This window comes from Dendrobates tinctorius, unplaced genomic scaffold (genome assembly GCF_039654945.1).
Source record: "Dendrobates tinctorius isolate UK_male_01 unplaced genomic scaffold, ASM3965494v1 ptg000126l, whole genome shotgun sequence".
Lineage (NCBI taxonomy): Eukaryota > Metazoa > Chordata > Amphibia > Anura > Dendrobatidae > Dendrobates > Dendrobates tinctorius.
Window position 1 is genome coordinate 9,648,750 of NW_027361794.1, and position 246,515 is coordinate 9,895,264.

Genomic DNA, 246,515 nt, shown 5'->3' on the forward strand with positions numbered 1-246,515 from the left:
CTTCAGACATCACTCTCTTCCTCCACTGGTCAGGAACATACAATTTTCCAATGGGACAACGCTCAGGTTTGTCCTCCTGAAACTCTTCCAGAGCACATCTCAAATTGGGCGAGATGGCAGAAAGAACTACCCCCTCACCTAAGATGGTAGCAGGCTTGGTCACAATAGGAGACTCAGCAAAGAAACTCCTAGAGAGGGCGTCTGCCTTGACATTCTTAGTGCCCGGAAGAAAAGAGACCACAAAATCAAAATGTGTGAAAAATAAGGCCCACTGTTATGATTGAGTCACCGTAGGAGGCAAAAACAGAACTGCTAGCTAAGTCCAGAAAACCAGAGAAGTTGGCAGCTATCGGACTGCAGACCCCTGAACCTATCAACACAACTAGCAGTAGCCGTGGGGGGTTCCTACGATGCCCTAGACCCCTCGATCACAGCCGGAGAAATAACTAGGCCTAAAGAAAGAAAGGGGAAAACTAAACTGCCCCAGAGCAGACCCCAAAGCAATAGGCAGCCCCAACATATAATGACGGTGAAGCAAGATGAATACACTAACACAGACAGAAAGATAGACTGAGCAAAGACGGGGCCCAAACTACCTACATAGGAAAGGACAGGAAGGCTGCTGTCTGCAATCCGTGAAAAACCCTATGAAAATAAGAGCCAACAGACTGACAGTGAAAAAAGCCCTGAAGACGCTAGGCTTCAAAAAAGCTATGTCAGTACTCAGGAATATTCTGAAGACAGAGCTACAGGCAAAAGGAGATTCAGCTCACCCCAGCAGGGAATGGCAGAATCCAGAAAAGCAAGGAAAACAAAAACTAAACACTAATGCAAACAGGCAAAGCAGAAAAACTTAGCTTAGAGGAGCAGGAATCAGACTGGTGTCCTAAAAGTCCACAGAGAAATCACCCGCAGGGCAGAAGGGCGTCGGCAGCCTTATATCCAGTCCGTGACTCCACTCAGCCAGTCATCCTCATCAGGCTCAGGTGCCTGATAATCAGGCTCATTACCTTTCCTTCACCAGAATAGGGCGTTCACCAGACCTCAGTGACGAAGGGGAAAATGAACTCACAACAGTACCTCCCCCTTGAGGAGGGGTCACCGAACCCTCAACCATGCCACCAGGGCGATCAGGGTGAGCCCGATGAAAGGCACGCACCAATCTTTTGGCATGAATATCAGAGGCAGAGACCCAGGAATTATCCTCCTGACCATAACCCTTCCACTTAACCAAATACTGGAGTCTCCGTCTAGCCAGACGGGAATCCAGTATTTTCTCTACCTCATATTCCATGTTACCTTCAACCAATACAGGGTCTGGAGGTGCCACCCCAGGAACAACTGGTTCAACAAACCTCTTCAACAAGGACTTATGGAACACATTATGGATTTTAAATGTGACAGGAAGAGCCAAACGGAAAGAGACCGGATTAATAATCTCCAAAATCTTGTAAGGTCCAATAAATCTAGGCTTAAACTTAGGAGAAGCCACCTTCATAGCAATATTTTTTGATGATAACCACACCATATCACCAATCTTAAACTGGGGACCAATTGTCCTTTGTCGATTGGAAAACCGCTGGGCCTTTTCCTGGGAGAGAGATAACTTATCCACCACTTGGTCCCAGATCTGGTGCATTCTCTCCACCACAGTGTCAACACCTGGGCAGGCAGAAGACTCCACCTGCCCTGAAGAAAATCGAGGATGAAAGCCAAAGTTACAAAAAAAAGGTGACATCAAAGTGGCAGAACTAGCTCTATTATTTAAAGCAAATTCGGCCAAGGGCAAAAATGAAACCCAATCATCCTGATCAGCGGAAATAAAACATCTCAAATACGACTCCAAGGTCTGGTTTGTTCTCTCTGTCTGCCCATTGGTCTGACGGTGAAAAGCAGAGAAGGACAACTGAATTCCCAGCTTGGAACAGAAAGTCCTCCAAAATCTAGACACAAACTGAACTCCTCTGTCTCAGGAATCCAGTGTAAGCGAACCACCTGTTGCAAAAACAGGGGCACCAACTCCGAGGAAGATGGCAACTTAGGGAGTGGTACAAGATGAACCATCTTAGAGAACCTATCACAAATCACCCAAATAACAGTCATCCTTTGAGAGACAGGCATATCAGAGATGAAATCCATTGAAATATGGGTCCATGGCCTCTTGGGGACAGGCAAAGGCATCAACAACCCACTAGAGCGAGAACAAGATTTAGACCGGGAGCAAGTCCCACAGGACTGCACAAAATTCCTGACATCATGAGACAAGGTGGGCCACCAAAAAGAGCGACTCACCAGATCTCTAGTACCAAAAATACCTGGATGACCAGCCAATGCAGAGCAATGAACTTCAGACATCACTCTCTTCTTCCACTGGTCAGGAACATACAACTTTCCACTGGGACAACGCTCAGGTTTGTCCTCCTGGAACTCTTGCAGAGCAAGTCTCAAATCGGGCGAGATGGCAGAAAGAACTACCCCTTCGCCTAAGATGGTAGCAGGCTTGGTCACCACAGGAGAATCAGCAAAGAAACTCCTAGAGAGGGCGTCTGCCTTGACATTCTTAGTTCCAGGAAGAAAAGAGACCACAAAATCAAAACGTGTAAAAAACAAGGCCCACCTAGCCTGTCTAGGGTTCAAGCGTTTAGCCGACTCTAGGTAAATCAAATTCTTGTGGTCAGTGAGGACCACAACTTGATGTTTAGCTCCCTCCAACCAATGTCTCCACTCCTCAAAGGCCCATTTCATGGCCAACAGTTCCCGATTCCCCACATCATAGTTACGTTCAGATGGAGAGAACTTTCGGGAAAAGAAAGCACAGGGATTCATTTTAGCTGTTACAGGATCCTTTTGGGACAAAACAGCTCCTGCACCAATCTCAGAAGCATCCACCTCTACCTGGAACGGGAGTGAGACATCAGGTTGCCGCAAAACCGGGGCAGAGGTAAATCTTCGCTTCAGCTCCTGAAAGGAAGCAACAGCCTCCGGAGACCAATTCAACACATCAGCACCCTTCTTAGTCAGATCAGTCAATGGCTTGGCAATACTAGAAAATTTTGCTATAAATTTCCGATAAAAATTAGCAAAACCCAAAAACTTCTGGAGGGCCTTCAAAGAAGTGGGCTGAACCCAATCATAAATGGCCTGTACCTTGGCAGGATCCATTTCAATAGTTGACGGAGACAAAATAAATCCCAAAAATGAAATCCTCTGTACTCCAAAAAGGCATTTCGATCCTTTGACATACAGGGAATTCTCCCTCAAGATCCGGAACACAGTCCGAATATGTTCCACATGAGAATCCCAATCCTTGGAGAAGATCAAAATATCATCCAGATAGATAATCAAAAATTTATCGACAAAGTCTCGAAAAATATCGTTCATGAAGCACTGGAAGACAGAAGGGGCATTAGTGAGCCCAAAAGGCATCACCAGGTACTCAAAATGTCCCTCCGGAGTATTAAACGCCGTCTTCCATTCATCCCCCTGCTTAATGCGGATAAGATTATACGCCCCCCTGAGGTCAAGCTTGGTAAACCAGCAAGCACCTCTAACTCTAGAGAATAGATCTGAAATCAGGGGTAACGGATACTGATATTTAATAGTAATTTTATTGAGGGCACGATAATCAATACAAGGCCTTAAAGAACCATCCTTTTTGGCCACAAAAAATCCCGGCACCTAAGGGTGAAGAGGATGGTCTAATATGACCCTTCTCCAATGCCTCCTTAATATAGGACCGCATAGCCTCGTGCTCGGGTACAGATAAATTGAAGAGCCGACCCTTGGGAAATTTACACCCCGGGCTTAGTTCAATTGCACAGTCATAACTCCTATGAGGAGGCAAGGACGCAGACTCATTCTCACTAATTACATCATAAAAGTCCGCCAAATAGTCAGGAACATCATGCGACTGAGGAGAGGTGGAAAAAACCGGAGCCTCACTAAAGGTACACCGACAACCCCAACTCACCACAGACACAGATTTCCAATCCAAAACTGGATTATGAATTTGCAACCAGGGAAACCCCAGAACAACGGCATCATGCAGACCATGCAACACCAAAAATCTGCAATTTTCTTGATGGTCTGGGGCGACCCGCATGACCACCTGGGTCCAAAACTGAGGTTTATTTTTAGCCAAAGGAGTAGCATCAATCCCCCTCAAAGGGATAGGCGTCTGCAGAGGTGTCATCGTAAATCCACAACGTTTAGCAAAATCCAAGTCCATTAGGTTTAGCGCTGCTCCCGAATCCACAAAAGCCTTGGCGGAAAATGTGGACAGGGAGCAGATCAGAGTAATTGCCAGAAGAAACTTAGGTTGAACACCACCAACAGAAAACGTGTGTGCAAAGCGTTTCTCTCATTTAGGACAAACAGAAATAATATGCGAGGCATCTCCACCGAAAAAACACAGCTTATTACGCCTTCTGAACTCCTGACGTTGCGCCTTAGACAAAACTCTATCACATTGCATAGGTTCAGACGTCTGTTCAACCGGTGGCAACACCTCTCGTGCAATCCTGCGTTCACGTAAACGCCGATCAACCTGAATGGCTAATGACATAGAATCGTCCAGACCAGAGGGAACAGGAAATCCCACCATAGTATCTTTTACGGCTTCTGACAAACCCTTCCGAAAGAGAGCAGCCAAGGCATTATCATTCCAGGTAGTAAGGACCGCCCACTTTTGGAACTTTTGACAGTACAACTCTGCAAAATCTCGACCCTGGTTCAATGCCAACAGGGTCTTTTCAGCCTGATCAATAGCATTAGGTTCGTCATACAACAACCCCAAAGCTTGAAAGAATGCGTTCACATTAGTCAGAATAGGATCATCTGGTTTCAAAGAAAACGCCCAATCCTGGGGATCGCCACGCAGCAAAGAGATGACAATTTTAACCTGCTGCGCGGAGCTCCCTGACGAGTTAGGCTTCAAGGCAAAAAATAATTTACAATTATTTTTGAAACTCAAAAATTTAGATCGATCCCCAAAAAATACATCAGGTGTAGGGATCTTTGGTTCAACAGCATGCGAACGAGCAAGGTAGGCGGAAATTCCCCGCACTTCCGCAGCGAGCTGCTCCACACGATCAGACAATTGCTTTATCTCCATTGGGAGAAAAAAAAAAAAATTCCCCCTACGGCCTCAGAGATATAGAGGAAAGAATATACAAACACCTTTTTTTTTTTTTTTTTTAAACACAATTCTTTCGTGCTATAGAGTACCCTAGGATCTGCGGTATGGCGGGTGATTCTGCTATGATTGAGTCACCGTAGGAGGCAAAAACAGAAATGCTAGCTAAGTCCAGAAAACCAGAGAAGTTGGCAGCTATCGGATTGCAGACCCCTGAACCTATCAACACAACTAGCAGTAGCCGTGGGGGGTTCCTACGATGCCCTAGACCCCTCGATCACAGCCGGAGAAATAACTAGGCCTAAAGAAAGAAAGGGGAAAACTAACTGCCCCAGAGCAGACCCCAAAGCAATAGGCAGCCCCCAACATATAATGACGGTGAAGCAAGATGAATACACTAACACAGACAGAAAGATAGACTGAGCAAAGACGGGGCCCAAACTACCTACATAGGAAAGGACAGGAAGGCTGCTGTCTGCAATCCGTGAAAAACCCTATGAAAATAAGAGCCAACAGACTGACAGTGAAAAAGGCCCTGAAGACGCTAGGCTTCAAAAAAGCTATGTCAGTACTCAGGAATATTCTGAAGACAGAGCTACAGGCAAAAGGAGATTCAGCTCACCCCAGCAGGGAATGGCAGAATCCAGAAAAGCAAGGAAAACAAAAACTAAACACTAATGCAAACAGGCAAAGCAGAAAAACTTAGCTTAGAGGAGCAGGAATCAGACTGGTGTCCTAGAAGTCCACAGAGAAATCACCCGCAGGGCAGAAGGGCGTCGGCAGCCTTATATCCAGTCCGTGACTCCACTCAGCCAGTCATCCTCATCAGGCTCAGGTGCCTGATAATCAGGCTCATTACCTTCCTTCACCAGAATAGGGAGTTCACCAGACCTCAGTGACGAAGGGGAAAATGAACTCACAACAGCCCAGCTAGCCTGTCTAGGATTCAAGCGTTTGGCCGACTCAAGGTAAATCAAATTCTTGTGGTCAGTGAGGACCACGACTTGATGTCTAGCTCCCTCCAACCAATGTCTCCACTCCTCAAATGCCCATTTCATGGCTAACAGTTCCCGATTCCCCACATCATAGTTGCGTTCAGATGGGGAGAACTTTCGGGAAAAGAAAGCACAGGGATTCATTTTAGATGTTACTGGATCTTTTTGGGACAAAACAGCTCCTGCACCAATCTCAGAAGCGTCCACCGCTACCTGAAACGGGAGTGAGACATCAGGTTGCCGCAAAACCGGAGCAGAAGTGAACCTACCAAAAATGTCCCAATGTCACGCGGCGGCTGCCGCGCGCTCCTCTCTCTGCCTCCTCCCGGCCGCAGCTTACCCTTCCTCCGGCATCCTGCTTCCCTCTGCGCCGGCGTCCTCGGTCCTCCCCGGCTCCTCTTCTCTGTCCGGCGGTCCCCTTCGTCCGGTCTTCCGGACCGCGCCGGGTGCACGCCCCCGCCCCTCCTGCTCGGCGGGCGCGCGCACATACTGTGCCTGGGCACGCGCGCTCCTTCTCCTCCTCCTCCTCCTGAGGACGCGCGCCTGCTCCTCCTCCACTTTAGGTCACGACCCGGAAGTCCTCCTACTAGCCCCTATATCTGGCCGCCTCTTCCTGCCAGCGGTGCCTGAGTATCACTGCTTTTCCCTAGTGATTCTGGCCGCCCTCTATGCACGCTATCGCGTCCTGTCCATCCATTGTTCGTTCACCTCTCCATTTTTCCTCTCTCCTAGGTCCTGTGTCTCCCTGCCGTGCCCACCTGTCCTGTGTCTCCCAGCCGTGCCCGCCTGTCCTGTGTCTCCAAGCCGGTACCGTCAGTCCTGTACCCCCAACTCGGCTCTAGCTGTCTGTCTGTCGTTACTCTCCAGGGTACCAGCTGCCGTGGTAATAGTTACCCGCGGGCTTGCCCCAAACGCTCCCTGTATAGGGGGTGGTCCACCTGGTCAGCTCGCCCCCGGGAGGTTCGTTGCCACGGTTTAGCGGGTCCACCCCAGGTGTACCTTACAGAATACTCAGGCCATGGATTCCGCTGGTACCCCGACCCCGACCCAAAAGGAACTTTTGTTCCTTCGTGAGAATCAGGCGAGGATCATGTCGTTCCTCAAGTCTATGGAGTCCAGACTTTCATCTCTGCAAACCTCCGATCCGGGGATTGCCTCCCAAATCTCCGGCTTACAGCAGGAGCTTGCTCAGCAGCGCGACACCCAGGCCCATATTTTAAACTACATAGCCTCTGTAGATAACCGCCTTCTAGCTCTACAGACGGCGGCCGCTGTCCCTGTGCCTGCGGCAGCTTCCCAGTCCTCGCCCCGCTTGGCTAAACCCCCACGCTATAGTGGGGATCCCAAGCTCTGTCGGGGGTCATTAACCAGTGTCAGTTGCACTTCGAGCTGGCACCCCTGCAGTATCCCTCCGACCGGGCCAAGGTGGCCTTTATGATTTCCCACTTAGAGGGTGAGGCATTGGCTTGGGTGAATCCTTTGTGGGAGCGAGATGACCCAATAGTCTCCCAGCTCGCAACCTTCTTGGAGACATTCCGCAAGGTCTTTGATGAGCCCGGGCGTCTGGTCTCCGCTACCGAGTCCTTATTTTGCCTTCGCCAGGGTGCTCTCTCTGTGGGACAGTACGCCATCCAGTTCCGTACGTTGTCTTCTGAACTAGGATGGAACAATGAGGCTTTAGTAGGGGCTTTTTGGCGTGGCTTGTCGCCCCGAATCAAAGATGAGTTGGCAGGCAGGGATACACCTACGTCTTTGGAAGATCTCATCTCGCTGGCAACGCGAATTGACCTGCGTTTCCGAGAGCGTTCCCGCGAGGCCGTCAGGGAGAGAAGACCCACTCGGTTCTCTCCTCCGATGCGCAGTCCTCCCCGCGCTCGGCCTTCCACCTCGGCGTCAGCCCCTGAACCCATGCAGGTTGACCGACTCAGGCCCGCAGAGCTACGCTGCCAGGAGAGACTCACTCATGGTCTCTGTCTCTATTGTGGCAGTGCCTCCCACCTTCTACGTTCCTGCCCTGTGAGGCCGGGAAACTCCTCCGCCTAGGACAGGTAAGAGAGGCCTCCCTAGGTGCCTTCGACACCTCTCTACCTTTGACCCTTCCTGTTTTGTTTATCCAGGGATCCAAACGTTTCTCGGAGCTAGCCTATATTGACTCAGGGGCTGCTGGTAATTTCATCCAACTCGAGGCGGTGAAGAGATTGGGGATACCTGTTAGGTCCTTGGAGGTTCCCCGGCAGTTAGCCTCAGTCGACGGGATTCCCTTGCGCGAGACCGTAACGTTGGTCACTGAAGAGCTGGAATTACAGATCGGGGTCCTGCACCGTGAGAGAATAACCTTCTTCGTGCTGCCGTCTCTATCCCACACCTTGCTCCTGGGCCTTCCGTGGTTGAGGATGCATGAACCTGTCCTAGATTGGCGGACCGGAGACATCCTTCGCTGGGGCTGCGTTTGCCAGACTAGATGTCTTCGTCCAGTACAACCCCTCAAATGCTCGTCTCCTGTCTCGGGTCCTGCGGATTTGCCCTCGGCCTATTGGGCTTTTTCAGATGTCTTTGATAAGAAAGAGGCAGAGGCTCTTCCACCGCACCGGCAATATGATTGCCCCATCGAGCTTGTACCCGGTTCGACTCCGCCCCGGGGGCGAATCTATCCGTTGAGTCCACTCGAGTCCCAGGCCATGTCTGAATATGTACAAGAGAATTTGGCCAAAGGCTTCATCCGAAAGTCTTCTTCTCCCGCTGGGGCTGGCTTCTTTTTTGTTAAGAAAAAGGACGGGTCTCTCCGCCCCTGTATTGACTATCGAGGTCTTAACCAGATTACCATCAAGAACAGATATCCTCTGCCTCTCATCCCCGAGCTGTTCGACCGGCTGCGAGGTGCGCGAATCTTCTCTAAATTGGATCTCCGTGGAGCCTATAATCTCGTCCGTATTCGCTCCGGAGATGAATGGAAGACCGCCTTCAACACCAGGGATGGACACTACGAGTACCTCGTCATGCCCTTCGGGTTGTGCAACGCTCCCGCAGTTTTTCAAGAATTCGTGAACGACATCTTCCGAGACCTTCTGTACTCCAGTGTGGTTGTATACCTTGACGATATCCTGATCTTCTCTCCCGATCTGTCCACCCACAGAAGAGATGTCCGCCGAGTGCTGTTCCGATTGAGGGAGAATCGCCTGTACGCCAAATTGGAGAAGTGCGTCTTTGAACAGTCCTCCCTTCCATTTTTGGGATATATCATCTCCGACTTCGGCCTGCGTATGGATCCGGTGAAGGTGTCTGCCGTGCTCAACTGGCCACGTCCCCAAGGGGTGAAAGCCGTTCAGCGATTTCTCGGCTTCGCAAATTATTATCGGCAGTTCATCCCTCGTTTTTCCTCATTGGCCGGCTCTATCTCATCTTTGATTCGTAAAGGAGCCAACCCGCACGTCTGGACCCCTGAAGCAGAGGATGCCTTCCTATCTCTAAAACGAGCTTTTACCATGGCTTCCGTACTCCATCGTCCTGAGGTCAACAAACCGTTCGTCCTCGAAGTGGATGCATCAGCAACTGGAGCCGGAGCGGTTTTGTCTCAAAAATCTTCTTCCGGTAAACTCGTCACGTGCGGCTTCTTTTCCAAGTCCTTTTCCACCTCAGAGCGGAATTATTTCATAGGGGACCGAGAACTGCTGGCCATCAAGTTAGCTCTAGAAGAGTGGAGATACTTATTGGAGGGCGCCGCACATCCCTTCACAATCTTCACAGATCATAAGAATCTAGCTTACCTTCGGTCTGCGCAGAGACTCAACCCACGCCAGGCCAGGTGGTCTCTGTTCTTCGCTCGATTCGATTTTGATCTACATTTTCGCCCAGGCAACAAGAACCTCAAAGCTGACGCCTTGTCCAGGTCCTTCCTTCCCGCAGATGTCGAAGAAGAACCCACGCATATCTTGGATCCATCCCGGCTCATCACGGTGGCACCACTCTCTCTTCTCTCACCTCCACCTGGCAAGACTTTTGTGCCGGAGAAGGACCGAGGACGAATCCTTCACTGGGGACATGCTTCCAAGCTGGCTGGCCATCTCGGGATTAAGAAGACACTTCACCTGGTATCCCGCTACTACTGGTGGCCGACTCTTCCCCAGGATGTCCGGGATTTCGTCGCCTCCTGCCTCTCCTGTGCCAAGATCAAGGTGCCTAGGCAGCTGCCTTCTGGGCTTCTACACCCGCTTCCTATACCCTCGTCCCCCTGGCAACACATTGCCATGGACTTTATTACGGACCTACCCCACTCTGCCAACTGTACAGTCGTCCTAGTGATGGTTGATAGGTTTTCTAAGATGGCACACTTCGTTCCCCTTTCCGGCTTACCATCAGCCCCAGCCTTGGCGAAGATCTTTGTTCAGCACATCTTCCGTCTTCATGGACTGCCCCAACATATTGTTTCTGACAGAGGAGTCCAATTTACCTCTCGCTTCTGGAGAGCCCTATGCAGATCAATGGATATCACTCTCGACTTCTCCTCATCTTACCACCCCCAGTCCAACGGTCAGGCCGAACGGACAAATCAGTGCTTGGTGAACTACCTCCGGCATTTTTCCAATGTCCACCAGAACGACAGGGCTGAACTTCTCCCGTGGGCTGAGTTCGCCTATAATAACCACGCCAGCGAGTCTTCAGGCAAGTCCCCTTTCTTTATCGTCTATGGACAACATCCTGGTGTACCTCTACCGGTTCCTCCTGCCTCGGGTGTATCGGCGGCTGACCTTCTGACCGGGGAATTTTCCAGGATCTGGCAGGAGACCAAGGCCGCTCTCGAGTTGGTACATAACAGAGTTAAGAGACACGCCGACAAAAGACGCCTGGATGCTCCGCCATATCACCCTGGTGATAAAGTTTGGCTGGCCTCCAAGTTTATTCGCCTCAAGGTCCCTTCCCATAAACTGGGTCCCCGTTATATTGGACCTTTTGAGATCTTGTCCCGTATTAATGATGTCTCCTATAAACTACGGCTTCCTGCCTCTCTCCGTATCCCTAATGCCTTTCATGTGTCCTTGCTAAAACCAGTCGTCTTCAATCGTTTCCTTTCTAAGGCCCCTCACTCACCTCCGCCTGTCTCCGCAGACGATGTATTTGAGGTTAAAGATATTTTGGCCATGAGGAAGCAAAAGGGGAGAACCTTTTTCTTGGTTGATTGGAAGGGCTTTGGTCCCGAGGAGAGGTCCTGGGAGCCCCAAGAGAACATCCAGGCCCCTCGAATCTTGGCCAAATTCTTTTCCGGACTGCGGAGGGGGGCGCGTAAGGAGGGGGGTACTGTCACGCGGCGGCTGCAGCGCGCTCCTCTCTCTGCCTCCTCCCGGCCGCAGCTTACCCTTCCTCCGGCATCCTGCTTCCCTCTGCGCCGGCGTCCTCGGTCCTCCCCGGCTCCTCTTCTCTGTCCGGCGGTCCCCTTCGTCCGGTCTTCCGGACCGCGCCGGGTGCACGCCCCCGCCCCTCCTGCTCGGCGGGCGCGCGCACATACTGTGCCTGGGCACGCGCGCTCCTTCTCCTCCTCCTCCTCCTGAGGACGCGCGCCTGCTCCTCCACTTTAGGTCACGACCCGGAAGTCCTCCTACTAGCCCCTATATCTGGCCGCCTCTTCCTGCCAGCGGTGCCTGAGTATCACTGCTTTTCCCTAGTGATTCTGGCCGCCCTCTATGCACGCTATCGCGTCCTGTCCATCCATTGTTCGTTCACCTCTCCATTTTTCCTCTCTCCTAGGTCCTGTGTCTCCCTGCCGTGCCCACCTGTCCTGTGTCTCCCAGCCGTGCCCGCCTGTCCTGTGTCTCCAAGCCGGTACCGTCAGTCCTGTACCCCCAACTCGGCTCTAGCTGTCTGTCTGTCGTTACTCTCCAGGGTACCAGCTGCCGTGGTAATAGTTACCCGCGGGCTTGCCCCAAACGCTCCCTGTATAGGGGGTGGTCCACCTGGTCAGCTCGCCCCCGGGAGGTTCGTTGCCACGGTCTAGCGGGTCCACCCCAGGTGTACCTTACACCCAACACGTGTGACAGGAAAAACGGCCCTGAAGTCACTAGACTTCAAAATCCCTATATCAGCACTCTGATATATTCTGAAGACAGAGCAAAAGAGAATTAACCGATCAGGGACAAAAATGGAAATTCAGCAAAGCCCCAGCCGGGGCTGGCTGAACACAAAACTAAGCAAATCAGACAAAATCTCATGGAACAATAACAGAGCAAAAACTTAGCTTTAGAAGACAGGAACTGAACTGGAGGCCAGAGCTCAGAGCAGAGAAATCACCAGCAACCCTACAGGGTGTCGGCTGCCTTATATCCACTCAGAGATTCCTGATGTCCAATCGCAATCCACCTGTTCAGATGACAGGTCTCTCCCATCCAAATCAGTTTCACCACCTCCTTTCACCAGCAGAGGGAGTTCATCGGACATCAAAGGTGAACGAGAAAATGAGCTCACAACATATATGGGCATGGGACTATGGGATGAAGAATATATATGATGGGTATATGGGCACGGGCCTATGGGATGGTGGATATGTATGATGGGTATATGGGCACAGGACTATGGGATGGAGGATAATTATAATTTGTTATAACTAACCACAGTTAGTTACTATGCCCGGGCAGCGCTGGGATCTTCAGCTAGTTCTAAATAAATTTGATGTGTCACATGACCCTCTTCCCATTGGAAAAAATAAAGTTGGATCCAAAATGGACGACATCAAAATGGCCACCATGGTCACCACCAATCATGAAACGTTTCCCCCCTCTCGTATACTAATGTGCCACCAACAGGAAGTTAATATCACCAACCATTGCTATTTTATTTAGGTGTATCCATATAAACGGCCCACCCTGTATACGGTATATATATTTTAGATAGATACATAGAAGAAAAGCCGGCAATTCCTGTGCGCATACAGTAAAATCATACTGACTGTCAGGAACACTGCACTGCACTTGCTCACTAAGCCAGTGCGCGTTTCCTGAGTAAAACAAACTGTGCCCAAAGATACCTGTGGAGCGGGGCAGCAGCGGTGAAGATGCGTGCTTCAGACAAACAGGACCTGAAGCACATGACTGCCAAGGGGTGGATCCGGCCACAGGTCTCTCAGAGGAAGCAGGAGCAGAGAGAGATTACTTCAGGCCAGATAGGACCTGAAGCACCTGACTGCTGGGGGCGTGGCATAGGTTCTGGAGAGCTAGGAGCTGAAGGAAAACTCCTAGAAGGGTAACTACAGGACAAAGTTACCAAGGAGCATAGACAGAGACGTAAACCAGATCAGGCCAGGGTCAAAGCACGAGATAGCATGACATTACTAAAGGATTAGACAGAGTGGATAGTGAGGACGTAGCAAGAGATCAGTAAACCAGAATGGACAATAGGCGGTACTATAGGGACAAACTGTAATGGAGTAACAATTGCCAAGCCAGGGGGTAAGAACCGGAGAAGACAATAGTACCAAAACATGAGACAGAGAACAGAGTGAGCAGACACACCAGGTCATACATGAGAGGCAATCAAGCAAAGTAGTATACAAAGACACCAGGGGGTCAGACACACAGCCAGAGCAACAGTATAGCTGACAGGCAATCCTAGTTTGGGGTGAGTATAAATACCCCTGCCAGATCCAAAGGGAGGCCAGCAAAAGCTAACCCTGAGAAAGCAGGACATTAACCATGTCCTTTACCATGACACTGACAGGTTGGAATAAAATAGAATAGATATATACACATACAATACACACACACACATAAATATATATACAGTATATACTCGTGAATAAGCCGATCCCCCCTAATTTTTCCAAAAAATTGGGAAAACTTATTGACTAATGTATAAGCCGAGGGTGGAGCTGCACAAGGGTTAATGGCGGTCCAAGAAGAAGCTCCATAAATACCCCCCATATGCTGCTGCACAAGGGTAAATTCTGGCCCAAGAAGATGCTCCATAAATACCCGCCATAACATGTTGCTGCACAAGGGTTAATGCTGCCCCATAAGATGCTCCATAAATACCCCCCATAACATGCTGCTGCACAAGGTTTAATGCTGCCCCATAAGATGCTCCATAAATACCCCTTATTTGCTGCTGCTGCTGCCGCTGCTGCTGCAATTAAAAAAATCCATGGCTGGGGGCTAGGTACCGGTGTCCTGAGCCCCCGGCACCGGCAATATTTACCGGTCATCGCCGTCCACCGCTCTGTCTCCTGGGTCTCTGCAGTGACGTTCAACAGAGGGTGCGCACTGACTACTTTATCGCGCTCTCTGCTGAACGTCACAGCAGGAGGACCCTGAGACACAGCGGTGCACGGCGATGGAATGGGGACAGGTGAATATTGCTCTGCCCCGTCATACTCACCCCCTTCCTGGCGCACTGTATTCTCTGCAGCCCCTGATTCTCCCTCAGTCGTCTTCTTCCTGCGTTCAGCGGTCACGTGGTACCGCTCATTGAACTTATGAATATGCGCATATTCATGAGTTTAATGAGCGGTACTATGTAACCACTGAACGCAGGAAGAAGACCTATGGAGAAGCAGGGCCTGCAGAGACGTGCCAGGAAGGGTGAGTATGGTCTCTGACACCCCCGCTCCCCCTCCCCGCCGACTCCCGGTATATGACTCGCGTATAAGCCGAGAGGGGGACTTTCAGTCCAAAAAAATGGACTGAAAATCTAGGCTTATACGCGAGTATATACAGTATATTTATTTATATTGCATAGAAAGATAGATAAAAGAAAAGGCGGTAAAATCACTGCAGGAGCCGACAGGACAGAAGAGATAGATTACATACAGTAAATAAAATAAGTAGATATATAGATGTCAGTGACAAATACAATTAGTACAGTGTGTGTTAGGCGTCAGGTTCCTGTCGCTTCACAGCAGGAATCCCAAGCCTTGCATTCGGCAGTCTCCCATTCCTCTCCGGCCGCAGAGGAGGCTGCTTAGCAGACTCCTCGATCCAGGCGCTCTGCTCAGACCAGCTCTGTAGGTTTGGTTGCTGCTGCCACCTCTGATCCAGCTACAGCAACGTTCGGCTATGCGCTAATATAGAACAAGATTAGACCATGTGGAGTGAGTGTTGTATGCATGTATGAATGTCTCTGGTGAATGACTCATTATGAAACCCCTACCCTTGGTACGCATGTGTTGTGTAGCCTAGCCTGCTAGCGCCCAGGCTGAGGTCCAGGTAGAGGCAGAGTCAGAGACTGGCATCAGCATCCACTGGTGGCTTTGTCTGTATGCCACGGTGCACATAGTCTGCACTCCATTGTGGTCAGTGTTCATTAGAGGCGTCCGCAGGTACGACGCCGCACGCTCAGTAGGTCTAGAGGGACTCAGAACTCGTGTCATTGGGGCTGAGTTCTGTGACCTTTTACTGAGAACTCTCTTGCCAAGTGCTGTGTGTCTTAACAGGCTCTACAGAGCCCGAAGGGCATCACCAGATATTCATAGTGCTCATCCCTGGTGTTAAATGCTGTCTTCCATTCGTCCCCCTCACAGATGCGAATCAGGTTGTAAGCACCCCGCAGGTCTAGTTTGGTAAAGACCCTAGCTCCCCACAACCTATCAAAAAGCTCCGATATCAGGGGCAAAGGGTATTTGTTCTTACGTCACAGAGCAGCAGTACCGCGGATCATAAATGCTCCGGCCATCTTCCAAGACTTTGTGAATGACATCTTCAGGGATATGCTCACCACCTCGATTGTAGTCTATCTGGATGATATCCTCATCTACTCTCCAGATATAGACTCCCACCGGAGAGACGTTTGCAAAGTCTTCGACCTCCTACGGGCAAACTCACTCTATGCCTGTCATGATCTGACAGTTTTAAATTGCACTGGGTGAACTTTTTTTACTTTGGAAAGTTCCAAGGTGTCTTGACTGTCCCCGGTGGTGGTGAGGTGTATTGCACTTTAGGTTTTTGTGCACTTAATTATGGATCAGGTGGGACACCCTATAAAGGTGTGCTCAGGGTGTTCACTCACTGCCTGTGATATTGTGAGATTGTTCACTTTGAGTTGGAGAGCCTGGAGGAAGGATGGAGCTGGTGAGGAGTCCTGCGCAGCTTAGCCAGGGGGGACGTGTTTCAGCTATGGTGTCTGGACGAAGGGCTGGCATGGCGTGGTGGGGTCGCAGTGATGGTGTCAGCGGGAAGTGTCTGCATGGACTGGTGGAGTGGCGACTATGGAGAGTGGCACTCACCATGTGGGACTTGGCTGCTGAGCTGGACTCAAGCATGCTTGACTTCGTGTCAGAAGCTGAACTCATCCTTGGGACTCTGTTACTAAGCAGCTGCAACTGGTGTTGGACTCTGCACTAAGGTGAAGGATCCTGTTATGGTGATGGATCCGGGTGGAGGAGAAGATGCACTCAGGTGGAGGGCTCTGTTGCTAGGAGCGCACGCTACAGAGCAAAGCTAAGTGGTGTTTCCCCTGTATTGTCTCTTTCCTCATGTGTGTTATTAGTGCAGTGGTGGGATTAGTCTCCGCACCGACCCATTCCCTAGTGAGGGTTTAGGGTCAGGGTGAGCAAGGGCGTTAAGGTACGCGTGCGGCGACAGGTGCAGAGCCTGTTTAGGGAATGTAAGGAGTGCAGGGACACTGGCTCAGGGGAGCTTAGGAAGTCTCCATGTCCCCATTCCCTATCGCAGGGCCCACCATTGTTAAAGTTTCCCAGGTTCCCCCTTTATCATTTGGTTATTGTATGTATAACGTGTAATACCTAAATTCGCCAGGTGGAGGCGGCGTATCCACCTGCACGTTTTATTATTTAAATGCGCCCCACTGGAGGCGGTGATCATGACATTGCCAAGTTGGAGAAGTGTGTGTTTGAGCAGGAGTCCTTGCCATTCCTGGGCTATATCATCTCCACCCAGGGATTGGCCATGGATCCTGCTAAGCTACAGGCGGATATGGAGTGGCAGGAACCTCATTCCCTCAATGCGGTGCAGCACTTTATGGGATTTATTAACTATTACCACCAATTCATTCCCCACTTCTCAACCTTGGTAGTTCCCTTGGTGGCCCTCACCAAGAAGGGAGCAAATCCTAAATTGTGGTCAGAGGAGGTCTCCAAGGCCTTCCTCTCTATTAAGTTTCATTTTGCCAGCGCTCCCATTTTACATCGCCCCGATTTAGATAAACTGTTTATTTTAGAGGTGGATGCCTCATCCGTCAGTGCTGGAGCGGTCCTGTTCCAGACGGATGCTCAAGGTTGGAAGCACCCTTGCTTCTTCTTTCCTAAGACCTTCTCACCGGCGGAGAGGAACTATTTTATTGGGGACAGGGAGTTGCTGGGCATGAAATTGGCCTTTTCTGAATGGAGACATATCCTGGAGGGGGCCCATTACCCCTTCCAAGTCTACACTGACCACAAAAATTTAGTGTATTAACAAACCGCCCAGCGGCCAAATTCTCGCCAAGCCAGATGATCCCTGTTCTTCTCCCGGTTCCATTTCACCCTACATTTTTTTTCCGGTGAGAAGAATGTCCGGGCCGATGCGCTCTCTTGCTCCGTGGTGTCAGCGGAGGAGGAGGAGCCTCAGTTAATTGTACCATCTGAGAGCCTGAGGACAGTGGCTCCGGTCGCCCTTGCGTCTGTCCCCCCTGGGCAAGACTTTTGTCCCTGCCTGTTTACGGCAAGAGGTCCTCTCTTGGGCTCACGTGTCCAGGGTGGGTGGACACTTTGGTACTAAGAGGACAGTTGAGCTTTTGGCGAGGACGTACTGGTGGCTGTATATGGCCCGTGATGTCAGAGACTATATTCAGGCATGCGTCTCCTGCGCCAAGAATAAGTCTTCCCGGCAATGACCCGCTGGGTTACTTTACCCCTTGCCGGTGGCAGACAGGCCCTGGGAGATGGTTGGCATCAACTTTGTGGTGGGTCTACCCAAGTCCAGTGACAGCACAATTCTTTGGATCGTCACCGACCATTTTTCTAAAATGGTGCACTTGGTGCCTCTCTTGGCTACCTTCCGCACGGGGCCTAGCAGTGTTGTTCATTAAACACGTTTTCCGGTTATGCGGCATGCCAGACAAGATTGTCAGTTACCGGGGTCCCCAGTTTGCATCTCGTTTCTGGAGAGAGCTCTGTCGCTTGCTCAGTATTGAGCTGAATCTCTCCTCGGCCTATCATACCGAGACGAACGGGTTGGTAGAGAGGGTCAACCAGACCCTAGTCACATGTCTCTGACATTTTGCCTCAGCCAGGCAGGATGACTGGGCATCCTTGTTACCGTGGGCAGAGTTCTCCTTGAACAACACTGTGGCCGATTCCACCGGCCAGACCCCATTTCTCCTTAACTGCAGCCAATATCCTCGTGTCTTGGTGCCCATGCCCGTGTCATTCACCGACTCTAGGGTGGCAGACTGGGTGGTGGAGGCACGTGATATTTGGGACCACAGCCAGGTTGCTATTCGGGCCTCTAAGGAGAGACTGAGGGCCTCCACGGATGCACACCGGCGTCCTGCTCCGACCTTCTCCCCTGGCAACTTAGTTTGGCTCTCTGCCCGTAACATCAGGCTGCGAGTCATGTCCACTAAGTTCGCTCCTCGCTACATTGGTCTCTTTAAGGTCCTTGAGCAGATCAGCTCTGTGGTCTATCGGCTGGCCCTTCCACCACACTTGGCTATCTCTGACACCTTCCACGTGTTCCTTGCTAAGCCGGTCTACATGTCTCGGTTCTCCGAGTCCTCTGCCGGAAAATCAGACCTGTCCTCAGACGAGTTTGAGGTTAATGCCATCGTGGGATGCAGGGTGGTACGTGGAAAAAAGTTTTATTTGGTGGACTGGAAGGGTCATGGTCCAGAAGCTCGAACCTGGGAGCCAGTGGAAAACATCCGCGCTCCGCTTTGCGGCATTTGAGCATAGCGAGGCTCAGAGGGGAGGGGGGATAATGTTAGGCATTGGGTTCCTGTCGCTGCACAGCAGGAATCCCGAGCCTTGCATTTGGCAGTCTCCCATTCCTCTCCAGCTGCAGAGGAGGCTGCTCAGACCAGCTCTGTAGGTTTGTTGCTGCTACCACCTCTGGTCCAGCTATAGCAACGCATACTGGTCAGCAGCAAGCTACTCCAGGGACTAAGTCCTCCTTTCGGTCCACAGAGCATGCCCGTGGGATGATCTCTCATTGGAGATCGGAGGTCACATGCTCAAGTCCTTCTCCAGCTCGGATTGGACCATTAGGAAGGTCCCGGAAGGACACGGCTATAAAAGGTTCGCATTGCGTGAGTGTTGTATGCATGTATGAATGTCTCTGGTGAATGACTCATTATGAAACCCTTGGTACACATGTGTTGTGTAGCCTAGCCTGCTAGCGCCCAGACTTAGGTCCAGGTAGAGTCAGAGACTGGCATCAGCATCCACTGGTGGCTTTGTCTGTACGCCACGGTGCACATAGTCTGCACTCCATTGTGGTCAGTGTTCATTAGAGGCGTCCGCAGGTGCGACGACGCATGCTCAGCAGGTCTAGAGGGACTCAGACCTCGTTTCATTGGGGCTGAGTTCTGTGACCATTTACTGAGCGCTCTCTTGCTGAGTTCTGTGTGTCTTAACAGGCTCTGGCATTTATGTTCCGCGGTACTGCGGCTCTGTGACGTAACAGAGTCCGCTCCTGTTCACACAGGGTGACGTTAACCCGCGTGTGACCTTTTGTATTCCGCTATATCCATCCGCCAAAACTAAACAGCAGTTTACCACCTCTGCACGGTGGACCCGGGGCTGCGAACGCACCTTACTATTATTTTATTATTTGGTGCGTTCCATCAGCCCTAACAGTGTGTGTGCAAATTACTGGACATGTGTTTAATAAAAGATTATTTTTCTGAAAAAAATGGCGAGGGCTCCAGCACAATTTTCGTAATCAGCAGAGAAAAAGCCAATGGCTGGGGGCCAATGTTTATAGCCTGGGAAAGGTACAATACCCATGGAGCTTCCCAGGCTATTATTATCAGCTCACTGCTGTATACTTAGCCTTTACTGGCTATTAAAATGAGAGACCCTATAATTAACAGCCAGCAAAGGCTATGCATGCAGCAGTGGGATGATATTAATATCCTAGGATGGGGCCATGGATACTGGCCCCCCAGCTAAAAATATCAACTCTCAGTCACCCCAGAAAAGGCACATCTCCAAGATGTGCCAATTCCGGCACTTAGCCTTGCTCTTCCCACTTGCCCTGTAACGCTGGCAAGTGGGATAATAGTTGGGGGGTTGATGTCACCTTTGTGACATCAAGCCCTGAGGTTAGTAATGGAGAGGCATCAATAAGACGACCCCTATTACTAACTTCATAGTCAAATTGTGAATAAAACACAGACACCCAGTAAAAAATCCTTAAATTGAAGTAAAGACATAGAAGACTCCTTTAATATTCCTAATTAAACCATACTTACGACCTCACCTAATTCCTGGGAAGCCCTCTATCTCCTGCAATACGATTTTTTTATCAGATTTCACTCGTCCGTTTTTCTCGCAAATGGGTACGCACCCTTAGGGATCTTCTCTCAGGCCTGGAGTAAAGCAACAGTCAACTCCTGGACAGTCTGTGGTGCAATGTAGTAGGAGGGAAAGAGACATGATGGCCCAGATGTGCTCGCTTGGATTCAAGCCTGGTGAACGGGCGGGCCAGTCCATAGCATCAATGCCTTCATCAAGGAGGAACTGCTGACACACTTCAGCCACATGAGGCCTAGCATTGTCATGCATCAGAGGGAACCCAGGGCCAACAGCACCTGCATATGGTCTCACAACTGGTCTGAGGACCTCATCTCGGTACCTAATGTCTGTCAGGGTATCTGGCTAGAAAATGGGGTAAGATTATCGCTACAGAGACCCCTGTATAGAAATATAAACACAGCTGCGCCCCATACCCATGAGGCTCTGCGCCGTACACCTTGTACACACATGGTTCCGCTCCGTACATCCCGTAAACACACAGCTCCACTCTGTACACCTCGTACACACGTGGCTCCGCTCTGTAGACCTTGTACACACGCAGCTCCGCTCTGCACACCATGTACACATGCGGCTATGCTCAGCACACCTTGTACAAACACAGCTCTGCTCCGTACACCTCGTACACACGCGGCTCCGCTCCGTACACCTCGTACACACGCGGCTCCGCTCCGTACACCTCGTACACACGCAGCTCTGCTCCTTACACCTCGTACACACGCAGCTCCGCTCCGCACACCATGTACACATGCGGCTAAGCTCCGCACACCTTATACAAACACAGCTCTGCTCCTTACACCTCGTACACACACGGCTCCGCTCCGTACACCTCGTACACACGCGGCTCCGCTCCGTACACCTCGTACACACGCGGCTCCGCTCCGTACACCTCGTACACACGCGGCTCCGCTCCGTACACCTCGTACACACGCGGCTCCGCTCCGTACACCTCGTACACACGCGGCTCCGCTCCGTACACCTCGTACACACGCGGCTCCGCTCCGTACACCTCGTACACACGCGGCTCCGCTCCGTACACCTCGTACACACGCGGCTCCGCTCCGTACACCTCGTACACACGCGGCTCCGCTCCGTACACCTCGTACACACGCGGCTCTGCTCCGTACACCTCGTACACACGCGGCTCCGCTCCGTACACCTCGTACACACGCGGCTCTGCTCCGTACACCTCGTACACACGCGGCTCCGCTCCGCACACCTCGTACACATGCGGTTAAGCTCCGCACACCTTGTACAAACACAGCTCTGCTCCTTACACCTCGTTCACACGCGGCTCCGCTCCGTACACCTCGTACACACGCGGCTCCGCTCCGTGCACCTCGTACACACGCGGCTCTGCTCCGTGCACCTCGTACACACGCGGCTCTGCTCCGTGCACCTCGTACACACGCGGCTCCGCTCCGTGCACCTCGTACACACGCGGCTCCGCTCCGTGCACCTCGTACACACGCGGCTCCGCTCCGTGCACCTCGTACACACGCGGCTCTGCTCCGTACACACGCGGCTCCGCTCCGTACACCTCGTACACACACGGCTCTGCTCCGTACACCTCGTACACACACGGCTCTGCTCCGCACACCTCATACACATGCGGTTAAGCTCCGCACACCTTGTACAAACACAGCTTTCCTCTCTATGCTCCGTACACCTCGCACACACGGGGCTCCGCTCCGTACACACGTGGCTCCACTCCGTACACCCCGTACACATGCGGCTCCGCTCCGTACACTTCGTACACACTCTGCTCCACTCCGTACACCTCGTACACACACGGCTCCGCTCCGTCCACACGTGGCTCCACTCCGTACACCTCGTACACACACGGCTCCGCTCCGTACACTTCGTACACACACGGCTCCGCTCCGTACACTTCGTACACACGCGGCTCCGCTTCGTACACACGTGGCTCCACTCCGTACACCTCGTACACACACGGCTCCGCTCCGTACACTTCGTACACACGCGGCTCCACTCCGTACACCTCATACACACACGGCTCCGCTCCTTACACCTCGTACACACATGGCCCTGCTACATCCCCCCTGTAAACCCCTCCTGACCCCACACACAAACTTCCCCTCATCCAGCACCATGAGAACCAGCACAGCAGAGTCCTGTATACACTGAGGCCCCTGATCATGTGACCCCTGACTCCTCCCCTCCTGTGACCTCATCACAGGTCCTGTGCGCACAGAGCAGCGATATATGTGGAGTGCGGCTCTGCGGGTGGAGGTCGGTGCTGGAGGCTCCATTATTCTCTATGTGGGGTGCAGCTCTGCGGGTGGAGGTCGGTGCTGGAGGCTCCATTATTCTCTATGTGGGGTGCAGCTCTGCGGGTGAAGGTCGGTGCTGGAGGCTCCATTATTCTCTATGGGGAGTGCGGCTCTGCAGGTGGAGGTCGGTGCTGGAGGCTCCATTATTCTCTATGTGGAGTGCGGCTCTGCGGGTGGAGGTCGGTGCTGGAGGCTCCATTATTCTCTATGTGGAGTGCGGCTCTGCGGGTGGAGGTCGGTGCTGGAGGCTCCATTATTCTCTATGTTGAGGTCGGTGCTGGAGGCTCCATTATTCTCTATGTGGAGTGCGGCTCTGCGGGTGGAGGTCGGTGCTGGAGGCTCCATTATTCTCTATGTTGAGGTCGGTGCTGGAGGCTCCATTATTCTCTATGTGGAGTGCGGCTCTGCGGGTGGAGGTCGGTGCCGGAGGCTCCATTATTCTCTATGTGGAGTGCGGCTCTGCGGGTGGAGGTCGGTGCTGGAGGCTCCATTATCCTCTATGTGGAGTGCGGCTCTGCGGGTGGAGGTCGGTGCTGGAGGCTCCATTATTCTCTATGTGGAGTGCGGCTCTGCGGGTGGAGGTCGGTGCTGGAGGCTCCATTATTCTCTATGTGGGGTGCAGCTCTGCGGGTGGAGGTCGGTGCTGGAGGCTCCATTATTCTCTATGGGGAGTGCGGCTCTGCAGGTGGAGGTAGGTGTCGGAGGCTCCATTATTCTCTATGTGGAGTGCGGCTCTGCAGGTGGAGGTCGGTGCCGGAGGCTCCATTATTCTCTATGTGGAGTGCGGCTCTGCGGGTGGAGGTCGGTGCTGGAGGGTCCATTATTCTCTATGTGGAGTGCGGCTCTGCGGGTGGAGGTCGGTGCTGGAGGCTCCATTATTCTCTATGTGGAGTGCGGCTCTGCGGGTGGAGGTCGGTGCTGGAGGCTCCATTATTCTCTATGTGGAGTGCGGCTCTGCGGGTGGAGGTCGGTGCTGGAGGCTCCATTATTCTCTATGTGGAGTGCGGCTCTGCGGGTGGAGGTCGGTGCTGGAGGCTCCATTATTCTCTATGTGGAGTGCAGCTCTGCGGGTGGAGGTCGGTGCTGGAGGCTCCATTATTCTCTATGGGGAGTGCGGCTCTGCAGGTGGAGGTAGGTGTCGGAGGCTCCATTATTCTCTATGTGGAGTGCGGCTCTGCAGGTGGAGGTCGGTGCCGGAGGCTCCATTATTCTCTATGTGGAGTGCGGCTCTGCGGGTGGAGGTCGGTGCTGGAGGCTCCATTATTCTCTATGTGGAGTGCGGCTCTGCGGGTGGAGGTCGGTGCTGGAGGCTCCATTATTCTCTATGTGGAGTGCGGCTCTGCGGGTGGAGGTCGGTGCTGGAGGCTCCATTATTCTCTATGTGGAGTGCGGCTCTGCGGGTGGAGGTCGGTGCTGGAGGCTCCATTATTCTCTATGTGGAGTGCGGCTCTGCGGGTGGAGGTCGGTGCTGGAGGCTCCATTATTCTCTATGTGGAGTGCGGCTCTGCGGGTGGAGGTCGGTGCTGGAGGCTCCATTATTCTCTATGTTGAGGTCGGTGCTGGAGGCTCCATTATTCTCTATGTGGAGTGCGGCTCTGCGGGTGGAGGTCGGTGCTGGAGGCTCCATTATTCTCTATGTGGAGTGCGGCTCTGCGGGTGGAGGTCGGTGCTGGAGGCTCCATTATTCTCTATGTGGGGTGCGGCTCTGCGGGTGGAGGTCGGTGCTGGAGGCTCCATTATTCTCTATGGGGAGTGCGGCTCTGCAGGTGGAGGTAGGTGTCGGAGGCTCCATTATTCTCTATGTGGAGTGCGGCTCTGCAGGTGGAGGTCGGTGCCGGAGGCTCCATTATTCTCTATGTGGAGTGCGGCTCTGCGGGTGGAGGTCGGTGCTGGAGGCTCCATTATTCTCTATGTGGAGTGCGGCTCTGCGGGTGGAGGTCGGTGCTGGAGGCTCCATTATCCTCTATGTGGAGTGCGGCTCTGCGGGTGGAGGTCGGTGCTGGAGGCTCCATTATTCTCTATGTGGAGTGCGGCTCTGCGGGTGGAGGTCGGTGCTGGAGGCTCCATTATTCTCTATGTGGAGTGCGGCTCTGCGGGTGGAGGTCGGTGCTGGAGGCTCCATTATTCTCTATGTGGAGTGCGGCTCTGCGGGTGGAGGTCGGTGCTGGAGGCTCCATTATTCTCTATGTGGAGTGCGGCTCTGCGGGTGGAGGTCGGTGCTGGAGGCTCCATTATTCTCTATGTTGAGGTCGGTGCTGGAGGCTCCATTATTCTCTATGTGGAGTGCGGCTCTGCGGGTGGAGGTCGGTGCCGGAGGCTCCATTATTCTCTATGTGGAGTGCGGCTCTGCGGGTGGAGGTCGGTGCCGGAGGCTCCATTATTCTCTATGTGGAGTGCGGCTCTGCGGGTGGAGGTTGGTGCTGGAGGATCCATTATTCTCTATGTGGAGTGCGGCTCTGCGGGTGGAGGTCGGTGCCGGAGGCTCCATTATTCTCTATGTGGAGTGCGGCTCTGCGGGTGGAGGTCGGTGCTGGAGGCTCCATTATTCTCTATGTGGAGTGCGGCTCTGCGGGTGGAGGTCGGTGCCGGAGGCTCCATTATTCTCTATGTGGAGTGTGACTCTGCGGGTGGAGGTCGGTGCTGGAGGCTCCATTATTCTCTATGTGGAGTGCGGCTCTGCGGGTGGAGGTCGGTGCTGGAGGCTCCATTATTCTCTATGTGGAGTGCGGCTCTGCGGGTGGAAGTAGGTTCTGGAGATTTCCCATTACTGAGTGCGGGAGGGGGGACATTAACCCCTTCAGCACTAAACCTTTTGGTGCTTTTGTTGTCACTTTATAAGAATCATTGCGTTTTTGTTCTGTTTCCTGTAATAGATACATACGACCCAACTATGGAAGACAGGAAGGGAGGAAACGGATTGTTCTCATAGTACAGGGCCCCTTTCTTTGCACCATGCAGTGTAATGTCCCCATTATGCCTCTTATGTATGTATGGTGCCCCCCACACAGTATAATGTTCCCACAGTACCGCCTTCCCCCCCCACACAGTATAATGTTCTCACAGTACCGCATCCCACCAGACAGTATAATGTTCCCACAGTACCGCCATCCCCACGCACAGTATAATGTTCTCACAGTACCGCCATCCCACCAGACAGTATAATGTTCCCACAATACCGCCATCCCACCAGACAGTATAATGTTCCCACAGTACCGTCACCCCCACACAGTATAATGTTCTCACAGTACCGCCATCCCACCAGACAGTATAATGTTCCCACAGTACCGTCACCCCCACACAGTATAATGTCCCCACAGTACAGCCATCCCCCCCCCACAGTATGATGTTCCCACAGTACCGTCACCCTCCCATCCACATACTGTAATGGTTTTACCTTTGCCTGCTTCCCTACTTGTATACTCTTGAGCATGTATACATGCATGTAGGGGAGCAGGCCTTACTAGATAATGAGGATTTGCACAGTAATATACCGCATGAGGATGGTGTCAGAGGAGTAAGAGATTTCTTGAAATTGAGAGTAATAGAGGGTAGTAAACATAATGACTTCATGGAGGATCTTCTAAAATTCACTCTTAGGCTATGTGTCCACATTGCAGAAATGCTGTGGAATTCTCTGCAGCATTTCCGCAACTCTCTGCCGCAGGTAAAACGCATGCGGAATTTGCATGCATTTTCCCACAAGACACACACGTTTTGCAAGCGTTTTTAGCTTGCAGAATGCTTGTGCTTTTCCAAGCGATTTGAAGCATCACTTGGAAAAATGATTGACAGGTTGGTCACACTTGTCAGGCATAGTGCTTGACAAGTGTGACCAACTTTTTACTATTGATGCTGCCTATGCAGCATTAAGTTTAAAAGATATCATGTTAAAAATAATTAGAAAAAAAAAGAAAAAATTGGGATATACTTACCCTCAGTCAGCCCCTGGAGCATGGGAAAGCGTTTTTTAAGCATTTTTTAAGGGTTTCCGCAACGGCGGAAACGCTAAAAAACACAACGTGGGCACACAGCCTTACTCATAACCTCTTTCTTTTTGACAGGAAGTACTTCCAACAACTGCTCAGGGGTGCTGCGATGGGGAGCCCCTGTGCCCCCTCATAAGCTAAACTATTCCTCGGCTTGTTGGAGGAATATTCAGGGATGATCATAAGTAGTGGCATATATATATATATATATATATTCATTCATGAATTTGTCAGGGAACGCAACATCCATATAGTGGGCCTTAGATTTACTTCCAGTTTAATTATAACTAGGGATGAGTGAATAGCTTCGGAGAACTCCTTATTCGAATAGCTATAGCGTTTACCGAATGGCTGCAGCGGGAACCCGGATACCTGGAGCGCTCCAAACAGGCTCTCCTTGCATGTGCTGTGTCTGTCACACAGGCGCGACACATGCAGCTGCGGCTCCGAACAGCTGATTATTGGGAGCGTTCCAGGTATCCGGGTTCCCGATGAAGCCATTGGGTAAGCACTAAAGCTATTTGGATAAGGACTTATCCGAAGCTATTCGCTCATCCCTAATTATAACCAGTTGCCTTTCCTAGATGTACTAACGCAGGAAGAACGGATGGGACTCTAGGGACATTCATCTAACATAAACCTACAAGCCCTAATTATTGAGGTGGGATAACCACCAACCCATCCCCCTAAAAAAAAAAAAAAAAAAAAAAAGGAATACCCAAGGGTGAGTTTTTACGATTGAGAAGAAACTGTTCTAATATACAGGCAATAGACATGAACACCAGATTCAGGGAAAAAGGATACCCACAGTACAATTTGGATTTTGCAAGATCACTTGCAGAAAAACGGGAGAGACAGACACTTCTCCACATCTAACCACCTAGCAAAGGGACGAAGAAAAAGATGGGATAACATGAATAGCTAGATGTGTATTTCCTGAAGGAAGTACAGATAGTGCTTTGAAATGGTTCCCGGGCTGCCCCTTTAAGAGAGACTTGCCTGCTTCCCCTGCAAGACTTTCAACTCAGGATCCGTTTTAACTGTTTTGGTGGGTGGGGCCCCTCAGGATCCGATTCGGTGGCCTGGGCTTCTCAGGGCTTGAATTGGTGGCCGGGATCCCTCCGGGTCCGATTTTGTGGCCGGGATCCCTCCGGGTCCGATTTTGTGGGTGGGGCCCCTCAGGGTCCGATTTTGTGGGTGGGGCCCCTCAGGGTCCGATTTTTGTGGGCGGGGCCACACTGGGTCTGATTTGGTGCACGGGGCCGCTCTGAGTCTGATTTGGAGGCCAGGGTGGCTCAGCCTCCGATTTGTAGGCCATGGTCGATCAGCCTCCGATTTGGAGCCTGGGGTCACTCAGCTTTCGATTTGGCGTGTCGGCCCTTTAAGACTCATTTTGGTGCGTCGGCCCTTTAAGAATCACTTAGGCGCGTCGGCCGTTTAAGAGCAAGTTTGGCTCACTGGGCTTCTAAATCCACTTTGGCGCATATTCTCTCTCCGAGGCATGCGTCGTGATGAAGATAGATTTGCATTTTTGCTGTGGGTTTCGCTTTAAGAGCTGAAATTATCTGCCAGTGTCCTGGAGAGGTCATGTGAAGTTCGTAGGCGTTGGCATAGTAAGGCCTATTTTACACTTCCGTTTGTCACCATCAGTCAAAATCCGCCGTTTTGCAAAAAAAACGGATCTGCCATTTGAATCGCCTCAGGGCATGTTTTCTCTATGGCAAAATTTCCCCATTGAAAAGCATTGAGACAATGCATTCCAATGACGGGAAAAAAAAATTTCTAATGCAAATTGCGCAAAAACTACAAATCTGATCGACACGAAAAATACTTAGCACAACTCTCCTGGACGCTGGCTTCGAAACGACACCTCAACGGAGTCTGTGCGTGTAGCGTTTCGGGCCGCATTAATTGCGGAAATCAACTGAATAATAAGAATAAGTTAGCAGCATTCTGATTACAAGATAGTGCTTTTTTCAAACCACTATAATAATAACTTGCGACAATCAGAGTGACCGTATCTTTAATATCCTCAGAAAACACTGGGATATACTTTTGACCAACGCGAACCTGAGAGGGGTGCTGTGGGATAAAATCCCACAATAACTTTCAGAAAGGGTTGGTCAATTAGGGACCATTTAGTGCACAGTTTCTGTAAAAAACCTGCATCCAGGGGGACTTGGCTAGATAAAAGAATCTGCGGATTCTTTAGATGTGGAGAATGTTGCACCTGTAATTGGATGAGACCATGTAACTCTTTCTTGATTTCCTCCATGGTAAATCCTTTTTCCAGAGGGAAAAAAACTAAAGTTCTAAAGCCTCAGGTCTTTTATATGTGGCCACATGAACCTGCACCCTAGATGATGCCTCTCTGGCGCCCCTGAGGCTCGGTCGCCACAGAGGTACAGCACCTCCTCCTGAGGTGTGGTACCCCACCATCCAGGTGAGTTGGAGGCTCCTGACCACGCTCCAACAGTCGCATCCCACACAACACAGTAGTTCAGCAAAGTCACATTGCGGCTCCCTGCTTGGAGTGTAGCAGAGCACCTTTGGGGCTCCCAGCTTGGAACACGAAACGTGCTATGAGGTGGGTGGAGTTGAGAATACATAAAAGAGTGGGAAGGTTTAGGATTAGAGGTCAGTCAGTGAGAGGAAGCCACTCAGAGAGGAGTGAGGAAAGAAGATCCCTGAGAGAGATGGAGGAAGGAGGTGCAGCAGCAGACCTCAGTGACCTGGGTCTGCTGGCACGGGAAAGGGAAGAAGGAGAAAGACACTGAACTGAAACCTGATCTTTCAGGAGAAGGAGAGATTAGTACGGAACAAAGGAGTAAAAGGGAAAGGCCGGGGCCCGGTCCCCGAGGTTGTATGGATGCTAATGGTCCTGCAGCAGACATCGGTGGAGTAGTGGGCTGTAAATGCACTACTCCCATCTAAGACTTGGGGGCACAACAGCAACATTGATAGTGAGCCGGGACTCAGGAATAAGGAGTCCCCGAAGCAGGCTACAGCTGTCTGCCGTACAAGTAGAGTTCTTGGGAACATCTGACAGGAGGCACTCCAGTGTAACTCAGTACTGGGAGTACTTCACACCAAAGGCGATATATGAGGAGACGTTCAGAAAGGTACATGTTGGCGGAGCGTTGGAAGGGAGCATTCCATCTGGCCTGGAGGTTGACTGAGTCTCTGACCCGGAGGACACGGTACGGAGGCAGGCACCTGTGTGTACTACAGACTGTGAGTAAAGCTTTGGAACTACAAGCCTTGGTGTCCTCCACTGATTCTTGCACCAACACACCCAGCACTGCTACACCTGGGTACCAGCTACTACCCCGCTTGTGCCTCTCTTATACCCCTACATCTACACTGCCCTGGGACTACAGCTCCACCTGTGGGGAGCTTCACCATCTTTGCTGCACCACACCACCAGTCACAGAGGATCTGCATGCAGCGTCGGCTTAACATCTCCCTTGCCGAACACCACAGGTGGCGTCACGAACTATTCATCAATTCTATTTCATTGTTCTTTCACCCCCTTTTGCAATGGAGCCCCAGGGCCACGGACCGGGCCACAGCTTCCGTGGCAACTCCCATTGAGATCAACGGGCCCGGTGCCGAGTACCCCCACAGCCCTGGGAGGGCGATCCACCTCCAAGAACAAGCGGGAGATATGCGCCATGGTCGGGACACCCCATTAGTGAGACACGTGAACAGTGTACATCGAGGTGACACCAGAGACATCTCCTTTTTTGTCATTGAGGTGGTGAAACCCAAAGTGAAAGAAGGTGATCACAATAGATGTGTCCTCTAAAAGGAAAGTGAGAGGATTTTTAGACTGGAATCACAAGCCCCTAAGGGACTCAATGAGTAAATTTCCTATGCCTGCTTTGTGTGAATACAGCCCCATTCTGGATTACATTTTTGGATTTTATCCTCTACCTATTGCTACTCAGTTTCCTGTTAATGGAGGTCACATTTTGTTGTACTTCATCGAGGTATCTGAGCTTCTACATCCGAATCATTTCTTCTCAGTTATATCCCACATATACTATTTAGTAAGTAACATCGTGGTGATCCTTGTGTATCTCTAATTATGGAATATGGGTCACATTTGACCATTTAGGAATATACTGTGGGCCATCATCCCATATTTTGTAGTGATAAAGCAGATCTACATGCCTATTGTACGATGTGAGGATGTGCAATACTTGTATTTAGTCTCTCGTGATGCTGATCTCAGGACTTTTCTATATTGGTAGAATGCAATCCAAATTCGTTATGTACTCCGGCATGGAAGCCATTCTTCTGGACATGCAACAATGACAGTAGATGAGCTCCAAAAAATTTATAAAAAAACTCCATTATTCATAATAAAGTGTTTATTCATGAAAAAACCAATCCGTTCCAGATGATGAGCATATACAGGTATAAAGACTGGTGATCCAGACCCAAATGAAAGACAGATAATTCATCGACGTTTCAGCTTTACAATGCCTTTCTCAAGATATATCTGTGAGGAGAGGGGTCCTAAATTTCCTGTGATGGAGACTCACAAGTGTCCCATGGCCAGGTGAAGTGCGCCATCAGATGAGCTCCTGCAGCCCATGTGGCCACTATCGTGCCTGTGAAATGAGAGAGCTCTGTGCGGCTCGGCATCGGGCACACTGTCCTTCGCCATCATCTCAATTTCAATAATATCCTCATTCCCATGATGGTGATACGACTGAATATTATAGTGAATGATGGAGTCAAAAGCTCCTGATCCACCATTTAGCCTTCGCCTGTGAGTCTGCGACTCTGAGAACTGCAGGCACAAGGACGTCACTACATCACACCTGTAGTAAGGAGCCTCAGTATTCACTGCACAGACCGGAGGAAAGTACCTCAGAAATGGGGTTGGTTGAATAGTGTGTATGTTTGTTTTTGTTTTTTTAAATTGTGGGGGAATCATATTAAGTGAAGGCCTGTGGGGTTCTCATACTGAGTGGAGAGGCTGTGGTGGAATGTAAGGGCCTCAATTCTGAGTGGAGATCCTCATCTTACATGTAGAAGGTTGTGGTGGCCATAATACTGTCTGAGGCGCTGTTGTGGGCATCATACTGCGTGGAAGGGCCTCATTCTGAGCTACTTGGGCACAAAAGAGAACAATTTCCTGGTGATGAGTCAGATGGGATAAGTGAGAAATACAGACCTTTGGTCTATCTGGTTGCAGACTTGAATTAATATGGTGTTGTACGCCAGGAGGGAGACATCAGTATGTTCTGAAGGAAAGAAAAGATATAATGGCAGTGGGAATCTGGATTCCAGGCAGAGAGCATAGCAGAGACAAAGAGCAGAGCGAGGTCTTTAGGTCAATCCAGAGGGCCTATTTAAACAGTACAGAATTTTTCCCTGGGGCAGAAAGCCTTTTAAAAAATTTTTAAAATTTTTTTTTTTTTAAACAACTCTGATCAGTGCGATCATACAACATACAAGCCTCTGATGACTCCGGTGATGCTCTGTACTACTGTAGTGCCGTGTATCATTACTGCCTGTCAGTGTAATACTAGCAGCCCCATATACATGAGATAAGTGTTGGCTGAACGGTCATTTGGCAGACGGCTATCTCTCCCGACTCCCCCAGACACACAAATATTCCAGCTTTCCTGTGGTCTGTATGTGAGTGTCGCCTCCAGACTCCTGTAGTGGAGGATTATCTACAGGAGGAGCAAAATGATTATCCTCTGAAAATCAGGATGCCAGATCCTTCTCTGCCCTGACATCATCTGTCAGCAGGCCCCCAAATACATTATATGGTCGCCCAAACCCCCGAGATCAGTGCTTTCATGTAACTTTAGTCTAATGTGTATGGGGGCATTAAAAGGTAACTTATTGGACGCTGCCTCTGGCCCTGCCTAATAGACCTTCATACATTGTAGCTCAGACACCATTATTAGGCATGTAAGTATCCTAGTAACTAGCTTGCTCTATATTATCGAGTACTTAGGGGCAGAGGGCATTCAGCCTAACTCTGTCACACCTTCTTAGATGCCATGTTTGTTTTTGGCAGCAGCAAGTGGTTAAACTGCCAGGGTTTTTGTTGTAGCCACATCTGTGCCGTCCCTGCGGTGTACATCTATGTACTGGGGCCCAAAAGAGTTAATTTGTAAAAAAAAAAAAAAAAAGTTTTACTTGTTAAAAATTAATAAAATAGGTCTTCTGCTTTTTTATGTATTTTTCTTTTTGCAGTAATTGTTGGAGCCAATTTTCTTTTAAAACATTTTAATTTCTGCTTCTTTTCTGGTGTTTTTCTTGTAATATGGGAAAGCCTAAGGCCAGAAATAAACCCCATAAATCGCTGTACATGGAGACTTTGGGATCAGATCATTTCTGTCCGTTGTGCTTTTGGAAACAAAAAAGCTTTTATAAGGCTACTTTCACACATCAGGTTTTCGGCGTCAGGCGCGATCCGGCGTCGTGCCGGATCCGGCAAATGTTTCGTAAAACCGGATGTGACGGATCCGGTTTTCTGCCGGATCCGTCTTTTTCTTGACAGACAAAACCGGATCCGTCTCATCCGGTACATCCGTTTTTCGACGGATTACGCCGGATCCGGTTTTTAAAATTGACCCTTGTGGCCTTCCGAACGGGATTGGCTACTGGAAAACTATATATAGCATGTTCCTACAGCCCTTCTTTGACAGGTTGTAGAGGAGAAAGTGCAGGTTGGAGAGAAGAGCAAGTTACTGGCGAAGATGGATGTTGTCATTGGAAATATTTTGAAAAATTTGGCGGATTTTATAGCGGAGGCGAATCGTTTGAGGGTGATTGTTCTGGAGAAGGAGAGAGCGAGACAGCAGCGCATCAGGCATCGTAGACGACGTTTGTGGATCCACCCCATCACAGCCAAGAGAATGACGCGTGGGGTCTATTCTACACTCTGCATGGACCTTCGACGAAACCCGGATAAATTTTTTGGATATGTTCGGATGAAAATGGAGAATTTTGATTACTTGGTGGAGCGCATTGCACACCTCATAAGAAAAGCGGACACCTATTGCCGCTTCTCTGTTTCACCCGCAGAGCGTCTGATGGTGACTTTAAGGTAAGCCACATTTATTGGATGTGATTGCATCAGAGCACACTTTCACTGCAATCTTGTTGGTGGTAGTTTGTATCTCCAAGTGTTATAGCTCAGTTTTGGTATGTAATGCTGTGATTTAAAACTAATTTATTGTTTTTTAATTCCCCACAGATTTCTTGCAACTGGAGAATCCCTTTCGTCACTGCATTTCCAGTACAGACTCGGGATTTCCACCATATCTGGAATTGTGAAGTACACATGCCGTGCACTGTGGGACTCCTTAGCTGAAGAGTTTTTACCAGAGCCCACAACAGAGAGGTGGATTGAAATTGCTGACAAGTTTCAACAGATATGTCAGTTTCCAAACTGCTTGGGCGCTGTGGACGGGAAACATATCCGCATTGTAAAGCCAGCTGGATCGGGATCGGAATATTTCAATTACAAGAAATATTTTTCAATTGTCCTCATGGTCATCGCTGACGCGGAATACAAATTTATTGCGGTTGATATTGGGGCCTATGGCTGCTCCAATGACTCTCAAGTTTTCAAACTGTCTGCCATGGGGCGTAAACTGTATGGAAACACCTTCCAGTTCCCACCACCTAGACCGCTGCCGCAAACATCTGGTCCACCTATGCCATTTGTCTGTGTAGGGGATGAAGCCTTCCAGCTGTCAGAACACCTTTTGAAACCGTACTCTAGCAGAGGATTGTCAAGAACAAAACGCATTTTTAATTACCGCCTCACAAGAGCAAGAAGAATGGTTGAATGTACCTTTGGTATTCTGACAGCCAAATGGCGGGTCCTATTGACTGCGATCAACCTCAAGACAGAAACTGTGGATGAGGTGATCAAAGCGTGCGTGGTACTCCACAATTTTGTTATCTGCAAGGAACCCATTTCCATTGAGGACACCTCTGAAGAAACCACCTTGCAAGATTACCATGACATTACCACTAGAAGTTCTGTGACGGTTTCAGTAATGAGGGACAATTTTGCACTATACTTTGTCACCTCAAGGCAGAGTACACTGGCAGGATGACAGAGTGTGAAAGATTTGTGCCCTAACCAAACTTGTGTACCTTCTGGACCAACAGTATATACCTTAGCCAACCAAAGTTGGCTATCTTGTCATGGTCTTACTATTTTTAGCTTTAGGCCACAGGTGTGTACCTGGTTGTGTTTTATGCAAAGTATTTCACCTTTTAACAAAAGTTGTGTACATTGTTAGGAAATCACCAACAATAAACACAACTTTTTAGGTGAAATACTTTGCTTCAAACACAACCAGGAACACAACTGTGGCAAAAAGCTAAAATTTACCCACAGTTATATACCTGGTTTTGAATACCTTTTTACCTTTGAAATACCCTGTATTTAACCTTTTTTTTAAACATAGTTCGCCGCAGAAAGAAATGACAGACAACCATTGTGAAACGATAATTTAACTTTTATTTAAATTTTTTTTTTTTTTTTTTTTTTTTTTTTGTAAAATGTTTTTAAAGGGCAAAAAACTTTTTTAATAAAGGTTTTAAACCCAATGGGCATTTTTATTAAAAAACACACATTACAAATCTGTGTAGTGTGAGGTGGAAATACTGCTGGAGGGGCTGCGGGACACTTCGACACTGGGTGTGTGGAGAGAGGACTGGGATCGTGGTGGGGAAGGAACAGTTAGAGGTGAAGGTGTGGAAAAAGCTACAGAATGGGTGGACATGTGGGAGGCAGAAGAGGTGGTGGGCGGTGGAGTGGAGGGTTGGGCAGGGACTGTAGGAGCAGATGATGTTGATGGAAAGTTGTATGGGGAAGGAGTTTGGTACGGGGAAGGAGTTTGGTACGGGGCAGGTTGCTGGAAGTGGGGAGATGTCTGGTACTGGGGAGGTTGCTGGTATGTAATAGGAGGGGGAGGATGGAAAGTGGCTGGAGGGGGTGCAGATGTAATAGGAGGGGGAGGATGGAAAGTGGCTGGAGGGGGTGCAGGTGGAGGAACTACAGTGGTGGGAGGTGGAGGTTGGGAGGTAACCTGCTGTAGAGCACCGTGGCACGAATGCATTACATGCATCTGCTGGGTTGGAGATAGTGTTGCCATGCGCTCCACAACAGACCTGAAAAAGGTGTGGTTTGGCGAAGATCTTGCTTCTGAATGCATGGTTTGCAGAAGTGTCTTCACCTCCAGAATGCTGGAGTTGATCTGCTGAAAGCCTGCGGAGATTTGCTCTGACAAGACTTTTAGACAGTTCTGGAAAGATGCATTCAGATGCAAGAACTCTTGCGCATAACTATTTTCCTGACCCCTCTGCCGCTGTCGCCCAGTACCCGCAGGTGTACTAGAGGTGGCAGGGGCAGAAGGGTGGGGTAAAGGGAAAGCGATCTCCTCACCAGCAGCTTCATGTAATGTAGGCGGCCACGATGCTCCTGTGCTGGTGGATGGGACAGATGGGTCGAATGTGTGGGAAGGCTGGGAAGGTGCAGATGTACCGGGGCGGTCGAAGTGTCCCTCGGTGCCGGTCTCCTCAGGGATCGCCTCAGAAGGGTCCAATCGTGCAGGCTCCCGAGTGCTGCTCACCGTGCTGTGGAATAAAGAGAAAAAAAAACAATTAAAATAGTGACATGGTATGGCCCTGGCTGAAAAAAAAAAAAGTTACATCTAAACATTTTTTTGTCACATGTGGTGTGTAATATTTACCTTCTGGTGAGCATTGTCTCCCGGAGGAACGACAGGGCTTGTGCGTACTTGTACTTGCTCCTGCGTCCTCCAGATCCACTCGGGGCCCGCATCTCTTTATTGAACTCCTTCTTGAAACGATCCCTCACAGACCGCCACCGATTCACAATTCTGTTCCCTGAAACGAGAAAGGAGTGGTTAGTATACAACATCAGTGTTTCACAAACTCCAGTCCTCATGGTCCCCAGGGGTCATGTTTTCAGGATTTCCATAGTAAATAGAAATCCTGAACACATGATCCGTGGGGACCACGAGGACTGGAGTTCGGGAAACACTGGTTTACATCAAGCAACCGGTACTGTATATACTTACGCTCTTTAATCTGGGCCCGAACATCGAGGTCCTCCCAGCGGCTCCCAGAGTCGTCGGGTAACGATAAGGTCAGCGTGGCGGCGGTCAGCCATATTCCAGAGCGGCTCCCTTTCTCTGACGAGATCGATGAGGTGGTCCACATCGAGTCCTCCATCCTCACCGTCAGAGTCGGGAGCACGCTGTGAAGGCTGTTAAAGAAAAAGACAAAAATAACAATTAGCCTCCACAAAAGAAATGAAATAAAAAGTGCAAAAAAACAAAGCAAAAATATTTATACTTACACGCTGGTGACCGCCGCGTTGCTGTCGCCGACGACCCTGGGAGGCACTGCGAGGACCTCTTGGCCGAGCACCAGATTGGGAAGACTAGAGAAGAAAACAAAAAATGTTATGTCTTTGGATGTAGGCATTTGTTTGCTGTGTGTGGTCTGCAGAACATTGTTTTCTATGTGTTGTGTGTAGTGTGATGTTGTGTTTCTGCGTTTGATGCAAAAAACTTACCAATTGTGAGCCCACTCCAGGTGTCTGTCCACCCCTTCCTTCTTCTTCTGGGAGCTCCTCTTCATCTTGTGATTCCTGTTTTGAAATAAAAGGCAATGAATAGACATATATTACAGAGATGATGGATTTTGGAAATAAAAACTTACCGTCAAACGCTGACGATGCGAGGGAGGGCTCCCAGAAGAAGATGTGCTGTCCTGTTGATGGCCAGACTCCATGGCTGTGGGTATTGCTGCTGCTGTTGCTGCTGCCAGTGATGCCATTTCTGCTGCTGCTGCTGCATCTCTTTGGCGGCTGTTGTATAAAGAGAAACAAAGGGCCAATGAATATCTTGATATTCCATGGCCCTAGTTTGGAGGAATGGGGGATTTGATAATTACCGTCTCTCATCTGCTGCTGGACTCCCCTCCTCAGCATGTTCCATTTGCTGCTCCATTTGGGGTGGTGGTGGTGCTGATGGTGCTGCAGTGGTCTCCTGCCTTCTCCTGCTGCGCTTGTTTGCTTTCTTGGGTGGCATGTTGGGTGTGGCTGTGGGTCCCACTGTCTTGCTTTTATATATGTCTTGTGGGCAGAGCTACTGAGCATGCTCAGACCAAAAAAAAACGGATCCGGCTTTCGCCGGATCAGGCGCATTGCGGCGCTCATAGGCTTTCATTGTGTGAAAAAGCCGGACGCGCCGGATCCGGCGTGTCCGGCTTTTTCGCCGGAGACAAAAAACGTTACAGTAGCCGTTTTTTCCAGACGCCGGATCGCGACACATTGCCGGATCCGGCGAAAACCGGATGAAACACATGGCCATCCGGCGCGATCCGGCGCAAATGCAAGTCAATGGGGGGGAAACAGGATCCGGCATTGCATTTCGCCGGATCCGGTTTCTGTCAAAAGCGCCGGATCGCGCCTGACGGCGAAAACCTGATGTGTGAAAGAGGCCTAAAAGCCTCAAACTTCTGTGTGTGACTCAGACCTGAGATCTAACGTGATAGAAGATTACAGTGCGGGGAAGACGGGAAACCTTCATATAGACGGCCGGTGGGGATGGAGTCAGTGACGGACTCTGGTCAAATATGTTTCTAGAGCCGTAGTAGAAGATGAAGATGTCGTCCTCATCATGAAGTAGTTATTTCTCCTGTCACGTGTAATGAATATCTCCTGCAGTATTGCTAATGCCGATTCCAGTGTCGGTAAATGAGAGGAGAATTAGCGTTATGGAAGATGAGTCTATGAGGAACGTATTCAGCTGCCGACTCCGAGGGAGAAACTGCTTGTTGTCTGTGGCCTAAATATATAGGTTTTATTAGTAGATGTAAAGAAGGAAACTAAATACTGTAAAATAATAAATCTCCTCATATGTTTCCCTTATTATCTCCAGTAATTGTATTATTACACAGGATTTTTATGATGTTACATCGGCTCATCTTCTCATTCAGGTCTCTACAATATCGGATCCTCTCAGTGAAGATCTTCTATATAAGAGAATTTTCCTGATTGACCCATCAAGGATGGATATGGACAGAGACAAGATGGCGGAGAGGATATTACACCTCACCCTAGAGATCCTCTTCCGGCTTACTGGAGAGGTGAGAGATTCTGATGACGTCACATTACATCATTCTTATCTATGGGAATAACAGATGGACAGAACTGGAGAGGTGAGGACTCTGGAAATGTCTGTAGTGAGATTTATTAATGTGTCTCTCCATAACCAGGATTACAAAGTAGTGAAGAAGACCTCTAGTGATCGCTGTCAGGACTCTGTGTCTGAGGGATGGGGAAGAACCCTGAGCCCAATCACTGGGCCTCCACCTCACCCCCTGATACATGAGGACATCAATTACCAGAAGATCCTGGAACTCGCCTACAAGATGATTGAGCTGCTGACTGGAGAGGTGACACTGCTGGGAATGCTGGAACATTATACAGTAACACTATGAAGGGATTGGGGGATGATGGTATCATTGTATGTGTCAGGTTCCTATAAGGTGTCAGGATGTCGCTGTCTATTTCTCCATGGAGGAGTGGGAGTATTTAGATGGACACAAAGATCTGTACAAAGACATCATGATGGAGGTTCCCCAGCCCCTCACATCACAAGGTAATAGACAGGACTAAATACACACGGCCTATAATTATCTGTATGTAAAGAATGAATTCAGTCCCTGTATGTGTTTCCTCCAGATCTATCCAGTAAGAGGACAACACCAGAGAGATGTCCCCATCTTCTTCCACAGGACTGTAAACAAGAGGATCCCAATGTTCCTCAGGATCATCAGGTAGATGGAGAGAAGGTGTCATGAGATCTCCCCTATGATGTGTAGATGGCTATGAAGGTCTTGTGCTCAGTTTTGTTTTATCCACCAGTGTTATATGTTTTATACTTAAAATTATAGTTTCATTTATATTCCATTGCTCCTCGGGTTTCCATGTGTAAATTAGAAAAAGGATGATCCCTCTACACTGTGACATCCCTTTGGCTGGACGGCCAGGTCTAGGAAGACTTCTGGTGGTCCCAAACCTATTCCATGTAAGGATTATGGAGGCCACTGTATTCTTATGATCCTTGAGTACTGCAGAAATTCTTTAGTAACCTTGGCCAGATCTGTGCCTTGCCACAATTCTGTCTCTAAGCTTCTTGGCCAGTTCCTTTGACCTCATGATTCTCATTTGGTCTGACATGCACTGTGAGCTGTGACATTTTATATAGACAGTTGTGTGTCTTTACAAATCAAGTCCTATCAGTTTAATTAACCCCTTCCTGACATCCGACGTACTATCCCGTCCATGGGACCCGGGCCCCTATGCCCATGGACGGGATAGTACGTCTACCGCGATCAGCGGCGCCCACGTGGTGAGTGCCGCTGATCGCGGCCGGGTGTCAGCTGATTATCACAGCTGACACCCGGCACAATGTGTCAGGGGCGGTCACGGACCGCCCCCGACACGTTAACCCCTTGCACACCGCGATCAAACACGATCGCGGTGTACCGGGGGTTAAAGGGAAGCATCGGCAGGGAGGGGGCTCCCTCCGTGCTTCCTTGAGCCCCCCACGGCAGCGCAATGTGCAGCGCTGCTGCGGGGGGGCTCCTTTCCTGCAGGCCCCCGAATCCAAGATGGCGACGGGGGCCTTCGGGGGGCCTGCAGGAAGCTGGCTTCCTCAGTGCCTGCAAAGCACAGGCATGAGGAAGCCTTCTGCACTGCCTGTGACAGATCACTGATCAGGTGCTCTCCAAATGCAACATGGCGTCTGATCTCAGTTCCAGCCAATTCTGAGTTGAAAAAGTCAAATGGGGCTCCTTCCCTTCCAAGCTCTGCCATGCGCCCAAACAGTGGTTTACCCCCACATATAGGGTATCAGCCTACTCAGGTCAAATTGCAAAACAATTTTTGGGGTCCAATTTCTCCTGTTACCATTAGGAAAATAAAAAATTGGGGGCAAAAATATCATTTTTATGGAAAAAAATGATTTGTTTATTTTCACGTCCGAGCGTTATAAACTTCTGTGAAGCACTTGGGGGTTCAAAGTGCTCACCACACATCTAGATAAGTTCCGTGGGGGGTCTAGTGTCCAAAATGGGGTCACTTGTGGGGAGTTTCAATAGTTTAGGTACATCAGGGGCTCTCCAAACACACATGACACCCGCAGACCATTCCATCAAAGTCTGCATTCCAAAACGTCACTGCTTCCCTTCCGAGCCCCGACGTGTGTCCATACAGTAGTTTTCTCCCACATATGGGGTGTCAGCGTACTCATGACAAATTGGACAACAACTTTTGGGGTCCAATTTCTCCTGTTACCCTTGGGAAAATGAAAAAATTGGGGACTAATTGATCATGTTTGTGGAAAAAATACGATTTTTTTATTTTCATGCCCAGGCATTATAAACTTCTGTGAAGCCCTTGGGGGTTCAAAGTGCTCACCACACATCTAGATAAGGGGGTCTGGTTTCCAAAATGGGGTCATTTGTGGGGGGTTTCCACTGTTTAGGTACATTAGGGGCTCTCCAAAGGCAACATGACACCCGCAGAACATTCCCTCAAAGTCTGCATTCCAAAGCGTCACTACTTCCCTTCCGAGCCCCGACGTGTGTCCATACAGTAGTTTTCTCCCACATATGGGGTGTCAGCGTACTCAGGACAAATTGGACAACAACTTTTGGGGTTCAATTTCTCCTGTTACCCTTGGGAAAATAAAAAAATTGGGGACTAATTGATCATGTTTGTGGAAAAAATATGATTTTTTTTTATTTTCATGCCCTGGCATTATAAACTTCTGTGAAGCCTTTGGGGGTTCAAAGTGCTCACCTCACATCTAGATAAGTTCCTTAGGGGGTCTAGTTTTCAAAATGGGGTCATTTGTGGGGGGGGTTTCCACTGTTTAGGTACATTAGGGGTTTTCCAATCGCGACATGGTGTCCGATCTCAATTCCAGCCAAAAACGTCAAATGGCGCTGCTTCCCTTCCGAGCTCTGCCATGCGCCTAAGTAGTGGTTTACCCCCACATGTGGGGTATCAGCGTACTCAGGACAAATTGCACAATAACTTTTAGGGTCCTGTAACCCTTGGAAAAATAAGAAGTGAGGGTTAAAAGATCATTTTTGTGGAAAAAATATGATTTTTTAATTGTACGGCTTTATGTTATAAACTTCTGTGATGCCCTTGGGGGTTCAAAGTTCTCACTACACATCTAGATAAGTTCCTTAGGGGGTCTAGTTTCCAAAATGGTGTCATTTGTGGGGGGTTTCCACTGTTTTGGTACATCAGGGGTTTTCCAATTGCGACATGGTGTCCGATCTCAATTCCAGCCAAAAACGTCAAATGGCGCTGCTTCCCTTCCGAGCTCTGCCATGCGCCTAAGTAGTGGTTTACCCCCACATGTGGGGTATCAGCGTACTCAGGACAAATTGCAAAACAACTTTTAGGGTCCTGTTACCCTTGGCAAAATAAAAATTGGGGTGAAAAGATCATTTTTGTGGAAAAAATATGATTTTTTAATTGTACCGCTGTACGTTATAAACTTTTGTAAAGCCCTTGTGGGTTCAAAGTTCTCACCACATATCTAGATAAGTTCCTTGGGGGGTCTAGTTTCCAAAATGGGGTCACTTGTAGGGGGTTTCCACTGTTTAGGTACATCAGGGACTCTCCAAACGTGACATGGCGTCCGATCTGAATTCCAGCCAATTTTGCATTGAAAAAGTCAAACGGCGCTCCTTCCATTCTGAGCTCTGCCATGCGCCGAAACAGTCGTTCCCCCCCACATATCAGGTATCAGCGTACTCAGGACAAATTGCACAATAACTTTTGCAGTCCAATTTCTCCTGTTACCCTTGGTAAAATAAAAAAAATTGAACCTGAAGTTTTTTTTTTGTGAAAAAAGTTAGATGTTCATTCTTTTTTAAATATTCAAAAAAATTCCTGTGATGCACCTAAAGGGTTAATAAACTTCTTGAATGTGGTTTTGAGCACCTTAAGGGGTGCAGTTTTTAGAATGGTGTCACTTTTGAGTATTTTCTATCATATAGACCCCTCAAAGTGGCTTCAAATGTGATGTGGTCCTAAAAATAAAATGGTGTTGTTAAAATGAGAAATCGCTGGTCAACTTTTAACCCTTATAACTTCCTAACAAAAAAAAATTTTGGTTCCAAAATTGCGCTGATGTAAAGTAAACATGTGGGAAATGTTAGTTATCAAGTTTTTTGTGTGCCGTATCTCTGTGATTTAAGGGCATAAAAATTCAAAGTTGGAAAATTGCGAAATTTTCTAAATTTTCGCCAAATTTCCGTTTTTCTCACAAATAAATGCAAGTTATTTGAATGAAATTTTACCACTAACATGAAGTACACTGTCACGAGAAAACAATGTCAGAATCACTGGGATCCATGGAAGTGTTCCAGAGTTATGACCTCATAAAGGTACAGTGGTCAGAATTGTAAAAATTGGCCCGGTCATGAATGTGCAAACCACCCTTGGGGGTGAAGGGGTTAAACATAGCTGGACTCCAATGAAGCAGTAGAACCATCTCAAGGAGAATCACAAGGAAATGGACAACATGTGATTTAAATATGAGTGTGTGAGCAAAGAGTCTGAATTCTTATGACCATGTGTGATATTTCAGTTTTTCTTTTTTAATCAATGTGCAAAAATTTCTACATTTCTGTTTTTTCAGTCAAGATGTGGTGCAGAGTTTACATTAATGAGAAAACAATTAACTTTTTTGAATTTACCAAATGGCTGAAATGAAACAAAGAGTGAAAAAATTTAAGGGGTTTGAATACTTTCCATACCCACTGTATTTGTAGACATTTATTAAGTCTCCTCTTAGCCTTCTTTTTTGCAAGATAAACATTCCGAAATCCTTTAACCCCTTAGCGACAGAGCCACTTTGCAGCTTAATGACCAGGCCAATTTTTACAATTCTGACCACTGTCACTTTGAGGTTATAACTCTGAAACGCTTTAATGGATCCTGCTGATTCTGAGACTGTTTTTTCGTGACATATTGTACTTCATGTTAGTGGTAAAATTTCTTCGATAAGTCTTGTGTTTATTTATGAAAAAAATGTAAATATGGCAAAAATTTTGAAAATTTTGCAATTTTAAAACCTAAAATTTTTATGCCCTTAAATCAGAGAGATGTGTCACACAAATTTCTTAATAAATAACATTTCCCACATGTCTACTTTACATCAGCACAATTTTGGAAGCAAAATTTTTTTTATCTTAGGAAGTTATAAGGGTTAAAATTTGACCAGCGATTTCTCATTTTTACAAAACTATTTATCATCATCATATTTAAAGTCATTTTGAGGGGTGTACATGACTGAAAATATCTAAAAGTGGCACCATTCTAAAAACTAGACCCCTCAAGGTCCTCAAAACCACATTCAACAAGTTTATTAACCCTTTACGTGCTTCACAGGAACTAAAGCAATGTGGAAGGAAAAAATTAACATTTAACTTTTTTTGCAAAAAATTTACTTCAGAACCAATTTTTTTATTTTTACAAGTGTTAAAAGAGAAAATCAACCACAAAATTTGTTGTACAATAACTCCTGAATATGCCAATACCCCATATGTGGGGGTAAACCACTTTTTCAGCACACGGCAGAGCTCGCAAGGGATGGAGCGCCGTTTCACTTTTTCAACGCAGAATTGGCTGGAATTGAGATCGGATGCCATGTTGCGTTCGGAGAGCCCTTAATGTGCCTAAACAGGGGAAACCTCCAACAAGTGACCCCATTTTGGAAACTAGACCCCTTAAGGAACTTATCTAGATGTGTGTTGAGCACTTTGAACCTTCAAGTGCTTCACAGAAGTTTATAACGTAGAGCCGTGAAAATAAAAAATCCATTTTTTTTCCACAAAAATGATCTTTTCGCCCCCAAATTTTCATTTTTTCAAGGGTAACAGGAGAAATCATACCCCCACAGCTGTTGAGCGATTTGTCCTGAGTACACTGATACCCCATATGTGGGGGGGAACCACTGTTTGGGCGCATGGGAGAGCTTGGAAGGGAAGGAGTGCCATTTTGGAATGCAGACTTTGATGGAATGGTCTGCGGACATCATGTTGCGTTTGCAGAGCCCCTCATGGGCCTAAACAGTGGAAACCCCCCACAAGTGACCCCATTTTGGAAATTAGACCCCCCAAGGAGCTTATCTAGATGTGCGGTGAGCACTTTGAACCCCCAAGCGCTTCAAAGAAGTTTATAAACGCAGAGCCGTGAAAATAAAAAGTATTTTTTATTTCCACAAAAGTGATTTTTTTAGACCCCCAAAGTTGGTAAATAGTGGAAACCCCTCAATTCTTGCTCCAACCCTAACCCTTATCCCAACCCTAATCCCTAATCATAATTCTAACCCTAGCCCTAACCCTAGTCCTAACCCTAATGGAAAACTGAAAAAAAAAATATTTTCTTTATTTCTTTATGTTGGCCTAACTAAGGGGGTGATAAACGGGGGGATTATGTACTATTTTTTTTATTTTGATCACTATGATAGTTTATCATAGTGATTAAAATGAATGAATGGAATCTGCCAGCCGGAGCCGGCAGATTCCCGGCGGGCGCACTGCACATGTGCCCGCCATTTTCTTCCAGATCCAAGATGGCGGTGCCCACCGGAGGACACCGGCAGGACGCGGGACCACCGGGAGGGGACCCTGGACCACGGAGAAGTACTGGGGGGGGGGGGGGGGGGGGATCAGGGACCCTAGTTCTCTCTCCTCTGATGTGCGATCACATCAGAGGAAAGAGAAATTCAATGCAAAATCGCGGCTTTTTTTTTTTTTTTTTTTTTGCAGTCGACGTTATAGGGTTGATAACGGCGATCGCAAAAGCGGGGTCGGTAAAAACCGACCGATTCATGTTCTCTGGGGTCTCGGCTACCCCCGGCTGCCGAGACCCCGGAGAAAATCCGACACTGGGGGGCGCTATTCACTTTCTCTACAGCGCCTTGAATTAGCGGTGCTGTGGTTTATGTACACTTAATTACCGCTGTTAAAAGGCATATCGGCGGTCGCTAAGGGGTTAATCATTCCTCGTAGGACAAATTTTGCAGTCCGCTCACCATCCTGGTAGCTCTTCTCTGAACTTGCTCCCGCTTCCGCTTTTCAATGTTTTTTTCACAAATGTGGTGCCCAGAACTGGTACACAATATTCCAGAAGAGATCTGACCAAGGAGGAGTAGACGAGAATAATTGCTTGATGTCTTCTAGACTCTATGCTTCTCTTAATACATCACAGAACTTGTGTAATGAGAACGGTGGAGATGGCAGGATTAGAGCTGATCATAGACGTGACTTCTCCATCTGTCTGTGACTTTTACAATATTTGTTTCAGGGTGAAGATCTGACCCATATTAATACTACAGAGACATATGTGAGGGGTGATGAGCGGTGTAAAGAGGAGATTCCTACATATGACTACCCAGGTGAGTAGTAACCACTAAATGCAGAGAAATCACCAGCTGTGACTGCTTTATCGGTCATGTAGTCCGGCCAAATCACAATCGTGAAATCACCAGTTTTTCTTCCACAACATTTTCCTCCACCAAAAACTGTTGAAATGACTTTGGGCACTGAAAGCCCTTTTCTATGGGACTTACAAACGAAAAGATTCACCTACCTAAGTTAGAAAATGCTGACCATTACCTGCCCAGATCTGTAAACTACAAACCCAAATTACACCATACGTAGAATGTGCTGAGAAAATCACTTGAAGAAAAGTATTATGATGGGCCTGTAAGAGTAAGCGGAGGGTATTTGTTAAGCCCACAGGGCGTGATGATGTATAGTGGACCCACTAGACCACTGATGGTGCAGTGGTAGCTGTATACCCGATACAGAAGAGACAAGAGAATGAGCTTCAAAAAACTAAGGACGTTTATTAAATAAAGCAAACAAATGGACAAGGTGCCTGAGGGAAGAACCCTCTGGACCACGACACAGAACCACGTAGTGGAGCATCGGGCAAGGCGTACCCCTATACAGGGGCTCCCCCGTCGCAACACCAGATGACCTTAATGCCGCGATACCCGGACCAGAGGGACGACCCATACAGACTGTAGGAGGAGGTGGTGAGAGTCCTGGAAGGTCTGTGTAAACACAGAAAGGCTGATCTAGCCTGCATTGGTAAGTGGATCATTCCAAGAGGAGAGCCTTGGTAAGTCTGGGGTGGAAACCGGAGTGTCCAGAGGGATCCAGGAGAGGGAACTGCCAGCAGAGGATTCTGAGGAGACAGAGATATTAGAATATTGCAATAGCCTTCAGAACGCAGAGCAAAGCAGAGTGTGGCCTGAGTGGGAGGCAGTGATCCTACAGAATGAACACGTTGTTCAGGCACCTCCCTCGAGGAGGATGCCTTTTATGCACAGAGCATCACAGCACAGACAGCCCTAATAGAGAACAGGTGCCCTGCTGGTTTAAGTATGTGCAAGAAGCAGGGCGCGCCTCCTAAGAGCATTAGGCTGTGTGCACACGCTGCGGATTATGTGCGGATTCATCCGCGCAGATTTTGTAAAATCCGCAGGTGAAACCGCAGGTCAAAAGACCTGCGGTTTTACCTGCGGATTGCTCTGCGGTTTTGCCCTGCGGTTTTTCATCTCCTCAATGGAGGAGATGGCAAACCGCAGGAGAATCCGCAGAAAGAATTGACATGTCAATTCTTTCTGCGGATTGAAAACCGCAGATAATCCGCGCGGAAAATTCCGCACCATCTGCACTGCGGTTTTTGATTCCCATAGGGAATCATGGTACTGTACACCGCAGCAAAAACTGCTGCGGGTCCGCAGCGGCCAAAACCGCTGCGGAACCGCAGCAAAATCCGCAGCGTGTGCACACAGCCTTACTAGGAGAATTGCCAAGAGGATGCAGGTTCTTAGCAGAGAAAGGAGCAGCTGATTGTCTGGAGCAATGGCTGTAATATACATTTATTCACGCCTGCAAGAGATGTGTTGGCATGGCTCGGGCCCTGGTTTCATGGAATCAGCCAACATCATAACTTATATTACATTTTAAAGCCTAAGGAATTGAGATTACTGCACAATCTCTCCCAATATGGGAAGCAATAAATAATTTCAGAACTCGGTAGCTCCAATGGTCCATCATAAATAAGTGCAACTCCAGTTTAGTGATGCAGCTCTACCCACAAACATTTGTTGTTGTTGGGATTCTAACATGTTTTTTTATTCTATATCTTTTTTACAGGTTCGTTTTGTATGGTAGTTTCATGGTGGTGGGATCGGGCTGCCTCACTTATGTGAGTCTACAAGTACCTGGTAGCCTTTAAAAGAAGGTCTCCATTACCTCTTCGAATGCCTCAGATCTAAATTTAAGACACCTCATCTCTGCATTATTATAAAAAGTTTTCTGAATGTCTAATATTTCTTCTTGAAACTCCTCTGACATAAAATATTGGCCCTTATGAAAGTTTAGATTGCCAAGAGCCACCAAGCTACATACTCTAATTACCCAGAGAGCTTTCATCAGGATAATAGGAAACCAATGGACCTTACAAATTATTTTCCAATGTCTCTTGAATCTGACAATACCCTGTATATGGTTGTACTCTACTTTCTGGGCACATGGCATGTTAAAAAACTCACACAACAAGATATGGCCTTACCAGAACCTTGTCTGATGACAAATGCACATATAGCAGGATGCAGCTGACCTCCACTAATAGAGGCAAGAGGCAACTCAGGTGCAAACTACTGATAAAAACAGCCACCCCACACCTAACAAACTATGGTGGGGTTGGCTGCCTAGTAGGAAAAATGCACATAGATAAGGCTTGCATAGGACGTCAGTCACACATATATAAGTGTGATGCAAAGTGTCTGGCTTGCAACCTATTAAGGACGCCCATAGTATTAGCAGGCGGGCTGCTACAGCACTAAAATATGCAACACACAGACGCCCCAATAGACCAAGCCAACAAAAAGAGGCCAAACTGCATCCTGTAAAAAATGATGTAAGTGCAAAAAAAATAATGCATACAGTGAGTACATTAAATGAGGTATTGGTTAATATTTTGGCCAAAATAGAGCCTGCAAGCCAACGTCAAGGCTCCTCATGATATTGCAAGGCAACTCAGGTGCAAACTACTGATAAAAACAGCCACCCTACACCTAACAAACCATGGTGGGGTTGGCTGCCTAGTAGGAAAAATGCACATAGATAAGGCTTGCATAGGACGTTAATCACACACATTGCAATATCACGTAAGGTGTGGGGTGGCTGTTTTTATTAGTAGTTTGCACCTGAGTTGCCTCTATTAGTGGAGGCCAGCTGCATCCTGCTATATGTGCATTTGTCATCAGACAAGGTTCTGGTAAGGCCATATCTTGTTGTGTGAGTTTTTTTGAATTTTTTCTATGTTAGCTGCACATGGCAGGGTAAGAAAGGAAGAAGCGCCATTTAGCTATTTGAATACATGTCTAGCTGGAATAGTTTGCAGACACAATATATTGGGAGCACTGTAAGTGATCACCTGGCAGATCAAGAGCTGGCAACCACGAGAAGGCTTGGCTCTATCTACTCCATTTTCCATATCGCAAGGATTGCCTTGCTCATCATCCTTTAACCACTCTACATAAATATGGACTTACACAGAGACCCCTAGGCTTGGGCCATGGTGTTACCTGCTATTCTGTGATGTCAGATGGTAAGAAGAATAGTCAGCTAGTTGGGTCAGAAGCAAGAGGGAAGAGAAAGTACAAAATCAGAAGATGCAGGAGTAGTCTGTTAGTGGGCTGTGATCACAACAGGAAACAAATACACCAAGGGGGATGTTGAGCACAGAGGACTGAACCAGAGGAAAGCAAGGCTGTATCTGGCAGCCTCTGGGAATAGGCTTCAAGCTTTACTAGGGTTTGGTGCTTTCCAATTGGCTTAAGCAGATAGCAGATTGCTACCAGATTGCTGGACAGCACACAAACCCATACTGCCAGGCTGGATGGTACTACTGGTCTCAGGCACCCTAATCTTAGTGGCTGGACGGAGCCAGCGCCACCCAGAGCTTCTGGTTTTGACATCTCCTCTACTACCAGTAATGCCTGCCCAATAAATAAGGCGCTGCCTGATGATGGAATCAAACATCGCAGGGACAGATTCCAGTGGAGAGAGGACACAGCATTTGCTGATGCCCTAATATAACAAAATTATAGAAAACTAAAGCAGTAGAAATCCCCATATAGTCACCCCATTTTGGAAATTATAACCCTCAGTGAATTATTCTCTGGGAGTAGTGACTATTTTGACTCCACAACCACTTTATGGAAATTGGCTTCTACTGGATGTTGCAACGTAACATTTCACATTTTGCATTTTATTACCCAACACATGGTGCCAAGATTGTGCTCCAGGAGACACGCACCGTAAATTAATTAGGTTCCTCTCACTATAGTAATGCTAAATATATGGATGGTAAATGTGGTTTGGGCACACTGCAAGGCTCAGAAGCAAGTGGAAATTTGACTTTGGCAGAGCGGATATTGCTGGATTGGTTTATGGAAGCCATGTTGCTTTTTAAGAGCTTTTGAGCCACTAATAATGTGGAAACCTTTGTTTTCTCTTCGCCACGACAGCACCCACTGAGAGAGGGGATCCGCCCCCAGGAACAGGAAACCTACAGAGAGATAAAAGGGGCGGTCCCCCTCGCTCCCTCAGTTGGTTTCCTGTTCCTAGGAAGGAACCCACAGAGAAGAGGATACCTGGCCTGGTAGCCGCCCGCGGCATTATATGAGCAACGGGGGCCCCAGAGCTGGAAGCAGCGACGGGCAGATCCGAAATAGGAATCCCCCCTCTGCTGGTAATGCGGGTGAGGCCGTGGCAAGGAGTGCCTGGCTCACCAGGAGGTGCAGTGGAGGAGCACCTGGGAAATCCCTAGGAGGGGATTGCGCATTACGAAGCGCGGCACAGCGTCAGGGGTCCGGGGAACCTGGATGAAGACCCCCCCCCCCCTCCCCAAAAGGAAGACTGGGGATAGCAAGGCCAGAGTGGAGAATGATGCCCTGAGCTTGTGCAGGACGCAAGGTGTGCCACAGGTGCTTGAGATGAAAACAAAAGACCAGCATCCCCAGGTATGATGCGGATTGCGGTAAGAGGCTGAACGCTGATTCCATACCTGATTCCTGGCGATGGTCAGTGGTATGGTCCGGTCCGACAGCAGCACGGCGCAAAAGGCCAGCAGCCGGGGGCTTGGCATGGTGATGCAGCATATGGCTGGAGTAGAACTGGCTCCGGTCTGACAGCGTAGACCTGGAGAGGCCAACCTGGCGCGTATGAGAGGCGCAGCACGGCGCAGAAGGCCAGCAGCCGGGGGCTTGGCATGGTGATGCAGCATATGGCTGGAGTAGAACTGGCTCCGGTCTGACAGCGTAGACCTGGAGAGGCCGACCTGGCGCGTATGAGAGGCGCAGCACGGCGCAGAAGGCCAGCAGCCGGGTGCTTGGAATGGTGATGCAGCATATGGCTGGAGTAGAACTGGCTCCGGTCTGACAGCGTAGACCTGGAGAGGCCGATCTGGCGCGTATGAGAGGCGCAGCACGGCGCAGAAGGCCAGCAGCCGGGGGCTTGGCATGGTGATGCAGCATATGGCTGTAGTAGAACTGGCTCCGGTCTGACAGCGTAGACCTGGAGAGGCCGACCTGGCGCGTATGAGAGGCGCAGAAGGCCAGCAGCCGGGTGCTTGGCATGGTGATGCAGCATATGGCTGGAGTAGAACTGGCTCCGGTCTGACAGCGTAGACCTGGAGAGGCCGATCTGGCGCGTATGAGAGGCGCAGCACGGCGCAGAAGGCCAGCAGCCGGGGGCTTGGCATGGTGATGCAGCATATGGCTGGAGTAGAACTGGCTCCGGTCTGACAGCGTAGACCTGGAGAGGCCGACCTGGCGCGTATGAGAGGCGCAGCATGGCGCAGAAGGCCAGCAGCCGGGGGCTTGGCATGGTGATGCAGCATATGGCTGGAGTAGAACTGGCTCCGGTCTGACAGCGTAGACCTGGAGAGGCCGACCTGGCGCGTATGAGAGGCGCAGCACGGCGCAGAAGGCCAGCAGCCGGGGGCTTGGCATGGTGATGCAGCATATGGCTGGAGTAGAACTAGCTCCGGTCCAACAGCGTAGACCGGGAGAGGCCGACATGGCGCGTATGAGAGGCGCAGAAGGCCAGCAGCCGGGGGCTTGGCATGGTGGGCCTGAGTCTCAGAGGAGAGCCGAGGCAGATTGACTCCCCCCTCGGCTGATAATAACAGCGTGAGGCAGGGGCCAGGTGAGGCCATCGTCGCTCACGGATGCAGCACGATATGGCTGGAATGTAACAGGCGCGCATTTGCGCAGAGGGTCTGCAGGCACTTGAAGGCCTTGTATAGCCACGGATAAAAGTGGTAGACAGAATGATTCCACGGAAAGAGGTGGTACACGGTGAAGCAGACCACATCTTAGGCTGAGTTTCCACAGCCGGTACCATGTGTTAATCATCAAGGTGACGCGGGGCTGCTCTCTTTAGGTGGCTGCTGAGCAAATGAAGGCCGGGCAATTACCATAGTGGGAGTGAGACCAGCTGATGATCCCTAGTCTGGTTGATGTGTGAAAAGGAAAAAAAAAAAAAAAAAAGTGCACTAACCTCACCCTGCTTCCCTGGAGGGAAGGCTCAGTATAGCTAGACCCTCGGCTTGCAATTGGGGGTTACAGCACCCGGCAGGGGTTAATGAAGCAGTGTGCAGGAGTTTGCTCATTCTTCCTCCTGCTCTCCGAAAAAAAAAAAAAAAAAAGGGTCGGCAGCCTTTCCAGTCTGACTGCTCTCGTTAGATGGCAGCAGCTAAGTAGCTGGAAGCCAGGCAAGTACCATAATGGAATACCAGTCATAGATCCTGGTAAACAGCAGCATACTGGTAGCAGTCCTAGGGGCACACACAATTTCATGTGCTGAGAGCCTTATGGGGGACTTCAGCTACGCATTGTCTCCGTGAAGATTGCCAGCTGCAGCTCGTTAATTGGCTCCTTCGGGGGAGGTCACTCTGACAATTGAGATGTACCATTCAGAGTGGGGGTTATCTGGAACTCTGAGAGGTGCCCCCTTGAGTGCAACTGTGGGCCTGGTCTCTTGTTTATTACCTTGAAGCGGGGCCGTAAGTCTGTGTGTACCCCATGGGGCCTATGTATATCATATGGTATAATAGAGTCTGGATGTATCGTATTACGTCATAGCGGCTCTATGAATCGTACTGCATCATAGAATACTTCATGGTAATTCATAGTACTTCAGGGTACTGCATGGTGCTTCATAGTACGAAAGATATGCAGTGAGAGGTGGACACCACTGTATAAACTACCAAATATTACGGCCCGCTGCAAACATGCGCCAAAGATGAATCAAAAAAAAAGAAAAAAATAAGAGAAAAAGCGCAAATAGTGATGCACACGCAGCCAATGATATAATTCATGGTACGTCATATTTGCTTTGTGGTACTTCGTGATATGTTGCAGTACTTCATAGTACTTCTAGTTGCATCATAGTGTGCCATAGCTCATCAGACTGCTTCATGGTACTTCATGATAGGTCATAGGTGTGTCATAGTACCTTGTGGTACTTCTTGTTGCGCCATAGTATGTCATAGCGCATAATATTGCTGCATGGTATGCCAGGGTACTTCATAGTACTTCATCATATTTAGTATTGCATCATAGTACTTCAGATGGCATAATAGTACTGAATAGTGCTGCATTGTGCATCCTTTGTGGTTCATAATATATATTGCTTCATGGTACTTCATAGTACTGCCTCATACTTAGTATTGCTCCATAGTACTTCAGATTGCATCATAGTACTTCATAGTGCTTCATATTACTTCATGGTACTTTATAGTACCTTCACAGTACTTCATGGTACTTCATAGGGCTTCATAATGCTTATTAGTACTTCATGGTACTTAATGGTACTTCACAGTGCTTCAGAGTACTTCATGGTACCTCAAGGTACTCCACATTGCTTCAAAGTACTTCATAGTGCTTCATGGTAATTCATGGTACTTCATAGTGCTTCATGGTACTTCATGTTACCTCAAGGTACTCCACATTGCTTCAGAGTACTTCATGGTACTTCACGGTACTTGGTACTTCATAGTGCTTCATGGTACTTCATGGTACTTCATAGTGCTTCATAGTACTTCATGGTGCTTCATGGTGCTTCATGGTACTTCATGGTGCTTCATGGTACTTCATGGTACTTCATGGTGCTTCATGGTACTTCATGGTACTTAATGGTGCTTCAGAGTACTTCATGGTACTTCATAGGACCTCATATCACTTCAGGATGCTTCATGGTATGATATGGTACCTTCATAGTATGAGGAGGAATACGGTCAAGAACTCTGATATCTACCGCAGAGAGAATCCTGCAGAGAGACAAAACATACCTGTTGTTCCTATTGACCCGTTTTTATCAGGGTAATAACTTCAGAGCCTGTTCCTGGTGCTCTCCATGTCAGTGGAGTGGACAATTCCGGAGCACACCTCCTCAGCCACCCTACCCGGCATCAAGAGGAATGGGTGCTCAGCCGGGGCATCTTCAAGATGATAGCGGCTATATGGGGCATGCCGGAGATAGATCTGTTCGCTACAATAGACAGGTCGAAAGGTTCGCTCCACTGTACAGGGCATGTACTCGACGCCCTTCTAAACCCTTGGACGGTTCACCAGACCCTCCGATGTTATGGTCGCCAGCTGTTACCAGGATGATGAGGTAATAAGGAGCGAGAGTCATCTTAATAGCCGGTGGGGCTAAAAAGCCGTGGGTTTCATGGCTGAGAGTCATGTCATGGGTTCTCCCTCTGGATCGGGACCTGCGCTCACAAAGACCCTGTTACACCCTCAGGTCAAAGGTCTACGCCTCACGGCATGTAATTTGAGGGGCAGTTACTGAAGCTAAGCAGATTACTTATTTGGCACCCTCTTGGAGGAAAAACTTTAAACTTTCCATTCAGCAGACCTTTCCGGGGAGGGTCTTTTTCCTTGCCATATTAGAGTCCCGGCAGGAGGGGTGTGAGTTCGGACTTGCAGGTAACACCCCAAAAATTCCGAGTTTCAGCTCTGGAGGCCAACTATAATTATAACGTGTGGGCAACAAAGGGGTAGCTCGATCTTTGCTTGCCAGCAAGCAAACCCGGTTCACATTCTTCAAGGACCACCTTGGGGACCTTAGCTTAGTCCTAGATGCTTTCACACAGGGACCATTCGGGCCCATACACTTGACCTCAATAAAGTGCGTTTCATTGAAAGCCGCCATATTGGCAGCTCTAGTATCGGCAAGGAGGATGCATGATCTCCAGACCCTGTCAATAGATCCTCCATCCTGACAATATTTCAGGGCAGAATAGTGTCAAAGACGGACCGTCCTACCTCCCTAAGAAGGCTGCTAAATTCCATAGATCCAAAAAATCTACCTTCCCTCTTTTTTTATGATAGCCCGGCAACACCAGAGAAGGAAAGATAGCATGGCCTAGACGTAAAGGGGGCCATCTTAGTCTATATAGATAACTCTAGACCCTGGAGGCAGAGCAGGGCTCTTTTTGTCTCTTTTTGTCTCTTTCCAGGGTAACAAGAAGTGTGGATAAGAAACGCATTGGCATATTCGGCAAAAAAAGGAGAAGGCCCGCCACAGGGCGTGAGGGCACATTCTGCAGGAGCCATATCTTCTTCCTGGGCCAAAAGGACGGAAGTCCTAATTGAGCTAATATTGGTCTGTTTCCCTAGAGGTGGGTAAAAGTAACTGTTGAGCAAAGCAGGTAAGGCCGCAACCTGGTCTTCTCCTTCTGCCTTTTATAATCACTACAGGCTACATTTGTCTTCTTCCGATGACTTGGCCTTTGGTAGATCTGTCCTTAACACGGTGGGCCCTCCCAGGTGATTATCTCTGAAAATCTCTCAGTGGGTGCTGTCGTGGCGAAGAGAAAAAAACGGATTACTTACCGGTAATACTCTTTTGTAGAGCCACGACAGCACCCGCTCACTTCCCTCCCTTGATATATGTACACGTGGTTCACTCTGGTGAGTGAAGGATAGAAGCTGTATATAAATATATGCTAGAATCGCTTACTGAGCAAATTGACTAAAGCATGTGTGGCGGTTCCTCTTGTTCTCTGTAATCCAACTGAGGGAGCGAGGGGGACCGCCCCTTTTATCTCTCTGTAGGTTTCCTGTTCCTGGGGGCGGATCCCCTCTCTCAGTGGGTGCTGTCGTGGCTCTACAAAAGAGTATTACCGGTAAGTAATCCGGTTTTTTTCCACTGACAGATGATGGACCTTAGTGGTATCTTCTATTTCGTGACATGAGTAGAAGTTTTATTGGTATAATTTTCACCTATATAGTATTGTTTGGTGGCTTTTTATTCCATGTTTGAGAGGCAGAATGAACAAACCATTGAACACCACGATGCACTAGTTCATGCTAGAAGGCTTTTGATTAGACTCTGAATTGTCATTGTCTTGGTGAATAATTCAATATTTTTAAAAAGCTTGCAATTTTTACAGACAGTTTAAGTAGAAATGCTCAAAAGTATAACATTTGAGGATATTTTATTCAAAATTAATAATTGGTTTTATTTTTAGCAGATGACTGTACCAGGAGATCAGAAGGACAGCTGACATCTTCAATTTTTAAATCAGATGATCTTGAGATCCCACAGAATACAATTGAAGAGAACGCCATTACTCCAGATATACCATCATCCCATCACAGCAAAGATTTGACATCTGATCCTTTGAAACAGGTCCTGTCTTCTGGTTCATTGTCAACTACTAAGGAAAATCAAAGTAACAATATAAGCATTAAAAAACAAATTGATTCTAAAGGAAAGAAGCCATTTTCATATTCAGAATATGGAAATAGTTTTCTCGAAAAGACTTTTCTTAAACATGAAAAAATTCACATAGCAGAGAATAGACTTTCATGTTCAGAATGTGGGAAATGTTGTATCCAGAAATCTGATTTGGTTAAGCACCAAAGAACTCACACAGGAGATAAGCCTTTTTCCTGTTCAGAATGTGAGAAATGTTTTAACCGCAAATGGAATCTTGTTATACACCAAAGAAATCACGCGGGGGGGGGGGGGGGGAGTCTTTTTCCTGTTCAGAATGTGGGAAATGTTTTGCCCATAAACCAGATTTGGTTAAGCACCAGAGAACTCACACAGGGGAGAAGCCTTTTTCCTGTTCAGAATGTGGGAAATATTTTAACCATAAATCAAAATTTGTTAGGCACCAGAGAACCCACACAGGGGAGAAGCCTTTTTCCTGTTCAGAATGTGGGAAATGTTTTAACCATAAATCAAAATTTGTTAGGCACCAGAGAACCCACACAGGAGAGAAGCCTTTTTAATGTTCTTAATGCGGGAAATCCTTTTCACCGAAATCAACTCTTAATAAGCATCAGGGAAGTCACACAGGAGAGAAGCCTTTTTCATGTTCAGAATGTTGGAAATATTTTAACTGAAAATTGTATCTTCTTAAAGGGGTTGACCACTAGTAGGACAACCCCTTGTCATTCCTCATGTTTGGCCACGTTAAATTAAAATCACTCATTGTAAGGAAATGATCAGTACTAAATATGTTGAACAGCCATGTTGGACTGAGCTGCCGTCGTGGAAAACTTTTTGCTTACTAACTTTGCAGCTAATGAGATGCTGTTATTGGAACTCTGTCCAGAATGGAGACATATAATGACTTCAGAGCCATTAGCAGGGATGGTTGGCTTATACAAAGGTTAATAGGAGTAGCTGCAGGGCATTGTGAGAGTGAATAAGTGGTGTCATATGGTAGTAAGTAGTGTCTGAGACAAGGACAATACAGTTGTCAATATGTGACATTATGTGAGTAACGACATTAGGTAAAAGGGACATGGGGATTTATGGACTGTAATGGAGTTTGATGAAATACTCCTAAATATTGTCATGTTGTATTATCATTTTCTTTGTTGCTGTAAAATACATGTCTTTCCCTGCAGTATGATGCTGTCATGTATACGCCTTTTGCCGCAATATGTAGTTCCTTTGTCTACCCACGTATAAAAAGCCCAAATAAGGACCTACATATATTCAGGAGTAGAAATCCCAACAACATAGCCTACAAAGGTTACTCCCATAAACAAAGTTTCAGTATGAAATACAATATCTTTATTTCAACAGAACACATAAAAACATGTTAAAAGAAGAGATTATGCAGAGAACAATCATCGGGTAAGTATATAAAACATTTCTAAACCTGTTCCAATGTATAGTTTAGTAAAATCCTTTATATTAACCCCTTTCTGACATCTGACTTAATATTCCGTCCATGTGACCTGGGCCGATTTGAGCATGGACGGAATATTACGTCATTGCGATTGGCTGCACACACGGGGGGTGTCTGGGTGATCGCCGCTGGGTGTCAGCTGATTCTGACATCCGGCACTAGGTCCCAGGAGCAGTCACAGACCGCTTCCGGCTCTTTAACCCCCGAATTGCTGCTATCGAACACGATTGCATCATTCTGGAAGCCGGCACAGGGCTGACAGCCCCTCTGCCTTTGTATCAGAGATCCCACAGTGTGACGCGGAGTCCTGATCATTGCTATGTTGACCTGATGTCATGACAACATCCTGGTCACTAGACCTAGCAAGCTTGCTGATCATGCGCTGTGCATTCTCAGCAAGTCTCTCTGTCAGTGCTGCTCTGACAGCTTCTGTGGCATGTAGATGCTGCTTCATCTGCATGCTATAGAAGCCATCAGCCTGGAAAAAAATGATTGTCCCATAGTGGGACTAAGTAAAAAAGTTAGGAAAAAAGTAAAAAAAAAAAAATTAAATAATTGTAAAGATATTTAAAAAAAAAACAATATATATTCTACCACTGATTAAATATTTGAATGGAAAAAAAAAATCTAAAAAATAAATGTACACGTATTGGTATCGCCGTGTCCACAACGACCCGACCTATAAAACTCTCCCACTAGTTAATCCCTTTTGTGAACACTTTAAAAGAAAACAAGGCACAAAACAATGCTTCCGTCCCGCTGTATTTTCTATAACCAGCCATGCAAAACTCTCAGCTCGGCTGGGAACAGAGCCCAGTATCAGGAGGTAACCTCTATGATGTCATCCCTGGTCTCTTACGCTGCGCTCCCAGCAGCTCATTCACCAGTGGTTCAGTCGCATCTTGGCAACGTCCAGCTTGAAAACTAATTATCCCCCAGATATGGACAGAACAACAGACAGGTATGGTAATAAATATATATATATATATATATATATATATATATATATATATATATATTTTGCTCAATGTGGGTGTGTATGTATGTGTGTGTGTGTGTTTATGGCATAGGCATCCGCACCGTCGCAGCTACAGCCACAAAATTTGCCACAGTCTGGACCCCGAGAGTATCATAGGCTATGTTGTGAGGCGAAATTTTAACCCCGCGCGTTCCAATTCACCAAACAATTTTGCCCCTATCTACATAATGGGGAAAAAGTGTGTATCAAGCCCCGCCCCTCGTTATGATGTCATAATGGTTGCCATGGTGACGCTGATGTCATCATAGGTTGCAAGCCCCGCCCTCATTATTATGTCATAATGGTTGCTATGGCGATGCTAATGTCATAATAGGTTACAATGGCAAAGATGCTGTCACAATGGTTGCCATGGTGACGATGATGTCTTAATAGGTTGCAATGGTGACTGTTATGTCATAATGGTTGCCTTGGTGATGATGATGTCATAATGGGTATATGGGCATGGGACTATGGGATGGCAGATATGTATGACGGGTATATGGGCACGGGACTATGGGATGGCAGATATGTATGATGGGTATATGGGCATGGGACTATGGGATGGAAGATGTGTGATGGGTATATGGGCACTGGACTATGGGATGGAGGATATGTATGACGGGTATATGGGCACGGGACTATGGGATGGCAGATATGTATGACTGGCATATGGGCACGGGACTATGGGATGGCGGATATGTATGATGGGTATATGGGCACGGGACTATGGGATGGAGGATATGTATGATGGGTATATGGGCATGGGACTATGGGATAGAGGATGTGTGATGGGTATATGGGCACATGACTATGGGATGGAGGATATGTATGATGGGTATATGGGCATGGGACTATGGGATAGAGGATGTGTGATGGGTATATGGGCACGGGACTATGGGATGGTGGATATGTATGATGGGTATATGGGCACGGGACTATGGGATGGAGGATAATTATAATTTGTTATAACTAACCACAGTTAGTTACTATGCCCGGGCAGCGCCGGGCTTTTCAGCTAGTATGTATATATTTTTATTTTTATTTTATTACAGGAGAATGAGGGCTTTGTTGGAATTAAGCAAGGTTGTAAGTATGGTCTAATTTAGATTATTAAAGGAGTCTGTGTCATTTTTTCAATTAAAGGACTTTATTCTGGCTGTGTGTGTGTGGCGCCCCTGAGGGTTCCGTCACCACAGACGTACTGCACCTCATCCAGAGGTGTGGTAGTCCGCTCTCAGGTAAGGAGGGGGACACTACCCAGAACCCAGACACGTGCATCCAACACCAGACCTCTCCAGACCAGGGAGGGACTAGGTAGAGGGTGTGGGTGGAGAAAGCAGCAAGGGAGAGCTGAAGGAAGTGACAGTGAGAGAGTGAGTTAGATTTGGTGACTTGAGCAGTGAGGAGCTCGACCCTAGACCAGTAGACAGCAGAAAGTGAGAAAGGAAAAACAGAAGAAACAGAAAGATAAGCTTCAGTGAAAGAGACGAAGAAGGGGTCCTAGGGGCACGGGTAGTGAGGAATCCACCTGTTGGGCCCGTATCCACGCCGACCATAGTCGGGTGGAGGGACCAGGTCGCAGTAGGGGACCAGCCCCAGACTAGTGGAGAAACTAAGGACTCAGCTAACTGGAGGTTGCAGTATCTGAATGTGCTGCAGCCACGTCCATTCACATTCGCTGAAAAGGCAGCTGGATAGGATCAAGGGGACCTAGAGCATGTTGCCCGATAGGATCCGGGGGTGCTGGCTTGGGACACTGTGTGTGAAGGTGCAGGGCAGGAGAGGAGGAAGCCAGTGCAGTGAGACGTCCAGAGAAGGAACATCTGAAGCGGGTTCCGACACGGTGTACGCCAAATTACATGAGAACTGGCTGGACCACTGACCTGGAGAACATAGCAGCCCAACTGGGGATTGTAACTGGAAGAACTGCGAGTAAAAGTGTGAAGACTGCACTCCACTGTGTCCTCTGACTTATTTACAGCGTCACCTGCCTTGCAACACGACTACAACCACCATCATCATATTTTACCAGATGACATCCATTCATGCCACATCCTTCGCACAAGGTCTTTGAAAGATTTATTTAAACACACATCTAGGGGCTGCAATACAGATGTAAGTCCACCTGGAATAACCACTAAAGTAACTTGAGAAAACTTTGCCAATTGATGTTATCAGATGTGTGGGCTCTGAACATATCCCAAACTGGCAATGATGTTTTTTTTTCTTTAAGGCTGCTCCTGGTCGTCCATTCCAAATTTAATAATAAAAATAATAATATAAATATTAATATGTGCGTGCACTGTAATTTGTGGTGGGAATTGGACTTTTTTAGGCAAGGTCTTTCTTTTAAAAATAATGACAGGCCACAGCTTAGTTCCATTAGCCAAACATGAAAGAACGACTGAAATGTTTTTTTCATTTCCTGTGGTTCTGAGTAAAATAGTTTTGTCTCCCATATTAGCCACAGTTCTGTTGTTTGGAAGATCAAAAGTCATAGGTGTTTCATCCATATTTCCAATATCTCCCAGGTCATGGTTAAGGATCCTTCTTTGTTTTATCATGAATGAATGGAATGACATCACTTTTTCGTCAAGGTCTTTTGGCAACTTCTGTGAAATCTTTGTTCTTTGCCGCAAACATAGGCCAAATCTATTCATGAAGCGGGTGCACCATCCTGCTTATGCAACAAAATTTTCAATTCCTGGTGCTTTCAATTTGTTTTTAGCCATTTGAAGGGCACGTAAGTGAATTCATATGCGTATTACGCAGTAACCATTTTGACGACACTACATAACCCATTTGTGCAATTCAGTCTCTAGAGCCTCATATGACGTCTTTAAACCACGTTGAGCTTTTTTTTGCCTTTGGAATCTTTTCCAAGTCAGCTTTCATTTTCCGCCACTCCCTCACTTGTTTTTCATTAACACAAAATTCCCTACTTGCAATACTGCTATTGCTTTCTTCTGCCCTTGGCACAACCTTAAGTTTGAAAGCAGCTTCGCATGATCTGCGTTTTTGTTTTGGTCTAGGATTAAAAGTATTGGGATCCATTTCTAACGAGATACAAAAAAGACTTTATAAAAGAAATCCATACCATAGCAATTAAATTCTCAATACGGTACACACTGCATATCCAAGACCGGTACCTGTACTCAGCAATGCTTGGGCAAAGCAAGGGGGCTACATATTAAATCAAGAGCCCCATATAATGCTTCATGCAGTTTTTGATGGACCAATATAATGCTCCATACAGTTAATTATGGGCCCATATAATGCTCCATAAAGTTCATGATGTGCCCATATTGCTCCATAAAGTTCATAATGGGGCCATATAATGCTCCATAAAGTTCATGATGGGCCCTATAAGATGCTCTATACAAAATACACCCCATATAATGGTTCATGATGAGCGCATATAATGCTCCATGAAGTTCATGATGGGCCCATATAATGCTCCATAAAGTCCATGATGTGCCCATATAATGCTCCATAAAGTTCATGATAGGCCCCATAAGATGCTCCATGCAAAATACACCCCATATAATGCTCCATAAAGTTCATGATGGGCCCATATAATGTTCCATAGAGTTCATGATAGGCCCATTTAATGCTCCATAAAGTTCATAATGTGACTATATAATGCTCCATAAAGTTCATGATGGGCCCCATAAGATGCTCCATACAAAAATATGCCCCATATAATGCTGCACAAAGGTTAATGATGGCCCCATTAGATGCTCCATACAATAATATGCCCCATATAATGCATAAAAGGGTAATGATGGCCCCATAAGATGCTCCATAGAATAATATGCCCCATATAATGGTGCATAAAAGGGTAATGATAGCCCCATAAAATGCTCCATAGAAAAATATGCCCCATATAATGCTGCATAAAAGGTTAATGATGGCCCCATAAGATGCTCCATAGAATAATATGCCCCATATAATGCTGCACGGAAGGTTAATGATGGCCTCATAAGATGCTTCATAGAATAATATGCCCCATATAATGCTGCATAAAAGGTTAATGATGGTCCCATAAGTTGTTCATATATAATGCTGCTGCTGCTGCAATTTAAAAAAATTATATACTCCCCTCTCGTCGCTGACCACGGGTCCTCAGTGTCGCCGCCTCTCTGTAGCGACTGTTCAGGCAGAGGGTGCGCACTAATCACATCATCGTGCCCTCTGACCTGAACGTCACTGCCAGAGGACCAGGAAGACAAAGTGCAGTGGTGGAACTGGGACAGATGAATATCGCAAGTGTTGAGGGCCTGAGCCAGTGGTGACACTGGTACGTGACCCCCAGAGCACCGGCACCTGGCCCCCTTAGCACACCGGTTTCCCCATCTGCTCAGGACCCCGGCACTTGTCCCGCTGCCAACGCCGACCCTGTCAGCAGCCACCGGGACACAGGCTGCAGGGGAGCGCACAGAAGACCCGGAGACGCCGGGGACCTCCACCCTACATCGGTAAAGAAGTGGGAACGTGACTTGTGTATAAGCCGAGGGGGTCTTTTTCAGCCCAAAAAAAGGGCTGAGAAACTCGGCTTATACACGAGTATGTGCTGTAATTATATAGCACATAAAGTCCTCATATAATAGCACTTTGATCTAATGGCACGATTATTGTTCAATATATGTAATGCTAGCAAAATTAAATCGCACCATACATACTAGGGTGGTTTCACATTAGCGTTTTTGTGCGCTGCGTTTCATGCACACCGAAAAACGCGTGAAAAACGCATGACAATGCATCTTTTTTCTGACCATGCGCTTGATGCATGCGCTTAAAAGCGCAGTGTTTACACGCGTTCATATGCGTTTTTGCATGCGTTTGCGTTTTTATGCGCATGCGATCAAAGAAAAAAAAAGACAGATGTGAAATTCAATGATAAAAACACAACCAATGGGACACAAGTGGGCGGGTCTCATGAGATTATTGTAAATATACCATTGCAGAGAAGAAATCCTCCCATTTTGCTCCTGTCTCCTGCATCAAGATGGATCTTCAAATGGACAGTTTGTACCGCAACCTTGATTTGGATCTTGGCTTGTTTTTTGCTTTTGTAGTAGCTTGTGACGAACAACGGAAGAGAAAAAGATGGAGAAGCCGGCGTAGGCGATTTTGGCGACACCCTATTGTGGAAGTCAGGGAGAGCTTTGGAGCTTACCACTCTTTATTCACCGAGCTAAATAACAATCCAGACAAATATGACTACACGAGGATGTGTCAAGACAGTTTTTATTATTTGCTTCGACGCGTTGAAGGAGCCATCACCAGGCAGGATATCCAGCTCTGGAGAGCGATTCCTGCTGAGGCGCGTCTGTTGGTGACACTACGGTACGTAATATTTCAAACTAAATGCATTGATAATTATTGTTTGGCAATGTACTTATTTTTTATTTTGCTTTTTATTAGATTTCTGGCTACTGGAGAGACATTAACATCGCTCCATTTTCAGTACTGGATAGGAATTTCAACACTTTCTGGGATTGTTGCAGACACCTGCCGGGCTTTGTGGGACGTTCTTCATGATGAATTTTTACCAATACCCACCCCGGAAATATGGAAGGACAAAGCTGCCAAATTCCAAGAATTTTGTGATTTTCCCAACTGTATTGGAGCAGTAGATGGCAAACATATTCACATTAACAAACCGGCAAGAACTGGATCTCAGTACTTCAATTATAAAAAATATTTTTCAATAGTGCTCATGGCCATTGCCGGTGCGGACTGCAGCTTTGTGGCCGTGGACATTGGATCATTTGGACGTGCTAATGATTCGAGAACATTTAAAGACTCAGACATGGGCCAGCGATTATATCTGACTAATTTCAATTTTGCTCAGCCACAACCACTTCCCAACACTGAAGGACCTGCAATGCCGTTTGTTGTGGTTGGGGATGAGGCCTTTCAGATGTGCGCTAATCTCCTTAAACCATATTCTAGTCGTGACTTGGACCATACTAAAAGGATTTTTAACTACAGACTGTCCAGGGCAAGAAGAACAGTGGAGTGCGCCTTTGGTATCCTAGTCTCAAAATGGCGCATTTTGCAAACATCAATTAATCTAAAAATTGAAACAGTGGATGAGGTGGTCAAGGCGTGTGTGGTTCTCCACAACTACATAATGGCTAAAGAGCGACCCAACGTTCAACTTGATGAACCTCTTTCTAATCCATTGCCAGATTACCAGCAACACCCTCTGAGGTCAACAGTTAAAATAGGACAAATGAGGGATAGATTTGCGGCCTATTTTGTTTCTGATGTTGGGAGTTTCATGGCAAGATCAAATGGTAGTGTTTGTGGCCTTATTATAGTAACTTTTCTGTGCTGTTCATAAAAAAACCAATCCATTTTTGGTAATGTTGCTACCAATAAAATACACCTTTTTTTTAAAAAAAAATTTCCATTTTATGTTTCATTAATCCTAGTGAAATTTTCCAACACTTGTGAAATTTTGAAAACATATTTAAAAAAAAAATCTAAAAATGTATTATCCTGAGTGCAATAGTGCCGACAACTGGCAAGGTGACCTGACCCCCTCCTCTTTGTGTTGTTTTGGACACCTCATAGCTCAATGAAAGATACCTAAAGCTGGCGAGCTAAAAACAAAGAAAAGTTAAGGATTATATTGTACATTGGAACTGACATTGAAATCTGAGATGTCAAAAAAATTTTGTGTATATGGCGCACGGTGTGTTGCCGGCGACGGGAGAGTCAAAGAACAGTCATTTGTTGTGTAAAAAAAAAATAAATTTTAATTTGTAAACATTATTAGTTTGAGTTTGATGAAGGGGAGTTGCCAAGTATACTAGCCGGAACTTCTGGGATACTGGACGTTGAAACATTGGGAGGTGAAACATGGGAAGGGAAAAACAAAGGGGTAGGTGATGCTGGAGGGGTTGATGGTGTAGGAGGTGATGGTGGAGATACATGGACAGTTCTCCTTTTTTTGGAACGGTGGCTCTGCTGTGTTTGGGTACACGGCCTGGTGGTGGGTGTGGTCAATGTACCCTGCGTCTGCGTGTGCTCATTGTGGTGGGCTGGCCTGGTGGTGGTGGACCTACGCGCATGACCAGGACCCAGCGTCTGCTCGGTGTGGTGGGCTGGCCTGGTGGTGGTGGACCTATGCGCATGACCAGGAACCAGCGTCTGCTCGGTTTGGTGGGTTGGCCTGGTGGTGGTGGACCTCCTTGTATGACCATGACCCAGCGTCTGGTCTGTGTGGTGGGCTGGCCTGGTGGTGGTGGACGTCCTTGCATGAATAGGACTCGGCTGAGCGGTGTAGTGGCGGTCCCCAGCGCCTGGCATTGTGTAGTGGTGTTGGGCGGCTGTGGGCATGGTGGTGGACGCAGCAGAACTCGGTATTATACTTGACAGCTGTGGTACTGGTGGAAAGGCTGCCGCTGCTGGTGGCTGCATGAACCGAGTCTGCTGCATAGCATTCACATATGCTGCATTGCAGGCCTGCATCACAGTAAGCTGGAGTTCCGGCGTCAGGTTTTCCGACATGCCCTTCTCTATGGCACTAAAGAAATGTTTTGCCGGTCTCTGGAGCTCGACTTCCAGTTGTTCAAGGCGTCGGGTGACATTTGCAAAAACCAGTTTGCACTGTGTCACCCAGCGCCTTGAGGCAACTCTGGAAGACCGTGCCCAAATGTACAAACACGGGCATGAGTGGCCTGTCCAAGCCCCGCTGACGCTGGCGGGAAGAGCCATAAAAAGGAGGGGCAGAGGACTCGGACAGGGGAAGACCGGATGGACCGGCTGCCGGTTCTCCAGACTGTGCTACAGGCCTACTTACCCCTTCGCAGTGGGATGTCTGGGACGGGTCCGATGGCATTTCATGAAGGACAGATCCTGATGCCGGTCCAGGTTATAAGGTGCTGCTATGGGTTCTGTGAAAACAAAAGAAAACGAAACATTACTACACAAAAAATTTCAATTTGAAATTCGCCAACTCCTGTGGAATCCAATAAATCATGAATACTTACACTCTGCGAGCAAGGACCGGTCTCAGGAAGCTGAGGAGACGATGGTACTTATACTTCCTGGTCCTTGCCCCAGCACAGCTTCGAACCTGGCCCTACTGCCTCAGGTCCCTATTGAAGCGGTCCTTCATGGAACGCCATCTAGTTTTGATTTTCTTCACTGTGAAAGAAACAAAAAAAAATTTAACAATAGCAATTTTGGATATGATAAAACAACCGTATGTGATGCAATAAACTCGCAGGAGTTCATCACATCACACACGGTTGTGTGATCACGGCCAACTCTATCACTGCAGCGTAGTCATAATACTTACGAAAGTCCTTTTGACCCCTAGCTGAGGCATTGTCCCATCCATCCCACAGCGATTTGGCCACCTCGTTCCACAGTCACCGTATCACCACTGCGTCGGAATGCAGAGGATCACGGTTGTCCCACAACGGAACTCATTCATGGACAGATGTGATGAGGAGGTCGTTATTCACCTCCTCCTCCTCGTCCCGCTGTGGAACCTATAATTGAAAAAAAGACATGAGTGTTTGAATGATATAATAGTTTAACCCATTACTCGCAAAGGGGGGGTTTGCATGTAAATTCCTGGGCCAATTTTTAAAATTATGACCAATGTCCCTTTATGAGGTAATAACTCTGGAACACTTCCATGGATACTGGTGATTCTGACATTGTTTTCTCGTGACATATTGCACTTCATGAGTGGTAAAATTGCACTCATTTAATATTTCCAGAACTGGTGATAACGGGGGGTTGTATTTAGAGTGGGTTTTTATTTTTGACAGCTATCGCACAATAAAAGACAGTTTTTCTTGTAAAAATAGTTTCTGCAGCACCATATTTTGACAGCTAGAATTTTCACATATTTTGACCCATCGAGTCATGTGAGGTCTCATTTTTTTGGCATCACTTGATTCTGTGAGCTATAAGTTTTTCATGTTTTTGCTGATTACGCTGTGTGATGGCTCTTTTTTTTCAGGACAAGATGACGTTTTCTGCGGTACCATGGTTATTTATATTTCTCTTTTTGATTGCGCAATATAGCACTTTTTTATGATAATAAAGCATTATCTTTTTGTTTGTAATTTTTTTTATTTTTTTTAACGTGGGTCGCTAAAGAGGTTAACTAACGTGACCGTTTTATAGGACGTGTCGTTACGGAAGGGACAATAATGGCAATCTGTCACAGGCACTGCTGCAGGCTTCCTCATGGGGTTAAAAAAGGGAAAAAAAATACTTACACGCTGTGTTGCCACCGATGCTCGGCCCCGAGTTGGCTGCTCCTGTCCTTCCTCACCACTTGAAGACCTCTGTGAGGAAAAAGTAATTTTAGTGTTTTATGTTATTTAAATTAAAAAAAAAAAAAATCTATTGTGGAATAATTTTTTTTTTTTTTGGTAAATTTATTTTGAAATTTACTTTAAATTATTTCGACCCTTTTTCTAAACAATTTCTTTGACATATGTCACAGGGGGTCATGTGACATATCGCTGATCTGTCACATCACACATCAATGTGACAGAGCAGCGATCTGTCACAGGCACTGCTGCAGGCTTCCACATGGGGTTAAAAAAGGGAAAAAAAATACTTACACGCCGTGTTGCCACCGATGCTCGGCCCCGAGTTGGCTGCTCCTGTCCTTCCTCACCACTTGAAGAGCTCTGTGAAGGAAAAATAAAAATTTCACACATGTCTCAAAGCTGTGCTGTCATCTCCAGAGTCAGAAGAATAGTGAAGGGAAAAACAATGCCCACCCACAAAATGTATGTATCTTTTTTGGGGGTTGGTCTAGACAGTCCCTGCTCAGACAACGCAAGCGCACGCTAACGCAGTCGTGCGCATATCAATACGCACATAAGCGCTCCCATAGACGTTTGTTTTTTTGGCGCACTCCTTCCGCAATAGTGCGCATGCATTTTTTCGACTGAAAATTGGCGCCAGAAAAATGCAACATGTTGCATTTGGCGCCACACGACGCACTCGCCCAGACGCATGCGCTGCAAAAAGCATACGAATGCATGCAAACGCAAGTCCATGCGCCCCACATGTTAAAGATAGGGGCGCATGACGCATGCGCATGGATGCGCCGCAAACAGCGCACAAAAACGCTAATGTGAAACTACCCTAAGACTCTCATTTTCAAGCATGTTTTACAGAGGATACCCATTACAATTAGATATTAGAAGGGCTGAGGAAAATCCATAAGGGTGAGAACACCCCCCATTAGTTGGGGCTGGCAACTCACCACATGAAAAATAGGGGAGACACAAGCCTTGTTAAAGAAATATGTCTCAACCCCAAATTCTCAAATGGATAATATACTCCTCTTAAGCCACATGTTAAACACAGAGAGGTCCCTTGTATCAAGAGTAAGTTTATCTATTATTGTTCCGTCTCAAATTCTAATGAACAAGCTACAAAACAAAAAATAAATAAAAATACAAAACACCTTGCCAATCCTTCTGAATGGGACAAGCCATGGATCATGACACTTGATTGTAATCACATTTTGCGAAAGAGAAAAAAAAATATTTTAGAAATTTTTTTTTAGAAATTAAAAAAAAAAAAAACAATTGGCACTAACCCAAGCAAAAAGAAAAAGAATCCAGTTGAAGTATATAGGAGATGTGGCGCCCCTGAGGCTCAGTCGCCACAGAGGTACTGCACCTTCTAAGGTGTAGTGCCCCACCAACTAGGTAAGTTGGGAACTCCTTTCCACACTTCAACACCTGCATCCCACACACAGGATAGTTCAGCACTGATCACATTGCGGCTCATGCTTAGAGGGTAGCAGAGCACCTCTGGTGATTCCTTGCTTCGTAACACAAGATGTGCTGGGAGATGGGTGGAGTTGAGATCCATATAAAAGCGTGGGAAGGTTTAGAATTGCAGGTCAGTCTGACAGGAGGTCAGGCGAGAGGAGTTCAGTTCTGAAGTTAGTTTTGAGTTCAGTTTGAGTTCAGTTTAGAAAGAGTGCTGCATCTGCCTCAGTGATCTGAGCCAGCTGGCACGGGAAAGAGAAGAGAAGGAGAAGACGGTGAACTGCAACCTAAGCTTCCATAAGAGAGAGAAGGAACAGCGTGGAACGGAGTAGGAGAACAGAGAGGGGTTGTGGGTTGGAAGAGGAACCCTGTCTATAGGTTCTCAGCGCAAGGCCGGTCCCCGAGGTTGTATGGACACTTATGGTTCTGCAGCAGACACCGGTGGAGTAGTTGGCTGTAAATACACTACTCCCATCTGAGACTTGGGACACAACAGCAACACGGATAGAGAGCCGGGATCCAGGAGGTCCCTGATCATGCTACAGCTGTCTGTCATACAAGTAAGGTTCTAGGAACATCTGACAGGAGGAACTCCAGAGAACCACGGTACTGGAGCTCTTCACACTAAAAGGCGCAATAGAGGAGTCGTTCTGGAAAGGCACGTGTTGGAGGAGAATCCTGACTTGCCCGGGAGGTTGATTGAGTCTCTACCCCGGAGGACACGGCACGGAGGCAGGCACCAGTGGGTACCACGAACTGTGAGTAAAGCTTTGAAACTGCAAGCCCTGGTGTCCTCCATTCAGTCGTCGATAACACCTCCAGCACCGTTACATCTGGGTAGCAGCATCTATACCATTCTGCGCCTCTCCTCGTCCATTGCACCTACACTGCCCTGGGACTACAGCTCCACCTGTGTGGAGCTATACCATCTTTGCTGCAACATATCATCAGTCCCAGCGGATCTACATGCAGCGTTGGCTTAACATCTCCCTTGCCAAACACCACGAATGGTGTCACGAACTATCCAAATAGACTATTACACTATTAACATTACCGCCATTGATATTGGGCGCCCAGGGCCACGGACCGAGTCACTGCTGCTGTGACACATCCCCCTGACACCGGCCCGGTACTGGGTACCCCGCTGCCCTTGGTGTGTGGGCGACCCAGAGACACCACAAAGGGTAAATCATAAAAGGACTGATTGTAATTCACATTTAATCCAGAAGGTTTTAACGTATTTAACCTCCGGATCCATAATAATTCCATAGTATAAAGCATTTTAACACAATCACCGCCCCATCTCAAAGGAGGGATGTGATCAATGATACGAAATTTAAGATGTCTTCCAGTGTGATCCTGTTCTGATGACTAATGTAAATAATTATAATTATGTATAAACTTTAATTTAGACCCAGAAGTGGTGAATCTGATAAAGGATGAGTTCTCTTACTCATGCGAAGTGTCAGATTTCCTTTTTGGGAATTAGTTTAACAAACCCACTAAGCCGAACCCTGGAGACCAACTTACTGAAAATATTTAGGGTCATTCAATCTTCCTAGATAAATGTGACAAAACCAATACCTCACTGTTGGGTAGAATGGTCAGATACAAGATGCTGATCCTTCCTAGACTTCTATATATTTTTAGGAACGTCCCTTTAATTATGTCTTCATCCTGGATTCACAAATTTCACAAACAGCTATCATGTTTGATTTGGCACAAAAAAAATCACCAAGAATAAGTAAAATATCCTTTTCAAAAGTCAGGATAAAGGGGGTATAGCCCTCCCTAATTTACAAGCTTATTATGAAGCAAATATTACCCTACAAAGTGGAAAGCGGCTTATACCCAACATGAAACACAATTGGGTTCCTTTGGAACAAGACCAAAATAATCAAAACCCATTAATATCCCTAATTTTACTACATTTATTGGTTCCCTCCCTTCCACTACCTTCCCATCCATTATTAAATGCCACAAGTACACAATGGAAAAAAATTAAATAAATTAACATCTCAGAATCTATCCTCTTCCACCAGAAATAGCGCCATTAAGTATTTTCTTTCCCATTTTTCCTAATTTTCCATACAGTAAATGGTCTAAACGAGGCACCAAAGACTGTTCACGTCTACTTACAGGTCTCAATAAAGATATTATAGCAAATTTTGAAACTTTAACATTTGCATTCGGTCTACCAGATGAGGAACGCTACAGCCTCCTAGATCTTAGAAAATTTATTAGAAGCAAAATCTCTCTCCCCTTTGTTTTACCTAAAGCCATTAATACTCTTTTAAGAAATCTCCATTTGGTTTCAGGGTGAAATATGAAAAATATATATCCTCTTAAAATCTTATTTAATGAAGGAAAGTATAAAAAACCCTGCTGTGGTGCTCACAATCCTCTTGCAATAGGACAAGCTGGATGGTAAAACAAGTGCTAGTAATATCCCAAAAGTAATAGGAATGAAAATATAATTTTGAATCATGCCAAAGGAGTTTAAAAGAAAAGTAATGAGTTAGGAAAAGTCATGGATTGGTCGTCATGGGCCAGTGGAATGGCCACAAGGTCTCCTGATCTGACCCCCTTAGACTTTTATCTTTGGGGTCATCTGAAAGCAATTGTCTATGCTGTGAAGATACGAGATGTGCAGCATCTGAAACAACGGATACTGGAAGTCTGTGCTAGCATTTCTTCTGCGGTGTTGCGATCAGTGTGTCAAGAGTGGGAGAAGAGGGTTGCATTGACAACCCAACACAATGGGCAGCACCTTAAACACATTTTATAAGTGGTCATAAACTTGTAGATAACTCATGAAAAAATAAAGTTACGTTAAAACCAAGCACAACATTGTTTTTCTTGTGAAAGTCTCAATAAATTTGATGTCACATGACCCTCTTCCCATTGGAAAAAATAAAGTTGGATCCAAAATGGCTGACTTCAAAATGGCTTCCATGGTCACCACCAATCATGATAAGTTTTGCCCCTCCCATATACTAATGTGCCACAAGCAGAAAGTTGATATCACCAACCATTCCCATTTTAGTTAGATGTATCCATATAAATGGCGCACCCTGTATATATATTTTAGATAAATACATAGAAGAAAAGCCGGCATAAAGCCGCATAAAGCCGCATAAAGTAAAATCACACTAACAGGTTGGAATAAAATAGAATAGGTATATACACATATAATACACACACATACATATATATATATATATATATATATATATATATAGATATGTTTATTTATATTGCATAGAGAGATAGATAAAAGTAAAGCCGGTAATACATCTGCTGGGTTCTGTAAAATCACTGCAGGAGCCGACAGGATAGAAGAGATGGATTACATACAGTAAATACAAATAAAATATGTAGATATATAGATGTCTGTGATAAAAACAATTAGTACAGTGTGTGTGCAAATTACTGGACATGTATTTAATTAATAAAACATTATTTTTCTGAAAAAAATGGCGTGGGCTCCAGCGCAATTTTTGTAATCGGCAGTGGATAAGACAACAGCTAAGGGCCAATGTTTATAGCCAGGGAAGGGGGTAATACCCATGGAGCTTCCCAGGCTATTAATAACAGCTCACCGCTATATACTTAGCCTTTACTGGCTATTAAAATGAGAGACACAAAAAACAACTTGGGCTCACTCTATAATTAATAGCCAGCAAAGGTTATGCAGACAGCTGTGGGCTGATATTAATAGCCTAGGAAGAGGCCATAGATACTGGTCCCCCCTAGCTAAAAACATCAGCTCTCAGCCGCCCCAGAAAGGGGGCATCTCTACGATATGCCATTCCTGGCACTTACCCTTGCTCTTCCCACTTGCCCTGTAATGCTGGAAAGTGGGATAATAGTTTGTGACATCAAGCCCTGAGGTCAGTAATGGAGAGGCATCAATAAGACGTCCCTATTACTAACCCCATAGTCAAATTGTAAATAAAACACAGACACCAATAAAAAATCCATAAATTGAAATAAAGACACAGAAGACTCATTTAATATTCTTAATTAGACCATACTTATGGCCTCACCTAATTCCTGTGAAGCCCTCTATCTCCTGTATTAAAAGTCAAATAATAAGCCAAAAATATATCATACCTGTCCATCTTTGTGTCCCACTCCATAATCCATATCTTGGGGAGAAATAGTTTTCAACCTGGACGGTGCCAAGATGCGACCGCCCCGGCTGAAAACCACTGGTGAATGAGCTGCTAAGAGCGGAGCTTCAGTGTCTAGCGGTGACATCACTGAGTCTGCGCTCCCTCACAGCTGGCCTGAACTGTGGTGACCTCTGGACCGTGGGAAAATGCCAGTGATGAGGTGACCGCAGTTCAAGCTCAGTGTATTCACAGCAATCACCATGAGAAGTTCTTCATTGTTTTGATGGCTTGTGACTAGAGTTGAGCGATACCGTCCGATACTTCAAAGTATCGGATCGGAATGGATCGGCCGATCTGTAAAAAAAAGTATCGGTATCGCCGATTCCGATACCGGAAGTCCCATTCAAGTCTATGGGACTTCCGGTATCGGAATAAGAAAAACCCTGTTTTTGCCTTGTACAGCCTCTCTGGGGTCTGTACGGGCCTTTCGGGGGGCTGTGCCGGCCTGCCAGGGGGTCTGTGCAGGCTCCGGTGGTCTGTGCCGGCCTGCCGGGGGGCTGTGCCGGCCTGCAGGTGGTCTGTGCAGGCTTCGGGGGTCTGTGCAGGCATCGTCCGATGGGACTACAAGTCCCATCGGGCGATGCCTGCTACCATGACAGTGATTGACACATTAGCCAATGATGGGACAGTAGTAGTCCCATCATCCGGCTAATGTGTTGAATGTAAAAAAAAATAAAAAAAAAAATTACATGCTACATACATACAACATACTACATACATGCTACATTCATACTACATAAATACTACATGCAACATACATACTACATATATACTACATGCATGCTACATACATACTACATGCTACATACATACCACATATATACTACATACATACTACATGCATGCTACATACATACCACATACATACTACATACATACTACATACATACTACATGCATGCTACATGCTACATACATAACATATATATACTACATGCATGCTACATACATACTACATGCTACATACATACCACATACATACTACATGCATGCTACATACATACTACATGCATGCTACATATATACTACATGCATGCTACATACATACTACATGCTACATACATACTACATATATACTACATGCATGCTACATACATACTACATGCTACATACATACCACATACATACTACATACATGCTACATACATACTACATATATACTACATGCATGCTACATACATACTACATATATACTACATGCATGCTACATACATACTGCATGCTACATGCATACTACATACATACTACATACATACTACATGCTACATACATACCACATATATACTACATACATACAATACATTCATACAATACATACATAGACATACAGTACATATAGCATAGAGTAACATACTTACCAATACTTGTCACATTGTTCCCCGAAGCCATTGTCTTTTCTGGAATAAATATTAACATAACAAACCACAAAAATACTCACCCACGATCCGAAGCAGTCCACGAGTGTGTCCCACGACGATCTTGGGTAGAGAACTGCAGCATCAGATGATGCTGCCGTTCTCTACGGGCTGCAGGAATCCAATGACGGAAGGTAGGTATCCTTCCGCACTGTATTCCTCCGCCACTTAAAAAAAAAAAAAAGTCCCTAGTCTCACTTTATGCCATTGCTGTGTGGGAATTTCCCACGCAGCAATGGCATAAAGTGAGACTAGGGACTTTTTTTTTTTTAAGTGGCGGAGGAATACAGTGCGGAAGGATACCTACCTTCCGTCATTGGATTCCTGCAGCCCGTAGAGAACGGCAGCATCATCTGATGCTGCAGTTCTCTACCCAAGATCGTCGTGGGACACACTCGTGGACTGCTTCGGATCGTGGGTGAGTATTTTTGTGGTTTGTTATGTTAATATTTATTCCGGAAAAGACAATGGCTTCGGGGAACAATGTGACAAGTATTGGTAAGTATGTTACTCTATGTTATATGTACTGTATGTCTATGTATGTATTGTATGAATGTATTGTATGTATGTAGTATATATGTGGTATGTATGTAGCATGTAGTATGTATGTAGTATGTATATAGCATGCATGTAGCATGCAGTATGTATGTAGCATGCATGTAGTATATATGTAGTATGTATGTAGCATGCATGTAGTATATATGTAGTATGTATGTAGCATGTATGTAGTATGTATGTGGTATGTATGTAGCATGTAATATGTATGTAGCATGCATGTAGTATATATGTAGTATGTATGTAGCATGTAGCATGAATGTAGTATGTATGTGGTATGTATGTAGCATGTAGTATGTATGTAGCATGCATGTAGTATATATGTAGTATGTATGTAGCATGTAGTATGTATGTAGTATGTATGTGGTATGTATGCAGCATGTAGTATGCATGTAGCATGCATGTAGCATGCATGTATGTATGTAGTATGTATGTAGCATGCATGTAGTATGCATGTAGTATGTATGTAGTATGTATGTAGCATGTAGTATGTATGTAGCATGTAGTATGTATGTAGCATGCATGTAGTATATATGTAGTATGTATGTAGCATGCATGTAGTATATATGTAGTATGTATGTAGCATGTAGTATGTATGTAGCATGTAGTATGTATGTAGCATGCATGTAGTATGTATGTAGTATGTATGTAGTATTTTTTTTTTTTTTTTTTTAACATTTAACACATTAGCCGGATGATGGGACTACTACTGTCCCATCATTGGCTAATGTGTCAATCACTGTCATGGTAGCAGGCATCGCCAGATGGGACTTGTAGTCCCATCGGACGATGCTTGCACAGACCCCCGGACATCAGCACAGCCCCCCGGCAGGCCGGCACAGCCCCCCGGCAGGCCGGTACAGACCCCCACAGGGTGCACAGACCACCGGCAGGCCGGCACAGCCCCCCGGCAGGCCGGTACAGACCCCCACAGGGTGCACAGACCACCGGCAGGCCGGCACAGCCCCCCGGCAGGCCGGTACAGACCCCGGGCAGTCCACACAGCCCCCCGGCAGGCCGGCAGAGACCCCCGGAAGGCCCGAAATGACGGCGCATCATGATGCGCACACACCGCGCATCATGATGACGTCAGGCTGTCAATCAACTTTTAACTTCCGATTCCGATGCCGAATTCCGATATTGAAAAAATATCGGAAGTCGGTATCGGAATTCCGATACAGCAAGTATCGGCCGATACCCGATACTTGCGGTATCAGAATGCTCAACACTACTTGTGACTATCCATCTTCCTCTTGATTACATTCCAGAGGTTTTCAATGGGGTTCAGGTCTGGAAATTGGGCTGCCCATTACAGGGATTTGATGTGGAGGTCCTTCGTCCACACATTGATTGACCTAGCTGTGTAGCAGGGTGCATTGTCCTGCTGGAAAAACCAGTCCTCAGAGTTGGGGAACATTGCCTGAGCAGAAGGAAATCAACAGTTTTTCCAGAATAACCTTGTATGCGGCTTGATTCATACGTCCTTCGCAAAGATTAACCTGCCCAATTCCAGCCTTGCTGAAGCATCCCCAGATCATCACCGATCCTCCACCAAATTTTACAGTGGGTGCAAGACACTGTGGCTTGTATGCCTCTCCAGGTCTCCGTCTAACCATTAGATGACCAGGTGTTGGGCAAAGCTGAAAATTAGACTCATCATAGAAGATTAACTTACTCCAGTCCTCTATGGTCCAATCCTTATAGTCTTCGGCAAACTTCAGCCTGGCTCTCCTTTGCTTCTCTTTGACGAAAGGCTTTTTTCCTCTTCGCCACGACAGCACCCACTGAGAGAGGGGATCCGCCCCAGGAACAGGAAACCTACAGAGAGATAAATGGGGCGGTCCCCCTCGCTCCCTCAGTTTGGTTTCCTGTTCCTGGAAAGGAACCCACAGAAGAGGATACCTGGTCTAGTAGCCGCCTGCTTGCATAATATGAGCAGCAGGGGCCCCAGGACTGGAGGCAGCGTCGGGCGGAGAGGTGATTTCCCCCCCCCCAGAGCTGGTAATGCAGGTGAGGCCGGAGGTAAGAGAAGTGCCAAGGCTCACTGAGGGGACATGGCGTATACCCCCCAGGAAAAGGGGGGCGCATTACGAATGCCATTGGGCATACCGAGGATGGTGGCCGCGTGCCCCCCCCGAGAGGAAGCAGAAGAGCCTGAGCATAGTGCCAGGCAGCGCTACCAGAGGTCATACCTGCGGCAGGGGTTAACGCGATGAGTGCCCCGTGTGTGTTGCGGCGGGGCATAGGCGGAGGAACCTACGTGGGGTGTCACCGTCCGGCGGCCGCTGCATCGGTACTCTGCTGGAGGAAGCGAGGGCCAGCGGCGCTCCCAGGGGAGGCAACCCGGAAGTGGTACAAAGGCTTCCGGGGTCGAGACAGGAGGCGGCGATCGCGGGAGAACGTCCGCGCATGCGCAGAAGAAAAAAAAAAAAAATGGTGGATGGAAAAAAAAAAAAAAAAGAGGAGCAGCAATAGGTAATACTATAAAAAGAAGCCACAAACGCAGCGCCAGTGCGCAGTCATGTCATCCATAGATGACCCAGCTTCGCTCCCGTTAGGTCAGCCAGTGGAATCCCCACATGGCAGCAGACAAAGCGGTACTACAAGGAGAAGCAGTAGCACCAGAAGAAGTGGCAGCTCCAGGAAGGAATCTAGCGGACCTTCCAGGCAAGATGAGCCCTTGGAGAAAAAACGCAAAGAGAAGAAATCGTCCCATGCCTCGCCTCAGCCTGGGTCGCGGACGCCGCAGCCGGTAGTTTGCTGACGAAACTCACGGGTGAGTGGTTTTAGTCAGAATAAATAACTGATGGCCTTTTTTTCTGGCATACCCCCTTTTAGGCCAAAAGAACGGAGAAGGTGAAAAATAGAGAGTGTGCCTTATGTTCTCAGCCCCTACCAGACGGCCACCCTAAAAGATTATGTCAGTCGTGTATTGAGGAGGCCTTACAGGAGGAATCCTCACGGAAAAAATAGGATATCCGAGCGATAATTAGAGAGGAGCTACGGGCCTTAGGCAGCTCCAGTAGTCTGGGGGGTCACTCCTCCGTGAGAGAAATAAGTTCACCAAGAGGAGGAGCTTCGCCGGCGTCAAAGTCGCCATCAGAAACCGGGGAACTAGACTCTGATAGATCCCAGGAATACCCTTCCTCAGAGGACGAGGAGCAAATGTGTTTTCCTACGGACAGCGTCAGTAACTTAGTTAAGTCTGTCCGAAATACCATGGGGTTACCAGAGAGTAAGGACCCCAAGACTCCGCAAGACATAATGTTTGCAGGCATTTCCCGTAGAAAGGTCCGGGCATTCCCAGTGGTCCCAGCTATAAAGGAGCTAGTAAAAAGGGAGTGGGAAAAACAGGGTCAGAGAACCTTTCTCCCATTAACGTCAAAGCGTAAATACCCATTTGACAATGAGGAGTTAACAGCTTGGTCGAGAGCCCCCAAGGTGGATGCGGCAGTGGCCTCTACCTCTCGTAGATCCTCCCTGCCGGTAGAGGATTCAGGAACTTTGGCTGACTCATTAGATCGTAAGACCGATACACTCCTTAAGCGATCCTGGGAAGCATGTACGGCAGCTTTTAAGCCCGCAATAGCAGCCAAGTGCACGGCAAGATCAATGTTGGTGTGGCTGAATGACCTAGAGGACAATATTAAGAATGGAGTGGCCAGGAATAAACTCCTTTCCTCTATGCCCCTCATTAAGGGAGCAGCGGCCTTCCTCTCTGACTCCTCAGCGGACTCTCTCCGGTTATCTGCTAGAGCAGCAGGGCTAACCAATGCAGGCCGGCGGGCCTTATGGTTGAAAGGGTGGAAAGGAGACATGCAGACAAAAACTAAACTGTGTGCTATACCCTGCCAGGGTAAGTACCTATTTGGCACGGAACTGGACGAGATCTTAACAAAAGCGGGGGAGAGAAAGAAAGGTTTTCCTAACCCGTATATTCCCTTTAACAGGAGGGCCTACAGGAAGCCGCCGTTTGGCAAAAAGAAAGACTTTAAACCCCAGGACCGCTGGGGAAATAAGGACCCCAAACAGAGGGGCAATCTATTTGGGAAACGTCCCTTCAGGGGAGACAGGTTCCGATAATACCAGTACACCGGTAGGTGGCAGACTACTGAAATTCAGCCACCAATGGGGGAAGGTAACATCAAACCCATGGGCCATTGATATTGTCTCATCGGGCCTAAAATTAGAATTTGTTCGGCATCCACCGAACTCCTTCCTATTGACTTCCATGAAGTCCCAGACACAGCAGGAAGCACTGGAGATGGAGATTACAGTACTGCTAACTAAACAGGTCCTGATAGAGGTCCCAGGAGACGAAGAAGGAAGGGGCTTTTATTCTCCTCTATTTTTAGTCCCAAAACCAGATGGCTCTTATGGGACTATAATAAATTTAAAGAAGCTTAATACCTTCTTGAAGCTGAGGCCATTTAAGATGGAGTCAATAAATTCTGCAATAAAACTTAAGTTCCCCAGGTGTTATATGGCAGTCTTGGACCTAAAGGATGCCTATTACCATCTCCCCATATACCGAGAGCACCAGAGGTTCCTGCGGGTAGCAGTCTGGTCCAAGGGTCGGATTCAGCATTTCCAGTTTGCGGCAATGCCATTTGGGCTATCCATGGCTCCTCGGGTATTTACAAAATTGATGCTGGAGGTGATGTCGTATGTAAGGCTGAATGACACCCTAGTTGTCCCTTACTTGGACGACCTACTCATAGTGGGGAATTTTGTTTCTCAGTGCAAAGCAAGAATAGCTAAAATTATCTCATCCCTACAGACACTAGGCTGGCTAATCAACTGGGAGAAGTCCAGGCTAGAACCAGTGACCTGTCAGAAGTTCCTAGGCCTGCAAGTAGATTCCGTAAGTCAGAAATGCTTTCTACCAGACGCTAAAGCGATGGCCATAATCAATAAGATACAGAATACTACAGGAAGACCCGTAATATCATTGAGACAGGGTATGTCCTTGCTGGGATCCCTGATATCGTGCATTCCAGCGGTGCAATGGGCCCAGTTCCACTCCAGAAAACTACAGTGGGCTATTCTGCAGGAAACAGATAGACTGCAGGGGCGGTTGGAGGGGAAGATGTCCCTATCGCCCGAAGTTGTTGAATCCCTAAAGTGGTGGTTGAATCCTACCAATCTGTCAAAGGGAGTGCAGTGGTGGGTGACTCCCTCCAAAGTGCTCACCACGGATGCTAACCCCTTAGGTTGGGGGGCCCACCTGGAGGAGCACATGGTACAAGGCCGGTGGCGTAAACATGAGATAGAAACCTCCTCTAATGTAAAGGAGCTAACGGCAATTTACTATGCAATATCTCAATTTCTCCCGCAGTTAAGAGGAACCCACGTGAGGATCCAGACAGACAATACCACTGCAGTGGCCTATATAAACCGACAAGGAGGTAAGCGATCGGGACCGTTGATGTCTATCGCGGAAAAGATCCTAGAAATAGCCGAGGTACATCTTCACTCCTTGTCGGCACTCCACATAAGAGAAGTGGACAACTCTTGAGCAGACTATCTCAGTCGCCAGGTCCTATATCAGGGCGAGTGGGTCCTCAGCAGGCACGTCTTCGAAACGATAGCGACAGAATGGGGCAGACCAGAGATAGACCTGTTCGCGACCAGAGCCAACAGACGCGTAAGAAGGTTTGCTTCGCTCTACAGGTCAGACAACCCAGACATCCTAGATGCCCTCCAAGCACCCTGGACATTCCAGCTAGCCTATGTCTTCTGTTGTGAGTTCATTTTCCCCTGCATCACTGAGGCCCGAGGAACTCCCTCTTCTTGTAAGGAGAGGTAGTGAGTCTGATTATCAGACACCTGAGATTAATGATGATGACTGGCTGAGTGGAGTCACAGACTGGATATAAGGCTGCATACGCCCATTCTCCCTGTGGGTGATTTCTCTGTGGTATCCTTGGAGTCCAGTCTGAATTACTGCTCTGCTAAAGCTAAGTTTTCTTCCTTGCTTTTTGCATTTGTGCCTTGCTTTGTTTTTTCTGGATTTCAGCCATCCCCTGCTGGGGTGAGCTGAACTCCTTAGCTCTGTCTCCTGAAATTACCAGAGTGCTGATTTAGTTTTGAAGCTTAGTTGCTTCAGGGTCTTTTTCCATTTCAGCTTGCTGGCCTATGTTTATGATAGGGTTTTTTGCCGATTGCAGACAGCAGCTTTCCTTTCCTTTCCTGTTTAGATTAGATTGGGCCCCAACGTTTGCTCAGCCTATCTTTCTATCTGTGTCAGTGTTTTTTCATCTTGCTTCACCGTCATTATATGTTGGGGGCTGCCTTTTGCTTTGGGGTCTGCTCTGGGGCAGTTTAGATTTCCCTTTCTATCTTTAGGCTATGTAATTCTCCGGCTGTGTTCGAGGGGTCTAGGGCACCGTAGGAACCCCCCACGGCTACTGCTAGTTGTGTTGATAGGTTCAGGGGTCTGCAATCGGATAGTTGCCAGCTCCTCTGGTTTTCTGGACGTAGCATCTATTTTTGTGTCTGCCTCCTATGGTCACTCAATCATAACAGAATCACCCGCCTGACCGCAGATCCTAGGGTACTCAATAGCAGGAAAGAATTGCAAAAAAAAAAAAAAAGTGTGTATATTTTTTCCTCTATATCTCTGAGGCCGTAGGGGGAATTTTTTTTTTCTCTCAATGGAGATAAAGCAATTGTCTGATCGTGTGGAGCAGCTCGCTGCAGAAGTGCGGGGAATTTCCGCCTACCTTGCTCATTCACATGCTGCTGAACCAAAGATTCCTACACCTGATGTATTTTGTGGTGATCGGTCTAAATTTTTGAATTTCAAAAATAATTGTAAATTATTTTTTGCCTTGAAGCCTAACTCGTCAGGGAGCTCCGCGCAGCAGGTTAAAATTGTCATCTCTTTGCTGCGTGGCGATCCCCAGGATTGGGCGTTTTCTTTGAAACCAGATGATCCTATTCTGACTAATGTGAACGCATTTTTTCAAGCCTTGGGCTTGTTGTATGACGAACCTAATGCCATTGATCAGGCTGAAAAGACCCTGCTGGCATTGAATAAGGGTCGAGATTCTGCAGAATTGTACTGTCAAAAATTCCGAAAGTGGGCGGTACTTACTACTTGGAATGATAATGCCTTGGCTGCTCTCTTTCGGAAGGGTTTGTCAGAAGCCGTAAAAGATACTATGGTGGGATTTCCTGTTCCCTCTGGTCTTGACGATTCTATGTCATTAGCCATTCAGGATGATCGGCGTTTGCGCGAACGCAAAACTGCACGAGAGGTGTTGCCACCTGTTGAACAAATGACCGAACCTATGCAATGTGATAGAGTTTTGTCCAGAGAGCAGCGTCAGGAGTTCAGAAGGCGTAATAAGTTGTGCTTTTTCTGTGGAGATGCCTCGCATATTATTTCTGTCTGTCCTAAACGAGAGAAACGCTTTGCACACACGTTTTCTGTTGGTGGTGTTCAACCTAAGTTTCTTCTGGCTATTACTCTGATCTGCTCCCTGTCCACATTTTCCGCCAAGGCATTTGTGGATTCGGGAGCAGCTCTAAACCTAATGGACTTGGATTTTGCTAAACGTTGTGGATTTCCTATGACACCTCTGCGGACGCCTATCCCTTTGAGGGGGATTGACGCTACTCCTTTGGCTAAAGATAAACCTCAGTTTTGGACCCAGGTGGTGATGCGGGTCGCCCCAGACCATCAGGAAAATTGCAGATTTTTGGTGTTGCATAATATGCATGATACCATTGTTCTGGGGTTTCCCTGGTTACAAATCCACAGGGCTGCCACTAGGAATTTCGGGGCCCCATACTGGCAAAATTTTCGGGGCCCCCTTTAGACTCCGCCCAGGCTCCATCCAGCCCCGTCTCCACCACTCGAACTGTCCACAGTCCCACCGCTCTCTCTTGGATAAACTCCACTTCTCACCTATCACACATTAACAGTTCCCATCACCAGGTCATACATATAGCCAGCAGCTTTTGCTTTGGCCAAAAGATTGTTTTAAGTCGCCACCATAACAGGGTAGACACTTTTGGCCAGGCCCTACTCTACTGTAACCTATTAAATATTTGTTAAAATATGCAATACAATTTAGGTATATTTTTATTTATTTTTCAATTTTTTAAAATGACCAATACTATCACATACAAGGAACAAATACCACCGCACCATGTCCAGACCACAACTTACCACCACATACAAGGAACAAATACCGCTACACCATGTCCAGACCACATATTACCACCACATAGTGACCTATAATAAGACATACAAGGAACAAATACCGCCATACCATGACCAGACCACATATTACTACCATAGTGACCGAATAATATCACATACAACGAACAAATACCACCGCACCATGAACAGACCGCAAATTACCACCACAAAGTGACCAAATAATAGAATATACAAGGGACAAATACCACTGCACCACGCCCAGACCACATATAACCACCACATGGAGACTGAATACTACAATACTGACATTAATTAAAAAAACATAATACTATGACCATAAGAGACATTATACACACAAGATCTGTACTTAGTATGCAGTGTCTGTGTACAGGTAATATAATGATCAATGACATTATACACAGGAGCTCTGTATATAATGTACAGGTAACACAGTGATCACCGGTGACATTATACACAGGACCTCTGTACATAGTGTTAGTGTACAGGTAACACACTAACTCACCAGTGATGTCTCTAGGTGAAGTCCTTCATCTTTGTTTTTCATCTTTCATCCAGCACAGATCGCCATCACGTCTTCCAGCCAGGACTTGTCTCTGCAGAAAATAACAGTTATCTAGAGCTCCGCTTGCAGAACACATTACTTATTTTTTCCCAACTTCTACATTACACCACATGAAGAAAAAAAGGCGACATAGTATCACTCTACACAGTAACAGGACCGCCCCCCCATTTACAACAGTATCCTCAAGAAAATAAAATACATCACTGCAGTAATAATATCCCTTAATTAGCCCCTATGGTAATAATATCCCCCATCCTGACTCCCGTGTGTCTCATTTTTGGCTTCAGCCATATGTTCTCCCATCCCACCCTCATCAGTATCCATTCTGCCCCATATGATCTCCCCTCCTGACCAATCTGTCTAAATCGTATCCATCCTGCCCCATGACCCTGCTCCATCTATCTCCAATCATGCCCGGTGTCTCACATTCTGCCCCCTCCTGTGTCTCACTGTCACATTCTGCCCCCTCCTGTGTCTCACTGTCACATTCTGCCCCCTCCTGTGTCTCACTGTCACATTCTGCCCCCTCCTGTGTTTCACTGTCACATTCTGTCCCCTCCTGTGTCTCACTGTCACATTCTGCCCCCTCCTGTGTTTCACTGTCACATTCTGTCCCCTCCTGTGTCTCACTGTCACATTCTGCCCCCTCCTGTGTCTCACTGTCACATTCTGCCCCCTTCTGTGTCTCACTGTCACATTCTGCCCCCTCCTGTGTCTCACTGTCACATTCTGCCCCCATGTCCAGCATTCTGCCCCAGTGTCTTGCATTCTACCCCCAGCGTCCACCATTCTGCCCGCAGCGTCCAACATTCTGCCCCAGCTCACAGCCTGCCCCCATGTCCAGCATTCTGCCCCCAGCGTCCAGCATTCTGCCTCAGTCTCCAGCATTCTGCCCCATGTCCAGAATTCTGCCCCAGCGTCCAGCATTCTTCTGCCCCATGTCCAGCATTCTGCCCCGTCTCACAATCTGCCCTCATATCCAGCATTCTGCCACCAGCGTCCAGCATTCTGTCTCCAGCGTCCAGCATTCTGCCTCATGTCCATTCTGCCCCCAGTGTCCAGCATTATGCCCCATGTCCAGCATTCTGCCCCCAGCGTCCAGCATTCTGCCCCATGTCCATTCTGCCCCCAGTGTCCAGCATTATGCCCCATGTCCAGCATTCTGCCCCAGCGTCCAGCATTCTGCCCCATGTCCATTCTGCCCCCAGCATTCTGCCCCATGTCCAGCATTCTGCCCCCAGCGTCCAGCATTCTGCTCGCAGCATTCTGCCCCTAGCGTCCAGCATTCTGCCCCAAGCGTCCAGCATTCTGCCCCCAGCATTCTGCCCCCAGTGTCCAACATTCTGCCCCCAGCATTCTGCCCCCAGTGTCCAGCATTCTGCCCCCAGCATCCAGCATTCTGCCCCCAGCATTCTGCCCCCAGCGTCCAGCATTCTGCCCCCAGCGTCCAGCATTCTGCCCCATGTCCAGCATTCTGCCCCCAGCGTCCAGCATTCTGCCCACAGCATTCTGCCCCTAGCACCCAGCATTCTGCCCCCAGCGTCCAGCATTCTGCCCCCAGCATTCTGCCCCCAGCGTCCAGCATTCTGCCCCCAGCATTCTGCCCCCAGCGTCCAACATTCTGCCCCCAGCATTCTGCCCCCAGCGTCCAGCATTCTGCCCCCAGCATCCAGCATTCTGCCCCCAGCATCCAGCATTCTGCCCCCAGCATCCAGCATTCTGCCCCCAGCATTCTGCCCCCAGCGTCCCGCATTCTGCCCCCAGCATCCAGCATTCTGCCCCCAGCATTCTGCCCCCAGCGTCCAGCATTCTGCCCCAGCGTCCAGCATTCTGCCCCATGTCCATTCTGCCCCCAGTGTCCAGCATTCTGCCCCCAGCATTCTGCCCCCAGCGTCCAGCATTCTGCCCCAGCGTCCAGCATTCTGCCCCATGTCCATTCTGCCCCCAGCATTCCTGCCCCATGTCCAGCATTCTGCCCCCAGCGTCCAGCATTCTGCCCCCAGCATTCTGCCCCAGCGTCCAGCATTCTGCCCCATGTCCATTCTGCCCCCAGCATTCCTGCCCCATGTCCAGCATTCTGCCCCCAGCGTCCAGCATTCTGCCCCCAGCATTCTGCCCCCAGCGTCCAGCATTCTGCCCCCAGCATCCAGCATTCTGCCCCCAGCATTCTGCCCCCAGCGTCCAGCATTCTGCCCCAGCGTCCAGCATTCTGCCCCAGCGTCCAGCATTCTGCCCCCAGAATTCTGCCCCCAGTGTCCAGCATTCTGCCCCCAGCATTCTGCCCCCAGCGTCCAGCATTCTGCCCCAGCGTCCATCATTCTGCCCCATGTCCATTCTGCCCCCAGCATTCTGCCCCAGGCCCCCTGGATAGCCGCTCTCAAAAAAAAAAAAAAAAAAATTCTTCTTACCTTGTTATCTGGCTGTGCTCCAGCGGCGAGGCTCCCTCCCTCTTCCAGTCCCACGTGGCACACTGACTGAATGAGGAAGTGGAGGAGCAGAGCAGTGTGTGACGTCAGGTGAGGGCGGAGCTGTGGCTGGACCATTGTGCAGGGGGGATTTCGGCGCTGGCTGGACCATGGTGCGGGGGGGGGGGGGGCCTGCCCGAGGGGCCCGGGGGGCCCGGCAGGCGCTGAGTCTGAATTTAAAATAAAGTTGCAGAAGCCTGTATAAAATGTAGGGGGGCCCCAGCGTGGATCGGGCTGCCAGCATGGTCGGGCCCCCCTAATCACCGTGCCCCATACACATGTAAGGCCTGTCATGCCCTGATGGCGGCCCTGCAAATCCATAATCCAGTTCTGGATTGGAAATCTTTGTCTGTGGTGAGTTGGGGTTGTCGGTGTGCCCTTAGTGATGCTCCTGTTTTCTCCACCTCCCCCCAGTCACATGATGTTCCTGACTATTTGGCTGACTTTTATGATGTATTTAGTGAGAATGAGTCTGCGTCTCTGCCTCCTTATAGGAGTTATGACTGTGCTATTGAGCTGAACCCGGGGTGTAAATTCCCCAAGGGTCGGCTTTTCAATTTATCTGTACCCGAGCACGAGGCTATGCGATCCTATATAAAGGAGGCATTGGAGAAGGGTCATATTAGACCATCCTCTTCACCCTTAGGTGCTGGGTTTTTCTTTGTAGCCAAAAAGGATGGATCATTAAGACCTTGTATTGATTATCATGCCCTCAACAAGATTACTGTTAAATATCAGTATCCGTTACCCCTGATTTCGGATCTATTCTCTAGAGTTAAAGGTGCTTGCTGGTTTACCAAGCTTGACCTCAGGGGGGCGTATAATCTTATTCGCATTAAGCATGGGGATGAATGGAAGACGGCGTTTAATACTCCGGAGGGACATTTTGAGTACCTGGTGATGCCTTTTGGGCTCACTAATGCCCCTTCTGTCTTCCAGTGCTTCATGAACGATATTTTCCGAGATTTTGTGGATAAATTTTTGATTATCTATCTGGATGATATTTCGATCTTCTCCAAGGATTGGGATTCTCATGTGGAACATGTTCGGACCGTGTTCCGGATCTTGAGGGAGAATTCCCTGTATGTCAAGGGATCTAAATGCCTTTTTGGGGTACAGAGGATTTCATTTTTGGGATTTATTTTGTCTCCGTCAACTATTGAAATGGATCCAGTCAAGGTACAGGCCATTTATGATTGGGTTCAGCCCACTTCTTTGAAGGCCCTCCAGAAGTTTTTGGGTTTTGCTAATTTTTATCGGAAATTTATAGCAAAATTTTCTAGTATTGCCAAGCCATTGACTGATTTGACTAAGAAGGGTGCTGATGTGTTAAATTGGTCTCCGGAGGCTGTTTCTTCCTTTCAGGAGTTGAAGCGAAGATTCACCTCCGCCCCGGTTTTGCGGCAACCTGATGTCTCACTTCCGTTCCAGGTAGAGGTGGATGCTTCGGAGATTGGTGCAGGAGCTGTTTTGTCCCAAAAGGATCCTGTAACATCTAAAATGAATCCCTGCACTTTCTTTTCCCGAAAGTTCTCTCCATCTGAATGTAACTACGACGTGGGGAATCGGGAACTGTTGGCCATGAAATGGGCATTTGAGGAGTGGAGACATTGGTTGGAGGGAGCTAAGCATCAAGTCATGGTCCTCACCGACCACAAGAATTTGATTTATCTAGAGTCGGCTAAGCGCTTGAACCCTAGACAGGCTAGGTGGGCCTTGTTTTTTACGCGTTTTGATTTTGTGGTTTCTTTTCTTCCTGGAACTAAGAATGTCAAGGCAGACGCACTCTCTAGGAGTTTCTTTGCTGATTCTCCTGTGGTGACCAAACCTACTACCATCTTAGGCGAAGGGGTAGTTCTTTCTGCCATCTCGCCCGATTTGAGACGTGCTCTGGAAGAATTCCAGAGAGACAAGCCTGAGCGTTGTCCCAGTGGAAAGTTGTATGTTCCTGACCAGTGGAAGAAGAGAATGATGTCTGAAGTTCATTGCTCTGCTTTGGCTGGTCATCCAGGTATTTTTGGTACTAGAGATCTTGTGAGTCGGTCTTTTTGGTGGCCCTCCTTGTCTCGTGATGTCAGGAATTTTGTGCAGTCCTGTGGGACGTGCTCCCGGTCTAAATCATGCTCCCGCTCTAGTGGGTTGTTGATGCCTTTGCCTGTCCCCAAGAGGCCATGGACCCATATTTCAATGGATTTCATCTCCGATATGCCGGTCTCTCAAAGGATGACTGTTATTTGGGTGATTTGTGATAGGTTCTCTAAGATGGTTCATCTTGTACCACTCCCTAAGTTGCCGTCTTCCTCTGAGTTGGTGCCCCTGTTTTTGCAACAGGTGGTTCGCTTGCACGGGATTCCTGAGAACATTGTGTCTGACAGAGGAGTTCAGTTTGTGTCTAGATTTTGGAGAACTTTCTGTTCCAAGCTGGGAATTCAGTTGTCCTTCTCCTCTGCCTTTCACCCTCAGACCAATGGGCAGACAGAGAGAACAAACCAGACCTTGGAGTCATATTTGAGATGTTTTATTTCCGCTGATCAGGATGATTGGGTTTCATTTTTACCCTTGGCCGAATTTGCTTTAAATAACAGAGCTAGTTCTGCCACTTTGATGTCACCTTTTTTTTGTAACTTTGGGTTTCATCCTCGATTTTCTTCAGGGCAGGTGGAGCCGTCTGCCTGCCCAGGGGTTGACACTGTGGTGGAGAGAATGCACCAGATCTGGGACCAAGTGGTGGATAAGTTATCTCTCTCCCAGGAAAAGGCCCAGCGGTTTTCCAACCGATATAGGACCATTGGTCCCCAGTTTAAGGTTGGTGATTTGGTGTGGTTATCATCAAAAAATATTGCTATGAAGGTGGCTTCTCCTAAGTTTAAGCCTAGATTTATTGGACCTTACAAGATTTTGGAGATTATTAATCCGGTCTCTTTTCGTTTGGCTCTTCCTGTCACATTTAAAATCCATAATGTGTTTCATAAGTCCTTGTTGAAGAGATTTGTTGAACCTGTTGTTCCGGGAGTGGCACCTCCAGACCCTGTATTGGTTGAAGGTAACATTGAATATGAGGTAGAGAAAGTACTGGATTCTCGTCTGGCTAGACGGAGACTCCAGTATTTGGTTAAGTGGAAGGGTTATGGTCAGGAGGATAATTCCTGGGTCTCTGCCTCTGATGTTCATGCTAAAAGACTGGTGCGTGCCTTTCATCAGGCACACCCTGATCGCCCTGGTGGCGTGGTTGAGGGTTCGGTGACCCCTCCTCAAGGGGGAGGTACTGTTGTGAGTTCATTTTCCCCTGCATCACTGAGGCCCGAGGAACTCCCTCTTCTTGTAAGGAGAGGTAGTGAGTCTGATTATCAGACACCTGAGATTAATGATGATGACTGGCTGAGTGGAGTCACAGACTGGATATAAGGCTGCATACGCCCATTCTCCCTGCGGGTGATTTCTCTGTGGTATCCTTGGAGTCCAGTCTGAATTCCTGCTCTGCTAAAGCTAAGTTTTCTTCCTTGCTTTTTGCATTTGTGCCTTGCTTTGTTTTTTCTGGATTTCAGCCATCCCCTGCTGGGGTGAGCTGAACTCCTTAGCTCTGTGTCCTGAAATTACCAGAGTGCTGATTTAGTTTTGAAGCTTAGTTGCTTCAGGGTCTTTTTCCATTTCAGCTTGCTGGCCTATGTTTTTGATAGGGTTTTTTGCCGATTGCAGACAGCAGCTTTCCTTTCCTTTCCTGTTTAGATTAGATTGGGCCCCAACGTTTGCTCAGCCTATCTTTCTATCTGTGTCAGTGTTTTTTCATCTTGCTTCACCGTCATTATATGTTGGGGGCTGCCTTTTGCTTTGGGGTCTGCTCTGGGGCAGTTTAGATTTCCCTTTCTATCTTTAGGCTATGTAATTCTCCGGCTGTGTTCGAGGGGTCTAGGGCACCGTAGGAACCCCCCACGGCTACTGCTAGTTGTGTTGATAGGTTCAGGGGTCTGCAATCGGATAGTTGCCAGCTCCTCTGGTTTTCTGGACGTAGCATCTATTTTTGTGTCTGCCTCCTACGGTCACTCAATCATAACAGCCTTCCCTCCAATGGTTCTACTACCAACAGTAGTCAGGAAAATAAGACAAGAGAGGGCGAGAGTCATCTTGATAGCCCCGTTTTGGCCCAAAAGGCCGTGGTTTTCATGGCTGAGAGCCATGTCAATAACTGACCCGTGGATCCTGCCGCTGCACCAGAATCTTCTCTCGCAGGGACCCTGCTACCATCCATAGGCCAAAGCCTTGCACCTAGCGGCCTGGAATTTGAAAGGGAACTATTGAAGCAGAAGGGCTTTTCGAAAAACCTGATTAATACCCTGCTACAAAGTAGAAAGAGGTCTACAACAACAATATACGCTAAGGTGTGGAGGAGATTCCTGGCCTTTCACCCAGCAGAGCTAGCCGGTGAAGTACCCATTACGGCCATCTTGGAGTTTCTTCAAAGAGGTCGTGAATTGGGCCTCTCAGTAAATACTCTAAAGGTCCATATATCGGCCCTAGGAGCCCTGTTTAACTATAACGTGGCAGCAAATAGATGGGTGACCCATTTTGTTTCAGCTTGTCAACGGTCAGAACCGGTGCATATTCCTCAGCTTCCGGCATGGAACCTTACTCTGGTTTTGGATGCCTTTACTCAGGCCCCGTTTGAGCCCATAAGTTCAGCATCAATGAAGTGCCTCTCATTGAAAACTGCTGCACTAGTAGCTTTAGTATCAGCTAGAAGAGTGAGTGATCTTCACGCTCTATCAGTAGACCCTCCGTTCCTGTCAATAACACGAGACAGACTGATTTTAAAGACAGACCCGTCCTACCTTCCTGTTGTGAGTTCATTTTCCCCTTTACCACTGAGGCCCGATGAACTCCCTCTTCTAGTAAAGAAAGATAGTGAGCCTGATTATCAGGCATCTGGGTCTAATGATGATGATTGGCTGAGTGGAGTTTCTGACTGGATATAAGGCTGTCCACGCCCGTCTGCTCTGCGGGTGATTTCTCTGTGGATCCTTGGATACCTGTCTGAATTCCTGCTCTCCAAAAGCTAAGTTTTCTGCTCTGCCGTTTGCATTTGTACATTGTTTTTGTTTTGCTGGATTTCTGTCATTCCCTGCTGGGGTGATCTGAATTCCTTTAGCTCTGTCTTCAGAAAATACCTGAGTGCTGATATAGTTTTTGAAGCCTAGCTGCTTCAGGGCCTTTTTCCATATCAGCCTGTTGGCTTATGTCTTTTCAGGGTTTTTGCAGATTGCAGACAGCAGCTGTCCTATCCTGTCCTATTTTAGTGAGTTTGGGCCCCATTGTTTGCTCAGCCTATCTTTCTATCTGTGTGTGTGTTTTTTCATCTTGCTTGACCGTCATTATATGTTGGGGGCTGCCTTTTACTTTGGGGTCTGGTCTGGGGCAGTTTAGTTTTCCTTTTCTGTCTTTAGGCTATTTAGTTTCTCCGGCTGTGATCGAGGGGTCTAGGGCACCGTAGGAACCCCCCACGGCTACTGCTAGTTGTGTTGTTAGGTTCAGGGGCCTGCAATCTGATAGTTGCCAACTTCTCCGGTTTTCTGGACTTAGCTGCTATTTTTGTGTCTGCCTCCTACGGTGACTTTTTCATAACAGAATCACCTGCCGAACCGCATATCCTAGGGTACTCAATAGCAGGAAAGAATTGTAAAAAAAAAGTGTGTATATTTTTTCCTCTATATCTCTGAGGCTGTAGGGGGATTTTTTTTTTCTCTCAATGGAGATAAAGCAATTGTCTGATCGTGTGGAGCAGCTCGCTGCGGAAGTGCGGGGAATTTCCGCCTACCTTGCTCATTCTCATACTGCTGAACCAAAGATTCCCACACCTGATGTATTTTTTGGGGATCGGTCTAAATTTTTGAATTTCAAAAATAATTGTAAATTATTTTTTGCCTTGAAGCCTAACTCCTCAGGGAGCTCCGCGCAGCAGGTTAAAATTGTCAACTCTTTGCTGCGTGGCGATCCCCAGGATTGGGCGTTTTCTTTGAAACCTGATGATCCTATTCTGACTAATGTGAACGCATTTTTTCAAGCCTTGGGGTTGTTGTATGACGAACCTAATGCCATTGATCAGGCTGAAAAGACCCTGCTGGCATTGAACCAGGGTCAAGATTCTGCAGAATCGTACTGTCAAAAATTCCGAAAGTGGGCGGTACTTACTACCTGGAATGATAATGCCTTGGCTGCTCTCTTTCGTAAGGGTTTGTCAGAAGCCGTAAAAGATACTATGGTGGGATTTCCTGTTCCCTCTGGTCTTGACGATTCTATGTCATTAGCCATTCAGATTGATCGGCGTTTGCGCGAACGCAAAACTGCACGAGTGGTGTTGCCACTTGTTGAACGAGTGTCTGAGCCTATGCAATGTGATAGAGTTTTGTCCAGAGAGCAGCGTCAGGAGTTCAGAAGGCGTAATAAGTTGTGTTTTTTCTGTGGAGATGCCTCGCATATTATTTCTGTCTGTCCTAAACGAGAGAAACGCTTTGCACACACGTTTTCTGTTGGTGGTGTTCAACCTAAGTTTCTTCTGGCTATTACTCTGATCTGCTCCTTGTCCACATTTTCCGCCAAGGCTTTTGTGGATTCGGGAGCAGCTCTAAACCTAATGGACTTGGATTTTGCTAAACGTTGTGGATTTCCGATAACACCTCTGCAGACGCCTATTCCTTTGAGGGGGATTGATGCTACTCCTTTGGCAAAAAATAAACCTCAGTTTTGGACCCAGGTGGTAATGCGGGTCGCCCCAGACCATCAATAAAATTGCAGATTTTTGGTGTTGCATAATCTGCATGATACCATTGTTCTGGGGTTTCCCTGGTTGCAAATTCATAATCCAGTTTTGGATTGGAAATCTGTGTCTGTGGTGAGTTGGGGTTGTCAGTGTGCCTTTAGTGAGGCTCTGGTGTTTTCCACCTCTCCTCAGTCGCATGATGTTCCTGATTATTTGGCGGACTTTTATGATGTATTTAGTGAGAATGAGTCTGCGTCTCTGCCTCCTCATAGAAGTTATGACTGTGCAATTGAACTGAGCCCGGGGTGTAAATTCCCCAAGGGTCAGCTCTTCAATTTATCTGTACCCGAGCACGAGGCTATGCGATCCTATATTAAGGAGGCGTTGGAGAAGGGTCATATTAGACCATCCTCGTCACCCTTAGGTGCCGTTTTTTTTTTTGTAGCCAAAAAAGATGGATCATTAAGACCTTGTATTGATTATCGTGCCCTCAACAAAATTACTGTTAAATATCAGTATCCGTTACCCCTGATTTCGGATCTATTCTCTAGAGTTAAAGGTGCTGGTTGGTTTACCAAGCTTGACCTCAGGGGGTGTATAATCTTATTCGCATTAAGCATGGGGATGAATGGAAGACGGCGTTTAATACTCCGGAGGGACATTTTGAGTACCTGGTGATGCCTTTTGGGCTCACTAATGCCCCTTCTGTCTTCCAGTGCTTCATGAACGATATTTTCCGAGATTTTGTCGATAAATTTTTGATTATCTATCTGGATGATATTTTGATCTTCTCCAAGGATTGGGATTCTCATGTGGAACATATTCGGACTGTGTTCCGGATCTTGAGGGAGAATTCCCTGTATGTCAAAGGATCTAAATGCCTTTTTGGAGTACAGAGGATTTCTTTTTTGGGATTTATTTTGTCTCCGTCAACTATTGAAATGGATCCAGTCAAGGTACAGGCCATTCACGATTGGGTTCAGCCCACTTCTTTGAAGGCCCTTCAGAAGTTTTTGGATTTTGCTAATTTTTATCGGAAATTTATAGCAAAATTTTCTAGTATTGCCAAGCCATTGACTGATTTGACTAAGAAGGGTGCTGATGTGTTAAATTGGTCTCCAGAGGCTGTTTCTTTCTTTCCGGAGCTGAAGCGAAGATTCACCTCCGTCCCGGTTTTGCGGCAACCTGATGTCTCACTTCCGTTCCAGGTAGAGGTGGATGCTTCTGAAATTGGTGCAGGAGCTGTTTTGTCCCAAAAGGATCCTGTAACATCTAAAATGAATCCCTGTGCTTTCTTTTCCCGAAAGTTCTCTCCATCTGAACGTAACTATGATGTGGGGAATCGGGAACTGTTGGCCATGAAATGGGCATTTGAGGAGTGGAGACATTGGTTGGAGGGAGCTAGGCATCAAGTCGTGGTCCTCACTGACCACAAGTGTCATGATCCCAGTGCGGGTTTTTGAGCTGCACACCGGGGGTTAATGTCTGGAGCTCTGTGCAGGTTTTGACCTGCACACTTGGGGTTAATGATTGTGGCCTCTTTCTGGTTCTGGGAGAGCTTCATAAACCCCTGGGTAGCTTCAATCCCTGCCAGTTATACTTTTGCCATTGGTCTAGTGTGCTGACCCCCGTGTGCCTGTTTGTTGCTATAGCTTGTTTATATGGTTCTGACCCGATTCTGTTTCCCGTTGTGAGTTTGCCTGTTGATTTTGTACTGCGTTATTATCTGTGTATGACTCATTGCATGTGACCTGACTACTCTCTGCTCGCCCCTCTTGTACCTTGCAACTATCTGTGTATGACTCATTGCATGTGACCTGACTACTCTCTGCTCGCCCCCTTTGGTACCCTACAGCTATCTCTGTGTGTGACTCATTGGCTACGTCCTGACTATTCTCCCTGTCTATGCCCCTTGGTAACTTTGTCTCGCAGTTACTCTGCTAGGAATTGTCTTGCAGCTCCTAGCTCTGTGGAGTTTAGGCCACGCCTCTAGCAGTCACGTGCTTCAGGTCCTGCTGTTCTGAAGTACGCATCTATTCGGTTGCTGCCCGCTCCACAGGTACCTTTGAGCACGCTTTCGCTTTACTCAGGGCACGCGCACTGGCTCAGTGAGCAAGTTCAGTGCGGTGTCTCTGACATTATAACTGGCCTACAATTTTTTTTTTTTTTTTTCTCTCTCCTCACTTCTACAGCATGGACCCAATGTGTGCTTTATCTGAGCAGGTGAGAAGCTTGACTCAGTCACTGCAGAAGCTTAGTTTTGAACACCAATCTCTGGCCCAGTCCCAACGGCGGGTTGAGGACTCAGTTCAGGGGTTACTTTCCACAGGCTTCCAGCAGGTGGGGAATAGAGATGTCATTTTAATCCCACCTGAATCCCCGGTTAAATTACCAGATATATTTTCTGGTAACAAGGATGACTTCAGGGCATTTAAGGAGGGCTGTAAGCTTTTTTTTTTCTTTGAGACCCCGCTCCTCTGGGGATGAGAAACAGAGGGTGGGGGTGGTTATGTCCCTGCTTAGGGGGTCCCCACAAGCCTGGGCATTCTCGCTTTCCTCTTCTGCCCCTGAGAGAATGTCTGTGGATGCATTTTTTGAAGCCTTAGGGCTTATTTATGATGAGCCTGATAGAGTGCGGTTGGCTGAGGACAAAGTAATGAGTGTCTGTCAGGGGGAGCACTCGGCCGAATGGTTCTGTACTGAATTCAGACGTTGGGCAGCGGAGATTTCCTGAAGTGATGCCGCCCTTCGGGGGCTGTTCCACAGAGGCCTGTGTGAACGTCTGAAGGATGCTTTGGCACTCCATCCTCCGCCTGACTCCCTGGAGGATGCCATGGTCCAAGCGGTTCGCATGGATCGCAGGCTGCGGGCTAGAGGCATTATGCAACGGGAATCGCCCTTATTCTTCAGTGGAGATGAGACCCAGACTCTTCCTATTGCTATGGAGGTGAGCGCTGTCACCTGTGAGGGAAAAGAAAGAAGACGCCGCCGGGAAAAGCAGTTGTGCTTCTATTGTGGGAAATCTGGACATTGGAAGAAGGACTGCCCCTCCTGTCCGTCATCCTCCAAGATGGCGGGAAACGACTAGGTCTGGGTATTAATCGAGGAGGCTACCCAGACCTTCAGGTACAATTTTCCTCATGTCCAAAAATGGTGCTGCAGGTGGAACTGGAACTTGGTTATGGTCCTGTTCAGACTACTGCTTTTATTGACTGCGGTTCGGCTGTGAACCTGATTGATACCAAGGTTATGACTCTTAATAAGATAGGGACAGTCAGGCTTCATGATCCTGTTAAACTTGTGGCAATTGACTCATCTCCTCTTAACCAAGACGGTATCTGTTGCAGGTCTGAACATTTTTCTCTAAAAGTGGGTTCCACTCATGTGGAGAAACTAAGTTGTCTGGTGCTAGATAACTTGCCTGCAGGACTGGTACTGGGGATGCCTTGGCTTCAACGCCATAATCCTACCATTGATTGGGTTACAGGGGAAATCACTCAATGGGGATGGAATAATAAATGTGGTAACCGGGGACATCTTGTTAACGCTGTTAAATCCGTGTCTGTGTCGTCTGTCGATCTGGAAGGTATTCCGGAGTACCTGAAAGATTTCGAAGACGTTTTTTCCGAAAGTGAGGCTGAGGCGCTGCCACCACATAGACCCTATGATTGTGCCATTGATTTAGTACCCGGAGCCAAGTTACCTAAGGCTCGATTGTTCAATTTGTCTGGGCCTGAGCGCCAAGCCATGAAGGAGTACATAGCTGAGAGTCTCCGCAAAGGGCATATCAGGCCTTCTGTGTCACCTGTGGCAGCAGGGTTCTTCTTTGTGAAGAAAAAAGATGGTGGTTTGCGGCCGTGCCTCGACTTTCGGGAACTGAACAAGATAACGGTTAGGAACTCTTACCCGCTTCCCCTCATCCCAGACTTATGTAACCAGTTAGCTGGGGCCCAATGGTTCTCCAAGTTAGATCTGCGGGGGGCCTACAATCTGATAAGGGTTCGGGAAGGGGACGAGTGGAAAACGGCATTCCTCACATCAGAAGGACTCTTTGAGAACCTGGTAATGCCATTTGGGTTAACTAATGCACCCGCTATTTTCCAAAATTTCATCAATGTTGTGTTTTCTGATCTGATAGGCCGTTTTGTTATTATTTATTTGGATGATATTTTGGTGTATTCCCCGGACAGTCAATCTCACTTGCAACATCTAAAGACAGTTCTCCAGAGACTCAGGGAGAACCAATTGTTCGCCAAATTGGAAAAATGTTCATTTTTTGTACAGGAGCTGTCTTTTTTGGGGTTGATTGTGTCCTGTGAGGGGTTTCGTATGGATCCTAAGAAGGTGCTGACGATCGCTGACTGGGTTCAGCCTCGAGATCTCAAGGGGCTCCAGCGCTTCTTAGGATTTGCGAACTATTACCGGAGATTCATTAAAGGTTTCTCACAAGTGGTGAAACCACTCACGGATCTTACCCAGAAGGGAGCTGATGTAAAAAATTGGTCTGTACTCCCTAAGGAATCCTTCTCAGCGATTAAGAAATGTTTTATGTCTGCCCCGGTGTTGGTGCAACCTGACCCGTCCAAACCATTCATTGTGGAGGTGGATGCTTCTGAAGTGGGGGTGGGGGCTGTGCTGTCCCAGGGTCCGGCCACCCTTACCAATCTCAAACCCTGTGCCTTCTTCTCCAAGAAGTACTCTTCAGCTGAGAAAAACTATGATGTAGGCAATAGAGAACTTCTTGCGGTCAAGCTGGCGTTTGAGGAATGGAGGCACTTTTTGGAAGGGGCGGCTCACCCTATCACGGTTGTCACGGATCACAAAAATTTGGCATACCTTGAATCTGCTAAGAGGCTTACTCCTAGACAGGCCCGTTGGTCACTTTTTTTTTCACGATTTCAGTTCTCAATTACTTTTCGACCGGGGTCCAAAAATGTTAAAGCGGATGCCCTGTCCAGAAGTTTTGATCCAGTGTCTCCCCCTGAGCCGCCGTCCTCCATTCTTCCCCCAGGGGTGGTAGTGGCGGGGGTCTCAACTGAATTGGAACAAGAAATCCTATGGGCTCAGGCCCTAGCTCCGGCAACCAGGCCAAGCGATAAACTGTTTGTTCCAGATTCATTGCGGCCTAGACTTCTGCAGGAGTTTCATGATTCTAGGCTGAGTGCTCATCCAGGTATCACGGCCACTAGAGAGGCAGTAGCCAGGGGTTTTTGGTGGCCTTCGTTAAGGTCCGATGTCAAGGAATTTGTTTCTGCTTGTGGCATATGTGCCCGTTCCAAAAGCTCGCATAACCGACCGGCTGGGGAACTCATACCTTTACCGGTTCCTGATAGGCCATGGACTCATCTTTCCATGGATTTTATTACCGGCCTTCCACCTTCCAGGGGCAATACCGTCATCTGGGTGGTGGTGGATAGGTTTTATAAACAGGCCCATTTCATTCCCTTCGCAGCATTACCTTCAGCAGAAACGTTGTCAAGATTGTTTGTGCAGCATGTGGTCCGATTGCATGGGGTACCCCTGAATGTTGTGTCTGACAGAGGTGTGCAGTTTGTGGCCAAATTTTGGAGGGCGTTCTGTATGAAATTGGGCATCTCACTCTCCTTCTCGTCGGCATATCACCCGGAGAGTAATGGTCAGACAGAACGCACCAATCAATCCCTGGAGCAAATTCTCAGGTGTCTGACCTCCGCCAGACAGGAGGATTGGTGTGATGCTTTACCGTTGGCTGAATTTGCTTTTAACAACCGGGTGAGTCAGTCCACCAACATGTCCCCATTCCTGATTAACTATGGCTTTAATCCGCATTTTGGGGAGTTTTCTCGGGTGGATTCCGGTTGTCCAGGAGCAGAGGGGTCCGTTCAACGGTTAAAAGACCTCTGGGCTGAGGTCCAGCGTAATATCTCTCGAGCCCAGGGGAGATACAAATATTTTGCGGACAAAAAGAGAGCCTCGGGAGACATGTTTCAGGTGGGAGAGAAGGTTTGGCTCTCCACGCGTAACATCAACTTAAAGGTACCATCAGTTAAGTTGGGACCAAAGTTCATTGGTCCGTACGAGATTATGGAGATAGTCAACCCTGTGGCATATAGGTTGCGTCTCCCCGCCTCCTTAAAAATATCTAATGTGTTCCATAAGTCTCTGTTGAAACCAGCAGGATCTGTCAAAGAGAACTCTGAGACTGTTGTTCCTCCAGTGCTGGTGGAGGGTCAATTGGAGTATGAGGTCGGACATATTGTGGACTCTCGGCGGGTGCGCTGCTCTTTGCAGTACCTGGTCCACTGGAAGGGATATGGACCAGAAGAGCGCTCATGGGTCCCTGCTCGCTTGGTACATGCAGATCGCCTGGTTCAGGCGTTCCATGCCAAGTACCCGGGAAGCCTGGGGGTCCGGAGGCCCCCCGTTGAGAGGGGGGTACTGTCATGATCCCAGTGCGGGTTTTTGAGCTGCACACCGGGGGTTAATGTCTGGAGCTCTGTGCAGGTTTTGACCTGCACACTTGGGGTTAATGATTGTGGCCTCTTTCTGGTTCTGGGAGAGCTTCATAAACCCCTGGGTAGCTTCAATCCCTGCCAGTTATACTTTTGCCATTGGTCTAGTGTGCTGACCCCCGTGTGCCTGTTTATTGCTATAGCTTGTTTATATGGTTCTGACCCGATTCTGTTTCCCGTTGTGAGTTTGCCTGTTGATTTTGTACTGCGTTATTATCTGTGTATGACTCATTGCATGTGACCTGACTACTCTCTGCTCGCCCCTCTTGTACCTTGCAACTATCTGTGTATGACTCATTGCATGTGACCTGACTACTCTCTGCTCGCCCCCTTTGGTACCCTACAGCTATCTCTGTGTGTGACTCATTGGCTACGTCCTGACTATTCTCCCTGTCTATGCCCCTTGGTAACTTTGTCTCGCAGTTACTCTGCTAGGAATTGTCTTGCAGCTCCTAGCTCTGTGGAGTTTAGGCCACGCCTCTAGCAGTCACGTGCTTCAGGACCTGCAGCTCTGAAGTACGCATCTATTCGGTTGCTGCCCGCTCCACAGGTAGCTTTGAGCACAGTTCGCTTTACTCAGGACACGCGCACTGGCTCAGTGAGCAAGTTCAGTGCGGTGTCTCTGACAACAAGAATTTGATTTACCTAGAGTCGGCTAAGCGCTTGAACCCTAGACAGGCTAGATGGGCCTTGTTTTTTACACGTTTTGATTTTGTGGTTTCTTTTCTTCATGGAAGTAAGAATGTCAAGGCAGACGCCCTCTCTAGGAGCTTCTTTGCTGATTCTCCTGTGGTGACCAAACCTGCTACCATCTTAGGCGAAGGGGTAGTTCTTTCTGCCATCTCGCCCGATTTGAGATGTGCTCTGGAAGAGTTCCAGGAGGACAAACCTGAGCGTTGTCCCAGTGGAAAGTTGTATGTTCCTGACCAGTGGAAGAGGAGAGTGATGTCTGAAGTTCATTGCTCTGCTTTGGCTGGTCATCCAGGTATTTTTGGTACTAGAGATTTGGTGAGTCGGTCTTTTTGGTGGCCCTCCTTGTCTCGTGATGTCAGGAATGTTGTGCAGTCCTGTGGGACTTGCTCCCAGTCTAAATCGTGTTCTCGCTCCAGTGGGTTGTTGATGCCTTTGCCTGTCCCCAAGAGGCCATGGACCCATATTTCAATGGATTTTATCTCTGATATGCCTGTCTCTCAGAGAATGACTGTTATTTGGGTGATTTGTGATATATTCTCTAAGATGGTCCATCTTGTACCACTCCCCAAGTTGCCGTCTTCCTCTGAGTTGGTACCCCTGTTTTTGCAACAGGTGGTTCGCTTGCACGGGATTCCTGAGAACATTGTATCTGACAGAGGGGTTCAGTTTGTGTCTAGATTTTGGAGAACTTTCTGTTCCAAGCTGGGAATACAGTTGTCCTTCTCCTCTGCTTTTCACCCTCAAACCAATGGGCAGACAGAGAGAACAAACCAGACCTTGGAGTCATATTTGAGATGTTTTATTTCCGCTGATCAGGATGATTGGGTTTCATTTTTGCCCTTGGCCGAATTTGCTTTAAATAATAGAGCTAGTTCTGCCACTTTGATGTCACCTTTTTTTTGTAACTTTGGGTTTCATCCTCGATTTTCTTCAGGGCAGGTGGAGCCCTCTGCCTGCCCAGGTGTTGACACTGTGGTGGAGAGAATGCACCAGATCTGGGACCAAGTGGTGGATAAGTTCTCTCTCTCCCAGGAAAAGGCCCAGCGGTTTTCCAACCGACATAGGACCATTGGTCCCCAGTTTAAGGTTGGTGATATGGTGTGGTTATCATTAAAAAATATTGCTATGAAGGTGGCTTCTCCTAAGTTTAAGCCTAGATTTATTGGACCTTACAAGATTTTGGAGATTATTAATCCAGTCTCTTTTCGTTTGGCTCTTCCTGTCACATTTAAAATCCATAATGTGTTCCATAAGTCTTTGTTGAAGAGGTTTGTTGAACCTGTTGTTCCTGGGGTGGCACCTCCAGACCCTGTATTGGTTGAAGGTAACTTGGAATATGAGGTAGAGAAGGTACTGGATTCCCGTCTGGCTAGACGGAGACTCCAGTATTTGGTTAAGTGGAAGGGTTATGGTCAGGAGGATAATTCCTGGGTCTCTGCCTCTGATATTCATGCCAAAAGATTGGTGCGTGCCTTTCATCGGGCTCACCCTGATCGCCCTGGTGGCGTGGTTGAGGGTTCGGTGACCCCTCCTCAAGGGGGAGGTACTGTTGTGAGTTCATTTTCCCCTTTACCACTGAGGCCCGATGAACTCCCTCTTCTAGTAAAGAAAGATAGTGAGCCTGATTATCAGGCATCTGGGTCTAATGATGATGAGTGGCTGAGTGGAGTTTCTGACTGGATATAAGGCTGTCCACGCCCGTCTGCTCTGCGGGTGATTTCTCTGTGGATCCTTGGATACCAGTCTGAATTCCTGCTCTCCAAAAGCTAAGTTTTCTGCTATGCCGTTTGCATTTGTACGTTGTTTTTGTTTTGCTGGATTTCTGTCATTCCCTGCTGGGGTGATCTGAATTCCTTTAGCTCTGTCTTCAGAAAATACCTGAGTGCTGATATAGTTTTTGAAGCCTAGCTGCTTCAGGGCCTTTTTCCATATCAGCCGGTTGGCTTATGTCTTTTCAGGGTTTTTGCAGATTGCAGACAGCAGCTGTCCTATCCTGTCCTATTTTAGTGAGTTTGGGCCCCATTGTTTGCTCACCCTATCTTTCTATCTGTGTGTGTTTTTTCATCTTGCTTCACCGTCATTATATGTTGGGGGCTGCCTTTTACTTTGGGGTCTGCTCTGGGGCAGTTTAGTTTTCCTTTTCTGTCTTTAGGCTATTTAGTTTCTCCGGCTGTGATCGAGGGGTCTAGGGCACCGTAGGAACCCCCCACGGCTACTGCTAGTTGTGTTGTTAGGTTCAGGGGTCTGCAATCTGATAGTTGCCAACTTCTCCGGTTTTCTGGACTTAGCTGCTATTTTTGTGTCTGCCTCCTACGGTGTCTCATTCATAACACCTTCCCAAACGGGCAACTAAATTTCATAGGTCTCAGGAGATATGCCTACCTTCCTTCTATGAGAACCCGTCAAACCAGGACGAGGTGAAATATCACACTTTAGATGTGAGAAGAGCTGTGCTAGCCTACCTTGATAGGACCAGTCCCTGGAGGCAGAGTAGGTCTCTTTTTGTCTCCTTCCAGGGCAACAGAAAGGGGTCTGCAGTTACAACAGGCACATTATCCAGGTGGATTAAAGATGCGATCACAATGGCATATTTGGCAAAAGGAGAAGACCCTCCGCTGGGGATTAAGGCGCACTCTACTAGAGCCATATCATCCTCCTGGGCTGAGAGGGCGAACGTCCCAATTGAACAAATATGTAAGGCTGCAACCTGGTCTTCTCCGTCTACCTTTTATAGTCACTATAGACTAGATTTGTCCTCTACCGAGGATCTAACTTTTGGTAGATCAGTCCTTAACACGGTGAGCCCTCCCAAGTGATTATCTCTGGAAATCTCTCAGTGGGTGCTGTCGTGGCGAAGAGGAAAAACCGGATTACTTACCGGTAATACTCTTTTGTAGAGTCCACGACAGCACCCGCTCACTTCCCTCCCGTAAAAATTTTTCACACATGGGTCTCCTTGGTGGTGGAGATTGTAATTAAAATTTAATATGTGGATAAACTTAGCAAACATAAAGGTATATAGGGGTAAGATAGATGAATCGCCCAAACAAATTGACTAAAACATGTATGGCGGTTCCTCCGTTGTTCTCGGTAATACAAACTGAGGGAGGTTTCCTGTAGGTTTCCTGTTCCTGGGGCGGATCCCCTCTCTCAGTGGGTGCTGTCGTGGACTCTACAAAAGAGTATTACCAGTAAGTAATCCGGTTTTTTGTGTGTCACTGACATCTATATATATATGTATTCTATGTGTATATATCTATTCTAACCTGTCAGTGTGATTTTACTGCACACCGAACATGAATTGCCGGCTTTTCTAAGGACACCGAAGCGTAAAAATTGGACAGCACTCTCTTGGTGTGAGTGCTGTGCGATTTTTTTCTCGCATCCATTGACTTGCATTGGCGAGTCTCGTCCAAGATACGCTGCAAACCGTTGCATGCTGCAATTTTTTTCTCAGTCCGATTTCAGCTGAGAAAAAAATCGCAGATGAGATGTAACTCATTGAATAACATTGGTCCAAGTGCAATCCGATTTTTTTATCAGCTTTCACTTGCCCATTTTTCTCGCAAATGGGTACGCACCCTTAGGGATCTTCTCTCAGGCCTGGAGTAAAGCAACAGTCAACTCCTGGACAGTCTGTGGTGCAATGTAGTAGGAGGGAAAGAGACATGATGGCCCAGATGTGCTCGCTTGGATTCAAGCCTGGGGAATGGGCGGGCCAGTCCATAGCATCAATGCCTTCATCAAGGAGGAACTGCTGACACACTTCAGCCACCTGAGGCCTAGCATTGTCATGCATCAGAGGGAACCCAGGGCCAACAGCACCTGCATATGGTCTCACAAAGGTTCTGAGGATCTCATTCCGGTACCTAATGTCTGTCAGGGTATCTGGTTAGAACATGGGGTAAGATTATCGCTACAGAGACCCCTGTATAGAAATATAAACACAGCCGCGCCCCATACACCTCGTAGTCATGCGGCTCCGTACACCTCGTCCACACGCGGCTCCGCTCCTTACACCTTGTACACACGGCTCCACTCCTTACACCCTGTACACACACGGCTTCGCTCCCTACGCTTCGTACACACACGGCTCCGCTCCATACACCTCGTACACACACAGCTCCGCTCCGCACACCTTGTACACACACGGCTCCTCTCTGCACACCTCGCACACACACGGCTCCGCTCCGTACACCTCGCACACACACGGCTCCGCTCTGCACACCTCGCACACACACGGCTCCGCTCCATACACCTTGTACACACACGGCTTTGCTCCATACATAGCGTACATACACGGCTCTGCTCCATACTCCTTGTACATATACAGCTCCGCTCCGCACACCTCGTACACACACAGCTCCGCTCCATACACCTCGTACACACACGGCTCCGCTCCGTACACCTCGTACACACACGGCTCCGCTGCATCCACACTGTACACACACGGCTCCGCTCCATACTCCTTTTACACACACGGCTCCGCTCCATACTCCTTGTACACACACGGCTCCGCTACATCCACACTGTACACACACGGCTCCGCTCCGTACATCTCGTACACACACGGCTCCGCTCTGTACTCCTTGTACACACACGGCTCCGCTACATCCACACTGTACACACACGGCTCCGCTCCGTACATCTCGTACACACACGGCTCCGCTCTGTACACCTCGTACACACACGGCTCCGCTCTGTACACCTCGTACACACACGGCTCCGCTCCATACTCCTTGTACACACACGGCTCCGCTCCATACTCCTTCTACACACACGGCTCCGCTCCATACTCCTTGTACACACACGGCTCCGCTGCATCCACACTGTACACACAAGGCTCCGCTCCGTACACCTCGTACACACACGGCTCCGCTCCATACTCCTTGTACACATACGGCTCCGCTCCGTACATCTCGTATACACACAGCTCTGCTACATCCACACTGTAAACCCCTCCTGACCCCACACAGAAACTTCCCCTCATCCAGCACCATGAGAACCAGCACAGCAGAGTCCTGCATACACTGAGGCCCCTGATCATGTGACCCCTGACTCCTCCCCTCCTGTGACCTCATCACAGGTCCTGTGCGCACAGAGCAGCCATATATGTGGAGTGCGGCTCTGCGGGTGGAGGTAGGTGCTGGTGATTCCCCATTACTGGGCACGAGGGACATTAACCCCTTCAGCACTAAATCTTTCAGTGTTGTTGTTGCCACTTTATAAGAATCATTGCGTTTTTGTTCTGTTTCCTGTAACAGATACATACGACCCAACTATGGGAGACAGGAAGGGAGGAAACGGATTGTTCTCATAGTACAGGGCCCCATTTCTTTGTACCACGCAGTGTAATGTCCCCATTATGCCCCTTATGTATGTATGATACCCCCCACACAGTATAATGTTCCTGCAGTACCATCACCCTCCCACGCATAGCGTCGGACTGGAGCACCTTGGGCCCACCAGAGAAAATCATTCTTGGGGCCCACTATGTAGCTACATAGAAAGAAATACAAGACCACCAATTGTGTGGTAAAACACACTACTATCCGGGTATAATATAAGGTAGTACTCGTCTTAATTATGTAGCAGGAGTTGGGGTAGAATCATAGAGGGGTAGCCCCTTCATAGAATATAATGTAACCCCCTCATGGAATATAATGCAACCCTCATAGGGTATAATGCAGCACCCCACAAAATATAATTCAACCCCCACATAAGGTATAACGCAGTCCCCACCATGGAATATAATGTAGCACTCTCAGGGTATATTGCAGCCCCCCTTATATAGTATAATGCAGCACCACCACAGAATATAATGCAGCCCCCCCATAGAATATACTGTAGCCCCTCATATAGTAGATGTAGCCCCCAGAATATAATGTAGTCCCTTGAGAATAATGCAGTCCCCCACAGAATATAATGTAGCCCCCTCATAAAGTATAATGCAGCCCCTCTCCACCCCATCATTGTCCTCATCACCACCTCCATCATTGCCTCCCCCCCACCACCTCAATCATTGCCTCCCCACCACCATCATTGTCCATCATCCCCGTCATTGCCTCCCCCCACATCATTGCCCATCACCTCCTTCATTGCCTCCCCCCACCACCCCTCTCTCTCACACACACACAGCACCGCATCACTCTTACACACAGACACACATACACACATAGCACCACACACACACACAAAAAGCACCACACACACACACAAAGCACCGCGCTGCACCACACACACACACAAAGCACTGCACATCACACACAAATAAAGCACCGCACCACATACACACATGCAGACACACAGCACAGCTCACCTCCCCGCATCCGCAGCACATCTCGACATCCAGCTTTCTGTCTGAGACAGCTCGCTGGATGATGATGTCATCCAGCCGGGTAGGAAGCAGGCTGCCGGGATGTGCTGCGGGAAGGTGAGCTGTGCTGTGTGTGTGTGGTGCAGTGGTGCGCTAACCCTACCCACTGCTAAAGAGAAATGGTGTTCACGCCTCTCCACGCCCATAGGGCGTGGGAAAGCATAAATATTCATTTAGCTTGTTGGAATAATCCCTCTGTAAAATGGTTTTACCTTTGCCTGCTTCCCTATTTGTATACTCTTGAGCATGTATACATGCATGTAGGGGAGCAGGCCTTACTAGATATTGAGGATTTGCACAGTAATATACCGTATGAGGATGGTGTCAGAGGAGTAAGAAATTTCTTGAATTCAAGAGTAATAGAGGGTAGTAAACATAATGACTTCATGGAGGATCTTCTAAAATTCACTGTTACTCATAACCTCTTTCTTTTCGACAGGAAGTACTTCCAACAACTGCTCAGGGGTGCTGCGATGGGGAGCCCCTGTGCCCCCTCATAAGCTAAACTATTCCTGGGCTGGTGGGAGGAATATTCAGGGATGATCATAAATAGTGGCATATATATATTTTGGATTATGGTATAGATATATTAACAACATTTTTATCACCTGGTCAGGGATGAGTGAACAATTTCATGAATTTGTCAGGGAACGCAACATCCATAGAGTGGGCCTTAGATTTACTTCCAGTTTAATTATAACTAGGAATGAGCGAATACCTTCGGAGAACTCCTTATTCGAATAGCTATATAGCTATAGCGTTTACTGAATAGCTGCATCGGGAACCCAGATACCTGGATCGCTCCAAACAGGCCGTACATGCATGTGTAATGTGTTGAGTCTGTCACACAGCCGTGACACATGCAGCTGCAGCTCCAAACAGCTGATTATCGGGAGCGCTCCAGGTATCCGGGTTCCCGATGCAGCCATTGGGTACGCACTATAGCTATTTGGATAAGGACTTATCCGAAGCTATTCGCTCATCCCTAATTATAACCAGTTGCCTTTCCTAGAAGTACTAAGCCAGGAAGAATGGGATGGGACTCTAGGGACACTCATCTCTATATATAAAAACTAGCTGAAGAGCACGGCGCTGCCCGGGCATAGTAACTAACTGTGGTTAGTTATAGCAGATTATAAATATCCTCCATCCCATAGTCCCGTGCCTATATCCCCATCACACATATCCACGATCCCAGCCCGTGCCCATATACCCATCATACATATCCATCCCATAGTCGAGTGCCCATATACCCATCACACATCCTTCATCTCATAGTCCCATGCCCATATACCCATCATACATATCCTCCATCCCATAGTCGAGTGCCCATATACCCATCATACATATCCTCCATCCCATAGTCCCGTGCCCATATACCCAACATACATATCCTCCATCCCATAGCCCAGTGCCCATATACCCATCATACATATCCTCCATCCCATAGTCCCGTGCCCATATACCCAACATACATATCCTCCATCCCAGTGCCCATATACCCATCACACATCCTCCATCCCATAGTCAACCATTATGACATCATATTGAGCGGCGGGGCTTGCAACCTATGATGACATCAGCGTTGCCATGACAACCATTGTGACATAATGAGGGGCGGGGCTTGATACGCACACACTTTTTCCCCATTATGTAGATAGGGGCAAAATTGTTTGGTGAATTGGAATGTGCGGGGTTAAAAATTTCACCTCACAACATAGCTTAGGACACTCTCGGGTCCAGATGTGTGACTGTGCCAAATTTTATGGCTGTAGCTGCGACGGTGCGGATACCAATCCCGGACATGCATGCTTACATACATACATACATACATACATACATACTTACACACACTTGAGCTTTATATATTAGATGAATGTGTGTGTGTGTATCACCAACCAATCACGAAGCATCTTTCATTTCACCAGAGCTGTTCAAAAGAAGCTGAGCTGTGATTGGTTGCTATAAGCAACAGTTTTCCTTGCAAACAATCACTAAGCATCTCTCATTTCACCAGAGCTGGTTAAAAGTAGCTGAGCTGTGGTTGGTTGCTATGACCAACAGTTTTCCCACTTGACAACACCTCAGCAGACACTGACATGGTAGGAGAAATATAGCATCACTGGGAACATAAGCTCCCAGCCCTTGTCTGCCCCCCTGAAAGGAGCAGAGATCACATGACAGAAATGAGTCCCCCCCCCCCCCTGTGCCAATTTCCCCATCACACATCCTCCATCCCGTAGGCACATCTTCCCTCTTAAAGGGATCATTGGTATGGAATTTAGGGCAAATCCACTCTGCGCTTTGATACTGACCCCAGGGCTTTCTTAAAGGGATCTCCGGTATGGAAGTCAGGGCAATTGCCTTCAAATGCTCTGGTACTGACCCCAGGCTCTCTTAAAGAGATCCCCGGTATGGAAGTTAGGGCAAATCCACTCAGCGCTCTGGTTCTGACCCAAGACGACTCTTAAAGGGATCCTCGGTACAGAAGTGAGGGAAAATCCACTCAGTGCTTTGGTACTGACCCCAGGCCTCTCTTAAAGGGATCTCCGGTGTGGAAATTAGGGTAAATCCCTCAGCACTCTGATTCTCACCTCAAGCTTCTATTAAAGGGATCATTGGTATGGAAGTCAGGGCAAATCCACTCAGTGCTATGGTTCTGACGCCAGGCCTCTCTTAAAGGGATCCCCAGTATGGAAGTTAGTACCGTTCCACTCAGCGCTCTGGTTCTGACTCCAGGCTGATGGGATGATGTGGAATATTAGTGGTAGTTGTCCGGTGGCTCTGGCTGATGGGATGATGTAGGATATTAGGAGTAGTAGTCCAGTGGCTCTGGCTGACGGGATGATGTGGGATATTATGGGTAGTAGTCCGGTTGCTCTGGCTGATGGGATGATGTGGGATATTATGGGTAGTAGTCCGGTTGCTCTGGCTGATGGGATGATGTGGGATATTACTGGTAGTTGTCCGGTGGCTCTGGCTGATGGGATGATATGGGATATTATGGGTAGTAGTCCGGTAGCTCTAGCTGACGGGATGATGTGGGATATTATAGTGAATGTGGCTATGCGGAATGGGCGGGGCTCTACACTCAGCTTTATATAAAGATATAATCATTATAATTTGTTATAACTAACCGTAATTAGTTACTATGCCCGGGCAGCGCCGGGCTCTTCAGCTAGTCTAACATAAACCTACAAGCCCTAAGAAATTATTGAGGTGGGATAGCCACCACCCCATCCCCCTTAAAAAAAGGAATACCCAAGGGTCAATTTTTACGATTGAGAAGAATCTGTTCTAATGTCACAGATTCTAATATACAGGCAATAGACATGAACACCAGATTCAGGGAAAAAGGATACCCACAGTACGTTTTGGGTTTTCACACGATCGTTTGCAGAAAAACGGGAGAGACAGACACTTCTCTGCACCTAGCCAAGAGACCAAGAAAAAGATGAGATAACATGAATAATAAGAATTTATGACAATCAGAGTGACCGTATCTTTAATATCCTCAGAAAACACCGGGATATACTTTTGACCGACGCAAACCTGAGGGGTGCTGTGGGATGTAATCCACAATAACTTTCAGAAAGGGTTGGTCAATTAGGGACCATTTAGTGCACAGTTTCTGTAAAAGACCTGCACCCATTCGGACTTGGCTAGATAAAAGAATCTGCAGTTTCTGTAGATAGAAGAAAAATGTTTCTGTAGATGTGGCGAATGTTGTACCTGTAATTGGATGAGACCATGTAACTCTTTCTCAATTTCCTCCATGGGTAAATCCTTTTCCCAGAGGGAAAAAAAACTAAAAAAGTTCTAAAACCTCAGGTCTTTTATATGTGGCCACATGAACCTGCCCCCTAGATGATGCCCCCAAGACCAAGCGGGAGTTTAGGAGGAGGGTAGGGGAGCATTTGGGTGATATGCACCATGGTCGGGACACCCCATTAGTGAGACACGTGAACAGTGTACAGTACATCGAGGTGACACCGGAGACATCTCGTTTTTTATCATTGAGGTGGTTTAACTCAAAGTGAGAGAAGGTGATCACGATAGATGTGTCCTCAAAAAGGAAAGTGATAGGATTTTTAGACTGGATTCAATAGCCCCTAAGGGACTCGATGAGGATACAGCAGAACAGTTTCAAAGATTTTATGTCCAAGGCAGCATTCCATTAACCGCTGAAATGTTCCTGGCGCATTGCTGAGCCCGAACGTCATGTAGTTAAACTCGCAGAGGCCCATTGGTGTTGTAAACGCCATCTTCTGTTTGTCTACCTCTGCCACAGGAAACCGCCAATACCCACTGGTGAGATCTAAGGTAGAGAAATAATTAGCAGTTCTCAGTGCAGCTAGTGATTCCTCAATTCTAGGCAATGGGTACGTGTCTTTATGTGTAATGCTGTTAATCCGCCTATAGTCTACACACATTCTCATAGTACCATCTTTCTTTTTAACGAGGACTAATGGAGCTGCCCAGGGGCTACAACTATCTCTGATTACCCCAGCCTCCTTCATCTCTCGTAGCATGCTCTTGGCACATTGGTAGTGTGCTGGGGGTACAGGCCAGTGTCTCTCTTTAATGGGTGGATGATCTCCGGTGGGGATATAATGTTGAACACCTTTTGCCTGCCCAAAATCTAGAGGATGCTTGCTGAAGACCCGTTCAAATTCTCAAGCCACCCGGTAAGCCCCATGCTTTTGGTGTGAAGGGGTGGAGTCAGTGCCTACGTGGAGCTGCTGACACCAATCCTCCTCTTGCCCTTCATAGAATCATAGAATCGTAGAGTTGGAAGGGACCTCCTGGGCCATCTGGTCCAACCCCCTGCTCAAAGCAGGATTCGCTAAATCATCCCAGTCAGATGTCTGTCCAGCCTCTGTTTGAAGACTTCCATTGAAGGAGAACTCACCACTTCTCGTGGCAGCCTGTTCCACTCATTGATCACTCTAACTGTCAAAAAGTTTTTTCTAATATCTAATCTGTGTCTCCTCCCATTCAGTTTCATCCCATTGCTTCTAGTCTTTCAGAGCCATTCTCTTCCACCTTGTCAGATGGAAGCAAGGGTTCTAGTGTCTCGATTGCATTGTTACTGACGGTGAACAATTTAGCAAGGTTGGCATACCGGGGTAATTGGACCTCTCTCTCCCCTACAATTTAAGATGCGTATTGGTACTCTCCCCTTGCGGACATCAACTACCCCTCTGGCTATCAGGATAGTGGGCCTACTATCAGAGTACATGGGATCTACCAGTGCTTGGTAATTTTGACCCCTTAGGCCTATTGCTGCCCAACACCAAATTAACATTTCACTTCTGGGAGGTACTGCAATGGGGAAAGGATCACTTACTTTGACACTGCCGACTTCTCCACCAGACAGCTCTACCTGTTGTCTCTGCATCAGGGCTCCGATCTCCTTCTGCAGGACCCGCTGCTGACTGGAGCTGGTGGTCTCGGCTACCTGTTGTAACAAAGCAATAATTTCTCCAAGACAATTTTCAATTACATTAGTGCCTAAAGTGATCATAGGATGGCATTCTCGTTTGTCAATATCAACTATCATCAAACCTTGCGATTGCAATTCTACTCGGCCAATCTTGATGGTCACCTCTTTATATCCCATCTGAGGCAAGGGCTGACCATTGCTGGCAAAAATGGTAAGGTCTTTATCTGGGCTATGAGTAATGTCTGAATCTGCCCAGTACTGCTTTAAAAGAACATATGGTATTGTTGTCACCTGGGAACCGGTGTCCAGTAAAGCGTTCATCGGAAAACCGTCAGTCACGACAGGCAAGACTGGTCGTCGTCCTACGTACTTGTCTCGCCAATTTGGTGGGCCTGGTCGTCTTACTCCTGACGGTTGGCCCTTTGCCCCAGGGGTTGCTTGATTAAATGACAGTATCTTGCTAGGTGTCCAGCCTTGTTGCAGCGGCAACAGATGGACTGTCCGTCCTTATCGTAACGCTGGTAGGTGGGATTCTCTTCTGCTGTCGCCACGGGACATCTTCTGGACTGGAGGCCAGCTGGATCTTCTTCTTTGGAATCACTTGCAGGGACTGCACAGTTTTTGTGAGTGTAGCCACACTTTTAGTTAGTTCCGTGACTTGGAGACGTAAGTCTGCAGCAGAATCATCATCTTGGGACGGCTTGTCAGTCTCAATAGAGGTCTTTTGAAAGGATGCTGTCTCCTGCTGGTAAGTAATTGCAGGATGCTTAGAGGGCTCTGCGCTGCTAGGGTTCGGTTCATGCAGCACTCTGATGGCTCTATCCTTAAAGTGTGCAAAGTCCAATTCAGGATTTTGTAGAGCCATTATGCGCCACTGTGTCCTTTGGTTGTTAGACTGGAGTCCCTCTATGAACTGCTCTGTTAGTAATTTATCTTCATCTTTCACGCTTTCAGGATCAACCTGCTTTACGGCCCATAGTGCCTCCTGAAGATTAAGGGCTAGTCCCGTATACTGTCCTGCACTCTCCGTTTGCACCCAAAAGAATCTAATTTTTATCTCTGTTGCAGTACAGGTATCAAAAGTGTCTTTCAGTCTGGCTAAGATTTGTTTGACAGTTCTTTTATCAGTGTCCGGCCAGGACTTTACTTCCCTCTGAGCCGCACCAGTTAACTGGCCAATGAGGATACTGACTTTTTGGCTTTCTGACAGGGGGTACACTTGGGACAAACTACATAGTCTTTCTTTAAAATCGCTCAGGGTGTGCGACTCCCCTGAGTACTGTGGTAACCAGGCTGCTCCTGGTATATATGGCATTGATAGCGGCATTATGGGGGCTGCAGCTGCGACTGCTGCTGAATCTTCACCCGCGTTGAGCATTTTCTTCCTGCTTTGTCACTTGCTCACTAGTGTCAAAGCACGGGCAGGGGGCTTCGCGTCGTGCTTTATTTCTGGCTCTGGCCACAATTGCACGCCCCTCTCTGCTCGCACGTGCTGTATGACGCAGTTATGGCGGTTATTTGAAAGCTCAGTAAAGTCTTTAACACACAATTTAATAAAGTCTGTGGCGCACAGTACCCAGCTTTGCCAGGCTCATAGAATCATAGAATCGTAGAGTTGGAAGGGACCTCCTGGGCCATCTGGTCCAACCCCCTGCTCAAAGCAGGATTCGCTAAATCATCCCAGTCAGATGTCTGTCCAGCCTCTGTTTGAAGACTTCCATTGAAGGAGAACTCACCACTTCTCGTGGCAGCCTGTTCCACTCATTGATCACTCTAACTGTCAAAAAGTTTTTTCTAATATCTAATCTGTGTCTCCTCCCATTCAGTTTCATCCCATTGCTTCTAGTCTTTCCTCGTGCAAATGAGAATAAAGTTGATCCTTCTAAAATGTGACAGCCCTTTAGATATTTGTAGACAGCTATTAAGTCTCCTCTCAGTCGTCTCTTTTGCAAACTAAACATTCCCAAATCCTGCAACCTTTCCTCATAAGACAGGGTTTGCAGACCGGTCACCATTCTGGTCGCTCTTTTCTGAACTTGCTCCAGTTTGTTGATGTCTTTTTTAAAATGTGGTGCCCAAAACTGGACACAATATTCCAGATGAGGTCTGACCAAAGAGGAGTAGAGGGAAATAATGACTTCACGTGATCTAGACTGTATGCTTCTGTTAATACATCCTAGAATTGCATTTGCCTTTTTTGCTGCTGCATCACACTGTTGACTCATATTCAGTCTGTGATCTATTAGTATACCCAAGTCTTTTTCACATGTGCTGTCACTTAGCCCTATTCCTCCCATTCTATATCTGCTTTTTTCATTTTTATTGCCCAGATGTAGTACTTTGCATTTCTCCCTGTTAAAAACCATTCTGTTAGTTGCTGCCCACTTCTCCAGTTTATTTAAATCTTTTTGAATCCTCTCTCTCTCTTCTCTAGTATTAGCTATCCCTCCTAGCTTTGTGTCATCAGCAAATTTAATCAGTTTACCATCAATTCCTTCATCTAAATCGTTGATAAAGATGTTGAACAATACAGGGCCCAGGACAGAGCCCTGTGGTACCCCACTTGAGACATTCTTCCAACTGGATGTGCAGCCATTTACGACCACTCTTTGGGTCCGATCACTAAGCCAGTTATGAATCCACCTAACAGTTGCCTTGTCCATTCCATACTTTTTTCAATAAGGATTGTATGAGAGACTTTGTCAAATGCTTTGCTGAAGTCAAGATATACTATATCTACAGTATTTCCTTGATCCACCCAATCAGTGATACCATCATAGAAGGAAATTAAGTTAGTCTGACATGACTTATTAGTTACAAACCCATGCTGACTCTGTTTAATCACTTCATTCTTATCCAGGTATTGACATACATGTTGTTTAATAATTTGTTCAAAGATCTTTCCTGGTATAGAAGTCAGACTCACCGGCCTATAGTTGCCTGGGTCCACCTTCTTCCCCTTTTTGAAGATAGGAACAACATTTGCTCTTCTCCAGTCTTCTGGCACTTCTCCTGTTCTCCAAGAATTTTCAAAGATTATGGAGAGGGGTTCAAAAATTTCTTCTGCTATCTCCTTCAGTACTCTTGGGTGTAATTCATCTGGACCTGGAGACTTGAATTCATTTAGGTTAGCTAAGTGTTTCCTCACTATCTTTCTGTTTATAGATATCCTGGATTTTTCTATTCCCTTAATAGGACAGTGAATAACAGTTGATGTTACATTTCCTTTCTGAGAGAAAACAGATGCAAAATAGGAATTTAAAAGTTCAGCCTTCTCAGCTTTGCTAGGCTCGCTAAATCCTGTTCGTGACGCCAGTTGGAGCGCCCCGCGGGGCCTGGGGGTACTCGGTACCGGGCCCATTGACTTCCGTGGGGGACGGTGTCACGGTGGCGGTGACCCGGCTCGTGGCCTAGAGGCATCCAGTAATAAAATAGGGGAAAGTTGTGTGGTATTTATGTGGTAAAAATGAAGATTAAAGTTATTAGATGGTGAAATATGTGATGCCACCTGTGGTATTCTAGTCAGAGGTGACCAGCGCTGCGGTGTTGCTTCTCTGGGATGGATGTTGGGCGCAGCTATGATGTTGTAGCCCTCCACAGGTAGGGCTTAGTCCCAGGGCAAAGATGTTAAATAAATAGTAAAAGTGGCTGCAAACGTTGGGGTGCAGATAAATGAGAGAAAGACGCAGAGAGGTGCAGTTTCTTTACCTTTTACTGATAATAGGTTGCAGTCCGGAGTACCACATACAGGTGATGGAATGAGTCCGAATCGCCTGGAGCCATTCAGGGGATCCACCTTGCCAGGTGGGGTTTTAGGACCTTCCTTTCTGCGCTTTGTGTGTGGGTCTCCGCTGTATATATCTATGCTGCGACCTTCTATTCGTGATGGTTTCACTAACCTGTACGGCTGTCAGCGTGAGCCTATTCCACGGGTACCGTTCTCTTCACCGTCGGCCCCTGGGCTCCTTATCCACTGCCGTGCCCTCAGGTGTTCAATGTGCACAGGAATTTACAATCCCCTGTACTTTCAGATTCGGCTATCAGGGCATACTGCTCCTGTCAGCCTAGGACTCTGATGTCCCTTTTCTCTTTATTAGCGCTTTACTCAGGGGTCTGCTATTTGCAGTATTTTAGCTTCCCTGGAGTCTCTCAGTCTCTGCTCTTGTCCTTTCCCTCTTCACAGATCAGCTCTGCCTTTTGAGCTCCTCACCGATCAGCTCCCTGTCTTGAACTGACTGGATCTTCCAGAAAGATCTTTGTTTCCATGATAACTCCCTCAGCTGATTTCTAGCTGACTTACCAACCCCCTCTGCTGGCCAGAATTTATAAGGCATTTCCCTTTTCTGACCTGCAGCAGGAATTTGTGATTAAATCTCCGTTCTGCCTGGCATGGGGGTCCCTTTCTGCCTCCCTGCATGACTTCACCTCTTAGAGGGAGGCAATGTCACTGTGACAACCGGACTATGGGGTGTCACATTAGAATGCAATCCAAATTCATTATGTACTCTGGCATGGAAGGTATTCTTCTGGACATGCAACAATCACACAATGACACTAGATGAGCGCCAAAAAAAATAAAAAAAAAACTCTGTCATTCACAAAAAAGTGTTTATTCATGAAAAAAATAATCAGTTCCAGATGATGATCATATACAGGTATAAAGATTGGTGCTTCAGCCCCAAATGAAAAACAGATAATTCATCGACGTTTCAGCTTTACAATGCCTTTCTCAGGATACTGTATATCTGTGAGGAGAGGGGTCCTAAATTTCCTGTGGTGGAGACTCACAAGTGTCCCGTGGCCAGGTGAAGTGCGCCATCAGATGAGCTCCTGCAGCCCATGTGGCCGGTATCGTGCCTGTGAAATGAGAGAGCTCTGTGCGGCTCGGCATCGGGCACACTGTCCTTCGCCATCATCTCAATTTCAGTGATATCCTCATTCCCATGATGGTGATACGACTGAATAGTATAGTGAATGATGGAGTCAAAAGCTCCTGATCCACCACTTAGACTTCGCCTGTGAGTCTGAGACTCCGAGCACTGCAGTCACAACGACGTCACTACATCACACCTGTAGTAAGGAGCCTCAGTATTCACTGCACAGACCGGAGCAAAGTACCTCAGAAATGGGGTTGGTTGAATAGTGTATGTGTTTGTTTTTTATTTAAATTGTGGGGGAATCATATTAAGTGAAGGGCTGTGGTGGACTGTAAGGGCCTCAATTCTGAGTGGAGGTCCTCATCTTACGTGTAGAAGGTTGTGGTGGCCATAATACTGTCTGAGGCGCTGTTGTGGGCATCGTACTGTGTGGAAGGGCCTCATTCTGAGCTACATGGGCACAAAAGAGGACAATTTCCTGGTGATGAGTCAGATGGGATAAGTGAGAAATACAGACCTTTGGTCTATCTGGTTGCAGACTTGAATTAATATGGTGTTGTGTGCCAGGAGGGAGACATCAGTATGTTCTGAAGGAAAGAAAAGATATAATGGCAGTGGGAATCTGGATTCCAGGCAGAGAGCATAGCAGAAACAAAGAGCAGGGCGAGGTCTTTAGCTCAATCCAGAGGGCCTATTTAAACAGTACTGAACTTTTCCCTGGGGCAGAAGGCCTTTTTTTTAAACTTTTTTTTTAAACAACTCTGATTAGTGCGATCATACAACATACAAGCCTCTGATGGCTCCAGTGATGCACTGTACTACTGTAGTGCCGTGTATCATCACTGCCTGTCAGTGTAATACTAACGGCCCCATACACATGAGACAAGTGTTGGCTGAACGGTCATTTGGCAGACGGCTATCTCTTCCGACTCCGCCATACACACAAATATTCCAGCTTTCCTGTGGTCTGTATGAGAGAGTCGCCTCCAGACCCCTCTAGCGGAGGATTATCTACAGGAGGAGCAAAGGGATTATCCTCTGAAATTCAGGATGCCAGATCCTTCTCTGCCTGACATCATCTGTCGGGAGGCCCCCAAATACATTATATGGTCGACCAAACCCCCCGAAATCAGTGATTTCATGTAACTTTAGTCTAATTTGCATGGGGGCGTTAAAAGGTAACTTATTGGACGCTACCACTGGCCCGGTCTAATAGACCTTCGTACATTACAGGCCCAGACACCAGTTTTAGGCATGTAAGTATCGTAATAACTAGGCCGCCCCATATTATTGAGAACTTGGAGGTGGAGGGCATTGAGACGAACTCTGTCACACCTTCTTAGATGCCATGTTTGCTTTTCACAGGATCAAGTGGTTAAACTGTCAGTATTTTTGTTGTAGCCGCACCTGTGCCGTCCCTGCGGTGTACATCTATGTTCTGGGGCCCAAAAGAGTTAATTTGTAAAAAAAAAAAGTTTCACTTGTTACAAATTAATAAAATAGGTCTTCTGCTTTTTTATGTATTTTTTTTAATCTTTTTGCAGTAAAGGGCCTGTCACACTAAGAGATATCGCTAGCAATATCGCTATAACTAGTGACGTTATAGCGATATTGCTAGCGATATCTCTGTGTCTGATACTTACCTACAACCCGCTCCCCCGCTGGTTATCGCTGATCGCGCGAGAACGTCCAGGACTGTTTCTCGTCGTCAGCTTCCTGTGGCGCTTCCTGCTGTGAGGACGAGCGACGCGTGGAGCCGGGCGGGAGGACGCAGGATCGCCTGGTCTGACAGGTAAGTAGCGATCCCCGTCCCCAGCGATGTCGCTGGTGAGATCTGCCTGTGTGGCAGCTCACTAGCGACCACTTAGCGATGTACCAGCGATCCTGACCGCGTCATATCGCTGGTCGGGATCGCTGGTACATCGCTAAGTGTGACAGTACCTTTATTGTTGGAGCCAATTTACTTTTAAAACATTTTCATTTCTGTTTTTTTCTGGTGTTTTTCTTGTAATCTAGGAAAGCCTTAAGCCAGAAATAAACCCCATAAATCACTGTACATGGAGAGTTTGGGATCAGATAATTTCTGTCCATGGTGTTTGTGGAACAAAAAAGCTTTTATAAAGCCTCAAACTTCTGTGTGTGACTCAGACCTGAGATCTAACGTGATAGAAGATTACAGTGCGGGGAAGACGGGAAACCTTCATATAGACGGCCGGTGGGGATGGAGTCAGTGACGGACTCTGGTCAAATATGTTTCTAGAGCCGTAATAGAAGATGAAGATGTCGTCCTCACCATGAAGTAGTTATTTCTCCTGTCCCGTGTAATGAATATCTCCTGCAGTATTGCTAATGCCGATTCCAGTGTCGGTAAATGAGACGAGAATTAGCGTTATGGAAGATGAGTCTATGAGGAACGTATTCAGCTGCCGACTCCGAGGAAGAAACTGCTTGTTGTCTGTGGCCTAAATATATAGGTTTTATTAGTAGATGTAAAGAAGGAAACTAAATACTGTAAAATAATAAATCTCCTCATATGTTTCCCTTATTATCTCCAGTAATTGTATTATTACGATGTTACATCGGCTCATCTTCTTCTCATTCAGGTCTCTACAATATCGGATCCTCTCAGTGAAGATCTTCTATATAAGAGAATTTTCCTGATTTACCCATCAAAGATGGATATGGACAGGGACAAGATGGCGGAGAGGATATTACACCTCACCCTAGAGATCATCTTCCGGCTTACTGGAGAGGTGAGAGATTCTGATGACGTCACATTACATCATTCTTATCTATGGGAATAACAGATGGACAGAACTGGAGAGGTGAGGACTCTGGAAATGTCTGTAGTATTTATTATTGTGTCTCTCCATAACCAGGATTACACAGTAGTGAAGAAGACCTCTAGTGAACGCAGTCAGGACCCTGTGTTTGAGGGATGGGGAAGACCCCTGAGCCCAATCACTGGGCCTCCACCTCACCCCCTGATACATGAGGACATCAATGACCAGAAGATCCTGGAACTCACCTACAAGATGATTCAGCTGCTGACTGGAGAGGTGACACCACTGGGAATGCTGGGACATTATACAGTAATGCTATGAAGGGATTTGGGGATGACGGTATCATTGTATGTGTCAGGTTCCTATAAGGTGTCAGGATGTCGCTGTCTATTTCTCCATGGAGGAGTGGGAGTATTTAGAAGGACACAAAGATCTGTACAAGGACATCATGATGGAGGTTCCCCAGCCCCTCACGTCACCAGGTAATAGACAGGACTAAATACACACGGCCTATAATTATCTGTATGTAAAGAATGAATTCAGTCCCTGTATGTGTTTCCTCCAGTTCTATCGAATAAGAGGACAACACCAGAGAGATGTCCCCGTCCTCTTCTTCCACAGGACTGTAAAGAAGATGATCCCAGTGTTCCTCAGGATGATCAGGTAGATGGAGAGAAGGTGTCATGAGATCTCCCTACGATGTGTAGATGGCTGTGAGGGTCTTGTGCTCAGTCTTGTTTTATCCACCAGTGTTATATGTTTTATACATAAAATTATAGTTTTACCCTTCGCCACGACAGCACCCACTGGAGGTATCGGATCCGCCCCATTTGGAACAGGAAACCCTACAGGAAAGATAAAAGGGGCGGTCCGCCTTTCCTCCTCAGTTTTGGTTTCCTGTTCCAAACGGAGCCACGTTCCTTCAGGAAAGCATACCTGGGCCATGCATGCCGCCTGTGCGGTCTCCACGCGAACGGCAGGGGCTGCGGTCCGGAGGCAGCGTCGGGGGAGACTCCGTTAGACGGCTCCCCCCTCGTCTGGTGTATGGAGGGTGATGGCCGGGTCCGGGGTGGGCCGCCCGGTCTCACCCAGGAGCGCGTCGGTGGCACCAAGATGCGCAGACCGCCGCTGCTAGGAACGGTAAGTGCGCCAGTGGCGCAAATAGAAACCGGCGGTGGCATGGAGAGCGCGGGCCGCATACAGAAGCGGGGACGCGGTAGCCGGCCGGCGCAGAGGCTCCTGACCCCCGGAAGTAATGATTGATCTTCCGGGGCAGGGTGGCTGAGAGCGCGACGGCGCATGCGCAGTGATCCCGGGGAGGAGGAGCGACTTCCGGGGGCAGAGGAAAAAAAAAAGACGAGCAATCTATTTAAACAGCGCCGCAGCTGTGCGGTGGTGAGCCATGTCGTCCCCAACGGAAGCGCACGCTCCAGCAGGAGACTCTGCGGGGAGCAACTCCACCAGGGACCGCAACGCTAGGACAGACACCGGCCGCAGGAGGGAGACAGGAGAGTCAAGACCTAGGACGGGATCTCAGCCATCCGATCCGGTAATATAATGCTTCACTGGGTGAGTGTGCAAAGTATATACTCTACCTATTAAGCTGACCTCTTCCTACCCCCCCCTCCTTTCGGCTCCACTTTCCAGACAAAGAAAAAAGAAAAATCTAAGCATAAGGAATGCGCGTTATGCTCTGAACCTCTCCCTGATTCCTACCCCAAAAAGCTCTGCAAGCAGTGCACCAGAGAGACTAGGCAGGGGTCCGCAGTGTCGTCAAAAGACATTCGAGCCATAATCAGGGAGGAAATACAGGCTATCAACCGTGCCAGTACTCCCTCACCCTCAGAGCAAAAAACAGGTGACCCTCAGCTCAGAGTCAGAGGAAGAACATGGGTTAATCTCCGACTCCTCACTCACATCCTCGTCATCATCATCAGACATGGAGGGACGGTCATGTTTTCCCCTGGATAGTGTGGATAACCTGGTCAAATCTGTGAGGAGCACTATGGGGTGTGAGGAACCAAGGGGTGCCCAGACCGCACAAGAAATAATGTTTGCGGGGTTGGCGGAAAAGAAAAGGAGAGCGTTCCCAGTGATACCGGCAGTTAAGGCCCTAATAAAAAGAGAATGGGAAAAACATGATCAAAGAAGTTTTCTCCCATCGGCCTCAAAGAGGAAATATCCTTTTAGCGATGACGAGCTGTTAAAATGGACCAAGGTGCCAAAGGTTGATGCCTCTACCTCAAAACAATCTACTATTCCGGTAGAGGACGCAGGCTTATTGGCAGACGCGCTAGACCGTAAGGCAGAGTCATCATTGAAAAGGTCTTGGGAATCTGCCACGGGTATTTTTAAGCCAGCAGTAGCCAGCACGTGCACCGCCAGATCTATGCTTGTGTGGTTGGACCAATTGGATCAAAAAATCGAGCAGAAGGTGTCAAGAGAAAAGCTACGGGCCGCTATTCCATTAATCAGAGGGGCAGCTGCCTTTATGGCTGATGCTTCGGCGGACACTCAGCGGCTGGAAGCAAGATCGGCAGCTCTTGTGAACAACGCCAGGCGGGCACTGTGGATGAAGAGCTGGAAGGGGGACGCACAATCAAAATCTAAGATTTGTGCAACCCCGTGTGAGGGTGAGTTTCTCTTCGGGAAAGCCCTAGACGACATACTCGCCAAAGCAAAGGAGAGGAAGAAGGCGTTCCCTGACTCTTCTATCCCTTTCTATAGGAGAACCTTTAAAAGACGACCGTTTGGAAGAAGGAGGCAAATGGATAGATCAAATAGATGGCCCGCAATGGAAGAAAAACAAAAGGGTAGCATGTTTAGGGGTTCAACATTCCGGAGGGAAAATAAAAATTAAAAAATCAGACCCACCAGTAGGGGGTAGATTAAAAATTTTTTTTTCAAAATGGCAAAAAATAACTTCGAGCCCATGGATCTTAGGTATAATTAAAGAGGGAATGAAAATAGAATTCCTTCAAACCCCTTATGATTTCTTTATCATAACCCGCCTTAACTCTTTAGTTCAACAAAAGGCCCTCGAAGAAGAAATTCGGAGCCTACTATCTAAGGGGGTTTTAGTGGAGGTCCCAGTGGGACAGGAAGGTAGAGGATTCTACTCTCCTTTATTTTTAATTTCCAAACCAGACGGTACGTTTAGAACGAGTATTAATTTAAGGAAGCTTAATACGTTTATAAGAAATTATAAGTTTAAGATGGAATCAATCAGATCCACCATAAAGCTTCTCTTTCCAAACTGTGTAATGGCAGGAATTGACTTAAAAGATGCTTACTATCATCTTCCTATCCATGATAGATACCAAAAATACCTAAGGGTCGCAGTGGTGTTCGAAGACAAGATCCGTCATTTTCAGTATACAGCCATGCCTTTCGGCCTCTCTACAGCGCCAAGAATCTTCACCAAGGTGATGGCAGAGGTGATGGCCTATCTTCGCCAAAAAGACACTCTAATCGTACCTTACCTAGACGACTTCCTAATAATCGGGAACTCGGTCACCCAATGTACCAAACGTGTGGCTGACGCAATCTCATCTTTGCAGGATCTAGGTTGGATCATCAATATACAGAAGTCCAGACTCGTTCCGCAATCCCTCCAGATGTTTTTAGGGTTTCAGTTAGACTCCACAACCCAGAGATGTCTACTTCCTCAGGTAAAGATTGCACTCACAAAAGAGAAAGTAGAGGCAGCCATAGATAGACCACGCATGTCTCTGAGAGGGGCAATGTCGCTATTGGGGTCACTAAATTCCTGTGCCCCAGCAGTCCGGTGGGCCCATTATCATGTCCGCACACTTCAGCATCAGATCCTCCAAGAGGACAGGCGACATGGTGGTCACCTCGAGAGCAAGATAACCTTAACTCAGGAGGTCTTGACTTCTCTAAAGTGGTGGCTAGATGATGACCATCTATCCTCAGGAGTCCCATGGGTCATAGTACCATCCTGCATCCTAACCACCGATGCTAGCCCCCATGGCTGGGGAGCCCATATGGGGAATAGCTTTTGTCAAGGAAGGTGGAATAGAGAGGAAGGGGAATACTCGTCTAATTTAAAAGAGCTGACAGCGGTATACTATGCTCTACACCATTTCCTTCCACAGCTCCAACAGAAACATGTCAGGATCCTATCAGACAACACCACTACAGTGGCCTACATAAACAGACAGGGAGGTACTCGATCAGAGACTCTGATGTCTTCTGCGGCAAGAATCTTAAGCTTAGCCGAAAGCTGTTTGTTGTCCCTCTCGGCTCTTCATATCAGGGGAGAGAACAACCAAGAGGCGGACTTCTTAAGCCGACACACACTTCGGCAAGGGGAGTGGTGCCTCAACCGCCGAATCTTCAAGGATATAGTAACTTTATTGGGACAACCTCAGGTGGACCTCTTTGCCACGAGGGAGAACAGACAGATAAAGACGTCTGCTTCCCTGTCTCCATCAGATCACCCAGACATAGTGGATGCCCTCCAAGCCTCATGGAAGTTCAAGCTGGCATATGCCTTCCCTCCGTTGATTCTCCTGCCACAAGTGATTCGGAAGATCAGGGAGGACAGGGCGAGAGTAATCCTGATAGCACCATTCTGGCCCAAGAGGCCGTGGTTCTCGTGGCTACGAATTATGTCAGTGACAGATCCTTGGGTCCTCCCTTCGATTCCCAACCTACTCTCCCAAGGCCCTTTCATCCACCCCCAAGTGGACAGCTTACACTTGACGGCGTGGAATTTGAAAGGCAGCTACTAAGATCAAGAGGGTTTTCTGAAACACTGATTGCTACGCTCCTACAGAGCAGGAAGGAGTCCACAATCCAGATTTATACAAGAATATGGAAAAAATTTCTACAGTTTCATATAGCACCCCATACAGCAGAAGTCCCGATAGTTCCTATCTCAGAATTTCTACAGAGAGGGAAGGACTTGGGCCTGGCAGTAAACACACTGAAAGTACAGGTGTACACGTTAGGGGCACTGTACGGCCATAATATAGCAGGAAATAGGTGGATATCACGATTCATCACAGCCTGCGAACGAACAACTCCAGTCCACATACCTATAATCTCCGCATGGGACTTAAATCTGGTCTTAGACGCCCTGACGGAGGAACCCTTTGAGCCGATAGACACGATATCCCTCAAATACTTGTCACTCAAGACTGCCCTCTTGGTAGCGCTGACATCTGCTAGGAGAGTGGGTGATATCCAGGCCCTGTCCATAGATCCACCCTTTTTTCAAGTATACCAAGATAGATTAATATTAAAGCCAGACCCCTCGTACCTGCCTAAGGTATCAACAAAATACCATAGATCTCAAGAGATACTCCTCCCAACCTTCTTTGAAGATCCCTCCACTCCAGAGGAGCAGAAATTCCACACTTTGGACGTCAGAAGAACTGTCCTAAAGTATATTGAGAGGTCTAGAAGCTGGAGGCAGTGTAGGGCTCTGTTCGTTTCTTTTCAGGGCTTTAAAAAAGGGTACGTAGTCACGAAGAGCACCATTTCCAGATGGATCAGGGATGCCATTCGTTTAGCCTACTCCGCAAAAAATGAAAATCCTCCGGAAGGCATCAGAGCGCATTCCACTAGAGCAATGGCGACCTCCTGGGCCGAGAGGGGAGACGTTCCAATTGAAACCATATGTAAGGCGGCAATTTGGTCATCCCCTTCCACCTTCTATAATCACTATAGACTTGACCTTTCATCAACTTCTGACCTAAGCTTTGGCAGGACGGTGGTCCCACCCAGGTGATGGTCTCTGGAATCTCTCCAGTGGGTGCTGTCGTGGCGAAGGGAAAAAAGCCAGATTACTTACCGGTAATGCTCTTTTAATGAGTCCACGACAGCACCCGCTCACTTCCCTCCCTGATAAAGATATCGATAATAAAGTATATCTGCTAAAGATGGATAAGTAAAATTTAGATATACAAAAACATTGCCTAATCCTTGGCGGTCCTCCTGGTACTCTGAAATGCAAAACTGAGGAGGAAAGGCGGACCGCCCCTTTTATCTTTCCTGTAGGGTTTCCTGTTCCAAATGGGGCGGATCCGATACCTCCAGTGGGTGCTGTCGTGGACTCATTAAAAGAGCATTACCGGTAAGTAATCCGGCTTTTCAGTTATACTCCATTGCTCCTCGGGTTTCCATGTGTAAATTAGAAAAAGGATGATCCCTCTACACTGTGACATCCCTTTGACTGGATGGCCAGGTCTGGAAGCCTTCTGGTGGTCCCAAACCTCTTCCATTTAAGGATTATGGAGGCCACTGTGCTCTTAGGAACCTTGAGTACTGCAGAAATTCTTTAGTATCCTTGGCCAGATCTGTGCCTTGCCACAGTTCTGTCTCTGAGCTTCTTGGCCAGTTCCTTTGTCCTCATGATTCTCATTTGATTTGACATGCACTGTGCGCTGTGACATCTTATATAGACAGTTGTGTGTCTTTACAAATCAAGTCCTATCAGTTTAACCCCTTCCTTACCGATGACGGAATAGTACGTCATCGATAAGGATCCACGCTTTGAGGTGGGCTCCGGCGGTGAGCCCACCTCAAAGCCGCGACATGTCAGCTGTTATGAACAGCTGACATGTGCCCGCAATAGGCGCAAGCGGAATCGCCGTCCGCCCGCGCCTATTAACTAGTTAAATCCCGCTGTCAAAGCTGACAGCGGGCATTTAAATAGCACTTCCGGCCGCCAGGCCGGAAGTGAGCTCATCGCTGACCCCCGTCACGTGATCGGGGGTCGGCGTCATGTTGACAACCACAGGTCTCATAGAGACCTCTATGGTTGTTCCAGGCAGATGGCTTTGAGCATCGCCCGGTGGTCGGCGCTCAAAGCACAGCAGTAAATCTGCTACATATGGGCGATCTGCTCATCACCCATATGTAGCATAGCCGATTGAGTTGTGCTTGCTTCAAGTCTCCTATGGAGGCTATTGAAGCATGCCAAAAGTAAAAAAAAAAAATGTTTAAAAATAAAAAAAAACCTAAAAGTTCAAACACCCCCTTTTGCCCCAATCAAAATAAAACAGTGAAAAAAAAAATCCCACATACACATATTAGGTATCGCCGCATTCAGAATCGCCTGATCTATCAATAAAAAAAAAGCATTAACCCGATTACTAAACAGCGTAGCGAGAAAAAAAATTCAAAACGCCAGAATTACGTTTGCTTGGTTGCCGCGACATTGCATTAAAATGCAGTAACGGGCGATCAAAAGAACGTATCTGCACAAAAGTGGTATTATTAAAAACGTCAGCTCGGCATGCAAAAAAAAAGCCCTCGCCCAACCGCAGATCACGGAAAATGGAGACGCTACGGATCTCGGAATATTGCGCAAATTTTTTTTTTTAAGCAAACTTTGGAATTTTTTTTCACCACTTCTTTGGAGCTATGATTGGTGTTGTTTAGCACTTGCAATGCCATAGGTATGTGCATTTGACTGGGTGCTTTTACTACAATATATACTGTTCCTGCACATTTCTTCTGAGTTATATGGTAGACGCAGCTATTACAACATATACTGCCTCCTGCACATTTCCTCTGGGTTATACGGCTTCTGATTAAGCAGTGCTGTGGTTGTCCTGCTGCCTCTGACTCGTGCAGGCTTTGTGACCAGGCTGCTGGTTGGCTCTCGGCGTCTCTATGTAGAGGGGGTTGCCATGACTTTGTCTGGTACACTCCCCTCTGCATGAAGCCGACACTGCTCGGTGTCCTGGTTGTCATGGTTGTGTACGCGTCATCTCCGGGGTCAGCAGTTCACCAACATCTACTTCCAGCTTGCCGGTATTTAAGCACAGATGCTCCCCTCACTCATCACGCCCCCTGATGAAGGAGTAACCCTCCGAAACGATCGTTGGGGTGGATTGCTGACTGCTGGAGCCTCTGCCCGCCATTTCATTAGGTAATTTATGCTTCCTCTCTTATTACTATGCTTCTTAGGCATCATATACCTGTCTAATCATGATGAATCATCACCTGCTATCTGATAATGACCTGTGTATCTAGCTGTTTACTTGATGGATGGAGCTGGTATAAAGAGATATATATCTACATATATACTGTTTGGCGGTCTATTCCTAATTGCCATACATTGCCATGCACTATATGCACTTTGTGATAATTTAGTAACTTTATGTATGCTTTGTTACTGCATAGGTTCTGGTTGTACAGCAATCCTTTTTTATCCATGCGGTGTGCCGTTTCGCACTTTATCGCCCACTCCCCCCCATTTGTATCTGGATGTGTCTTAATTAAAATAAAAACTTTTTTGACTTTACTCTGGACTTATAGTCGCTTTTTTGGAGCTCTGCTCAGTTTTCTCTTTAGATAAAAGAGGACATAGACATGTTTGGTGTCTATGAATTCATAATGATCTGGAGAATCATAATGGTAGGTAAGATTTAGCATCTAGTGAACCTAGCAAAAAAGCCAAGCAAAAAACAAGTGTGGCATTGAACATTTTTTGCAATTTCACCGCAGTTGGAATTTTTTTTCCCGTTTTTTTAAAACCAATGGTGTCAAGTAAAAGTACAACTCACATGGCCATATAGACGGAAAAATAAAAAAGTTATGGCTCTGGAAAGAAGGGGAGCGAAAAGCGAAAACGAAAAATCTAAAAAAGCTCCGGTAGTGAAGGGGTTAAGTAAACACAGCTGGACTCCAATGAAGGAGTAGAACCATCTCAAGGAGGATCAAAAGGAAATGGAAAGCATGTGACTTAAATATGAGTGTCTGAGCAAAGGGTCTGAATACTTACGACCATGTGATATTTCAGTTTTTCTTTTTTAATCAATGTGCAAAAATTTCTACATTTCTGTTTTTTCAGTCAAGATGGGGTGCAGAGTGTACATTAATGAGAAAACAATGAACTTTTTTGAATTTACCAAATGGCTGCAATGAAACAGTGAAACATTTAAAGGGGTCTGGATACTTTCTATACCCACTGTATTTGTAGACAGTTATTAAGTCTCCTCTTAGCCTTCTGTTTTGCAAGATAAACTTTCCGAAATCCTTTAATCGTTCCTCATAGGACATATTTTGCAGTCCGCTCACCATCCTGGTAGCTCTTCTCTGAACTTGTTCTCTCTTTTCAATGTTTTTTTTTTATAATGTGGTGCCCAGAACTGGACACAGTATTCCAGAAGAGATTTGACCAAGGAGGAGTAGACGAGAATAATTACTTGATGTGATCTAGACTCTATGCTTCTCATAATACATCACAGAACTTGTGTAATGAGAGCGGTGGAGATGGCAGGATTAGAGCTGACCATAGATGTGACTTCTCCATCTGTCGGTGACTATTACAATATTTGTTTCAGGGTGAAGATCTGATCCATATTAATACTACAGAGACATATGTGAGGGGTGATGAGCGGCGTAAAGAGGAGATTCCTGCATATGACTACCCAGGTGAGTAGTAGCCACTAAATGCAGAGCAGTAGCAGATTCTTCTCAGTCACCGGCTGTGGCTGCTTTATCGGTCATGTAATCCGGCCAAATCACAATTGTGGAATTGCCAGTTTTTCTCTAGACCACAACATTCTCCTCCACCAAAAACTGTTCAAATGACTTTGGGCATTGAAAGCCCTTTTCTATGGGACTTACAAACGGAAAGATTCACCTACCTAAATTAGAAGACGCTGACCGTTACCTGCCCAGATCTGTAAACTACAAACCCAAATTACTCTGTATGTAGAATGTGCTGACAACTTAGAAAATCACTTAAAGAAAAGTATTATGATGGGTCTGTAAGAAAAAGCGGAGGGTAATGATGCTGTTGGCTTCCTAGATCCCTGATATCTTATTGGATGAATCTACCTTCTCTCCCTTCTGTGCTGCTGAATGTCTCATATGGTCCCTACAAGACCCAGGTCCAGTCTTTCTGGCCAAACTTCACTTTCATGATCGCTAACATTAAATGTACAGTGAGGACAAGTGTGAATTTTTGCACGATATCATGACAGTTTCCTATTATCCTGAATTTTCCGTTTCTTTTAAAACCGACTATTTTCAAACAAGATTGCGATAGACTATAGAAAAAAACCAATACACCTGTGCCATGATATATCTCTAAGCAGTGCATGGCTGATGGCTGTAGTATACATTTTTTCACACCAGCAGGAGATGTGTTGGCATGGCTCGAGCCCTGGTTTCATGGAATCAGCCAGCATCATAACTTACACTACGTTTTGGAGCCTAAGGAATTGAGATTACTGCACAATCTCTCCCGATATGGGGAGCAATAAATAATTTCAGAACTCGGTAGCTCCAGTGGTCCACCATAAATAAGTGCAACTCCAGTATAGTGATGGAGCTCTACCCCCAAACATGTTTTTTCATTCTATATCATTTTTACAGGTTCATTTTGTATGCTTGTTTGATGGTGGTGGGATCGGACTGCCTCACTTATTTGAGTCTGCAACTATTTTGTAGCCTGTAAAAGAAGGTCTCCATTACCTCTTCCAATGCCTCAGATCGAAATTTAAGACACCTCAGCTCTCCGCTATTTTAAAAAGTTTTCTTGGAATGTCTAATATTTCTTCTTGAAACTCATCTGACAGAAAATATTGGCCCTTATGAAAGTTTAGATTGCCAATAGCCACCAAGCTACATAATCTAATTATCCAGAGAGTTTTCATCAGGATAAAAGGAAACCAATGGACCTTACAAATTATTTTCCAATGTCTCTTGAATGTGACAATACCCTATTTATGGTTGTACCCTACTTTCTGGGCACATGGCAGGTTACGAAAGGAAGGAGCGCCATTTAGCTATTTGAATACATGTCTAGCTGGAATAGTTTGCAGACACAATATATTGGGAGCACTGTAAGTGATCACCTGGCAGATCAAAAGATGGCCACCACGAGAAGGCTTGGCTCTATCTACTCCATTTTCCATATCCCAGGGATTGCCTTGCTCATCATCCTTTAACCACTCTACATAAATCTGGACTTACACAGAGACCCCTAGGCTTGGGCCATGGTGTTACCTGCTATTCTGTGATGTCAGATGGTAAGAAGAATAGTCAGCTAGTTGGGTCAGAAGCAAGAGGGAAGAGAAAGTACAAAATCAGAAGATGCAGGAGTAGTCTGTTAGTGGGCTGTGATCACAACAGGAAACAAATACACCAAGGGGGGTGATGAGCACAGAGGACTGAACCAGAGGAAAGCAAGGCTGTTTCTGGCACCTTTTGGGAATATGCTTCAAGCTTTACTAGGGTTTGGTGCTTTCCAATTGGCTTAAGCAGGTAGCAGATTGCTACCAGATTGCTGGACAGCACACAAACCCATACTGCCAGGCTGGATGTAACTACTGGTCTCAAGCACCCTAATCTTAGTGGCTGGACAGAGCCAGCGCCACCCAGAGCTTCTGGTTTCGACATCTCCTCTATTACCAGTAACGCCTGCCCAATAAATAAGGCGATGCCTAGTGATAGAATCAAACATCGCAGGGACAGATTCCAGGGGAGAGAGGACACAGCATCTGCAGATGCTCTAATATAACAAAATTATAGAAAACTAAAGCAGTAGAAATCCCCATAAAGTCACCCCATTTTGGAAATTATAACCCTCAGTGAATTATTCTCTGGGAGTAGTGACTATTTTGACTCCACAACCACTTTATGGAAATTAGCTTCTACTGGATGTTGCAACATAACATTTCACATATTCCATTTTATTACCCAACATATGGCGCCAAGATTGTGCTCCAGGAGACACACACCGCAAATTAATTGGGTTCGTCTCACTATAGTAATGCCAAATATATGGATGGTAAATGTGGTTTGGGCGCACTGCTAGACTCAGAAGCAAGTGGAAATTTGACTTTGGCAGAGCGGATATTGCTGGATTGGTTTATCCCCTTAGTGACGGAGCCAAATTTTTGAAATCCTACCAGTGTTACTTTATGTGGTTATAACTCTGGAACACTTCAACATAACCCAGTGATTTTGAGATTGTTTTTTCGTGGCACATTATAATTTATGATAATGGTAAATTTAGGTCGATGTGTTTTGTGTTTCTTTATAAAAAATATCAAATATATGACAAAAATGTGAAAAAAGTGCAATTTTCAAATTTTGAATAGTTATCCTTTTAATCGAGATAGTCATACCACAGAAAAGTATTAATAAATAACATTTCGCTCATGCTTGCTTTACATCAGCACCATTTGTAAAATGTTATTTTATTTTGTTAGCTTTCTAGGAGGTTTCAAAATGTAGCAGTAATTTTTCATTTTTTCAAGGAAATTTAGAAAATCTAATTTTTTAGCGACCTTTCCAGGTTTGAAGTGACTTTTGGGGTCCTAGATATTGGAAAACCCCCTAAAGTGATACCTTTTCGAAAACTGCAACCCTCGACATATTGAAAACTGAAAACTGCTGTTGGGTAGTTTATTAACCCTTCAGGTGATTTTCAGGAATTAATGCAAAGTGGCATAACAGAAAAGGAAAAATGTACTTTTACCACCTAAATATTGCTAACTTCTGAACATGCCGCTATAACCAGTAGACTCTAAGGCCGTTATTTGGCCATGAGTTGCCATGGCAAGCTTCAGGACCACACAATCATGTTCTCTGGGTGCCGATGAGGTTAAATCGGAAGCCCCCACAGTCTGTTAACTTCTTAAATGATAGAGCCAGTTTTGACAGCAGCATCTAATTGGTTAAACAGATATGGACGGTGCCAACAATGATCATGGCAGATGCAGTAAGTTGTCATCTACAGTGTACAGCCGATAGCTGCTGGATTGTCACCTGTATGGGGATGCTATTCTGTCATATCTTAGGTCAGGAAAAAGACGTATTGGCGGTCATTAAGGGGTTATGGAAGCCTTGTTGCTTTTCAAGAGCTTTTGAGCCACTAATAATATGGAAACCTTTGTTTTTCCACTGACAGATGATGGACCTTAGTGGTATCTTCTATTTCGTGAGATGAGTAGAAGTTTTATTGGTATAATTTTCACCTTTATAACATTGCTTGGTGGCTTTTTATTCCATGTTTGAGAGGCAGAATGAACAAACATTTGAACACCACGATGCACTAGTTTATGCTAGAAGGCTTTTGATTAGACTCTGAATTGTCATTGTCTTGGTGAATAATTCAGTATTTTTAAAAAGCTTGTAATTTTTACAGACAGTTTAAGTAGAAATGCTCAAAAGTATAACGTTTGAGGATATTTTATTCAAAATTAATAATTGGTTTTATTTTTAGCAGATGACTGTACTAGGAGATCAGAAGGACAGCTGACATCTTCAATTTTTAAATCGGATGATCTTGAGATCCCACAGGATACAACTGAAGAGAATGCCATTACTCCAGATATACCATCATCCCTTCACAGCAAAGATTTGACATCTGATCCTTTGAAACAGGTCCTGTCTTCTGGTTCATTATCAACTACTAAGGAAAATCAAAGTAACAATATAAGCATTAAAAAACAAATAGATTCTAAAGGAAAGAAGCCATTTTCATATTCAGAATATGGAAATAGTGAAAAAATTCTCATAGCAGAGAATAGACTTTCATGTTCAGAATGTGGGAAATGTTTTAACCATAAATCAAATTTTGGTAAGCACCAGAGAACTCACACAGGGGAGAAGCCTTTTTCCTGTTCAGAATGTGAGAAATGTTTTAACCAGAAATCAGATTTGGTTAAGCACCAAAGAACTCACACAGGGGAGAAGCCTTTTTCCTGTTCAGAATGTGGGAAATGTTTTAACAATCAATCAAATTTTGTTAAGCACCAGAGAACTCACACAGGGGGGAAGCCTTTTTCCTGTTCAGAATGTGGGAAATGTTTTAACAATCAATCAAATTTTGTTAAGCACCAGAGAACTCACACAGGGGAGAAGCCTTTTTCCTGTCCAGAATGTGGGAAATGTTTTATCCAGAAATCTGATTTGGTTATACACCAAAGAACTCACACAGGGGAGAAGCCTTTTTCCTGTTCAGGATGTGGGAAATGTTTTAACCGGAAATGGAGTCTTGTTATACACCAAAGAAATCATGCAGGGGGGAAGCCTTTTTCCTGTTCAGAATGTGGGAAATGTTTTACACATAAATCATATTTGGTTAAGCACCAAAGAACTCACACAGGGGAGAAGCCTTTTTCCTGTTCAGAATGTGGGAAATGTTTTAACCAGAACTGGAATCTTGTTATACACCAAAGAAATCACACAGGGTTGAAGCCTTTTTCCTGTTCAGAATGTGGGAAATGTTTTAACAATCAATCAAATTTTGTTAAGCACCAGAGAACTCACACAGGGGATAAGCCTTTTTCCTGTTCAGAATGTGGGAAATGTTTTGTCCAGAAATCAGATTTGGTTATACACCAAAGAACTCACACAGGGGAGAAGCCTTTTTTCTGTTTAGGATGTGGGAAATGTTTTAACCGGAAATGGAGTCTTGTTATACACCAAAGAAATCATGCAGGGGGGAAGCCTTTTTCCTGTTCAGAATGTGGGAAATGTTTAACCCGTAAATCAGATTTGGTTAAGCACCAGAGAACCCACACAGGGGAGAAGCCTTTTTAATGTTCTTAATGTAGGAAATCCTTTTCACCGAAGTCAACTCTTAATAAACATCAGGGAAGTCACACAGGAGAGAAACCTTTTTCATGTTCAGAATGTTGGAAATATTTTAACTGAAAATTGTATCTTCTTAAAGGGGTTGACCACTACTAGGACAATCCCTTGTCATTCCTAATGTTTGGCTATGTTAAATTAAAATCACTCATTGTAAGAAAATGATCAGTACTAAATATGTTGAACAGCCATGTCGGATTGAGCTGCCGTCGTGGAAAAATTTTAGCTTACTAACTTTGCAGCTAATGAGATGCTGTTATTGGAACTCTATCCAGAATGGAGACATGAAATCACTTCAGAGCCATTAGCAGGGATGGTTGGCTTATACAAAGGTTAATAGGAGTAGCTGCAGGGCATTGTGAGAGTGAATAAGTGGTGTCATATGGTAGTAAGTAGTGTCTGAGACAAGGACAATACAGTTGTCAATATGTGACGTTATGCGAGTAACGACATTAGGTAAAAGGGACATGGGGATTTATGGATTGTAATGGAGTTTGATGAAATACTCCTAAATATTGTCATGTTGTATTATCACGTTCTTTGTTGCTGTAAAATACATGTCTTTCCCTGCAGTATGATGCTGTCATGTATACGTCTTTTGCCGCAATATGTAGTTCCTTTGTCTACCCATGAATAAAAAGCCCAAACAAGGACCTACATATATTCAGGAGTAGAAATCCCAACAACATAGCCTACAAAGGTTACTCCCATAAACAAAGTTTCAGTATGAAATACAATATCTTTATTTCAACAGAACACATAAAAACATGTTAAAAGAAGAGATTATGCAGAGAACAATCATCAGGTAAGTATATAAAACATTTCTAAACCTGTCCCAAAGTATAGTTTAGTAAAATCCATGTATATATATTAACCCCTTTCTGACATCTGACTTAATATTCCGTCCATATGACCTGGGCCGATTTGAGCATGGACGGAATATTACGTCATTGCGATTGGCTGCGCACAAGGGGGGTGCCTGGGTGATCCCCGCGGGGTGTCAGCTGATTCTGACAGCTGACATCCGGCACTAGGTGCCAGGAGCAGTCACAGATCACTTCCGGCACTTTAACCAACGAAATGCTGCTATCGAACACGATCGCATCTGTTACAGAACCACTTAGCACCCAGAATATGTTGTGCAGTTATATGGATGTATAATAGGTTCTATGTGAGATGCATGTCCCTAATGCATCAGCATTACCCTTTTGTCCGCCCTCCCCCCACCTTTGTCATTTCCACAGTAAACATCGGCAGGCTTCGGCCACCTGCGGCTTTTGTAATGTATGTCTGGCCTGCCGCTTTTCTATTGGCCTGCCCTCTGTATCTGTGTGATATATTCTGTGTCCTGTGTCAGCGTCGGGATTTTTTCTATAGTCACCAACCTCGGGTAAAGCTCATTTAGAGCTTCTCTTACCTAGGATCCTAGGAGTGGAAGAATAAAGAGAGAGACAAAGGTGGCTTGTCTTTCAAGTTAATCTCCTTTATTGGGAGGGTCAGGGTAGATCTTTTATAGTAAATCAGAAAGAGGAAATGAACAAATATGGATACTTCCATAATGTTGTGTAACAATTCAAAATGGTGGATACTTGGCAAAAACAATAGTTATATAACAGAAATGTCAAAGTATATTATGTGTTAGAAGATATATTTAATTGGAGGTGACGGGAGTTTTTGGCATTTCCCTTTTATTAATTTAACAATTCGTGGAACTACATCCTGCTAGTGTGTTTTGGCCAGAAACTGGATTTGGCCTCAACATATTTAAACATTTATTATGAGAGAGATTTGGAACTGACCACTGGCAGAATTATCCTATCACGTAGACAGATGATAACAATTAAAATGATGTCATGGGTTATAAGTTGTTTTTCAGTGAGTTTAGAGAACTAGGATTAACCATTTCTTTGACAACTCCCCTCTTTTTATTATCTGTCTACCTTTACATCTATCTCACCTTGCCTTTATCCGAGGCCTGCAAGATAACCCTACTTCACAAAATACACGGCTTGTCCTATGTATATCATGGGATACCAGTCCTTCTGTGTATCCATTCAGATTATACCTGTGAATCAGACCTCCTTTCCCTACTTCTCTTTTACTTATTGCCTTATCTCAGAGGAATACAGATTTTATTGAGGGGAATTTATGTCTGTTTTGTGTGTAACATGTTAGTAAGATATAGTAAATTCATAATTACTGTAATACATGGTAACATATATTTTGATATATTAGTATATATATATTTTATATCTTTATTCATTAGTAAGTGTTAATCATTTAATGTCCATAATGCATGTAATCTTCATCGTTGTAGTTCTTTGTAGAGCCTTTGTCTTTGCTCAAACCAGTGGTTTTCCACAATGCATACAATCAGCCAGGTCTACTGAAGTTTGCTTGTTGCAGAATATACAGTCACACTGAACAGTGGTTATGAAGGTCGTCATCACTTGGGTTTGCTTTATATCAGAGTCAGTATTGATTCTAGCTTTATGTTTACCTGGAAAATATTTACAATTAGAGCCAAGAATTTTCTTTATGAGTAAAACAAATATTCTTATCATTACTGCAATAACCAATATTACAAAGACTGCTTGAATTAGAAAATGAATTATTCCTGATATCCATCCCCTATCCCTTTAAACAAATTCAAAGGATTTAACCATGCGAGCCATTCAGGGAGGGGCAGGTCTTCCAGGGAATTAACCTTCCGTATTCCTTCCTTTATTAGCCTAGCTTGTTCTATGTCATGAGTGACTCTCATCAGTCCGGATGGATCTATATAATGACAACCAGCAAGTCCCACTACCTGACAGAATGCCCCTTGAGATGCTGTAAGATAGTCAAGCACCATAGAGTGTTGGTTAGTTATAACAATGAGCTGTCTCATATAAGCAGATCCTACATTGATGGCGTCAAATAAACACTCAGTTACATTATCAAAGCTATCACCCAATTCTTCTATCATCTGAGCATTTCTTAGAATTCTGAACATAACTCCCAAAGGACCAGTGAGGACCATCCCAGTTTTAAGATACCATGGAGTGTGCATTAAATGTTTGGGTGGCTGGGGAGAGGGTGTACTACGCTTTGCTATCATGTGATCAGGGACATTTTTATAAGGGAAATCATTCTCATTCCATACCCAGGTGGCCGGCTCTAACCTAGCCAGTGTACAAGCACCTTCAGCTCCTTTAGGAATCCACCTATATGCATTACTCCCACATACTATGTTTATAAACTGAAATTTATTAAGAACAGCTATTGTCATTGAAACTAACCTGGTAGTGGCAGTGTAAAGACACCAAGAGTCATCTAAATCTGTAGTGACTGCCCTATAATATCGTAATGACTGGCATTCTGGGTCAGTATTTATACTTATGGACATCTCAGCAGCTCCATCTCCATACTGACCTTCTCTGGTTTCTTCATCTACGTAAACTGCCCCTCTCTCTCAATAGAGTTACAAAATATTGCATAGTTTTTACAGCAATTGGGGCATGTGAACAAATCCAGCAATTGGATAGATTTCTGACCTGGGCAATATAGTTATGGTACTGGATAAATTTATTAGCAATTTCAATTACAATGTTGTAAAGGTTCTCAAAGTCAAATCATACATATATATCCCTTAAAAATGGTACTTTATTGTTTAAAAAACCACAAATGTGGTATACACCAGAAAAAACGTGACTAAAGATGAAAAACAAAAATTAAAGTGTTCAAACAAACAAGCCCATACTAAGGTGACACCTTGGAATCCCTCGTAAAGACTAAGCTGTATCCTGCCTGTCCGCGGAGGTTGGCACCCTAGGGGGGAACGTTGTGGCGCCCCCGCTCAACGATGGCTGTCCCTAGGGGCCCTGATAAGCCCTACCGCCACTAGTGGTCCCTTCTACCCGATGCAAGATATGGGAACCCCTATCTCTAGACAGAGACCAAGCTGCTCTAAAGAGGACCCTGTGTCCCAAAGCAAAGAGGTTAAAATTAAATAGAACACATATGGCAATCGGTGGTCAGATTAGAGCAAGAGACATCATAATAGAAAAAACAGTTTGTGAATAGTGCCTCAATCTCATGTAGAAGATCTCTAAATATATAGAAAAGGCACTGACTCTAATAAGTCATAACACACAGAACGGATAAAGGCTATATCCCATTGCTGTATAAATACAGAAAAAATGCAGAACTGCCACAGCGATACTCATCTGCATTTTCTGCCACCTGCCAACAACCAGTTAACGCCTCAACGTGTTTCGCCTTATTAGGCTCATCAGGAGGCCCGATGCTGCGATATCTTGTGTCCCATAAAGGTGCAAATAGCTTACCGATACTCAGTGCAACTCCCCTCTTTAAAGCCGCCGCGCAGAGCAACAGCTCCGCCCACTCACGTTGCATGGCGTCTCTGCGCGCCAATTGCCTCGGCACCCATCCACTGTTGCTCCAATCAGCTAACCGGACTCTCCAGCAGCGTCATGGTGACCAATCCGATGTCCTCAGACAGAAAGTCTCCCAGCATTCACCAATCAGCAGAGCTGAAACTGTTTGCCACGTCTGACATACACGCAGCGTCACTGCTGGATCGCCAATCAAATGTCTGTGGATAAGCCATCTCACAGCGCTCTCAAAGCGCTGCGGCTTAGAATCGCTGTCCACTCCGAAGTATATCACCCACATGTAAAATACACTCTCCAAATAAATCCACAGTAAAGCGCTAGGTATGGCACATAGACCGATGCTCAGTAGTCTTAATATGTTTTTCTTTTTTCGGCATGATGATTAGCACGCAGGTGCGCAAATGTAAATCGCATCATAACCTTCAGCGGTGTGAACAGGAGTCAGTGGGCATGCCCCTCATTAAATGAATTGAACACTCTTTTACAATCAAAATATATATACCTATAGGAAAAAAGCATTATAGCACATATATATAGATCCTATAGTTGTTAATCCGATGTTAAATGATTTGCAAACATAGTTTGAGATAATAATAGATATGCATCAATATATATATACAGCATCCCTAGCACACACCTGTTAAAAATTATTATGCCAATGGAGCTGAGATTAATAAGAGCTGCTCACATTCATTAGAGGGTGGATCTAAATACGGCAGTGAGGAGGGGAATTTTTTATATATATCCAATATTCCATGACAATGCATGGGGATCCCATTAAAAATGGGAAACACAAACAAAACCCAAAAGACCAATATCCTCAAAGCAGAACACATTATTCTACTGTGGCTCATAAGAAACAGGCAAACGACAGTTGCTCATTCAACCCCCTCGGCTCTAGGGACTCCATCCTGAATATCCATTCACATTCTCTCCTAAGAATCACCTTGTCCACATTACCTCCTCTTGGGTTAACATTAACAACCTCTATAGCACAAAATTTGATGTCACCGAGGTCGCCTTTATGGCACGTCCACATATGCATTGCAAGCGGGGTTTCTCTTTGATGCCTTATGTCCCCAAGCTGTTCCCCCACTCTTCTTCTGAGCTCTCTCCTAGTCTTACCTATATAATTTTTAGGGCACGAACACGTGGCCATATAGATGACCCCTGTTGTCTTGCAGTTAGAGAAGTCACGATGATAGAAAATCTTGCCTGTACTCGCACTACAAAAGGACTTCCCTGGTCTCATATATTTACAAAAACTGCAATCCCGACACTTAAAAAAGCCGCAGGGTCTCCTATCTAGCCATGTCCCACCAACCCCTGGTCTCCTATAAAGGCTATGGACCAGCATGTCCTTGATTGATTTGCCCTTTCTAAAGGTAATATTGGGACGCTCACCAATGATATTTTTCAAATCCGGATCTAACCTAAGGACATCCCAGTGCTTGGACAGGACCTTCCTGACCTCCTGATGATTTACATCAAAAGTCCCGATGACTCTTATTATTTCTGTCGAATCTCCAGTCTCACGTTTCTGCAGCAATTTACCCCTGTCTGCTTTCCTTGCAAAGTCATACGCCGTGTTTAACACATGTTGTGGGTATCCCTTTGCCTTAAACCTACAGAACATATCACCAGCGTGTTTATGGAACAGGTCATTCCTGGAACAATTCCTCCTCAATCGTAGGAATTGTCCCTTCGGGATGCCTCTCTTGAGGGGAACTGGGTGGTGGCTCTGCCAATGTAATAAACTATTTGTACTTGTCGGTTTCCGAAATATACTAGTGGAGACACCTCCCATTAGATCTTTTTTGATTTTGATATCTAAAAATGGTATTTCGGTTTTATGAATTTCTGAGGTAAATCTCAGGTTCACATTATTTTGATTCAGTTCTCTTACAAACTCTTCAAACTGATCTTTTTCCCCTGTCCATATCATAAAGACATCATCTATGAACCTGTACCACAGAGAAATCAGACCGTGCCACCACTTCTCTTCTCCTCCAAACACAATAGTCTCCTCCCACCAGCCCAGGAACAGGTTTGCATACGAAGGGGCACAGGGGCACCCCATCGCAGTGCCCCTGAGCTGGTGGTAGAATTTTCCATCAAAACAGAATGCATTATGGGTCAATACATATCGCAAGAGCGAGCACACAAAAGTATTATGCCCTCTACAAGCTATTGACCTCTGACTCAAATAGTGTCCCACACTTCTGATGCCTACGTCATGTGGTATATTGCTATAGAGGGCTTCTATATCAATAGAAGCCAACCAAGCATCCCCCTCCAGATGTACGCCCTCTAATTTTAGCAATAGGTCGGATGTATCCCTTAAGTATGATGGCATAGAGACCACAAAGGGGCGTATTATCTGGTCGATATATAAACCGCTATTTCGTGTCAAAGAGTCCACACCTGATACAATCGGCCTCCCTTTGAGGGGATTGAGGCCCTTATGTATCTTTGACAATGCATAAAAGGTGGCTACCATTGGAAACTTAGGAATAATGAAATCAAGTTCAGTCTTTGAGATCAAGCCCTCCACTAGGGCCCTATCCACAATCAATTGCAACTCCCCTTTGAAGGTGACCATAGGATTCTCTTTTAAGACCTCAGATCTGAATTTGTTTTGTAGGAAACTCAAGTGGAAAAAGTTCTTTAGACACAATAGTCGTGAGGCCTGTAGACAACAGGGCCTTAATGAGGAGGACATTGAAGGATACGAGGCGCTCATTGGACTTCTAAATGAAAATAATAGAGCCCCCATTGCTGGGAAAGGTCCCTTTACTACTTTAAGAAATAAAAGCGAAAAGATGCCACCTCTGGGGGATATGGGAAACATTGATATCTTTGCCAGTTTGGTAGAAAGGGACCTTAAGAGATTAACAGGACCAGAATGGGAGAATAATGATAATTTGTTGACCAGTGAGAGACTAGCACTTGAGGCCTTAAAGAAAAATGACCAAATAGTAGTGAAACCCTCCGATAAAGGGGGTAATATGGTAATCTTGAATCACGCTGAGTACCGTAAAATGTGCCAGGCTATATTGCAGGATAATTCGACATATGAGGTCTTAAAAGAGAATCCTATGGTCACCTTCAAAGGGGAGTTGCAATTGATTGTGGATAGGGCCCTAGTGGAGGGCTTGATCTCAAAGACTGAATTTGATTTCATTATTCCTAAGTTTCCAATGGTAGCCACCTTTTATGCATTGTCAAAGATACATAAGGGCCTCAATCCCCTCAAAGGGAGGCCGATTGTATCAGGTGTGGACTCTTTGACACAAAATAGCGGTTTATATATCGACCAGATAATACGCCCCTTTGTGGTCTCTATGCCATCATACTTAAGGGATACATCCGACCTATTGCTAAAATTAGAGGGCGTACATCTGGAGGGGGATGCTTGGTTGGCTTCTATTGATATAGAAGCCCTCTATAGCAATATACCACATGACGTAGGCATCAGAAGTGTGGGACACTATTTGAGTCAGAGGTCAATAGCTTGTAGAGGGCATAATACTTTTGTGTGCTCGCTCTTGCGATATGTATTGACCCATAATGCATTCTGTTTTGATGGAAAATTCTACCACCAGCTCAGGGGCACTGCGATGGGGTGCCCCTGTGCCCCTTCGTATGCAAACCTGTTCCTGGGCTGGTGGGAGGAGACTATTGTGTTTGGAGGAGAAGAGAAGTGGTGGCACGGTCTGATTTCTCTGTGGTACAGGTTCATAGATGATGCCTATCGGCGCGCGAAATTTGGCTCATCTTTCATCGTTTTTAAGAAATCTCAAGATGGAAGAGGCCAGGAGCCATTTGGTGACCTGCATTTCTTGCTACATGTTCACAGATTTACCAGTGGAAAAGCCAAACTTCACATGCCACAAATGCAAGCTTGTGTCCCTGTTGGAGGAAAAATTGCAAAATCTCGAAGAGAGGTTAGCTACGTTGAAGATCATTAAGGAAGGTGAAGAGTTCTTGGACAGAGCAGAATTATCTCTTCATGTTACAGAAAGAGAAGAAATTCGAGGTGCACCTGAAGAAACAGAGGAATGGAGACATGTGACCCAGAGAAGCAGGAGGATCAGGAGGCAGTCAGCACCCATACTGCTCAGAAACCAGTACCAGGCTCTCACGCAGGAAAACGATGAAGAAATACATCAGGATAAGACTTTGCCAACAAACAGCAACCTTGTACGCCCTCAGAGTCCTCCTGGATGGAGAAAGAAAAATGTTGTGAAGAAGAAACGGAGAGTGGTAGTCATGGGGGATTCCCTGCTGAGAGGAACAGAGGCCGCTATCTGCAGACCGGATATGACTTCAAGAGAAATGTGCTGTCTTCCAGGTGCAAAAATTAAAGATGTGTCTGACAGGATATCAGGACTCTTCAGACCTACAGATGACTACCCATTCCTGCTACTACATGTGGGGACAAATGACACCGCAAGAAACGACCTGGAAACCATCTGCAGAGACTTTGAAGACTTAGGCAAGAAAGTGAAAGAACTGGGAGCGCAGGTGGTCTTCTCTTCCATCCTCCCAGTGGATGGCCATGGAACAAGGAGGTGGAATAAGATTCTGCAGGTGAACAACTGGCTACGTCGATGGTGCCGTCAGCAACGATTTGGATTTCTGGATCACGGAGTGAACTACTTATACGATGGACTACTTGCTAGAGATGGGGTGCACCTTACGAAGACTGGAAAGCATGTATTTGGAAGTCGCCTTGCTACACTTGTAAGGAGAGCTTTAAACTAGAACAACATGGGAAGGGAAGCAAAAGACCAGAAAAAGCCATACATCTGACAAATGCTATTGAGAACTCTGCTATTAGAAGTGGAAAGGAAGAACAAAGATGAAAGAATCTAATTAATAAAAATATTGGAGAAAGAGAAACCAATCACAAACTAAAATGTTTCTATACTAATGCACAAAGCATGGGCAACAAACAAGGAGAATTGGAACTACTAACACAGGAAAAGAAATATGATGTCATTGGAATCACTGAAACTTGGTGGGACAATACACATGATTGGAATACAAGACTAGAAGGATACAACTTATTTTCAAGAAACAGACTTGATAAACGAGGAGGGGGTGTTGCATTGTATGTTCGAAACGCGTATATCTGCACAGATATTGAAGCTTCAGAGACTGGGAGTTCTGTGGAAACTGTTTGGGTAAGAATACAAGGACAGAACAATGGAAAGGACACCATTGTAGGCATTTACTACAGGCCGCCTGTGCAAGCCGAAGATATGGATGAACTCTTTATGCATCAGATGGCCAAGTTCTCCAAAAAATATGACATAGTTGTCATGGGAGATTTCAACTATCCAGACATTTGTTGGGAATCTCTCTCAGGCAATACTAACAGGTCAAGGAAATTCTTATCCTCTCTTGCTGACAACTTTATCTTCCAAAAGGTAAGGGAGAAAACAAGGGGAACTGCTACCTTGGATCTAATCCTTATAAACAGGGAGGAAATGGTTGAGGAGGTAAAAGTGGCTGGGACCCTAGGAGGTAGCGACCATGCTATTTTAGAATTTTGGATAACTAGAGGCGGAAGACCTGTGAAGACTCAGACGTCAAGGTTAGATTTCAGAAAGGCAGATTTTAAGGGATTCAGAAAGAGAATTGGAGGGATCCAATGGCTGGATATCCTTAAAGACAAAAATGTCCAGGAAGGATGGGAAATCTTGAAAAATGAAATTCTCAAAGCACAGTTGTTAACAATTCCGAAAAGAGGGAAGAATAGGAAGCATTTAAGGAAACCAGGATGGATGAACACAGAACTTAAGCACATGCTAAAAAGGAAGAAAAAAATGTTTATAAAATGGAAAGAGGGAGGCATATCTAAAGAAGAATATAATGCTGTCTGCAGAACCTGCAGGGCACAAATCAGATTATCTAAAGCTGAAAATGAGCTGAGGCTTGCAAGAGATGTCAAAAGCAATAATAAAGGATTTTGGGGATATGTCAAAAGTAAAAGAAAAGTCAAAGATGCTATAGGATTTTTACAGGATGAAAATGATGAAATGGTAAGACAGGATGTTGAGAAGGCTGAACTTTTAAATTCCTATTTTGCATCTGTTTTCTCTCAGAAAGGAAATGCAACATCAACTGTTATTCACTGTCCTATTAAGGGAATAGAAGAATCCAGGATATCTATAAACAGAAAGATAGTGAGGAAACACTTAGCTAACCTAAATGAATTCAAGTCTCCAGGTCCAGATTAATTACACCCCAGAGTACTGAAGGAGATAGCAGAAGAAATTTTTGAACCCCTCTCCATAATCTTTGAAAATTCTTGGAGAACAGGAGAAGTGCCAGAAGACTGGAGAAGAGCAAATGTTGTTCCTATCTTCAAAAAGGGGAAGAAGGTGGACCCAGGAAACTATAGGCCGGTGAGTCTGACTTCTATACCAGGAAAGATCTTTGAACAAATTATTAAACAACATGTATGTCAATACCTGGATAAGAATGAAGTGATTAAACAGAGTCAGCATGGGTTTGTAACTAATAAGTCATGTCAGACTAACTTAATTTCCTTCTATGATGGTATCACTGATTGGGTGGATCAAAGAAATGCTGTAGATATAGTATATCTTGACTTCAGCAAAGCATTTGACAAAGTCTCTCATACAATCCTTATTGAAAAAATGACTAAGTATGGAATGGACAAGGCAACTGTTAGGTGGATTCATAACTGGCTTAGTGATCGGACCCAAAGAGTGGTCGTAAATGGCTGCACATCCAGTTGGAAGAATGTCTCAAGTGGGGTACCACAGGGCTCTGTCCTGGGCCCTGTATTGTTCAACATCTTTATCAATGATTTAGATGAAGGAATTGAGGGTAAACTGATTAAATTTGCTGATGACACAAAGCTAGGAGGGATAGCTAATACTAGAGAAGAGAGAGAGAGGATTCAAAAAGATTTAAATAAACTGGAGAAGTGGGCAGCAACTAACAGAATGGTTTTTAACAGGGAGAAATGCAAAGTACTACATCTGGGCAATAAAAATGAAAAAAGCATATATAGAATGGGAGGAATAGGGCTAAGTGACAGCACATGTGAAAAAGACTTGGGTATACTAATAGATCACAGACTGAATATGAGTCAACAGTGTGATGCAGCAGCAAAAAAGGCAAATGCAATTCTAGGATGTATTAACAGAAGCATACAGTCTAGATCACGTGAAGTCATTATTTCCCTCTACTCCTCTTTGGTCAGACCTCATCTGGAATATTGTGTCCAGTTTTGGGCACCACATTTTAAAAAAGACATCAACAAACTGGAGCAAGTTCAGAAAAGAGCGACCAGAATGGTGACCGGTCTGCAAATCCTGTCTTATGAGGAAAGGTTGCAGGATTTGGGAATGTTTAGTTTGCAAAAGAGAAGACTGAGAGGAGACTTAATAGCTGTCTACAAATATCTTAAGGGCTGTCACATTGTAGAAGGATCAACTTTATTCTCATTTGCACAAGGAAAGACTAGAAGCAATGGGATGAAACTGAATGGGAGGAGACACAGATTAGATATTAGAAAAAACTTTTTGACAGTTAGAGTGATCAATGAGTGGAACAGGCTGCCACGAGAAGTGGTGAGTTCTCCTTCAATGGAAGTCTTCAAACAGTGGCTGGACAGACATCTGACTGGGATGATTTAGCGAATCCTGCTTTGAGCAGGGGGTTGGACCAGATGGCCCAGGAGGTCCCTTCCAGCTCTACGATTCTATGATTCTTTAAGAGTTTGTAAGAGAACTGAATCAAAATAATGTGAACCTGAGATTTACCTCAGAAATTCATAAAACCGAAATACCATTTTTAGATATCAAAATCAAAAAAGATCTAATGGGAGGTGTCTCCACTAGTATATTTCGGAAACCGACAAGTACAAATAGTTTATTACATTGGCAGAGCCACCACCCAGTTCCCCTCAAGAGAGGTATCCTGAAGGGACAATTCCTACGATTGAGGAGGAATTGTTCCAGGAATGACCTGTTCCATAAACAGGCTGGTGACATGTTCTGTAGGTTTAAGGCAAAGGGATACCCACAACATGTGTTAAACACGGCGTATGACTTTGCAAGGAAAGCAGACAGGGGTAAATTGCTGCAGAAACGTGAGACTGGAGATTCGACAGAAATAATAAGAGTCATCGGGACTTTTGATGTAAATCATCAGGAGGTCAGGAAGGTCCTGTCCAAGCACTGGGATGTCCTTAGGTTAGATCCGGATTTGAAAAATATCATTGGTGAGCGTCCCAATATTACCTTTAGAAAGGGCAAATCAATCAAGGACATGCTGGTCCATAGCCTTTATAGGAGACCAGGGGTTGGTGGGACATGGCTAGATAGGAGACCCTGCGGCTTTTTTAAGTGTGGGGATTGCAGTTTTTGTAAATATATGAGACCAGGGAAGTCCTTTTGTAGTGCGAGTACAGGCAAGATTTTCTATCATCGTGACTTCTCTAACTGCAAGACAACAGGGGTCATCTATATGGCCACGTGTTCGTGCCCTAAAAATTATATAGGTAAGACTAGGAGAGAGCTCAGAAGAAGAGTGGGGGAACATCTTGGGGACATAAGGCATCAAAGAGAAACCCCGCTTGCAATGCATATGTGGACGTGCCATAAAGGCGACCTCGGTGACATCAAATTTTGTGCTATAGAGGTTGTTAATGTTAACCCAAGAGGAGGTAATGTGGACAAGGTGATTCTTAGGAGAGAATGTGAATGGATATTCAGGATGGAGTCCCTAGAGCCGAGGGGGTTGAATGAGCAACTGTCGTTTGCCTGTTTCTTATGAGCCACAGTAGAATAATGTGTTCTGCTTTGAGGATATTGGTCTTTTGGGGTTTGTTTGTGTTTCCCATTTTTAATGGGATCCCCATGCATTGTCATGGAATATTGGATATATATAAAAAATTCCCCTCCTCACTGCCGTATTTAGATCCACCCTCTAATGACTGTGAGCAGCTCTTATTAATCTCAGCTCCATTGGCATAATAATTTTTAACAGGTGTGTGCTAGGGATGCTGTATATATATATTGATGCATATCTATTATTATCTCCAACTACGTTTGCAAATCATTTAACATCGGATTAACAACTATAGGATCTATATATATGTGCTATAATGCTTTTTTCCTATAGGTATATATATTTTGATTGTAAAAGAGTGTTCAATTCATTTAATGAGGGGCATGCCCACTGACTCCTGTTCACACCGCTGAAGGTTATGATGCGATTTACATTTGCGCACCTGCATGCTAGTCATCATGCCGAAAAAAGAAAAACATATTAAGACTACTGAGCATCGGTCTATATGCCATACCTAGCGCTTTACTGTGGATTTATTTGGAGAGTGTATTTTACATACTTCGGAGTGGACAGCGATTCTAAGCCGCAGCGCTTTGAGAGCGCTGTGAGATGGCTTATCCACAGACATTTGATTGGCGATCCAGCAGTGACGCTGCGTGTATGTCAGACGTGGCAAACAGTTTCAGCTCTGCTGATTGGTGAATGCTGGGAGACTTTCTGTCTGAGGACATCGGATTGGTCACCATGACGCTGCTGGAGAGTCCGGTTAGCTGATTGGAGCAACAGTGGATGGGTGTCGAGGCAATTGGCGCGCAGAGACGCCATGCAACGTGAGTGGGCGGAGCTGTTGCTCTGCGCGGCGGCTTTAAAGAGGGGAGTTGCACTGAGTATCGGTAAGCTATTTGCACCTTTATGGGACACAAGATATCGCAGCATCGGGCCTCCTGATGAGCCTAATAAGGCGAAACGCGTTGAGGCGTTAACTGGTTGTTGGCAGGTGGCAGAAAATGCAGATGAGTATCGCTGTGGCAGTTCTGCATTTTTTCTGTATTTATACAGCAATGGGATATAGCCTTTATCCGTTCTGTGTGTTATGACTTATTAGAGTCAGTGCCTTTTCTATATATTTAGAGATCTTCTACATGAGATTGAGGCACTATTCACAAACTGTTTTTTCTATTATGATGTCTCTTGCTCTAATCTGACCACCGATTGCCATATGTGTTCTATTTAATTTTAACCTCTTTGCTTTGGGACACAGGGTCCTCTTTAGAGCAGCTTGGTCTCTGTCTAGAGATAGGGGTTCCCATATCTTGCATCGGGTAGAAGGGACCACTAGTGGCGGTAGGGCTTATCAGGGCCCCTAGGGACAGCCATCGTTGAGCGGGGGCGCCACAACGTTCCCCCCTAGGGTGCCAACCTCCGCGGACAGGCAGGATACAGCTTAGTCTTTACGAGGGATTCCAAGGTGTCACCTTAGTATGGGCTTGTTTGTTTGAACACTTTAATTTTTGTTTTTCATCTTTAGTCACGTTTTTTCTGGTGTATACCACATTTGTGGTTTTTTAAACAATAAAGTACCATTTTTAAGGGATATAAATTTATTAGCCCATCATTTTGACACATCACTATCCCATGCTCCATTCCTAAGGCTCGGGTGATTCCTTGGCACACTTGTGACGTGAAATGACTACCTCGGTCAATTTCAATTACCTCTGGCATTCCAAATCTGCAAACAACTTCTGACATTAGCTTTTTAACCACGGTGCGTGCATTTGCAGAAGCACAGGGCCATGACTCTGGCCAATTGGAGAAAAGATCCACACATACCAGCACATATTCATAGTTGCCTACCTTTGGAAGCTGAATAAAATCAATCTGCAGTCGCTGAAAAGGGTGCAATGGCCTGGGGGTGCACTTTGGTGGCACCTTCACCGTTTTCCCCCATTATGGCATGCGCAGATTACACATCCCTGTATGAATTTTGCAGCAGCATAATGTAACCATGGTGCAACCAACTTGCTTTTACCTGGCTTACCATTCCATCCTTGGATTGGTGTGTTAGTTCGTGGGAGAGGGAGCACACCATAGGGAACAATGCCCTGGGCAAGCAGTACCTACCATCCGCTCTCCACAATCCATCTTCTTCCTTCGCACCTGTGTGCCTTTGCCATTCTTCCTTTTCTGGTGCAGAGGCCTGATCTTGAAGGCTCTGGAGTAATTGAAGATCCACCTCCCCCGACACCTGTACAGTGTATGTTCCTGCGGGAGGAGGGAACAAAGCAGCAGCCTTGGCGGCAATATCAGCTCGGTTATTACCTTCGGCTTCCTTAGTGCGCTCTTTAGTGTGAGCTTGCACTTTCACTATAGCAACTTTCTTTAGGCAGCTCCAATGCTCTGGGAAGCTGGGCTACCAATTCTGCTTTTCTTAATGGGCTTACCAGAGGAACCAACAAACTTTCTGCTCTTCCATATGGGACCATAATCATGGCAGATGCAAAATGCATAGCGGCTATCTGTAAAAGTATTTTCTGTCAAATGTTCAGCGATTACACACACGTCAGCGAGTGCTTTCAATTCAGCTTCTCAAGTAGACATCCTAGAAGGCAAAGCTTTACTTTGTACCACCTTATATTGATCAACTATTGAATAAATAACCTGTATAAGGTACTTCATTTTGATAAACCTGTGACACATCTATATAAAACTCTTGATCTACATTAGGGATTGGTGTCTCTTGCACATTGGCAAGTAGCCATGTTAAAAATACAGTATACCCTTAGCATGTCCCCCCATTCATGACAGTGCAAATGGAAGTGGAGGTCATAATTTGGGATTCCTAGAGCCGAGGCTGAGAGAATGGCTTCCTTCATGTCCTTGAACCCCTCTTTTGCATCCAGGGTCAGTTGGCATGGCTTCTCTACAGTAGCTGGTCAGCCCCAGGAATATACTCAGTGGCAGATGGAAGTGAGCTCCATTGCTTGGCTTATGGCTTTTTCTTCTGGTGTTATGTGTTTCAACTGAAGTGAAATGCAATGACCTAAGAAAACAACTTTTTCCTTTGCTATTAGCAGTTACCTCTTTAGACTTTACATACTTCATGGTACAAAAATATTAACAAGGAAGCTTTTTCCATTAGACATACAGTACCTGTTTGATCTCTCTGCTCAGGGGATATCGTCTAATACGCACCGGTACAGTTTCTGGCTTCAATCTAATGAATACTGGTACTATCCTAAACCAACACCTGTCTTATCCTTTACCCATACCGCAGCTGGTATCTGCTCGAGCATATGCATTATTTCCTCACATTGGTCAGTTGCAGTTTTTCTCGCCATCTAGCTAAATTGGCAACATCATTGTGAGAGGGTTTCTTCAGACAATGGGCCTGTAACAGTAATGCCTTTCTTCCAAACTTAATAAAAAAAACTGCATTCATAGTATTCAGGATATCAGCACCTATCAAGATTATAGGACATTTATCTTTGACTAGTAATTATGCACACAAGTATGTAGTATGTGCTATTCACACATTCATAGGTTCTGTTTCATACAAGGGATGATCTATTCCACCTGCTCCTAATCCCTGTACCATTTTCCCTGTCATGAATTGTGGTAAACAAAAGATCCTGAGTTTGAATTGTTGTGGCATATCCTTTTACTTATATATTATAGTACGGCTCACCCCGTATCAATTAAATATTTCATTTGTTTCCCAGGAGGACATTTTAATTATGTCATAGTGATTGGACCATCCCGTGGGGGAACCATTATTCTTGTTTACACTTCTCTGGATTTGTTATCCCATCTTTTCTTTTCTTCTCTCTCTACTGTTACCCTGTGATGTATACCTATACCTGCCACCTGGACCACAGTTTTCACAGCATTCACTATTGCATTATTAAATGCATCCGGAGGTGTATTCACCATAACAGGAGTTGCCTTCTGCTGTTTCTTTACTTTCCTATTGTTAATCTGGTCCTCTATCCCCTAAACATGGGAAGGGATTGTATATACATTCTGACTGTACTCTCATCACTTCTGTTCTCAGATCTTCCTTCAATCCTATCAGTAACATATTTTTACAAATCTAGCTTCTCTGGGGTTGTCTGCAAGTGTAATGTAAAATGCTTCCTCATTTTCTCCCCTCCGTAGGAATTGCTTGGGGCTGTTCCTTACCGGAGTGGAGAAACTGTCTGTGAACCCCTGTGGCAACCCAAGGGTAATAAGTATAGAGGAGAAGCATCATATACAAGTCAGCTAGTTTGCATCTGCGGAGACATGGGGATCAGTCCTCCCCCCGTGTTTGGCACCTATGGGACTTCTGGCTGATGGTATATCACCAGGGTCTACCCGAGATGGGGTGTATAGAATTATACAGATGTTAAGGCTGCAGAAATCTCCTGTCAGCACATAAATTCGCTCTTTGGGCTGCTTAAGGGGGGGCCTGGTCTCATCCCCTCCGCTACTACAGGGGCGGAGGGAGCTGCGGAAGCACAAACTGATCTTGTGAAGGGGGAGCAGCCTGTGTGTGGAGACGCTGCAGATTGCCTGACATACAGTACATTCTCTCTAACGTCATCACATTTAGTATTAACTTCATCTTTCATCATAACTTCTTAGTAATAACGTCATCATTCTTAGTATTAAAACAGACCATATCATTCAGAGGTTCTGATCCACGCTGCAACTTGCACACCATAATCACATTTTCCAATCCATACAGCATGCTCCTTACTTAAACACTCGTATCTCTCAGCATCCAAAAATCAATTCCTTGGCACTTCTGCCTTTTCAAAAATTGTCAGCGGTATCGTTAACTGCTTCATAATCCTGCAGGTCCTTTATCTTATATCTCGGATCCGTAGTCTGTCCTGACCAGGTGTGCCTAGCACCCATAACAGCTGTCAAAGGTAGCGACCCCTGTCTTCAGCCCCGTTATGTACCTAGTGTGCCTAGCACTCATAACAGCTGTCAAAGGTAGCGACCCCTGTCTTCAGCCCCGTTATGTACCTAGTGTGCCCAGCACCCATAACAGCTGTCAAAGGTAGCGACCCCTATCTTCAGCCCTGTTATGTATTAGTGGGATCCCACTGGTCTACCTACAATAGCCAGCAATCCCACTATCAAAGCAATAACATAAACCGCAGCTCTCTGTTCTGTCCTGATGCTGATACATACTCTCCCAAACAATTAGACAGATTACTGTCAACAACACAGTTCCAAACACAAGCGCTATATACTCCTCATACAGCAGAATCAGAACCTGGATTCTCGCTAGTCTCTGAGCATGCCAAATCTATTCCTGAGTCTGTTTTAGAGAAATCAAAATAATATTCATGTGAAACTATATCTTGCCACCTTGGCATGTACCATCTAGCCTCTAAGATGTATGACCAACTTTTTACATGACAAGAGAATACTCTATACAACTTATTTACTCTCTTGTACTGATGGGGAACAACTGGCGTCAAATGTATTCTTTCCAGAAACCAATCAGATCTTAATCTTCCCACACTTTACTATAGTAACCGAATGCAAACAATTTTCACATGACAAGTAACACGTACACTTCACAGACTAGTATTCATCTCAAAGTGTCTCAAAGCCACCAGGCAATAACTGGCTCCTGCACTTCCAAATCTTCGCTATCTCACAATTGACCGGGGTATCTTGAGGCACTCTAAAATGAATATTTATAGTCAAAATATACACTCTCACAGGTCCGAGCCACGTTATGCCTGCCCACCAGCCAACTCCTCCAGTAATCTTTTCCTCAGACTTCCAGTAACGTGGGTTTTCAGATTCACACCAAACAATCAACCAATTCTTATCCTTTTACTACTTACCAACTGGATTCTGCCCCTTGTAGGACTGCAACTACTGGTAACATTTGAGTCACTAGGAGAGATTTCCCTACTATCACTCAAAGGGGCGGAGGGAGCTGCGGACACAGACTGTCGCTGTAAAGGAGGGGCTGCTGCTCGTCCCTGCGCTATTTGATTTCTCCCTCTCCTATTCTGGGCGAACTCCCTCTCGTCATCAGTCCTGATATGGATCATACTGCTCAGCTGTTCTCATCCATGGGGCCACTTCCTCCTCATAACCATGTTTCTTAATCCATTTATCATGTTCTCTGCTAAATCGCTTCCATCTAGAGTCCAATACACCTATCCAGCTTTTAAGCAATGCATATGACAAGAATATACTCTGCGCCTATACTGGTGGACTGAACACAGACCCTTTTCACACAGCATATGGTGCACACATGGTAAGCATCTGTCTGACATTTCAATCACATCCATACACGCAGTACTTCTGTACTCTCTCACTCCCCGTATCTTATAAAAAATGCTCTAGTGCCAATGGCCGAAAACATGAATCACATCTATTTGTAGAAACTCTTGCTTGGTTCACTATATCCTCTAATTAGCGTCCTATCTGAGTGCCGGGTTGCATACAAAAAAACATTTATATTTATATTCACATAGATTGTCTTCACGTGATTTTCCCTCTTTACTACAAACTCCTACCCGGGACCTTCCTGTAAATTTTTCCAAGTAGCAACTAACTGGAGAGTTTTATCTTACTCACTGCTTTGAGTAAGAAAACTATTTTATACACTGAGCACACGTCCTTTAGTCTCCATACATCAACAGCGCAGCTTAGTGTCCCACAACACAGATATAGCAAATATCAGGACTGCATTCTGCATGCAACATACAACTCACACACAATTGTTCCCATAATCCAGACACACAATTTCAGCAGTCTTTTGGTCTATCCGGTCTTGCTTTGCAATAACAATTAAGCACACAAAATTAGGATGTTAGGATGGTTAGTATTTTTAGTCAGATAGATAGACAAATGCAAATACCAATATGCAAACACAAACAAGAACACAAAAACAAAATAGATTAAAGCAAAGAGAAAAAAAAAATATAAATAAATAAACCTAAATTTTGTTACCCGAGGGGATTCCCATTCAAAGATCCAGACAGACTGACCTACCTACCTTGTCTGAGGGAGACAAGAAAGGATGCGAGCAAAAATGCTCACTTACCCGGGTCCTCTTTCTGCTCTCCCTCCGACAAAGCAAGGCAATCTTTTTCAGTCCAAATCGATAGTTAAAGGGGAATGCAATCTCGCTGGCGCCTCCAAGTTGTCAGCGTCGGGATTTTTTCTATAGTCACCAACCTCGGGTAAAGCTCATTTAGAGCTTCTCTTACCTAGGATCCTAGGAGTGGAAGAATAAAGAGAGAGACACAGGTTGCTTGTCTTTCAAGTTAATCTCCTTTATTGGGAGGGTCAGGGTAGATCTTTTATAGTAAATCAGAAAGAGGAAATGAACAAATATGGATACTTCCGTAATGTTGTGTAACAATTCAAAATGGTGGATACTTGGCAAAAACAATAGTTATATAACAGAAATGTCAAAGTATATTATGTGTTAGAAGATATATTTAATTGGAGGTGATGGGAGTTTTTGGCATTTCCCTTTTATTAATTTAACAATTCGTGGAACTACATCCTGCTAGTGTGTTTTGGCCAGAAACTGGATTTGGCCTCAACATATTTAAACATTTATTATGAGAGAGATTTGGAACTGACCACTGGCAGAATTATCCTATCACGTAGACAGATGATAACAATTAAAATGATGTCATGGGTTATAAGTTGTTTTTCAGTGAGTTTAGAGAACTAGGATTAACCATTTCTTTGACACCTGTGAGTAAAGTGTTGTCAGACTGGAAATACATGGAGAAGCAGTGATCTTTTATATGCTCCCATGTAACCCAGGAATTCCAGCCAGCGTCATTCATTCAGACTCCAGCCAATGCAGAGCGGACCTCCGAAAACACGGGGTGGTACTGAAAGAGGTACCCCAGCTTGGTAGACCCCGTTACAGCATCATTCTGGAAGCCGGCACAGGGCTGACAGCCCCTCTGTCTTTGGATCAGAGATCCCGCGGTGTGACTTGGAGTCCTGATCGTTGCTATAGTGACCTGATGTCATGACGACATCCTGATCACTAGACCTAGCAAGCTTGCTGATCATGCGCTGTGCATGTTCGGCAAGTCTCTCTGTCGGTGCAGCTCTGACAGCTTCTATGGCATGTAGATGCTGCTTCATCTGCATGCTATAGAAGCGATTAGCCTGGAAAAAATGATTGTCCCATAGTGGGACTAAGTAAAAATCTTAGAAAAAAAAGTAAAAAAAAAAAAAAAAAATAATTGTAAAAATATTTTTTAAAAATCCAAAATAATTCTAAAAAAATCAATAAACATGGAAAAAAAAAATCTAAAAAAATAAAAGTACACATATTTGGTATCGCCGTGTCCGCAACGATCCGACCTATAAAACTCTCCCACTAGTAATCCTTTTTGTGAACACCATTAAAAAAATAAAAAAGAAGGCAAAAAACAATGCTTTATCATCATACCGCTGAACAAAAAGTGGAATAACATGCGATCAAAAAGACGGATATAAATAAACATGGTAAATGTCATCTTGTCCCGCAAAAAACAAGCCCCATACAGCTCCATCACTGGAAAAATAAAAAAGTTACAGCTCTCAGAATAAAGGGATGCAAAAATAATAATTTTTTTCTATACAACAGTTTTTATTGTATAAAAGCGCCAAAACACAAAAAAGCAATATAAGTGAGGTATTGCTGTAATCATACTGGCCCTAAGAATAAAGCTTCTTTATCAATTGTACCACACATGGAACATTATAAACGTGCCCCCCCCCCCAAAAAAAAAAAAAATTCATTAATTGCTGTTTTTTGTTCCTTCTGTCTCCCAAAAATCAGAATAAAAAGACTGGGTTTTTCAATGTATCTGCGCTGACCACACAAGGTTTCTTTGGCCCTGAAGAAGTGGCAGCTTTGCCTCGAAACGCGTCGGCACAATAAATCTTTGAAGAATATTTCTGTCCTTGTGTGGTCAGCGCGAATACATTGAAAAACCCGGTCTTTTTCTTCCTCCTTTGTGACATTGGTATCTATGGGAGTCTGCAGCGACCACTGATTCCTTTCACATTCTCCAAGGGGTTGTGACTGTTTACAATCTGTAAAGGTGAGTGCACTAACCGTGTATTATCACCAAAAAACTTTTATCGCCCTATGTGAGCTCTCTTTCCTTAATTTCAAAAATCAGAATAGAAAGTTCTCAAAAAATGTCATGTACCCAAAAATCGTAACCATAAAAACGTCAATTCGGCCCGTAAGAAAACAAGACCTCACATGACTCTGTGCGCCAAAATATGGAAAAATTATAGCTTTCAAAATGTGGTGACGCAAAAACTACTTTTTGCAATTAAAAGTCTTTTAGTGTGAGACCACAGCCAAACATAAAAACTCGCTATAAGGCCTCTTTCACACGTCCTTATATTTCCTGTTCAGGAGACGTCAGTGTCCGTGTGTGTGGCACAAGTGTGGCAACCGTGTGCCGCAGCAATACCACACAGACGGGCGCCAGGAAAGAAGCGTTGCAGTAAGAGCTGTTCCCCGGCGGCGCATGCTGAACACGGCTCTCATCATTCTCCCCTGCTTTGCTGGCGATCGACGCGAGCAGTTGAGAATGATGAGAGTTGCATTTAAGTGATAAAAGAGACAGCAGGCAGCAGCTGATGGGACTATTACTCCCCCTGCTGCTGCAAATAACAATGACAGCAGGAGCAGCTGATGGGAGTATTCATCAGCCGCCGCCTGCGCTATAAATAAGTAAATGAAAAAAATGACTTGGGTTCCCCTGTATTTTCTATAACCAACCATGCAAAACTCACAGCTCAGCTCGGCTGGGAATGGATCCCAGTGTCAGGAGGTATGATGTCACCCCTGGTCACTTACGCTGCATTCCCAGCAGCTCATTCACCAGTGGTTCTTAACCTGGATGGTCGCATCTTGGCAACGACCAGGTTGAAAACTAATTATCCCCCAGATTTCGACAGAAACAACAGACAGGTATGGTATATTGTTTTTTTTTTACTTTTATTACAGGAGAATGAGGGCTTTATTGGAATTAAGCGAGATTGTAAGTATGGTTTAATTAAGATTATTAAAGGAGTCTGTGTCATTTTTTCAATTAAAGGAGTTTATTCTGGCTGTGTGTGTGGCGCCCCTGAGGGTTCAGTCACAACAGACATACTGCACCTCATCCAGAGATGTGGTAGTCCGCTCTCAGGTAAGGAGGGGGGGCACTACGCAGAACCCAGACACGTGCATCCAACACCAGACCTCTCCAGGCCAGGGAGGGACTAGGTAGAGGGTGCGGGTGGAGAAAGCAGCAGAGGAGAGCTGAAGGAAGTAATAGTGAGAGAGGGAGTGAGTTGGAGTTGGGGACTTGAGCAGTGAGGAACTCATCCCTAGACCAGTAGACAGCAGAAAGAGAGGAAAAACAGAAGAAACAGAGGAAAAACAGAAGAAACAGAAAGATAAGCTTCAGTGGAAAAGAGGAAGAAGGGGTCATAGGGGCACTGGTAGTGAGGAATCCACTTGTTGGGCCCGTATCTACGCCGACTGTAATCGGGTGGAGGAACCAGGTTGCAGTAGGGGACTGGCGCCAGACTAGTGGAGAAACTAAGGACTCAGCTAGCTAACCGGAGCTATCATCAAGGGGACCTAGAGAATGTTGCCGACAGGATTCGGGGCTGCTGGCTTGGGACACTGTGTGTGAAGGCGCAGGGAGACAGCCAGGGAAGGAACATCTGAAGGGGGTGTATGCCAAATTACCTGAGAGCTGGCTGGACCACTGACCCGGAGGACACAGCACCCTGGCTGGGGATTGTAACTTGAAGAACTGTGAGTAAAAGTGTGAAGACTGCACTCCACTGTGTCCTCTGACTTATTTACAGCGTCACCTGCCTTGCACCAACGACTACAACCACCATCATCATCTTTTACCAGATGACATCCATTCATGCCACATCCTTCACACAAGGCCTTTGAAAGGTTTATTTAAACACACATCTAGGGGCTGCAATACAGATGTAAGTCCACCTGGAATAACCACCAAAGTAACTTGAGAAGACCAATTTTTTTATGTTGTCAGATGTGTGGGCTCTGAACATATCCCAAACTGGCAATGATGTTTTTTTTCTTTAACCCCTTAAGCCCCAAGGGTGGTTTGAACGTTCATGACCGGGCCAATTTTTCCAATTCTGACCACTGTCCCTTTGTGAGGTTATAACTCTGAAATGCTTCCATGGATCCCAGTGATTCTGACATTTTCTGACATTGTTTTCTCGTAACATATTGTACTTCATATTAGTGGTAAAATCTCATTCATATAACTTGCGTTTATTTGTGAAAAAAACGGAAATTTGGCGAAAATTTTGAAAATTTCGCAATTTTCCAAATTTGAATTTTTATGCTCTTAAATCACAGAGATATGGCACACAAAAAACTTAATAAATAACATTTCCCACATGTTTACTTTACATCAGCACAATTTTGGAACCAAAATTTTTTTTTGTTAGGAAGTTATAAGGGTTAAAAATTGACCAGCGATTTCTCATTTTTGCAACGCCATTTTATTTTTACAGCCCACATCACATTTGAAGCCACTTTGAAGGGTCTATATGATAGAAAATACCCAAAAGTGACACCATTCTAAAAACTGCACCCGTTAAGGTGCTCAAAACCACATTCAAGAAGTTTATTAACCCTTTAGGTGCGTCACAGGAATTTTTTGAATATTTAAAAAAAAATTAACATTTAACTTTTTTTCACAAAAAAAATACTTCAGGTTCAATTTTTTTTATTTTACCAAGGGTAACAGGAGAAATTGGACTGCAAAAGTTATTGTGCAATTTGTCCTGAGTACGCTGATACCTGATATGTAGGGGGGAACCACTGTTTCGGCGCATGGCAGACCTCAGAAGGGAAGGAGCGCCATTTGACTTTTTCAATGCAAAATTGGCTGGAATTCAGATCGGACGCCATGTCGCGTTTGGAGAGCCCCTGATGTACCTAAACAGTGGAAACCCCCCACAAGTGACCCCATTTTGGAAACTAGACCCCCCAAGGAACTTATCTAGATATGTGGTGAGAACTTTGAACCCACAAGGGCTTCACAGAAGTTTATAACGTACAGCTGTACAATTAAAAAAATCATATTTTTTCCACAAAAATGATCTTTTCACCCCCAATTTTTATTTTTCCAAGGGTAACAGGACCCCAAAAGTTATTGTGCAATTTGTCCTGAGTACGCTGATACCCCATATGTGGGTGTAAATGACTATTTGGTTGCATGGCAGAGCTCGGAAGGGAAGCAGCGCCATTTGACGTTTTTGGCTGGAATTGAGATCGGACACCATGTCGCGTTTGGAAAGCCCCTGATGTACCAAAACAGTAGAAACCCCCACAAATGACACCATTTTGGAAACTAGACCCCCCAAGGAACTTATCTAGATGTGTGGTGAGCACTTTGAACCCCCCAGTGCGTCACAGAAGTTTATAACGACCGGGCGTGAAAATAAAAAAATCGTATTTTTTCCACAAACATGATCTTTTAGTCACCAATTTTTTTATTTTCCCAAGGGTACAAGGAGAAATTGGACTCCAAAAGTTGTTGTCCAATTTGTCCTGAGTACGCTGATACCCCATATATGGGAGAAAACTACTGTATGGGCACACGTCGGGGCTCGGAAGGGAAGTAGTGACGTTTTGGAATGCAGACTTTGATGGAATGGTCTGCGGGTGTCATGTTGCTTTTGGAGAGCCCCTGATGTACCTAAACAGTGGAAACCCCCCACAAGTGACCCCATTTTGGAAACTAGACCCCCTAAGGAACTTATCTAGATGTGTGGTGAGCACTTTGAACCCCCCAGTGCTTCACAGAAGTTTATAACGACCAGGCGTGAAAATAAAAATATCATATTTTTTCAACAAACATCATCTTTTAGTCCCCATTTTTTTTATTTTCCCAAGGGTAACAGGAGAAATTGGACCCGAAAAGTTGTTGTCCAATTTGTCCTGAGTACGCTGGCACCCCATATGTGGGAGAAAACTACTGTATGGGCACACGTCGGGGCTCGGAAGGGAAGTAGTGATGTTTTGGAATGCAGACTTTGATGGATTGGTCTGCGGGTGTCATGTGCGTTTGGAGAGCCCCTGATGTACCTAAACTAATGAAACTCCCCACAAGTGACCCCATTTTGGAAACTAGACCCCCCACGGAACTTATCTAGATGTGTGGTGAGCACTTTGAACCCCCAAGTGCTTCACAGAAGTTTATAACGCCTGGGCGTGAAAATAAAAAAATCATTTTTTTCCACAAAAATGATATTTTTGCCCCCAATGTTTTATTTTCCTAAGGGTAACAGGAGAAATTAAACCCCAAAAGTTGTTTTGCAATTTGTCCTGAGTAGGCTGATACCCTATATGTGGGGGTAAAACACTGTTTGGGCGCATGGCAGAGCTTGGAAGGGAAGGAGCACCATTTGACTTTTTCAACGCAGACTTGGCTGGAATTGAGATCAGACGCCATGTTGCATTTGGAGAGCACCTGATGTGCCCAAACAGTGGAAACCCCCCAATTATAACTCCAACCCTAACCCCAACACACCCCTGACCCTAATCTAAGCCCTATCCCTATCCCTTACCCTAGCTCTAACCCTAATGGGAAAATGGAAATAAATACATTTTTTTTATTTTATTATTTTTCCCTTACTAAGGGGGTGATAACGGGGGGTTTGATTTACTATTTATGGCGGTTTTTATGTTTGGCAGCTGTCACACGCTAAAAGATGCTTTTTATTGTAAAAATAGTTTTTGCTTCACCACATATTGAGAGCTATAATTTTTCTGTATTTTGACCCACCGAGTCATGTGAGGTCTTATTTTTTGCGGGACGAGTTGACGTTTTTATTGGTACCATTTTCGGGCACGTGACATTTTTTGATCGCTTTTTATTCCGATTTTTGAGACACAGAATGAACAAAAACCAGCGTTTCATGAATTTCTTTTGGGGGGTGCGTTTACACCGTTCCGCCTGCGGTAAAATTGATAAAGCTGTTTTATTCTTCGGGCCAGTACGGTTACAGCGATACCTCATTTAGGTCTTTTTTTATGTTTTGTCGGTTTTATGCAATGAAAACTATTTTATGTAAAATAATTATTTTTGCATCGCTTTATTCTGCAAGCTATAACTTTTTTATTTTTTTGCGGATGATGCTGTATGGCGGCTCATTTTTTGTGGGACAAGCTGACGTTTTCAGCGGTACCATGGATATTTATATGTGTCTTTTTGATCGCCCGTTATTGCACTTTTTGTTCGGTGGTATGATAATAAATCATTATTTATTCGGACTCCCATGACAGCACCACGAGAGAGGGGATCCGCCCTATAGGAACAGGAAACCTACAGATACAAAAGGGCGGCACCTCTCCCACGCATCAGTTGGTTTCCTGTTCCTGAGGGGACGGGATCCTACAGAAGAATTGGATCCCAGGCCGGCCAGCCGACACCGGTAGCGAGGGGGTCTCCTACCTCGGCCTGGTTCGGATCTCCTGGAAGGCGCCACGGTGGCCCAGGATGGGTGTCACGGCGGTGGCGTGGACAGCAGGGAGCGGCGTCCGGAGGATGTCCGTCTCCGGAATTAAGCCGCCGCCGGTAAGTATACCCGGCTTCCCGGCTCCGGCGGCGCAGATATGTTGGCAGCGCTGTGCAGGGGGCTGCGACCGGGCGCTGCTCCGGAGCTCCCGGGCGTCCCGCGGGGCTTCCGGCGTTTCCGGGGTATCGGTGACGTCAGGGGGCGGGCGGAGGAGGCGCTTCCGGGTCAGCGCGCCACTGCGCATGCGCGGCGATTCCAAGATGGCGGCGCCCATCGGAAACACCGATGGCGCGGGGTCGGGCGCCAGCTGGGGTAGGGAGCTCCGTTAAGGGGGGGGAGGGGCGCGGCATGGATACTGCTGACCGGAGGAGGGGGTATTTAGGCGGGACCCGGGCAGGGTACCTTGCCTTGGCCACATTACTACATGCAGCAGTGTGCAGCAGCAGCAGTGGTAATGGAAAGCGATCGAGAGCAGCAGCAGCAGCAGCGGCAGAAGCAAGGGCAGCAGCGGCAAACATCACTGCCGCCCCTGGATGACCTTTGGCAGGTCAAACAGAAAAAGAAAGGGTCCCGTGACAGTAATGCGGGACGAAGTGACCAGTCCACTCGTAAGAGCTCCTCCAGGCAGACAGGAGCATCGACCGAAAGAAATCCCCCTCGTTCTCCGGTACTTGATTGTGGCACTGGTAAGTGATCTTCGTGAAAGTTCACTCAGTGACGGGACCCCCCTTCTGTGTTTTTCTTTTTCTAGGGAAAAAAAAGCTACAAGTAAAAATAAGCATAGGGAATGCGCACTCTGTGCATGCCCATTACCGGACGCGTGCCTCAAAAGATTGTGCCCCCCCTGTATTCAGCAGACGGTGGCAGAAGAGTCGCCTGCAGTAGCGGCGAGTTTGAGAGACAATGTCAGGGTAGAAATGAGGGAAACCCTAAAGTCCTTGTCTCAGCCGCAAAGTCTAAGGGGCGAGGTCCCGGCGGAGTCTGATTCCTCGGTAGAGTGGAGAAAAAGCAGAGACTCCCAGGCTTCATCTCCCTCGTCCTCCTCAGGAGAAGAGGACTCGGGGCGATTTTGTCTGCCTCTTGACCGGGTAGACAAGCTGGTCAAAGCAGTCAGAGGGACAATGGAGGTAGAGGAGCCTAAACCCCATTTATCCAAGCAGGATGTCATGTTCGGTGGGCTGGAACAGAGGAAGCGGAGAGTCTTTCCGTTAAATCAAAAGATACAGGATCTGATCCACAGAGAGTGGAAAAAAACGGACAAAAGAGGGTCGCTACCACCAGCCCTCAAAAGGAGATACCCCTTCGACGATCCAGCAGTAAGTTCTTGGGACAGAGCCCCCAAATTAGACGCTGCCATTGCGAAGGCATCAAAAAAATCCTCGCTCCCCTTTGAGGACATGGGATCCCTTAAAGATCCCTTAGACAGGAAAGCTGATACTTTCCTGAAAAACACCTGGGAGATGGCGGCCGGGTCCTTAAGACCAGCAGTGGCTTCAACGTGCACGGCCAGGTCCATGATGGTCTGGTTGGACCAGTTGGAGTCACAACTAAAACAGGGTACATCAAGACAGACAATTCTTGGGGCCCTACCGACCATCCAAGAGGGAGCAGCTTTCCTGGCAGATGCCTCAGCGGATGCAGTGAGAATGGCCGCCAGAGCAGCAGGTCTCTCTAACGCAGCTCGCAGAGCCCTGTGGCTAAAGTGCTGGCAGGGAGACATCCAGTCCAGAGCAAAGCTCTGTGCGATTCCATGTGAGGGCGAATATTTGTTTGGAACTGTCCTAGACGAGCTGCTTGAAAAGGCGGGGGACGACAAGAAAAGATTCCCAAACCTTTCATCAGCGTCCTACCGTCGCCCATTTGGTAGAAGGAGATTTGGCCAGGGGAGAAGGCGCAACTCTTCGCCTGTTAGAGATCGACCCAGATGGGAAGACAGAAGGAGACGAGGTACGGGCTATATGTTTACACGCTCGTCGAGAGATCAAAAGAAACCAAATCAATGATTAGCGGTTCCCGTGGGGGGTAGACTGTCATCCTTCTTCCCGGCATGGTCACAGATTACGAATAGTGACTGGGCGCGTAAGGTAATATCCACCGGGCTTAGGTTGGAATTTACCCAGATCCCGCGGGACACCTTTAAACTGACCCCCTTAAGATCTTCTCATCTCGAACAAGCGGCTTTAAAAGCGGAAGTCTTGAGCCTATGTCAGAAAAATGTTCTGGTAGAGGTTCCAGAGGCTGAAAGGGGAAGAGGGTTTTACTCTCCCCTGTTTCTAATCCAGAAACCTGATAACACATTCAGAACGATTATAAACCTTCGTTCCCTTAACGAGTTTTTCATTAATCATACATTCAAAATGGAGTCCATTAATACAACAATAAAAATATTGTTTAAAGGTTGTTTTATGGCAGTCATAGATTTGAAAGACGCGTACTATCATGTACCTATCCATACAGACTTCCAGCAGTTCCTGAGGGTGGCAGTTTCAGTAGAGGGCACAGTACGTCATTTTCAGTATAGAGCCCTTCCCTTTGGTCTCTCAGCAGCACCCAGGGTTTTTACAAAGTTAGTGGCCGAAGTTATGGCTCACTTACGAGAGGTTGACGTCTTAATCATTCCATATTTAGACGATTTCTTGATTGTAGGAAAATCGGTGGGTCATTGTAAATCCCAGATAGAAAAAGCTAGATCCAGGTTAGAAAACCTGGGATGGATTTTAAACTACGAGAAATCCCGACTCCAGCCCTTAAAAATACAGAAATTTTTAGGGTTGATACTAAATTCAGACACTCAGCGGTGCCTGCTACCACTAGATAAATTACAAAAGATACAGGAGCAGGTTCTTCGGGCAATGGATAATCCATCTATGACCCTCAGACAGGCCATGTCCCTGTTAGGTTCTCTAACTTCATGCATCCCAGCAGTAAGGTGGGCACAGTTCCATACCAGAACCCTTCAAAACGACGTCTTGATTAATAGCAGGGCCCTTGGAGGCTCCTTACAGGGTCGGATGTGTCTAAGCCCCTCAACTGTTACATCACTGAGATGGTGGCTTGAGAGCGAGAACCTAGCGTCAGGGGTGCCCTGGATAACACAGATAACCCGTATTATAACCACAGACGCAAGTTCCTTCGGTTGGGGAGCCCATATGGGGGACATAGTGGTACAGGGCCAGTGGGATTCTAATTCTGAAATCTCATCCAACCAGAGAGAACTATTGGCGATAGAGCGGGCAGTCAAGAAACTCATTATCTACCTGCAGGGCCATCATGTGAGGATACACTCGGACAACCAGGTAGCGGTAGCATATGTCAACCACCAAGGTGGAACCCGCTCCAGCGCTCTGATGCAGATAACAGAACGGCTCCTCCAGATAGCAGAGAGAAATTGTCTATCTTTGACCGCGCTCCACATCAGCGGAAAGGACAATGTAAGAGCAGACTTTTTAAGCCGCAAGGCTCTAAGACAAGGAGAATGGGCTTTGAACAAAGATATTTACCGCCAGATTGTCCACAGATGGGGCCAGCCAGAGGTAGACCTCTTTGCCACCAGAAAAAACAGAAAAGAAAGATTGTTCTGCTCTCTGAACCCCAGGGAAAATCCCATGGCGGTGGATGCCCTACTGATAAGATGGGACTTTTCTCTGGCATACGCCTTCCCACCATTGAATCTTCTTCCTCTGGTAGTCAGGAAGATCAGAGAGGATCAGGCAAGAGTCATACTGATTGCCCCCTTTTGGCCCAGGAGGACCTGGTTCGCGTGGTTGAGGACCATGTCGGTAGGCGATCCCTGGGTACTGCCGAACCTTCCGGATCTCCTCTACCAGGGGCCAGTCAGCCACCCACAAGTAGCGGGACTTCATTTGACGGCGTGGTATTTGAAAGGTCACTATTAAAAAATAGAGGGTTCTCCAAGAACTTAATTGACACCCTCCTAAGAAGCAGAAAATTAACCACCACTAATATCTATGCTAGGACCTGGAAACGCTTCCTGTCCACCTTTCACTTTGACATCAGAGATGGAATTCCCACGAAACATATTCTGGAATTTCTCCAGAAAGGTTTCGAATTGGGTCTCTCCACAAGTACGTTAAAAGTACAAGTTTCAGCCTTAGGGGCCCTGTTTGCAGCTGATATTGCAAAGGATTATTGGGTAGCAAGGTTCATCAGAGCAGCGGCCAGATCGAGACCTATACACAAAGACAGATGCGTACCGTGGGACTTAAACTTAGTCCTTACAGCCATGACAGAAAGTCCGTTTGAACCTTTAGATTCCGCCTCACTAAAGATTATATCTCTTAAGACAGCATTCCTGGTAGCAATAACATCCGCGCGTAGGGTGAGCGATATACAGGCACTTTCCAGATTGCCTCCTTACACAGAGTTCTTACAGGATAGAGTAATCCTAAGGCCAGATCCAGCATACCTTCCCAAGGTAGCAACACAATTCCACAGGACACAGGAGATAGTTCTGCCTTCCTTCCTCCATAACCCAACCAACCCTAACGAGCAGAAACTCCAGGCGTTAGATATTAGAAGATGCTTACTGACATATTTAGCAGCCACGGATCCTTGGAAGAAGGAGAACGCATTATTCCTATCCTTCCAAGGTTCCAGGAAAGGATACAGAGTTTCAAAACGCACATTAGCAAGGTGGATTAGGGAGGCTATCTCTCTTGCCTACACAGCAGGTGGCGGTCCGGCTCCACAGAACCTGAGGGCACATTCCACTCGGGCCATGGCATCATCCTGGGCGGAGAGATCTGGAGTATCAATTGATCAAATATGTAAGGCGGCCACCTGGTCATCTCCTTCCACCTTTTTTAACCACTATCGGTTAGACATGGGTGCCTCCTCAGACCTCACCTTCGGGCTAAGGGTGCTGCAGGCTGTAGTCCCTCCCTAAGTTAGTTTACATCTCTGTAATTCTCTCGTGGTGCTGTCATGGGAGTCCGAATAAAGTATTAAGTTACGTACCGGTAACGGTATTTTTCGGAGGCCCATGACAGCACCCTTAGTTCCCTCCCTTGTTCACATATAGGGGTGCACTCCTTAGAAGATTGTTCATAGAATCACCTTATGTGGGAGATGGTATGGAATAATTCTGTTAAATAGGGTAGATAGGTTGTATATATCATATGTTGTGTACTAACCATGGTAGCCTCTCAAGCTCTGTAATCCAACTGATGCGTGGGAGAGGTGCCGCCCTTTTGTATCTGTAGGTTTCCTGTTCCTATAGGGCGGATCCCCTCTCTCGTGGTGCTGTCATGGGCCTCCGAAAAATACCGTTACCGGTACGTAACTTAATACTTTTTTGCATCGTATTTTATTTTTATTTTTTAAGGGGTTTGTTAAAGGGGTTAACTAATGGGACAGTTTTATAGGGTGGGTCGTTACGGACGTGGCGATACCAAATATGTGTACTTTTATTGTTTTTTTTTATTATTTTACAAAAAATAAATTTATTGGGGAATATTTTTTTTTTTTTTACTAATTGAATTAGCGATTTTTTAAAAATTATTTTTACACTTTTTTTTTAACTTTATTACATTGTCCCAGGTGGGACATCACTGTCCTGTGACAGATCGCTGATCTGTCACATCACAGATCACTGTGACAGATCAGCGATCTGTCACAGGCACTGCTGCAGACTTCCTCATGCCTGCGCTTTGCAGGCAGTGAGGAAGTCAGCTCCCTACAGGCCCCCGAAGGTCCCCGTTACCATCTTGGATCCGGGGGCCTGTAGAGAAAGAGCCCCCCGCAGCAGCGCTGCACATTGCGCTGCCATAGGGGGCTCAGGGAAGCACGGAGGGAGACCCCTCCCTGCCGATGCTTCCCTTTAACCCCCGGTACACCGCAATCGTGTTTGATGGCGGTGTACAAGGGGTTAACGTGTCGGCGGGCGGTCCGTGACCACCCCTGACACATTGTGCCGGGTGTCAGCTGTGATAATCAGCTGACACCCGGCTGCGAACAGCGGCGCTCACCATGTGAGCGTCGCTGATCGCTATGACGTACTATCCCGTCCCTGGGAATTAAGTCCCAGGGCACATGGACGGGATAGTACGTCTGATGGCAGAAAGGGGTTAAGGCTGCTCCTGGTCGTCCATTCCAAATTTAATAATAATAATATTATGTATATTAATATGTGCGCGCTCTGTAATTCGTGGTGGGAATTGGACATTTTAGGCAAGGTCTTTCTTTTAAAAATAATGACAGGCCGCAGCTTAGTTCCATTAGCGAAACATGAAAAAACGACTGTGAAATGTTTTTTCCGTTTCCTGTGGTTCTGAGTAAAATAGTTTTGTCTCCCATATTAGCCACAGTTCTGTTGTTTGGAAGATCAAGTCATAGGTGTTTCATCCATATTTCCGATATCTCCCAGGTCATAGTTATGGATCCTTCTTTGTTTTATGATGAATGAATGGAATGACATCACTTTTTCGTCAAGGTCTTTTGGCAACTTCTGTGCAATCTTTGTTCTTTGCTGCAAACATAGGCCAAATCTATTCATGAAGCGGGTGCACCATCCTGCTAATGCAACAAAATTTTCAATTCCTGGTGCTTTCAATTTGTCTTCTTTAGCCATTTGAAGGTCACGTAAGCGAATTCACATGTGTGTTACGCAGTAACCATTTTGACTACACTACATAACCCATTTATGCAATTCAGTCTCTAGAGCCTCATATGACATCTTTAAACCACGTTGAGCTTTTTTGTCTTTGGAATCTTTTCCAAGTCCGCTTTCATTTTCCGCCATTCCCTCACTTGTTTTTCGTTAACACAAAATTCCCTACTTGCAATACTGTTATTGCTTTCTTCTGCTCTTGACACAACCTTAAGTTTGAAAGCAGCTTTGTATGATCTGCGTTTTTGTTTTGGTCCAGGATTAGAAGTATTGGGATCCATTTCTAATGGGATACAAAGAAGACTTTAAAAAAGAAATCCATACCATAGCAATTCAATTCTCAAAATACGGTACGTACTGTATATCCAAGACCCGAGATATACCAGGACGTGTACTCAGCAATGCTTGGGCAAATCAAGGGACTCCATATTGAATCAGGAGCCCCATATAATGCTCCATAAAGTTCATGATGGGCCCCGTCACCATACAAAAATATGCACCATATAATGCTGCACAAAGGTTAATGATGGCCCCATAAGATGCTCCATAGAATAATATGCCCCATATAATGCTGCATAGAAGGTTAATGATGGCCTTATACGATGCTCCATACAATTATATGCCCCATATAATGCATAAAAGGTTAATGATGGCCTCATACGATGCTCCAGAGATTAATATGCCCCATATAATGCTGCATAAAAGGTTAATGATGGTCCCATAAGTTGTTCATATATAATGCTGCTGCTGCAATTCTCATCGCTGGCTCCTCAGCGTCGTCGACTCTCTGCAGTGACTGTTCAGGCAGAGAGCACGCACTAACCACATCATCGCACCCTCTGACCTGAATGTCACAGCCAAAGGACCCGGAAGACAGAGCGTGGCGGTGGAACTGGGACAGGTGAATATTACAAGTGCCGGGGGACTGAGCCAGCGGCGACACCGGCACCTGACCCCCATAGAGCACCGGTGTCCCCGGCTGCTCAGGACCTCGGCACTTGTCCCGCTGCCAACGCCGACCCTGTCAGCAGCCACTGGGACACAGAAAGAGGCTGCAGGGGAGTGCGCAGGAGATACGGGGACTTCCACCCTGCATCGGTAAAGAAGTGGTACCCGTGACTTGTGTATAAGCGAAGGGGGGTCTTTCGGCCCAAAAAGGGCTGAAAAACTTGGCTTATACACGAGTATATACAGTAATTATACAGCACAAAAAGTCTTAATATAGTAGCACTTGGATCTAATGGCATGATTATTGTTCAAAATATGTAATGCTATCAAAATTAAATCGCATCATATGTAAGAGTACAAGCAGGAACGCAGGATGCAGTGACGAGACGCAGGCAGAGCAAGGGTTAACAGGCTTATTTACAGGGGAATGTACTCCACGTATGGAGTGAGGGATTGTAGGGTGATGATAAGGAATGGGGCAGAACTGGGAGAGTGGCAGGGTAGGTCAGGGACGCTCCTCAGAGTTCCAACGATGGTACCAAAAACATCAGCACATGACGTCTCGGTGAGGTCTGTAACAGGCGGGGATCCAACAGTGGCACCGACAACAGTGGCAAGGGACATCTCGGCGAAGTCTTGGAGACAGGAAGATTTCCCGTTCTCAAACATATCTAGCACGGTACTGAGTCTAGTGTGAGGAACCGCCGGAACGGGACTTTGCTCCACGGTGTACACAAGTCTGTGGTAGCGAGGCTCTGTCCTAGCCGTCTCTCTCTGTGCGTCGCACTCACAATGCAATCTCTGCCTTCACTAGGGTCAACTCTTAGCGTGGAGGGTAGCAGGGTGCTAACAGTCAGTCGTCCACAAACGGTGAGCCTGTATGCAGGGGTCTGTCAAGTATGCGGTCACTCTTGTTCACTATCATGCCGGCTAGGCACTCGGCTTAGCTCTGCTGGCAGGGCTCTGCACAGCTCCGCTCTGCTGGCGTGGCTCCACTCTGCAGACGATGGGGGCTCCTTCTATACAGCCCATTGCCATACCAGTACTTTCTGGTGGGGGAAGCAGAGCGTGCTGTTCTCTGCCAAAAACAGGGGCTGAGAAACTCGGCTTATACACGAGTATATACGGTAATTATATAGCACATAAAGTCTTAATATAGTAGCACTTTGATCTAATGGCACGATTATTGTTCAATATATGTAATGCTAGCAAAATTAAATCGCATCATATGTAAGAGTACAAGCAGGAACGCAGGATGCAGTGACGAGACGCAGGCAGAGCAAGGGTTAACAGGCTTATTTACAGGGGAATGTACTCCACGTAGGGAGTGAGGGATTGTAGGGTGATGATAAGGAATGGGGCAGAACTGGGAGAGTGGCAGGGTAGATCAGGGACTCTCCTCAGGGTTCCAACGATGGCACCAAAAACATCAGCACATGACGTCTCGGTGAGGTCAGTAACAGGCGGGGATCCAACAGTGGCGCCGACAACAGTGGCAAGGGACATCTCGGCGAAGTCTGGGAGACAGGAAGATTTCCCGTACTCAAACATATCTAGCACGGTACTGAGTCTAGTGTGAGGAACCGCCAGAACGGGACTTTGCTCCACGGTGTACACAAGTCCGTGGTAGCGAGGCTCTGTCCTAGCCGTCTCTCTCTGTGCGTCGCACTCACAATGCAATCTCTGCCTTCACTAGGGTCAACTCTTAGCGTGGAGGGTAGCAGGGTGCTAACAGTCAGTCGTCCACAAACGGTGAGCCTGTATGCAGGGGTCTGTCAAGTATGCGGTCACTCTTGTTCACTATCATGCCGGGTACGGCACTCGGCTTAGCTCTGCTGGCAAGGCTCTGCACAGCTCCGCTCTGCTGGCGTGGCTCCACTCTGCAGGCGATGGGGGCTCCTTCTATACAGCCCGTTGCCATACCAGTACTTTCTGGTGGGGGAAGCAGAGCGTGCTGTCCTCTGCCAAAAACAGGGGCTGAGAAACTCGGTTTATACACGAGTATATACGGTAATTATATAGCACATAAAGTCTTAATATAGTAGCACTTTGATCTAATGGCACGATTATTGTTCAATATATGTAATGCTAGCAAAATTAAATCGCACCATACATATAAGACTCAATTTCAAGCATGTTTTACAGAGGATTCCCATTACAATTAGATATTAGAAGGGCTGAGGAAAATCCATAAGGGTGAGAACACCCCCATTAGTTGGGGCTGGCAACTCACCACATGAAAAATGGGGGAGACAAGCCTCGTTAAAGAAATGTGTCTCAACCCCAAATTCTCAAATGGATAATATACTCCTCTTAAGCCACATGTTAAATCTTTTCAATAGAGGGAATTATCCTCAAATCACAGAGCGGTCCCTTGTATCAAGAGTAAGTATATCTATATATTATTGCTCCGTCTCAAATTCTAATGACAAACTACAAAACAAAAAAGAAATAAAAATAAAAAACACCTTGCCAATCCTTCTGAATGGGACAAGCCATGGATCATGACACTTGATTGTATTCACATTTTGCGAAAAAGAAAAAAAAATTGAATTTTTTCTTTTAGAAATAAAAAAAACAAAACAATAGGCACTAACCCAAGCAAAAAGAAAAAGAATCCAGTTGAAGCATATAGAAGACACCACAAAGAGTAACTCATAAAAGGACTTATTGTAATTCACGTTTAATCCAAAAGGTTTTAATGTATTTAACCTCCGGATCCATAATAATTCCATAGTTTTAAGCATTTTAACACAATCACCGCCGCATCTCAAAGGGGGGATCTGATCAATGATACAAAATTTAAGATGTCTTCCAGTGTGATCCTGTTCTGATGACTAATGTAAATAATTATAATTATGTATACACTTTAATTTAGACCCAGAAATGGTGAATCTGATAAAGGATGAGTTCTCTTACTCATGGGAAGTATCAGAGATTTCCTTTTTAGGAATTAGTTTAACAAACCCACTAAGCCGAACCCTGGAGACCAACTTACTGAAACTATTTAGGGTCATTCAAACTTACTAGATAAATGTGACAAAACAAATACCTCACTGTTGGGTAGAATGGTCAGATACAAGATGCTGATCCTCCCTAGACTTCTATATATTTTTAGGAACGTCCCTTTAATTATGTCTTCATCCTGGATTCACAAATTTCACAAACAGCTATCATGTTTGATTTGGCACAAAAAAATCACCAAGAATAAGTAAAAATATCCTTTTCAAAAGTAAAGATAAAGGGGTATAGCGCTCCCTAATTTACAAGCTTATTATGAAGCAAATATTACCCTACAAAGTGGAAAGTGGCTTATACCCAACATGGAACACAATTGGGTTCCTTTGGAACAAGACCAAAATAATCAAAACCCATTAATATCCCTAATTTTACTACATTTATTGGTTCCCTCCCTTCCACTACCTTCCCATCCATTATTAAATGCCACAAGTACACAATGGAAAAAAATTAAATAAATTAGCATCTCAGAATCTATCCTCTTCCACCAGAAATAGCGCCATTAAGTATTTTCTTTCCTATTTTTCCTAATTTTCCATACAGTAAATGGTCTAAACGAGGCATCAAAGTCTGTTCACGTCTACTTACAGGTCTCAATAAAGATATTATAGCAAATTTTGAAACTTTAACATTTACATTTGGTCTACCAGATGAGGAACTCTACAACCTCCTAGATCTTAGAAAATGTATTAGAAGCAAAATCTCTCCCCTTTGTTTTACCTAAAGCTATTAATACTCTTTTAAGAAATCTCCATTTGGTTTCAAGGTGGAATATGAAAAATATATATCCTCTGTTTATTTCAGACAGGGAATTTGTCATGCAAAATCATATAATCAAATGGGAACAAGATGAATGTAAAAACATTTCTAATAAAACTTGGTAACGAACCTTTAAATTGATGGATAAAAACGATATCAACTCCAATATTCAGGAAGATTATTTTACATTTTTTGCAAGATGGCATCTTACCCCTAATAGACTCAACTCCGCTTTCCCATCTTATCCAGACACATGGTGGAGAGGATGTGGAGTTAAAGGCCTAGGACAACTCATAAAGTCCCATGGCTTCCAGTACCACCTGTATGCAGATGATACTCATATCTACCTCTCTGGCCCAGATGTCACCTCTCTGCTGTCCAGAATCCCGGAGTGTCTATCAGCCATATCCTCCTTTTTCACCTCTCACTTCCTAAAACTCAACATATACAAAACTGAACTCATTATCTTTCCTCCATCTCACGTATCTTCCCTACCCGGTCTATCTATTATGGTAAATGGCATCATGCTCTCTCCCGCACCTGAAATCTGCTGCCTTGGAGTAACTCTTGACTCTGACCTGTCCTTCAAACCGCATGTCCAATCTCTTGCCACCTGCTGTCGCCTCCAACTCAAAAATATTTCCAGAATCCGTCCCTTCCTCAGTCCTCAATCTACTAAAACTCTTGTACATGCCCTCATCATCTCCCGCCTTGACTACTGGAACACTCTCCTCTGTGGCCTCCCTCTGCTAACTCTCTTGCACCACTCCAGTCTGTCCTCAATTCTGCTGCCCAACTAATCCACCTCTCTCCTCGCTACTCCCCTGCCTCTCCCCTCTGCAAATCCCTCCATTGGCTCCCAGTTCCCCAACGAATCCAGTTCAAACTACTAACACCGACCTACAAAGCCATCCACAACCTTTCCCCTCCCTATATCTCTGAACTAATCTCCCAATATCTTCCCACACGTACTCTTCGATCCTCACAAGACCTCCTCTTCTCCACAGTTATTAGTTCCTCACACAACCGCATCCAAGATTTCTTCCGAATATCCCCTATCCTCTGGAATGCCATGCCTCAACACGTCCGATTATCCACCACCCTCGGATCCTTCAAACGGAACCTGAAAACCCATCTTTTCAGGAAAGCTTACAGACTGCAATAACCATTCTGCAGCCTCACCACCGCCTGAGCTGCCGCCTCATCACCACAAGAGCAGCTGTACCCCTGATCTTCTGTCTCTTCCCCACTATCCCGTAGAATGTAAGTCCGCAAGGACAGGGTACTATTCCCTCTGTACCAGTCTGTCACTGTAAATTTGTTGTGGAAACTGTTTACTGTTAACGATATTTATAACTTTGTATGTAATCCTCCTCATGTACAGCACCATGGAATTAATGGCGCTATATAAATAAATAATAATAATAATAAATAATAATAAAAAGGCAATATAATGCACATATTTTGGTCGTGTCCAAAAATAAAACCCTTTTTGGAAGGAGGTTTATGATCTTATTTTTAAAATAGGGAAATACAAATTAATTATGTCTCCTCAATGCTCTCATTTGTCCAAAATGCTTATTGGTGCCAAGTGGAAATCCAATACCAATCCCAGGCTCAATATGCTAATAGACAGGGCAGGGGGTTGAGCAGGGGGTTGGACCAGATGGCCCAGGAGGTCCCTTCCAACTCTACCATTCTATGATTCTAGACAGATTAGCATCCCATAACACCTTGAAATCAGTTTTTGCCTTGAACAACAACTCCCTTACAAAGTGTAAATCTAAATGGGCATTATGGAATTCAGTTTTTATCCACATGCAGAGTCCTTTACAACTGACTGATATGACTCTATAGCCAGTGGATATGTCGAGTAGTAATCTTTTAAGATTGTTGCTCTTTCCCTTCTCCCCACTCTCAATGGATTATTGTTTTGTCCTGTTCTCCTTTCTTACCCCTAATTTCCCCTTTGTCCTACTGTATCCAAGTTCACCTCCTACACTCCCCCTTTATTCCTTTTCCAAATTATCCTGTCTATATTTTTATTATTATTCTTTATATCGTTTCTGTGGCATTATTTGACATACGCCAATAACATTATATATGTTGAATTTCAACTCCTGTTATATTGTCGCATATAACCTTTTCCCCCACTATGATATTGTAAAATTCCCCCAAATAAAAATTATTGATACAGAAAACACCTTTTTGATGTTCAGGCAGCCTGAAAGAAGTTTTCATATCATCTGAGGATATTGGTCTTGCTTCCAACCTACTGGGGGCCAGGATAGTTCTCATAGTGGGTGCTCTCCTAAAAGAAATGCCTGGGTTTCTGGGGAGGGGCTCACCTAAAGTTTGATCATTGGCTAATATACAAAGCTCGAAAAAATAAAGGGAACACAAAAATCCCACATCGTAGATATCTCTGAATGAAATATTCCAGTTGCAAATCTTTATTCATTACATAGTGGAATGCGTTGAGAACAATAATACATAAACAGGATCAATTTACCGCATTTTTTGGACTATAAGATGCATTTCTTTCCTCCAAAAATGTGAGGAGATTGGGCTGGCCATGACAGGGATTTCATATGGTGATCCTACATTCCCACATTAATTGACTTAGTTGTGTGGCATGGTGCATTGTCCTGCTGGAAAAACCAGTCCTCAGAGTTGGGGAACATTGCCTGAGCAGAAGGAATCAACAGTTTTTCCAGGATAACCTTGTATGCAGCTTGATTCATACGTACTTGGCAAAGATTAACCTTCCCAATTCCAGCCTTGCTGAAGCATCCCCAGATCATCACCGATCCTCCACCAAATTTCACAGTGGTGCAAAACACTGTGGCTTTACACCTCTCCAGGTCTCCGTCTAACCTTTAGAGGACCAGGTGTTGGGAAAAACTGAAAATTAGACTCATCAGAGAAGATTACCTTACTCCAGGACACTGATGTGTAAAAATTGGACAGCACTTGCATGGTGCGAGTGCTCTGCGATTTTTTTTTTTTTTTTTTGTCGCATCCATTGACTTGCATTGGCGAGTCTCGGCCGAGATATGCTGCAAACCGTAGCATGCTGCAATTTTTTTATCAGTCCGATTTTAGCTGAGAAAAAAATCGCAGATGAGATGTAACTCATTGAATAACATTGGTCCGAGTGCAATACGATTTTTTATCGGATTTCACTCGTCCGTTTTTCTCGCAAATGGGTACGCACCCTTAAGGCCCCGTCTCACTAAGCGACTTACCAGCGATCCCGACACCGATATCAAGGTGTCAGGATCGCTGGTAAGTCGCTATGTGATCGCTGGTGAGCTGTCACACAGACAGCTTCACCAGCCATCAGCACAGCGATGCCGAGCGCCCGGCATCGCTGGCCATCCCTGTAAAAAATAGAATCAAAATAAAAAATATAGTTATTCTCACCTTCTGACGTCCCGTTCAGCCATCCCGCCTCTCTCCACGCTCCGGTCCCAGTGATCCTTTGCACGAATGACCGCGAGATGTCACGGTCTCGCGGGATAACAAAGTCTCGTGCAAAGGATCACTGGGACCGGAGCGTGGAGAGAGGCGGGATGGCTGAACGCGACGTCGGAAGGTGAGAATAACTATTTTTTATTTTTTTTTATTATTTTTTACACCTGATCGCTGGTCTCCCGCCTGTCACACGCAGCGATGCGTGCTGGCCAGCGGGAGACCAGCGACCAAAGAAATGTCCAGAGATTTCTTGCAGCGATCAGCGATACTGGCAGGGGGGCCGCTCGCTGATCGCTGTCACACACACCGATCTCGCTGGTGAGATCGCTGTTACGTCACAAAAGTTGTGACTCAGCAACGATCTCGCTACCGAGATTGCTTAGTGAGACGGGGCCTTTAGGGATCTTCTCTCAGACCTGGATTAAAGCAACAGTCAACTCCTGGACAGTCTGTGGTGCAACATAGTAGGAGGGAAAGAGACCTGAAGGCCCAGATGTGCTCGCTTGGATTCAAGCCTGGGGAACGGGCGGGTCAGTCCATAGCATCAATGTCTTCATCAAGCAGGAACTCCTGACACACATCAGCCACCTGAAGCCTAACACTGTCATTAGGGATGAGTGAGTAGTGAAATACTCGTACTCGCTGTACTCGTTACGAGTAGCTCCTAATACTCGGGTACTCGTAACGAGTCCAATGTAAGTCTATGGGAAATGCGAGTAATGGGCCGAGAATGTGTGTGGGCGGAGACTGTGTGCATGGAGAATGTGTGCGAGGGTCTGTAGGGCCGTGTGTGTTTGTGTCAGGCTCTGCAGGCTCTGATGGACCTGTGCGGGGCCATGCCGGGCTGTGCAGGGTCTGTGCCGGGCTATGCGGGCATTGTCAGATGGGACTACTTGTTCCATCTGGCTATGCCCGCTACAGTGACAGCATTAGCGTATGATGGGAAAGTAGTATTCCCATCATCCGGCTAATGTGAATGTAAAAAAAAAAAAAAAGATACAGAACATACAACATATAACATACAGTACGTACACATAACATACAACACATAACATAGAGTACATACTCATCGCACACACCTAATTCCCCGAAGCCATTGATCACCTGTAAAGAAATTAAAATAATAAACCAACCTATACTCACCTTTACACCGTAATCCCATTAATAACGAGGGTCCCACGTCGATCTCCCATGGAGAGCAGCCGCATCAGCTGTTGCGACCGCTCTCCAGGGGCTCCAGCGATACAGTGATGCTGCGCGGCTCTGCTCTGCTAACCTCGTACACACGCAGCTCCGCACACCTCATACACAGACGGCTCTGCTCCGTACACCTTGTACACATGCAGCTTCGCTCTGTACACCTCGTACACACACACAGCTTTGCTCTGTACACCTCGTACACACGCAGCTTTGCTCCATACATGTCGTACACATGTGGCTCCACTCCGTACACCTCGTACACACAGGGCTCCGCTCCGTTCACCTCATACACACACAGCTCCGCTCCGTACATCTCGTACACACACGGCTCTGCTCCGTACATCTCGTACACACACGGCTTCACTCCGTACACACGCGGCATTGCTCTGCACACCTCGTACACATGTGGCTCCGCTCCGCACACTTCGTATACGTGGCTCCGCTCCGCACACCTCGTACACACGCGGCATTGCTGTGCACACCTCGTACACATGTGGCTCCGCTCCGCACACTTCGTATACGTGGCTCCGCACACCTCGTACGCACTCGGGTCCTCTCCGTACACCTCGTACGCACGCAGCTCCGCTCCGTACACCTCATACACATGCGGCTCCGCTCCGTACACCTCGTACACACATGGCTCTGCTCCGTACACCTTGTACACACACGGCTCCGCTCCGAACACCTCGTCCATACACAGCTCCTCTCCGTACCCCTCGTACACACATGGCTCCGCTCCGTACACCTCGTACACACGCGGCTCTGCTCCGTACACCTCGTATACACACGGCTCCGCTCCATACACCTCTCAGACACACGACTCTGCTCAGTACTCTGCTTCCTACACACACGGCTCTGCTACATCCACACTGTAAACCCCTCCTGACCCCACACAGAAACTTCCCCTCATCCAGCACCATGACAACCAGCACAGCAGAGTCCTGCATACACTGAGGTCCTGATCATGTGACCCCTGACTCCTCCCCTCCTGTGACCTCATCACAGGTCCTGTGCGCACAGTAGTGATGGGTAAAATGCGTTTTTTTGGTGAGCCGGCTCTTTTGGCTCCGAAAACGGCTCTTCATTTCCTATTACCTTTGGCTTTAAATTTGAAGCCAAATTCTGGTATGTGTTAACCCATGATTGTATACCTTTTAGTAAAAATCTACACATGTGCCAATTTATGACATAAAACAGAATAGTTTCCAGAATAACCAGATTTTATATTTGCTGTAAAAACTTTAACAAACACAAAATGAACATGCAAAATAGCAACAAGATCCTAATTATCAGTGCCACATTTTAAAGCTACCTTCACACTTCGCAAGTTCGCTGTGGGCTGTCTGCTGCAAACAGTCTGCAGCAAAACTGCAGTGTCACATGTCGCATCTGCATCCAGGCGGATTTAGATAAGGAATTTGTGCCGTTGTGGGTCGGGCGGTGACAGCACGGAGCTGTGCGATCGGTCCCCGGAGGCCAATCACGGAGTTCTGTGCGCATGTCATGCGTGCGCACAGAACTGCCTGTCGCATCTCCGGCCCCGCCCCCTGAGGCAGGGGCATAAGAGAAAATGCAGCGCTGGAGCCGGGAAAGGTAAGAATTGAGCCTACCCCTTTAAACCTGATAATTTCCAAAATAACAGCGTGTGTGTTAACTTAAAAACAATCACAAGAGGGCAAGGAATGCTTGTCACAGATTGGAGGGGGGCGGGGCTGTGAGTCAGTGCTATGTGCGGCAGCAGGAGGAGCATGCATTCTTTCTCAGTCTCCTGGATAAGATCAGAGTGACTACTGCCGGGAGGAGCGGGGCAAGAGGGGACTGACTGTGAAACGTGAACTGGCAAAGAGCCGTTTAAATTTCAATTGGCTCCCTGCCAGGAGCCGGCTCATATGATTCACTATAAAGAGCCGGCTCCTTCGGGAGCTACCCATCACTAGCGCACAGAGCAGCCATCTATGAGGAGTGCGGATCTGCGGGTGGAGGTAGGTGCTGGAGATTCCCCATTACTGGGCACGGGGAATGTTCTGTTTCCTGTAATAGATACATACGACCCAACTATGGAAGACAGGAAGGGAGGAAACGGATTGTTGTCATAGTACAGGGCCCCATTCTTTGCACCATGCAGTGTAATGTTCCCACAGGACCACCATTCACCCCACACACAGTATAATGTCCCCACAGTACTGCCATCCCCCCACACAGTATAATCTCACAGTAGCGCCATTCTCTCTACACAGTATGATGTTCCCACAGTACCGTCACCCTCCCACCCACATACTGTAATGTTCCCAGAGTACCTCCTTAGGCTCCTGAGGTCCTAGTCCTGAAGTTTTACAGTTGGAATAATCCCTCTGTAAAATGGTTTTACCTTTGCCTGCTTCCCTACTTGTATACTCTTGAGCATGTATACATGCATGTAGGGGAGCAGGCCTTACTAGATATTGAGGATTTGCACAGTAATATACCGCATGAGGATGGTGTCAGAGGAGTAAGAGATTTCTTGAATTCAAGAGTAATAGAGGGTAGTAAACATAATGACTTCATGGAGGACCTTCTAAAATTCACTCTTACTCATAACCTCTTTCTTTTTGACAGGAAGTACTTCCAACAACTGCTCAGGGGTACTGCAATGGGGAGCCGCTGTGCCCCCTCATAAGCTAAACTATTCCTGGGCTGGTGGGAGGAATATTCAGGGACTATCATAAGTAGTGGCATATATATATTTTGGATTATGGTATAGTATATTAACAACATTTTTATCACCTGGTCAGGGATGAGTGAACAATTTCATGAATTTGTCAGGGAACGCAACATCCATAGAGTGGGCCTTAGATTTACTTCCAGTTTAATTATAACTAGGAACAGTGGCGTATCCGGGGGGGGCAGCCGGGGCAGTTGCCCCGGGCGCAGCCAGCAGGGAGGCGCAGTCGGGCCGCCTAATGCAGTGGTCCGCAGTGTCTCCCCCCCGGCGGCTGCGCTCTGCCGCCCACCATCCTGTGAGCCGGCTGTTCTCTGTGACGGCTGTCAAGCTGACAGCCGACGCAGAGAAGGAGGCCGCGCCGGCTCCCAGGCAGCAATTGTACTGGCGTCTATACAGACGCCAGTACAATTAGCTCTGACCGCCGGGTCAGAGCGACGTCAGCAGCGTGATCATGTCATGTGATCACGCTGCTGACGTCACTCCCCGGCGCCCAGAGCAAACACTGGTGGTAAGTGTGCTCCTCTGTGGAGCTGAAGAACCACCGAAGATGGGAGATGGGGGGGTGTTAATGAGTGGGGGCTTATTGAGTGGGGATGGGGGTTAATGAGTCGGGGGGTTAATGAGTGGGGGTTAAAGTGTGGGGGTTAATGAGTGGGGGGTTAATGAGTGGAGATGGGGTTTAATGTGGGGATGGGGGTTAAAGTGAGGGGGTTAATGTGGGGATGGGGGTTAATGAGTGGGGGGGTTAATGAGTGAAGATGGGGGTTAATGAGTGGGGGGTTAATGAGTGGGGATGGGGGTTAATGAGTCGGGGGGTTAATGAGTGGGGGGTTAATGAGTGGAGATGGGGTTTAATGTGGGGATGGGGGTTAAAGTGAGGGGGTTAATGTGGGGATGGGGGTTAATGAGTGGGGGGTTATTGAGTGGAGATGGGGGTTAATGTGGGGATGGGGGTTAAAGTGAGGGGGTTAATGTGGGGATGGGGGTTAATGAGTGGGGGTTAATGAGTGAAGATGGGGTTTAATGAGTGGGGGGTTAATGAGTGGAGATGGGGGTTAATGTAGAGATGGGGGTTAAAGTGTGGGGGTTAATGTGGGGATGGGGTTAATGAGTGGGGGGGTTAATGTGTGGGGGTTTTAAGTATGGGGGTTATTGAGTGGGGCGTTAATGAGTGTGGGGGTTAATGAGTGGCTATGGGGGTTAATGTGGGGATGGGAGTTAATAAGTGGGGGGGTTAATGTGAAGGGGGGTTAATGTATGGGGTTTAATGAGTGGAGATGGGGTTAATTAGTGGGGGTGGGGGTACATAATGTGTCGGGGGATTTGGGAGTGGGGATGGGGGATACTTAATGTGTGGGGGGATTTGGAGTGGGGATGGGGGGTACTTAATGTGTGTGGTGGATTTGGAGTGGGGATGGTATTTAACGTGTGTGGGGAGATTTGAGGACACAAAATGAAGAGTATGTATGAGGGCATATATCAGGAAGCAGTATGGGGGATGGGTGCAGACAGTAAGGGGTGCGAACGGATGAATTTATGTGGGCACAGTATGGGGAGTGAGGGTGATGGGATGTGTGCAGACACAGTATGGGGAGTCGAGGATATGTGTGAGCAGACAGTATAGAGAGTGAGGGGGTAAATATATGAGGAGACAGTATGGTGAACAGGAGGATGATAGAGGAGACAGTATGAGGAGGGAGGGGAATAGTGTGAGGCGACAGTATATTGCAGACATTTTTATTTAGGAGCATTATAATGACACTTCTATCTTTAAGGGCATCGTGTGAAGATTTGCTGCAGAAGACCGGAGAAGATGGAAGTCTGCTGAGACGAGATGTGGATGAGAAAACTCATCATGGGGTCTGGACAAGAAGAAGAAAAGGAGAACGACTGCAGAGACGACGTCATCTATAAGGTACCTGGATGTAAATATTATTAGTGATACTGACTAATTCTCATGTTTTTATTTGTTAGGAACATTAAAGGGGATGTCCAGGTTTGTGCTGAGTCTACAGTCATTCTATGTGACTGCAGACTTCTGAATTCTCACAGTGCTCACTGAATGCTGTCAGGATTCTCTCGTGCCGGTAATTTACATACATGCGGTCACATGCTGACTAGACATGTGTGGCCTCACTCAATGAAAATGAACAGAGCGAGGCCGGGCACGTCTAGTCGGAATGTGGCCAGAAGTATACAAATCACATACTTGTGCTGACATGACTGTACATCGGCAAGGGAGAATCCTAAAAGTGTGCAATGCATTCATTGTGAGAATTCAGAAGCTCCAATGTCAGGACTCAGCTCTGCAGGTTCCAGTGTCATCACACGGACACTTCACTCATATGCGATTTTCATAGATGTGGTCTTGTGACAGCGAGCTTCTCTTCCTGCTTTCAGTTTTTTACTGAACATTGAGAGCATTAGGGAGAGCAGCTCGTGGGTACATGGCTAAGTGTGTAAGTCACATATGTACTTTTTTTTTTGGGGGGGGGGGGGGGGCGCCGAACCAAATTCTTGCCCCGGGTGCCAGAAAGCCTAGATACGCCTCTGACTAGGAATGAGCGAATACCTTTGGAGAACTCCTTATTCGAATAGCTATAGCGTTTACTGAATAGCTGCATCGGGAACCCAGATACCTGGAGCGCTCCAAACAGGCCGTACATGCATGTGTAATGTGTTGAGTCTGTCACACAGCCGCGACACATGCAGCTGCAGCTCCAAACAGCTGATTATCGGGAGCGCTCCAGGTATCCGGTTTCCCGATGCAGCTATTGGGTAAGCACTATAGCTATTTGGATAAGGACTTATCCGAAGCTATTCGCTCATCCCTAATTATAACCAGTTGCCTTTCCTAGATGTACTAACGCAGGAAGAACGGATGGGACTCTAGGGACATTCATCTAACATAAACCTACAAGCCCTAATAAACTATTGAGGTGGGATAGCCACCACCCCATCCCCCTTAAAAAAAGGAATACCCAAGGGTCAATTTTTACGATTGAGAAGAAACTGTTCTATGTCACAGATTCTAATATACAGGCAATAGACATGAACACCAGATTCAGGGAAAAAGGATACCCACAGTACATTTTGGGTTTTTCACACGATCGTTTGCAGAAAAACGGGAGAGACAGACACTTCTCCGCACCTAGCCAAGAGACCAAGAAAAAGATGGGATAACATGTATAATACGAACTTGTGACAATCACAGTGACAGTATCTTTAATAATAATAATAATAATCTTTATTTATATAGCGCCAACATATTCCGCAGCGCTTTACAGTTTAACAGTTTCAAAACACAAGTCATAAGTAACAACATTAACAATGCAATAATTAAAGTAAAATAAGACGACCCTGCTCCTGAGAGCTTACAATCTACAATGAGGTGGGGGAGATACAAAGTACAGGTGTGTAATTACAATGATGTATTTACAGTGAAGGTCCGGCCATCTTGCGGGAGTGAAGGATGGATGGAGATAGTGAATAGGCTACTCATGCACACTTACACATAGAATGACTTTAATGAATGTGATAGGCCGCTCTGAACAAATGTGTTTTGAGGGAGCGCCTAAAACTATGCAAATTGTGGTTAGTCCTAATTTCTTGGGGTAGAGCATTCCAGAGGATAGGAGCAGCACGGGAGAAGTCTTGGAGTCGGGAGTGGGAGGTACGGATTAGTGCAGAGGTTAGTCGAAAGTCATTTGCAGAGCGCAGCGGTGGGCTAGACCGATAGACAGAAATGAGGGAGGAGATGTAGGAGGGTGCCGCACCGTGGAGAGCATTGTGGGTGAGAACAAGTACTTTGAATTGGATCCTATAATGAATGGGCAGCCAGTGTAATGAATGAAGAAGAGCCGACACGTCCAAGTACCGATTAGCCAGATGGACGACCCTGGCTGCTGCATTATGTATGGACTGGAGAGGGGATAGTCGAGTGACGGGATCAGTGCTACAGTGAGGGTTTTTGTTGTTTCCATGGTGAGAAAAGGGCGGATTCTAGAGATGTTCTTTAGGTGTAAGCGGCAAGAGTGGGCAAGAGATTGTATATGGGATGTGAAGGAGAGATTGGGGTCAAACATAACACCCAGACAGCGTGCCTGCTGCCGGGGTGTTATTGTGGTACCACCCATGGAGAGGGAAATGTCAGATTTAGGGAGGTTAGTAGATGGCGGGAGCAGAAGAAGTTCAGTTTTGGAGAGGTTGCGTATCCTCAGAAAACACTGGGATATACTTTTGACCGACCCGGAACAAAGGGGTGCTGTGGGATGCAATCCCACAATAACTTTCAGAAAGGGTTGGTCAATTAGGGACCATTTAGTGCAGTTTCTGTAAAAAACCTGCACCCAGGGGGACTTGGCTAGATAAAAAAATCTGCGGTTTCTGTAGATGTGGAGAATATTGTACCTGTAATTGGATGAGACCATGTAACTCTTTCTCGATTTGCTCCATGGATAAATCCTTTTTCCAGAGGGAAAAAGCCTAGAAAAGTTTTAAAACCTCAGGTCTTTTATATGTGGCCACATGAGCCTGCCCCCTAGATGATGCCCCAAAGAACAAGCGGGAGTTTAGGAGGAGGGTAGGGGAGCATTTGTGTGATATGCGCCATGGTCGGGACACTCCATTAGTGAGACACGTGAACAGTCTACATCGAGGTGACACCGGAGACATCTCCTTTTGAATCACTGAGGTGGTTAAACCCAAAGTGAGAGGAGGTGATCGCAAGAGATTTGTCCTCCAAAAGGAAAGTGACATGATTTTTAAACTGGATTCACTCTTCCCTATGGGACTCGATAAGTAAATTTTCTGTTTTTTATGAATACATCCCCATTCTGGATTACATTTTTGGATTTTATCCTATACCTATTGCTACTCAGATCCCTGTGAATGGAGGTCACATATTGTTGTACTTTACTGAGATATCTGAGTTTCAATATCAGAATTATTTCTTAATCAACATGTGTCCATATAATAGCTGTGGGCGCTTCACATAACAATATCAAACTATCCCGTACATGTGAATACAGGACTAAGAAGAGATCCCAAGATGAATAAAAACAATTTTATTTCCTTTATTTATTTATTTTTTTTAAAAAATGCAACAAAAATAAAAAGCAAAAATGCCGTATATGGGGACGCTAGAACACACCTGTGTAATAATCCTTATGGGGCTGATAATAACAACAGTCCAGAAATATAAGCATAAATTCAGGGAATTAAATAATATTCTTATGCAGACATGCAATTATCCTCATAACATATAGAAGTCAAAGAACAGTGTCCAACAAATGTTAATATACAGCGAAGGAGGAACAGATAATAGTATCAAATCACTAAGCATAAAAATTACCCTGTGACATGTGAATATAATAAACAATAGCTGACTGAAGTAATCCGAAAAGTCTCCTAATCACATAGGTGGCATAGCCTGTATATTACTAAGAAATACCCAAGTGCATGGTAACACAATAAATAGGGTCACAAGCGGAGAGGAACAGTCCTTAAATACCCCGAATATAACTGCATCAATGATAAGTAATATGGCCAAAAAGCCTGTGTTAGGACATAATTACCGAAGGTAAACGGAGGTGCTCCTGGCGTCCCCTCACCCCTCGATGAAGTACAACAATATGTGACCTTAGTAATATACAGGCTATGCCACCTATGTGATTAGATTTTTCTGATTACTATAGATGGCCGGTGGGGATGGAGTCAGTGACGGACTCTGGACAAATATGTTTCTAGAGCCGTAGTAGAAGATGAAGATGTCGTCCTCATCATGAAGGAGTTATTTCTCCTGTCCCGTGTAATGAATATCTCCTGCAGTATTGCTAATGCCGATTCCAGTGTCGGTAATGAGACGAGAATTAGCGTTATGGAAGATGAGTCTATGAGGAACGTATTCAGCTGCCGACTCCGAGGGAGAAACTGCTTGTTGTCTGTGGCCTAAATATATAGGTTTTATTAGTAGATGTAAAGAAGAAAACTAAATACTGTAAAGTAATAAATCTCCTCATATGTTTCCCTTATTATCTCCAGTAATTGTATTATTACACAGGATTTTTATGATGTTACATCGGCTCATCTTCTCATTCAGGTCTCTACAATATCGGATCCTCTCAGTGAAGATCTTCTATATAAGAGAATTTTCCCGATTTACCCATCAAGGGTGGATATGGACAGAGACAAGATGGTGGAGAGGATATTTCATCTCACCATAGAGATCCTCTTCCGGCTTACTGGAGAGGTGAGAGATTCTGATGACGTCACATTACATCATTCTTATCTATGGGAATAACAGATGGACAGAACTGGAGAGGTGAGGACTCTGGAAATGTCTGTAGTTAGATTTATTAATGTGTCTCTCCATAACCAGGATTACACAGTAGTGAAGACCTCTAGTGAGCGCTGTCAGGACCCTGTGTCAGAGGGATGGGTAAGACCACTGAGCCCAATCACGAGATTTCCACCTCACCCTCTGATACATGAGGACATCAATGACCAGAAGATACTGGAACTCACCTACAAGATGATTGAGCTGCTGACTAGAGAGGTGACACTGCTGGGAATGCTGGGACATTATATAGTAATGCTATGAAGGGATCGGGGGGATGACGGTATCATTGTATGTGTTAGGTTCCTATAAGGTGTCAGGACGTCGCTGTCTATTTCTCCATGGAGGAGTGGGAGTATTTAGAAGGACACAAAGATCTATACAAGGATGTCATGATGGAGGTTCCCCAGCCCCTCACATCACCAGGTAATAGACAGGACTAAATACACACGGCCTATAAGTATCTGTATGTAAAGAATAAATTCAGTCCTTGTATGTGTTTCCTCCAGGTCTATCCAGTAAGAGGACAACATCAGAGAGATGTCCCCGTCCTCTTCTTCCACAGGACTGTAAACAAGAGGATCCCAATGTTCCTCAGGATCATCAGGTAGATGGAGAGAAGGTGTCATGAGATCTCCCCTATGATGTGTAGACGGCTGTGAAGGTCTTGTGCTCAGTCTTGTTTTATCCACCAGTGTTATATGTTTTATACTTAGAATCATAGTTTCAGTTATATTCCTTTGTTCCTAGTTTTCCATGTGTAAATTGGAAAAAGGATGATCCCTGTACACTGACATCCCTTCAAATACAGTGGGTACGGAAAGTATTCAGGTTCCTTGAAACTTTCACTCTTTGTTTCATTGCAGCCATTTGTTAAATTCAAAAAAGTTCATTTTTTTCTCATTAATGTGCGCTCTGCACCCCATCTTGACTGAAAAAAAAACGGTAATGTAGAAATTTTTGCAAATTTATTAAAAAGAAAAAAGAAATATCTCATGGTCATAAGTATTCAGACACTCATATTTAAGTCACATGCTGTCCATTTCCTTGTGATCCTCCTTGAGATGGTTCTACTCCTTCATTGGAGTCCAGCTGTGTTTAATTAAACTGATAGGACTTGATTTGTAAAGGCACACACCTGTCTATATAAGATCTCACAGTGCATGTCAGACCAAATGAGAATCATGAGGTCAAAGGAACTTGCCAAGGAGCTCAGAGACAGAATTGTGGCAAGGCACAGATCAGGCCAAGGTTACTAAAGAATTTCTGCAGTACTCAAGGATCATAAGAGCACAGTGGCCTCCATAATCCTTAAATGGAAGAAGTTTGGGACCACCAGAAGTCTTCCTAGACCTGGCCATCCAGCCAAACTGAGCAATCATGGGAGAAGAGCTTTGGTGAGAGAGGTAAAGAAGAACCCCAATATCACTGTGGCTGAGCTCCAGAGATGCAGTAGGGAGATGGGAGAAAGTTCCACAAAGTCATCTATCGCTATAGCCCTCCACCAGTCAGGCATTTATGGCAGAGTGGTTTGACGGAAGCCTCTCCTCAATAACAGACATATGAAAGCCCTCATAAAGTTTGCTAAAAAACACATGAAGGACTCCCAGACTATGAGAAATAAGATTCTCTGGTCTGATGAGACGAAGATTGAACTTTTTGTTGATAATTCTAAGCGGTATGTGTGGAGAAAACCAGGCACTGCTCATCACCTTCCCAATACAATCCCAACAGTGAAACATGGTTGTGGCAGCATCATGTTATGGGGTATTTTTCAGCTGCAGGGACAGGACGATTGGTTGCAATTGAAGGAAATATGAATGCGGCCAAGTACAGAGATATCCTGGATGAAAATCTCTTCCAGAGTGCCCTGGACCTCAGACTTGGCTGAAGGTTCACCTTCCAAAAAGACAGTGACTTTAAGCACACAGCTAAAATAACAAAGGATTGGCTTTAGAACAACGCTGTGACCATTCTTGACTGGCCCAGCCAGAATCCTGATCTAAACGCAAATGAGCATCTCTGGAGAGACCTGAAAATGGCTGCCACCAACGATCCCCATCCAACCTGATGGAACTGTAGAGGATCTGCAAGGAAGAGTGGCAGAGGATCCCAAAATCCAGGTGTGAAATACTTGTTGCATCATTCCCAAGAAGACTCATAGCTGTGCTAGCTCAAAAGGGTACTTCTACTCAATACTGAGCAAAGGGTCTGAATACTTATGACCATGTGATATTTCAGTTTTTCTTTTTTAATAAATTTGTAAAAATGTCCAGATTTCTGTTTTTTTTCAGTCAAGATGGGGTTCATAGTGTACATTAACCCCTTCCTGACATCCGACGTACTATCCCGTCCATGGGCCCCGGGCCCCTATGCCCATGGACGGGATAGTACGTGCTACCGCGATCAGCGGCGCCCACATGGTGAGCGCCGCTGATCGCTGCCGGGTGTCAGCTGATTATCACAGCTGACACCCGGCACAATGTGTCAGGGGCGTTCACGGACCGCCCCCGACACGTTAACCCCTTGCACACCGCAATCAAACATGATCGCGGTGTACCGGGGGTTAAAGGGAAGCATCGGCAGGGAGGGGGCTCCCTCCGTGCTTTCCTGAGCCCCCCACGGCAGCGCAATGTGCAGCGCTGCTGCGGGTGGCTCCTTTCCTGCAGGCCCCCGAATCCAAGATGGCGACGGGGACCTTCGGGGGCCTGCAGGAAGCTGGCTTCCTCAGTGCCTGCAAAGCGCAGGCATGAGGAAGCCTTCTGCACTGCGTGTGACAGATCGCTGATCTGTGATGTGACAGATCAGCGATCTGTCACAGGACAGTGATGTCCCACCTGGGACTATTTAATAAAGTTAAAAAAAAAATAAAAAAAAGTGTTAAAATAAATTTAAAAAAATCGCCAAATAAATTAGAAAAAAAAAAAATATTCCCCCAAATAAATCCATTTTTTGGAAATAAAAAAAAAAAACAATAAAAGTACACATATTAGGTATCGCCGCGTCCGTAACGACCCGCCCTATAAAACTGTCACATTAGTTAACCCCTTTAGCGAACCCCTTAAAAAATAAAAATAAAAAACGAAGCAAAAAATAATGATTTATTATCATACTGCCAAACAAAAAGTGTAATAACGCGCGATCAAAAAGACGCATATAAATATCCATGGTACCGCTGAAAACGTCATCTTGTCCCGCAAAAAACGAGCCGCCACACAGCATCATCAGCGAAAAAATAAAAAAGTTATAGCTCACAGAATAAAGCGATGCAAAAATAATTATTTTTTTATATAAAATAGTTTTCATTGCATAAAACCGACAAAACATAAAAAAAGACCTAAATGAGGTATCGCTGTAACCATACTGACCCGAAGAATAAAACCGCTTTATCAATTTTATCGCACGCGGAACGGTGTAAACGCACCCCCCCAAAAGAAATTCATGAAACGCTGGTTTATGTTCATTCTGCGTCCCAAAAATCGGAATAAAAAGCGATCAAAAAATGTCACGTGCCCGAAAATGGTACCAATAAAAACGTCAACTCGTCCCACAAAAAATAAGACCTCACATGACTCGGTGTGTCAAAATACAGAAAAATTATAGCTCTCAATATGTGGTGATGCAAAAACTATTTTTACAATAAAAAGCGTCTTTTAGTGTGCGACAGCTGCCAAATATAAAAACCGCCATAAATAGTAAATCAAACCCCCCGTTATCACCCCCTTAGTTAGGGAAAAATAATAAAATAAAAAAAATGTATTTATTTCCATTTTTCCATTAGGGGTAGGGTTAGGGCTAGGGTTAGGGCTGAGATTAGGATTAGGGGTGTGTTAGGGTTCGGGTTGGAGTTAGAATTGGGGGTTTCCACTGTTTGGGCACATCAGGGGCTCTCCAAATGCAACATGGCGTCTGATCTCAATTCCAGCCAATTCTGAGTTGAAAAAGTCAAATGGTGCTCCTTCCCTTCCAAGCTCTGCCATGCGCCCAAACAGTGGTTTACCCCCACATATAGGGTATCCGCTTACTCAGGTCAAATTGCAAAACAAGTTTTGGGGTCCAATTTCTCCTGTTACCCTTAGGAAAATAAAAAATTGGGGGCAAAAATATCATTTTTGTGGAAAAAAATGATTTTTTTATTTTCACGTCCGAGCGTTATAAACTTCTGTGAAGCACTTGGGGGTTCAAAGTGCTCACCACACATCTAGATAAGTTCCGTGGGGGGTCTAGTTTCCAAAATGGGGTCACTTGTGGGGAGTTTCAATAGTTTAGGTACATCAGGGACTCTCCAAACGCACATGACACCCGCAGACCATTCCATCGAAGTCTGCAGTCCAAAACGTCACTGCTTCCCTTCCGAGCCCCGACGTGTGTCCATACAGTAGTTTTCTCCCACATATGGGGTGTCAGCGTACTCATGACAAATTGGACAACAACTTTTGGGGTTCAATTTCTCCTGTTACCCTTGGGAAAATAAAAAAATTGGGACCAATTGATCATGTTTGTGGAAAAAATACGATTTTTTTATTTTCATGCCCTGGCATTATAAACTTCTGTGAAGCCTTTGGGGGTTCAAAGTGCTCACCTCACATCTAGATAAGTTCCTTAGGGGGTCTAGTTTTCAAAATGGGGTCATTTGTGTGGGGGGTTTCCACTGTTTAGGTACATTAGGGGCTCTCCAAAGGCAGCATGACACCCGCAGACCATTCCATCAAAGTCTGCATTCCAAAACGTCACTACTTCCCTTCCGAGCCCCGACGTGTGCCCATACAGTAGTTTTCTCCCCCATATGGGGTATCAGCATACTCAGGACAAATTGGACAACAACTTTTGGGGTCCAATTTCTCCTGGTACCCTTGGGAAAATAAAAAATGGTGACTAAAAGATCATGTTTGTGGAAAAAATACAAATTTTTTATTTTCACGCCCGGGCGTTATAAACTTCTGTGAAGCACTTGGGGGTTCAAAGTGCTCACCACACATCTAGATTAGTTCCTTGGGGGGTCTAGTTTACAAAATGGTGTCATTTGTGCGGGGTTTCCACTGTTTAGGTACATCAGGGGTTTTCCAATCGTGACATGGTGTCCGATCTCCATTCCAGCCAAAAACGTCAAATGGCGCTGCTTCCCTTCCGAGCTCTGCCATGCGCACAAATAGTGGTTTACCCCCACATGTGGGGTAGCAGCGTACTCAGGACAAATTGCACAATAACGTTTAGGGTCCTGTTACCCTTGGAAAAATAAGAATTGAGGGTGAAAAGATCATTTTTGTGGAAAAAATATGATTTTTTTAATTGTACGGCTTTATGTTATAAACTTCTGTGAAGCCCTTGGGGGTTCAAAGTTCTCACCACACATCTAGATAAGTTCCTTAGGGTGTCTAGTTTCCAAAATGGTGTCATTTGTGGGGGGTTTCCACTGTTTTGGTACATCAGGGGTTTTCCAATCGCCACATGGTGTCCAATCTCAATTCCAGCCAAAAACGTCAAATGGCGCTGCTTCCCTTCCGAGCTCTGCCATGCACCCAAATAGTGGTTTACCCCCACATGTGGGGAATCAGCGTACGCAGGACAAATTGCACAATAACTTTTAGGGTCCTGTTACCCTTGGAAAAATAAGAATTGAGGGTGAAAAGATCATTTTTGTGGAAAAAATATGATTTTTTAATTGTACGGCTGTATGTTATAAACTTCTGTGAAGCCCTTGGGGGTTTATAGTTCTCACCACACATCTAGATAAGTTCCTTAGGGGGTCTAGTTTCCAAAATGGTGTCATTTGTGGGGGGTTTCCACTGTTTTGGTACATCAGGGGTTTTCCAATCGCGACATGATGTCCGATCTCAATTCCAGCCAAAAACGTCAAATGGCGCTGCTTCCCTTCCGAGCTCTGCCATGCGCCCAAATAGTGGTTTACCCCCACATGTGGGGTATCAGCGTACTCAGGACAAATTACACAATAACTTTTAGGGTCCTGTTACCCATGGGAAATTAAAAATTGGGGTGAAAAGATCATTTTTGTGGAAAAAAATATGATTTTTTAATTGTACCGCTGTACGTTATAAACTTCTGTAAAGCCCTTGTGGGTTCAAAGTTCTCACCACATATCTAGATAAGTTCCTTGGGGGGTCTAGTTTCCAAAATGGGGTCACTTGTAGGGGGTTTCCACTGTTTAGGTACATCAGGGACTCTACAAACGTGACATGGCGTCCGATCTGAATTCCAGCCAGTTTTGCATTGAAAAAGTCAAACGGCGCTTTCCATTCTGAGCTCTGCCATGCGCCGAAACAGTCGTTCCCCCCCACATATCAGGTATCAGCGTACTCAGGACAAATTGCACAATAACTTTTGCAGTCCAATTTCTCCTGTTACCCTTGGTAAAATAAAAAAAATTGAACCTGAAGTATTTTTTGTGAAAAAAAGTTAGATGTTCATTTTTTTTTTAAATATTTAAAAAATTCCTGTGACGCACCTAAAGGGTTAATAAACTTCTTGAATGTGGTTTTGAGCACCTTAAGGGGTGCAGTTTTTAGAATGGTGTCACTTTTGGGTATTTTCTATCATATAGACCCCTCAAAGTGGCTTCAAATGTGATGTGGTCCTAAAAATAAAATGGTGTGGCAAAAATGAGAAATCGCTGGTCAACTTTTAACCCTTATAACTTCCTAACAAAAAAAAATTTTGGTCCAAAATTGTGCTGATGTAAAGTAAACATGTGGGAAATGTTAGTTATCAAGTTTTTTGTGTGCAGTATCTCTGTGATTTAAGGGCATAAAAATTCAAAGTTGGAAAATTGCGAAATTTTCGCCAAATTTCCGTTTTTCTCACAAATAAATGCAAGTTATTTGAATGAAATTTTACCACTAACATGAAGTACAATATGTCACGAGAAAACAATGTCAGAATCACCGGGATCCATGGAAGTGTTCCAGAGTTATGACCTCATAAAGGTACAGTGGTCAGAATTGTAAAAATTGGCCCGGTCATGAACGTGCAAACCACCCATGGGGGTGAAGGGGTTAATGAGGAAAAAAATGAACTTTTTTGAATTCACCAAATGGCTGCAATAAAACAAAGAGTGAAAAATTTAAAGGGGTCTGAATACTTTCCGTACCCACTGTATTTGTAGACAGTTATTAAGTCTCCTCTTAGCCTTTTTTTTGCAAGATAAACATTCCCAAATCCTTTAACCGTTCCTCGTAGGACATATTTTGCAGTCCGCTCGCCATCCTGGTAGCTCTTCTCTGAACTTGCTCCGTTTCTCAGTGTTTTTTTTATAAATGTGGTGCCCAGAACTGGACACAGTATTCCAGAAGAGATCTGACCAAGGAGGAGTAGACAAGAATAATTACTTGACGTGATCTAGACTCTATGCTTCTCTTAATACATCACAGAACTTGTGTAATGAGAACAGTGAAGATGGCAGGATTAGAGCTGATCATAGATGTGACTCCTCCATCTATCTGTGACTTTTACAATATTTGTTTCAGGGTGAAGATCTGACCCATATTAATACTACAGAGACATATGTGAGGGGTGATGAGTGGTGTAAAGAGGAGATTCCTACATATGACTACCCAGGTGAGTAGTAACCACTAAATGCAGAGAAGTCACAGATTCTTCTCAGTCACCGGCTGTGACTGCTTTATTGGTCATGTAGTCCGGCCAAATCACAATTGTGGAATTGCCAGTTTTTGCTAGACTACAACATTCTCCTCAGCCAAAAACTTCATGTGTCTTTGGGCATTGGAAGCTCTTTTCTATATAACTTACCAACTGAACGATTCACCAACCTAAATTAGAAGATGCTGACCGTTACCTGCCCAGACCTGTAAACTACAAACCCAAATTACACCATATGTAGAATGTGCTAACAACTTAGAAAATCACTTGAAGAAAAGTATTATGATGGGCCTGTAAGAGAAAGCGGAGGGTAATAATGCTGTTGACTTCCTAGATCCCTGATATCTTATTGGATAAATCTACCTTCTCTCCCTTCTGTGCTGCTGAATGTCTCATATGGTCCCTACAAGACCCAGGTCCAGTCTTTCTGGCCAAACTTCACTTTCATGATCAATAACATTAAATGTACAGTGAGGCCAAGTGTGAATTTTTGTACGATATCATGACAGTTTCCTTTTATCCTGGCTTTTCAGTTTCTTTTAAAACCGATTACTTTCAAACAAGATTGCGATAAACTGTAAAAACAAACACAACACCTGTGCCATGATATATCTCTAAGCAGTGCATGGCTGATGGCTGTAATATACATTTATTCACACCTGCAGGAGATGTGTTGGCATGGCTCGAGCCCTGGTTTCATGGAATCAGCCAACATCATAACTTACATTACATTTTGGAGCCTAAGGAATTGAGATTACTGCACAATCTCTCCCAATATGGGAAGCAATAAATAATTTCAGAACTCGGTAGCTCCAATGGTCCACCATAAATAAGTGCAACTCCAGTCTAGTGATGGAGCTCTACCCCCAAACATATGTTGTTGTTGTTGGGGTTATAACATGTTTTTTTATTCTATATCTTTTTTTACAAGTTCATTTTGTATGGTAGTTTGATGGTGGTGGGATCGGACTGCCTCACTTATGTGAGTCTACAACTATCTCGTAGCCTGTAAAAGAAGGTCTCCATTACCTCTTCCAATGCTTCAGATCTAAATTTAGGACACCTCACCTCTGCACTCTTATAAAAAGTTTTCTATGAATGTCTAATATTTCTTCTGGAAACTCATCTGCCAGAGAATATTGGCCCTTATGAAAGTTTAGATTGCAAAGAGCCACCAAGCTACATACTCTAATTACCCAGAGAGTTTTCATCAGGATAGTAGGAAACCAATGGACCTTACAAATTATTTTCCAATGTCTCTTGAATGTGACAATACCCTGTATATGGTTGTACTCTACTTTTTCCATCATACATGACTGCACCACGAGAGAGGGGATCCGCCCTTCAAGGACAGGAAACCTTCAAGATAAAAAGGGCGACTCCTCTCTCCGCATCAGTTGGCTTCCTGTCCTTGATGGGGAACCCTCAAGATGAAGAATCTTGAAGAAAGAAGAGGATGTTTGGGCCTGTGTCGGATGGGTACTGGCAGGCACCGGTCTGCTACATCCGTCACCAAGTACCAGTAGTCGACTCGGCGGCCATGTATTCCCATGCCCTCCCTGAGCGAACGCATGGCCACAGCCCGTGAGGCAATGCCCAGGTGAAAACAGGAGCCTCGGAGGCCACATTTCTGTACCCTCCCTAATGCCGGAAAACCCCACGCTATTCTAAAGTCCTCGGAGGCCATATATTACTGTGCCCTCCCCGTCGACACATAGTGGTCATGCAGCCCATGAGGCACATTGGTGCCCGAGCGATTATAAAACGCCTCGGAGGCCAGATTTATCTACCCTCCCTGTTGAGCCCAGGATGCCGGTCACCGTTTGGGCCATAAAAAAGAAGCAGTACCTGCAGGAATCAGTGGTGGCCAGCGGCGTGATCGCTCCCTCCAAGTGAAGTCCAGTCTCACAGGTATGGAGAGGGTGGCGGTGACCGGATGTCATGACAGCCAGGCGTTATGGGACGCCAAGAAGGTGCAGCATCATTGCTCCCCTCGGGCAAGTCCGGGTATGGAGGGGGCAGCTGTTGTGAACTCATTTTCTGGTCTACCAGTTGTGAGTTCTCCTTCCGGGCTCCCTCTGGTGGTAACAGGAGGTAGTGAGGTAGATTTAATTAGTAGAGATCTGCCACCTGATGATGAGGATAACGATTGGATCTCTGGAATCTCAGACTGGATTTAAGACAGCCGACGCCCTATTCTGGTGCTGGTGATTCCTTCTGGATTTTCAGGTCTTGGTTTTCAGCTCTGTTCCAGTCATCTCAAGCTAAGTGTTTTTTGCTAATGTTCACACTTGATTTTGTTGGTCTATTCACTTTTTTGTGTGGTCAGCCAGCCCTGGCTGGGGCTGTGCTGAATTTCCACTCTTATTTATCTGGATTTGCCAATTTGCTTTTTGTCGCTTATTAGATTGGCCTCTTTTTTGCTCTGTCTCAGAATATTTCAGAGTGCTGATATAGTGGGAGAAGTCTAGTGACTTCAGGGTTAATTTTGTTATCAGAAGTCTTGGACATTATTTTTGTAGGGTTTTTTGGTCAGATTGCAGACAGTGTCTTTCCTTTCCTGTCCTTTCTAGTTAGTTTGGGCCCCATCGTTTGCTCAGCCTATTTTCCTGCCTGTGTTTGTGTTTTCATCTTGTTTCACCGTCAATACATGTGTGGGGGCTGTCTATTCCTTTGGGGTCTGCTCTGGGGCAGTTAGTTTTCCCCTTTTCTTGCTTTAGGCTTATTCAGTCCTCCGGCTGTGACGAGGCGTCTAGATTCATCGTAGGAACGCTCCACGACTGCTGCTAGTTGTGTGGTTAGGATCAGGGGTCTGCAATCTGCATAGTTACCAACCTCTCTGGTTTTCTGTGAATTAGCTTGTTTAGTTTTCCTCCTCGGTGACCCATTCATAACAGGCAGCGGTATCAGGTGTCATGGTGGCCGGGTGTCATGGAACGTCGAGAATAGGCTGGGAGCCGGGTGAGCACCTGAAGTGACGCAGGCGCGCACCGGAATTGATGCGCACACACACACACCGGAAGACCGCGGGGCAGAGGACTGGCCAGGATAGACTCCCGGAGTGTAGAAAGGGAGCACGCATCCAGGGGAAGTCTGGCGCACTCCGGCGGCGCATACACTGGGAGGAGTTCAGCGCACACCAGTAGTGGTTACCGGGAGTGCGCACAAGCCGGGCATAGTGCGCATGCGGGGGTATAAGATCCAGGAAGCGCATGCGGCCGGCAGGTGCAGTATCAACCAGGTGATCAATTAATTAAGTGAAAAAAGAAAAGAAAGGGGTAATGCTCTTATTTAAAGGCAATTGGAAGTGCTGGCATGCGTCACCAGGCCATTACTGGGTTGAATGTGACTGCTCTCGTCAGGAAGCAGCAACAGCAGCAGATAAGCAGCTTGTGAGATGGAGAGCCCTTCGCCAGAGCATTTGCAGCCGCACCAGGAGGTGCAGGAGCGGCGGTTTCGCTCAAATGAGAAGAACCAGACGTGCCACAGCTGCAGTAGGAGCCGCTCGAGCAGCGTACGGGCGGATCGTCACGGTTCCAAAAAGGAGGGGTCCATAGTGTCTTTGGGAGACAGTGAGAATACCAGTCAGCCTCCAGATCCGGTAGCCGTTCTGTGAAGCGTCCGAGTAGTGAGTGAGCTTCGAGAAAGTCCATCACGCTAATGTCTATTCTCTTTCTCTCTCATCTCCTCTCTCCCCTCTTTTTACAAACATTGGTGGGGTGGAATATAGGAGGTCCCTAAAAAGAGTAGATCAAAATCTAAGAATAAAGAATATCCCTTATGCAATAGTCCCTTAGGAGCATCTTGGAATAAAAGATTGTGCCAGGACTGTATTAATAAGACAGTAGCCGAAGAGACACCCTCTTGAGGGTAAACTGATTAAATTCGCTGATGACACAAAGCTAGGAGGGATAGCTAATACTAGAGAAGAGAGAGAGAGGATTCAAAAAGATATAAATAAACTGGAGAAGTGGGCAGCAACTAACAGAATGGTTTTTAACAGGGACAAATGCAAAGTACTACATCTGGGCAATAAAAATGAAAAAAGCATATACAGAATGGGAGGAATAGGCCTAAGCAACAGCACATGTGAAAAAGACTTGGGTATACTAATAGATCACAAACTGAATATGAGTCAACAGTGTGATGCAGCAGCAAAAAAAGCAAATGCAATTCTAGGATGTATTAACAGAAGCATACAGTCTAGATCACGTGAAGTCATTATTTCCCTCTACTCCTCTTTGGTCAGACCTCATCTGGAATATTGTGTCCTGTTTTGGGCACCACATTTTAAAAAAAGACATCAACAAACTGGAGCAAGTTCAGAAAAGAGCAACCAGAATGGTGACCGGTCTGCAAACCCTGTCTTATGAGGAAAGGTTGCAGGATTTGGGATTGTTTAGTTTGCAAAAGAGAAGACTGAGAGGAGACTTAATAGCTGTCTACAAATATCTCAAGGGCTGTCACATTGTAGAAGGATCATCTTTATTCTCATTTGCACAAGGAAAGACTAGAAGCAATGGGATGAAACTGAATGGGAGGAGACACAGATTAGATATTAGAAAAAACTTTTTGACAGTTAGAGTGATCAATGAGTGGAACAAGCTGCCACGAGAAGTGGTGAGTTCTCCTTCAATGGATGTCTTCAAACAGAGGCTGGACAGACATCTGACTGGGATGATTTAGCGAATCCTGCTTTGAGCAGGGGGTTGGACCAGATGGCCCAGGAGGTCCCTTCCAACTCTACGATTCTATGATTCTATGATTCTATGATTCTATGATTCACTGATAACTTAAGATCCCTGATTCAGTCAGAAGTTTGTAAATCAGTAAGGGCTTTACAATCAACGGATACGGATAGCAAAGCAAGAGCTAGGTCCAGCCCCTCAGTGATCTCTCAGGAGGACTCCACAGGATCAGAGGAGGACTCGGATAAATCCCGCTATTCAGATAGCAGTTCTGATGAGGAAGACGCATTCCCAGTGGAAGCTACAGATAAGCTTATAAAAGCAATCCGATCTACCATGGGGCTGGTATATGAGCGAGCAAAAAAGATGGCTCAGGAACTCATGTTTAGCGGTTTGCAAAAGAAGAAACGTAGAGCCTTCCCTATTAACGAACAGCTGGAAGGGCTAATAAAAGGAATGGGAAAAACCAGAGAAGAAGTCCCAGATAATCAATTCCCTAAAAAGGAGGTACCCCTTTGATGAAGAGGCATCCTCATCCTGGGATAGAGCTCCTAAGATCGATGTAGCGATCTCAAAAGTCATCAGAAAGTCCTCCCTGCCCTTTGATGATTTAGGTTCCCTGAAAGAACCTCTGGACAGAAAGACAGATAGTTGTCTTAAAACAGCCTGGGAGTCCTTAGCTGGGGCACTAAGGCCATCCATCGCAGCCACTTGTGTGGCTAGATCCCTAAAACTATGGGTTGATAACCTGGAGGATAAGCTAGAGCAAGGAGTCCCCAGGGAGTCTATCTTAGAAGCAATACCGGCCATCAGAGTGGCGGCAGTCTTTCTAGCTGAGGCTTCAGCGGATTCAGCAAAGCTAGCAGCAAAATCAGCAGCTTTAACTAATGTGGGACGCCGGGCAGTATGGCTCAAATGCTGTCCGCTCCGGGGGGGACACAGGCAAAGGTGAAACTCTGCTCTCTTCCGTGTGAGGGAAATTTCCTGTTTGGACCGGCATTGGATGACGTGTTGGAGAAGGCCGGCGACAAAAAGAATTTCCCAAAACAGCCATTTCAGGCCTTTCGACGCTCCTTTCAGAAGGGCCGAAAATTCAGAAGACAGCAGTACAAGGATCGAGACAGAAACAACTCTGACAAGCGATCTAGAGGAGGGAGAGGTTTCTATTTCGGCAAGCCCTCCAAAGACACCAAAAAACCCTCCCAGTGACGGTCCTTCTCAGGTCGGGGGAAGGCACTCTCACTTCCTCCCAGCCTGGGAGAGGATCTCATCTAGCACCTGGATCCGGCAAATTGTGGGGTCAGGTCTGGAGTTAAGGTTCCACGACTGGCCGCCACGAAGATCCATGCCGACTCCAGTACAGTCCTCTCAAGAAAAGCAAGACAGTTTGGAAGGGGAAGTAATCTTGCTCCTAGACAAACATGTCCTGGAAGAGGTTCCGGTAGAGGAAAAAAAGGAAGGTTTTTACTCCCCCCTATTTCTTATAAAAAAACCCCAGCAATTCCTGGAGGACAATTATAAATCTAAAGGGCCTCAACAAATATTTGATAGTCCCTTCATTCAATATGGAAACAATAAGATCGACAGTGAAGCTCCTCTTTTCTCAGTGTTATATGGCAGTCCTGGACTTCAAGGACGCTTATTACCACGTCCTGATCCGGCAACAAGATCGCAAATATCTCAGGGTGGCGGTCACTTTCAGTACAGGGCTCTGCCCTTTGGGGTAGCAATAGCCCCCCCGAGTTTTCGCGAAATTAATTGCAGAGGTCACAGCGCATCTCAAGGAAAAAGATACTCTGGTGATACCATATCTGGACGACTTCTTGATAGTGGGAAGAAATCTCTCTCACTGTCAAGAACAAGTCAAAATAGTGATGGAGACACTACAGATGCTGGGATGGCAGCTGATCCTCAAAAAATCCAAACTGGAACCAGCAATGATACAGAATTTCTTGGGGTTAACAGTGGACTCGGTGGTGCAGGAATGTCGCCTCCCAGAGGAGAAAGAAGAAAAGATCAAAAAATTAATCGTAACAACTAAAAAAAACTGAAGTGACTCTGAGAAGGGCCATGTCAGTGTTGGGGTCCCTAACCTCCTGCATACCCACGGTGAAATGGGCTCAGTTCCACACAAGGGAACTACAATGGTGTGTGCTACAAAATGACTTGAGACTTCAGGGACAGTTAGAGCAGAAGCTCACCCTCCCGGACCCTGTACTCCAGTCACTCAGGTGGTGGTTACAGACAGAGTCGTTTCCGAGAGGAGTACCCTGGATATACACAGCCTCCAAGGTGGTCACAATGGAAGCCAGTCCTTGGGGGTGGGGAGCCCACCTAGACACACTATAGCTCCAGGATCCCTGGGCCCAGGAGAAAAGAAATCTATCCTCAAACGATTGGGCACTTCTAGCGATCGAAATGGCACTAAAAGGGTTGTTGACACACCTAAGAGAACACCATGTGAGAGTCCTATCAGACAACCGAACAGCGGTCGAATTGTAAACCACCAGGGGGCACCCGTTCTCAGTCCTTGATGCAGATAACAAAGAGGATCATGACTTATCAGGATCCTGTCAGCGCCGGCGGACTGTCGTGGCTGAGCAGGGTAACTCACCCAGACTACGGGAGGGCCCGGGGTCCGATACTGCAGGGAAAGTTCAGACAACAGGACCTGCGATGCTGAAGATAGTAAAAAGTACAAGGACCTACGATCTTGTGACCACAGGGGCGTGGCTTAGCGTCCTGCTGCATGAGATGACTGTAGGATTCTATTACAGGAATCCTGGAGTAAGGGCTAGGGAAACTCAGGTCAGACAAGCGGGTGGTCATACACGGAGAGGGCGGCGCGGTACCAGAGGGACAAGCAGAGAATAGTCAGAACTGTTATGAATGAGTCACCGAGGAGGAAAAAAGAAAAAGCAAACTAAGCCAGGAAAACCGGAGAGGTTGGTAACTAGCGGATTGCAGACCCCTGATCCTATCCACAACAACTAGCCATAGCCGTGGAGCGTGCCTACGGTGGTCCTAGACGCCTTGTCACGGCCGGAAAATTAAATAAGCCTAAAGAAAGAAAGGGAAAATCTAAACTGCCCCAGAGCAGACCCCAAAGCAATAGACAGCCCCCAACATGTATTGTCGGTGAAACAAGATGAAAACACAGACACAGATTGAAAGATAGGCTGAGCAAATGATGGGGCCCTCACTAACTAGAAAGGACAGGAAAAAAAGCTGCTGTCTGCAATCACGCAAAAAACCCTGCAAAAAAAATGTCCAACACGTCTGATAGAAAACACTATATCAGCACTCAGGTATATTCTGAAGACAGAGCAAAAGAGATCAACTGATCAGAGACAAAATGGGGATTCAGCCCAGTCCCAGCCAGGGCTGGCTGAACACAAAAACTAAGTAAACCAGACAAAAACTCATATGAACAATAGCAGAGAAAACTTAGCTTTAGGAAGGCAGGAACCAAACTGGAAACCAGGAGCCACAGTCAGGAAACTAGGGAGTCGGCTGCCTTAAATCCAATCAGAAACTCCTGATGTCCAATCGCAGTCCTCTTCCTCAGGTGGCCGGTCTCTGCCATTTAGATCAGCTTCATTACCTCCCTTCACCAACAGAGGGAGTCCAGATAGAGAACTCACTACTCTGTCAGCACAGCCAGCTCCATAACCCTCACCAGATGCCAGAGGCAAACCCGAAAATGAGCTCACAACAGTACCCCCCCTTGAGGAGGGGTCACCGAACCCTCATCCACGCCTCCGGGCCGATCAGTATGGGCCCGATGAAAAGCACGAACCAATCTATCGGCATGAATATCAGAGGCAGAAACCCAAGAATTGTCCTCTTGGTCATAACCCTTCCACTTGACCAAATACTGGAGTCTCCGTCTAGCCAGACGAGAATCCAGTATTTTCTCTACCTCATATTCCACATTACCTTCAACCAATACAGGATCAGGAGGTGCAGCCATAGGAACTACTTGCTCAACATATCTCTTCAACAGCAACTTATGAAACACGTTATGGATCTTAAACGTAACAGGAAGAGCCAATCGAAAAGAAACCGGATTAAGAATCTCCAAAATCTTGTAAGGTCCAATAAATCTTGGCTTGAACTTTGGAGAAGCCACCTTCTTAGAGGTATTCTTTGATGACAACCAAACCATATCACCCACTTTAAACCGGGGACCAATGGTCCTATGCCGGTTAGAAAACCGCTGGGCCTTTTCCTGGGAGAGAGGCAACTTATCCACTACTTGGTCCCAAATCTGCTGCATTCTCTCTACCACAGTGTCAACACCTGGGCAGGCTGAGGATTCCACTTGCCCTGAAGAAAATCGAGGATGAAACCCAAAGTTACAGAAAAAGGGCGACATCAAGGTGGCAGAACTAGCTCTATTATTTAAAGCGAATTCGGCTAAGGGCAAAAATGAAACCCAATCATCCTGATCAGCAGATATAAAACATCTCAAATAGGACTCCAAAGTCTGGTTTGTTCTCTCCGTCTGCCCATTGGTCTGAGGGTGAAACGCAGAGGAGAAGGACAACTGAATTCCCAGCTTGGAACAAAAGGCTTTCCAGAATCTGGAAACAAACTGAACTCCTCTGTCCGATACAATGTTCTCAGGAATCCCATGCAACCGAACCAGATGTTGTAAAAGCAAGGGTACCAACTCTGAGGGAGATGGCAACTTTGGGAGTGGTACAAGATGGACCATCTTAGAGAATCTATCACAAATCACCCAGATAACAGTCATTCTTTGAGAGACAGGAAGATCAGAAATAAAATTCATTGAAATATGGGTCCATGGCCTCTTAGGCACCGGCAAGGGCATCAACAACCCACTAGAGCGAGAACAGGGTTTAGACCGGGAACAAGTCCCACAGGACTGCACAAAATTCCTGACATCACAAGATAAGGCGGGCCACCAAAAAGACCGACTCACCAAATCTCTGGTACCAAAAATACCTGGATGACCCAGCCAATGCGGAGCAATGAACTTCAGACATCACTCTCTTCCTCCACTGGTCAGGAACATACAATTTTCCCATAGGACAGCGCTCAGGTTTGTCCTCCAGGAATTCTTCCAGAGCACGTCTCAAATCGGGCGAGATGGCAGAAAGAACTACCCCCTCACCTAGGATGGTAGTAGGCTTGGTCACAATAGGAGAATCAGCAAATAAACTCCTAGAAAGGGCGTCTGCCTTAACATTCTTAGTGCCTGGACGAAAGGAGACCACAAAATCAAAGCGCGTAAAAAGCAAGGCCCACCAAGCCTGTCTAGGATTCAAGCGTTTGGCCGACTCAAGGTAAATCAAATTCTTGTGGTCAGTGAGGACCACAACTTGATGTCTAGCTCCCTCCACCCAATGTCTCCTCTCCTCAAATGCCCATTTCATGGCTCACAATTCCCGATTCCCCACATCATAGTTGCGTTCAGATGGGGAGAACTTTCGGGAAAAGAAGGCACAGGGATTCATTTTAGACGTCACCGGATCTTTTTGGGACAAAACAGCTCCTGCACCAATCTCTGAAACGTCTACCTCCACCTGAAAAGGAAGTGAGACATCAGTTTGCCGCAAAATCGGAGCAGAAGTGAACCTCCACTTCAGCTCCTGAAAGGCCAAAACAGCCTCTGAAGACTAATTCAGCACATCAGCACCCTTCTTAGTTAAATCAGTCAGTGGTTTAGCAATACCAGAAAAATTAGCTATAAATTTACGATAAAAATTAGCAAAACCCAAAAACTTCTGGAGAGCCTTCAAAGAAGTGGGTTGAACCCAATCTTAAATGGCCTGTACCTTGGCCGGGTCCATTTCAATAGTTGACGGAGACAAAATAAATCCCAAAAATGAAATCCTCTGTACACCAAAAAGGCACTTCGATCCCTTAACATACAAGGAATTCTCCCTCAAAATCTGTAACACAGTCCGAACATGTTCCACATGAGAATCCCAATCCCTGGAAAAGATCAAAATATCATCCAGATAGATGATCAAAAACTTATCCACAAAGTCCCGGAAAATATTCATGAAGGATTAGAAGACAGAAGGGGCATTTGTGAGCCCAAAAGACATCACCAGGTACTCAAAATGTCCCTCCGGAGTATTAAACGCCGTCTTCCATTCATCCCCATGCTTGATGCGAATAAGATTATGCGCCCCCCTGAGGTCAAGCTTAGTAAACCAGCAAGCACCTTTAACTCTGGAGAATAAATCAGAAATCAGGGGTAACGGATACTGAAATTTAGCCGTAATTTTGTTGAGGGAACGATAGTCAATACAAGGCCTTAATGAACCATCTTTCTTGGCCACGAAAGAAAACCCAGCACCTAAGGGCGAAGAGGATGGTCTAATATGACCCTTCTTCAACGACTCCTTAATATAAGATCGCATAGCCTTGTGTTCGGGTACAGATAAATTGAAAAGTCGACCCTTGGGAAATTTACACTCAGGTCTCAACTCAATTGCACAGTCATAACTCCTATGAGGAGGCAAAGACGCAGACTTGCTCTCACTAAATACATCATAAAAATCAGCCAAATAGTCAGGAACATCATGCGACTGGGGAGAGGTGGAGAAAACAGGAGTGTCGCCAAGAGCACACCAACAACCCCAACTCACCACAGACACAGATTTCCAATCCAAAACCGGATTATGGATTTGCAACCAGGGAAAACCCAGAACAATGGTATCATGTAAATTATGCAACACCAAAAATCTGCAATTTTCTTTGTGGTCTGTGGCGACCCGCATTGTCACCTGGGGCAACCCGCATTATCACCTAGGTCCAAAACTGAGGTTTATTCTTTGCCAAAGGAGTAGCATCAATACCCCTCAAAGGAATAGGCATCCGCAGAGGTGTCATAGGAAAACCACAACATTTAGCAAAATCCAAGTCCATTAGATTCAAGGCGGCTCCTGAATCCACAAAAGCCTTCGCAGAAAATGTGGATAAGGAGCAGATCAGAGTAATTGCCAAAAGAAACTTAGGTTGTACACCACCCACAGCAAATGTGTGTGCAAAACGTTTCTCTCGTTTAGGGCAGACAGAAATAACATGAGAGGCATCTCCACAGAAAAAACACAGCTTATTACACCTTCTAAACTCCAGACATTGCGCCCTAGACAAAACTCCATCACATTGCATAGGTTGAGACATTTGTTCAAAATGTGGCAGCACCTCCCGTGTAGTCTTGCGTTCACGTAAACGCCGATCAACTTGAATGGCTAATGACATAGAATCGTCAAGACCAGAGGGAACAGGAAATCCCACCATAGTATCTTTTAAAGTCTCAGACAAACCCTTCCGAAAGAGAGCTGCCAATGCACTATCATTCCATGTAGTAAGGACTGCCCACTTTCGGAATTTCTGACAGTATAACTCTGCAGGATCTTGACCCTGGATCAATGCCAATAGGGCTCTCTCAGCTTGATCAATAGCATTAGATTGATCATATAACAACCCCAAGGATTGAAAAAATGCATCCACATTAGTCAAAACAGGATCTTCAGGTGTCAAAGAAAAAGCTCAATCCTGGGGATCGCCGTGCAGCAAGGAGATGACAATTTTAACCTGCTGCGCAGAGCTCCCCGATGAGTTAGGCTTCAAGGCAAGAAATAATTTACAATTATTCTTAAAATTCAAAAATTTAGACCGATCCCCAGAAAACACATCAGGAGCAGGGATCCTTGGTTCAACCGCATGTGAATGAGTGAGATAGGCGGAAATTCCCCGCACTTCAGCAGCGAGCTGCTCCACACGATCAGACAATCGCTTAATCTCCATCAAGGAGAAAAAGAAAAAAAAAAAAAAAAAAAAAGAATCCTCCTACTGCCCCAGAAAAAAAAAAGAGGAGAAAATATACATACAAAAAAAAAAAATTCTGACACTTTTTTTTTTTTACAATTCTCTCCTGCTTTTGAGTACGCTAGAATCTGCGGTATGGCTGGTGATTCTGTTATGAATGAGTCACCGAGGAGGAAAAAACAAAAAGCAAGCTAAGCCCAGAAAACGGGAGAGGTTGGTAACTAGCGGATTGCAGACCCCTGATCCTATCCACAACAACTAGCAGTAGCCGTGGAGCGTGCCTACAGTGGTCCTAGACGCCTCGTCACGGCCGGAGAACTAAATAAGCCTAAAGAAAGAAAGGGAAAATCTAAACTGCCCCAGAGCAGACCCCAAAGCAATAGACAGCCCCCAACATGTATTGTCGGTGAAACAAGATGAAAACACAGACACAGATAGAAAGATAGGCTGAGCAAATGATGGGGCCCTCACTAACTAGAAAGGACAGGAAAAAAAGCTGCTGTCTGCAATCACGCAAAAAACCTTGCCAAAAAAAATGTCCAACACGTCTGATAGAAAAAGGCCCTGAAGTCGCAAGACTTCAAAACACTATATCAGCACTCAGGTATATTCTGACAACAGAGCAAAAGAGATCAACTGATCAGAGACAAAATGGGGATTCAGCCCAGTCCCAGCCAGGGCTGGCTGAACACAAAAACTAAGTAAACCAGACAAAAACTCATATGATCAATAGCAGAGAAAACTTAGCTTTAGGAAGGCAGGAACCAAACTGGAAACCAGGATCCACAGTCAGGAAAAATCACCAGCAAGAAACTAGGGAGTCGGCTGCCTTAAATCCAATCAGAAACTCCTGATGTCCAATCGCAGTCCTCTTCCTCAGGTGGCCGGTCTCTGCCATTTAGATCAGCTTCATTACCTCCCTTCACCAACAGAGGGAGTCCAAATAGAGAACTCACTACTCCTCTGTCAGCACAGCCAGCTCCATAACCCTCACCAGAAGCCAGAGGCAAACCCGAAAATGAGCTCACAACACAGAACGTAAGCAAAGAATCATACACAGAGATAGCAACGCAGTACAAGAGGGGAAATCAGAGAGTAGTCAGGTCCAAGGCAAAAGAGTCATACATGGAGATAGCAGAGCAGTACAAAAGGAACAGGCAGAACTCGTAACAGGGACAGAACCGGATCAAAACCAAACAAGCATAAAGTATCACAGTCACAAAGCACACCAGGGTCACACACACTCGGCCAAGGGCCTGAGTATAAGCGACGAGGAATGAGCCCACAATGAGGCTATAAAAGCCTCCCAGAATCTCAGAATGAGGCCGTCCAGATTAACCTCTGAACTACCTAATCCCATGAACTAAGCAGATCATGACAGACTCTGGCAGAACACCAGTTTCTCTCATTATCGGCCCTGCATATCGGAGGTGTAGAAAACCTGAAGTTAGACTTTCTGAGCAGGAACCACTTGAGGCAAGGAGAATGGTGCCTAAAAAAGTCAATTTTTCAACGGATAGTGCACATGTGGGGAAAACCCAGTATAAATCTTTTCGCCACAAAAGCCAACAGGAAGGTTTAGAAATTCTGCTCCCTAAGTCCAGCAGACAGGCCATTGGCAGTAGACGCCTTCAGGATAGAGTGGACATCAGGTCTGTACGCCTTCCCTCCAATATGCCTCATACCAGCGGTTCTGAGGAAGATCAGGGAGGACAGAGCCAGAGTGATTATGATAGCTCCCTTTTGGCCGAAAAGACCATAGTTCTACTGGCTGAGAGTGATGTCAGTGACGGACCCATGGGTGCTCCCAGAGGACCACAACCTTCTAACACAGGGTCCCTTCACTCACCCTCAGAAGTCCGGGCTGCATTTGACAGCCTGGAATTTGAAAGGTCACTACTAGAGAAAAAGGGATTCTCAGTGGGGTTAATATCCACCTTACTCAGTAGCAGAAAACCAGTGACTACAAAAATGTATGGAAGGATATGGAAAAAATTCTTATCTACCTCAGGCCCAATTCGGGAAGGGGAAATCCCGATAGTGGCAATACTGGAATTTCTGCAGACAGGTTTATAGTTGGGGTTAGCTGTCAGTATCCTCAAAGTACACGTGTCAGCCCTGGCAGCCTTATTCAACTGTGACCTGGCAAACAGGTTTATCCGGGCCTGTACTACAGCTGACTCTGTCCCATCCCCTACTCCTCCTCCTTGGGATCTAAATTTAGTCCTATCATCTCTGGCAGAGAGTCCGTTTGAACCACTAAACACAACATCAGTTAAAATTCTAACATTAAAAACAGCTTTATTAGTGGCACTCACATAGGCCCATAGGGTTGGGGATTTACACGCACTGTCAGCAGACCCTCCCTACACTCAGGTCATGGACGATAGAGTTGTGTTAAAATTAGATCCAGCATATCTTCCCAAGGTGGTATCAAAATATCATAAGGCTCAGGAGATAATCTTGCCATCCTTTTGCCCTAACCCTAGTAACCAGAAGAAGGAGAGGCTTCATTGCCTAGACGTTAGAAGATGTGTCCTGCAGTATTTAGAGGTAACGAGACCTTGGAGAAAACAGAGGGCCTTATTTGTCTCATACCAGGGGGCAAGGAAGGGCCTTAAAGCCTCTAAACAGACTATAGCTAGATGGATGAGAGAGGCCATTATGTTAGCGTATAGTAGTGCAGGCAGGGCTGTTCCAGAGGGTCTAAAAGCCCACTCCATGAGGACCATGGCGATGTCCTGGGCAGAAAGAGCAGACGCTTCCATTGACCAAATCTGTAAGATGTCTACTTGGTCCTCTCCGTCTACCTTTTTCAAACATTATAGGCTAGACCCATCTGCTACCTCTGATCTCACATTCGGGAGAAGAGTGTTACAAGCAGTGATCCCTCCCTATGAGAATACAAATCTCTGTAACTCTCTCGTGGTGCCGTCAGGTATGATGGAAAAACACGGGTATTACATACCTGGTAATGTGTTTTTTCATGAGACATGACGGCATCCTTATATTCCCTCCCTATTGATCACATCATTAGCTGGGTGCATTATTAGCAGTATAAAGGATGTATTATTTAGGTGTACCCTAAACTGCGGAGTTCCTCTCGTGCTCTGTAAAACAACTGATGCAGAGAGAGGAGTCGCCCCTTTTATCTTGAAGGTTTCCTGTCCTTGTTGGGCGGATCCCCTCTCTCGTGGTGCCGTCATGTCTCATGAAAAACACATTACCAGTTTTGTAATACCCGTGTTTCTGGGCACATGGCAGGTTAAGAAAGGAAGGAGCTCCATTTAGCTCTTTGAATGCAGATCTTGCTGGAATAATTTGAAGACACAGTGTATTGGGAGCACTGTAAGTAATCACCTGGCTGATCAAGAGCTGGCCACCACGAGAATTCTTGACACTATCTACTCCATTTTCCATAGCCCAGGGATTGCCTTGCTCATCATCCTTTAACCACTCTACATAAATCTGGACTTACACAGAGACCCCTAGGCTTGGGCCATGGTGTTACCTGCTATTCTGTGCTGTCATAGATAAGGCTTGCATAGGACGTCAATCACACACATTGCAATATCACATAAGGTGTGGGGTGGCTGTTTTTATTAGTAGTTTGCACCTGAGTTGCCTCTATTAGTGGAGGCCAGCTGCATCCTGCTATATGTGCATTTGTCATCAGACAAGGTTCTGGTAAGGCCATATCTTGTTGTGTGAGTTTTTTTGAATTTTTTCTATGTTAGCTGCACATGGCAGGTTAAGAAAGGAAGGAGTGCCATTTAGCTATTTGAATACATGCCTAGCTGGAATAGTTTGCAGACACAATATATTGGGAGCACTGTAAGTGATCACCTGGCAGATCAAAAGATGGCCACCACGAGAAGGCTTGGCTCTATCTACTCCTAGGCTTGGGCCATGGTGTTGCCTGCTATTCTGTGCTGTCAGATGGTAAGAAGAATAGTCAGCTAGTTGGGTCAGAGGCAAGAGGGAAGAGAAAGTACAAAATCAGAAGACGCAGGAGTAGTCTGTGAGTGGACTGTGATCACAACAGGAAACAAATACACCAGCGGGGTGTTGAGCACAGAGGACTGAACCAGAGGAAAGCAAGGCTGTATCTGGCAGCCTCTGAGAATATGCTTCAAGCTTTACTAGGGTTTGGTGCTTTCCAATTGGCTTAAGCAGATAGCAGATTGCTACCAGATTGCTGGACAGCACACAAACCCATACTGCCAGGCTGGATGGTACTACTGGTCTCAGGCACCCTAATCTTAGTGGCTGGACAGAGCCAGCGCCACCCAGAGCTTCCGATTTTGACATCTCCTCTATTACCAGTAACGCCTGCCCAATAAATAAGGCACTGCCTGATGATGGAATCAAACATCGCAGGGACAGATTCCAGTGGAGAGAGGACACTGCATTTGCTGATGCCCTAATATAACAAAATTATAGAAAACTAAAGCAGTAGAAATCCCCATAAAGTCACCCCATTTTGGAAATTATAACCCTCAGTGAATTATTCTCTGGGAGTAGTGACTATTTTGACTCCACAACCACTTTATGGAAATTAGCTTCTACTGGATGTTGCAACGTAGCATTTCACATTTTGCAATTTATTACCCAACACATGGTGCCTAGATTTTGCTCCAGGAGACACACACCGTAAATTAATTAGGTTCGTCTCACTATAGTAATGCCAAAGATATGGTAAATATGGTTCAGGCACACTGCAAGGCTCAGAAGCAAGTGGAAATTTGACTTTGGCAGAGCGGATATTGCTGGATTGGTTTATGGAAGCCATGTTGCTTTTTAAGAGCTTTTGAGCCACTAATAATGTGGAAACCTTTGTTTTTCCACTGACAGATGATGGACCTTAGTGGTATCTTCTATTTCATGAGATAATAATAATAATCTTTATTTATATAGCGCCAACATATTCCGCAGCGCTTTACAGTTGAACAGTTTCAAACACAACAGTCATAAGTAACAACGTTAACAATACAATAATTAAAGCGAAATAAGATGACCCTGCTTGTGGAGCTTACAATCTACAATGAGGTGGGGGGGATACAAAGCACAGGTTTGTATTTACAATGATGTATTTACAATGACGGTCCAGCCATCTTCAGGGGGTGGGGGTTAGATGGAGATAGTGAATGGGCTACACACACACAAACATGACTTTGATTACTGAATGTGATAGGCCGCTCTGAACAAATGTGTTTTGAGCGAGCGCCTAAAACTATGCAAATTGTGGATGGTCCTAATATTTTGGGGTAGAGCATTCCAGAGGATTGGCGCAGCACGGGAGAAGTCTTGGAGTCGGGAGTGGGAGGTACGGATTAGGGCAGAGGTTAGTCGAAAGTCATTTGCAGAGCGCAGCGGTCGGTTAGGCCGATAGACAGAAATGAGGGAGGAGATGTAAGGGGGTGCCGCACTGTGGAGAGCTTTGTGGGTGAGAACAAGTACTTTGAATTGTACCCTGTAATGAATTGGCAGCCAGTGTAACGACTGGCGAAGAGCGGACGCGTCTGAGAAACGATTAGCCAGATGGACAACCCTGGCTGCTGCATTAAGGATAGACTGGAGAGGGGAGAGTCGAGTGAGAGGGAGGCCAATTAATAGAGCATTACAGTAGTCTAGGCGGGAGTGGATCAGGGCGACAGTGAGAGTTTTTGTTGTTTCCATGGTGAGAAAAGGGCGGATTCTAGAGATGTTCTTTAGGTGTAAGCGGCATGAGCGGGCAAGAGATTGTATATGGGAGGTGAAGGAGAGATCGGAGTCGAACATAACACCCAGACAGCGCACCTGCTGTCGGGGTGTTATTATGGTGCCACCCACAGAGAGGGAAATGTCAGATTTAGGGAGGTTAGTAGATGGTGGGAGCAGAAGAAGTTCAGTTTTGGAGAGGTTGAGTTTCAGATAGAGAGCAGACATGATGTTGGAGACTGCAGACAGACAGTCAGTGGCGTTCTGTAGTACAGCGGAGGTAAGGTCAGGGGATGATGTGTACAGTTGTGTGTCATCAGCATAAAGATGGTACTGAAAGCCAAATCTGCTGATGGTCTGTCCAATTGGGGCTGTATAGAGAGAGAAGAGAAGGGGGCCAAGGACTGAGCCCTGAGGTACCCCAACAGTGAGAGGAAGAGGAGATGAAGTGGAGCCAGAAAACAGAACACTGAAGGAGCGGTCGGAAAGATAGGAGGAGAACCAGGAAAGAGCAGTGTCCTTAATGCCTAGTGACTGGAGCCTAGAGAGTAGGAGAGGATGGTCAACAGTGTCGAAAGCTGCAGAAAGGTCGAGAAGAATGAGCAGAGAATGGTCACCATTACGTTTTGCTGTCAGAAGGTCATTGGTCACTTTGATGAGTGCAGTTTCTGTCGAATGTAGGGGGCGGAAACCGGACTGTGAAGGGTCTAGGAGGGAGTGAGTGGAGAGGTAACGGGTAAGGCGTGAGTATATCAGGCGCTCCAAGAGTTTAGAGATGAAGGGGAGATTGGAGACTGGTCTGTAGTTGTTTGTGCAGGATGGGTCAAGGGTGGGTTTCTTTAGTAATGGAGTAATGATAGAGTGTTTGAAGGAGGAGGGGAAAATGCCAGAGGAGAGGGAGAGATTAAAGATTGTAGTTAGGTGAGTTGTGACGACTGGGGAGAGAGACTGGAGGAGATGTGAGGGAATGGGGTCGGTTGTGCATGTAGTTGGACGAGAAGAGGAGAGGAGCCTGGAGACTTCTTCTTCTGTGATGGGAGCAAATGTGGAGAGTGAGCCAGGGGAAATGCAGGGAGGGATGGGAGTCACTGAACTTGGTGATTGGGAGCGGATTTCCTGACGGATATTGTCTATTTTCTCTATAAAGTGGGAGGCCAGGTCATCAGCGCAAATGTCTGTGATAGGGGCTTGTGCTTTTGGCCTGAGGAGGGAGTGAAAGGTGTCAAAAAGTTTCTTGGGGTTGTTGGATAGTGAGGAGATCAGGGTGGTGAAGTAGGTCTGTTTGGCGAGGTGAAGGGCAGAGTTATATGTCCTTAACATAAATTTGAAGTGTATGAAGTCTTCTGGTGTGCGTGTTTTCCTCCATAAGCGTTCAGCACACCTAGAGCATCGCTGGAGAAATCGGGTTTGCGATGTGAGCCAGGGCTGTTTCACTCTGTGTTCACTCATGAGATGAGTTTATTGGTATAATTTTCAACTATATAACATTGTTTGGTGGCTTTTTATTCCATGTTTGAGAGGCAGAATGAACAAACATTTGAACACCACGATGCACTAGTTTATGCTAGAAGGCTTTTGATTAGACTCTGAATTGCCATTGTCTTGGTGAATAATTCAATATTTTTAAAAAGCTTGTAATTTTTACAGACAGTTTAAGTAGAAATGCTCAAAAGTATAACATTTGAGGATATTTTATTCAAAATTAATAATTGGTTTTATTTTTAGCAGATGACTGTACCAGGAGATCAGAAGGACAGCTGACATCTTCAATTTTTAAATCAGATGATCTTGAGATCCCACAGGATACAATTAAAGAGAACGCCATTACTCCAGATATACCATCATCCCATCACAGCAAAGATTTGACATCTGATCCTTTGAAACGGGTCCTGTCTTCTGGTTCATTGTCAACTACTAAGGAAAATCAAAGTAACAATATAAGCATTGAAAAACAAATTGATTCTAAAGGAAAGAAGCCATTTTCATATTCAGAATATGAAAATAGTTTTTTCGAAAAGACTTTTGTTAAACATGAAAAAATTCACATAGCAGAGAATAGACTTTCATGTTCAGAATGTGGGAAATGCTGTAACCAGAAATCAGATTTGGTTAAGCACCAAAGAACTCACACAGGAGATATGTCTTTTTCCTGTTCCCAATGTGGGAAATGTTTTAACCAGAAATCAAATTTTGTTAAGCACCAGAGAATTCACATAGGGGAGAAGCCGTTTTCCTGTTCCGAATGTGGGAAATGTTTTAACCATAAATCAAATTTTGTTAAGCATCAGAGAACTCACACAGGGGAGAAGCCTTTTTCCTGTTCAGAATGTGAGAAATGTTTTAACCAGAAATCAGATATGGTTAAGCACCAAAGAACTCACACAGGGGAGAAGCCTTTTTCCTGTTCAGAATGTGAGAAATGTTTTAACCGAAAATGGAATCTTGTTATACACCAAAGAAATCATGCAGGGGGGAAGCCTTTTTCCTGTTCAGAATGTGGGAAATGTTTTAACAATCAATCAAATTTTTTTAAGCACCAGAGAACTCACACAGGGGTGAAGCCTTTTTCATGTTCAGAATGTGAGAAATGTTTTAACCAGAAATCAGATTTGGTTAAGCACCAGAGAACCCACACAGGAGAGAAGCCTTTTTCCTGTTTAGAATGTGGGAAATGTTTTAACAATCAATCAAATTTTGTTAGGCACCAGAGAACTCACACAGGGGAGAAGCCTTTTTCATGTTCAGAATGTGAGAAATGTTTTAACCAGAAATCAGATTTGGTTTATCACCAAAGATCTCACACAGGGGAGAAGCCTTTTTCATGTTCAGAATGTGGGAAATGTTTTACCCATAAACCAAATTTGGTTAAGCACCAAAGAACTCACAGAGGGGAGAAGCCTTTTTCCTGCTCAGTATGTGAGAAATGTTTTAACCAGAAATCAGATTTAGTTAAGCACCAAAGAACTCACACAGGGGAGAAGCCTTTTTCTTGTTCAGAATGTGAGAAATGTTTTAACCGGAAATGGAATCTTGTTATACACCAAAGAAATCACACAGGGGAGAAGCCTTTTTCCTGTTCAGAATGTGAGAAATGTTTTAACCAGAAATCAGATTTGGTTACGCACCAAAGAACTCACACAGGGGAGAAGCCTTTTTCTTGTTCAGAATGTGGGAAATGTTTTAACCATAAATCAAAATTTGTTAGGCACCAGAGAACTCACACAGGGGAGAAGCCTTTTTCCTGTTCCGAATGTGGGAAATGTTTTAACCGGAAATGGAATCTTGTTATACACCAAAGAAATCACGCAGGGGGGAAGCCTTTTTCCTGTTCACAATGTGGGAAATGTTTAACCCATAAATCAGATTTGGTTAAGCACCAGAGAACCCACACAGGAGAGAAGCCTTTTTAATGTTCTTAATGCTGGGAATTCTTTCCACCGAAATCAACTCTTAATAAGCATCAGGGAAGTCACACAGGAGAGAAGCTTTTTCATGTTCAGAATGTTGGAAATATTTTAACTGAAAATTGTATCTTCCTAAAGGGGTTGACCACTACTAGGACAACCCCTCATGTTTCCTCATGTTTGGCCATGTTAAATTAAAATCACTCATTGTAAGGAAATGATCAGTACTAAATATGTTGAACAGCCATGTCGGACTGAGCTGCCATCGTGGAAAACTTTTTGCTTACTAACTTTGCAGCTAATGAGATGCTGTTATTGGAACTCTTTCCAGAATGGAGACATAAAATGACTTCAGAGCCATTAGCAGGGATGGTTGGCTTATACAAAGGTTAATAGGAGTAGCTGCAGGGCATTGTGAGAGTGAATAAGTGGTGTCATATGGTAGTAAGTAATGTCTGTGACAAGGACAATACAGTTGTCAATATGTGACTTTATGTGAGTAAAGACATTAGGTAAAAGGGACATGGGGATTTATGGACTGTAATGGAGTTTGATTAAATACTCCTAAATATTGTCATGTTGTATTATCACGTTCTTTGTTGTTGTAAAATACATGTCTTTCCCTGCAGTATGATGTTGTCATGTATACGCCTTTTGCTGCAATATGTAGTTCCTTTGTTTACCCATGTATAAGGACCTACATATATTCAGGAGTAGAAATCCCAACAACATAGCCTACAAAGGTTACTCCCATAAACAAAGTTTCAGTATAAAATACAATATCTTTATTTCAACAGAACACATAAAAACATGTTAAAAGAAGAGATTATGCAGAGAAAAATCATCGGGTAAGTATATAAAACATTTCTAAACCTGTTCCAAAGTATAGTTTAGTAAAATTCTTTATATTAACCCCTTTCTGACATCTGACTTAATATTCCGTCCATGTGACCTGGGCCAATTTGACCATGGACGGAATATTACGTCATCGCGATTGGCCGTGCACACGGTGGGTGCCTGGGTGATCACCGCCGGGTGTCAGCTGATTCTGACAGCTGACATCCGGCACAAGGTGCCAGGAGCAGTCACAGACCACTTCTGACACTTTGACCACCGAAATGCTGGTATTGAACATGATCACATCATTCTGGAAGCCAGCACAGGGCTGACAGCCCCTCTGCCTTTGTATCAGAGATCCCGCGGTGTGACGCGGAGTCCTGATCGTTGCTATGCTTATCTGATGTCATGACGACATCCTGGTCACTAGTCCTAGTAAGCTTGCTGATCATGCGCAGTGCATTCTCAGCAAGTCTCTCTGTCGGTGCAGCTCTGACAGCTTCTATGGCATGTAGATGCTGCTTCATCTGCATGCTATAGAAGCGATCAGCCTGGAAAAAATGATTGTCCCATAGTGGGACTAAGTAAAAAAGTTAGAAAAAAAGTAAAAAAATTAAATATTTGTGAAAATATTTAAAAAATCTAAAAAATCATAAAAAAATCAATATACTGTATATTCTACCACTAAATAAATATTTGAATGGAAAATGGAAAAAAAATCTAAAAAATAAATGTACACATATTTGGTATTGCTGTGTCCGCAACGACCCGACCTATAAAACTGTCCCACTAGTTAATCCCTTTTGTGAACACTATAAAAAAAAAACAAGGCACAAAACAATGCTTCCGTCCCGCTGTATTTTCTATAACCAGCCATGCAAAACTCACAGCTCAGCTCAGCTGGGAACAGAGCCCAGTGTCAGGAGGTAACCTCTATGATGTCATCCCCGGTCTCTTACGCTGCGTTCCCAGCAGCTCATTCACCAGTAGTTCAGTTGCTTCTTGGCAGCATCCAGCTTGAAAACTAATTATCCCCCAGATATGGACAGAACAACAGACAGATATGGTGTGTGTGTATATATATATATATATATATATATATATATATTTTTTTTTTTTTTTATTTTACTTTTATTACAGGAGAATGAGGGCTTTGTTGGAATTAAGCGAGGTTGTAAGTATGGTCTAATTAAGATTGTTAAAGGAGTCTGTGTCAATTTTTCAATTAAAGGACTTCTGGCTCTGTGTGTGGCGCCCCTGAGGGTTCCGTCACCACAGATGTACTGCACCTCATCCAGAGGTGTGGTAGTCCGCTCTCGGGTAAGGAGGGGGGCACTACCCAGAATCCAGACACGTGCATCCAACACCAGACCTTTCCAGGCCAGGGAGGGACTAGGTTTGAGGGTGTGGGTGGAGAAAGCAGCAGGGGAGAGCTGAAGGAAGTTAAGGTACTGTCACACTTAGCGATGCACCAGCGATCCCGACCAGCGATATGACGCGGTCAGGATCGCTGGTGCATCGCTAAGTGGTCGCTAGTGAGCTGCCACACAGGCAGATCTCACCAGCGACATAGCAGGGGTCAGGGGTCGCTACTTACCTGTCAGACGAGGCGATCCTGACGTCCTCCCGCCCGCGTCCACGCGTCGCTTGTTGGCGCCTTAGGAAGCTGACAACGAGAAACGGTCCAGGACGTTCTCGCGCGATCAGCGATAACCAGCGGGGGAGCAGTCGGAGGTAAGTATCAGACATAGCGATATCGCTAGCAATATCGCTATAACGTCACAAAAACCTGTGACGTTATAGCGATATTGCTAGCGATATCGCTTAGTGTGACAGGCCCTTAACAGTGAGAGAGGGAGTGAGTTGGATTTGGGGACTTGAGCTCCTCACTCGTCCCTAGACCAGAAGACAACAGAAAGAGAGAAAGGAAAAACAGAAAAAACAGAAAGATAAGCTTCAGAGGAAGAAGGGGTCGTAGAGGCATGGGTAGTGAGGAATCCACCTGTTGGGCCCATATCCATGCCGACCGTAGTCAGGCGGAGGGACCAGGTTGCTGTAGGGGACTGGCCCCAGACTAGTGGAGAAACTAAGGACTCAGGCTGGTTTCACATTTGCGTTTTTTTGCGCTGGAAAAAAACGCATATGTGCGCATGCGTTTTTTCCCCTATATTTAACATGGGTGCGCATACCTGCGCGCTGGTAAGCGCACGTATGCGATTTTCATGCGCTGCGTTTTTTTGGGGGGTGTGTTTGTATTTTCCAGACGCAGCATGTTGCATTTTTTGGCCCTGCAAAAAAGCGCATGTGCACATATGCGCACGTTTTGCGCTAAAAATGGCCATTATAGCCTATGGATGCGCATACGTGCGCACTGGCATGCTCATGTATGCGTTTTTTTGCACATGCGTTTTTTTTGTTAACCATGGAATTTAGGGGTTTGGGTTAGAGTTAGGGTTAGTTAAGGGGGTTTAGGGTTAGGGTCAGGGTCAGGGTTAGGGTTGGGGTTAGGGTCAGGGTTAGGGTTAAGTATGGTTTGGTTAAGGGTTAGGGTCAGGGTTAGGGTTAGGGTCAGGGTTAGGGTTAAGTATGGTTTGGTTAAGGGTTAGGGTCAGGGTTAGGGTTAGGGTCAGGGTTAGGGTTAAGTATGGTTTGGTTAAGGGTCAGGGTTAGGGTTAAGTATGGTTTGGTTAAGGGTTAGGGTCAGGGTTAGGGTTAAGTATGGTTTGGTTAAGGGTTAGGGTCAGGGTTAGGGTCAGGGTTAGGGTTAAGTATGGTTTGGTTAAGGGTTAGGGTCAGGGTTAGGGTTAAGTATGGTTTGGTTAAGGGTTAGGGTCAGGGTTAGGGTTAAGTATGGTTTGGTTAAGGGTTAGGGTCAGGGTTAGGGTTAAGTATGGTTTGGTTAAGGGTCAGGGTTAGGGTTAGGGTCAGGGTTAGGGTTAAGTATGGTTTGGTTAAGGGTTAGGGTCAGGGTTAGGGTTAAGTATGGTTTGGTTAAGGGTTAGGGTCAGGGTTAGGGTTAAGTATGGTTTGGTTAAGGGTTAGGGTCAGGGTTAGGGTCAGGGTTAGGGTCAGGGTTAGGGTCAGGGTTAGGGTCAGGGTTAGGGTTAGTTAGGGTTTAGGGTTTGGGTTAGGGTTAAGTATGGTTTGGTTAAGGGTTAGGGTCAGGGTTAGGGTCAGGGTTAGGGTTAGGGTCAGGGTTAAGGTCAGGGTTAGGGTTAGTTAGGGTTTAGGGTTTGGGTTAGGGTTAAGTATGGTTTGGTTAAGGGTTAGGGTTAAGGGTTAGGGTCAGGGTTAGGGTTAGTAAAGTCATGGTTTGGGTTAGTGTGAGGGGCCACCTAATGTTGGAAAAAAAAGCAAACGCGGTAAAAACGCACTAAAAACGCATACAAACGCATAAAAACGCTGCGTTTTTTTCATGCATGCTCATAAAAATGCTTGAAAAAAACGCAGCAGTTGTATGCTTTTGTATGCGTTTTTTCAATGCGTTTTTTTGCGGGAAAAACGCGCTGCAAAAAAAAGCAAGTGTGAAACTAGCCTCAGCTAGCTAACAGGAGGTTGCAGTATCTGCATGTGCTGCAGCCACATCCTTACTCATTCGCTGAAAAGGCAACTGGATAGGATCAATGGGACCTAGAGCATGTTGCACGACAGGATCCGAGGGTGCTGGCTTGGGACACTGTGTGTGAAGGTGCAGGGCAGGAGAGGAGGAAGCCAGCGCAGTGAGATGGCCAGAGAAGGAACATCTGAAGGGGGTTCCGACACAGTGTACGCCAAATTACATGAGAGCTGGCTAGACCACTGACCTGGAGAACACAGCACCCTAACTGGGGATTGTAACTGGAAGAACTGTGAGTAAAAGTGTGAAGACTGCACTCCACTGTGTCCTCTGACTTACAGTGTCACCTGCCTTGCACCACGACTACAACCACCATCATCATCTTTTACCAGATGACATCCATTTGGGTCACATCCTTCGCACAAGGTCTTTGAAAGGTTTATTTAAACTAGCTAATACTAGAGAAGAGAGAGAGAGGATTCAAAAAGATATAAATAAACTGGAGAAGTGGGCAGCAACTAACAGAATGGTTTTTAACAGGGAAAAATGCAAAGTACTACATCTGGGCAATAAAAATGAAAAAAGCATATACAGAATGGGAGGAATAGGGCTAAGCAACAGCACATGTGAAAAAGACTTGGGTATACTAATAGATCACAGACTGAATATGAGTCAACAGTGTGATGCAGCAGCAAAAAAGGCAAATGCAATTCTAGGATGTATTAACAGAAGCATACAGTCTAGATCACGTGAAGTCATTATTTCCCTCTACTCCTCTTTGGTCAGACCTCATCTGGAATACTGTGTCCAGTTTTGGGCACCACATTTTAAAAAAGACATCAACAAACTGGAGCAAGTTCAGAAAAGAGCAACCAGAATGGTGACCGGTCTGCAAACCCTGTCTTATGAGGAAAGGTTGCAGGATTTGGGATTGTTTAGTTTGCAAAAGAGAAGACTGAGAGGAGACTTAATAGCTGTCTACAAATATCTAAAGGGCTGTCACCTTGTAGAAGGATCAACTTTATTCTCATTTGCACAAGGAAAGACTAGAAGCAATGGGATGAAACTGAATGGGAGGAGACACAGATTAGATATTAGAAAGAACTTTTTGACAGTTAGAGTGATCAATGAGTGGAACAAGCTGCCACGAGAAGTGGTGAGTTCTCCTTCAATGGAAGTCTTCAAACAGAGGCTGGACAGACATCTGACTGGGATGATTTAGCAAATCCTGCTTTGAGCAGGGGGTTGGACCAGATGGCCCAGGAGGTCCCTTCCAACTCTACGATTCTATGATTACATCTAGGGGCTGCAATACAGATGTAAGTCCACCTGGAATAGCCGCCAAAGTAACTTGAGAAGACTTTTCCAATTGATGTTATCAGATGTGTGAGCTCTGAACACATCCCAAACTGTCAATGATGTTTTTTTTCTTCAAGGCTGCTTCTGGTCGTCCATTCCAAATTTAATAATAATAATATATATATTAATATGTGCGCGCACTGTAATTCGTGGTGGGAATTGGACCTTTTTAGGCAAGGTCTTTTAAAAATAATGACAGGCCGCAGCTTAGTTCCATTAGCCAAACATGAAAGAACGACTGTGAAATGTTTTTTTCGTTTCCTGTGGTTCTGAGTAAAATAGTTTTGTCTCCCATATTTGCCACAGTTCTGTTGTTTGGAAGATCAAAAGTCATAGGTGTTTCATGAATGAATGGAATGACATCACTTTTTCGTCAATGTCTTTTGGCAAATTCTGTGAAATCTTTGTTCTTTGCCGCAAACATAGGCCAAATTTATTCATGAAGCGGGTGCACCATCCTGATGATGCAGCAAAATTTTCAATTCAGTTTGTCTTCTTTAGCCATTTGAAGGGCACGTAAGTGAATTCCCATGCGTGTTGCGCAGTAACCATTTTGACGACACTCCATAACCCATTTATGAAATTCAGTCTCTAGAGCCTCATATGACATCTTTAAACCACGTTGAGCTTTTTTTGCCTTTGGAATCTTCCAAGTCCGCTTTCTTTTTCCGCCACTCCCTCACCTATTTTTCGTTAACACAAAATTCCCTACTTGCAATACTGTTATTGCTTTCTTCTGCTCTTGACACAACCTTAAGTTTGAAAGTAGCTTCGCATGATCTGCATTTTTGTTTTGGTTTAGGATTAAAAGTATTGGGATCCATTTCTAACAGGATACAAAAAAGACTTTAAAAAAGAAATTCATACCATAGCAATTAAATTCTCAAAATACAGTATGCACTGTGTATCCAAGACCAGAGATATACCGGTGCCTGTACTCAGCAATGCTTGGGCAAAGCAAGGGGGCTCCATATAAAATCAGGAGCCCCATATAATGCTTCATAGTTTTTGATGGGTCCATATAATGCTCCATACAGTTCATGATGGACCCATATAATGCTCCATAAAGTTCATGATGTGCCCATATAATGCTCCATAAAGTTCATGATGGGGCCATAAAAGTTCATGATGGGCCCTATAAGATGCTTTATACAAAATACACCCCATATAATGCTCCTTAAAGTTCATGATGAGCACATATAATGCTCCACGAAGTTCATAATGGGCCCATATAATGCTCCATACAGTTCATGATAGGCCCCATAAGATGCTCCATACAAAATACACCCCATATAATGCTCCATAGAGTTCATGATGGGCCCATATAATGTTCCATAGAGTTCATGATCCCCATATAATGCTCCTTAAGTTCATGATGTGCCCATTTAATGCTCCATAAAGTTCATGATGGGCCCCATAAGATGCTCCATATAAAAATATGCCCCATATAATGCTGCACAAAGGTTAATGATGGCCCCATAAGATGCTCCATAGAAAAATATGCCCCATATAATGCTGCATATAAGGTTAATGATGTCCCCATAAGATGCTCCATAGAGTAATATGCCCCATATAATGCTGCATAAAAGGGTAATGATGGCCCCATAAGATGCTCCATAGAATAATATGCCCCATATAATGCATAAAAAGTTCATGATGGCCTCATAAGATGCTACATAGAATAATGTCCCATATAATGCATAAAAGGGTAATGATGGCCCCATAAGATGCTCCATAGAATAATATGCCCCATATAATGCTGCATACTGTAACAACCCTGCTGGCATCACTGCATCGCCTCCCATCCCCCGCACACCAACATACTATCTGCTTCAAGCCATGCTGTGAATTCTGTCTGTTGCCAGCTCTGTGCCTCTGCTCTCCATGTTTCCAGACTGTGTGTATATGGGGGCGGCGCCTGAACTCTCTGGTTCTTATGCAGTCAGGGTGCACCTGTGTAATATGTCCCTTACCAATCACCTAGAGCCCTTGACTATTTAGTTTCGCCACTCCCACTGAAACATGGCCTGTGCAATGTCTAAACTCAGTTAGTATCTTGCTGCTGAGGAAGCCAGGCCCTGTTCTGTGTATCTCCTTCTCTGTAGGAATACTCTTTGTCTCGCTTTGTACCTTGTCCGCCTGCCAGGAGGCAGAATATCATGACCCTTGAGTCTTAGAATCATAGAATCGTAGAGTTGGAAGGGACCTCCTGGGCCATCTGGTCCAACCCCCTGCTCAAAGCAGGATTCGCTAAATCATCCCAGTCAGATGTCTGTCCAGCCTCTGTTTGAAGACTTCCATTGAAGGAGAACTCACCACTTCTCGTGGCAGCCTGTTCCACTCATTGATCACTCTAACTGTCAAAAAGTTTTTTCTAATATCTAATCTGTGTCTCTTCCCATTCAGTTTCATCCCATTGCTTCTAGTCTTTCCTTGTGCAAATGAGAATAAAGTTGATCCTTCTACAATGTGACAGCCCTTTAGATATTTGTAGACAGCTATTAAGTCTCCTCTCAGTCTTCTCTTTTGCAAACTAAACATTCCCAATTCCTGCAACCTTTCCTCATAAGACAGGGTTTGCAGACCGGTCACCATTCTGGTCGCTCTTTTCTGAACTTGCTCCAGTTTGTTGATGTCTTTTTTAAAATGTGGTGCCCAAAACTGGACACAATATTCCAGATGAGGTCTGACCAAAGAGGAGTAGAGGGAAATAATGACTTCACGTGATCTAGACTGTATGCTTCTGTTAATACATCCTAGAATTGCATTTGCCTTTTTTGCTGCTGCATCACACTGTTGACTCATATTCAGTCTGTGATCTATTAGTATACCCAAGTCTTTTTCACATGTGCTGTCACTTAGCCCTATTCCTCCCATTCTATATATGCTTTTTTCATTTTTATTGCCCAGATGTAGTACTTTGCATTTCTCCCTGTTAAAAACCATTCTGTTAGTTGCTGCCCACTTCTCCAGTTTATTTAAATCTTTTTGAATCCTTTCTCTCTCTTCTCTAGTATTAGCTATCCCTCCTAGCTTTGTGTCATCAGCAAATTTAATCAGTTTACCCTCAATTCCTTCATCTAAATCGTTGATAAAGATGTTGAACAATACAGGGCCCAGGACAGAGCCCTGTGGTACCCCACTTGAGACATTCTTCCAACTGGATGTGCAGCCATTTACGACCACTCTTTGGGTCCGATCACTAAGCCAGTTATGAATCCACCTAACAGTTGCCTTGTCCATTCCATACTTAGTCATTTTTTCAATAAGGATTGTATGAGAGACTTTGTCAAATGCTTTGCTGAAGTCAAGATATACTATATCTACAGTATTTCCTTGATCCACCCAATCAGTGATACCATCATAGAAGGAAATTAAGTTAGTCTGACATGACTTATTAGTTACAAACCCATGCTGACTCTGTTTAATCACTTCATTCTTATCCAGGTATTGACATACATGTTGTTTAATAATTTGTTCAAAGATCTTTCCTGGTATAGAAGTCAGACTCACCGGCCTATAGTTGCCTGGGTCCACCTTCTTCCCCTTTTTGAAGATAGGAACAACATTTGCTCTTCTCCAGTCTTCTGGCACTTCTCCTGTTCTCCAAGAATTTTCAAATATTATGGAGAGGGGTTCAAAAATTTCTTCTGCTATCTCCTTCAGTACTCTGGGGTGTAATTCATCTGGACCTGGAGACTTGAATTCATTTAGGTTAGCTAAGTGTTTCCTCACTATCTTTCTGTTTATAGATATCCTGGATTCTTCTATTCTCTTAATAGGACAGTGAATAACAGTTGATGTTACATTTCCTTTCTGAGAGAAAACAGATGCAAAATAGGAATTTAAAAGTTCAGCCTTCTCAACATCCTGTGTTACCATTTCATCATTTTCATCCTGTAAAAATCCTATAGCATCTTTGACTTTTCTTTTACTTTTGACATATCCCCAAAATCCTTTATTATTGCTTTTGACATCTCTTGCAAGCCTCAATTCATTTTCAGCTTTAGATAATCTGATTTGTGCCCTGCAGGTTCTGCAGACAGCATTATATTCTTCTTTAGATATGCCTCCCTCTTTCCATTTTATAAACATTTTTTTCTTCCTTTTTAGCATGTGCTTAAGTTCTGTGTTCATCCATCCTGGTTTCCTTAACCTCTTCCCGACCGCCCACAGTAGATAAACGTTGGCGCTTGCTGGGCTTTGTGCAGCGCCGACGTTTATCTACTGTCGGCGGTTTTGTGCCCCCCGGGACCCCCTCATACCTTATAACGCGGGGATCCCGGTGCACAATGCATGCTGGGACCCCCGACGTCATCGAGACCTGATTGGTTCAGGTCCTGATGACGTCGCGTCACAGCAGCCAATGAGAGAGCTCGCTGGGAAAGCTGCTTGTTTCCCGGCGATCTCACTCATTATAACGCGACTTCTCCTCTGAGCTCATGCTGACAGATGAGCAGAGGTGAAGCAGCGTTACAGTGTGACTAGATCGCTGCCTGGCACAGCTGATCGCTGCCTGGCACAGCTGTGTCAGGCAGCGATCTTGTCACACAGTAGCGCTGCTTCTCCTCTGATCATCTGTCAGTGTGAGATCAGAGGAGAAGTGGCGTTACTATGTGCCGGGCAGCGATCTTGTCACATAGTAACGCTGCTTCTTCTCTGATCATCTGCCAGTGTGAGATCAGAGGAGAAGTGGCGTTACTATGAGTCAAAAATACAAAAAATAAAAAACACAAAAATAAAAAAAAAAGTAAAGAAAAAAAAAAGCAGGTAGGCAGGCTAGGGCTATGTCTAGGGTTAGGGCTAGGGTTAGGGTTAGGGCTAGGGTTACGGTTAGGGCTAGGGTTAGGGCTAGGGTTAGGGCTAGAGTTAGGGGTGTGTTGGGGTTAGGGTTGGAATTCGAATTGGGGGTTTCCACTGTTTAGGTACATCAGGGGCTCTGTAAATGCAATATGACGCCCGCAGACTATTCCATCAAAGTCTGCATTCCAGAACGTCACTACTTCCCTTCCGAGCCCCACCGTGTGCCCAAACAGTGGTCCCCCCCCACATGTGGGGTACCAGCGTACTCAGGACAAATTGGACAACAACTCTTAGGCTGGTTTCACATTAGCGCTTTTTAAGCGCACGCACGGCCGGGGGTAGCTCCGCCCCCGAGCCGGCTCTCTGCCCGGCGTGCCCGCCCCTTGCTTGTAGCGCCGCCTCCTAGCGCACAGCGGCGCCTGCGATCGGCGCACCCTATCTTTAGCATAGGGTGCGCAGATCGTGCGCAGGCCGTGCGCTAGTTGCGCTTTGACCTGCGCTGCGCACTTTTGACGGTGCGCCGTGCGCGCCAAAATCCGAAAAGTTTGATTTTGGCGCGCACGGCGCACCGTCAAAAGTGCGCAGCGCAGGTCAAAGCGCAACTAGCGCACGGCCTGCGCACGATCTGCGCACCCTATGCTTAAGATAGGGTGCGCCGATCGCAGGCGCCGCTGTGCTCTAGGAGGCGGCGCTACAAGCAAGGGGCGGGCACGCCGGGCAGAGAGCCGGCTCGGGGGCGGAGCTACCCCCGGCCGTGCGTGCGCTTAAAAAGCGCTAATGTGAAACCAGCCTTAGGGTCCAATTTCTCCTGTTACCCTTGTGAAAATAAAAATTGGGAGCTAAAAGATCATTTTTGTGGAAAAAAAATGATTTTTTTATTTTCACGGCTCTACATTATAAACTTTAGTGAAACACTTGGGGGTTCAAAGTGCTCACCACACATCTAGATAAGTTCCTTGGGGGGGTCTAGTTTCCAAAAAGGGGTCACTTGTGGAGGATTTCCACTGTTTAGGCACATCAGGGGCTCTGCAAACGCGACATGACACCCGCAGACCATTCCATCAAAGTCTGCATTCCAAAACGTCACTACTTCCCTTCCGATCCCCACCGTGTGCCCAAACAGTAGTTTTCTTCCACATATGGGGTACCAGTGTACTCAGGACAAATTGGACAACAACTTTTGGGGTCCAATTTCTCCTGTTACCCTTGTGAAAATAAAAAATTGGGGGCTAAAAGATCATGTTTGTGGAACAAAAATGATTTTTTATTTTCATGGCTCTACGTTATAAACTTCTGTGAAGCACTTGGGGGTTCAAAGTGCTCACGACACATCTAGATAAGTTCTTTAAGGGGTCTAGTTTCCAAAATGGGGTCACTTGTGGGGGTTTCCACTGTTTAGGCACATTAGGGGCTCTCCAAATGCGACATGGCGTCCTATCTCAATTCCAGCCAATTCTGCATTGAAAAAGTCAAACGGCAATCCTTCCTTTCTGAGCTCTGCCGTGTGCTCAAACAGTGGTTTAGCCCCACATACGGGGTATCGGCGTATTTGGGAGAAATTGCACAAAAAATTTTGTGGTTCATTTTCTGTTTTTACACTTGTGAAAATAAAAAAAATGGTTCTGAAGTAAAATGTTTGTGAAAAAAAGTTAAATGTTTATTTTTTCCTTCCACATTCCATTCATTCATGTGAAGCACCTGAAGGGTTAATAAACTTCTTGAATGTGGTTTTGAGTACATTGAGAGGTGCAGTTTTTAGAATGGTGTCACTTTTGGGTATTTTATGTCATATTGACCCCCCAAACTCACTTCAAATGTGAGGTGGTCCCTAAAAAAAATGGTGTTGTAAATTTTGTTGTAAAAATGAGAAATCGCTGGTCAACTTTTAACCCTTATAACTTCCAAAAAAAAAAAATTATGTTTCCAAAATTGTGCAGATGTAAAGTAGACATGTGGAAAATGTTATTTATTAACTATTTTGTGCGATATCACTCTCTGATTTAAGGGCATAAAAATTAAAAGTTTGAAAATTGCAAAATTTTCAAAATTTTTGCCAAATTTCGATTTTTTTAACATATAAGCGCAGTTCATATCTAAGAAATTTTACCACTATCCTGAAGTACAATATGTCATGAGAAAACAATGTCAGAATCAGCAGGATCCGTTGAAGCGTTCTAGAGTTATGGCCTCATAAAGTGACACTGGTCAGAATTGAAAAAATTGGCCTGGTCACGAAGGCAAAAACAGGCTCAGGCGCGAAAGGGTTAAATGCTTCCTATTCTTCCCTCTTTTCGGAATTGTTAACAACTGTGCTTTGAGAATTTCATTTTTCAAGATTTCCCATCCTTCCTGGACATTTTTGTCTTTAAGGATATCCAGCCATTGGATCCCTCCAATTCTCTTTCTGAATCCCTTAAAATCTGCCTTTCTGAAATCTAACCTTGACGTCTGAGTCTTCACAGGTCTTCCGCCTCTAGTTATCCAGAATTCTAAAATAGCATGGTCGCTACCTCCTAGGGTCCCAGCCACTTTTACCTCCTCAACCATTTCCTCCCTGTTTATAAGGATTAGATCCAAGGTAGCAGTTCCCCTTGTTTTCTCCCTTACCTTTTGGAAGATAAAGTTGTCAGCAAGAGAGGATAAGAATTTCCTTGACCTGTTAGTTTTGCCTGAGAGAGATTCCCAACAAATGTCTGGATAGTTGAAGTCTCCCATGACAACTATGTCATATTTTTTGGAGAACTTGGCGATTTGATGCATAAAGAGTTCATCCATATCTTCAGCTTGCACAGGCGGCCTGTAGTAAATGCCTACAATGGTGTCCTTTCCATTGTTCTGTCCTTGTATTCTTACCCAAACAGTTTCCACAGAACTCCCAGTCTCTGAAGCTTCAATCTCTGTGCAGATATACGCGTTTCTAACATACAATGCGACACCCCCTCCTCGTTTATCAAGTCTGTTTCTTGCAAATAAGTTGTATCCTTCTAGTCTTGTATTCCAATCATGTGTATTGTCCCACCAAGTTTCAGTGATTCCAATGACATCATATTTCTTTTCCTGTGTTAGTAGTTCCAATTTTCCTTGTTTGTTGCCCATGCTTTGTGCATTAGTATAGAAACATTTTAGTTTGTGATTGGTTTCTCTTTCTCCAATATTTTTATTAATTAGATTCTTTCGTCTTTGTTCTTCCTTTCCACTTCTAATAGCAGAGTTATCAATAGCATTTGTCAGGTGTATGGCTTTTTCTGGTCTTTTGCTTCCCTTCCCATGTTGTTCTAGTTTAAAGCTCTCCTTACAAGTGTAGCAAGGCGACTTCCAAATACATGTTTTCCAGTCTTCGTAAGGTGCACCCCATCTCTAGCAAGTAGTCCATCGTATAAGTAGTTCACTCCGTGATCCAGAAATCCAAATCGTTGCTGACGGCACCATCAACGTAGCCAGTTGTTCACCTGCAGAATCTTATTCCACCTCCTTGTTCCACGGCCATCCACTGGGAGGATGGAAGAGAAGACCACCTGCGCTCCCAGTTCTTTCACTTTCTTGCCTAAGTCTTCAAAGTCTCTGCAGATGGTTTCCAGGTCGTTTCTTGCGGTGTCATTTGTCCCCACATGTAGAAGCAGGAATGGGTAGTCATCTGTAGGTCTGAAGAGTCCTGATATCCTGTCAGACACATCTTTAATTTTTGCACCTGGAAGACAGCACATTTCTCTTGAAGCTATATCCGGTCTGCAGATAGCGGCCTCTGTTCCTCTCAACAGGGAATCCCCCATGACCACCACTCTCCGTTTCTTCTTCACAACATTTTTCTTTCTCCATGCTGGAAGACTCTGAAGGCGTACAAGGTTGCTGTTTGTTGGCAAAGTCTTATCCTGATGTATTTCTTCATCGTTTTCCTGCGTGAGAGCCTGGTACTGGTTTCTGAGCAGTATGGGTGCTGACTGCCTCCCGATCCTCCTGCTTCTCTGGGTCACATGTCTCCATTCCTCTGTTTCTTCAGGTGCACTTCGAATTTCTTCTCTTTCTGTAACATGAAGAGATAATTCTGCTCTGTCCAAGAACTCTTCACCTTCTTTAATGATCTTCAACGTAGCTAACCTCTCTTCGAGATTTTGCAACTTTTCCTCCAACAGGGACACAAGCTTGCATTTGTGGCATGTGAAGTTTGGCTTTTCCACTGGTAAATCTGTGAACATGTAGCAAGAAATGCAGCTCACCAAATGGCTCCTGGCCTCTTCCATCTTGAGATTTCTCAAAAACGATGAAGGATGAGCCAAAATTCGTTGGCAGGCTTCGTTTTTTCCGATTTCCTCTTTCCAGCTGCAACGGCCAAAACCCAGTGATCGTTGAGCTCGTGGAGACTCTTCACTTATCCCAGAAGGCACTGGGAATATACAAATGATCTCCTCAAGACTCTTCCCCTGGTTCCCAGTACCTTGTCTGTACTCTGTCCGCCTGCCAGGAGGCAGAATATCCTGGTCCTTGTGTCTTTGTCCCTGTGTCTCTGTCTGAACTCAGTCTTACCTCTGTCAGTCTCCTTGTCCGTGGCTTCCTTCCCTGCTGTATCTTTCCTTGTGTCCTCTGTCTGTGCATCTGCACCCTCGCAGCTCTGCCTGTTCGGCTCCCTAGCCGCTCTGCCTGTTCGGCTCCCTAGCCGCTCTGCCTGTTCGGCTCCCTAGCCGCTCTGCCTGTTCAGCTCCCTAGCCGCTCTGCCTGCTTGGCTCCTTAGCCGCTCTACCTGTTCGGCTCCCTAGCCACTCTGCCTGCTCGGCTCCCTAGCCACTCTGCCTGCTCGGCTCCCTAGCCGCTCTGCCTGCACGGCCCCCTTGCAGCCCAGCCTGCTCTGCGGCTCTGCCTACTCCAACCAATATCCGTACCTGCACCTCCTATGTGAACAGGTCCAAATACTGTTCCACCATACACCACTCCTTCCTGCCTACACCTGCTGTGTGAACAGGTTCTTACCTGTCCCTTCTCATTCCACACCCGCCTGTCCTGTGTCTCAAGCCGTCACCTACCTGCCCAGTGTCTCCAAGCCGTGCCCGCCTGCCCAGTGTCTCCAAGCCGTGCCCGCCTGCCCAGTGTCTCCAAGCCGAACCCGCTTGCCCAGTGCCTCCAAGCCTTGCCCGCTTGCCCAGTGCCTCCAAGCCATGCCCGCTTGCCCAGTGTCTCCAAGCCGTGCCCGCTTGCCCAGTGTCTCCAAGCCGTGTCTGCTTGCCCAGTGTCCAAGCCGTGCCCGCTTGCCCAGTGTCTCCAAGCCGTGTCTCCAAGCCGTGCCTGCCTGCCAGTGTACCAAGCCGTGCCTGCTTGCCCAGTGTCTCAGCCTGTCTGTTAGTCACACCTGTCCAAGTGACTTGTCCCCGAGTGGGATCAGCAGCCACAGCCAGACACCACCCTGGAGTGGCACCCGACAGCTACCTGCCGCACAAGCCTGACCTCACCATCAGAGGCTCCAGTGAAGACCGAGGTAGCTGTCATAGTCACGCCCCTTCCAGGGTAGTCTGGTTTGTGGCACAGTGGGGCCACAACCCCCCGGTTCGCACCATTCAGCCAAGGCGCGAGCGTGACAGTTTGCACGGGCCATGGTCCCCGCTGAGTCCCATGTCCTTCCGCTCACAGAGCGTCATGAACTTTTGTCCTGCCAGTATGAGCAATCAGAAGAATTTGTTCCGCCCTGCGTGGTTCCGATTGTGGAGACCTCTGAACCAATCATCGTCTCCAATGCCCTGTACAATCAGCTCCTGGCCTATGAAGAGCATGACCCAGCAGACCCGCCTAGGTTCTATGGGGACCCTAAAGAGTGCCAAGGGTTCCTGAAAAAGTGCCTGCACTACATCCTGCAGAATGCAGCTTGTTTCCCCTCTGACCGGGTCAAGGTGGGATACATCATGTCCTACCTAGCTGGTGATGCCTTTATCTGGATCTGTCCCCTTTGGAAGCAGGGGATCCTGTCGTCTTGAGCCTGGGGGCCTTCCTGGCGGCCTTCCGTAAAGTCTTTGATGTGCCTAGACCAGTTGCTCCTGAAAAGTCTTCCCCTCCAAGCTTCCAGAGACAGACTAGACAAGAGGAACCTGTGGGTGAAACATCTCAACCACCTATGACCGTCCAGCCATCACCTGTTCCACAGTCTGCCGATGCGGCCTCCCGTGCAAGATCCAAGAGGTCTAAAAAGAAGAAGCGGGCCAAGTTGCAGCCGGAATCTGGCCTCTGCCCTGTGAAGCCTGTATTCCAGAACCCTGGCCAGTAGGAGAGGCTGTCCCTGGCGAAAGTACTCCCTCTCCATTAAACTCTTTAACTGTTTCTCTGCCTTCAGGGAGCTTTGGTGTGTTTAAGTCGCCAGTCTTACAGAGTCAGTGTGTGGTCTCTCATACAGCTCCCGAAGCCAGCGTGGGAGTTGTCTCGAGGTGGCCGAGCCCTATTGGAGAACAGTCTAGTCCTGCAAGGACAACTACAGCTCCAGGTCGGAGCTCTTTACATGAAGAAGTTCATCTTCCACTTGCTGACTGGTATGCCCATGGGTCATTCTGATCCAGAGATTCTAGCACCCATTTATGTCTGGAAACCTAGCAGGGCACCGCGCTTGAAACAATCAAGTGACAAGAGGTGTCTGGTTCCCTTGCGTCAAAGTCGGTCAGCAAGGTCACCTTCATCTGGTCTGCTAGTCGTCGAGTCAAGGGGTGATGACGTCTCCGAAGAAGGGGAGGCGGTGTCAGTCTCCTCACACGTCTCCAGCGACTATACCAGTGGTCTGCTCCCAGGAGCATCCCTGTCTCTTGATTGTCCTCCCCTGGATTACGGGCTGAAGATGGGTCCTAAGTATTTGCCTTCAACCCACGTGTGGCCAGTGAGTGAAGATACTGAGACAGAGATTTTCTCACGCTCTAACCTGGAAGAGGAGGGCCAGTTTTTTCAGGGTAACAGGCTGAACTGGCTCCCTGTATGTATGCCTCCAGCTTCTATTTGGCTAGTTGGTGAAGATACCTGGGCAGAGATGCTTCCTCCTGATCCTAAGGAGGAGGTCCAATTTTCCTGGGATATCGGGCTGAAGTTGGACTCAGTGAAGGTCTCTTCTGTTTCCAGCTGGCCGGCTGATGTAGGGGTCAAGTCTGAGGCTTCCAGGTCTCTGCTTTCTGCCACCCAGGAGAAAGAAATCCAAGTTCTTATACCCTCTGTGTTGGAAGCTGACTCCATCGGGCACCAAGAAGCTTGGCACTCCGGGATTCCTGATGGCACACATATTCCACCCTACCTGAAGGATGTCGTGTCAACCTGGACTGTGTGTGGTCCCATACTCCTTCTTCAGGTCATTCTGGCAGGCTTGAGGAAGAGGGGCCATAAAGAGGGGGTACTGTAATAACCCTGCTGGCATCACTGCATGGCCTCCCATCCCCCGCACACCAACATACTTTCTGCTTCAAGCCATGCTGTGAATTCTGTCTGTTGCCAGCTCTGTGCCTCTGCTCTCCATGTTTCCAGACTGTGTGTATATGGGGGCGGCGCCTGAACTCTCTGGTTCTTATGCAGTCAGGGTGCACCTGTGTAGTATGTCCCTTACCAATCACCTAGAGCCCTTGACTATTTAGTTTCGCCACTCCCACTGAAACATGGCCTGTGCAATGTCTAAACTCAGTTAGCTCCTTGCTGCTGAGCTAGCCAGGCCCTGTCCTATGTCTTGCCTTCTCTGAAGGCTCTTACTGCGTATTCCTGTGTCTTGGTACCTTGCCTAGTACTTCTCTGTCCGCCTGCCAGGAGGCAGAATATCCTGGCCCTTGAGTCTTGTTTCCAGTGCCTTGTCTGTTCTCTGTCCGCCTGCCAGGAGGCAGAATATCCTGGTCCTTGTGTCTTTGTCCCTGTGTCTCTGTCTGAACTCAGTCTTACCTCTGTCTGTCAGTCTTTCCTTGTGTCCTCTCTGTCTGTGCATCTGCACCCTCGCAGCTCTGCCTGTTCGGCTCCCTAGCCGCTCTGTCTGCACGGCTCCCTAGCCGCTCTGCCTGCACGGCTCCCTAGCCGCTCTGCCTGCACGGCTCCCTAGCCGCTCTGCCTGCACGGCCCCCTTGCAGCCCAGCCTGCTCTGCGGCTCTGCCTACTCCACACTCCAGCCTATATCCGTACCTGCACCTCCTGTGTGAACAGGTCCAAATACTGTTCCAACATACACCACTCCTTCCTGCCTACACCTGCTGTGTGAACAGGTTCTTACCTGTCCCTTCTCATACCATGCCCGCCTGTCCTGTGTCTCAAGCCGTCACCTACCTGCCCAGTGTTTCCAAGCTGTGCCCGCCTGCCCAGTGTCTCCAAGCCGTGCCTGCCTGCCCAGTGTCTCCAAGCCGTGCCCGCTTGACCAGTGTCTCCAAGCCGTGCCCGTTTGCCCAGTGCCTCCAAGCCATGCCCGTTTGCCCAGTGCCTCCAAGCCGTGCCCGCTTGCCCAGTGCCTCCAAGCCTTGCCCGCTTGCCCAGTGTCTCCAAGCCGTGTCTCCAAGCCGTACCTGCCTGCCAGTGTACCAAGCCGTGCCTGCTTGCCCAGTGTCTCAGCCTGCCTGTTAGTCACACCTGTCCAAGTGACTTGTCCCTGAGTGGGATCAGCAGCCACAGCCAGACACCACCCTGGAGTGGCACCCGACAGCTACCTGCCGCACAAGCCTGACCTCACCATCAGAGGCTCCAGTGAAGACCGAGGTAGCTGTCGTAGTCACGCCCCTTCCAGGGAAGTCTGGTTTGTGGCACAGTGGGGCCACAACCCCCCGGTTCGCGCCATTCAGCAAAGGCGCGAGCATGACACATAAAAGGGTAATGATAGCTCCATAAGATGCTCCTTAGAATAATATGCCCCATATAATGCTGCATAAAAGGTTAATGATGGCCCCATAAGATACTCCATAGAATAATATGCCCCATATAATGCTGCATGGAAGGTTAATGATGGCCTCATAAGATGCTCCATAGAATAATATGCCCCATATAATGCTGCATAAATGGTTAATGATGGTCCCATAAGTTGTTCATATATAATGCTGCTGCAATTTAAAAAAAAGATATACTCACCTCGTCGCTGACCACGGCTCCTCAGTGTCGCCGGCTCTCTGTAGTGACTGTTCAGGCAGAGGGTGCGCACTAATCACGTCATCGCGCCCTCTGACCTGAACGTGACAGCCTGAGGACCCGGATGACAGTGCAGCGGTGGAACTGGGACAAGTGAATATCGCAAGTGCCGGGGGCCTGAGCCAGCAGTGACACTGGTACGTGACCCCCATAGCGTGCCGTGTCCCCACCTGCTTATGACACCGGCACCTGGCCCCCATAACACCGGTTTCCCCACCTGCTCATGACCCCGGCACTTGTCCCGCTGCCAACGCTGACCCTGTCAGCAGCCACTGGGACACAGAAAGAGGCTGCAGGGGAGCGCGCAGAAGATCCGGAGATGCCGGGGACCTCCACCCTACATCGGTAAAGAAGTGGGAACCGTAACTTGTGTATAAGCTGAGGGGGATCTTTTTCAGCCTAAAAAAAGGGGCTGAGAAACTCAGCTTATACACGAGTAAATATGGTAATTATATAGCACATAAAGTCTTAATATAGTAGCACTTTGATCTAATGGCACGATTATTGTTCAATATATGTAATGCTAGCAAAATTAAATCGCACCATACATATAAGACTCATTTTCAAGCATGTTTTACAGAGGATTCCATTACAATTAGATATTAGAAGGGCTGAGGAAAATCCATAAGGGTGAGAACACCCCCATTAGTTAGGGCTGGCAACTCACCACATGAAAAATGGGGGAGACAAGCCTCGTTAAAGAAATGTGTCTCAACCCCAAATTCTCAAATGGATAATATACTCCTCTTAAGGCTACTTTCACACTAGCGTCGCCCTGCGTCGGGGCGACGTAGCGTCGCACGTTGTGAAAGTTTAGCACAACGGGGGCAGCGGATGCAGTTTTTCAACGCATTGTAAAGTCCAGGGAGGAGGGGGCAGAGTTTCGGCTGCGCATGCGCGGTCGAAAATGGCGGACACGACGCACAAAAAAAGTTACATGTAATGTTTTTGTGTGCGTCGCGGCCGCCAAAACACGACGCCCATATGTCGCAATGTGTCGCTAACTCAAGTCTATGGAGAAAAAACGCATCCTGCGGGCAACTTTGCAGGATGCGTTTTTTCTCCAAAACGACGCATTGCGACGTGTGTCGCACGATGCTAGTGTGAAAGTAGCCTAAGCCACATCTTTAATCTTTTCAATAGAGGGAATTATCCTCAAATCACAGAGAGGTCCCTTGTATCAAGAGGAAGTATATCTATTATTGTTCCGTCTCAAATTCTAATGAACAAGCTACAAAACAAAAAATAAATAAAAATACAAAACACCTTACCAATCCTTCTGAATGGGACAAGCCATGGATCAGGATACTTGATAGTATTCACATTTTGCGAAAGAGGAAAAAAAAATTTTTTTTTTAGAAAATTAAAAAAAAAACAAAACAATTGGCACTAACCCAAGCAAAAAGAAAAAGAATCCAGTTGAAGCAAATAGAAGACACCACAAAGAGTAACTCATAAAAGGACTGATTGTAATTCACATTTAATCCAAAAGGTTTTAATATATTTAACCTCCAGATCCATAATAATTCCATAGTTTTAAGCACTGCCGCATCTCAAAAGAGGGATGTGATCAATGATACGAAATTTAAGATGTCTTCCAGTGTGATCCTGTTCTGATGACTAATGCAAATAATTATAATTATGTATAAACTTTAATTTAGACCCAGAAATGGTGAATCTGATAAAGGATGAGTTCTCTTACTCATGGGAAGTGTCAGAGATTTCCTTTTTGGGAATTAGTTTATCAAACCCACTAAGCCGAACCCTGGAGACCAACTTACTGAAAATATTTAGGGTCATTCAATCTTCCTAGATAAATGTGACAAAACAAATACCTCACTGTTGGGTAGAATGGTCAGATACAAGATGCTGATCCTCCCTAGACTTCTATATATTTTTAGGAGCGTCCCTTTAATTATGTCTTCATCCTGAATTCAAAAATTTCACAAACAGCTATCATGTTTGATTTGGCACAAAAAAAATCAAGAATAAGTAAAAATATCCTTTTCAAAAGTCAGGCTAAAGGGGTGTAGCCCTCCCTAATTTACAAGCTTATTATGAAGCAAATATTACCCTACAAAGTGGAATACAATTGGGTTCCTTTGGAACAAGACCAAAATAATCAAAACCCATTACTATCCCTAATTTTACTACATTTAATGGTTCCCTCCCTTCCACTACCTTCCCATCCATTATTAAATGAACACAAGTACACAATGGAAAAAAATTTAATAAATTAGCATCTCAGAATCTATCCTCTTCCACCAGAAATAGCGCCATTAAGTATTTTCTTTCCTAGTTTTCCTAATTTTCCATACAGTAAATGGTCTAAATGAGGCATCAAAGACTGTTCACGTCAACTTACAGGTCCCGATAAAGATATTATAGCAAATTTTCAAACTTTAACATTTGCATTCGGTCTACCAGATGAGGAACTCTACAACCTCCTAGATCTTAGAAAATGTATTAGAAGCTAAATCTCTCTCCCCTTTGTTTACCTAAAGCCATTAATACTCTTTTAAGAAATCTCCATTTGGTTTCAAGGTGGAATATGAAAAATATATATCCTCTTTTTATTTCAGACAGGGAATTTGTCATGCAAAATCATATTTAATGAAGGAAAGTATAAAAACCCTGCTGTGGTGCTCACAATCCTCTTGGAATAGGACAAGCTGGATGGTAAAACAAGTGCTAGTAATATCCCAAAAGTAATAGGAATGAAAAAATAACTTTTAATCATGCCAAAGGAGTTGAAAAGAAAAGTAATGAGTTAGGAAGTCATGGATTGGTCGTCGTGGGCCAGAGAAATGGCCACCAAGGTCTCCTGATCTGACCCCCTTAGACTTTTATCTTTGGGGTCATCTGAAGGCAATTGTCTATGCTGTGAAGATACGAGATGTGCAGCCTCTGAAACAACGGATACTGGAAACCTGTGCTAGCATTTCTTCTGCGGTGTTGCTATCAGTGTGTCAAGAGTGGGAGAAGAGGGTTGCATTGACAATCCAACACAATGGGCAGCACCTTAAACACATTTTATAAGTGGTCATAAACTTGTAAATAACTCATGAAAGAATAAAGTTACATTAAAACCAAGCACAACATTGTTTTTCTTGTGAAATTTTCAATTAATTTCACGTGTTACATGACCCTCTTCCCATTGGAAAAAATAAAGTTGGATCCAAAATGGCCAGCTTCAAAATGGCTGCCATGTCACTACCAATCGTGAAAAGTTTTGCTACTAATGTGCCACAAACAGGAAGTTGATATCACCAACCATTCCCATTTTAGTTAGGTGTATCCATATAAATGGCCCATCCTGTATATATATTTTATATAGATACATAGAAGAAAAGCCGGCAATGCAATACCTGTCCGCATAAAGTAAAATCACACTGACAGGTTGGAATAAAATAGATAGAATAGATATATACACATAGAATACACACACACACATATATATATCTAATATATAAAGCTCAAGTGTGTGTATGTATGTGTGTATGTGTGCATGTATGTGTGTATGTCCGGGATTGGCATCTGCACCGTCGCAGCTACAGCCACAAAATTTGGCACAGTCACATGTCTGGACCACGAGAGCGTCCTAGGCTATGTTGTGAGGCGAAATTTTAACCCTGCGTGTTCCAATTCACCAAACAATTTTTCCCCTATCTACATAATGGGGAAAAAGTGTGTGTATCAAGCCCCGCCCCTCATTATGATGTCATAATGGTTGCCATGGTGACCCTGATGTCATCATAGGTTGCTAGCCCCGCCGCTCATTATGATGTCATAATGGTTGACTATGGGATGGAGGATGTGTGATGGGTATATGGGCACTGGACTATGGGATGGAGGATATGTATGACGGGTATATGGGCACGGGACCATGGGATGGCGGATATGTATGATGGGTATATGGGCACGGGACTATGGGATGGAGGATGTGTGATGGGTATATGGGCACTGGACTATGGGATGGAGGATATGTATGATGAGTATATGGGTACGGGACTATGGGATGGAGGATATGTATGATGGGTATATGGGCACGGGCCTATAGGATGGTGGATATGTATGATGGGTATATGGGCACGGGACTATTGGATAGAGGATATGTATTATGGGTATATGGGCATGGGACTGTGGGATGGAGGATATGTATGATGGGTATATGGGCACTGGACTATGGGATGGAGGATATGTATGATGGGTATATTGGCATGGGACTATGGGATGGAGGATAATTATAATTTGTTATAACTAGCCACAGTTAGTTACCATGCCCGGGCAGCGCCGGGCTCTTCAGCTAGTATATATATATATACAGTGCCTTTCGAAAGTATTCGGCCCCCTGGATCTTTTCAACCTTTTCCCACATATCATGCTTCAAACATAAAGATACCAATTGTAAATTTTTGGTGAAGAATCAACAATAAGTGGGACATACTTTGTTGCGCCACCTTTTGCTACGATTGCAGCTGCAAGTCGCTTGGGGTATGTCTCTATCAGTTTTGTACATCGAGAAACTGAAATTCTTGCCCATTCTTCCTTGGCAAACAGCTCTAGCTCAGTGAGGTTTGATGGAGATCATCTGTGAACAGCAGTTTTCAGCTCTTTCCACAGATTCTCGATTGTATTCAGGTCTGGACTTTGACTTGGCCATTCTAGCACCTGGATACGTTGATTTCTGAACCATTCCATTGTAGATTTTGCTTTATGTTTGGGATCATTATCTTGTTGGAAGACAAATCTCCGTCCCAGTCTCAAGTCTTTTGCAGACTCCAACAGGTTTTCTTCAGGAATGGTCCTGTATTTGGCTCCATCCATCTTCCCATCAATTTTAACCATCTTCCCTGTCCCTGCTGAAGAAAAGCAGGCCCAAACCATGATGCTTCCACCGCCATGTTTGAAAGTGGGGATGGTGTGTTCAGGGTGATGAGCTGTGTTGCCTTTACGCCAAACGTCATTTGGCATTGTTGCCAAAAAGTTCGATTTTTGTTTCATCTGATCAGAGCACCTTCTTCCACATGTTTGGTGTGTCTCCCAGGTGGCTTGTTGCAAACTTTAAACAACACTTTTTATGGATATCTTTGAGAAATGGCATTCTTCTTGCCACTCTTCCATAAAGGCCAGATTTGGGCAGTGTATGACTGATTGTTGTCCTATGGACAGACTGTCCCACCTCAGCTGTAGATCTCTGCAGTTCATCCAGAGTGATCATGGGCCTCTTGGCTGCATCTCTGATCAGTCTTCTCCTTGTTTGAGATGAAAGTTTAGAGGGACGGCCGGGTCTTGGTAGATTTGCAGTGGTATGATACTCCTTCCATTTCAATACGATCGTTTGCACAGTGCTCCTTGGATGTTTAAAGTTTTGGAAATCACTTTGTATCCAAATCCGGCTTTAAACTTCTCCACAACAATATCACAGACCTGCCTGTTGTGTTCCTTGGTCTTCATGATGCTCTCTGTGCTTCAAACAGAACCCTGAGACTATCACAGAGCAGGTGCATTTATACGGAGACTTGATTACACACAGGTGGATTATATTTATAATAATTAGTCATTTAGGACAACATTGGATCATTCAGAGATCCACAATGAACTTCTGGAGTGAGTTTGCTGCACTGAAAGTAAAGGGGCTGAATAATATTGCACGTCCCACTTTTCAGTGTTTGAATTTAAAAAAAAAATTAAATTAACCAATAAGTTTTGATCAACTTCACAATTGTGTCCCACTTGTTGATTCTTCACCAAAAATTTACGTTTGGTACAGTATCTTTATGTTTGAAGCATGATATGTGGGAAAAGGTTGAAAAGTTCAAGGGGGCCGAATACTTTTGCAAGGCACTGTGTGTATGTATATATATATATATATATATATATGTCAGCAACACACACATATATATATATTTAAATATATATAGATATATTTACTTGTATTGCATAGAGAGATAGATACAAGAAAAGCCGGTAATACATCTGCCGGGTTCTGTGAAATCACTGCAGGAGCCGACAAGATAGAAGAGATGCATTACATACAGTAAATACAAATAAAATATGTAGATATATAGATGTCAGTGATAAATACAATTAGTATAGTGTGTGTGCAAATTACTCGACATGTATTTAATTAATAAAACATTATTTTTCTGAAAAAAATGGCGTGGGCTCCAGTGCAATTTTTGTAATCAGCAGAGGATAAGCTAACAGCTGAGGGCCAATGTTTATAGCCGGGAAGGGGGTAATACCCATGGAGCTTCCCAGGCTATTAATAACAGCTTACCTCTGTATACTTAGCCTACTGGCTATTAAAATGAGGGACCCCCAAAAAAATATGACTTGGGGTCCCCCTATAATTAATAGCCAGCAAAGGTTATGCAGACAGCTGTGGCCTGATATTAATAGCCTAGGAAGGGGCCATAGATACTGGTCCCCCCTAGCTAAAAACATCAGCTCTCAGTCGCCCCAGAAAGGGGGCATCTCTAAGATATGCCTTTCCTGGCACTTACCCTTGCTCTTCCCACTTGCCCTGTAATTCTGGAAAGTGGGGTAATAGGTGGGCGGGTTGATATCACCTTTGTGACATCAAGACCAGAGGTTAGTAATGAAGAGGCATCAATAAGACGCCCCTATTACTAAGCCCATAGTCAAATTGTAAATAAAACACAGACACCCAGTAAAAAATCCTTAAATTTAAATAAAGACACAGAAGTCTCCGTTAATATTCTTAATTAAACCATACTTACAACCTCACCTATTTCCTGTGAAGCCCTCTATCTCCTGTAGCAAAAGTCAAGTAATAAGCCAATAAGCCAGCAATATACCATACCTGTCCATCGTTGTGTCCCACTCCATAATCCATATCTGGGGGAAAAATAGATTTCAACCTGGACGGTGCCAAGATGCGACCGTCCCGGCTGAAAACCACTGGTGAATGAGCTGCTAAGAGCGGAGCTTCAGTGACTAGCGTTGACGTCACTGAGTCTGCACTCCCTCACAGCTGGCCTGAACTGTGATGACCTCTGGACCGTGGGAAAACATCAGTGATGAGGTGACCGCAGTTCAAGATCAGTGTATTCACAGCAGATCACCATGAGCAGTTCTTCATTGTTTTGATGGCTTGTGACTATCCATCTTCCTCTTGATTACATTCCAGAGCTTTTCAATGGGGTTAAGGTCTGAAGATTGGGCTGCCCATTACAGGGATTTGATGTGGAGGTCCTTCATCCACACATTGATTGACCTAGCAGTGTGGCATGGCACATTGTCCTGCTCTAAAACCCAGTTTTCAAAGTTGGGGAACATTGCCTGAGCAGAAGGAATCAACTGTTTTTCCAGGATAACCTTGCATGTGGCTTGATTCATACGTCCTTCGCAAAGATTAACCTGCCCAATTCCAGCCTTGCTGAAGCATCCCCACATCATCACTGATCCTCCACCAAATTTCACAGTGGGTGCAAGACACTGTGGCTTGTACGCCTCTCCAGGTCTCCGTCTAACCAATGGACGACCAGGTGTTGCGCAAAGCTGAAAATTAGACTCATCAGAGAAGATTACCTTACTCCAGTCCTCTATGGTTCAATCCTTATGGTCTTCGGCAAACTTCAGCCTGGCTCTCCTTTGCTTCTCATTGAGGAAAGGCTTTTTTTGTGTGTCACTGCCATCTATATATATATGTATTCTATGTGTATATATCTATTCTAACCTGTCAGTGTGATTTTACTGTACACCAAACATGTATTGCCGGCTTTTCTAAGGACACCAATGCGTATAAATTGGACAGCACTCGCATGGTGTGAGTGCTGTGCGATTTTTTTTCTTGCATCCTTTGACTTGCATTGGTGAGTCTCGGCCGAGATACGCTGCAAACCGTAGCATGCTGCAATTTTATTCTCAGTCTGATTTCAGATGAGAAAAAAATCGCAGATGAGATGTAACTCATTGAATAACATTGGTCCGAGTGCAATCCGATTTTTTTATCAGATTTCACTCATCCGTTTCTCTCGCAAATGGGTGCGCACCCTTAGGGATCTTCTCTCAGACCTGGATTAAAGCATCAGTCAACTCCTGGACAGTCTGTGGTGCAACGTGGTAGGAGGGAAAGAGACCTGAAGACCCAGATGTGCTCGCTTGGGTTCAAGCCTGGTGAACGGGCGGGTCAGTCCATAGCATCAATGCCTTCATCAAGGAGGAACTGCTGACACACTTCAGCCACATGAGGCCTAACACTGTCATGCATCAGAGGGAACCCAGGGCCAAGAGCACCTGCATATGGTCTCACAACTGGTCTGAGGATCTCATTCCGGTACCTAATGGCTGTCAGGGTATCTGGCTAGAACATGGAGTAAGATCATCGCTACAGAGACCCCTGTATAGAAATATATACACTACTGCGCCCCGTACACCTCGTACACACACGGCTCAGCCCCGTACACCTCGTACACACGCGGCTCCGCTCCGTACACCTCGTACACACGCGGCTCCGCTCCGTACACCTGGTACACACACGGCTCCGCTCCATACACCTCGTACACACGCGGCTCCGCTCCGTACACCTCGTACACACACGGCTCCGCTCCATACACCTCGTACACACACGGCTCCGCTCCGTACACCTCGTACACACACGGCTCCGCTCCGTACACCTCGTACACACACGGCTCCGCTTCGTACACCTCGTACACACACGGCTCCGCTCCGCACACCTCGTACACACACGGCTCCGCTCCGTACACCTCGTACACACACGGCTCCGCTCCGTACACCTCGTACACACACGGCTCCACTCCGTACACCTCGTACACACACGGCACCGCTCCGTACACCTCATACACACGCGGCTCCGCTCCGTACATCTCGTACACACGCGGCTCCGCTCCGTACATCTCGTATACACACGGCTCCGCTCCGTACACCTCGTACACACACGGCTCCGCTCCGTACACCTCATACACACATGGCTCCGCTCCGTACACCTCGTACACACATGGCTCCGTACATCTCGTACACACGCGGCTCCGCTCCGTACATCTCGTATACACACGGCTCCGCTCCGTACACCTCGTACACACACGGCTCCGCTCCGTACACCTCATACACACACGGCTCCGCTCCGTACACCTCGTACACACATGGCTCCGTACACCTCGTACACACATGGCTCCGCTCCGTACACCTCGTACACACGCGGCTCCGCTCCGTACACCTCGTACACACGCGGCTCCGCTCCGTACACCTCGTACACACGCGGCTCCGCTCCGTACACCTCGTACACACGCGGCTCCGCTCCGTACACCTCGTACACACATGGCTCCGTACACCTCATACACACACGGCTCCGCTCCGTACACCTCGTACACACATGGCTCCGTACACCTCGTACACACA

General features: G+C 45.9%; 1 protein-coding gene across 11 annotated transcripts; it reads left to right on the forward strand.

Moving 5' to 3' along the window:
• Positions 1 to 16,126: 16,126 nt before the first annotated feature.
• Positions 16,127 to 218,105, forward strand: LOC141047273 (uncharacterized). Of its 11 annotated transcripts, XM_073542288.1 has the most exons (14): positions 20,721 to 20,935; positions 38,883 to 39,032; positions 39,162 to 39,341; positions 39,424 to 39,547; positions 39,631 to 39,725; positions 46,288 to 46,378; positions 56,554 to 56,711; positions 120,629 to 120,778; positions 120,905 to 121,084; positions 121,167 to 121,290; positions 121,374 to 121,471; positions 130,132 to 130,222; positions 134,031 to 135,182; positions 216,291 to 218,051. In XM_073542288.1, exons 1-14 carry the CDS (start codon positions 20,807 to 20,809, stop codon positions 217,481 to 217,483), a joined length of 3,915 nt encoding a protein of 1,304 aa, XP_073398389.1. In that variant the 5' UTR covers positions 20,721 to 20,806; the 3' UTR covers positions 217,484 to 218,051. The 11 variants fall into 11 exon arrangements, with proteins under 11 accessions (XP_073398388.1, XP_073398384.1, XP_073398383.1 ...); XM_073542287.1 differs by lacking the exons at positions 20,721 to 20,935; positions 39,424 to 39,547; positions 39,631 to 39,725; ... (2 more) ...; positions 120,629 to 120,778; positions 120,905 to 121,084 and adding exons at positions 16,127 to 16,175; positions 188,023 to 188,172; positions 188,302 to 188,478; ... (1 more) ...; positions 188,769 to 188,866; positions 195,741 to 195,831 and having other exon boundaries at positions 134,028 to 134,188; positions 215,799 to 218,051; XM_073542283.1 differs by lacking the exons at positions 39,162 to 39,341; positions 39,424 to 39,547; positions 39,631 to 39,725; ... (1 more) ...; positions 56,554 to 56,711; positions 120,629 to 120,778 and adding exons at positions 188,023 to 188,172; positions 188,302 to 188,478; positions 188,562 to 188,685; positions 188,769 to 188,866; positions 195,741 to 195,831 and having other exon boundaries at positions 20,706 to 20,935; positions 134,028 to 134,188; positions 215,799 to 218,105.
• The last annotated feature ends 28,410 nt before the right edge of the window (positions 218,106 to 246,515 follow it).

Excerpts from the sequence above, each read along its gene's own strand:
- LOC141047273 (XM_073542288.1), top strand. The coding sequence starts at position 20,807 with ATGAGGCCTAGCATTGTCATGCATCAGAGGGAACCCAGGGCCAACAGC. Across the intron at positions 39,726-46,287 it reads ATGTTCCTCAGGATCATCAG|GGTGAAGATCTGACCCATAT; the intron begins GTAGATGGAGAG and ends TATTTGTTTCAG. Across the intron at positions 121,085-121,166 it reads TTCAGCTGCTGACTGGAGAG|GTTCCTATAAGGTGTCAGGA; the intron begins GTGACACCACTG and ends TGTATGTGTCAG.